We start from the raw sequence: 253,138 nt of genomic DNA, 5'->3' as shown, positions 1-253,138 counted from the left end.
GCGCTCTCCCTTATTTAAAAAGTTACGGCCCTTCAAAGTTCAGAAAAGGGCAACTTTTCAGCCTTCTTTTTCACTAAATAAACCATTTAAAAACACAAGCATTTATCCACTAGGTCACCTTTACACCTTATTCCTCCTTCTTTAACACTTTTCACTTCAATAATCAACATTTTTCTTATAAAAATGTTAAAAAATGTACGGAGCTGCTTTTTGATTACATATCACTGTATTTTACGTTTTTAAGGTTAATGATATGGTTGGTACGACTGATGCAGTCCATATTCCTGAAGTAATTCAAATGTTTTTTACCTTCATTCTTTAGATCGTAAATTGGTGGTGTATTACAAATTTGAAATAGTAGGCGACGGCAAATACCAACCGCTTTTTTCTGAAATGTCACTAGTAACTAACCTAAAAATAAAATAATGTCACCAGGAGAAACATTCGTTTTTAAATTAAGTTTTTTATAAGAAAAATGTTGATTATTGAAGTTAAAAGTGTTAAAGAAGGAGGAATGAGGTGTAAAGGTGACCTAGTGAATAAATGCTTGTGTTTTTAAATAGTTTATTTGGTGAAAAAGAAGGCTGAAAAGTTGCCCTTTTCTGAACTTTGAAGGGCCGTAACTTCTTAAATAAGGAAGAGCGCCGCTTTTTTCTTTCGGATTCGTAATCTACGCATCAAAATACGTAAGTACAGTCAAAAATTTTTTCAAAATCGCCGGTGTCCACATAACGAAAATTTACCATTTCCTAGCTGCATTACAAAAATATTATTAGACATTTTTTTTGTACATTTTTTAGGTCCTTGATGAAGTAATGTGAGAAGATTATTCGAGAAAAGAATTTCACTTGCAAACTTCAGCGAATTATTCAATATTTGAATTGATCTATCCTGAAATGATTCACCTTCCACAATTTGGAAAAATAGGTGAGTAGTCCTGAAAAAGGTCAATGAAACGTACTTTCTCCACAGTGCTTGGATTTCTTCACAAGAGAGAAAACGTTGGATGGACATGAAAAACCGACGTGTTCAAGTTGCAAGGAAAGAAGAATATGTACAAAGTCTCTATCGATCCATAAGTTTCCCCGTATTTCAGTCATTCATTTTAAAACATTTTCTCTAACAGAAAGATTTAGAGGCAAGTTAAATGTTGCCATCGAATTTCCTCTAGATGGATTATATATGAACAATTATGCAGCAGAAAATGTGACTCCTTGTCGTTATAATCTATATGCACTTTCGAATCACAGTGGGTCTACCTACAGCGGATATTGTACAACATTCTGCAGTTATCCTCATACTGGCACGTGGCACGAATACAATATTTCACACGTGTCACCAATTTCACCAAAATCGCTTGTGAGTGGAGATGCATACATCCTCTTTTATGAAAAGGAGGAAACAAGTTCGCACCTTTGAGCGTTTTGAAATGTTATTTTTGTACCTACTGTTGTTTTTAATGTTATAATGAATTAGATGTTACTTATTCAATCCAAGTTACAATTGTTACAACGAATGTTATATATTTTTCTCCACATAAAGTGACTTTCGTTCAACATTCATTATCATTCAATAACAAATAAATGAGAAGCGTCATATTTTACCGCTTGGAAGTTGAAATTATTTTCTTTCTATTCTTTTCGCGAGGAAAGGATAATTTGCTGCATTTGCAACATAATCTGGTAATCTTTCAACTGCCCATGAAATGGCGTCGTAAATGTATGTCAATATGATTTCATGCTTTTCCTTGTTTGTTATCCGACTTATAGAACCTATAACGTCAATAGGCCTTTTCATCACAATATTTTTTGTGCGCATGCGTCAGTATCAGCCATCTTTTTGGTACTGTTTTTTGTAAACAACCATGTTAAAGAGCCCAAAACTCATGTTTTAAAAATTATAATATAAATTGAAGTTTATTAATTGTAAAAAAAGTGAAAAAAAAGTAGTAAGTCAAAATAATCAGAAAAAGATTTTTATACTCCATTATAATTATGTTGTCTGTACGAAAAGGAACAACAAAACGGTGTTGTTATCGAGTATGAAAAAGTGATACACGATACAAATCATTCAAAACCAACACATACTATTTTATGAATTTTCCAAAGCAAATTACGTATGAAAGCATGTGCAAAATGTGAATTATGGGTGAAAAAATGTGGCAGGAGTGACCGAGGCTTTGAATCTATTGATGATGTTACCAAGGATACTTATATTTGCTCACTACATTTCTTTGGAGAAAGTAGTACAACTGAACAAAACCTGATCCTTCAAGCTATTAGGAATTTCAACATACATACATTATTCCTTATTGTATTTTGACTGTAAATTTCATATATATATTTATATATATATATATATATATATATATATATATATATATATATATATACAGTAAAGTCCGGATATAACAAACCCTTTTAAAGTGAACACTCGTTTATAGTAAACTCAAATTTAAATACCTAAAAGAAATTCCATAAGAACAATGAATTTTTTTATTGCTTATAGTAAACCCGGTTATAAGGAATTTCCGGATAAAGTGAACCAAATTACCCGTTTATAATGAACTTTTCGGGGAATTCTTGTGGGATTCCCCGGATATTAGATTTAACAAAGACGTAGTTGTTGCTCTTCTTTCAGTTGCCGTTCTAATTTACTGTGAACTGTTGTATAATTTGTACGTTTGTATTGTGTTGTGCGTTCAAAATGGACAATCAAAAAAAGCGTAAGGCTATAACGCTTAAAGAAAAGTATGATATTATTCAGAAATTGGAAAATGGCTGTAAACAGAGTGATATTTGTCGTGAAATGAGTTTGCCGAAATCAACAGTTTGCATAATTTGGAAAAATAAAGATAATATTTTATCTTCATATGGCAAGGTTAATAGTAAGTGTAAAAGGCTACGAAAATCGGATCATGTAGATGTTGATAAGGGCCTTTTACAATGGTTTACCCAAAAAAGACAAGAAAATGTACCAATAAGTGGTCCGATTCTTCAGGAGAAGGCAAGTGAAATGGGAAGTAAAATCGAGGGAAAAAACTTCACATGTTCCAGAAGTTGGATTGAGCGCTTCAAGAAAAGAAATTGTATAACTGGGGGCAAAATTGTTGGTGAGTCTGGATCAGTTGATATGAATGTAGTCAGTAACTGGTTCACGACCATATGGCCCGATCTTCGTAAAAAATATGACAGTAATGACATTTTCAATGCCGACGAGACTGGACTTTTTTATAGACTGACCCCTGACAAAACATTAAAATTTATTGGTGAAAGCTGTGTTGGCGGAAAAATGTCCAAGGTTAGAATTACAGTTTTGGTTGCTGCAAACATGTCAGGGACAGAAAAAAGAAAACTGTTTATTATTGGCAAATCTGCCAATCCTAGATGTTTTAAAAACAGAACATTACCAGTTAAATACAGATCAAACAGTAAAGCCTGGATGACGTCTGAATTGTTTACTGAAGAGCTGCTACAATGGGATACAGAACTACAGAGAAAAAACAGGAAAATTTTGCTTTTAGTAGATAATTGTCCAGCACATCCTGAAGTCCCACTTAAGAAAATAAAATTGGTTTTTATGCCTCCTAATACCAGCTCAAAGCTGCAGCCCATGGATCAAGGAGTAATACATTCTCTCAAGAGTCGATATAGAAAAATAATGCTACTAAAGATGTTAGAAGCAACTGATAGTAAACAGGAGTTTTCAGTGAGCCTTTTAGATGATATAAACTTTATTCATCGTGCTTGGCAGCAGGTTACTAAAGAAACAATTGCGAATTGCTTTAAGCATGCGGGATTCTTTGAAGCAGAGGATGAATTCGATTCAGATGATGAGATGCCTTTAAATGAGTGGTTGAAGAAGCATACAAAGACTCAAGAAACTACTGATATTCAAAAATCAGTTGAAACAGAAATTAAAAAAAGGTTGGAAAATTTTGATTTTGAAGAATATGTATCAATAGATGATCATGTTGTGTCAACCGAATGCCTAACAGAAGAGCAAATTATTCAGTCACTTTCAAAAGGTAACATACAACAAGTGCAGTCTAAGATTAGATTTAAACTTTCAAACTCTTTTTCAGAAGCAGCTGTGGGAGTCATAAGTGATGATGAGGAAAATGAGGAGAAGCAACCTGAGGCAGATGTTATTATGAATGTTCCATCAGTAAAGGACATGACACAAAAAATAACGGAGATTCGCAATTTTTTGCAATCACGTGAAGTTCCAGAAAACGTTTGGAATGGTTTTTGTACCCTTGAAGAATATATAAGCAACATTAGTTTTAGTAACAGACTTGTGCAAAGTAAAATATCTGATTATACTAACTAGTTGACAAATTATGAAAAACGCTTGTTTGTCCATATACTTTAAAATAAAAAAAACATCTGAAGAGTATCAATAAAAAAAGGTGTAATCAATATGACTAAATTTTTCTTTTATAATGAACTTCGGATATAGTGAACCCTTTTTGATGCATTTATCAAGTTCACTATATCCGGACTTTACTGTATATATATATATATATATATATATATATATATATTATGTTGTATTAAATATTTCCCTCTAATAAAAATACTAAACATATTCAATTCAGTATTTATATATTTGTCTGATTAATAATGTCATATGTACAGCCTCAAAATATTAATGGCTTGATTTCAGTTCCATAAGTAATACTCTTGTCAACTGAAATGTATTTTCAATTACATCAAATAAATTGTCATTATTAATAAGAATAAAACTGTAAATACTATTTTTTATGTGTTTTTGGATAGTAAACAAATGCTGATACCTAACCTCTCAATCAGCTAACTTTTTTCCTTTTTGCGGACGCTTATGACGTTTTAACCACCTTCTTAATTGTTCACAATCATGAGCATATTATGAACATATGAAGCAACATCAATGGTTTTTTCCAATAATTTATTTGTTTGTAGAGATAATATTCCTTGCCCAGCCATTGTTGATTGAAACAGTACGAATTACGAATGTTTTGAATTACCGCCATTTCAATATGACAGCAACGCTTGCGCTCGTCTTATGATGAAAAGGTATTTTTGACAATTCCCTGAAGTTGCGTCCATCAGCCATCAACTACAACCAGTCATATTCGCTGATATCAATAAATACTGTCTATTACAAAGAAGGAATGACACAGCTCCAAAGTTAGTTATCACAGATTGATCCAACCTATTTGACCAAAAGCGTGTATATAAGAATCTACCCGTGTAATGTGTACGTTTGACAGCTGTCACTATCATCAGACTTATAAAGCCTATATGTCTATCATTCCGTGGCGTTTCTGACTATTCTCTGAAGCTGCGTCCATCAGCCAATCAGCTGCAACCAGTCACACCGCCGAAATTTACAAATGCTGCTTATTACAAAGAAGGTTTATAAACTCCGAGTGTGATAGACAGCATTCGATAATTTCAGTAGATTCAATTACTTAATGCCATCTTTCGGGTAATGAACGTTGTCAATGAATATTTGTGTAGATAGGGTACTTGTTTCTCACCATTGTTTAAATATTAGATATTTAGACAATGCTTTATTTATAGATTGCATTGTCTAAATGCCATCTATAAAGATATAGACTATCTATACCTTTGTATATAGACTAACCTATCCCTATATCCTTAGCAAAGATGCTATGGATATTGTCTAAAGATAAAGACAATGCTATGGACTAACAATGGAGGTAGTGCGAATTTGTTATTGGATGAAAGATGTCGCAGGTAAACTTTTCCAGAAGCATTATTCACAGAAGAATTTTAGGGATCAATTTCCAAACAATGAATTGATGAATGTAGTCGTTACTACGTGGTAGATCATCATGAAAAATGAGAAATAAAACGTTCTATGTTTTTATATTTCTTATATTGTACGTTAGGCAATGCAGTTTCGTCCTATAAGAACATTCTCAAAGTAAAAAATGAAGATGACGTTTACAACTAGAATAAAAACATAGGAAGTTTCATTTCTCATGTTTCACAATTTCCAAAGATTTATTGGAGTCTAAAGAAAGGTTATCAATACAGCTTCAATCCTCCTCTACTAGATGACGCCTCTATATTGAAATTATTTTATTCTATTGTTCCAGAAATTCAATTTAGTTTGAAAAAACTGGTAGAGATGATAAGTAATATTTATAGAGTTGAAATTTATTTGATTGAATGTGTTTGACAATATTTCAAGGCGAATGAAATAGGCTTTTCACTCTCTTAAATGGCAATAGGACCGATTAGAAGTTTGAGACAAAGGAGTGAATCAATTTTTCTACGGATTTTTTTTTAATGGGGAATGTTTCTCCTGACGAAAATCAAGTAGTTTTCATAAAAGAGCTCTAAAACAACGCATTTTAAACTTATCATTTCAACCTATTTCTTTAAAAAAATATTTAAATACTTAAAAAAGAGGAATGAAATAATGCATTCAATATTTAAAGGGATACGTTTCTATTTCACCATTTGACAACATCGGTTATAACTAATAAAGGACAATGAATCTGTTACCTGTATGAGACAAACAAAGATGACATATTTCAGAGGCGTGCTGTTCACTTATGTTCCGAGACATTCTGTGACATATGCCATTTTGTGCACCTAACCTATCTTCCTCTTTATAAATAAATAACAAAACAACTGTTGTTTATGTGGCTTGTGGAGGTGATATTGAAGTATAATTTATATTTTGCCTTAATTGTTGATTAATAAAGATAATTTTCCTTTTTTAAAGTAGAATATCTAGTTACGTATAAATTATTTCAACTGATATAGGCACTGTTGCCAATATGTGAATTAGAAACAAATCCTTTTAAAAATTAAAACCCAACATTTGAAACATCAATTTGAATACTTTTTGAAGTGAATTTGAAACACTCATGAATTAAACTCAACTTTATTTTGTCCATTCTAAATCCTTGAAGTAATGAAATTGTAATTTTTTCGGCCACTATCCGGAAGGTACCCTCTTCCTGGACGCGTTATCTGAAAATCTTGTTTTGATAAATGTAGTTGATCATTACTATGGCAGCAAAATAACGACTGACAGTTATTTGACAAGACAAGAAATTAGTTGAAATTTTGATTTTCGAAAGTTTGCATGTTTGCAATAAAATATATATGACGATGCCCAATAGGCTGAAACAGCTGTATACCGGTGGCTCTTAAATTGAAATGAAAAAAGTCTGGTACGAAAACATTTATGATTTGATCTCTAAATGGATGGATATGGAGAAATGCAAAACTATCAAAGAAGATGTATTTTGGGTTATTTGGCGCAAAAATCTGAAACTGTCAAATCCTCTACTTAAAAGAACCTGTACTCTATCTTGAAAAGTACCATTTCAGTAAAGAAAAATGTAAACATAACCATTTTCTCAAAGGTTATGGGATTTCTCAAAAGGAAAAATATTGGTTATGTAGTAAAGAAATCGGAAGTCTTCAATAGCGAACAGATCAACATATTCATTAGGGAAGGAAATGATGAAACATTTAATTCTGAAGGTGATTTTGAGAAAATATCACGATTGTAGGATATAAAAGTATCAACTTAATTTGCTTTATTTTCAGTTAGCAAAATAATTACTAGGTTAGCTGGTGCGTATAGACGGGAAGAACTAACAAAAATGTCAATTAATATAATGAATGTTGAGTAAGAGATGTTGCTTGTGAAAATAACAGATTTTAAAACACATATTGAGAAAAATTTTGTTGTTGTGATTAGTCAAGAAAGCCTGCTGTTGTACAGAAAATATTTATCTTTACGTCCATCCTATACTTCATATAAATCATTCGTGACTTACGGCGACGTTATTTGCTTATAATGGTTTTGTTATCCCCAAAAATTCATTATGGAATAGATTGTTTTCTGGTTTGATTGTTGTCACTGATGATGCTAGTTCATTTAAATGAAACACTATTAACATATCAAGTGTGATATACTACTGATTTGTGATTTTATTATGAATTTCACTAGTTCGGACTTCCATTGTCTAATATATAAAATGATTTGAAATTCCTGAAACAACTAAAAAAGAATCACCCGAAGACGATTGTGGATACTAACAATCGAAACGTCGTGAACTAACTTGGCTTGAAATCTCTTAACTTTTTTATTTTTATTTTTATCTTTATTTTCATTTTGTATTTCTTTATTTTGATTTTTTGCTCAATTTTTTTTATTTTTACTTGTATTTTATTTTATTTCACTAGTATTTCATTTCAGGTTTTTTTGCTTAATATAATTGTTATTTACAGCTATTTACTTTCAATTCTTCTTTTTTAGTTGTTTCAGGGATTTCAAATCATTTTATATATTATTATGGAAGTCCTTATGGAAGTCCGAACTAGTGAAATTCATCATGAAACATTGTCAATCACCTTCAAACGAATGTGATTTTATTGCTTTATCAATATATGTAATTGAAGAGACAGGTCCGTATTTGAAAAAAAGTCGATGATGGCCGTATTGACAAAGGGTAACAGGATCAATTGAAAAAATGTTTTTTGCCAACGTTTTGAATTTAATTAAATTCTACTTCAGGGCTTGGAAAGTAGTTTCTTCGTATTGATAATATTACTATTTTAAAAAACATCATGTATCTAATATGTCTGGTCCTGTTAGGTACCCAACCAACTTTTTTTCACAAAGATTTATTGCTTGACCTATTTACTCATTCATTTTTTTTTCACAAATGAGCGTTCTTCAAATTTTGAATTTTATGGTCAATGTTTGTTAATATTTTCTCCAAATTTTCATCATTTTTGATAATACGTATTTTCTGGATTATTTCAAATTCGATCCTAATATTTTAAGTACCTACTCTCAATATTTTTATTAATACTCAATTTCATATAATTTCATTATTTCAGTTTTTTCATTTCCTTTAAATTTTAATTAAATTAATTTCAATCCAATTCATTTTGATTTAACCTAATTTAATTTGATTCAGCTGAATTCAAATCAACTAAATTTAGTTTAATTTGATTTAATTTAATTTTATTCAATTGAATTCAATTTGACTTATTTATTTCAATTTGAATTACATCAAGTGTCAAACGTGATGGCGAGCCCGCTCCCATACTAATAAACTCATTTTCAATATAACCCCCACTACACCTCATGTAAGACATACAAATGCTCTGTACAGAGGCGTATCATTACTTGTCCTCCAATGCTATTGGCGTTTGGCAGTGTCTGAATGATTTGTGTTGCTTCTGAAAAAATGTCATCGCCTAATAAAAAACCAGTAATCAAGAGTGTATCATTATATAACTTTTTAATGAACTGTACTACCTCTAATTCTGAATAAAATATGAAAAAAAAATACAAAGAAGTCATGTTCCATTTGCTCCCCTATTTAAAACTAATTATAGTACGACACTGCCCGGAAAGGGGCTTATCGTAATCCAATAGGAATTTAGTTGGCGCTTACTATAAATCATTTCAATTTAATTTGATTCATTTTCATTTCATTCAAATGAAATATATTTTTAAATGAACAAACAGAACTTCTTATAAACAAAAAGAAAACCGAAATGAAATAGATTCACTCAATTTTAGGTTTGTTCGATTACTCCGACTGAAGAAATGGTAACCTAGCAACCTCCACTATACAACTGTTGGCAGGAACATTCAATTGATATATGTACCAGAAATAAAATGATTTCGAATGGAACAAGTCAGAATACGAGTATTTTAGACAAAAAGTCGAGTAAGTTTCTTGAGAATATGGCGGCGAGGTATCTGTTATTTATAAAATAACATATTTCAGGCGAGAAAGTGAAAGTTTCCGAGAAGTTTCCACCCCTGGAAAAATTCAACTGGTTGATCCATTTACAACACGTAAGGGGTGAACTAGAGGGGTGCAAAAGTCTGATAAAGCGGGAACTCGAGAGAAGCAATGGCAGAAATGAATTTGCTCTCCATAAACAAGTGAGAATATTTATAGTCGTTATCAGTTATTTAGCAACTCACGATTAATGTCAGAGGCACGTTTAATTTTGGATGTTATAAAAAAGTGGAGTGACTAATTTTTTGTACAACTATCATTTAGAATAACATTTTTATTGGTTGTCAAGAGTATTGACAACCAATGATGTTCACAAAGTAGTGTGTTAGCTACTTTATAGCAATTTTTTTCGACTAAATAGCAATAAACAAAACATAATTATGGATTGAAGAAATTATGACCAACAATCAAGATGAATACAAAAATTCAGTTGTTTTTCAACAGAGTACTGCACAGGTCTGTACCAGATTGATTCGATCAGAGATACTCAGGCATGTGGATTAGAAGGCTCGGTCCACTGAAATATCCTGCTCGTTCTCCAGATTTTACTTCTTTCGATTTTTCTCTTTGGGGCTGGATCGAATCGTTTATGTTATGTAACCGGGGACAATGCGGAAACTTAGAGACGGAATGACCGAAACTTGGTACCAACAAGTTCGAAACAGTTTTATCGTCAGGGCGTTCGAAGAGAACATTTCGAACATTTGATAAATTGGTTAAGGCTTTCGCGGCCAAGATTTCCAGTGTTACTATCTTCATTCGGGTGTTTCGCCAGCACGAGTGGTTGGCTTCTTCAGAAGTTCATTCATCTTGATGATTCGCCGATGACTGGTGATTTCTAGTCCGTAGGTTGTATTTATGTTGATTCAGGTAGGCCGCCTTTCTTGTTTCATTGTTGCTATAGGCCCAAGTGTTACCTGAGTCAACATAAATACAACCTTCGGAATAGAAATCACCAGTCATCGGCGAATCATCAAGATGAATGAACCTCTGAAGAAGCCAGCCACTCGTGCTGACGAAACATTAGTTTCAAACGTTAGTTCCAAAGTACGACGACCTACAAACCCAAATGAAAATAGTAATACTGAAGATTTCCAACATTGCTCAAATGATTTCATTATAGTAGGGGAGCCCACGATGCAAAATGGGGATTTACTCGAGCGTCATAGAGACATATTAGGTTGCAAAGCTTAGATGATAAGAAGAAAAAAATGTTATATAATATATACCTTTTCATCGGTGGGAAAAGCGGCTATAGATTTTTAAATATGTAAAAAATACTGTTGCATGGACATTATCGAGCGCGTCAGATATTGATAGCATCAATGTCCTACGTATTTTTAATAATCTTCGTATATTAATCTGATCTTTTGCATGATGCGGGTAGTTGTACGTAAGGGTTAAAAGTGAAAAGAAAAAAAAATTAATCGAGCGCGTCAGATTTTCTAAGGAGGTGTTAAGTGCAACAATATTCAATAATCTGACGATTTCGATTTGACGCCAACTCGCGGCCATTATTATAATGTGCAAAAGAAATTAGTCATTTTGAAATACTCAAGCGCGTCAGATTGAGATATATATGGTTCATCTTCAGGGTCTAGACGTGCTGTCTAATAATCTGACGATTATCTAGAGGGATTCGCCTAATCTGATAAAAAAATATTTTTTGAAGATTTTTTTTTTCAAATAATTGAAATTAATTGATTGAAAAGCTCAGGAAATATCATGCAAATAAATAACTGTATGTTTTTTTAAGTAGAATACTTGTATTTATAAGAAAATAAATGAAAAAAATGCTCAGAAAATTTAATTGATTAATTAATCATCATCTTTATCTTCATCACGAACGAGTCTGTGATCAGCTGTGATGGCGTCATGGCAACAGGGGGGGGGGGGACGAAGTGAGAGGAGATTAATAGAGAAAAAGTGAAAGAGAAATAGAAACTCGGAGAGGGAAATTAGGTACCTATCACACAGCTGCACGCATTAAAATTTATTGACAAATTTTTGTTATTTCGGCTTGCGGAATTATATATTTTTTCGTTATCCTTGAATTATTTCCTTCAAAATAAAAAAAAATTAGCTCGAGAATGCCGAAATGACGTTATTTTTTCACAATTTTGTTGCCCTCCCCTTTCTTTACGTCACTCTCAAATTGTCAGATTACTGGAATATACACTTTTTGGCATGTAATTAACTCACCCTACCTTAATCTGACGCGCTCGAGAATTTCTGATGATCAATTTTTTTTTACTAATCTGATCCTTTATCCTTCACAGGCGGCCTTATATATGGGGTTCATATTTGGTGGAGGTACTTAACCGGGTACAAGGTATCCCCCTGTATATTAATCTGCCGCGCTTTAGTAAATCCCGAAATCCTCGCTTGGGCTCCCCTATTATTATGTATGAGATGAATAATAACGAGGTTGAAATAAAACACTATTATTTTATACCCTTGAAATTAACACTCATCTATTGCAGATGATGTTATTGATTTATTTTTCTCCCCAATGAACATTCATTTAGAAAAATCCGACATTAGTTGATGAAGATTATATAGATGATTGAAATAAACATATTTTCAGCTTTTTATCAAAAAGTACTAAAAATCATTCACGTATTCGCCATACAATGGCTTCTTCGGGCCTGTCTTTACTCAATCATTCCTCTCCACCAAAATTTTGTCTGGCTCTGATATATTGGGCCGTTCGAAAGTTAAGAGGGGGAAAATGTTTACATCTGCACTGTGAAGGAAAGCTAATCAAATTCAAAAACACAGAAAGAGTGGAAGAGGGAATGAACATTAATGAAGCGTGGCATTCTCCACTTGACAATAAACGAACCCAAGCAATAAGAAAGAAGCCCACCATCAATGCAATGATACCGGATATCCGAACCTCGATCAATTCGAGGCCTGTTGAAAAAATAAGGTGAATGTTCAAATTTCGTGGGCAACGTACATTCAATAAGCGATTTTTTTATGTTGCTACACTTGTCTCGAACAAGTGTTCATAAATGAAGCTGTTTAGCATGTTTAGTTTGTTGGTAAGAGGCATGAAACTTCGAAGTGTTTTGCGTGTTCGGCGATATTTTGCTATCGAAAATGATAGATCAAACAATTTACATCAAAATTTGTGTGAAAAATGGAACTGAGTAGTCAAAAACACTTGAAAATTTGTCAGTGGCATACGGTGATTGTACTCTGTCAGAATTTTTTTACCCAAGTGTACAAGCTCTTCGCAGAAGGTCGGGAAGATGTGAATGACGACGCTTGCCCTGGACGCCCCAGCACATGAACAACCAATGAAAATGTTGAGCGAGTGAAGAAAATTATTATGAAGAATTGTCGAATCACTACTAGGGAACTTGATGAGGATGTCGGCATATCGGTTGGCTCATGCCATTTGATTTTTTCGTAAATTTAAGGCATGAAGTGTGTGGCAGCGAAGTTTGTTCAAATTTCAGAATTTTGACCAAAAAAACTTCGCATGAGCATCCCTCAATAATGTTGAATGATGTCAACATCAATGCCCAGATTTGCCTGAGAGGGTCATAGCTGGTAATGAATCATGGGTATATGGTTATGACATCGAAACCAAAATCAAATCGTCTCAATGGAAGAGCCTAGGAGAGCCAATACCAATCAAATGTCAAGGTTTTGCTCACTGTTTTCTTCGATTAACGTGGTGTAGTGCATCAGGAGTTTTTGCCACATGGTCGTACGGTCAATAGGGAGTATTATCTTGGAGTTATGCGCCGCTTGTGAGAAGCAATACAAAGAAAACGTCTGGCATTGTGGAAAAACCATTTATGGCTTTTGCATCACGATACTGTACCTGCTCACTCTTCATTGCTTGTTCGTATATTTTGGATAAAAACAACATCGTGATCCTCAGCCACATTATTCACCAGATTTGGCCCACTGCAACTTTTTTTGTTCCCAAAATTGAAGATACCTATGAGAGGATGGCGTTTTGCGACGATTGAGAAGATATAAACCGAATCGCTGAGAGAGTTCAAGTAGGTATCTGTCTATATCTGTAGAGTAGGGAGGGTGAGTGTAGGCCCACAGCACATAGACCGAATGTGACCCATTGTACATCCTCCCAAGGAGTTGTCCTCCTAAGTCATCGTCCACCCTGTCCTTTCCAGGAAGGTGAACAGGTCACTGGGAGACATCTCCTTTATATCGGCAGGTGTAGGCCAAGATTCGTCGAACACACACCCTCTTATTGACGATAACTCCGGGCACTCGCATAGGACATGCCTGACAGTCTCATCTTCCTGATCACTCATCCTGCATAGCTGGGGCTATAATGGGGCTATAATGGGCCTACTAGCTGGGGCTATAATGGAGGTGTTTCCTTAGTTGTCAGTGGCCAGTCAAAAATCCTACTGCGGCCATTAACGCAACCTCCTCAACGTATAGGCCCAGGGGGGATAGACCAGTAATTAATTCCATTACCGCGGTTGGTGTTGTTCTCTTGGCTCCTGTGATGTTTAAACAAGCCAGTCGCTGTATTTGATACAAGCGGTTGCTTGTAGAACTTTCGGTCCCCATGCAATGGCTCCGTACGTTAACATAAATCTCATTATTGCAATGTAGATCTAGGTGACCACACGAGGTGAAAGACCCGACCCGACATTGCTCATAAGCCACATATGCTCTTTTTGCTCTACTCTGTATGTGAGAGTTTCATGTTAGCTTCCTTTCGAGGATAGTACCGAGGTATTTCACCGCTTCAGAGAAGTTCAGTTTGTTTTTGAAGATTTCGGGAGGTTTTAAGTCAGATAAACCTTTTTCCAGTGAAAAGGACTATCTCAGTCTTCTTGTGATTGATCGACAGTGAGTGTTCCTTACACCATGTTTCTATTAATTTGAGCCCATCCTGCGCTCTATCGCACAGTGTGTTCATAAATTTGACTGTCTGCAAAATAACTATGTCATCTGCATATACAATTGTGTAGAATCCATTATTGTTGAGATGATTAAACAGGGTATCCAGAACTATGTTCCAGAAAAGGGTGATAAGGATTGGAAAAACGCTGACAGAAGTGTATCATATCTGAGGGGGACTACTTTGAAGGGGCAAAATAGAAATTGATGAATTAATCAATACTTTTCGAGAAAAATGAAAATTCACCTCATTTTTGAACAGACCCCATATATCAGTTATTCATTGAAGAGAGGTTGGAGATTTATCTCTCTTCTACAGATAATTTCATGGGAAGTGTTCAAGTGACTTGGCACATTTGATTCCACCAAGAGCGGTACATATATGAAATACGCGATGGAATGTGGCTGCTCATCGTTCTGAGGTTCAACACAGTACACCTCGAACTTCACTGTTTAGGAACTCTTTCATCCGGAGAACAACGTTTATATGGAATAAATTTGCTGAGAAATTTTTTCCAAACGAATTTACCCTCCAGCGATTGAAATCCAATGTGAATCGCACATGTGAATGGCACAGGTTCCGCTCTGAGAGAGCCTCAAGATTTTTTCTGTAGTGCTTGTGTTTTGTCCTTGAAAAAATTCAATCAGTCTGAATTGCGCTGTGAGGATAACTTGAGAACTGTGTCTATTGTCTCATCGCCTTTGACAATATTTACGTCAATTATAAAAACCTACAGACTTATGTCAACAAACCCCAAAAATAATTTCGACACAGTTAACTTCTTCATTCTTTTGAACTCTTTTTATTGAATTTGCTTCTCAAATTATTGATATGATATCCTTGTATACAGTGCTATTATTCCTTCATCTCTCTGTTACGTTACGCCAATGGCTTGATTGCACCCAACATTATTTGATTGAAAAGTTCCTGTTGATGTACACTATAATGAAATTCCTGCAAAGGAATAACAAAATAGGTCGTTCCGAAGCTTATTTTACTCCGGGGACATTCATTGTGGAATTTTTGGATAACAAAATATCAATCTCAGCTGATATTGAACGAAACTTCTCATGATTGAGACAGGGAAATTTTGAAAGGGTAATTTCAACGCATAGTTTGGTCGCGATTTTCCCATGGCAATGTCACCGCGGAAACTCATGAATGTTTTTGTGGAATTTATCACTTGCAATATTGGAATTTTCTTTTTATAGGGTAAAATATTTCGGGAGGAAGGAAAACTACAGGAGGCACTGAATTCTTTTCAGGCGTGTCTGAGATTGAATCCAGAGAACATCGAAAATTTGAAAGAAGCTGGAAAATGCTTGTAAGTAGTGAACCAACGAAACAATTAATGATTTTGTAAAACCTAGTAGACAGTTTGTCTACTAGGTTTTACCGCAATCCGCAATCCTCAGACAGAACGATTCTTATATTTGAAAATTTTTTCAATAACATTTTTCAACCTTGTCTCAACTTCCTGCCCTACAGATCAACCCCTCCATAAGTGTATAATGAAAAGGAGAATTGAGTTTTTGAACAATCAATACAACTATCTATTAATTTTTTATTTATCTTATGCCAATTCGAAGTAAAAACATTTTGAATAGCGAATATTTCATTTTCATTTTTTTTTCACAAAAATGTTTACCTTGTTAGTACCCCTAAACATTGGCTTCGTGTAAAATTGTAATCAGCTGTGAAGTTAGGGCGCAGAAATATTTTTGGTTTAGCTGAAAATGCCGAGTTAGAAATGAGTTTATTTTGACGCACTATTATTGACATCACCCCAGCTAGCCAAGGCATTGTTGAAAATCAAGCCCTGAAGAAAATAACGCCGGCCGCCACTGGTAGCCATAAACCAATTGTGACGTGGCTAAGAGCGCGCCCAGTCCTACCGAAGTTTCGCGAAAGTTCGATGTTTGCTGCATTTCTAGACGTGGCGAGAATAATGCCCTCGGCTTCAATGGAATTCCAAAGAATTTTCCAGCGCTTTCGATTGCCAAATATAAACGCGATCCACTCGCCTATCAGGCCAGTCAAGTGGAAGTGACAATGCAATACGCGGAGCGATCTAGTAAGGCCATATACATTTGAGTAATAATTGGAGTTTCAATTGAAGTATTTTGTTGTATTGATTGTAAGCTCAACCCCTTCTATAAGCAAAGTGGCAGAACGAGTAAACTTGAAAAGACTAGAAGACCAAACCAACGAACTAGGAATCTTGCCAGATGAAGAGTTTGTTTTGAGATCCGAACAATCGACAGAGTTGCAAGTCCTGGGGGTAGTTGACTATGCGACAGACTGTTTCAACCTGGACAAAGGATACCACACCGGACCGATATTCCTAGACGTCTCCAAGGCGTTCGACAGAGTTTCACCTTCAACGGATAAGACATTTCAACGAAACGAAATACCAGGGTGTTCGGAAAACCGGCAACATTTCAATTTTCAGTTCGATATCTGTATCGCGAGACCGAGCATTCAAAGTTTTTTGTTTATGGTTTTTTATGACTTACCAGAAAGAAGATTTAGTGTTGTTAATGATTTTGAAGTTGAATCGCAACCGTTTTGAAAACGATATAATCAGTTCGTTCGCTATCTCCTAGATATACTTCTATTTATCCCTTTTGTGAATGTTGTGTCAACGAGTATATGCATCAACAGTTAAGTTAGCTGGAAAACATCCCAAGGAGCTCCTGAGAAAACCCAGAACAGCTTATCCAAGAGGAAAACTCCAACTATCAGGTAACTTTGATGCTCTCGTATCGAAATTAATTACAATTATAATTACAGTCCACTGATAACGCCACTTATGTACTTTCGCTATATCATTTGTATTTTTTAACGTACATTTTTTATGGTCCTTCGAGCCGGATTACTTTGTTTTCTGTTGAAAAAAGTTGCCAGTTTTCAATAAATTCTGCATTCTCGTCATCTGAATTGTATTATTGCATCGCATTTGAAACTCTCATTTTGAATAGTTCGCATCGCTTTCGCATTTTTGTGTTTTAGAATTACCATACGCCATAAATTGCCGGTAAACATAGTTGCCAAGTGTTCCTAGAAATATCATTGCTGCTTAAGATTATTAAAACATCAAATATATATCGGCTGGAGTTCAACATCACTGTGTTTTGAATTTTAGTCTATCTACCTTGAATGAATATTAAATATTTCGCTATTATTACTAGGTGTTAACAATTCAAAATGGCAGTTAAGTTGAAGTAAGCACGTTTATACAGAAATACTCATTTGAATGAAGTTCATATTGTAAGTGATATTGCTAATTGACCTCGTACAGATATATCTCTCCATAGCATTTTTCGGGTTCGCTATGCTGAGTTGGATGAATTGAGGCAAGAGTTTAATAAGCATCATCAAACCATACTATCTTTATTGCTCGCTGATCCCGAAGCTAATATGTCGGTCGAAGAAACAATATATGAAGTCAAGTACAGTTGATCACGGAGGACCATCGCAAGTACGTCTTCCAACTATTGATCTTCCAAAATTCGATGGAGATTACACAACTTTCACTTCATATTTAGATTCATTCAACGTTTTAGTTCATGAAAATACGTTCTTAAGTGATGTTGAAAAGTTTAATTACCTCGTTTTGAGTTTACAAGGAGCGCCATTGTCACTTGTACGCAAATTACCTATAACCTCAAAAAATTACCCAACTGCTTATAAAACTTTGGTGGATCGCTATACTAATAAACGCTTACATGCTCAAGCTCATTGGGGTCAAATTGAAAATTTTCCCAAGGTTAATTCAGCAAATCCTGGATCGATCAGGAAACTTTCAGATACGTTTTCAGAAAACTGCTGCTTTACAGACTTTGGGATTTCCAGTCGATAATTGGGATTTTATCATTGTTATGCTTATATTGCAACGATTGGATACTAATCTTGAAAAAACATTTGAATTAGAGCATGGTTCCACCGAAGTTCCTACATATAAGTTGTTTGAGGATTTTCTGAGTAAAGTATGTATCGCCCATGATACGTGTTCATTTGCCACCGCACCACCAAAACGGAATACTTCTATTAGTAAACCAGTGTCTAATTCTGCACGCACCAAATCTTTTCTTGTCAAACCTTCCGCTACTCAATGCTTATTATGTCGAGGTAATCACGCTCTTTATCACTGCAAGTTATTCTTGGAGAAAACTCCCACAGACCGCTTCAATTTCAGCAATTTCAGCAAAAATTCTCACTTGTGTTTCAATTGTTTGAGTAACTTGCATATGGTGAATAATTGTAAATTATCAAATACTTGTTCCAAATGTAGGAGACGACATCATAGTGTCTTGCATTTTGAAAATACACCGCAAAGTACTACCATTTCGCCTTCAGTAGAGCGCTCTACCCCTACGTCGTCGTCAAATCAAGAATCTTCGAAAAAAATTAATAATTCTAAGTCCATATCGATGCTTGGTTCCGGAGTATTTCAAAATAGTACTGTTTTATTGTCCACAGCCATTATAGAGGTACGTGATTGTTGGGGATTGTTTTAGCGAATGAGATGTCTTCTTGACCCAGGAAGTATGAGTTCTTTCGTAACTCAACGGTCAGTGGAGCACCTGGGATTAAGGACTTCTAAGTCTACGATCGAAGTGAGGGGTCTCGGATCTATGCACACCTCATCAAATCTTGGAGTAGTTACTATAACTATTTGTCCAAAAGAATCTTATAATTCTCTGTTTGCAAAGACATTTTAGAAAAAATCTGCGATCCAATGCCTTTAATAAAAATTTGTATTGAAAAATGCCCACTTATTGTGAATATGAATTTAGCTGATGGGACTTTTGGTATTCCTGGAGAGATAGATATTTTGCTTGGAGCTGATATTTTCTCAGAAATATTGTTGGTTGGTCACATCTCAGGTATCGCTGGGTCGCTACATGCCCTTAGTACTGTTTTTGGATATATACTGATGGGAAAAGTTAATGTCACTCCTCATTCAACAATCAGGTCATTTTTGTGTACCCCTAATAATTCTTTGGATAACACTTTGAGACAATTTTGGGAAATGGAGAATATTTCGCACAAGCCATGTCTTTTGCGTGATGAGATTTTGTGTGATCAAATATTTTCGCGTACATGCACTAGAACTGAAACAGAAAGCTTTTGTGTACGCTTGCCTTTTCGCGATTCTCCTTCTGTTTTTCGTGTATCACGATCGCTAGCCTTGAATCGATTTCATTCCTTAGAACGCAACCTTTTAAGAGATAATGAATTGTATGCAGAATATTCGGATTTCATGAAAGAATACTTAACATTGGAACATATGTAACCAGTTCCAAGGAATGAAAGATTCACTGTTGCCTCATATTATATTCCGCATCATTGTGTACTGAAACCTGATAGTTTGAGCACTCGCTTGCGAGTTGTTTTCAACGCATCCTCTAAACTACCAGGACAAACTTCTTCAAATGATCATATTCTTACTGGTAAGAAGTTACAAAAGGATATTTGTTCAATATTGTTGAAATTTCATCTTCATAAATTTGTAATATGCGCAGATATCTGTATCTGTATCTGTAGAGTAGGGAGGGTGAGTGTAAGCCCACGCACTTAGGCCACATGTGACCCATTGTACATCCTCCCAAGGAGTTGTCCTCCTAGGTCGTCGTCCATCCTGTCCTTTCCAGGAAGGTGGACAGGTCGCTGGGAGACATCTCCTTTATATCGGCAGGTGTAGGCCAAGACTCGCCGAACACACACTCTCTTATTGACGATAACTCCGGGCACTCACACAGGACATGCCTGACAGTCTCATCTTCCTGTTCACACATCCTGCATAGAGGTGTGTCCACTAGCCCCATATTATGTAGGTGTTTCCTTAGCTGACAGTGGCCAGTCAGAAATCCTACTGTAAGGCGTAGATTTTTCCTGGTCATCGCCAGATATTTCTTCGGCGCCAGCTTCCCAGGGTCGCCCAAGGTGATCCTGGCAAGATTACATCCTTTAATTTCATCCCATCTCTTTAAAGATTGAGCATGGGTGTAACATTTGACTAGTTCCGCAATTGTCGAAGTCATCAGGCCGTGGGTGCCACTTGGTCCTAAAATTCTTAGTCCAGCCGCTTCCTTGGCTAAAGAGTCGGCAATGCGATTACCTTTACTCCTTTCGTGCCCTTTAATCCACCTCAGGATAATGTTATTATCTACCGAGGCTTTGGCTAAATCTTGGTGGCACTCTAGTGCTAGCCCTGAAGTAACACGGTGTCTGTTCAAGGCTAATAGTGCTTGTCTGCTATCAGTGCAGATTGTTATGTTTTTGCCCGAAATTCTTTTCTTGGTTATTTCTTTTGTGGCGATTGAGATACCAGCCAGTTCTGTTTGTACCACGCTGGTATTTCTTCCCATTCCCCATTTGATCCTTAGGCTTAGTGATCTGGAGTACACTCCACATCCTGAACCTTCTTTGGTTTTTGAGCCATCTGTATAAATCCGTATTGCATTTGTAGCATCTGACTCTGTGTTCTGCTTAATTTGTATTTTGTAGGGTTTATTAAACACAAACCTGGGTCAATTGCATCACTTGTTGCCTGCAGCAGAGGTTGCGCAGTAAGCGCTTCCCGCCACAGGCCCAGCCTCAATTGACCCATTCCTACTTCTAGTTCACACCAGCCGTGTGCAATCGTAACATGGCCATTAACGCAACCTCCTTAACGAACAGATCCAGAGGGGTCAGACCCGTGATTACTTCCATTGCCGCGGTTGGTGTTGTTCTCATGGCTCCTGTGATGTTTAAACAAGCCAGTCGCTGTATTTGATATAATTTTTGGATGGCCGTTGCTTGTAGAACTTTCGGTCCCCATGCAATGGCTCCATACGTTAACATAGTTCTTATTATTGCAGTGTAGATCCAGGCGACTACACGGGGTGAAAGACCCCATGCGCGTCCCACTGTCCTCCGACATTGCTCATAAGCCACGTATGCTCTTTTTGCTCTACTCTGTAGATGAGAGTTCCATGTTAGCTTCTTGTCGAGGATAATACCAAGGTATTTCACCTCTTCAGAGAAGTTTAGTTGGCTTTTGAAGATTTCGGGAGTTTTAAGCCCGTTAAACTTCTTTTCCTGGTGAAAAGGACCATCTCAGTCTTCTTGGGATTGATCGACAGTGAGTGTTCCTTACACCATGTTTCTATCAATTTGAGCCCATCCTGCGCTCTATCGCACAGTGTGTTTACAAATTTGCCAGTCTGCAAGATAACTATGTCATCTGCGTATGCAATTGTGTAGAATCCATTTTTGTTAAGGTGATTAATTAGGGTATCCAGAACTATGTTCCAGAGAAGGGGTGATAAGACCCCTCCCTGTGGACATCCCCTCATGACCAGTCCTTTAACTGTGATGTCTTCTACATTAATACTTATTGCTCTGCTAGAGAGCATCTGGAGTATCCATTCTCCTACTACCAGGGGTACATTCCTGGAGTGTAGTTGCTGGGTAATTGTTGGAAAGGTTGTTTTATCAAACGCTCCCTCAATATCTATGAATATACCTAGGGTGGATTCTTTGTTGTCCAATGATCTCTCGATTCTGCCAACCACATGGTGAAGGGCCGAATCAGTAGACCTTCCCGGGTATATGCATGCTGATTCGGATGAAGTGGGTTGTTAACAAGTACTTCATCTCTTATGTACCGCTCACATAGCCTCTCCATGGTTTTTAAGAAAAACGATGTGAGACTAATTGGTCGGAATGCTTTTGGTAGGGTGTAGTCCATCCTACCTGGTTTGGGTATAAATACTACTCTTACTTCTCTCCACTTACTGGGAATATACCTCAGAGCTAGAGAGGCTCTGAATATTCCAACCAGGTGTGGCATAAGAGTGTCCAGTCCCCACTGAAGTAGGGCTGGTCTTATACCGTCAGGCCCTGGTGACTTGAAGGGGGAAAAGCTCGATATAGCCCATCTTATTTTGTCCTCATCAATTACTGTACTAGCATATTGCCAGTCATATTGTGAGGGTGTTATTGATACATCCGTCCAGTTCGCCGTTCCAGGAAAGACAGAACCTGGGAAGTGAGTTTCCATAAGAATCTCAGCACTCTCCTGGAGGTTGGCGGCTTTGTCGCCATTTTCCCTCGTCAGGATGCCAATAGTCTTATGGTGGTCATTTGAGAGTGCCTTCTGTAGCCTAGAAGCTAGTGGAAAATCTTCGACTGCCTCACAATAGGCTCTCCAGGCTTCTCTTTGTTTTCGCCTACAGACTTTTTTAAACTCTCTGAGGTTGGCTTGATATAAACCCAGTCCTCTTCGAGTCTTGTACGTTTTGCCTTGTTAAAGGTCGTTCTCGATGTCCTCCTGAGGTGTTCCAATTCAGGGCACCACCATGTGTTGGTTGTGCCATGCGTTTGAACCATCCTCATTGGACAGGATTCCTTATAGGCAGTGTCTATTTTGTTGTGGATAGATACTGTGTACCTTTCCAGTTCTTCATTGTTGCCAGGAGTCAGGACCTCTGTTTCCCGCAGAGCTCCTCTTAAGAGTCGATTGTAGAGAGCTACATCCGTCCTCTTCGGGTCACGGGATTTTACAGTAGTCCTGAGATCCTGGCTTATCGTATAGGTCAGCCAGCGGTGGTCTGACATAGAGATATGGTCCGAGACTTGCCAGTCTTGGATTTTGTTTGATATTTCGGCTGTCGTGAGCGTGATATCTATTAACGTTTGGCTACGGGCATTAATAAATGTTGGCTCCGTGCCTCTGTTCAAGATTGTTAGATCTTTCTGTATTATATATTCGTATAGTGACTTACCTCGGGCGTTGATATCCTTGCTGCCCCAGCTCACGTGGTGAGAGTTTGAGTCGCAACCCAATATGAGCTCCACTCTCTGGTTGAGGCAGTGGTCCACTAGTACTTCCATTTCTCTGGTCGGTGGTAGGGTGGCTGCATCTGAAGGGAGGTACACCGATGCGATTATCAACGCCATATATTTGCCTTTCCCAACTGGACATTCAACTTTGACCGCAGTGAGATCTGAGGTGCTGAATTGTGCCATCGGAAACGCTCTGTATTTCCTAGGAACGTAGACAGCCGTCCTAGGTTGCTGGTTGCTTGGTAAGCTGAAAATTTGACCAGTTAAACTACTGAAACCAGTAATTTTGGTCTTTATTATCCAGGGCTCCTGGATCAAAGCTATTGCCTCCTCCAATACATCAAGGTGGCGACATAGTGTTGCCGTTGCCGCCTTTTTGTGTTGGAGGTTGCATTGTATTATTTTTACTTTTTTTCCAACGTCCTTGCCCATGAGACAGTTGTTGGATACAAAGTTACCTTTAGAGGTCCATCTGCTCCCCTGCTAAGGGGGAGGTGGCCTCGCTGTTTTTGGGTGCCTCCTCCGTCAGGTCATCGAATGTCATCTGTTCAGATGCTTCGATTTCCTTTTCGGGACCCATGGTGGCCTTGGGGTCAATATCCACTTTAGGTGGTTCAACTCCCAAGGACCTAGGGTCTTCCGAGGTACCCTCTGTTTCTTTTACTGTTGCCCTAATAGTCAGTGAGGTAAACGCGTAGCTTAACCTCATCGACTTCTTCTTCAGGACAGCCATATCATCTTCTCCGATCCCGAAGACGAAGAGGTGTCCTTGTGGGTTCATCTTAACCTCATGATGGAAGGTGCACCATCTTGCTACCTTCAGGTCAGGATTCTGCGCCTTTAGCCGACCCAGCACCCTCTCCTTTTCACCGGATGTCGTCTTGTGGACGTCCTCCGGGATCCAGAGTGAGGCTTTGGTAAGCTTCGGGAGCTTATCCACACTGACGACCGCAAGTGATGCCTCCTCCCATGGCTTGATATTCATTGTGGCTTTCTTCAGCCACTCTAACGTCACGTCGTCATCGCAGACCACTCTGATGATTTCACCGGAGTATGTCCACGACTTGAACGTGGGCGGTTTTCTGTTGTTGCTGGAGGCGGAGAAGATGATCTTGTCCAGCTCCTCCAACAGTTGTTTTTTGATGAGACTCTCTCGTTCTGCGGTAACCTTACCGTACGGGTTAGTCTCATCTATGATGGCTACCTTGAGGTGTCTCAAGGCGGCCTCCACGAAGGTTTTGGAAGGTGCAGCGACATTTCTGTCGCTGCGCAGCTTCTTCAACCTTCTTGGGGTTCCCTCCGTGGAGGTACTCGCGTGAGGGCGCTTTCCTGCGGTGGCAGCCGGTTCCTTGCCTTTTTTCAAGGCGGAGCTCTTGGCGCCCTCCGCAAGAGGTGCCCTTGTTGTTGAGGATGGAGTGGAGGAGGTGGAGGGTGCACTCATAGTTGCTGCCACTTCTGCCTCTTTCGCTCTCTTCCTCCTCTTGGCCTCGGCGCCGCTGATTCGCTTACGCCTTGGCCTTTGCATTGCATCGCGAGGTGGTCTGCTATGTCCAGCCTCTTTCTGAACGGTAGCTTGGGGTGAGCATTTCTGTTCATCCCCAGCCCCCGTCCTAAATTGAGGTGAGCATTGCTGTCCAGCCTCGGGATTGGTTGGTTTTTTGTTTTTTTCTTTTGTGTCCATGTATGTTCCCACGAGTAGCAAGGGAAGGGTTGGTCACCTCTAGCAGAGCCCCGCATTACCAGAGGAAGGCTAGTTACAATGAGGTTTCGCCCGCCCGTTCCTCAAGGGGATCGTTCGTAACCGCATATAACCCTGCGGCCATTCAGCTGTCGACACGATTCCTTACATCTTAGCTTGGGTAGGCTGGTCCGCGGTGGCATGTTTTGCAGGGCTTTTGGGGGTTTCAGTTCCCCTCACCCTACTTATTTCTGCCACTGACCAGGAGTCCGTCAACCCCGTCCGTTAGGCCACATTGGCTTCCCGGATAGGGCCTCCAGTCCCCTGGCCGTTCCCCTATCCGCCACCTGGGGACGCGCCCGATAGGTAGCCCAACCCACGGGAATATGCGCAGATAAAAATGATGTACCGTATGATATTTTTGAACCCCGCCCAGAGAGACTTTCAAATAATTTTCTGGGGATTCTCTCCACAAAATTGCAAGATTTACCCCCTCGCACTTATCTCATGATCTGATTTCCTTCACAGACAAATCGGAGGATACCCAGTTGAAACTGGGATTGCAATGGTATCCTGTTATTGATTCTTTCTCTTTTTCTATAAAGATACTTGACAAGCCTCATACAAAACGCACAATGTTATCCGATATCTAACGTATTTATGATCCTATAGGTTGTTACGATATTTTTCTGTTTAATTAATTCCATGCATCGATTCAACTTCAATTGAATATATTTCCTGTATCACGAACACCATATAAAAGTAGTCAGTTCTTAATAATTTTTTTTATATGCGACAAAAACTCTTGGGCTCGGTACTGATTGGAAACGACGTAAATGAGATAGCGATTTCCTGAGAAAATCGTAAAGATATCTGCCTAGTAAATGTGTTTTTAACTATCATTGATTGATTTTCGCAAAAGTGCGGATTTACATTTCAAAGGCTGTTAAGGGTTGAATGTTTGGTGCATTTTTGGATTATTTGAAAGTGAATTCAACCCTTGTTTCAAACGAGTTTGGATTAAGATAATACATTGATTTCGAAACGTCTCCTGTTGTGCTAGGGATCTCGACACAAGGAGGTAAGCGTTCGAAATTTTTTTAGAAACATAAACTTTGAAAATACCTTGAACTGTTCATAATTTCAGACGTTTTATTTCTCACGGACCACGTTCCATATTTATGAGTTTCCTACACTCGTTGTGTATCCAGAAGAAAGTTTTAGCCTGTTTTACTTCCCGAAGTATTGCGACTACTTAAAGTTTGGTATTGCTACACCTTTTTACCTGGTGATTATATGCAACGGACTTGGATAATAGAATCGACGAGGATAAGTACCTAGTAGAGGATTTTCTTTTTCTTTAAAAAAATCGTTACGGAAGCAATAAAGATAAGAATTAAAAGATCATATTTTTGTGAAGTGAATTAATTAAGGACAAACCGATGCCTATATTTTATGTTATACTAGGAACCGTATTCATAGTTAAGAAGAATTGAATGATTGATGTGTTGCCTGTTCACATTCAATTCTTCCCACCGAAGTTTTTGCAAGAATCGGCTCATTATATCGTTGAGTAGAACATTAAGACTCAGTGATCTTGAAGTTTTTCTTTATCGTGATTTATCATATCCATATATTAGGTCACACCCTCGGTATTAGTTTAGGATTGAATCTTGTAGTTATCTCTTGTATAGTTTAGTGATTTTTGTAATAAAAGCCGGCCAAATCACTTGGCGCCCATTTTGATTAGAAATCTTTTATTTTATTGGTAATAACATCTTTGATCCACGGCCCTGTTGAATGTTTCGAGTTGGTAACTAAACCGACCGTACTTAAACCAAAACAAAAGTAACTACGTTATATCTGAAAATTAATAAACCTACGGGTAAACGTAATAAGGTTTTTTGGTTCCAGTAACTTTTTTCACGAAGCATCTCATGCAACGCCTATGGATATTAGGAGTGGATTGATATCAAGCCTCTGATGAAATCACTTCTAATATATGGGCTCAATACCGGTCTGAATTGAATCTATTGTCGTCGATACAAATACCACGCCTCATATTAACACCAGTTTATTTTTCATATGAACTGCATGGTTTTGGAGATGCAAGTCGGAAGGGGTACGCTTCTTTTCTATATATTAGAGCTTTACGTGGAACTGACGTTTCAACCTGCTTCATTTGTGCCAAAAGTAAGGTTGCGCCCATTAAACGTATCAGTATCCCAAAATTAGAGCTTTGTGCAGGTGTTCTTCTATCCAAACTAATGTCCTATGTTTTGAAAATTTACAAAAAGAATTTGGTTTTCTCTCGAATATGCGCTTGATCAGATTCGCAAGTTGCTTTAGCTTGGATGTCCTCGTCTCCTCACAGGTGGAAAACTTTTGTAGCAAATCGCGTCACGTTTATTCAAGAAATACTTCCCACAGCACGTTGGTTATTTGTTGATTCTGAGAATAATACCGCTGATTGCGCCTCTCGGGGTATGTTACCTTCGAAAATGTTCTCGAATTCTTTGTGGTTTGACGGTCCGTGAAACTACTGAATCGTGGTTGAATAGTCCCTACCAATAATTTTATGCCTGATGAAACAAGAGAGGAAGAAGTCAAAACGGTTTTGTTGTCTGAATGTGTGTACCTTACATAACACACATAATAAATTTCTGCATTCGAACAGGTGATCATCCAAATTCTTGGAAGGAAGCCTTGGTAATGCCTCTTCCAAAAAAAAGTAACCCAGAAAGCTTCAAAGATTTGCGTCCAATTAGCATTCTGCCAGCTGTTTATAAGTTATTTGAAAGAGTGATTTACAACCAACTTTCTGAATTTTTTTCAACTAAAAACCTTCTACCAGAAACACAATCGGGCTTCCGCCCATCTCATAGCTATGAAACGACAATTTTGAACATTACAGATGATGTTTTCAGCGCACTTGACCATAAAAAAGCTACAGCACTTGTTATGCTTGATTTTTCGAAAGCTTTCGATACGATAAATCACGTTATTCTCCTCACTATCCTCGAAGCCATTGGTTTGTCAAATATCGCGGTTCAATTTTTTGAAAACTATTTGAGCGAGCGAGTGCAAAGAATTAAACTAGATAATATAGTATCCAGTCCATTGAAGATAAATCGCGGTGTTCCACAAGGCTTGATTTTAGGTCCTCTTCTATTTATATCATATACCTCAAACTTTGTGAACGTAATCAAATACTCCAAAATAAACCTATACGCTGATGATACACAATTACACACCACGTTCCATATTTATGAGTTTCCTACACTCGTTGTGTATCCAGAAGAAAGTTTTAGCCTGTTTTACTTCCCGAAGTATTGCGACTACTTAAAGTTTGGTATTGCTACACCTTTTTACCTGGTGATTATATGCAACGGACTTGGATAATAGAATCGACGAGGATAAGTACCTAGTAGAGGATTTTCTTTTTCTTTAAAAAAAATCGTTACGGAAGCAATAAAGATAAGAATTGAAAGATCATATTTTTGTGAAGTGAATTAATTAAGGACAAACCGATGCCTATATTTTATGTTATACTAGGAACCGTATTCATAGTTAAGAAGAATTGAATGATTGATGTGTTGCCTGTTCACATTCAATTCTTCCCACCGAAGTTTTTGCAAGAATCGGCTCATTACATCGTTGAGTAGAACATTAAGACTCAGTGATCTTGAAGTTTTTCTTTATCGTGATTTATCATATCCATATATTAGGTCACACCCTCGGTATTAGTTTAGGATTGAATCTTGTAGTTATCTCTTGTATAGTTTAGTGATTTTTGTAATAAAAGCCGCCAAATCACTTGGCGCCCATTTTGATTAGAAATCTTTTATTTTATTGGTAATAACATCTTTGATCCACGGCCCTGTTGAATGTTTCGAGTTGGTAACTAAACCGACCGTACTTAAACCAAAACAAAAGTAACTACGTTATATCTGAAAAGTAATAAACCTACGGGTAAACGTAATAAGGTTTTTTGGTTCCAGTAACTTTTTTCACGAAGCATCTCATGCAACGCCTATGGATATTAGGAGTGGATTGATATCAAGCCTCTGATGAAATCACTTCTAATATATGGGCTCAATACCGGTCTGAATTGAATCTATTGTCGTCGATACAAATACCACGCCTCATATTAACACCAGTTTATTTTTCATATGAACTGCATGGTTTTGGAGATGCAAGTCGGAAGGGGTACGCTTCTTTTCTATATATTAGAGCTTTACGTGGAACTGACGTTTCAACCTGCTTCATTTGTGCCAAAAGTAAGGTTGCGCCCATTAAACGTATCAGTATCCCAAAATTAGAGCTTTGTGCAGGTGTTCTTCTATCCAAACTAATGTCCTATGTTTTGAAAATTTACAAAAAGAATTTGGTTTTCTCTCGAATATGCGCTTGATCAGATTCGCAAGTTGCTTTAGCTTGGATGTCCTCGTCTCCTTACAGGTGGAAAACTTTTGTAGCAAATCGCGTCACGTTTATTCAAGAAATACTTCCCACAGCACGTTGGTTATTTGTTGATTCTGAGAATAATACCGCTGATTGCGCCTCTCGGGGTATGTTACCTTCGAAAATGTTCTCGAATTCTTTGTGGTTTGACGGTCCGTGAAACTACTGAATCGTGGTTGAATAGTCCTACCAATAATTTTGTGTCTGATGAAACAAGAGAGGAAGAAGTCAAAACGGTTTTGTTTGCTGAATGCGATGACAGCAATTTTATCGGAAATTACTCGAGTATCATTCCTCATTTTTCAAATTACAAACCATCACTGCATATGTTTTACGATTTTTGCATAATGTAAGAAATCTTCGAATAAAATAATTGGTAATCTTCGTTCAAAGGAATTATATAAATCATTGTTAATTTTAGTCAAGTATACGCAATCTATTTCTTTCGCTCATGAATTGAAAAGTAAAGTTTTCTCCAAACCAATTCGAAAACTGAATGCCTTTATAGAAGAACAAGGTATTCTTCATGTAGGGGGCCGCCTCAAATATTCTAACTTATCCTACGACGAGAAGAATCCCATTTTATTACCCAGAGATTCAAGATTGACTTACTTATTGATTGAATACTCTCATCTCAAATATTTACATGCTGTACTGCAAACAGTTAGTTTCCTTTTGTCACGCCAGTTTTGGATTCTCTCGTCCAAACGCCCCATCCGTGCTGTGATTTCTAAATGTTTGAAATGACGGAAAACGCAACTCCGCAATTTTCCACCCCCTATGGGCAATTTACCGTTGTCTCGTATTTCTCAAGTTAAAGATTTCACTCATACTGGAGTAGATTTCGCTGGTCCATTTCTCGTTACCATGGGTCGTTTTAGGAGAACCAGATCTACAAAAGCGTACGTATGTATTTTTATTTGTTTTTCTACGAAAGCCATCCACATCGAATTATGTAGTGATCTATCGTCTAATATATTTTTATCTGCCCTTCAATGATTTGTCGCGCGACGTGGCCAATGTGTTCATTTGTATTCTGACTGTGGAACAAATTTTGTCGGTGCGAATCGACAATTGAAAATGCTCATGGAGCAAGCTTCAAAGAAGGAAAAAATCGATTGGCATTTCAATGCTCCTAGTTCCCCACATTTCGGAGGATTTTGGGAGGCAGGTGTAAAATCTATAAAAACCCATTTGGTACGAGTAATAGGACAAAAAATACTAACTTTTGAAGGATTGTTTACAGTGCTGGTTTTGATTGAAGCTGTTTCAAACTCTCGCCCACTGATACCTCTCAGTTCAGATCCCAATGATCTGTCTGTACTTACGCCAGGATATTTTCTCACTCTTGAACCGCTAACCGCTATTTCAACACCAGACTTTATTTCTACACCCCTCAATCGCTTATCTCGTTGGCAGATGCTTCAACGGATGCACTTTGATTTTTGGAAAAGATATCATAGGGAATATCTACATACATTGCAACAGCGAAGTAAATGGCTCGATCCGATGACTTCAGTTCAAGTAGATCTCTCCCTGTTTTAAAATCTGTTTTTCCGTTAATCAGCTGTCGCCCCCATACGAACGACAACTCTCAGAAGTTGAGAAACTTGTGCGAACTAAGGACTAACGAGGTCTTTCCTTTTAACGTGTGATTCCTAACACGGTTGCAGAATCATCCCCGCTTCAACCAGATAAATTCTATCGAGAAAAATATCTGGTCGAGGCGGGAATCGAACCACCGATCTACCGATCGTGAGTCGGGCGCACTACCACCGCGGCCAATTCCACAACCTTGGTACTTAATGAGCAGATTTATTCATTGAAATGGCCATTGGGACGTATTGTATCGGTAAGTCATGGTGCTGATGGAGTAACTCGGGTTGCCGTTGTGAAAACTGCCCGCGGCACTTTTGTTCGCCCTCTTGTGAAATTGTGCCCTTTGCCAATTTCCTAAAATGAATTTTCTACAAACACTTAGGCATATATATTTGTCATGTCCGCTACTATTTTGAATTAGATATATACTTTGTTTTTGATTTTTTTTGTTTATATCATTAAAATGCATATATGCATTTTAGGTGGGGAGAATGTTCGGAAAACCGGCAACATTTTAATTTTCAGTTCGATGTCTTTATCGCGAGACCGAGCATTCAAAGTTTTTTGTTTATGGGTTTTTTTATGACTTACCAGAAAGAAGATTTAGTGTTGTTAGTGATTTTTGAAGTTGAATCGCAACCGTTTTGAAAACGGTATAACCAGTTCGTTCGCTATTTCCTCGATATACCGCTATTTATCCCTTTTGTGAATGTTGTGTCAACGAGTATATGCAACAGTTAAGTTAGCTGGAAAACATTCCAAGGAGCTTCTGAGAAAACCCAGAGCAGCTTATCCAAGAGGAAAACTCCACCTATCAGGTAACTTTGATGCTCTCGTATCGAAATTAATTACAATTAATATTACAGTCCACTGATAACGCCATTTATGTACTTTCGCTATATCATTTGTATTTTTTAACGTACACTGGGAGTCACCCTCAAAAGAACGTTCAGAACATACGTACGGCAGGGAATAGGGCTGGCGAGAGCCGCCAGACAAAGTCTATATCCAATTATAGGTCGCAAAAGCAACATGAGACTTCAAGCTGATAATAAAGACCGTATTATTACCAATAATCCTGTATGCCTTCACTGCATGGGGCCAGTGCGCAGTGACAGACGAAATATCCAGACGTTTATGAACGCGTGCTTGCGAGCTCCAAGATACATACCGAACAGATATATATTCCGGGACCTGGACCTGAACATACAAAACGTAGACGCGTATATGAGAGAACACGCAGAAAACGTGTTCGACAGAATCTGATCGCACGCCAATCCATCGCTACGCGATCTACACGAAGCATTAAATAGGGATGACCGCAGATTCTGAGATAGAGATAAACACAAGAGGCCAACCAAGCAGAATAAGAGAATATCCTCGAGAATCGCTATCAGGCGGCTCCGATACTTGTGTAAAACTGTATGTTAAACAGCAACAATAAACTATTCTATTCTATGAAAACTTTTTAATCAGATTTCAAACTCAATTCTTTTGCAGATTCACTGAGAAATACATGTTCGCGATTTGAAGACACTCCGGTTCGTTTTTGGGGGCCCCATGCAATAATTACATTCAAGTTAAGTCACGATTCAATAACATATTAGTTGAGAAAGTAAAAGCACCTAAAGGCTGGCTTTCGACCGCAGTAGGTTAGATGTCAATCTTGCTGAAGTGCCCATCAGTAAGTTGAGGACCGCTCCGGAGGGGCGGGGGTGGATGGAAGAGATGGGAAGTTCTGCACATAGTAATAGTGCCGAGAAGATTTCATCTCAGGGTACTCAATCCGGCAGGGAGCATGTGGGGGGAATAAGTCCAGTTATCACCCGAAGACGATTACGGATACTAACAATCGAAATGTCATGAAGTAACTTGGCTTGGAATCTTTTAATTTTCAATTTTCATTTCTTGTTAATAATTTTCAATTTTCATCTCGTGTTAATAGTTCAACTTTTTGATTGATGCGTGTATTTCATTTAATTGAAATTTCAGTTTTTTGCTCAATATAATTGTTATTTTTCAGCTAATCTTTTTAATTTGTTATAGATTCTTTCAGGGATTTCAGATCAATTAAGATCATATTAGGCCAGGGTCTCCAAACTTTGAAGCCTTCGGGCCATAATGATTTTTTCAGTTTGTTCCAAGGGCCAATTTCTGCCCTTAACTATATTTCTAGACTAGGATAGTCGCAAAGTGCGTGACCTAAGCAAACTTACGCTTTTTTTGCATTTCAATTATTATTGTGTATTGTGACACTTAACGACATCTAGTGGCGAGTAGTGGTACTATGTACTATCTTTTTCAGCTACTCGCTAGGTGGCATTAGGCGTAATTGAATATTTGGAATTACCGCGTTGGTTCGTGAAAGTTCTGGTTCTAGCTAGTGTATTCTGATCACCTCGAGATGGCAATAATAATTGCATATAAAAAGGCTAGCGGCGCAACTGCGAGTTGGTCTGCGTAGGAAGCGAAACTGTCTATTGTGAAATAAAGTAACACCCGTCAATAAAAATATTGTGATTTGACTTATTGTTTTTATGTGTGATTTGTTAGTATGGAAAAGAAGCGAAAAATCGACAGTGAATGTAGAACGTTCCAAGAAAAATGAAACTTTCAGTCTTTTGTGATTGAGTCCAGTAACAAGGCGCTATGTTTAATTTGTAATGAAACCATAGCTGTTCTCAGAGACTATAACATTAAACGACACTATGAATCAAAACATCTTCAAAGTTACTCCAAGTGTACAGGAAGTTTGCGGAAGGAAACATTTGAAGCTTTGAAACGCGGACTCAATTCGCAGCAATCTTTGTTTACCAAAGCGAATACTGAACAAGAGTCTGCAACTCGCGCCAGCTTTCGTGAGGCTCTTGAAATCGGAAAACGTGGCAAACCATTCACCGATAGAGAAATTATAAAAGAATGCTTGATTGCAGTAGCCGAAGAAATATGCCCTGAAAAGGTAAATTTGTTTAAAAGTGTCAGTTTGTCAGCAAACACCGTGGCTCGGAGGGTGCAAGACATCGCAGAAAATATATCATCTCAACCGTCTGATAAAAATGGACATCATGAGTGGTTTTCTCTAGCATTGGATGAGTCAACGGATGTGTCAGATACTGCTCAGGTGTTGATTTTCATTCGCGGAGTAGATAAATGCTATGAAGTGTATGAAGAACTTCTTGATATTGATAGTATTCACGGCACGACAACTGGGGCAGATATTTTTAAGGGAGTTGAAAATGCCATTAATGAAAAGAACCTTCGATGGAGAAATTTGAAATCTATAATAACTGATGGAGGCAAAAATATGTATGGTAAAAATAAAGGAGTGGTTGCACTTGTGTCAAAGGCTGTAGAAAATGATGGTGGTTCAAAACCATTAGTCTTACATTGTATCATTTATCAAAAGTCATTGTGCGGAAAATGTTTGGATATGTCTGAAGTTCTAGAACCAGTCATATCAGTTGTTAACTTCATCAGATCCACTGGGCTGAATCACCGACAATTTCGCGAGTTTATTCAACAGATTGGAGAAAATGATTTACCATATCATACTGCCGTACGCTGGCGGAAAAGTCCTTAAGCGCTTTTTTGAATTCCGAACAGAGATCGAAACTTTTTTAAATGATAAGCAGCGCTCTTTTGCCGATTCAGAAAATAGTGAATGGATGTGGAAGTTAGCCTTCTATGTCGATTTGACAAATCATATGAACGAACTGAATTTGAGATTGCAAGGAGAAAATCAGCTTCTCCCTGATTCATACACCAATGTCAAATCCTTCAGGCAGAAAATAATACTATTTCAATCGCAATTACGTAAAAAATATTTCACACATTTCGAAACATGTGAAATATTCAGCCTCACTACAGAGACTGAATTTCCCGTCAATTTTGCAATCGAGACTTTGAGTGCTTTGAAGATAAATTTTGATACTCGTTTTTCAGATTTTGATGTCATTGCGAATGAAATTAAGCTTTTTCAAAATCCTTTTGATTCTGACATTGAAATCCTGGCTCCGGAAGTCCAAATGGAAATCATTGATTTACGGTGCAGTGATATGCTTAAGAACAAAGATCAAAATTCATCTTTGTTGGAATTTTATAAAAGTCTTCCACTGGAACAATTTGATAATTTGCATTAATTTGCTCGTGGGTTGTTTTCCATTTTTGGTACTACTTACTTGTGTGAGAAAACGTTTTCCAAGATGAAGTACACAAAACATGTTTACAGATCTCAATTAACCGATGAGCATCTCAAACCTCTTTTGATAATTGGTACAAGTAAAATTGATCCACAACTACAAAGTATTGTCGGTGGAAAATCACAATTACATAAATCTCATTAGTGTTTTTGTTTTACTGTGATTCATTTCAATTATTTGTTAGTTATTAATATGCTTAATCTCAGATACTTGAGTTAAGTTTTCTTTGTCATCATTTCTGTCGTTACCTTGCAAGTAAATAAAACCGAGTAATTATCATTCTGTGTTTTCTTCAACTTATCACAGCAATAGTAACAACAATTAGGTAATCATTCGCTGTCGCGGGCCAGATTGATGACAGTAAATCATTGGCTGTCGCGGGCCGGATTGATGACACTGGTGGGCCGGATTTGGCCCGCAGGCCGAAGTTTGGCAATGGAAGTCCGAACTAATGAAATGCTTCGCCATTCATGTTTTCATTGTCATAGGTAGAATGCCTAAACTAAAACATCAATAAACCGCCCTCAACAAAACCATAAACCCTTCCAATAGGTTACTCCTCCTATTATACAACTATAAAAAGTCCTCTGAGATTTTTTAAATCGAATCACACAACTTTCAATGTTCAAAATAAATACTACATTTTTCCACTTTCAAACTGACTCAATGAATATGAGCGGTGTGCTGGTAAACCTCATACTATTTCCTAAGTATGACCTAGACATCATTGAAATTGGTGATATTAAGGAACAAGAGGTTGAAAATTCCATCAAGACAGTGAAACGAAGCTTACTGTGTTTTGTTAAAGCAACTACTGACAGTGATGTTCAATCTTTCTCTGAAAAAAAATCGTTTTCCAAACTTTCTCAAAATTGGAGAGTTACTCCCGTACGCAAAAGCGGCAGTAAGAACAACATAAGAAACTACAGCTTACCAGCTTTGCCGAAGATATTTGAACGGGTAATATATAATCGAGTATACAATCACGTGGACTCAGTAATAATCGACCAACAGCATGGCTTTATTCGTAATAAATTTACCATTACCAATTTATGCGCATTTAATAACTGTGTTACGGATAGAATAAAAAATTTCTATCAAATAGACGATATATACAGTTAACCACGAGGTTTTTATCCTGATATTGAAAGCATTCGGTTTCACAAACAACACACTTAATTTCTTTCACTGCTATCTATCCAACAGAATAAAGTTTGTACAGTTCAACAACGTATCATCCTTCAAATTCACCGCTACTTCGGGAGTTCCACAGGGCTCGATTTTGGGACCTCGTGTTATTTGTTAATGACGTTTCTCGGCATATCGGGCATTCTCAATTTCTCCTATATGCCGATGATCTCAAGCTGTTTAGAAGAATCGAAAGCGAATAAGATTCTGATATGCTTCAAGATGATCTGAATACTTGTTCGTTACTCCATTGTTTGTTCTAAGCTGGAATATGGTTGTGTCATTTGGAATCCAAAGACTTTTTATATTCTGAAACTATAGAAAAAGTCCGGAAACGATTATTAAGAACACCCTTTTTCAGAAAACACAATGTTTGGCCTTTATTTATATCGTATTCTAGCCAATTACAAGAATTTAACATGCAACCATTGAAAGACCGCCGTGAGTTCTCCGAAGTGATTTTTGGAAAACTGAAAGTACCTGAAATTCTCTATATTATTGATTTTATTGTACATGACGTAAGACTGAGAAGAAAAGACAATCTATTTCGTATCTCAAACAGTTTGTCTCCTCTTCAACAATGTCTCGAAACAGTTAACAAAATGGTGAGGAACTGTGAACTGGATATATTCAGTATTACAGATGGTCAACTCCTTCGAATGCTCAAATGTGTCTCAATCTTATTACGGTCATTTTATTATTTATTGTTTTATATTGTTATATTTTATATCGATTTCAACTGTATCAATGGTACTCAATGAATACTATATGTAAGGAACTTTAAAAAAAAACTGTACTTTATGTAAGTGGAAACCATTCTGTTTGTTGTTCAGTATAAAAAAATTTCTATTCTATTCTAATTACTACGCTATTTAAAGGAATAGCCTATAAAGAATATTACTGGTGTTTTTTCACAACATCAAATCGTTATTTTTACACCTCGACACGTGTTTCGATCACCAAGTGATCATCTTCAAGAGGAAGATAAAACTGTTTTATCTTCCTCTTGAAGATAATCACTTGGTGATCGAAACACGTGTCAAGGTGTTAAAAATAACGATTTGGTGTTGGGAAAAAACTTCAGTAATATTCATTACTACACCAAAGGTTCCAAACAGTACATCATGAATAGCCTAAGAACTTTTATCATATCATTTTATATTTCAATTTTTAGATAGTATTTTCCTTTAAACCAACTTACTACATAGGCACCTCATATAAAACACGTACCTACATTTCGAAAAGAAAATAAAGTAAAATGAATTAATTGGGGTTAAAAATGTTCAAATTGATTAAGACAATTTCACACTGTTTAGCCGGACACAGCCTTTGCAAATAAAAACTGAAAACTATTTGTTTCAGACTTTATTTCTGATAACTTTAATGAAAGTTCAAAACTTTTTTCTGCAGGTTTGAACTGCGCAGGTTCAAACTATCAAAGGACGCTTTCTTGGGAGCGGAAGCGAAATCGAAGAACCCCGACTGGGAGATCTACTATTATTTAGGTAGCTATTATTCTTATATTCACATTCTCCTCAATTTTTTTTCCATTTCACTCTCAAATAACGGTTGTTTGAATGGTTATGTGACTCATTTCTGTTCGTTTCGTAGATATCCTTCTGGACAATAATTTTGTGCACAGCATCTTGAGATTCCTTTTACGACCAATATAAATCACAGCCCGTTTTTATTACAGGACAGTGTCTAATGAAGCTTGGCGACATAGACGGGGCCAAAGAATATGCCCATAAAGCGGTGCAACTGGGAAAACATGAATTTTGCTACGCTCTATTCATTAAAATACTCATATCCCAAGAAGATTTTAAATCTGCTGTGGCTGTGTCAAATGCAGCGGTAGAGTAAGTATGAAGAATCTGGAATTTATTCGATTGAAAGAAGTATATTTCGTTAGTCGGTAAGATTCCACTCTTGGACCGATATAATCAATAATGGACTTGTATATTATCTATAGTAAAACCAATAATGATTGAGAGTGAAGCGCGTTGTCATATCTAAATTTTACGTTACCAGTTTATAGCAGAATCAAAATATAGCAAGAAGTAGAGTTGTAGGTTGTGGCAAATTATAGATAATACACAATACTAGTACGATTAAAAGGTATTATTCATGACAAAAATCAGTAATGAGCTTGTAATGAGTAATAATTATACATTTCCTGATTACTGATCGGTTAAAATTCATTATTTTCTGTATAGTGTTAGATATTTATTACAACTAGTGGCAACGCTGTACGCAACGATATTTCTGTCTTTGTCACTTTACCGTAACTTCCATCTCATCGTTGCAGTCCTCACTAATGTACTTGCAGCCATGAGCGTATCATTGGTTTGTGAATTATACAGCGTGAATTGTACGTTTTACAGTTAAGTTAGTCAGCAATCGACGTGTTGTGATAACAATTGGTGAAAATAATAGTGCTAATGAGTGTTTAAGCGTTACATAATTATATTTCTACACCGTTCTCAAACTACTCAAAAAATGGGAGACATGGTCGGGCCTTCCACGTCGAAAAAGGTAAAACGGTCGGAGTCTCGGTCAGTAAGAGAAAAACAAATTGTACTGCGAGTATTCCACTGTCTTGAAAGAGATCATCAGCCACCAAAAGATGACTTTGTGCATATGTGCGGTAATTCTATGTGTGTACCTCCGAATAACCAACCGGGCATTTCTACATCATTAAGTTCCACAATTACAAAAGATAAATTAGTTGATATGTGCTCTGATTATACCGGTGTACCAAAATCATCGATTTACAAAATACTAAGAGAAGCAGAAATTCATGGGGACGTACAAACGCCAAAAACTAGTAGCGGACGAAAAAAAATCACAGTTGATGAAGAAGCCAAAACCAGTATATGCAGAACTATTCACAGTTTTTTTTTTAAATGAGCTGCCCACACTACAAACAGTTCTGGAGGCACTTAGCGATCATGAATTGGTCCCATAAATGGGTAAAGAAACTTTTAGGAAACTCGTACACGAAATGAAATTTACGTACGGAAAAGTTGACAGGAAAAGCATTCTCATTGAACGTCAAGAAATAATAGCATGGAGAAGAAACTTTCTAAGAAAAATTGACGAATTTCGGAAGCTCAAAAAAAATTGTACTTCATGGACGAGACATGGGTTAACCAAGGACATACGGTCAAAAAAGTATGGCAGGATGGTAATATAACAAGTGCACGACAAGCCTTTATTGAAGGTTTGTCAGTTGGGTTAAAACAGCCATCTGGAAGAGATAGTCGTCTGATAGTTACGCATATAGGAAGCGACAGTGGATTTTTACCAAATGGTGAATTAATATTTAAATCTAAGAAAACAGGCGACTATCATGAAGAGATGAATGCGGAGGTGTTTGAAAAATGGTTTGAAGGCATCATTCAACTTGTGGAACCTGGGTCTGTCATCGTCATGGACAATGCCCCATACCATAGTCGACATTTAGAACCATTACCGAAACAATCATGGAAAAAAGCAGCAATTCAAGAATGGTTAATTAATAAGAACATCCAATATAACAAAGATAGTTTAAAGGCAGAACTACTTCAGCTAACAAAATTACACACAGACAAATATAAAAAATTCGCAGTGGATGAAATGGCGTTAAGTCGTGGAATTACAGTTTTAAGGTTACCACCATACCACTGCGAATTAAACCCAATAGAATTAATCTGAGCGCAAGTAAAAGGATATGTGGCATGAGAAAACAGAACATTTAAATTAGTGGACGTTCAACATCACCTACAAGAAGCTATTCGAACTGTTTCTGCAGAAGACTGGAAGAAATGCATGCAGCATGTTTTAAAAGAGGAGCAAAAAATGTAGGACGTAGACAACCGTATTGAACACAATATTGAACCAATCATAATTCACTTTGATGATAGCGGTAGCAACAGTGACGAATCTGAGGTTGAAGATTAGACGAGAATTTGTACATTTACATTTATATTATATTCTATCATCAAAAATTTGTAATTTGTATTTTCTAGTACCCCTGACTTATCAATTGATGCAACCCAATAGTGAAAAAAGTTATATATATATATATATATATATATATATATATATATATATTTGTTTTTTATTAATATTGTTAATTTATTTGGTACCTAGTATAATTACCACGATTATTACTCCGTTTTCATAAGGCCCACCTAATGACTACAACGATTAGGTAAATTACGATAATGCAAAGTTTTAATGAAATAAATAAAAAATATATATGAATATTTTAACTGATTGTACTAAGAATTTTTCTTTCATTCTCAACCCACTCAAAAATTAATAAGCACGCCCCCGATTTGCTGTCAACTGGGCTTGCTTCTACTCTCAATCATTATTGGTTTTAGTATAATGGATTTTTTTTCCAACTTTTCTTTCAGATCTTGTCCTGACAATGTACATATGCTCACCGAATCTGGGTTGCTTTATATGAAGGTTGGCCAGAATCAGCACGCCTTTGAAAGACTGAGTTCAGCTTTGGCTTTGGAACCTACTTACCCCAAAGCTTTGCTTGGCATCGGGTGCATAACACAGGTGAGCCATCAGACAAAATATATTAATTCAATATTTGAAATTGGTCGTCAAAAATTACTGATTTGTGACGCACCGTTTGGAACCTTTGCTGTAGTAATGAATATTATTGGAGTTTTATCCCAACACCAAACCATTATTATCAATACCTCGACACGTGTTTCGATCACCAAGTGATCATCTTCGAAAGGGTCGTTTATACCATAGATACTTCTGCTAAATAAAATATACTAAACTATTAGGTATTGATCCACCATCGTTATTCATAATATTATTATGTTTTTCTACACTCTCATAGGCATCTAGATGCCTATTGTTGAATAACTTATTTCGAGATCAATTGCCCTAACACCAAACTGATATTTTTGCACTCGACGCGCGTTTCGCCAACAAAGTTAGCATCCTCAGGAGAAGAAAATTGATATCTAGTCTAGTCTGGTTAATCCTTATATACCCAGATTTGTTACCTGTGGTTGTATACCTGAAGTCCAATATGGAATTTCTCGGTAATTAACTACCTGCAAGTTCTTAGTAATTATTCTCTTCCTGACAGAAGATTAAAAAGCAGGCTAAACGGGATGGGTCCCTTTTCGCTATTCATGCTGTTCTTACATTTTGCTATTTCTAGACTCTCACATGCATCAAGTAGCCTGGTGTCATGTAAATGCTTAATCAGTTTCAGATTGTTTTTACCAATTATGTGGTCCTTGTCTAGAGCATGTTGGGCGACACTGCTTTCGATTTAATCTTCTGTTTGGAAGAGAATAATTACTAAGAACTTGCAGATAGTTAATTACCGAGAAATTCCATATTGGCCTTCAGGTATACAACCTCAGGTAACAAATTTTAGTATATAAGGATTAACCAGACTGGACTAGGTATCAATTTTCTTCTCCTGAGGATGCTAACTTTGTTGGCGAAACGCGCGTCGAGTGCAAAAATATCAGTTTGGTGTTAGGGCAATTGATCTCGAAAAAAGTTATTCAACTTTCACACCAAAGGTTCCATTCTCACCGTTATGCCTATTGTTGTTAACTTGTCTAAGTGTTCTTGATGAACTGAAGTCTATGGACTTTAATAATTGCCTCCCGAAAATCCACAAACCGGGAAAATCAATGCGCCCATCGTGTCAGCTATTGGATCTTCTACCTACCAAATAGGAAAATGGCTCACTAAGAAATTTGAAAGTTTGCCTATTGCAAAACTAGGTTTTGGTATCAAAAACTCCTTAGAGTTCATACAACATTCGAAATTGTAGATGATATTATAAGAAAGAAAAAGTTTAGGCTAAGAATGAACGAAGTCTCGACTTTTAGAAATGACGAAAACCAAGATAAATATATCTCAGTCCATACCACTAATACACGAAGAACTTTGGAAAAATTGCCAAGGAACTAGTTATGAAGGTGTTATTTAAAACAAGTCATACACTACAGAGCCTTTTGGGAAGTCCAAAAGACAAAGTCGAGAATTCGTGAAAGTATGGAATTTACGAAATTAAATGTAAGGACTGCGATGCAAAATATTATGGACAGACTAAAAGATCTACTGAAATAAAATATAAGGAACACTTAGTACACTTAAAATATTGAAGACCGGAAAAATCAGCAGTCGCCCATCATTTGCAACAAAACCATTCTAAAGAATTTAGTTCATTAAGAACACTTAGCAAGTTATCTAAAGAAATGAACTTTAAACGCTCAAGCCAGTCTCGAAAATACCTACACAGTAGGTTGAATGGACTGACGCCTATCCGAAAACAACTACTCCCCTGGCTAATACCACGAATGGCTTTGGATTATTTCAGACAGGCGTCAGTGCAGGAATCTTCACAGAAAACTTCCTGTATATGCAATTGGCAACACAACCGAAAGAGTTGACCTTCAATTTTGGAACGGGCACAGTTGCAGACCGGTTTAGGGCTCATTAGCCACTCGTCCACTAGTACCTCGTCCACTAGATGGAGTGACATTTTGTTGTTCGCTCCAACTTAGGAGGAGGAATGAAATACTCTGAAAGAATTCCGATTTTCAATTATGGAATATCTCCTCATTATGAGGAATCGGGCACATTACGGATATGCAATTGGTTAGTACCTCGTCCACTAGATGGAGTGACATTTTGTTGTTCGCTCCAACTTAGGAAGAGCAATGAAATACTCTGAAAGAATTCCGATTTTCAATTATGGAATATCATTGACTTTAGGTCGATGATGGCCACTATCTTGCACTGATGAGTGGCTAATGAGCCCGAAACCGGTCTGCAAGTGTGCCCTTTCCAAAATTGAAAGTCGACTCTTTCAGTTGTATTGCCAATTGCATAAGCAGGAAATTTTCTGTGAAGATTCCTAGACTGACGCCTGTTGGATATAATCCAACGCCCTTCATGGTATTAACCAGGGGAGTAGGCGTCAGTCCATCCAACCTACTGTGTAGGTATATTCGAGACTGGCGTGAACGTTTAAAGTTCATTTCTTTAGATTTGTTTACTGCAAGTCTTCAAGCATAGCCCACTGACTAATAAAAAACTTAGCAAGTTAACAACAACAGGCATCTAGATGCCTATGAGAGTGTAAAAATGAGTAAACATATTGATATTATGAATAACGATGGTGGATCAATACCTAATAGTATTTTATATAGCCTGTGGAAATAATATTTTATATATCAGATTTACTTGACTATTAGGTAAGTAGGTGAGGCAACATTGTGAAATTGATATAAGACAATTGAGACGCAGGTACCTAGTAGAGGTATACATAAGGACGACATTGTTTGTATATTTAGTTCAGTCTTCCTCTTGAAGATGATCACTTGTTGATCGAAACACGTGTCGAGGTGTTGAAAATAACGGTTTGGTGATGGTACAAAACTCCAGTGATATATTAAAAATTACTGAAAAAAATTAAAAATATATCTTACTAGCTCCTACCCATGATTTCGTCTACCTGTAGTTCATAACCTTGAAAACAATTGAACCCGACATGGGGTATCGTCTATAATAACTCAAAATATGTGTCTGCATATAAATAATATTGATTCAGTAATTCTGCTACATGCATCACCTAATTACTTGAACGAAAAGCTGCATCTATTTTTTTCTAGCAAAGCGCAAGCAATAGGGGAGAGTGTGTATGAAAGAGCCAGGCTTTGAAAGAGCCGATGTGATTATCTACCACTTACCAAATTCTTACCATAATTTGATTTCAATTTTTGTATGGCAACACTGAATAGCTGTCATCCACAAACATTTAACAATTCTGCGAAAACGAATGGCGTCGGTAGACCACATCAAAAATAGTTGATATGTTGTATTGTTAGGCATATATTTAGCATTATTTTACGATAATATTGATGTCATAATGTTTACGCGAAATAGCTGTATTTTGAGGTTACACCTTAAGTGACACAATGTTTTGAAAGAGCCACTTGTGGAGGCTTTGAAAGAGCCGCCTCCAGGATGCAGCACTGTTTCAGCTTCTCCTGAAACCATCGCTGAAAAAGGGTCAAAACAAATTGGACAAGTTACTTCTGCTGATATTTCCACCTCATTGTAGCCATAGATAACAACCTCTGGATGTTGCGGTTCACGGGCCTTTCAAAACAACATTGAATACTTATGAACGAGTGGATTGTGACTTGACTGATAAACAACTGATTTTCACAGAAATGAGCAATTTTACAGTTTGATAAGATTTATATAATAGATAAATAGTTTATTAAGTGATTTTTATTTGCTGAAAGACTGTTTGTTTTGTTGAGAGGAACCCGGCTCTTTCATAGCACATGCCCAGCCCTTTCATACACATGCTGCTTTGAAAGATCCGATTTCCCTTTTTTCTTCAAGTTGCCATATTACTAATTTCTGTCATAATATCTCATTTTATTTTGATTTGATAACCATGACTATTGAACTAATTATTTACAAAAAGCAATTTTATTCAATAACCATCACCTGACGTTTTGATGTTTTTCAAAACTGGCTCTTTCAAACACACTCTCCCATATGACTTGATATTTTTCATCCCCATTATTTTTTTCATTGCTTAAGGGTTGAATTCCGTGTATACCGAATTTATTTGGTTGAAATGTGTGCAAGTTCATCATTTCGAAAAGCAAATGACTTGGTTCGGGACTTATCAAAATAAGTTTGAGAGATATATACCAGGAAATAAATAATAAATATTCCGAAATGGAATTTCGAAACATTCGGGACTCGTAACGCACTTATACACTAGGTTCTGGTGAGTGCCTGCCGAAAGAGACAACTACTTCCCTGACTAATACCACGATGTTTCTCTCCCCAATAGAGTCTTCAGACTCATTTCGTTTTCTGTTAGAGTATTGGTAACTGGCATGTTTCTTCCCTACTTGGTAGTTTGTTCACGAGATGAATCTGCTACCAGTCAGCAATCTTTCTCTACTGCATATATGCAGTAGATCCGCGTTGAAGTTATTCGAGTCCTAGACACACTACTGTAAGGTTCGGATCTTTCGTGCACTAATGAGAGGTAACTGGTCCATATAGGTGATCTACTTGATTGATTTCAGCATGGTCCTGCTGCTGGATTAATCTGCAGGACTAACCGCTGTGAGTTATCTTGCACGAATATCTGTTAGATACAATTCAACGACCAACAACTGTGTACGTACATTGGGAGAGCTGATGTTTTGAGATTCCATTTCTAAATATGCATTTTCTTGAATAATTATATAATTTGATAAAATCTCGAGACCGTTGGCTAGGGAGTATTTATTAGAATTATTATACACAGAAGTTTGCCTGTAGGTAAAACTTTTAAAACGCATTTTGATCGACTGCCTTTGTTGAACGAGGGTTACATATTAGGATAATTTCCGGAAAGAGGATATTAAATTTGAGCACCAGTGCAGGATTATTTGTGTCAGTCCCATACCATATACAGCAGGATCGTCACACATTTTGATCGGTCAAACAGATCTAGCGAGTTTTATTGTTGTGAAACACTTTTCTAATATTGCGTGAAAATATTTTTCTGTCCAATGAATCACGAAAAAAATCAATGCAGATAAGAATCTACTTTATAAAAACCAATTTTTATCGTGAAAGAATATTCAAAAAATGCATTTCACTCAATCGATTTGATAACTCTATTTCAAACAAACAGTGCATTTCTTTAATATCCCCTCCCCTTTTATTTTTTGAACGGTTCAACTCAAAAAATTGAGATTTGGGATAATGAAATTAACGCATGAATACTTCATTTCGAAGTGAAATTGACAGATGAAACTTCCAAGATGGCGAATGGGCTCCATCTTGGAAAAAAATTCACTGGAAAGGGGGGTCTTGTGATACATCTTTTTGAAGCTCCTGATAAATGATTCACAACCCTAGAATATAAGAATATAATGTCAATATTATCAACTACTACAAAATGGCGGAACTTTTAATAATTGCCCGAATACATTGACATTTAACATTTAACTATATAATGAGGTGATAAGCTTAAGGTCAGTTCAGAAGATGCTCGGAATGGTTGCTTTGAACTTCTTGATATATGAACAGCCTATCCGATATTTCACGCTGAATATTTTCGAACACAGTAACGTCAATATCTCTACTAATATTTATTATTCTCTGCCATAAATCCAATATTTAGGCAGGTTCAGTTTCGTACACTTTTGCTTCAAGTAACCCCATGAAAAAATTCAAAGGTGTCAAATCTGGCGAGCAGGCTGGCGATTCTGTAGGACCTCGACGGCCAATTCATCGACCGGGAAAAGTAGTATCCAATTAGTTCATTACTTGTCTGGAGTAATGTGGTGGTACTAATCAATAAATAGAGGTCCTATAATATGGTTTCCCAATAATGGCAATTTTGTCTGTGAACGTTGCCGTTTAAAATTATGTTCCTCGATCGATGTCATCTTCAGTTAATTGGTGTACTATATTGATTTTCTATGGATGATACCTATTCCTCTTCAAAAGTTCCCACACAGTAGAAGGAGACACCTCACAAACATTCATCTCACCAATTATTTGTACTTGCTGTTCTTCAAATATTTTTTACAGATAGGACGATCCGGAAAACGTTCATTGAAAATCCTTTCGGTCTCGTGAAAGTTACGCGTCACACTGTAAATAAAAATCGCTTCAATTTTTTTTCTAATGGACGAGAAATGACCATTTTAGAGATTGTTGACGTGGTACCTTTCTACTAGTAAAATCGAAAACAAAATGGGAATATTCTAACTAAACAATGATGTTCATTGTTGTACTGAGATTTTTTGTCGTTTTTATAAACAAACAATAACTTAACAAACCTTATCGGGTTGTTGGAATTGTCATAGGGCAGATAAAAAGGGATATTTCTAGAAATATCGATATTAATGTATTTGTCTTCAGAAAATTATTAAATGTTACGCCATTTTGTAGTAGATTGTAGGTTGTGAAGTATTCGTTATGAGATTGAAAATGATGTGTTACAAGACCCCTCTTTCCATTTAATTTTTTTCCCAAATGGCGCCCAGTCGCCATCTTGAAAGTTTCATCTGTCAACTTCACTTCAAAATAAAGTATTCATGCATTAGTTCCATTATCTCAAATCTCACTCTTTCAAAAAATAAAAGGGGTGGGACATTAAAGAAATCCACTGTATAATACCGCACACATTTTTATTGTACTCAGTTTTGCACCATTTGTTCTCAATACAAAATTTCTCTCTGAATTCGTGATGAACCTTTCTTGTTTTTTGAAAATTTATCATTTTCAGATCATGGGGCTAGGGAATTATGCCTAATCTTCCAATTCAACCATTGACATTTGGTGTGATATATTGAATAATAAAGTGATAAGTCCAATGACAATGCCTTTTTTAAAAATCCAGAACTTTTAGCAATTCAATTTCGCTGGGATAAACAAAATCCTTCGTATTATTCAAGGTTATGGGCTATCTCTGAGCTGAATTTTCTTCAAATCCATTGAGTATTATTTGCGTTATTGAGTAAATATCCGAACAACTTTTGGATAGGTTCTCTTCCAGTTTCATTTGGATCAAATATAATTGACCTCTGGTAATAGTCCATTATATCTCGTCTTCGCAATTCATAATTGTGGAGACGACTTTGAGTTTTTATTCTTCGCAAAAATTTAATTGAAATTTCTTTCGTACGTGGGTGATGGAACATACCTGAAAAGTGTAGGGATAAAAAACAAATTTTTCCAAAAGCATTCACTTCTTACACTGGATTCTCACATCTCCGTTATCCGATGCCCAAATCGTAATTGTATTATCGGTTATAAATCAATGACTTGTATAAGCACGAACGATTTTCGGACATAAACAAAATTTCAGTTACTATAATGTATCATAAATGACATCATTGTTGTGTTTTCCTCCCATTTAACTTACTTTCACTTTCTCTTGGTCTCTAATAACGCGTCCCATTACGTCGGCCTCCTTTCATCCCAGACCTGCGTCCTAGGATTTTAGGACCCAGTATCTTCCTAGGTGCAGCAGTCACTACCTACTGGTCTGTTTGCTGATTAGTATTCCGTCAACTGCCTAGCTTTGCTCCTCTACAAGATCACTAGTTCAATCTCCGTAGGCCTGAGCCACTTCTTGATGAGGCAGGCTTACCTCTTGAAGACTTCTGAAAATGTCTCCCTAAGTGGATGTGAGGCTAGATTCCCTCTTCCTCTTCGCACTGCTGCAGGGTTGATAACGAATGTGCGAATAATCGGGGTAAACTTCTCAGATATACGCTTTTAGCTGTATAAAAGCACAACTTTGGAGTTCCTGCTATTGATTTTGCAGTTACTGGCTGCATTTGTCTTATCAGTTGATAAAAATCTCGGCTTTAAGGCACAGCCGGCCTCTGCCATGTATTTTGTTTTAAAAGTCTATTTCATATCCTGAAGATACCAATTTGGTTGTTGAAACGCGTGCCGATAAGAGTGTTGCAGTTTTGTTGTTTTGAAATGTGTTTGCTACATCGATTCATGACTCTTCGCATCGATTTTGATAGACACTTCGATCAATGGGATGTCTGTTCATGCCTCTGATGACTTCATACTCCTCTGAGAGCTTTGTCATAGAATTCCTCTGTACACTTTTGCCGTTGTAAACGTTGTATTTTGATAATTATCTGAGTATGTTTGTTACTTATTGCTATTGTTACTGGTGTTAGTGATTTGCCAATGACAAATTCTTGAGTAACTTCAGTTACTTTAGATGCACTGTTGACTATGGAACGCCGTTTTACTTTTTATTGTCACAGATATTCATTCCTCAATTTATTCAACTAACAATTTATTTGTTTGAATTTAATTGATGCATGCATTTGTTCGACACATTAAAAACGATTGTTCACAAAATTTGTTCTATTTTAAATGACACTTGATTTAAAATGTTACATGAATTAATTTGTTTGATGAAAAGTTGCGAACAGTTATAATATAGATTCATTGTTTGAAAGTTTTGGAAGTAAATGTTTGTCATATATACTTTTTTGTAACTATCGAATGATTTACTACAATTTCTGTGAAACATGAATAAAATTGTTTGTTGATAATTATATTAGCATATATTGAAACGATTGTTGATAATTTTAATTCGGCGCAAGCGTCGAGCGGATTCTTGCAGAAGCTGAATTTTTAAACCTGGCAACATGATAGTCTAGTGATAGTAACACAATATTCCGTCCGACCGCAGCGCCGAATAAAAATTATCAACAATCAATTTGATTTATGTATCACCTAAATACAACAATCAAAACAATTCATTTTAACAAAATACTAATATAAAGTAAAACGGCGTGCCACGCCGTTTTACTTTTTATTGATATTCCTTTGAAAAGAATTGAATTATTTCGTTTGTTGAATTTCAGTGATACATGAATTAAATTATTTGTTGATAATTTTTATTCGGCGCTGCGGTCGAACGGATTATTACCATACTATGACCAATGACATACCAACATATTATATGCAGTTATGTAGTTTCGCAAAAATACGCCCAACGTCAGCGCCGAATAAAAATTATCAACAAACAATTCAATTCATGTATCACTGAAATGCAACAAACAAATCAGTTCAATTCTTTCTAAAGGAATTTGCGTGAAGTTATCCACAGATTTCTGGCCACACATGCTGACGTAGAGGAAAATAAAAATCTGTGGTTGGGATACGAAATTATTAGCACCCGCACTGATATCTGTGGCTGGAAATACCTATCAATATAGGTTGAACGAGGAATTATTGACACTATTTGGTGTATAACTTTTTTATAGAATCTTTTATAGATTGACGCTTTGATAACCGTTTTTTCATTAACAATACAGATTTAGGAAAGAATAATATTGGAAATATCAGAATTACTTTCCAATACCCCATGTAGAAATGATACCCGATGATGTGCGTTCATCAAAATCATACAACTTCCATAGTTTCTTGGGTAGATCAACATAATGAAAACCGTTTTCTCGTCACCCATACAGATTTCGAGAATAAAATTGTTGGAATGATCAACTAACTTTTTAAACCCATTGTAGAAATGGAACCAGATGACGTGCGTGCATAAAAATCGAACAAGTCTTATGGAATTTCGGGTAGATTAATGTAATGATAATAATATCTTGTCACTCTTACAGATTTCCAGGAAAAAATATTGAAACAATCGGACTCATTTTTTGAGATTCCTTGTAGAATTGGAACCAGATTATGTGCGTTCATGAAAATCACACAACTCTTATTGAATTTCGGGTAGACTAACATAGTGAAAACCGTTTTCTTGCCACCCATACAGATTTCCAAAAAAAAAAATATTTCAACAATCAGCTTTTTAAAACCCCTTGTAGAATTGAAACAGACTCATTTTTTGAGATTCCTTGTAGAATTGAAACCAGGAGATGTGCGTTCATGAAAATCACACAGCTCTTATAGAATCTTGGGTAGATCAACATAGTGAAAACCGTTTTATTGTCACTCATACAGATTTCGAAAAAAAAAATTGTTGCAACAATAAGACTAACTTTTTAAAACCCCCTGTAGAATTGGAACCAGATGATGTGCGTGCATAAAAATCGAAAAATTCTTATTGAATCTCGGGTAGATCAACACAGTAATATTAATTTTCTTATCACCCAAACGGATTTCGAAAAAAAAATTGTTGAAACAATCAGACTCATTTTTTGAGATTCCTTGTAGAATTGGAACCAGGAGATGTGCGTTCATGAAAATCACACAACTCTTATAGAATCTTGAGTAGATCAACATGGTGAGAACCGTTTTCTTGTCACCCATAGGTACAGATTTCTATAAAAAATTGTTGAAACAATCAGACTAACTTTTTAAAACCCCTTGTATAATTGGAAACAGATGATGTGCGTGCATGAAGTTCGAACAAGTCTTATGGAATCTCCAGTAGATTTAGGTAGTGATAACAGTTTTCTTGTCACCCAAACAGATTTCGAAAAAAAAATTGTTGAAACAATCAGACTCATTTTTTGAGATTCCTTGTAGAATTGGAACCAGGAGATGTGCGTTCATGAAAATCACACAACTCTTATTGAATCTTGGGTAGATCAACGTAATGCGAACTGTTATGTTGTCACCGATACAGATTCCTGGAAAAAATTATTGAAAATGTCAGATTTATACTTTCCAATAGAAAGTATAAATTCAAACCCGATGATTTGCGTTAATCAGAATCTCACAAATTCTCAAGTAAATCAATGTTGTTAAATTCGTTTTCTTTCTTTCATCCATACAGATTTCGAAAAAATGATTTTTTAAAATGTAATACGAATGATTAAGAATATTGCTTCGCTTCCAGTTTGAAGATATTGTGGCAAATTGAAGAATTAACTGTCTTAAACAAATTCATTTCCAACAATATTTCACTGATGACAAACTAATTTATTTACAACACGAATTATCTCACCACCTAGGACAATCCCGCTGATCTAGCAGTACCACCACCCTGTTCCAGATGCTGACAAGACAGTTCTCACAGGAGCGCACATCTTCGAAGCTTCGCATCCAGAGTCAGTCAGATTTTATTCATCAAACCAACAACACGTATAATTTCATATATTTTGTATTTCTGTAATTTTTCATTTTCAAGTTTGTAACAATAAAAGTATTTTTTAAAAAGCAAGTTTAGTGCCGTCGATAGTTAATTGGCGCAGTCGACAGTAGGATTGTCAAAATTACGCGTATCGTACGAGTGATTTTCGTTTCAACGATTAATTGGCAATCGAACCTTTGTGAACAGAACAAGTTGGTGTTGAAAGCAGAGCGGCTCCTAGAACTTCAGGAAACCCAGTCAATCAAAGACCTGCAGAAAACTCCGTACCGAAGCTGTTTTCGAGAAGAGGAACTTCATCGTCCCCTTCTGCAAGGAAGAAACACTTGGTGAAGACAAAATCGCTGAACCAGGGCAGACTCCTTATAGTGGTTAAGAAAGAGATGGCCAAAATCTTGCTTTTATTGTGAGTACTCTGATTTTATGTCGCTTGAAAATATTTTTCAATCATTGTCTTTAGCTGACTCAGACAATTCTATTTCCAACCCAAATCCAAGAACCAATCGAGTTTTTGTAAACCCCTTTTCAAATCGAACTAATTTAATTTCTCAATCAATTCCAATCAATAGTAATAATACATCTTATAACCAAAACCCAGAATTGAATATTTCAAACTCTTCAGAAATGGCAAATGTTTTCAAACCCGAATATTTAAATTGTGTTCCACAATTCGATGGGAACCCAAATGAACTTAATAGATATTTGAGTACTTGTGATAGCTTAATTACTCATTTTTATGATGCCGAAAATCCAAACTCTTTCCAAAATATATATCTATTGAATAGTTTGATTAGTAAACTAACAGGAAATGCTAAATTAGTAGTTAATATTCAAAATGTCACAACTTGGAATATTTTAAAAGACACACTGTATAGGAATTTTGCAGATCAACGCGATGAAGCCTGTTTGAATAGAGACATGGTTATGATGAAACAATACCCGGCTGAAAAACCTCAACAATTTTTTGATCGAATTTTGCAAATTCTCAATCTGATTTGTTGCTATATTGATTCTCATGAAGCAGACGAAAATTCGAAAGTTTTAAAACGCAAATTATATAATTCATTAGCTTTAAAAACGTTTTTATCTGGATTAAAAGAACCTTTAGGAACTACAATTCGTTGTATGAGACCAATTGATTTGAATGAAGCTTTGCAATTCATCATTCAAGAAGAAAATATCAATTATTATCAAAACCAATCAAACAGAGTTTCTGTGAGACAAAATAGTAGCCAAATAAGATCAAATTCTAATCAAAATTCAAATCAGTCCCATTTTCCAAGAACTTCTTTTAATGCCAATACAAGAAACGATCAATTCCAAAATCGTCAATCGTTTAATCAAAATAGATATTCAAATAATCAATTCCATCCACAAAACAATTTCCCTTCACAGCCTATAAATATTCAACCAAGAACTAATGTTCCACAACAAAAATTTTTCCGAAATTCCCAAGTTTTCAAACAACCTACTAATAACCAGAACGTTTTCAAGCCCAATCCTAATCGGAATCTTCCCAGTCAAACTCCTATGAGTGTTTCAACAAGGCAAACGTTCAACAGAAATCAACCAGGTCCCTCATTTCCTAGTAGACCTCAACAAAGAAACTTTATCTCAGAAGAACTTTTCAATACAGAAACGAATGATGTCGAATATTATTCACAAGATTCTGAAGTTGAAAATCAGAGCCAGTATGAAAATTTCGAAAATACTGAATGTAATCCTGATGAAAATTTTCAATTGATAAACCAAGACATCAATCAAACGTAGAACCAGTGATAATATCTTTAAATTCAAGTAATTCTAGTGAATTACCCTATATAATTCTACCTGAATATAATTTGAAATTTTTGGTCGATACAGGTTCGACTAAATCTTTTATTGATCCAAATCTAGCTTATAATCTATACCCCGATAGAATCCAAAATGATCCTTTCATAGTGTCAACCGTATTTCAAAAATCTTGTCACAAACATAGTGCTTTCATTCCAATTTCAAGAGTATTTAATGTTTCTGGAAATCTGAAATTTTATTTATTCAAATTTCACAATACATTTCATGGATTGATAGGTATTGATAACTTGAAACTACTTCAAGCAAATGTTAACTTGAGCAAAGGATTTTTGACAACACCTCATTCACAAATCAAATTGCATTATCATAAAATAAAAAATGATTTGAATCTCATTACCATTCTTCCCCGAAACGAACAAGTAATTAAGATAAAAACATCTGTACGCGACGGTGAAATTATAATTCCTTATCAAAAGATACACAACTGCGAAATTCCAGAGAGTTTGTCGATCGCGAGAAACGGAGAAGCGCTAACAACTATATTAAATAACAGTACGGATCAGATTACACTAGATTTCTCTGAACCTATTGTCGTTGAAAAATTTAATAGAACATGCATACAAGAATTTAACTTCAACAATTTTGATGAGACGTACAAACGTAAACTGGACTTATCTAACATTAGAACTGACCATTTGAATGTCGAAGAAAAATCAATGATAGAAAAATTATGTTTAGAATTTTCTGATATTTTTTACAATGAGGATGAACCGCTCACTTTTACAAATAAAACTAAACATCGTATAAAGACAACGGACGAAATACCCGTTTATACAAAGACATACAGATATCCATTCATTCACAAAAAAGAAGTCCAAACACAAATTCAAAAAATGTTAGATCAAAAAATTATAAGGCCTAGTAGTTCACCTTGGTCGTCCCCAATTTGGGTCGTCCCTAAGAAAATGGATGCCTCCGGTAAACAAAAATGGCGAGTTGTTGTAGATTACCGGAAGCTTAATGAGAAAACAATTGATGATAAGTATCCCTTGCCAAATATAACCGATTTACTAGATAAACTAGGTAGATGCCAATATTTTTCGACTTTAGATCTTGCCAGCGGTTTCCACCAAATTGAAATGTGTGAGGAAGACATCGAAAAAACAGCATTCAATACCGAAAATGGGCATTACGAGTTCCTCAGGATGCCATTTGGTCTCAAGAATGCTCCCGCGACCTTTGAACGAGTGATAGAGAATATCCTTAGAGGTATTCAAAACGAAAAATGCTTAGTTTATTTAGATGACATAATCATCTTTTCCACATCTCTCCAAGAGCATATTGAAAGGCTAAGAGCAGTTTTTCAAAGACTCAGAGAGTCAAACTTCAAAATTCAACTCGATAAGTCAGAATTTTTACGAAAAGAAGTGGCTTATCTTGGACATATTGTTACTCCGAACGGTGTCAAACCAAATCCGGATAAAATTAAATCAATAAAGAACTTTCCTATTCCAAAAACAACTAAACAAATTAAAGGATTTTTAGGACTGTTAGGATATTATAGACGATTCATTAATAACTTCGCAAAATTAACGAAACCACTTACCAAATGCTTGAAGAAGGGTGCACAGATCATCCACGACGAAGAATTTCTATCGTGTTTCGAAACTTGTAAAAATTTACTAATTAACGAACCAATCCTTCAGTATCCAGATTTTACTAAACCGTTCAATTTAACAACGGACGCCTCAAACGTAGCTTTGGGTGCGGTCTTGAGCCAAGGACCTATTGGAAAAGACCTTCCAGTAGCGTATGCTTCAAGGACTCTAAACGACTCCGAATCAACTTACAGCACAATAGAAAAAGAACTATTGGCTATTGTCTGGGCAACCAAATATTTTCGTCCCTACCTTTTTGGCAGGAAATTCAATATAGTCACGGATCATAAACCACTCCAATGGCTATTTTCAACGAAAGACCAGAGTTCTAAATTGCTAAGATGGCGAATTAAACTTGAAGAATATCAATATAATATAATTTACAAAAAAGGGTCATCCAATACGAATGCTGATGCACTTTCACGCATTGAACTACACACAAAAGAGTCAAAGACTTTTTGGGAAGAACTAGACGAGATAATCGAAGAGTCCGAACGTCTAGCCGGCCCCTCTATTACTTTTGATAACCAAAATAGCGTTAACCCCAACTTAAATACCCCGGATTACCAACCATCTTCGGATATATTAGAAATTGGTAAACCTCTTCAAGATAATATTTCCATGATAGTTAATGCCGATACAGAATCTACTCAAACTCCTGAGAAACATGAACTAAACCCAATTGAAGAAATTGATGATATTACCGTACACACTAATACCGAGGAAAATCCAATTGTTGAAATACCCATTTCAGAATCCCCGGTAAATTTTGGTCAAAACCAAATTATTTTTCAATCTGTTCTTCATTCACCATCTAAACCAAAAATAACGATCTTATTTGAGAAGAAACAGAGAATGACTGTTCAGCTTTCTTTAAATAACTTTGAAAGAGACGTAATCGATTTTGTAAAAGAATATATCGCACCTAACATACCTTATTATCTTTACTTTGAAAATTCAGATAATTATGAACGATTTTGTGAAGTAATTAGACAAAATTTCAAATGGCCTTCATTAAAATTTAAAAGATGTAAATTCAAACTAATCGATGTCACAGATAAAAAAGAAGCTTTAGAACTGATACAAGCATATCACGAAGGAAAAAGTAATCATAGAGGCATTGACGAGACCGAACAAAAACTCAAAACCCTTTATTATTGGCCCAATATGAAAGATTCTATCCAAACCTTCATTAACGAGTGTGAAATCTGTCAAAGAAGTAAATACGAAAGACATCCTATCAAAACAAAAATGAATATAACCCCGACAGCCACCAAACCATTCGAAATTATCCACATTGACGTTTATACTTTAGAAAAAAATAAATTTCTTACTATTATAGACAGTTTTTCGAAATACGCGCAAGCATATCATTTGCCCTTTTTATCGGCAACCGATATAGCTGACAAACTTTTGATATTTTTTTCACATCATGGCGTACCTATCCAAATTATAGTTGACAACGGATCTGAATTTAAAAATACAGTTATTGAAGAACTTCTCAAACTGCACAAAGTAAATGTACATTTCTGCTCACCCAATCATCCCCAATCAAACGGACAAATTGAAAGACTTCACTCTACTCTCATTGAACACATTAGACTTCTTAATACTAGAGGATTTCTTAAAACACCGCCTCAAACGAAAATGGTTTATGCTATACTTGCATACAATCACTCAATACATTCCGCAACAAAATTAAAACCCATCGATATAGTTAATGGACATATAACCAATGAAAATCCATTCGATATCGACATAGACAATATTCTTCTCAATGACTATACAAATGACCACCGAGAAAAAACTAAATTACTTTACGCGGAAATAAACAGAAAACTAATGAATCGAAAAGAAAAGGTTATTTCAAAATCTAATGAAACGCGCGATAATCCAGAAATGTTCAAACCCAATTCTAAAACGTACGTGAAAAAACACTTGAGACAAAAACACGCTAACAAATTTGAAAAACCGACCACTATCACAAAAGTAGACGAATCTATGAAGACAGTTTCCACAGAAAATCATGAAAAAGTACACATAGACAATTTAAAAAGACCAAGAAAGAAGTGCTATGATTTTAATAAATAGTTCATTTCATTTCTTTTCAGAATACCTTTTGTATTCGGACTTCAGGACAGAATAACATTGAAAAACCTGGAAAACAATCCTGGTATGATACCTTTAAAATTGGGCACTGCCAAAATTCAACAATACTCACACACACTGATACACTACTATGACCTGAATCCATTCATAACTGAAATCCAAAAACTGAACGACCAATACGGACAAACTTTAGAAGCACTCAGTATAAACAAAAATAATATTTCCTCAGCTGAAACAGAAAATTATATCAAAATTTTGACTTTGACAAAAAACAAGACTGAATCCAAATTGCAAGAAATAATCACAAATCCCAAACGAATCAAAAGAGGATTGATTAATGGTATTGGTTCGATATTTAAATCAATTACAGGAAACCTCGATGCAGAAGACGGGGAGCGATACGAAAAACTTATTAGGGAACTTCAAAACAACCAAAAAGTATTGGCTTCTAGCGTTGTGAAACAAAATTCAGTTTCAATCAATTTGATCAATAAATTCAATCAAACTGTTCAACAAATAATTCACAATGAAAAATTTCTTCAAGAAAAAATAGTTCATATTGCTGCCATATTCCAAACAAAAAGTTATGAAGAAAATAGAGCATATGTTCACGATATACTCAACCAAATGATTGATATGTTTGAAATAGTCAACTCTGCCTTACAGGACATTGAAAATTCTATAGCATTCGCGAAACTCAACATTATGCATCCAAGCATAGTGAAACCCACCGACTTATACGCCGAACTTCTTAAATTACACGGAATTATTGCAAATAATCAATTTCCTATTGATACTACTTTAGAAAACATCTTGAAATTAGAGAAAATCATAAACATCGAATGTTTTATTCTGAATAATAGAATAACCTTTCTTCTTCATGTTCCAATCACATATCCATACATTTTCGATTACTATCACTTATATTCAATCCCTACATATAGTCAAAGTCAGTTCAAGGCACTTATACTCAAAAATTCATTTTTACTGAAGAACTCAGAATATTTCACATTTAAAAGCGACGATTGTGTCAAAGTAGAACCACAATTCTATGTCTGCAAGAAAATGCCGATTAGAGAAATTTCTGGAAATCTCTGTGAGCTGCAACTCCTGAAGATGGAAGACACTTCCACATGTAGACAAATCGATGTTAGGATTACTAAGCCAATAGCTAACCAACTGGAGGACTCTACCCAATGGATAGTGATATTTCCAAATAAAACGACAATCCACCTACAATGTAATGAACAAGAGGAAGTTCAAAGAATAATTGGATCCTATTTAATTGAAATCCCAGTAGGCTGCAAAATCAAGGCGAATCAAATCGAAATAATCAATGAAGAAAATGTAATCAATAGCAATCAAATAATATTGATTCCTGAATTGAACCAAGATCGCAACCCTCCAAGAAGTGTAAATATGAGCTTTCAATTGGACGATGTTGACCTAAAAGAACTCCAAAACCTGAAAAATCAGCTAATTGATAACAATCCTGAAATAACATTCAACCAAGGCGGACTTTACCAATCACCGAGTATATGGACTTTAGTGGTTTACTTAGCGATCATATCAATGATAGTTTACTTCTTGTACAGGAAAAATGTACTTCGATGTTGCACCAATAAGAAGCCAAGTCAAGAAGAGAACCAATTACAAGTAGTAAATGAAGTAGCCGATCTATCCACTGTTCAACTACCCCGCTGTGCATGATAGTTGAATCTTCGGGGGGAGGAATTATCTCACCACCTAGGACAATCCCGCTGATCTAGCAGTACCACCACCCTGTTCCAGATGCTGACAAGACAGTTCTCACAGGAGCGCACATCTTCGAAGCTTCGCATCCAGAGTCAGTCAGATTTTATTCATCAAACCAACAACACGTATAATTTCATATATTTTGTATTTCTGTAATTTTTCATTTTCAAGTTTGTAACAATAAAAGTATTTTTTAAAAAGCAAGTTTAGTGCCGTCGATAGTTAATTCACGATTCACTTTCTGAACTGCCCTCTTGGGTCGGGAAATCGGGCTTATATAATGTAACGGTTTGATGTCATGTGTTTGTTACATGATTCAGCCGGCATACTGGTCAGGTCTGATTTTTACAACATTTTTTTCTGGAAATCTGTATTGGTGACAAGATAACTGTTATCACTACGTTAATCTACATTAGATTCCATAAGACTTCTTCGATTTTTATGCACACACATCATTTGGTTCCAATTCTACAAGGTGTTTCAAAAAGTTAGTGTGATTGTTGCAACAATTTTTTTATGGAAATCTGTATGGGTGACAAGAAAACAATTTTCACTATGTTGATCTACCCAATATTCTATAAGAGTTTTGTGATTTTCATGAACGCACATAATCTGGTTCCAATACTACAAGGTGTTTGAAAAAGTGAGTCTGATTTTTACAACATTTTTTCCTGGAAATCTGTATAGGTGACAAGATAACTGTTATCACTATGTTAATCTACCCGAGATTCCATAAGACTTGTTCGAATTTTATGCACGCACATCATCTGTTTTCAATTCTACAAGGGGTTTTAAAAAGTTAGTCTGATTGTTTCAACAATTTTTTATGTAAATCTGTACCTATGGGTGACAAGGAAACGGTTTTCACCATGTTGATCTACCCAAGATTCTATAAGAGTTGTGTGATTTTCATGAACGCACATCTCCTGGTTCCAATTCTACAAGGAATCTCAAAAAATGAGTCTGATTGTTTCAACAATTTTTTTTTCGAAATCCGTTTGGGTGATAAGAAAATTAATATTACTATGTTGATTTACCCGAGATTCAATAAGAATTTTTCGATTTTTATGTACGCACATCATCTGGTTCTAATTCCACAAGGGGTTTCAAAAAGTTAGTCTGATTGTTGCAACAATTTTATTCTCGAAATCTGTATGGGTGACAAGAAAACAGTTTCCACTATGTTGATCTACCCAAGATTCTATAAGAGTTGTGTGATTTCCATGAACGCACATCATCTGGTTCCAGTTCTACAAGGAATCTCAATAGATGAATCTGATTGTTTCAATAATATTCTTTTTTGAAATCTGTTTGGATGACAAGAAAACTGTTATCGCTAAGTTAATTTACTCAAGAAACTATGGAAGTTGTGTGATTTTCATGAACGCACATAATCGGGTGTCATTTCTACATTGAGTATTGGAAAGGAAGTCTGATATTTCCAATATTATTCTTTCCTAAATCTGTATTGTTGATGAGAAAACGGTTATCAACGCGTCAATCTACTCAAGATTCTATTAAAAGTTATACACCAAACGTTCAACCTATAATGAATAGGTATTTCCAGCCACAGATATAAATACGGGTGCTTATAATTTCATATCCCAACCACAGATTTTTATTTTCCTCTACGTCAGCATGTGTGGCCAGAAATCTGTGGATGACTTCACGCCAATTCCAAAGGAATAATAATAAAAAGTAAAACGGCGTGCCACGCCGTTTTACTTTTTATTAATACTCCTTTGAAAGGAGCTGAATTATTTTGTTTGTTGAATTTCAGTGATACGTGAATCAAATTGATTGTTGATAATTTTTATTCGGCGTCACGGTTGTACGGCGTTTTGTCGTACTATAAATGAACTAGCATGTTGCCATATGTAACACTTGAAATTCTTGATAAATCCGCTCAATACCAGCGCCGAAGTAAAATTATCAACAATCATTTTAAATGTATCTTTCTAATGTAACAAACTTTTTAAATCATCAAAAAATTTAATTCTTTGTCAGAAATTAGATTTTTAAAAAGATTGATGAAATAAAATGATACTTGCTTGAGAATGTTTTTTACAAAAGTTGTGACCAAATTTTAAATTGAATGCATTAAAGTGAATGTTGGAAATATTCAACACTTTCAATAAAATTGAAATACAACAATCTTTATTATTCGTAGAAAAATATTCAGTATGGAAAGTTAATTTGCTATATTTTCAGACAAACGAAAGTTCATTATTATTACCAACAATGTTTCATGGAAAACTTTGACAGTCATTCAAATATATTCATTGAAAAAGATGAATATATTTTAAGAGAAATAAGTTTTTGTAAAAATTTGTTTAGCTTTCTACTTAGGCATCTTTTTACAAAAAATGTGGGATTTCCGAAAAAAAAATCAAGTAGTTGTTTCGGGAGAGCTTTTTATTCAAGTTTGTATCTACGCATGTTCTACATATCTTTGTTGAGACTTAATTTTGAACTGAATGACTTCTTTCTTTCAGAAGTTTTTTTATGAAGCGAAAACTTTTTTCCAGAAACTGATCTCTCCTGAAAATGTATCCTTTTCATTTCAATTTGAACAGATTCCTATATCTGAGATTTAATCAAATAGCCTAACCGTCATCGTGACATAATTAAATTAATTTCTTCCGGTGACAAAAGTCGTAATGTTACGAAAAAAAGAGCATTCCGTCTTGTAATGTCAATTAAAAGGTGCTGATGAGGTAATAAGACAGATTACTTATTCTGAAGGTTCCAAGAACGCCACTGGGGATGATAGAGTTCATGTAAGTGATATTTCTTATCGCAACTCTTTCATATATTATATTGTGTAGCGTTCCTATGAATTAAATCGGCTTCAATTCCATGACGAATGTTTGGAATACAAAATGAATTGGAAAAACTGAATTTTCGTTCAATTCAATGTTCATATGGAAGTAATTGTTTCGGGAGAGCTTCTGAAGGTAACTTCTGTGGATGATCTATATGGTCTCCAACCCACTTTTTATTGTATATCAACGACTTATTGAAAAAAAACGAAGAATCCAATATATTGCTTTGCTGACGACAGCACGCTTGTCTCGTCATTTCATTTGGATTATAGGACTTCTTATATAGCACATCTTAATGAGGATCTAGAAGTAATTTCGAATTCGGTTGGAACTAACTAGGTTCAATTTGATGTCGCGGAAAACCAGGCATTGGTTTTCTCCAAAAAGATAAATGTCTCCGAGCAGGATGTAATAATGTCAGGATAAACACACCTCAGCAACTTTTGATGCTTTATGAAGCTCAGATCAGACCTTCATCCAGAAAAGAGCCATCCACCTGACTGGAGACGCGACCATCACTTGCATCTTTGAAAGTCTGGAACATCGAAGAAATATTGGGGATTTGTCTCTCTCTCTCCCACGGTGAGTGTTCAAGTGACTTGGCATTTTTGATACCGCCAAGAGCGATACATATCAGAAATACGCGATGGACTGTGGCTACTCATCGTATTGAGGTTCACTCAGTACACCTCGAACTTTACTGATCAAGATCTCTTTTATTTGGAGAACTGCGTTTATGTGAAATAAACTTCCTGCGAACGTTTTTGCAAATGAATTTGATCTCCAGCAGTTCAAATCCAATGTGAATCGCTACTTTCGCACAGGCACCGCTGTTAGAGAGCTTCAAGGATTTTCCTGTAGTGCTTGTGTTTTATCCTTGAAAGAAGAGTATATTTGAACCTTTTCATGAAAATTTCGTATTTAGCAAATATTTTGCACGAGCGATAATCAATTGAAGTGTTAATTTTGCCGAATAACAAACATCTGTATGTAGCCTATAGGTATATTTCATCTTCAGTTCAACGTAGACTTCGCAGCGAAAACGAAATAACTTGATTTACCAGCCAGTGATTTCTCTTATTCCAACGACCTGTAACTCTTTTTATACTTTCAGACGCAAATAATAAATCAGTTTTTTGTTTTCAGAGACATGATGAACACGATGTGGCTTTGACGAAGTACAAAATGGCGATCCATTACCAACCGGATTCAGTGGCATTATGGAATAATATTGGACTGTGTTTTTACTCGAAACAAAAATATGTCGCGGTAAGTTATTGAACAAGCAGCATTAGTTAACGTCCACATAGGGTGTGTTAAAAATACAACAGATGTGTTTGATGATGTGGATGATATCTTGACGTGTTTTATATTCGACCTTTTCTGTCACTAGCACATAGACAACAAGTGTTGCATTAAAAAGGGAGGGAAAAGCGAGAATGAAGCGTAGGTATTCGAATAAAAAATTTGAGAGGCCGTTCTATCTTGCGTCAAAACAATACAACGCGCGAATAGAAAATAAAATAATGATAAAAAACTTAAAAAAAAGCTTTTATTCAAGTGCCCTAAAATATCAAAATGAAATTTTAAATCACATTAACCACATTCATTTATGACTTTACAGAATTGAAATTATAATAAAAGCTTGTCGCGATAATTTCAATTTGTAATTGAAATTTTGTAATTAGGTAGGCACCTACTAAACTTGTAAGCAATTAATAATAATAATAATAATAATAACTTTTTTGCACACATAGGATTTATCGGGTTTGAAATTTAAAATTTTATTTGAATTTCATCTGACTGAATATGTAGAGATTTCTTCTAGGCATCGCGACAATCTTTTATTATAATTTCAATTCTGTTAAGTCCTAAATGAATGTGGTTAATGTGATTTGAAATTTTATTTCGATATTTTTAGGGCACTTAAATAAAAGCTTGTTTTAAAAGTTTTTTATCATTATTTTATTTTATATTTTTTAGTTTCAATCGATAGTTATCGATCAATACAAAAGTCCATCTATAAAAAGGAGAGTCTTTCAACAGAAAAACTTAAGGACGGGGAAAACTATTATTAGGATAAACTATATTATATAGAAGTAGGTAGGTACCTACTCCTCCAGCATTCCTTATAGAAGAATTACCTTATTATATTTCTTAGTCTAATCATTTCATTGATGGCATCATTATTACATGGCCGAGTCCCAGTTAATTTTGAACAGTCTAATTCTTCTATAAAGAGGCCTTCTATTGATGTGACCCTAATACTTAAAGCCACGTACGCTTGGCCGGCAGCGAACAACTTTGAACCCAAGTATACAACAACGTGGTCAACCGTACTACCCTGCATTTTGTGAACTGTATAAGCGCAGCATAAAACAATTAGCAACATTCTACGTTCAGCTGTACCATGGCTAAATTTAATTGGAAATTGCACAGATTCCGGTTGAATAACGTGGATCCCATCTTTGCCGAAGTCGATACGGACTGATGGAATGTCCGTGTCATACATTTGGGCTCTCCGGAAACAGATCCATATTATATGACCGATGACACCATTCACTAGACCCTTAGACACATCAACATTGTATCGCAACATCACCTTGGCACCCACAAATATTTCCAACTCTTTAGGCAACCCCCTAGTCTTGTTTATATCAGATTTAATTTTTTTTTCTAGAAATATATTTTTTATTGAAGCCAACCCTGGATGTGGCATCTATTTCATGGTGGGTCTACCAACTGCCTATCATAAACGAATGCGTATACAAAATTTCATGTCCCTGCTATTTACCGCTGAGGAGATCTCTCGAACGGAGCCGATCCTGGCAGCAGCATCAGGTCACGTTTATGATTTACATACATTGTCATCGGTTCTGGACCAGCATGCAAAATTTCAGGTCGATCGGATACCGGGAAGTGGGTTAAATTAAACTTGCAAGATTTGTTAACATACATACAAGTCAAGTTAAATAAAAGCTTTTAATTTAATAATCAATATTCGATTGATTTCGAGTTGCCACCATAATTGAAAAAATATATTGTAGGGTACAACCTTGATTGGATTTTATATGTCCCTTTCACCCTGTTACAAATTATTTTACGATTTTTCGTGAAAGAATCCACCCAATTCATTTAGTATTCAAACTATATTTCCAATCCAACAAAAATAGAAAATTTGTCGTCATGCGAAACAAATGAATATTTTTGTGTACATTTTGATAGTTTCTTTTTTTTACAGACAAAACATAAGCACTACAGGAAAATCCTTAAGGCGCTCTCAGAGCGGTGCCTTTGCGAAAAGAACGATTCATATCAGATTTAAATCGCTGGAGATTATATCCATTTGTGAAAACGTTCTCAGGAAGTTTATTCCACATGAACACAGTTCTTCACATGAAAGAGTTCTCAAATAGTTAAGAACTCCGCATATTTCTGATATGTACCGCTCTTGGTGGAATCAAATGTGCCAAGTCACTTGAACATTTCCCGTGAAAGTGTCTATAGAAGAGAGACAAATCCCCAACCTTTCTTGTATGTTCCAGGCAGAGCCGTCGCCATGGGGGGTATGGGGGGAGCCTCCCCCCTGCTTTTTTGGCTTGGGAAGAAGTTGGGAAAAGTTGGGAAATGTTGGGTCATGGAGATAGAAAAAAATAATAATAAAAAAATCTTGGATAGCTAAGTAAGAAAATCAATATATTATAGTAGTAACTAATTCCTCGGCTTTCATTTCTTCGAAAGTTGGGAAATTTTGCTGGTGGAGTTGGGAAAATTTGGATTCCCTCCCTTCCCTGTTTTTTCTTTTCGCTACGGCCCTAGTTCCAGGCTATCAATGTTGCACGTGATGTTCACGTCTCCAATCAGGCGGATGGCTCTTTTTTGGAGGAAATCCAGCAACTTCAGGGTATGTTTGGGGACAGAGCTCCATACATGAGACCAATACTCCAAAGAAGGTCTGATCTGAGTTGCTGAGGTGTGTGCAGTTTTCTGGTTCGGAACATTGTTCCAAGTTTTTGAGAAGCAGTCTTGCAATTTCAGCGACATGATTGTGCCAAAATATATTGATGTCCATTTTAACTCCCAATAAACTTATCGAAACAGAAAGTGCAATTGTCTGACCTGTCATTATTATATCCAGTTCGGAGACATTTATTTTCTTGAAGAAAACCGATGCATGGGATTTTGTGTCATTGAATTGAACTTGGTTACTTTCACCCCAATTCGAAATCACTTCTGGATCGTCATTAAGATATGCAACCTCCTGCCGCCGGTGAAGATGTGCCTCCGTAGCCGATGTCTGAGATCAATAAAATTGACATAATATCGAATCAATGTATGGAAGGCATTTCAGAAAGAAAATAATTTGCTGAATAGAAAAGTACTCCCAAATAGAACGTTCTAATCCAAATAACACGCTTATATTGGATAACTCACATCGATTCCACTTGATATTGGTGCCACCATATATACATATTTTTCTAAATATTTTGCTGACCAGAGTCTTCCCATCGGAATATTTCAATCTGAATTCATAATTTTTATCATTCAATCCCTTACTCTTGCCACCAATGGGTGAAGTTGAATCAACCCCTGTCGACGGGTATATCTTTCAATATATTCTACCGACCATCGAAATATTTCGAACATATTGTATAAGTTTATATATCTTTATGAGTTTTTATTGCCACCAACGAGAAAAGTGAATCAACCCCTTTCGAAGGGTAGTTTACTCCTGTGATTTTTCATGATATTTTGCCGACCAAATCTTTCCTATTGGCATGTTTTAACTAATTTCTTTAAGTCAATATCTCTTGATGAGTTTTTATTTACACAAGCTTGAGACATGGTTCTGTGGAATATGTTCTTCCTTACGATTCAGTAGACGGTTGTCCTGATAATCTAACAAAAAAATTGAATTAGATAATTTAGGAAATACTTGATGCATGAAGAGTATTTTACAAGTGTTGCTCTTGACGAAGAATTTCAAGAACGAGGTTTTAACGATGAACGAGAACGAGAATATTTCCTACTTATTCACCAAACTCAAACACCTGTTCGTGCAGTTGCAGTTTCGTAAGAATGTATCATCTTTCACACCAACCGATTTCCTGGTGTCTTCGAAGTCCACTAGATATTCGTGTTAGGACAACAAGAGGATTGTTCCGAATTCTTCGGGTTCTTGTTGAATACTCTTCTTGGGCAGGAATATAGCAGAATCAATACCCCTGCCGCTCTGGATTGAATGATTCCGTACAGTCTATCTCGTCTTGTGTTTGTAGCTCTTTTGCTAGAAACATCCTCACTTGTTTTCTTTGTAGTACATTTTCAAGAGGTAACAAAAACCTGTGTGACTTTCTGGAACTTCAAATAGGGTTTCCTAATATGATTGATAACCAGTCCATGCAAAGCTTATTATTAAATCATCTGAAAATTGAACTGTCAACAGGTGTAAATAACTGTACTGCCAAATATGCGCCAAACTAACTGACTATTATAAGTCAAGGAGTATAGTTGAAACACCAGTCAATCTTATGATAACACTGATGATCTTCAAACATGACTCAACCTCTGACGGAAGCACAAAACTCTTACGAAGGTTTGAAATAGATGAACATTTCAACCTAGCGGACCACTATTATAATATTCATGCAGTCATTGTTCACTGTTGTTCTGGCGTTGAATCTGGTCAGTATTATGAATTGGTCGAAGACGAAATCGACTGTTTAAGTTTGACGATAGTCGTTTCACTGAATATTCGAGCAATATCTTCAAATTTATTGGAGCCTCTGAAGACATCCTACATTTTATTCTACGAAAAAGAGGACATTGGCAGATCAAGATCTTCAGATAATGTGGTGCTGCAGGTTTATCCGGGTTTTCCTGCAGCTGAAAAAGCAAATACGCCACTGGAATTAATCAAGTCGCCATGGAGCACCAATTAATTTTTGTTGTTGTTTCATAACTTCATAATTTGTATTACTTCCTTTTTTATTTTAATATAAAAGTTACTCTTTTTTTCAACCAATGGAAACAGTTGGATTCACCTTTTTCGAAGGGTAATTTACTCTTGAGATTTTTCATGATATTCTGCCGACCAAGACTTTCCTATCGAAATGTTTCAAACAAACTACATAATTCTATCTTTATTTATGAGTTATTATTGCCACCAATGGGAAAAGCTGGAACAACTCCTTACGAAGGGTAGTTCACTTGTGTGATTTTTCATCATATTCTGTCGATTAACCATAACTGTTTATCTCTTTTTAAGTTATTATTACCACCAATGAAAAATGTAAATGAAAGTAAAAGCTGGTTTTTGAAAATGCTTTCTACCATAATTAATGTTTTCATTTGTCAGTTGGATATGTTCCATAACCTGTTTATTTCATTTAATGCATTACTATGAATGCAATGACCCGTTATTTGATGAAAATCGATTAACACCCTATCAGTGATAATAATTAACCCTTTCGAGCCTGTCGGTACACATGAGTACCGGCATGAATCATGCAAAGCCTACAGGCAAATATTCATATTTCATATGGTTTCTATACGTACCGGTGCGTCTCCTACCGTCCTATGTAACTGTGATGCGCGGAATTTTATTCCAGGTTATGTAGTAGTCGTTTATTTGAGCAGGGTCACGTTTTGCCCTCCGTTTTCAGTTAACTTTTACGGAAAAGAGTGACATAAATTGCGCGAATTGTGTGTATGGATTTAGTTAAGGGTAAGTTTCAAAATATTACTACAAAATATGATGCGAAATACTGCTGGAAATAAAAAAAAACACCTGTTTTCTACACTGGTACACATATGTACCAGTAGTCAGTAAGTGCACTAGATGTTGGTACATGTATGTACCGATAGTCTTCTGTATTGACTGTTTCCCTTTTTGTTTCAGACAATGTCCAGAAAAAAAAATATGTGTGGATGAGTTGGACCACATCGCTGAACATTTGTTAGAAGTTTCGAGTTTATCCGACTTTTCGTCGGGCAGTAGCGATTTATGGGAGCCATCATCTGCAGAAAATTCGGGCCAAGATAATGAGTCATTGTGCAGCAATGATGATATGGATTCTCAGCAAGTCGAAAGCTTGGAAGGAATAATTGAAAGTGAATCACTGGATGGAGAAACTGCTCATGGAGAAGAGTCTGGCGATTCAAAAAATCGTAGAATTATATGGTCTGATGTGACACCAGACTTTGTTCCAAGAAAAAGTGTTCCACTTTCACGAGAGTGTTCTTTATCTTCGGAATTTCACAAAGACATGAGCCCTATTGATGTATTTCATAAAATTTTTCCTCGCTCGCTTTATATGTATATTGCACAGTGCACCAATGCCCGACTGAATATCCTGCGAAATGCTAAGGGAAATAAGAAAAAACGGATTTTAGATACTGATGTAGGTGAAATACAGATTGTGATTGGCTCAGTTCTCATTATGTCGTATAATCGATTACCATCAATTGCACATTATTGGTCAAAACATCCATCAATGGGAAATATAACTATAAAAACGCTATTTCGAGGGATAAATTCAAACTAATTTCGTCAAAATTATATTTTACTCCTCCAGAAAAGCCGACCGATTGCTCTAAAACTTATTATATTGGTGACATCGTTCAATGCTTGAAAAACACGTTTCAAAAATTACGACAGGACAGCAATTTCCAAAGCATTGATGAATCGATGACTGAATTCAAGGGGCGGTCATCCCTCAAACCAACAAAGCGAGGAATAAAAATGTGGCTCCGTTGTGACTCAGAAACAGGCTATACGTACGATTTCAACATTTATGCGGGTAAAGAAGAGGGCAACCAAGTTGGTACTTTAGGAGAAAGAGTAGTCAATACGCTTGCAAATACCATACAAGAGGTCGATGTTACACTTTGCTTTGATCGTTTCTTCACCTCTGTTGATACTCCATTCAACAAACTATGCAGCAGTTGGTACCTGTATTGCTACTAGAAAAAATATTCCGAAACTACCCGAAAAACTGAAAAAGGGTCAATCAGTTTTCAAATGCACTGAGGAGGGTGTAATTTTTGCAAAATGGCAGGATACTAAAGATGTTCTGGTTCTTAGCAATTGCCAAACGAATAAAATTGTATCGCTAAATAAGAAAAACAAAGATGGTACAAGATCTCCTATAGAATGTCCAGATATGATTGCCTTCTATCGGGATCACATGGGAGGAGTCGACCGGGCAGACCAAATGGCGGGATTGTATGAATTTGACAGAAAATCAAAAAAATGGTGGATCAAAGTTTTTTTCAGGCTTTTGATGATGTCAGCTGTAAATACCTGGATAATTTACAAAGAATTATCAGAAAAAAAAAACCATTTCTAGACTTTCTCGTACCATTAGCCGAAGCAATTCTCAGCGAAGGCCAGAAAAAAACAACTTTAGTAAAAGGTCCATCAACAAGTGGTCGTCCTTCCAAAAAAAGACTGAGTCAAAAAAACGTTCCGATGCATCTGCCTACTGAAGGTAAAACTCGAAGGAGATGTGCTCGCTGTGCCGAAACTAAGATTCAGAAGATGACCAAGACAGTGTGCAGTCAATGCAGGTTACCATTATGCAAGAATTGTTTTGCTGCATACCATACTTAACAATTTTTAAAATTTATAAAAATGATTTCTGTAAGACGCTTGGTACATATATGTACCACCATCAAAGACCCTAAAGGACTGGTGGTACATATATGTACCTTCCTCCCACCACTTCCTATAAATAAAAATTCATATGAATTTCGATGCAGATGTTTTATTTGATCGCCACTGACATTGAACCACTGAAAATCTAACCCATAACCCTTGAAACAAAAACTCGTCTCGAAAGGGTTAAACAAATTTCACAAATTTTTTATTTTTAGATGCGTTTTGCTAACAACGTAGAATTGAATATTAAACACTGGGCAACAATTCTTATGTACAACAGTAGTGGACTCTCAACTTGATTGGCTAATTGGGTTGAAGTTGTTATTCCCTGCAATTTGTTTTATCAGATTTCTGTGAACATTAGTATGTTAATGAGTCTGTGGATTTATGTTGCTGTGGGTGATTAGAATAATTGTTTATAGTTCTGTCCAATCCAAAAACTCCCCAACTATATTCATTCACTAAACTTCCTAAACAACATAATCCTATCAGACACGTTATGTCGTTTCTGACAGTACTCCTCATCTTCATTCAGTATCAAAAATTCCAATGGTCTGAAAAACATTTCTAACATTCATCTGCCAACAAATTCATTCCCAAGCATTCCTCCAGAAAATTCTTAGAAAGTCATAGATGAAATGCTTCTCAAAAATCTTACGAATCCAATAATTCATTCGTATATCCTCTCACTATCGTCAGTATGTCTTAGCCAGAATCATTTCAAATTCAATGACATCACATATAACAACAAAGAAGGCCTCATAGTGGGTAATTCCTAGTGGATAATTCGAAGAAACTATAGGTGTGGGTATGGTGACGATATGATAGCTTGTTCCACAGGAACATATAAACAACTACAGTCGTTTTTGCAATAAATCAACTTTATTTGATTATTTATTTTTATTAATTTTTTTATTTGCCATGAAAGATATATAAAATTAAAATAACAATTATTTATAGTCTATTTCAAAAGAGTGTAGAGTAATAAAATCTCATTAAGTATTCAAAAGCGCTACAGGGTGATCCGTCAATAAATTCTGTCACTTCCCTAGTCCGCATTGCAAAATTATGTCGTTTCATAAAGAGCAGGTAGGTATCACCCTGTTTTAAGGGATTTGTCCATTGTTATCGACGGATAAATACTGAGCCAGAGGCGCGCTAGTGGGATAATTGCCAAAAGAATATGCATTCATAAAAATTATATTAAAGGAAATAAAAATTTAATACAGCAGAACAGTGTTATTAAAAAAATATAAAATGTAACAATAAAATATATACGAACCGAAATCGGGAAATACTCACAAACACACACGAACGAACTTTACGTATTGAAACACTTGTGGGGACTTTAAATCAATTTATTCACAAAAACGACAAGAACTTTACTGGATACGTTATTACAATTTGACACTTGAACAATACTAAAACTGTGAACTTCCCTTAACGTTTAACCACACTCTATTTATACCCTAATTGAATGTTCTAGAGATTACTAGGTACAATTTTCGAGAACCTTCCGAGAAAATAATTATTCAGACTACCCTTAATTCTAAACCCTAACCTAAGCAAAAGTGTCACTGTCACTGATACACTGGTCTCTGTCCAGATTGCTTATCCCGCTACAGTATATTTACAATTCAATTAAATTATTCTACATCAGTATAGTCTTCATCCGAAGAACTGTCATCATCCCCTGGTGTTATAATTATAGGGTCAACCACCTGATCGACCAAGTTGTCCAGTTCCCACATTTTATCTTCCTCTTTTAAAACATGCTGGATTGCTTTTTGCCAGTTTTCTGATGTGATTTCCATAATGGCTTGATCAAACAATACCTTGACATCTTTCATTTTAAATGTGGTATTGTGCCTTGCAACATATCCTTTAACTTGTGCCCATATAAGTTCTATAGGATTTAATTCGCAATGATATGGCGGTAGGCGCAGCACAGTTACTTTATACTTTTCTGCTACATCTTCTACGGCATATTTCATGAAGCGAGATTTATGTTGTTTTACTATGGCTAGTAGTTCCTTCTTTACTGAATTCGTCTCAAACTGAATACCTTTTTTTGACAGCCAGTTAATAATTTCTTGCTTTCTCCAAGCTGAAGTTGGTACCTTCTCTAAGCGCCTTGAATGGTAGCTTGCATTATCCATAACCACGACCGAATCAGCTGAAAGAAATTTTAACATTTCCCCGAAGTAGTCTTCGAAGACATCCGAATTCATGTCCTCATGATAATCTCCCGTCCGGCACGACTCAAAGCTTAACAAACCTTCTTTTAAAAATCCGTCTTAAAGTGCCCGAAGGCACTTTAATACCCGTCGAAAGGCCTTCTATGAAAGCTTGGCGAGAACTTGTTATATTTTTATCTTGCCACATTTTTTTGACTATATAACCTTCGTTTATCCACGTCTCATCAAGATAAAAAATTTTCTTTTGCTCTCTGCGGTACTGCTTTATAGTTGTCAAATATTTTCGTCTCCAGCAAACAATTTCATCACTTTCCAGTAATAGTGCCTTTCGATTGTGCTTTTCCCAGGCAAAATTCATACTTTTTAAAGTTTTCCATAAAAGTTTTCTGGATATCAAAGGAATATCGTTATCTTGGCTTATCTCGATAAATATTTTTTCAAGAGTGGGTATTTCCTTTTTAAAATAAAACGAATGAACTTTTCTTCGAATGTCACATTTGGTGTCTTCATCTAAGATTTTTATTGGTCTTCCTGATTTTCTCTTGCATGGACTTACCTGGCCTGATATCTTTCTTTCTCGCAATAATTTAAAAATCGTGGACTGTCCAATTCCAGTCATTCGGGCACATCGCTCAACACTTTCTTGCACAGACAAACTAGGGTGATCGTGTTTTATGCAATCATATACATTTAAAATTATAACTTTTCCGCAAACAGATAGCGGAGAATTTTTTACACTTCTTTCCTTTGGAGTAAATGTCCCCATTTTATAACTTTTTCACTATTTCTATATCACAATATCACTGTACGTTTAATTGGTGTAGTAACAATTACTATTATAACTCGAATGTTTAAGACACCATTACAATATATTTAAACCCTTTTTCTTAATTACCTGGGTTTAATAGGTATTGCATGATTGGTGGGCAGGGTCAAAAAGGGATTATTATAATGACATGGCACCTCGGAACTAAGTGTTAACCCTTTTTTGAGAAATCATGCTCAAGTATATGAACCCAAATTGCATATTAAATAAGTTTACAAGAACCACTAAAATTAATCTTAATCTTTTTTTAAGAAATTTTACTTACCTAAATACATGTAGGTACTTAGTTTTAGACCAAATTACTTCCCAAAAATGGCCTTTTATTATTATCTATGTCTGTAATTTTTAATTTACTTTAATTATTAAGTTTAATAATCCTAAGATTTGCCTACGCCCATGGACGACAACGAAATTCAGGCAAATTTTATGACACTTCATGATTTATTACTCTACACTCCTTTGAAATAGACTATAATCTAATTCAGCAAATAGATCGGTTTGTTGCTCATAAACGGTATAAACTTGTTCATCAGCAAGTTAACTGATCAATCAATGAACGTTGTGAAGTTGAAGATATAAAATGTGAATTGTAAACATCAAAAATTGTGAAGATATAAAATTTAAAATGTATAAATGTAAAATTGTATAATCAAGAGACGCATAAATATAAATTTTAAAATATTTCAATATTAATATAAGTTACAAAAAGGATTTGAAGCCTTATAACTCCTATTTAATTATATGCGAGCGCTTTCGACAGCTGGTCGTGCTATCAACATCAAGGCTCTACTCAAAGTAGTATATATATATATATATATGATGTGTTGTTTTTCCGGGTGTTCATCCGTTGTGTACTATTCGATAGTCGACGTTTCGCCATCATCTCAGATGGCATTATCAGTTACGAGTTATATATATATATATATATATATATATATATATATATATATATATATATATATTGGTGTGACACCCAAGTCAACTTGCCAAGTTTTGTGTGTCACACCAATAGGTGTGACTGCATTAACCTTTCTAGATTTTCTATATATAAACTAAAATACCAGAACATAGACAGAACCTACATTTACCAGATGAAACACAGCTTAAATACAATACTCAACCAAAACTATTTCGAACTGAAGGAAAAATGTATAAACAAACAGATGGACTAGCGTGGGATCCCCACTATCTAGCATTATATCCGAAATATACCTGCAAACCATAGATGAGAAAATCTTATCAATAATAAAAACACATGATGAAAAAGGAGAATGGTTCGGATACGTTGACGATGAACTATACATCTGTTTGAAAAATGTGTTTAAAAGCTCTTTTTTCGTTAATCAGCTGTCGCCCCCATACGAACAAGCTCCACCATACCCGCAAGTTCAAACCATCCACCATCACACAAAATGGCGGCCTAAAACGCATTGATATACAGAATGTTAAGGATACCACTTAGCAATGAAGCCCGGAACGAGGAACGGAAAATCATAAACCAAATAGCAAACGAGAACGGATACACCCAAAAGACAATAGATGAATTAGAAAACAGAATCAAACAAAAAATACAGAACAAGGATCAAACCAGTCCAACAGATAAAACAACAAAACGTGGACAGAATTTACGTACGTAGGTCACCAAACCAAAAACTAACAAACATCTTCAAACCACTGAACATCAACATCACATACAAGCCAAACACGAAAATAACACAAAAAATAAACAACTATGAAAAAGAAGAAGATAAAAACCTAAACGGGGTGTACAGCATACAATGCTCGGACTGCAACAAATTCTATATCGGCCAAACCAAGAAAAAACTGATTCAAAGGTATATACGACGAGCACAAAAAGGCATACATAAACCCAATAGTATATAAATCAAACCTCGCAACACATGCCATACAAAACAAACATAATTTTCCCCAACCAGAGAACATAAGACTCATCTGGGAAAACTTAAATATATATATATATATATATATATATATATATATATATATATATATATATATATATATATATATATATATATATATCTATATATATATATATATATAAAATCTAGAAAGGTTAATGCAGTCAAGCTGCTGGAAAATAATTCCATGAAAATCAAAAAATAAATAGATAAGTACTCTTTGATCATTCCCATATTGATTTCAATTTAAGAGCCAACTTGGCAAGTTGACTTGGGTGTCACACCAATAGGTGGTTCCACTTATGTTTCGCTTGCGTTTACGCAGCTATTTTTATCAAGTACTTTCTTGGTTTTTTCTCATTTTGTCTTCAATCGAGGACCGCCTGCCCGGTACTGACGATGCCCAATAGGCTGAAACAGCTGTATACCGGTGGCTCTTAAATTGAAATCAATATGGGAATGATCAAAGAGTACTTATCTATTTATATATAGATATATATTTATATATATATATATATATATATATATATATATATATATATATATATTAACTGGTCATAACAGGTGACGCAATAGTCATAAATGACGTCACAAGGCCACTGTGACCAAAAATTTTAAATGGGACCCTATGGCAAGTGACAGCTCGTTTGAAAGGTATTGAAAATACCTATTCAGTCATACCAATTTTGTTTGGGTTTCGGCTGATTTTGATTGATAAATTGAAGAAATACGAAAATTATAGTTTCGCATTCAATTAATAAAGATTTAAGAACCAGTTCTTATAATAAGTGTTCAAAATGTGCTCCATCTACTTCCTGGCAGTAATGCATCCTATTGCTAAACTCTTGTCGTACTCGTCCCAGTGTGTCAGCGGAAATTGCCCTACATTCTTCAACAATTCGTTGTTTCAGAATGGCAATACTGTCAGGTGCTGTAGCGTAAACCTTAGATTTCAAGTACCCCATAGAAAAAAATCTAATGGTGTAAGGTCCGGTGACCGAGCTGGCTATTCGATCGAACCTCGTCGTCCAATTCATCTACCACGATATTCTTCATCTAGGTAACGTCTTACTGCACCGTAATAGTGTGCAGGAGCACCATCTTGTTGAAACGTTATTTCCAAGTTGTCGAATTCATCTGGATTATCTTCTAGAATTTCAAGAATTAACGCCTCAATATCAGTTTGTAACATCTCCAGATACAATTCACCGGTTAAGTTAGCATTGAGAAAAAGAGGCCCAACTATGTGGTTTCCCAAAATACCTGCCCAAACATTTACTTTTTCTGGAAATTGAGTATGTTTTTCACGAGAGATGTGAGGATTTGTGTCACTCCAATACCTCACATTTTGAGTGTTAACATTTCCATTGAGAAAGAAAGTACTTTCGTCACTAAAACAAATTGTCTGTATGTAGCCTGGTTGTTGGTTCATTTTATCGAACATAGTTTCACAGAATTCTAGTCTTCGGTCGGGGTCATCATCTGAAAGTTGATGCACCATTTTTAATTTGTATGGATGAAATTTGTTTTTAGCCAACACCCTATGTACTGTCCTTTGACTGACTTCACAGATAGACGTAACTTGGGCTGTGGAAGAAGTAGGGTTCACTACCATTTCTCCAAGTATGTCAATTTTTTTGTCATCACTAATTGTTGGTCGACCAGATCGTTTGGCATCTTGAACACTACCTGATGCTTCAAACTTCCGAAGAAGCTCCCTCAAATAAACCGTCGATATAGGGCGATCGGGGTACCTCTCATTGAACAGTCGTTCCGCTGCATGGAAATTGTTTCTACATTCACCAATTATTAAGATAGCTGCTACTTTGTCGGCTACAGTACGTACCATTTTGCCTATGTAAACACTTAAACGTCTCGTTAAACAATAGCTTAGGTAAATTTTCAAGGTATAAACACTTTTGACAAGTAGATAATTCAAACACGTCAACCTTTTTGACAATGAACCAGAGGCGTACTTTAAAATCTTTATTAATTAAATGCGAAACAATAATTTTCGTATTTCTTCAATTTATCAATCAAAATCAGCCGAAACCCAAACAAAATTGGTATGACTGAATAGGTATTTTCAATACCTTTCAAACGAGCTGTCACTTGCCATAGGGTCCCATTTAAAATTTTTGGTCACAGTGGCCTTGTGACGTCATTTATGACTATTGCGTCACCTGTTATGACCAGTTAAGAAGCCTACATCCGTTTATTTCCACCCTCCAAATTTCATTATTATAAGTATACCCGTTCCTAAGATACGATATATATATATATATATATATATATATATTTATATATATATATATATATATATATATATATATATATATATATACATATATATATATATATATGTATATATATATATATATATATATATATATATATATATATATATATATATATATATATATATATACATATATATATATATATGTATATATATATATATATATATATATGTATATATATATATATATATATATATATTTGTATATATATATATATATATTAAACATGTATGAATTTTTTTGAAGAAATATTTCCTAAAATCGGATATATCTTGCCAGGGGTGTATTTTAGTTATAGGACATTCTTCATAAATTTGACATCTTTTATTTTATAGTATCCAAAAATAATAGAATAGTGCATGGTTTGCATCTGAAAAAATCGTGTTTCGTCAGTTTTCTCGATTTTATGTCTTAGATGGAAATTTTGACCACTCTGTAAATTATTTTCGAAAATTCGATGGACCTATTGATGACTTGATGCTTAAGGGGTGATTTTGTGGAATTTCACATTTTCAACTGTTACTGTCTGTGAGTTATGATTTTTTCGGAGTGGTGCTGTAACTGTCAAATTTTTCAGAAAAAAATTAATATCTCGAAAACTAACAAATTTGGGTATAGGCATTTTTATACAAAGTGGGCCTAAAATGTGCTGAAAAATTCAAAAATGTAATAAAATATAGGATGTTCCATTTGAAATAAGGAAGTTGCCCTCAACTTCCGGTATAACGGAAAGAAACCGGAAGTTGAAAAAATTTCAGTTGAGTAGGCTATTTTATAGAACTCACTACCATAAAATTTCAAGTTTTTATTTGGAATTGTCCTCCATATATTCCTAACGAACGCTCGTCGTGAAAGACCCTGTATAAGACTGGTAACTCCATAGGTAGACATATAAAAAACAACAAGTCACACATTCTCCTGAATGATGAAAATAACCCTTCGTTGTGAGATTTTCATCAAACAAGTCTGAAGATTGTCTCGAGGAGTGATACATACATATGAGACAGTAAATATTTCGAAATGGAATCTCGAAATCAATGTCTGTCGGATATAATTTATTATCCAGCGTGGTATTAGCCGGGAAAGTAGTTATTTTTCGGCAGGCATTCACCACAACCTATTACGAATTCGCGTTTTCATATTGTATGAAAACATTTGAGATAACCATTGTTTAGTGATATACGTGTTTCGATTGTTTGCGGTTTTGTGAACTGTCTAGTGAAAATCTCACGATAAAATGTTATTTGAATATGATGAAATTCAATAAAAATGTCCATCTGTGAGAACTGAAAACTTTCAATCATAAATTGTATGAAGATATTCGGAAAATTGTTACCTCTGATATACATGTACCCACATTCACAAGACAGTTCAAGAGTTTTCAATTGAATAGATGTTGTGGACACTACTATGAGTTGATAAGATGCGTTTTCGCTTTGCCAATATGAATCATACAAAAGGAATTTTCACAGCGAATGGAAAAGAACTTCGTAGTATTTCAATCAAAGTAAATACAAATATGACAACAGGAAAATTCACCTCGAGAAATAATTTCTGCCAGGTCATACAATAGAATGTAATGACGAAAGAAAATATTTTTCCTGTATTCATAATGCTTCTTAGGTAAACATTTTTTGTCAACAACGAAATCATCGGAAAATGATTGCAAAATAATTCCCATATCAGAATCGTGGAAAGAAAGTTATCTACAAAAAAACGCTCATTATTCTATCTTCGAGTTAGAAGTTCGCAATCAAAAAGTGCATTAGTTTCCATCCATCTTCAGAGGAAATATATGATACCAAGTTGAAATTTATTTGTTGTTTTTAGTGGAAATACTTCTTATGAATCATTTTGAAAGTTTTATGCCAGACAAATGCAGTTTTTTAAATTTTGGCGAAGTCGCTGATGTAGATATCGAATTGACTAGAATCTGGAATTAACAAAGTGTTATTATTTGTGAGGTATGTCGAGAATTTGATTAAGGTCTGGTTGTTTCCCCCATCGTTGTTCACGCGATAGTTTTAACCTTACTGTTTTCTCCTACCAGTTGAAGGAGTTGCAACCACCTTTCAGTGGACTGTATCAAGAATGATAAATGATTGATTGTTATAGATATATTGAGAGAGAATGATGTGCAATAGTTTAACATGAACTCGAACAGTCTTTTTTCTCCATTTTTTTCACGTTTTACGGTAGCTACGGACCTCGAGCGGTAAATTTCAAATTGTATGTGTAGGATGACACAAACTATGTGATAGGAGATGAAAGAGAAATAAATTCGGAATGGTTCTGATATCAGGTACAGGTTATAGTATCATGTACAAGATCAATATATGCTGTCCGACATCTAGTTCCCTTATAAATATGAACGCATCAGTACCATTTTCAGTAGCAGACGAAACGTAATGTATAAAAACCTGCAGCCACGACTAATATACCTGAAAACAACCGACAATTTAAATGCACAAAACTTTTCCCATATCGACTTCATTTTAAATTCAAATTAATGAATTGTCCACCACCATCTTTGGGAACAAATTTTTGGGGTACCAGGAACCCAAAACCAGGGACACTTGAGTATGATTTGAAGATTCTCCATTCACCTTTCAGGTTAAAAAAATTATTATATTTCCGAATGAAAATATGTTAAAATGTATTTTTCAGTTATTCAGTTATTTAGCTGTTGCTTTTTAAGAACGGCTAATCTCAGGAGTCTATAGTCTATTTCAAAAGAGTGTAGAGTAATAAATCATGAAGTGTCTTTTCACAAACTACACTTAAACGATTTGATCTCCACTAACTTTATTGAAAATAATCATAACATGTTTCGCTAAAACATTAGCTTTTTCAAATGATTAATACATCCAAGCATCCTTACATTCATATTTATATACTACAGGTAACCACAATCGAGACTACCTGTAAGAAATTACCTGAATCTCTACATCACATACCTGCTCGATTATGCTTACCTAAAGCAAATTGCCTACCATCTACATCAATAATAATTCTTTATGGGTTTTTAAGAAAACAAGTTCAATAATGGTGATCTATTCAAATCTAATTGGTCATTCATTAGAATATTTGAATTTTTAAGTTTATTAATTTCCATTGCTTCTAAATGATTCAGTTTGAAACCTTTATTTTCAATGTGCAAAATTTCGAATTCTTCATTAAAGATGTGATTTTCTTCTAGAAGATGATTTGAATACGTTGAATTTGTTTTCTTGTTTACATAGCTCTTATGATGTTCCTGGATTCGATTCCTAAATGTCCTGCCAGTTTGACCAATATATACCTTAGGGCACGTTCCACACTTTAATTTATATACCCCTGATTTCTCGAATTTAGATGTCTTATCTTTATTATTTTTAACTAGCTTTCCCAACGTATTACTTGTTCTATATGCAATTTTAATATCTCTATTTCTCAAAAATGAAGCCACTTTTTCCGTTGGTTGTCCAAAATAGGTTAAAGCTCTATAATTTTGATTATCTACCTTATCAATGGGACAACCAACGGAAAAAGTGGCTTCATTTTTGAGAAATAGAGATATTAAAATTGCATATAGAACAAGTAATACGTTGGGAAAGCTAGTTAAAAATAATAAAGATAAGACATCTAAATTCGAGAAATCAGGGGTATATAAATTAAAGTGTGGAACGTGCCCTAAGGTATATATTGGTCAAACTGGCAGGACATTTAGGAATCGAATCCAGGAACATCATAAGAGCTATGTAAACAAGAAAACAAATTCAACGTATTCAAATCATCTTCTAGAAGAAAATCACATCTTTAATGAAGAATTCGAAATTTTGCACATTGAAAATAAAGGTTTCAAACTGAATCATTTAGAAGCAATGGAAATTAATAAACTTAAAAATTCAAATATTCTAATGAATGACCAATTAGATTTGAATAGATCACCATTATTGAACTTGTTTTCTTAAAAACCCATAAAGAATTATTATTGATGTAGATGGTAGGCAATTTGCTTTAGGTAAGCATAATCGAGCAGGTATGTGATGTAGAGATTCAGGTAATTTCTTACAGGTAGTCTCGATTGTGGTTACCTGTAGTATATAAATATGAATGTAAGGATGCTTGGATGTATTAATCATTTGAAAAAGCTAATGTTTTAGCGAAACATGTTATGATTATTTTCAATAAAGTTAGTGGAGATCAAATCGTTTAAGTGTAGTTTGTGAAATTACTATGGATCTTCATCAAGTAACGGCCGAATCAATCAGAAAATCATGAAGTGTCATAAAATTTGCCTGAATTTCGTTGTCGTCCATGGGCGTAGGCAAATCTTAGGATTATTAAACTTAATAATTAAAGTAAATTAAAAATTACAGACATAGATAATAATAAAAGGCCATTTTTGGGAAGTAATTTGGTCTAAAACTAAGTACCTACATGTATTTAGGTAAGTAAAATTTCTTAAAAAAAGATTAAGATTAATTTTAGTGGTTCTTGTAAACTTATTTAATATGCAATTTGGGTTCATATACTTGAGCATGATTTCTCAAAAAAAGGGTTAACACTTAGTTCCGAGGTGCCATGTCATTATAATAATCCCTTTTTGACCCTGCCCACCAATCATGCAATACCTATTAAACCCAGGTAATTAAGAAAAAGGGTTTAAATATATTGTAATGGTGTCTTAAACATTCGAGTTATAATAGTAATTGTTACTACACCAATTAAACGTACAGTGATATTGTGATATAGAAATAGTGAAAAAGTTATAAAATGGGGACATTTACTCCAAAGAAAAGAAGTGTAAAAAATTCTCCGCTATCTGTTTGCGAAAAAGTTATAATTTTAAATGTATATGATTGCATAAAACACGATCACCCTAGTTTGTCTGTGCAATAAAGTGTTGAGCGATGTACCCGAATGACTGGAATTGGACAGTCCACGATTTTTAAATTATTGCGAGAAAGAAAGATATCAGGCCAGGTAAGTCCATGCAAGAGAAAATCAGGAAGACCAATAAAAATCTTAGATGAAGACACCAAATGTGACATTCGAAGAAAAGTTCATTCGTTTTATTTTAAAAAGGAAATACCCACTCTTGAAAAAATATTTATCGAGATAAGCCAAGATAACGATATTCCTTTGATATCCAGAAAACTTTTATGGAAAACTTTAAAAAGTATGAATTTTGCCTGGGAAAAGCACAATCGAAAGGCACTATTACTGGAAAGTGATGAAATTGTTTGCTGGAGACGAAAATATTTGACAACTATAAAGCAGTACCGCAGAGAGCAAAAGAAAATTTTTTATCTTGATGAGACGTGGATAAACGAAGGTTATATAGTCAAAAAAATGTGGCAAGATAAAAATATAACAAGTTCTCGCCAAGCTTTCATAGAAGGCCTTTCGACGGGTATTAAAGTGCCTTCGGGAAAAGGGAAGAGGCTTATAATTGCTCACATTGGAAGCGAAGACGGATTTTTAAAAGAAGGTTTGTTAAGCTTTGAGTCGTGCCGGACGGGAGATTATCATGAGGACATGAATTCGGATGTCTTCGAAGACTACTTCGGGGAAATGTTAAAATTTCTTTCAGCTGATTCGGTCGTGGTTATGGATAATGCAAGCTACCATTCAAGGCGCTTAGAGAAGGTACCAACTTCAGCTTGGAGAAAGCAAGAAATTATTAACTGGCTGTCAAAAAAAGGTATTCAGTTTGAGACGAATTCAGTAAAGAAGGAACTACTAGCCATAGTAAAACAACATAAATCTCGCTTCATGAAATATGCCGTAGAAGATGTAGCAGTATAAAGTATAAAGTAACTGTGCTGCGCCTACCGCCATATCATTGCGAATTAAATCCTATAGAACTTATATGGGCACAAGTTAAAGGATATGTTGCAAGGCACAATACCACATTTAAAATGAAAGATGTCAAGGTATTGTTTGATCAAGCCATTATGGAAATTACATCAGAAGACTGGCAAAAAGCAATCCAGCATGTTTTAAAAGAGGAAGATAAAATGTGGGAACTGGACAACTTGGTCGATCAGGTGGTTGACCCTATAATTATAACACCAGGGGATGATGACAGTTCTTCGGATGAAGACTATACTGATGTAGAATAATTTAATTGAATTGTAAATATACTGTAGCGGGATAAGCAATCTGGACAGAGACCAGTGTATCAGTGACAGTGACACTTTTGCTTAGGTTAGGGTTAAAAATTAAGGGTAGTCTGAATAATTATTTTCTCGGAAGGTTCTCGAAAATTGTACCTAGTAATCTCTAGAACATTCAATTAGGGTATAAATAGAGTGTTGTTAAACGGTAAGGGAAGTTCACAGTTTTAGTATTGTTCAAGTGTCAAATTGTAATAACGTATCCAGTAAAGTTCTTGTCGTTTTTGTGAATAAATTGATTTAAAGTCCCCACAAGTGTTTCAATACGTAAAGTTCGTTCGTGTGTGTTTGTGAGTATTTCCCGATTTCGGTTCGTATATATTTTATTGTTACATTTTATATTTTTTTAATAACACTGTTCTGCTGTATTAAATTTTTATTTCCTTTAATATAATTTTTATGAATGCATATTCTTTTGGCAATTATCCCACTAGCGCGCCTCTGGCTCAGTATTTATCCGTCGATAACAATGGACAAATCCCTTAAAACAGGGTGATACCTACCTGCTCTTTATGAAACGACATAATTTTGCAATGCGGACTAGGGAAGTGACAGAATTTATTGACGGATCACCCTGTAGCGCTTTTGAATACTTAATGAGATTTTATTACTCTACACTCTTTTGAAATAGACTATAGTGTGAGCTAAGGATTAACGAGGTCATACCTTTTTACGTGCGAATTATAGCACGAAATTTCAAAAACTTGTTTTTGCTACAAATATTTTCTGTTAACAATCACGCCTATGAAAAGACATTGAAACTGATTACCATAAGTTTTATTGTTCGAAGTCTTCAAAAAAAAATGTGTGCCTGGCACATGCACAAAATATTTAACCTGACAAATTTAATTTCATGACTTCCAGTTTTTGTCCTCTCGACGAAACCTTTCAAATGGCCTGTCACATATTATATTGTTACACTTTCCCCGTGGGTTCACCAATAATTGAGTACTCGGTACAATAATCAAAACTAACTTCATTTCACTGTCAATACAACACTTCAATTGAAACTTCAACTATTATTCAAATGTCTATCGCCTTGTTAGATCGCTCTGTACTGCTTTGTCCGCGAAAATTCACTTTATCGATATGTTCTTAGGTAGCGTTTATATATGACAATCGAAGGCGGTAGAAAATTCGCCGGAATTCCATCGAAGCCGGTAGCATTATTCTCGAAGCAACGCCACATCTACAACGGCTACAAGCGCAGGTCGAGTTGAGCACGTCACAATTGATTTATGATGACCAGCGGCGGCCACTGTTATTCTTTTTAGGGGATTATTCACAACAACATGTTATCATTAGTAACCCACCAAAATTCTCTTCTTGATTTCTACACTCATACAAAACTACAGACTTCATCTCCTGAAGACTCCAACTGAATTATTGAAACGTACATCGCGAACAATTATGCAGCTCTGGTGTTTGGGAAAAGTGCTTGCTTTGGACTTATTCTACGCTACATATTTTAGTTATAACTCTCATCAAGAGTATTACAGTTTACATTGCCGAACCTTCGCCATTTTCTTGTGAATCAATCTATTCACAGGGAACATTTTTCATTCAGTCTTATTTTAGAAAAAAAAAAGAGTTATCGAAAACTCAATCTCAAGTAACGGTCTTACTCAATTCCACCACTCCAAAGGAGTGGTGGAATTGAGTAAGACCACCACTCCAAAGGAGTGGTGGAATTGATTAAGACCGTTACTGCAAGCATATTTGTAGCAAAAACTTTATTCTTTCCCGACAGTTCTTATGACCAGATCTGTTGGAGTTTGCTTATACTTGCCACGGAAAGAGTTTTTCAGTAAGGTTACCTCTTTGAGTGGCGTTGTTTCTTCTTCTAGTAAGTTTACCTCTTCATGATATCCAAATGGTGCAGGACGGTTCCCTCTAGGATCTGTACATCCTCCCCGTAATCTCCGCATACTTTTATTTTGATATGGACCATTGCACATTTGTCTATCCCGAATTCTATACCGATAGCATGCGTGTATTCCTCCACCTCCCTTGAGGCCTGATGCAGATTCTTTTTTTCATAGTCATAAAATTTAAGTTCATCCATATGAAATAATTTTTGAGGTGTCACATTTGTATTGTCGAAAATTTGTGAGCGCAGCGGATAATCGCAAAAGAGGAGAAGAATGAGGGAATCTCCCTGAACTACAACCCTTCTGAAAGTGACTTGCTTTAGTTTGACTCTAGATTGACCAGATGCTATTATGAAGCGAGTCTACCAGAATGGTATCAGTTGTTCAAAGCATCTCACTATTTTGTCAGATACCACAAGGCATATGCGCAAATGCAAAATGCGATCTTGCGAAGTTAAAAATTTGTTGGCGGTAATCGACACAGTCTATAGAGAGGTTATGCTTATACTATACTATTATCATTATCAGCATCAAACCAGTCATGGTATTAGTCAAAAAAGATTTCGATACTCTGCAGGCATTTGCCAGAGGTAAATGTTTCAAATTTGTTTTTGGAATATTCAGTTTCTTTGTATAAATGTATTTCTCCGTGACAGAGTCATGAGATCAGTGCTTCTAGATAAATGAAAGGTAACCCCCGAACTATCAAAATGTGACAATATTGTTTTGTAACACCTTTTATCAATAGTGACTGTTAGTAGCATGAAATGATGATATTAATATATATGTAAATATTTCAATTCTAGATTGTAATTTATGACTGAATATTCTTCTATATATACAGTGTTTTTCTTTAATGTCTCCCCCCTTTTAGTTTTTGAACGGGTCAACTCAAAAAATTTAAATTTGGGATTATGCATGAATACTTTATTTTGAAGTGAAAATGACTGATGGCGACTGGACGCCATCTGGTGAAAAAAATTAAATGGAAAGGAAGGTCTTGTGACACATTTTTTGAAGCTCCTGACAAATGCTTCACGACTCAAGATTATAATGTCAATATCTTCAACTACTACAAAATGGCGGAACTTTAAATAATTACCTGATTACATTGACATTTACCTACATAATATGAGTTAATAAGCTTGAGGTCAGTTCATGGAATTATTAAATGTTCCGCCATTTTGTAGTAGGTGAAGATATATATATATATATATATATATATATATATATATATATACCGGGTGTCCCACATTTTATGTGACAGGCAATATCTGGTTTGTTGAAGGAGATACACAAAAATGTTTCATACAAAAGTTTCAGGAGTTCATGAGAGCTATATTTTGTATATTTTGATATAATTTTTAAATATACAGGGTGTTTGGTGTAGGTGCTACAGACCAAAATTCCATTTTTAAAAATAGAACGCCCTGTATATCATTACATATTCAGATGATACGTTAAATTCTGATATCATTTCATGTTTGATTTTTGAAATTCGGTTACGGCGTTGTTGAGTTATTGCTTAAAATGTAAAGTCTTGAGAACGACTTTTATTTTTAAAAATATCTCATACAATTATTCTCTCTGCATCAGATCACATGAAAATTAGTCAAAATTTTGGGTGTTCGAAGTAATGGTTTCAACTTTGAGTTGTGGAATTCAGTCAGAAATCATTTTGAATATGAAACAATTGCGAAATTGAAAGAGGTGTATTCGAAAACAAATCTTTAATTAATAACAATGTAAATAATATAACTTGATAAATCATTTCATAAGAATGGTAGGTACCTAGAAATAAGTCCTAAAAATTGTTCGAAGTGATGCCCATTAGATATTATACAGGCTTCGAAACGTCGAATCACTTCTCTCGTACAAGTCGCTCTTATAATATCAGGCGTAATATCACTGCACGCTAGTCGAATTTTCATTTTCAGATCATCCACATTCAAAGGGGGAGTAGTGAAAACAATATCTTTCAAATAACCCCATAGGAAAAAATCAAGCGGTGATAAATCTGGGGAACGAGCCGGCCACCGAATTGGACCCTTATTACCAATCCATCTATTTGGGTACGTTCTATCCAGATATTCAGTAACAACCTGTGAATTGTGAGGAGGAGCACCATCTTGTTGCCACCAAATTCCTTGTCGTTCAGCTATGGGAATATCTTCCATCAACTGGATCAAATCATTTTCTAGAAAATGTAAATATCGCAATCCATTGAGATTTTCATTGAAAAAGTAAGGTCCTATGATGCGGCCATTGAACAATCCACACCATACATTAATACCCCAAGTAGTTTGAAAATTACTTTCGCGGACCCAGTGGGGATTTTCTTGAGACCAATAGTGACTGTTATGTCGATTCACAACTCCATTATTGTGGAATCGCGATTCATCGCTCCACAAAATTTGACTGAATATGTTAGGACTTTCATGTAATATTACCTGAATACAAGCAATGAATTCAAGTCGTCGTTCAAAGTCCGTGGTTTCAAACCTTGTACCAACTGAATTTTGAATGGGTGGTATTTATTTTCTTTCAGAATTCTCTGTACATTAGATTTACTCACACCGACTTCTTCTGCAAGAGTACGGATAGAAACATGTGGATGAATAATAATATAAGCCAACACATTGATCTCTAAATCTTCAGTTCTAACAGATCTCGTATGATGACGATGCTTTATAGTAGAAGGAAATGACCCAGTTCGCAATTTTTCTACAACTCTCGAAAAAGTCATTTGTGACGGAATGGGTCTGTCTGGAAAACGTTCTTGGTATAGACGTTGTGCTTGACGGCAGTTTTTCTGACATTCCCCAAAAATTAATAACATATCAATGCAATCACTTGGACTAAACGCGAAAGGCATACTGGAGTTTTCGCACAAAGAACACAGTTACTGTTTTGCAAAGAATCACTGAATCAAACTGACAAGTAGATACAATTCAACAACATTTGTTACTATGGCATCAACAAGCATAAGCTACTTGATGAAATTGTGCAATATAAAGCAATTCACCCTTAAGTTTGTCACATTCTCAAGAATTTCAATATTATATTCAACTGATATCGATATCGTATCGTAGAGGTGAGAATAATGGTTTGTATTTAGTAGTAGTCTAGTTCAATTTAATAAAAGATATAGACTGGATTCGTGTACGAGTAAATAAGTTTTTTTGAAACTTTATATTTAAGGAAAAGTGCAATAACTCAACAACGCCGTAACCGAATTTCAAAAACCAAACATGAAATGATATCAGAATTTAACGTAGCATCTGAATATGTAATGATATACAGGGCGTTCTATTTTAAAAAATGGAATTTTATCAAAATATAGCTCTCATGAACTCCTAAAACTTTTGTATGAAACATTTTTGTGTATCTCCTTCAACAAACCAGATATTGCCTGTCACATAAAATGTGGGACACCCGGTATATATATATATATATATATATATATATATATATATATATATATATATATATATATATATATGTTTTTGGAATTGTTGATTGTAATTCGATTTGAATGATCATTCATGATGGTCATTATGATCATTCATGATGGTCATTAACAATCGTAAATGAACGACAAATCCAATTAAATCTGACCACGAAATCCCCACTTGATTGAAAAAGTCTCTTTCACGCCACTGGAAAATTTGAATTCCGAAGAACTGAATCGACAATTTGTCTTGATGTATCCAAACTAGATCCATCAAAGTCTTCCCTGTGAATGATCACCATCAACTCTTTTACTTTATATCAGATTCAACGTAGGAACTTCAGTCATCAGTTCATAAATGGATTCTCATAATGAACTACACATCCCCCAGAGACCACCCGTTTTTGCCAAACTCTGCGAAAATACGTCCCGAATTAGCATAGTTATATACAATTCAATATTTATGTCTCATCTTTCAGGCCATAAGCTGTTTGAAGAGGGCTTTGTGGGCGCAGCCCTTGAACTGGAAAATACTCTTTAATTTGGGATTAGCGCATCTCTCCACCCTGCAACCAGCTTCAGCGTTCAATTTTGCTTGCGCTGCCGTCAATTTGAGGCCAGATGTCGCTGATTGTTTCGCAGTATTGGGAGGTGAGATTACCGAGGATTGCTGATAAAGTTTGGGAAATACTTGATTGCTTAGAGATGAGTTAATGAATCTGAAAGTGTTACCATAATAAATGATCTTTACACATTTTATTTCTTATGGTCCTAGACGAATACCATAAATGGTATATAGTTTGCTGAAATGCCCCGTTTGAGTAGGGGAGACCGGGGTTGGTAGTCACAAATTTTTTTCTTTGGCATTTTTAGTGTCTTTAATAAATTATTAATGATATTTTTTTTAATAGATAGTATTTTTATACTCATTTGAAAAAAATATTTCAACATCATCCATAGAGGGAGTATAACAATTCTTATGGAAAAGAAAAAGTGTGACTTTTAACCCCTGGCCGGGGATGGTTGTCACAGTATCTGGAGCAGGTAGTCACATAGGTATAGTCGAAGTAACCGGTATTGTACATAGTTGAAGCTGTCGGCGATCACAAAGGCCAAAAAAACAATATAGAGAAATAAAACCGCTGCCAACTAGTCCACGTGGACAGTAGACTTGGCGGTTTGTATTGGATGATTTTTACTAACCGAGTTTTATGATTGGCGGAAGAGTCATAAAATTGAATTTGAAGTCATGTTACGGTGACGAATAGAATGCGAGGATGGTTATACGAGTCGTGTTGTCAATGTTCAGTTCAGGAACTAATCGCGATTTGAGTGTTTCAATGTATATAAGAATCTACATCTCAAATTTGGTTTCGAGGGAAACAAACTATTACAAGCAACATCAGATTTGACCGAAATCCCTTCCTCAACTGTACGTGAAATAGTCAAAAGCAAATCTCATGAACGCAAGATGCGATGTGATACGGGATTACCGAAACTTTTAGATGTTCATCTGATGAAGTCAATGAAAAAAATCAATATACAACTGTTATAAAAGCAATGAGATACCTACAATTGAAATCATAAGGAAGAAATTGAATACGTGAATAACGTGATCTGATGTCACAAAACTCTTCAGAATTGGATAAAGAAACGAGGATTTAGATTTGGAATAATAAACAAACGTCAAGCACTTGTGATGCACTGTTTGGAAGCTTTGGTGTAGTAATGAATATTACTGGAGTTTTTCCCAACACCAAATCGTTATTTTCAAGATCAAATTGGTTTAATCTTCCTCTTGAAGATGATCACTTCGTGATCGAAACACGTGTCGAGGTGTTAAAAATAACGATTTAGTGTTGGGAAGAACTCCAGTAATATTCAAACATCAAGAAGTTATGGAAAGCAAAAGAATAGTGGAATTGCGTAACAAATATTTATAGAACAAATTACTAAATATAGACAAGAACAACGACAAATTTTCTATTTGGACGAAACTTGGTATGACACTCACGACACAGTTTCGAAAGGGTGGACTGATGATTCGAGATTGTGTACGCCTAACATGCCTGCAAACAAAGGATCGCGACTAATCATTATGCATTGCGGAGGAAGTGAAGGATAGGTTCCGAAGTCTTTGAAATTATGTGGAAAAAACTTGAGGACCGCAATGTTGACTATCATTAGAAAATGAAAGCTAATATTTTTAATTAATGGTTTGAAAACACATTGACCTCAAATTTGGATGCGAATAGTGTAATAGTTCTTGACAACGCTCCGTATCATTCGCGATAGCTTATCAAAGTACCAGATAAAAATTCGAGGAAAGATGAAATGAAAAGTTTTTTAATGGGTAACAAGTTGTATTTTGAAAATAACTATACCATAAACCAACTATTTGAAGTTTTTTAGACAAAAACATTTGAAAATGTGTATGCCCTTGAGAGTATTACTGAAATGTATGTACACACCATACTGAGACTTCCCCCCTATTTTTGTGTTTTCAATCTCATCGAGTTGATTTGGGAAAAATTGAAACAAAGCATCAGGCATAAAAATAATTTTCCAAAATTTTATAAGAAGGTAATAGAGCTAGTTGAAGAAGAAGTATTTAATATTAACGAAGAAGACTGGCAGAAAAGGATTAAAAAAGTAATTTTAGTTGAAAAAGACTATATTCCATTTCTGAAGAATACTTATTTGAAACATCTGAGTGTAACCCATATATGAAGTCACAGTAGTTGAAGTGGCTCAGCACCAAACTATGACAGAGCATTTTTTTCAGAGATTGGCCTAAAATAAATCGATTGCAGTGTAGCAGTTTCAACAACATATAGGCTTTTCTTATTAAATTTTCAACATGCCCGGTAAATCTAAGGTCAGTGTCCAGCATCATCCCCAAGTTTTTAGCTGTATTGACAAGAGTCAAGATAGTATAACCTAGTTCTAAGTGGAAATTATTTTCGGCCAATTCACGATTCTTCTGCGATCCAAAATGCATCATCATTGTTTCATTAGGATACACTTCCAAATTATGTTCATCGATTTTAAAGTGCATATATGATTGTACGTCATCAACATGAGTCTGTATTTTTCAATTCTTGATTGACGAGATGATATCGGTAGTATAAATAAAGGTCCTGAAATAGAGCCCTGTGGTACTAGAATATCGAGAGATAAGGAGTAATGACCATCAACAACAACTTCCTGAGATCTACCCAGTAAATAAGATCAGTTGGGAATTGAGTAAAAAAAGTATTTTTATTGTTTTTATAATTTAGTATCTAATATAGAAGAATTTTAATGATTATGTGAAGTTTCATCTGACAAAAGGAGAAAGGATTGAATTTCACTTACCTGATTTAGATCAGTTCTTTAGTGGATGCACTGATTTGATTGTGAAATCTCAAAAATAGCCTCTTTTCAGTACATATTGCTTTTGGAATCCATGACATGTTCACTTAGGGTGCATCTTTGGGGAACTAATCTATAGGGTCTTTCATTAAGCGCTTCTTATCTTCAGATTTGAATTAAACAAAGAGTGTGTGTGAGGCATAAATGAAATTTTTCATTCGTTTGAAAGACCTATTGATGCCATTATGTCTGGAATATAATATTGTTCAATTGTTCGCACATCCGAAACGTTCAATTTTCCATGACTCTGGCGCATAAAACGGGCTGAATTTGATTGATGGCACGGGTTATGTTGGTTTTGAGGACCGCTGTGGTATGGCAACTTGAAAAATCCCCACAAGAAAAAGTCTAACGGAGTCAAATCGCACGATCTCGGTGGCCAGTTCACATCACCTCCACGTGAGATGACCATGCCCTCAAATCCCTCGTGCAGAATATCTAATGTGACATATGAATTAACTTTGATTTTTTTCACCAAACATGTATTTTAATGAACGCTGATAATCTTGATCACTCTGAGACTGAGACGAATATTATTTTGTATCTTCTAAACCAGAGGTCGGCAAGTAGTTTTAGGTGGGATCCGAATACTGTGGGAAAATTTTGACGAGGTCCAGAATAAACAACTGATGAAAATTGAGTGCTACCTATGTATTATTTTGGTTTCAAATTGAATTCTGTGTTATTAAACATAAGACCTGAAATTAATGAGAGAAATTATACCGACGGCCTTGAGTCAGTTTTTCATAGTTTTTTTCTCAAGGGGAACAGCAAATTAGAAGTATGTCTTCTAGGTGGGCGTTCGTTAATCTCGAACGATATTTATTTTTCAAAAATTCATCTATGCGAAATGTTTCGCATACGTTCGTCGAGCCAAACATAGTGGCCAAATTTACAGCTAGTTTCTTGCAATTTTCATATTTTTCTGGGACATGTTTGGCACAAAATTCTTCAGTGGAGACCGTTTTATACATTTGCTAAGACACATCTTCTTGCAAAACTATTATCTGTATTTGAAGTGATGCCTTTGACAGATTGAATAACTTGGCAGCCATATCTGTCCATTTTGCTGCTACATTCACCTCAGATGGCGATTTGAGAAATGGATAGCTTGTCCATCTCTGCAAAGTTTTGGAATCTTGTAGCAAATTCATTTCTAAGATCGGCCAGATATTTTATAAACACTGCAATGTCTTCTTCAGAGTTCTTTTTATATTCAAGAATTGTCGGTAAATGAATAAATTTTTGTCCTTGTAATTTTGTGTTGAGCGCATTTAAATATTTCAAATTATTTTATTAGAAAAGCCACGCTTGTTTGTTATGAACTCCAAAGTGTTTTCTGGCTCCCTCTGTATCTAAGTTCTGCAAGAAGGAAGTTACTTATTCTTTTATCAGCCAGAAACGTTCAATAACCTGAACTTTGCTTAGCCAACGAACATTGTTGTGTTTCAGTAAGTCAGAATACGCTGAATCACATTCAGAAAGAAACTCCTTGAAATGTCGGTGCTGAAGAGCAGAATGAGACCTTATAAATTCAATCAACTTGACCAAGCTGTCCATTACTTCTTTCAGTGTGGCACTAATCTTTCCACAAAGGACTGCCTGGTAAAATGTGCACTAATGCGGTATTATACCCGAGTTTGTGTCCCTGATTCTCTTTACTATACCTCTTTCTTTGCCAATCATTGCTGGAACACCGACAGTTGAAAGCGACACCATTTTATCATAACTAATGTTAGATTTAGTAATAAATTCATCAATGATCTTGAATAAATCTTCTTCTCGAGTGTTACCTTTCAACAGCAATATTACTAGCAATATTGTCCTTAGCTCGCACAAGTTTCTTAACTTCTGAGAGTTGTCGTTCGTATGGGGGCGGCAGCTGATTAACGAAAAAACAGATTTCAAACAGATTTTTCAAAACTCTTGTTGCTAGCAATATTGCTAGCAACTCTTCTCTAAATCTGACACTGAATATTAAGAAATCTTACGAAAATAGACATTTGTTCATCATCAACAATGTCACATGACTCGTCCAGTGCTATGGCGTAGCAAGGTGCCTTTTGCAAGAGTTCAAGAAGAGTGTTTTCAATATCAGCAGCTGAAATTTTCGATTTTCGTGTATTACTTCTCGCTGATAATGGAATACTCTGAAATGCAGTGACATCTTTTTTTCCTCCACAAAGTACCGTGACTACTTCCAACATACATTTCTTCACCATCTCAGAATCTGAAAATGGTTTTTGGTGTTTATTAAGCGTCCAGTACACACGTAACGCTACTTCTATGAATTTTTCTGGCTCGCTCATGCAACGAACTAGTAATTTCGTACTTTTGTTGTGAGCTCTTAACAATAGCGAAAGTTTTATTGCATATAAGGCACACTGGAACCTATCAGGCAGCGTAAAACAATATTGTTCATTCCATTCTACCAGAAACCTCCTATTTTCACTGTCTGTCCACTTTATGCTTTTTAGGATCCATATTAGCATAGGTACGAAAATATTATGAAAACGCGAATAATCACAAAACAAATGAATGAGTCTGCTTTCTCCCGCTCACATGCCGACACCCCCGATTTCGAAACTCGCTCGCGCTTGTTTCAATAAAACAATCGCAAGCGCGCACAAACACACACACACACACATACACACACACACACACATACCTGTCGCGCAATAGTAGTGTGGACACCACGCCCTGGTGTGAATTGTGGGGTCATCGAAGTTATTATAACCAGGCGGTAGAGGCTCATTAGGTGAATACCCAGCTATTTCCAGTTCTTCTTTACACACCGAAGCCAGTGACTTTTCATCAAAACAGACATCTGTGGCCATGACCACACCTCAACAGTAACTGCAGGTCAACCCACTGATGTCATTTTGTGGCCACATACACAATTCACACACCTCAAAATTTCAAGGTCATTATCTCCAAGGACATTATTTCCGGTATCATTATGTGGCCATATACACTTGTTTTATATTGTGTTTATATAAAATTATAGAAAATTTCCTGAAAGCTGGCAATATAGATTTTTTCATTTCGATTATTTTCAAAACAACTGAAAGTATTGAAAACTCTAACGGGAATGATTTTATTTGTCGGTGGATCATTTCTACAAATGATAATCGAGCATTTCAAATTTAAAAAAAACGTTTTTGATATACACACTTCTATAAACGATGCTTGTTTTATTTGATGAACGTTTCGTCGATCTACCAACATCCCAAGAATGCGTTTTGGACTCTTCGAACTCTTTAATTTTCACCTATCTCTTGTTTATACTACAAAAAATTTTTCATGAATCTTTGCTGAATCTTTAATGAAATTTGCTCTCGATAATGCAGTAGTCGCCATTAATTTCATGCAGTATATTTCAATGTACTAAATTTCGATATATGATTCACTGAAAAATCTTAGTAGAGTGAAAAGATACTGGAAATGAATAAAGAAATAATAATAATAACGTCTTTATTATTCTTGGATATATTTCTTCTCACAATTCTTTAGTCAATGTTGAATAAATTGAAAATTAAATCCGAAGTTCAACTCGGTGGCAAAAAAAGCCAGTTCATTGTTCTTTTATGAAAGTTATTATTGTTTTTTATTTTGATTATTTTCGAAACAACTGGTACTTTTGGTTTCTCTACAAACACCGAAGTCGGAAACTGCACCGTTCGCTCCATGTCAATCTACTGATGCCACTTAGTGGCCACATACACACTTCATATACCTCAAAATTCCAAGTTAATTATCTCCAAGGTATCAGGTATCATTATGTGGCCATACACCGTCATATCCAACTGCGTTAATAAAACAATAATCAACGAATCTTCATTAGTTTCATTTGTACTACAATTCCCAAAGTAAATTTCATAATTCATTTCGAAATCTATCGAAACAAAATCTATAATAAATTAAAATATTGAAAATCCCAATATGTAATATGGAGTCAGGTGCTAAAAGTCTCTTCACATGAGTTAGAAAACGGATTGTACAAATCAGATCTCACTATTTTGAACATATTTTCTATCATGCTCTATCTTTGAAAATACAAGAAGTTGGATATGTTCTTTGAAAAGTAATCGATCGTATATTGTTGCCGATTTATCAACCTTATTCTGACGATTAAACACGTCTTCTTCCACACTGGTTTAATTTACTTTGAGTTTTTTCGTACACACCAAAGCTTTCGACTCATCATCGGAAATAACTTCAATGCATATCAACCTACTGATATCATTTTGTGGCCAAAATAATTATGTGGCCATTCATACACAGTCGTGCCCGAATGCCTTAATGAAAATAATGAACTACTGGCCACTGAAAGTGGATTGAAATTCCATGAATTGAAATCAGAATTGAGCATGCACACAAAATGAAGTCATCACAATTAATCTTATTGATATATTCCAATGTATGGAATTCCCAACTTTGATTTCATTAAATAGTTGAAAAACGTAATTCAAAATGTGAAATGTAATGGAAAAATCTTTCAAATTTTGAAATTTGATTCATTACAATTAGTTAGGAACCAGACTGATGAATGTGCTACCGTCCGCCCAAGATGTGTAGAAACCCTGGTGACATTACAGATTTGTTTGGCGTTAAATCAAACAATTGAGTAAAACCATTATAGAAATTTTCATCATATTTCACTGCCGAAATAATTCACAATTCATAACAAAAAGAGAGACCCACAAAATTTGCAGTTCGGCCAGTTCTCATCGAAATGAGGAAAATATTAGCATTTGAAGAAATTTTCTGACAACTGTCATATTTTAAAATAAGTTCGTCTACAAATAATCAGAGTGTACCAAATTGTCACGTAGTGTCCTCAAACTGTCAAGCAGCTCGCCAGCTAATCAGTGCGCACACTTTTGCATCTCAGAACATCGTGGCGGGAAATTTAAATTTTCTGTGGACATAAATAGTTCAGGCAGACAGACGACCAGACGTAACCTTCAACGAGACAGACCGCCCTGTCACGTGGCGCGCTTACGTTTGCCCATCTTTTTGCTCAACACATTTTTGTTTCACGACGTCTTAAAAAAAGTTTTCGTTGGAGAATTGAACGCAGGTCTTTGGTGCGATAGACTCGATCGTAAGCATCAACACCACCGTTATATATTGAAAGTAATTTCGAACTATTGGTAGTGATGGCCTCGGTTATTGCTTTTCGAATTGTTTTTACATTTGAATTATGATCACTGTTCAGTAAAACATATTTAGTTTCCTTGTGAGTATGAGTTAGTGGAGCGGAATGGTTCAGGTATTTTCAGTCGTAGAACCAGTACAGAAATATCAACCTGCCTAGGAACCTATGCAAACTGTGCTGAGCAAGATGAGCTGACGTAAGTGCGCCCCGTGACTGGGCGGTCTGTCTTGTTGAGGGATACGTCTGGTCGTCTGCCTGCCTGTCATGTCCACAGAAAATTTAAATCTTCCGCCACGATGTTCTGAGATGTAGAAGTGCGCGCTCTGATTAGCTGGCGAGCAACGTAACAGTTTGGTATTCTCTGATTGGTTCACGGATGGGTGACAGAACACCACGTGACAATTTGGTATACTCTAGTTAACTGGGTGGTCTGTCTGCCTTGACTGGCGAGCTGAAAGGCAACCTGGCTACTGTGATGACGTCACAGTGTGCCTGAAATGAGGTAACTCCTACTTGGTACACTCTGATTGGTTCACCGCTGGGTGACAGGACACCACGTAACAATTTGGTGTACTCTGGTTGACTGGGATGTCTGTCGCCTTAAATGGCGAGCTGAGAGGCAACCTGGCTGCTGTGATGACTTCACAGTCTGCCTGAAATGAGGTAACTTTTACTGTTAAGGTCCCAATAATCCCTTATTTTTCACTTTAGGAAAAACATTTTTCAATATTTCCAATTATTGAAATTTCATTTTCTACCAGAAAAAAATACATGCAGGGCCTTCCATTAGAACAAGAAATGTTACCTAAAAATTAAAAAGGCAAAGCTCAACTAGTTTTTGTTATTCCTTGCATGTTGATGGGTGTAAACAACACTCATTTGCTAATGTCATTTCTTCATTAACAAAGTCAATAATGGTGCTTACTCAATTTAATTCAACTTGTATATCCATTAATGTAACTAATAAACCACCTTGTAACAAAGTAAAGCGTAACTTTTGGCATAAATTTAAAAAAATTTAGAGTTCTCATAGTACCGTTTGAGAATTAGAAAGTACTTATAAGGCATTTTTATAATATTGTTTCCTGGCTCAAGGGCGTGCACAGATTTTTTTTTATTTTTTATTTTTTATTTTTTTTTCGAAAAGTGAGCACGACACGACAAAAATACATGAGAGCATGACATTGTATTTTCAATTCTTCATTTTGATATTGATAACCGAGTTGTATAAAACTGGTGATGAATATTGATTTTCACCACGTATATCAATCAGACAACTTTACCAAGTTTTATCACAATTGCCAAAACTCCTTTTGCAAGTAATACAAAACCTATTACAACTTCAGCATCCCTACTATTCGGGAAAAGTGATAAAGCACTATGTTTATTCAAAGTTTTTTATAAGATACAATGAAATGAGAAACTGACGAGTTTAAGGAGTCTTTTAGTCGCAAATTATTCAAACGCGGTTTTGTACAATCGATTCCTAATGATTCATATATTTTAAAAACCTTTATTGACAAAACTTCGTGAGATTTTCACAACCAGTTCAATAAACCCGTAATATTTGTTCTCTTACACAATAGCGTCAACAGGCTTCGTTATTGGTTTTTGGAGTAGTTCATTTTTGAAAGATATATAGTCAATATTGTGAAGATCACCAATTACCATATTACCAGTAATACTCTTCAACGATTGTCTTACGTGGAAAGGACAATCTTTTATTTTTATTCTGATTATGAAGATCTGTACATATTTCTGTACAGTTTTGCATTATCCTGGAATGATACAATTAGATATACTGCCTATGTTCTATCAATTGAATCATGTCTCAAAAGGCTAATGAATAATAATTTCTACGATCTGTATGATTTTTTGTTGAAAGCCATCCCAATATTTGGGATGTGGGTATACCTATTATGGACGGACGTTGGGATTTATTTAACCCCCAGCTTTTTAGCGGCAAGAATTGATTGTAGGTAGTTAGTCTTCTTTGGAGAATTTGTTTGACAAATTTTGAAAAAACTAGTTCAGTAGCTCACTAGTTGAAATTTGTAAATTGTGTCACATATCATATCATATTTGAATATCTTTTATTTGCATTAGGTGAACAAGAAAGTTTCATTCCTGAAGAAAAACCTCTTGGCCTTACTAAATAACGAACACCTGATTGTCCACACAAGGCACTTTTAAACACAAGTTGCGAGAATTCAATTTTGCTTCAGTCCGCTCGATAAATAAATCGAGAGTCCTTGAAAGTAGTTTCCAAGATGCATGTTATTGTAGAGGCAGCACTGGGCAGACGAAAGTGATGGCCACATGAGGTAGAGAAAATTCTGATGAGTTAACACAACTTTTGACACATCCCTGAACCATCACTCTGGGGTCAAACAGAGAAGTAGGTACCATTGTGATCAGCAGACCGCGTAGATTCGTTTAAAATAGGTCCGCATTTAGTGGCCTCAAAAAATGGCCGCTCAAAGTAGGTAGGCCACACCATGCGTGTTGCTAGACGGCATGTGGCCACACAACTATTGCGCGACAGGTACACAGGGTATATGAGAAGCTAATGAAACCATATCAGTTGTAGGTACTTGTAAAACAGCTTGACTAGGCAACTTGAAATAAAATAAGTACAAACGAAGTTGAATTCTATGTGGCTGAAAATATTACTGTAATTGATAAAGGTATAGCATTCCTTATCTACGTAATAATTCATACTTGGTATTTAACACATTACAATATTTGGCGGTCCGAGGTTCGACCTTTTGCGGTCCTCAAATGGACCGCGGTCCGCCTGTTGCGGACCGCGTGAAAAGCTCTTTATTAGCAATAATTGGATCGCTTAATTTTAATTCCAAAAGTCTCTGGTTCGATAAACCAAGCCTGCCAGAGCACTAGATCTAACATCGTCCAATTTCATCTCGCGAGGCTCTCTCAAAGGCAGAGGTTATAAAGTTCAATGGGACATACTCACGAAGTGTATGTACAGTTGATACTCAAATACCGATTGAAAAATAAATCGCAGAAGATGGCTCATTTTGAACACATACTTTATATTCTTAAAAATTTTCATTTCTCAAGACCCACTAGTGAAATTATTAACGAATCTATTTTTAAGCTTCCTTGATGGAACTGAAGGATCCCGAAAACGCGACTAGGGCTTTACGACAAGCTCTTCTTCTGATGCCAGAAGATCCCTACGTCATAATCAATACGGCTATGTGCTGCCTTCATGCTGGCTTGATAGAAGAGGCCTTTTATTTGGTTGGTCAGTTCCAAACGTTGGCAGAGGAAGGGATGACTTGCAGCGAAGAGGTATTTATTGATTTTGTTTTCACAGCTATTTCATGAAGAGGCTCAACTTGCGTTTCGTTGTTGATGTAACATTGACATCTTCAACACAGCAGAATATGACAAATGCCAAGTGAAAAATAAGTACTTTCTTGAATTCTACGACGGATATTGGGTTATATCGTGACATATATTTGTGAGATATCCTCAGAGGGGAAATTCTTGCAGATTCATCTCGTTCGTCTTGCAGCACGAAGGATAATCGGGTCAGGGTGATCCCTGATGATAGATCTAACAAAGAACGCAGTGTGGTCTGATCGATTTTATAGACGCCTTACCGCATTAAGAAAATCTTCGTTTGAAACATAATCTATCACCCCAGGATAGTATTGCAGGTAGTATTGCGGGTAGTATTTCAGAACCTATTTCAACACTCTGCAATCTATGTTTCATTAACGGAATTTTTCCTGACATCTTTAAAAAATCCAAAACTATCCCAATTCACAAGAACGGGAATGTAAACTCACCTGAAAACTATCGTCCTATATCAATTTTTCCTATAATTGGAAAAATTATAGAGATTATCGTCAAGAAGAGACTGGCGAAATATTTTGAGGAAAATGAATTTCTGAATGAAAATCGGTATGATTTTAGGCAGAACCGATCTACCACCCACGCCGTAACGAAACTGGTGAGCGAAGTGATCGATGCTTTTGAGAGAGGTGAACACACTATATGCACTCTATGTGACCTAAGTAAAGCTTTTGACTGCATCTCGCATCAGGTATTATTACAGAAATTGGAATATCATGGTGCCAGAGGAATTGCTTACAAATTTTTCGAATCATATTTAACTCAACGAGTTCACGCGGTTATTCATTGTTCAACATTATCCTCTAGCCAGGAAATTACTTGTGGTGTACCTCAAGGTTCAGTTCTGGGGCCACTTCTTTTCATTATTTACATTAATGATATATTTGAACATCTTCATTACATTAATGGTATTTTATTCGCAGACGATGCTACATTTATCATTCCGATTCAAATTCAATAAATTTGAAAGAAAAAAACTTGTCAATTTCGCCAAATATAAATAAGTGGCTGATACCAAATAAACTAACACAAAATGAGACAAAAACTCAGGAAATTACCTTCACTATGAGCAGTAAATTGAATCAGCATGACTCCGTAAAACTTTTAGGTATAACCTTAGACCAGTCCTTCAAGTGGACAGAACATATTGACTGCCTAGCAAAAAAACTATCTAGTCAACTATTTTTGTTAAGGAGTCTCAAAAAATCAGTTAGTCCGGATGTGCTTCTGATCTCATATTTCTCACTATTCCATTCTCATGTATCTTATGGAACTGTGTTATGGGGCAACTCTACACATGCTCATCGAATCATATCATTACAGAAACGTGCTGTAAGAATAGTCGCCGGTTTAGGTCTTCGAGATTCTTGCCGAAATCACTTTCAAAAACTCAACATATTAACAGTTCCTTCTATTTATATTTATTTGAGTTTACTGGAGATTCACAAAAATTGCCATACATATCCCAGAAGTGACACAAACCATATATATATATATATAATACTAGGCATGGTTCTTTTCTTCTAAATAAAAGATTTAGATTAGAGACTTCATCTTGAAACAGTTTAAATTTGAACCTTTATAATTTTTTGCCAGAGTACTATAAAAATTTGAGTTATACCGAATTCAAATTCAAGATAAAAAAAAACTTTTAATAGCTCACAGTCTCTACACAGTGAACGAATATTTTCAGATACCGACTATATGTTGACATAATAATTCTTCATTATACTTTTTTATTTTTATCTTATTTGTGTAATATCCGGTCTGTATATTTTTTTACATGTGTTTGTATATGTGCATGTATAAATGTATGTATGTATATATTCATCTCATATTTTTATTTATTTTGATGAGGTGCTTTGATTGTCACATATATCTTGTAATTGACCTGCTACAAATAATTTTTCTTATAACGTAGTCAATAAATGAATTATTATTATTATTATCATTATTATCTCAACCACGAAAGTTCCCACATGTTCATTTCATAACCTTTTCATTTTATAGAAATTTATATTTATTATAGGATAGAGAAAATAACTTTTTTCTAATTTTTACTGCGAATTTTATTTATTACGACCGGTTTCGGCTTATTTAACCATTTTCATGTAGACTGACCCAATCCTGACCCTGACCCAAACAAATCCTTGAATATTCAATGCCCTTTAGGTATATTTCATTAGTTTGCATTTCCATTGTCTGATATTATTAAAAATGATTTGAAATCCCTGAAAAAACTAAGAAAGAAGAATTAAAAATTGAAGAAGAAGAATAAAAATGAATGGCTGAAAAAACAATTATATTAAGCAAAAAACTTGAAATGAAATAATGGTGAAATGAAATACAAGTTAAGATGGAAAAAATTGGACAAAAAATAAAATAAAATTAAAAACTCAAGAAATTCCAAGTCAAGTTACTTTACAACGTTTCGATTGTTGGTATCTACAATCGTCTTCGGGTGAAGAAATTCATCATGAAACATTGTCAATCACCTTCAAACAAAAGTCCTTTAGGTACCTGTAATAAGTACCTGAAATAACAAAAATGTTGCCTGGATTATCAATACCCCTTCTGAGATACCAAAATAATAATTAAGGAAAGAAAATTGAAACTTTCTATGTTTTTTACCACTTATTTGTAACTAACGTTACTGCAGTTTCATCCTATAAGGACATTTTCAAACTTATAAATTAAACTGTTTCAAACTTATACATTATACCGTTTAATGTATAAGTTTGAAAATGTCTTTATAGGACGAAACTGTAGTAACTTTAGTTACAAATAAAAGTGGTGAAAATATAGAAAGTTTCAATTATCTTTTTTCATTATGATTTCCTACCACGTAGTAACGGCTACATCTATCAATTTATTGAAACAATGATTGTTTAACTTCCATAATTTATTAACATTACTGAATATTGATCCAAAAACACTACTTGCTACTTGTGAATTGCTCCAAATACCAATGGATCCTAAACTAGTTGTCAAAATTGATAAATTCAAAAGGAGGAACTACATAGTTCTAGTTGATCATTGAGTGCTTTGGAATTGGGGCGTTAATATACAATTTACACATTTCTAATGATTCCAATGAATGTATATTCTTTCCTTTACCGCACTTATAGAAACTTTTTATTTTTTCCTTATTGAACAACATAATATTATTTAATCACATAATAATTGGCGCAGTGTTAATGCGCCCGACTAACAACCGGAAGGTGGTGAGTTCGATCCCAACCTCGACCAAATATTTTTCTCAAGAGAATTTATCTAGTTGAGAATTTCATTAGTTCGAACTTCCATTGGCTGATATTATATAAAATGATTTTAAATCCCTTAAAAAACTAATAAAAAGTAAGAATTAAAAAAGGAATAGCTGAAAATTACAATTATATTAGGCAAAAAATCCCTGAAATGAAATTACAGTGAAATGAAATACAAGTAAAAATAGAACAATTGAAGAAATATGAAAAAAATTACAATAAAAAATTGAGAGATTCCAAGCCAAGTTACTTCAGGACGTTTCGATTGTTAGTATCCACAATCATCTTCGGGTGATGACTGGGACTAATTCCTCCGAGAGATGACTATTTATGGGTCATTCGAGTACTTCCACTTATCTCTGCTTTACTTTTTCCGCTTCACTGGTTTAGCGGGAGATGACCGTATGGCCATTTTTCGCTAGATTATGGGTTTCCATATGTTGCGAATCTCTACGCTAGCTTGGCTGAATATATTGTTGGACAATATGTATGCGGTTTCTTTGAATTTTCTCCTATACCAATGTTCTTCCCTGTGTATGATCTCAGCTTGGGACCACTCGATGTTATGTTGATGGGTCCAAACATGATCCGCTATTCTTGATTTGCTGGGTTCCCCTCGCTGTATGTGTTTCTTGTGCTCGGCAATGCGAACATTCAATGGCCTCTTAGTTTCACCGATGTAGGATTTTCCGTACTCGCAGGGTATCCGGTAAATGCAATTCTTGGAATCGCAGTCCGCGTTTGGTGGCCTGGTTTTTGTGAGGCTACTGCGGATAGTGTTTCCGGATCTGAAGCAGGTTCTGATGTTGTACTTGGGCCCAATTCTTCTTATCCTTTCGATCCAATGATGTGGGGAATTTTTTATTTTCGTTTTTTTAAATTTTTGTTAAAAAAAGCAATGAGCGCTCGATATACAAAAAATATGGCAAAAAAAAGAGTGTTTTTTAGTCTTTTGAAACTATATTTATTTTATCTTAACTTTGAGATCAATCAGCCGTATATTGTTTAGAAAAATGACCATTGATATTTTTCGACTCCGGAGAGGGAACCTGAAAATCAGCTACCAAGCTCAAGGCAGCAGGCGCGCAAAAGACGGTCACAAATAAGGCAGCAGGCGCGCGTGTTAATAAAAAAAATGCTTTGTTCAAATGAAGGAATACATCTAAAGTGAGTTTGAATTATATCAAGGATGTTACGTACAGCGCCATCTACCCGCGAATAGACCAAGCAATAATGTCGATATATCAAGGAGGTTACGTACAGCGCCATCTACCCGCGAATAGATCAAGCAATAATGTCGATATATCATGGAGGTTACGTAGGTACATCGCCATCTGCCCGCGAATAGATCAAGCAATAATGTCGATAATTATGTCAATACAGAACCCGAGCTTGATAATTGGAAGCAAACAAACAAACATATAAAAAATGAATAGCTGAAAAAACAATTATATTAAGCAAAAAATTTGAAATGAAATAATGGTGAAATGAAATACAAGTTGAGATGGAAAAAATTGAACAAAAAATAAAATAAAATTAAAAAGTTAAGAAATTCCAAGTCAAGTTACTTCACAACGTTTCGATAAAATGAAAATGGAATTGAATACTCAAAAAAACTTCAAATGTTGACAGTGGCATACGGTGTATGTATTTAGAGTCATTAAAATGTTTACGAGTGGTACAAGCTTTTTTCAGAACGTCGAGAAGATGTGAATGAGGAAGCGTGCCGTTGACAAATTGAGAGATAAATTCACATATATGATCAAATTAAGAAAAAAAGATGACATATTAATTAAGACAGTAAGCTAGATAATGGTTAGTTCAATTTTGGATAATAAGGTCTTCAGTGGATCGAAATTAATATCGCATTGACTGCAGTGGGTATTAAAATTTCTCACATCTAAATTATAGGAGATACTTTTCCAAGGTTGGATCTAGTAAAAGGGGGATAGAAAGTGATCTGTCTACGTGTAGTAGTAGCTTGAGGTACGTTGAAGTTAATTTTTTCCAGTGACGAGGGTGTATCAATAGAACAATCCAAAATTTTGTACAGCATAATAATACTTGATGAAATTCCACGTTGCTCCAAGGAAGGCATATCGAGTCTTTGAAGTAGTGTTAAGTATACGCCATCAGTTCTTCAGAAAACACCTTTGCACATTTTCCAAGGTTTCCCAATGTACGTTATAGAGAGGATACCAAATCAAAGTAGCATACTCTAACTTGGAGCGAAAAAGAGATGTATAAAGTATGGTTACGGTGGTAATATTGGTGAGTGATTTAGAGTTGCGCAGAACAGAGCCAAGCATTTTTTTAGCCGATGCCCCGACAGGATTGGTGTGGCCAACAAATGTCTACCTGCTGTCGATCGTCACCCCAAGATCTTTGACAGCTAGCTTCTTTACGAAGGAGTATCTCATCCTCGAAAGTATAAAAATACTCAATAATATTGATCAAAATAGGAGCCTAGAATTTGAGTTAGTGGAAGATTTGAACCCATTTGAGCTATTTTCTGTAGTAGGTAAGGTGCAGTGAATAATTCTGTCGAAGGCCTTTGCGAAATCTGTGTATACACTGTGTCCGTAAAGTATGGAACAAATTCATTTTTAGCTAAACAGGTCATTTCAAGAAATAATCCTGATGTTAATTTACAGTATTTTAAAATAATAATCTGATATACAGGGTGAATTACGTTCGAGTAATGACGTCACCGTCATTTTTTTTTAAATGGAACACCCCCATTTTGTCTCAATTTTCGGATTACTCTAGCTCAGCTGATTCCAAAAATGTATCACGTGTTGATTCCAATTGGTACAGGGTGGACAAAAATACATTAGTTGTGTGTGTGCTAATAAAGTAACGCGTAACATTCTTTATCAGGTAAATTAATAATATTATCAATAATACTTATTGTCTAGCGGCAATTGGTTTAAATGTAACACCCCGCAGTTTGCTACATGTTTAGAGTAATAAAAATGAGCTGTTTCCAAACATGTTTGGTACTTGTGGTCTAACAGACAGAATATGAAAGAAATTCTCTAAAACTTGATAAGAAGGTAATAGAGCCAATTAGATTGAAATGAAGTATCTAATATTACCGAAGAAGACTGGCAGATTGGACACTTTTATATTAATGGTGGAAATAAATTCATTATTGATTTAAATGACGACAGTGATAGTGAAACAGGGAATATGAATGAGAAATTATATCAGAAGCTTTCCAAGAAAGTTAGTGAAATGTTTTAGAAGTGATATATATATATATATATATATATATATATATATATATATATATATATATATATATATATACAATAACTATATTATATACATATATATATATATATATATATATATATATATATATATAATATAGTTATTGTGATTCTCATATAATTAGAAATGATTACTGAATAACGAAATTAGTTAGCTCCCTAACTATATCAATGAAGGGGAGCCGTTGGAAGGTAGGTTGCACTATATCGTTTACTTGAAGTATAACTGATGAAAATTTAAGCATTGCATTCCAACAGTGAAATTGGAATTTATTTTGCCGTATTCTGGCGAATGCATCCATAATTTCTCAATCCTCTCCCATTCTTCTCCAATGGCAATGAACTTCGCAGGAGAGTTTAATTATTGATTGGGTGAACAAGAGTAATTCACCTTTTGAATTGAATGAGACGCGACTGAAAACAAATATTGACGGATGTTGTTCGAAATCTGTTAGATTGATATATATATATATATATATATATATATATATATATATATATATATATATATATATATATATATATATATATATATATAAAATCTAGAAAGGTTAATGCAGTCAAGCTGCTGGAAAATAATTCCATGAAAATCAAAAAAATAAATAGATAAGTACTCCTTGATCATTCCCATATTGATTTCAATTTAAGAGGCCACCGGTATACAGCTGTTTCAGCCTATTGGGCATCGTCAGTACCGGGCAGGCGGTCCTCGATTGAAGACAAAATGAGAAAAAACCAAGAAAGTACTTGATAAAAATAGCTGCGTAAACGCAAGCGAAACATAAGTGGAACCACCTATTGGTGTGACACCCAAGTCAACTTGCCAAGTGACTTGGGTGTCACACCAATAGGTGGTTCCACTTATGTTTCGCTTGCGTTTACGCAGCTATTTTTATCAAGTACTTTCTTGGTTTTTTCTCATTTTGTCGTCAATCGAGGACCGCCTGCCCGGTACTGACGATGCCCAATAGGCTGAAACAGCTGTATATCGGTGGCTCTTAAATTGAAATCAATATGGGAATGATCAAGGAGTACTTATCTATTTATTTATATATATATATATATATATATATATATATATATATATATATATATATATATATATATATATAATATATATATATATATATATATATATATATATATATATATATATATAAAATATATATGATGAGCTGTTTTCTCGGGTTTCGCTCCGTGTTCTGTGTATTTCATCCCCATAAGGATTCTTTTCACAACGTTTCGGCAAAATCTCATTTGCCATCTCCATGACATATTTTCTACTACCCTAAGCACTTAGTACAATGGAATTATTAATTATTAACGAAGACGGAAACGTTAAAGCTGGTATAAAAATCTACTGGATTGGGATTTGAAGGGGAAGGACTTTGAACACTTTGATTGACTTTGATTAAAATTTTTGTACAGTTGATATGAAGCAAAAATCAATACAAAAGAATTAATTTTGAAATTTATTATTATTTTCATTCAGTTTTGTAACAAACGAATATATTGAAAAGTTGTTAGTAAACTTATGAATGAGTTAGGTAGGGCAGATAGTCTTAAATCTTCAACAATAATATTTATTATTTCGAATTATAAATAAGCACTTTCAATTTCAATTTAATTTAGCGCTAATTGGTGGACAATATTTATGGTTAACTTGTCTTTAATTAACACAAATAGATTCGACGGTTTCCCTACACTTGAACATGCAACATATAGTTGCCCATGTGAAAAACACAGATTTTCCAAATCTGAACCACAATTGGACATTGTTTGGGCTTGAGACTTATTTATAGACATGGTAAAAGCTTAACGAATTGGAAAATATTGTCTTCTGAAGGGTATGATAGAATCTAACGGTATCATTGGAATACGTGGCAACATGACCACTTTTCCTTTAAAGTTCCCAGTTAAAATGGTTGCTTCAAGAATATTTTCGGTGATCTTTTTGATGACCAAACGCGTACCGTTGCATAATTGAGAAAAACATGTGCAAAATAATTTTCAATAGAGGTTAAATAAAAATAATGAAAAAAAAATTGTACAATTATTGAAAAAGTGTGGGGAGCTTTGTACCATTTTCTCATAGAAATATTAATTAACTTCTATAACTATGTGATAATACTTACATGTATATATTTTCATTGAAGAGTTTTGAACAATGAAGCACAAATAATTAAAAAGCAGGAATGATTTCACTGTATTATCTTTACTATAATATGAATTTAATTTACATTTCAGTCTAAGTAACACGTTGCTGGCTATGCTAATACCAAAAATTTGAAAAGTAAAAATAATTTAAGTTCACGGTGTTTCGTTTACTACAAAACAAATTTAACTTACACTTTAGCCTCAACAATACGTGGTGGTTATGCTATTGAATTGTAGCTTATATGACACGTTTGTCAGTTTAACATAGCAGCGACATCTATTGATTACTTACTCAATCCAGTAAACAGATATCGCCATCTGTTAAAATCGTTTGGAGTTAACAGAGTGAATGTCAAATGATAGACAAATAATTTGCAATAAAATAATATCGCGACTATAAATAGAAATGTAAGCTATCCTATCCTATTAACTATGTGTTACAATAATAGTTTGATATTTAATATCTCATTGAATAAAAAAAGTTAAATGATAGAATATTGATGATGTGGTTTCGGGAAGAAACGTCGAGAAATACATAAGTTGTTATATGTCAACGAATTTGTAACTATAATGACTACGAAAATGTCTAAAAAATATACAGGTCCGTATTTAAAAAACATATATTGATGATGGAATTCAATGAACGAAACGTTGCATTGAAAAATTAGTTCACCCAGATCATGAAGCACATGTATTTGTTCTGCATCAGGTACTCTTCTTTCTGTTAGATCTTCTCTAGAATGTGTATGGTTTTGTTTAATATATTGAATGTGAGGTCTTGTTGTCTTTTGATTTGTACTTGTTCCTTGATAAGTGATTTATGACTGTTGAATTTATGGATGTTCAAGTTTTCCCAAATGTCCATGCGGCTTCCCTTGTTGACTTGTTTTATGAGTTTTATGTTCTCTGGTGGGGGGAAATTATGTTTGTTTTTTATGGCGTGTGTTGCAAGGTTCGATTTATATACTGTTGGATTTATGTATGCCTTTTTGTGCTCATTGTACCTTTGGAACAGTTTTTTCTTGGTTTGCCGATATAGAATTTGTTGCAGTCCGAGCATTGTATACTGTTTATCCCGTTTTGGTCTTTGTCTTCTTCTTTTTCAAAGTTGTTTATTTTTTGTGTTATCTTCGGGTTCGGCTTGTATGTGATGTTGATGTTCAGTAGTTTGAAGATGTTTGTTAGTTTTTTGGTTTGAAATTAACGCAATAAATCAAAAACTATGTTTCAGCATTGAGGAAGAACACAACTCAAAACTTAACTACCTGGACATAACCATAGGATATAACCACAACAAAACACAATTTCAAATGGCATTATACAGGAAACCTACACAAACAAGCTCCACCATACCCGCAAGTTTAAACCATCTACCATCACACAAAATGGCTGCCTATAACGCATTCATATATAGAATGTTAAGGATACCACTCAGCAATGAACGGAAAATCATATACCAAATAGCGAACGAAAACGGATACACCCAAAAGACAATAGATAAACTAGAAAACAGAATGAAACAAAAAATACAGAACAAGGATCAAGCCACCCCAACAGACAAAACAACACAACGATGGACAGCATTTACGTACGTAGGACACCAAACCAAAAAACTAACAAACATCTTCAAACCACTGAACATCAACATCACATACAAGCCAAACCCGAAGATAACACAAAAAATAAACAACTATAAAAAAGAAGAAGACAAAGACCAAAACGGGATATACAGTATACAATGCTCGGACTGCAACAAATTCTATATCGGCCAAACCAAGAAAAAACTGATCCAAAGGTAAAATGAGCACAAAAAGGCATATATAAATTCAACAGTATATAAATCAAACCTTGCAACACACGTCATACAGAACAAAGATAATTTCCCCTCACCAGAGAACATAAAACTCATAAAACATGTCAACAAGGGAAACCGCATGGACATTTGGGAAAACTTGAACATCCATAAATTCAACAGTCATAAATCACTTATCGAGGAACAAGTACAAATCAAAACACATCAAGACCTCACATTCAATATATTAAACAACCATACACATTCCTAGAGAAGATCTAACACAAAGAAGAGTACCTGATGCAGAACAAATACAGGCAAATTTACCTAAAGTACCTGAAATACCTGAGTTGAAATGCTCTGACCGTATAAAGAGGCAGACAACAGGATGACCAGTTCAGTTTGAGGAGTGCCTAGAAGATGACAGTACTACCAACTGTCGAAAGCGCTCGCAGATAATTAATAGAAGATATAAAGCTTCAAATCCTTTTTGTAGAAATTAATATTGGAATACTCAAAATAAAGGAAAATTAGTTGCATCAATAAAAAAAACATATATATATATATATATATATATATATATATATATATATTATATTATATATATATATATATATATATTATATATATATATTATATATATATATATATATATATATATATATATATATATATATATATATAATATAGTTATTGTGATTCTTATATAATTGGAAATGATCATTGAATAACAAAATTAGTTAGCTCCCTAACTATATCAATAAAGGGGAGCCGTTGGAGTATAACTGATGAAAATTTAAGCATTGCATTCCAACAGTGAAATTGGAATTTATTTTCCCGTATTCTGGCGAATGCATCCATAATTCCTCAATCCTTTCCCATTTCTCCCCAATGGCAATGAACTTCGCAGGAGAGTTTAATTATTGATTGGGTGAACAAGAGTAATTCACCTTTTGAATTGAATGAGACGCGACTGAAAACAAATATTGACGGATGTTGTTCGAAATCTGTTAGATTGAAATTCGCACAAATGGTAATTGAAATGAGATACCAAAAGTTTTTGTCTATAGGGTTAGTCTACTGGATAAACAGTATAATGAAGGACTTTTAGAGGTCACTGATGTTGTGTCCAATGAATTTAATTGAATAGCATTGTGTGGTTGATTTCTGGGAAAATAAATTTCAGCAACAATTCTGTACGAGGACCGAACACGTTACCATGGCAATCCAGGTAGGTAGGGAATAATAATGGAATGTTTATTGAAAGCAGAGAATAATATTTCGATTTCAAACATCACATATAGTCTATCCATTCCCAATTGGAACGGCAATAAAAATAAGAGTACAGTCATAAACATTTCTTGCCTGTGCCCCCTAGTCGCCCAGATAGTTAGTAAACGTGCTATCAAATGTAGTTGAGGAATAAAGGCTCGGCTAGCTGGACTGGTTGAATACTAATTTTTTGTCCGTTTCACAATATTTCTTTATCAGTGCCGTGTGTTCGTGGGGTTAGGTTAGGTAGTGAGTGGTTTTGCAAACCGATTTTCGAAAACTTTTTCTAGAGATCAATAACCCTAACACCAAACTGATATTTTTGCACTTGACGCGCGTTTCGCTAACAAGGTTAGCATCTTCAGGAGAAGCAAATTGATACTGAATCTAAAGACAAGGGTTAGCTGTTTATATACCTGAAGTTTTTTGGTCCGATGTGGACTTTGTTTGTTAAATGATGATTATCCTAATTGATTTTTCGGTAATTAACTAGTGGAACCACTACCTGCAAATTAATTTGTCAACAATAGATTGAAAAGACATTTTGGTAAAGGTTTTGTCATTATATTGGCTACCTGAGCTGCGCTTGGGATATTTTCAATTTGAATTACGCCTTCGGCATACTTTTCTCTAACCAAATGATATCGCACGTCTGTGTCTTCAGTGCGCTTGTGGAATTCAGAGTTCTTTATCAATTCAACTGCACTTGCGTTGTCTATGTACAATGTAGGTGTAGACAACTTATCAGTTAATACTTCTTCAAAGAGCCTCATCAACCACACCAACTCTTTTGCTGCCTCACTGCTAGCTATAAACTCCGACTCAGTAGTTGACAGTGAAACGGATCGTTGCTTTTGACTTAACCATCATATTGATCCATTTCCAAATTTGCAAACGACACCAGATGTAGATTTACGGGCTTTTCCAAACCTGGCCTAGTCTGAATCACTATAAACTTCCAACTTAGCATTTGAAATTTGAAAGTGAAGTCCTTAATTTGAAGTGCCACGTAAATACCTGAATATTCTCTTTACATTTTGCCAGTAACATTTCTCAGGTTTTGAAAGAGCTTGTGAAACGGAGTTGATAGCAAATGTAATATCCGGCCTTGAATCTACAGACAGATACATTAAACGTCCAATAGCAGATCGAAAAGAAATATTTTCGTGCAGCTCCTCAGAATCTTCCCCTGAAAACTGATATCTGTCAGCTGTAGTGGCTACTTAATACGCTTCCATCATTTTGAATATTCGTAAAATTCTCTCAGTGTGAGGCTGCAGGTGAATGGGAATACCTTTCATTTGACGAATAATATGTCACATGGTTCAATCGTAATTTGAAATTCCATTTTTTAAAAATTAGGCAAGTCTTCAATTGAGTTTTCATATTTTCGTGCTATCAGTCCATCGTCAACGTATAGGACAATCAATAACTCATTTTCTCCTTCCCTTATGAATAAAGAAGGATCCGCAGTACTTTACTTTAGACCAAAACGAAGAAAAAAGTTACATATTCGCATATTCCAACATCGTGAGGCTTGTTTGAGTCCATACAAACTTTTTAGCAATTTACAAACTCGAGCAGTTCCATCATGTAGATTTCTTCGTTAAGCAAACCATTGAGAAATACCGTTTTAACATCAAACTGGGATAAATGCATATTTTCTCTAGCTGCCACTGCAAGAACTGATCTAATGGTGTCGAATCTGGCTACAGGAGCGAAAGTTTCATCATCATCTTGCCCAGCCTTTCGAGAATATCCCTTCGCAACTAATCTTGCTTTGAACTTAGTTGATGTAACTTGAGAAGATTATTCTATTCGGAAAATCCATCGGTTTGAGATTGCTTTCCTTGATGAAGGAAGATCAACTCTTTCCCAGGTTTGATTTTCTTCCAAAGATTTCATTTCTTCATCAATGGCAATTTTCTATAATGATGCAAAATCTGATTTCAATGCTTGATCATAGTTTTCTGGAACATCGTAAGCCTCTAAAATCATAGCGTAAGCATCAAAATAAATTGGTTTTGATAGTTTTGTTATGTCTCTCAATCCTTCTCGTTTCTGTTCGTCACCTACAGGAGATATATCACTTGACTCTCTTAGCTCTTCCGAACTACTGTGTGCTTCAGTATCAGTGATATCTTGAATTTATTGAATTTAAATTGAATTTATGTTTGCTGATCGACAACTTCATAATCTGATTGATTTTTTAGATGACAGATTTCAATTTTCTCATTTTTGAAAATGACATCTCTACTCAAGATAACGTCATTCTTTTCTGGGGCCCAGATTCGATAACCATCCTTATTACCGATATATCCCACTGAAGATCCCTTCATGCTTTTCTTAGCAAATTGTCTTCTCTTTTCCTTGAGTATGTGGAGAAAACAATCAGTCCCAAAGACCTTGAGATGTTCTACATAACTGTCTTTTCCTGTCCACAACTCAATCAGGAATTTTCCATCAATGGAGGTAGGTTCACTTCTGTTCAATATATACACAGCCCTATTGACTAATTCTGCCCACAGCTCCTCTGGAAGATACCCAGCATGTAGCATGGTTCTGGCAGATACCACTATTGTGCGCATCCATTCTGCTCTGGTGTATATGGCATAGCAATCCTATGATAAATACCAGCTTTGCTCAACAATTTTTTCACGTCATGGTTATTAATTCCTAGTCCACCATCAGTTCTTGTACAGTGTGACCCATAGTTTTGGCTTCTGCTAGAAAAATTTCTATCTTGAACTTCACTTCGAATTTTTCCTTAAAAAAATAGACTGCTCTGTATTTGGAGAAATCATCCTTGAATAACACATAATAACGGGCACCTCCAATAGACGTTACGGGCATTGGACCACATACATCAGCATGTATCACTTGATCTATTTTCTGGGATCTTTCATTGAGTTTTTCGAAGCTCAGTCTATGTTGTTTACCAAACATACAAGCTTCCCAGAATTCACTGTCGACTTCTACATGAATTTCACGTTTTTTCAAAAACTTCTCAGACCCAGACGTTCATGCCACAATTGGAGTTGATCATTCACAGATATGTTAGCTTGTTCCTCAACTTCAGGTAAAACAACACGCATATTCATATAGTAAAGACCATTTTGTCTTTCGGCAAATGCCACTTTGGTATTATTTTTAAATATGCTACAACCATATTTGTTGAAAGATGAAGCCATCCACTTATCGAACGCAGAAGAAAAAGAAAACAAATTTCTTCCCACCTCTGGTGAAAAACCAGAAGTCTTTTAAGTAATTTTGAGACAACTCTCCATTAACACACATTTCAACATCGATATCCCCTTTCCTATAGCCTTCATGTGGTTACCGTTACCAACTAACACAGATTGAGGGACTGAAAAGTTTTCAAACGAAGAAAACCATTCCTTATGCATTCCTTGAGCTGAGTTGCTCCCGAATCGGCAACCCATACTTCACGCTGGTCAATTTTGTCATACTGTTTGTTATATTGATCCTATGAAAGCGCTGCCTTTCTTAATATTTGTTTTTCCTAAATCCACAACCAAAACAAATCCATGATTTCCTATTTTTTGAGGTGTAGGATTTCTGAGCATTTGTGTTGACCTTTGTTTGCTGACTGGTCTTTGAGACGAGAAAAGCTGATTTTTCAGAAGTATTGTCACTACTTGTGTCCTGCAAGCGGAGTTCAACAGTACAAAGTCCTTCTCGGAGAAGAGTGGTGTTTCTTTGGGATTTAGGAACAGATTCCCAGGCATTCATGAATTCGAAGTAAGCAGGAGGCATGGTATTTAAAACTCTATTTATGGAAAGTGATTCAGTTAATTTTACTGTCTTCCTTCCAAGTTTCATCTTGTAATTCTGCCCATAGGGTTTCTAATTTTGCCATATGCTTTGCTACACTATCTGAAAGATCCCTCACTTCCACGCCAAAAAATTCATTAAACAGTCGATCCTGTCTCTGCTCTGTTCGTTGTTCGGAAAAAACTATGTAACTTATTCCACATATCTTGAGCGGAATTACACATATTAACCAACTGTCTTGTTTGAGAGCTCAAACTAGAGACTATTATATTTTGGGCAGTATACTCTAGCTTATTATAAATTGCTAACTGTTTACTATAAGCAGCTTCCTGGTCCTCCAATGCCCCTGGAGCCAATTCTTCAGGTTTCAGAAGCGTACCTTCCACAGCTTGTATTGCTTCACACGCATGTAGTTGAATCTTCAACTGGAACTTCCAGTCGACCCAATTTTATTGACCTTCTAACTTATCAATCACAACTTTTGAGATTTCCATTTTCATTAAAAACTTTCAAGTTTACTTTTCCAACTCAATCCTTTACTAATGCGCACCTGGGCCCATAACCTGTTGAATTTTAGGTCGAACACAGGATTATTCAACCGTAAACAATTTTAATAAAAATAAATATACAAATCTCAGAAAAAATTAATTCAAGCAACTTGACAGTGACAACTCTATCAACAACTTTTTTTATCAATAACACAAAACCTAATTCATGGTGATGTAGATTAAATTCTTGTTCAATTCTCAACAATAACAATGTTCTGCTACTTTATTTCTTCTTACTACCGAATAGGTTAGAAGACTATGATATATTGAATTTTTCATTGAATATATTATGTGTCTAATAAAATTAATAGGCTTATCAGTTCAGTATAGAGGTCGTTTAGTTGAAGTTGTTTTGACGTGGGCGACTAGGTCTAGTAATACGAACGTCACGCATAAAAACATTGATTATTTCCATAAGCAACCGTAATCACAAACATTCAAATATTCGTTTCAGAATCTACCTATTGTTGGAAGATCTAACGCCACTTTCCCTCAATGGTGAGGTCATTCCATTTGGAACGGAGGTGAAATATCTTGGCATTGTCCTTGATAACAGACTTACCTGGAACGCTCACTTGGAAAAAGTTTTACACAAAGCCAGACTGTCTCTATGGACATGTCGAAGAATTTGCGGTAAAACTTGAGGTTTAGGTCCTAAACAAATCCATTGGATTTATGTGATGATTGTCAGACCAATGATCACTTATGGTGCAATTGCTTGGTGGTCGAAGGCTCTACAGAAAACGGCCCAAGCGAAGCTCTCTGGCTTACAGAAAAGCTCAGGCTTTTCTGGCTACGAGTGGTGCCATCAGTACCACACTGTCAGCGGCCATGGATATTCTTCTAGATCTACCTCCTCTCCACATTTTTATGAAGGGAGAGGCTAGATGGACTGCATACAGACTTGTGCACATTGATTGCCAATTGTACAAATCAATTCAATGCAGAGTGCAACAGACTGTTGGTTGACATTGGAAGTTACAGCATTCTGGTTCTTACCTCTGACTTGATGCATTCAACTGTCAACTACGAACTGCCTAATAAAGTACTTTTCCCGAATAGATATGACTGGATCCTCCGGGAGAAGGAAATATTAAGAGCAGATAGCTGTTGGTTCACAGATGGATCAAAAACACCTTCCGGTTATGGTGCAGGTATTTTCAGTCGCAGACCCAGGACAGAGATATCTACCTGACTAGGAACTTATGCGACTATATTTCAAGAGGAAATTTACGCTATTGAATTGTGGGCGGAGAGATTGGATAAATCCAACCTCACTCACAAGTCAATAAAACTATTCTCGAACAGTCAAGCGGCGTTGGAAGCACTTGGCTCCTATCAAGCAATGTCTAAATTGGTAGTAAACTGCTAAAAACGAAAACTTTTCTCGATAGGAAGACTTAACAGATTGTCTCTGGCCTGGATTCCTGGCCATACTGGCCTGGAAAGCAATGCAGCTGCTGACTCTCTTGCAAAGGAGGTTGCTTCAAGCGGCTTCATCGGACCAGAACCTGTCATTGGCATCGCTTTGGACTTTGCCAAACAAACACTGAACACCGGGATGGCAAAAAGAGTTATGGTCTTCTAGCAGAATCTTCCACGATTGGCTCACTCCAAGGCGTTTATTCACCCTTCGAAGCATGATACCGAACAGTTGTTGGATGAACTACGATGTCTAACAGGCCTTATTACAGGTCACTGTCATTTGAATCATCATATGCAGAGACGTGGACTGTCGGAAGACGGTGTGTGTCGCCTCTGTCTGGAAAATGATGGAACAGCAGAGCATATACTTTGTGCCTGTCCCGCTGGCGACCGAATTAGGTTCTTAGAGTTTGCCAGATCCTTACTCTCACCATCTGACTTGAAAGACCACTCACCATACAAACTAATCGGCTTCGTTAAGGAGCTGGGTTTATTTGGCCGAGTGTGAATCTGTGTGAGCCACAATAAACCCTTGTGGGTTGCGGTGGAAGGTCGAATAGACCCACTGAGTTTCGACCTGAGTGGGTGAAAGATAGGAGAAAGATAATTCAAAAGTATATAATATTTTGTGTATTCTACAGTCTATTTCAGATTGTTCCCTACTGATTTCTCAGCAAATTCCACACCTTATGAAAAGTCTTGGTTCGAGAGTGAAATTCCCTAATTTTTTGAGAAATACAAAAATGTTATTTCCATAAGGATTGGAAAACCTTATCTCTATAGTGAAATCATGACCTTCCAGCTTCTGAATTACTTTCATTGACTTCAGTTATTTAACTTCAGATTGATCAATAATTCTGGATTTCTATCCGTTATGTAAATAGTTTAGTATATAGCTTGTGGAAAAAATATTTTCACTCATGTTTTACCTGACTAGTAGATAAGGCACCATCCTGAAATTAGTTTTAAGACAATTAAGACGCAGTTATCTGTGGTATAGATAAAAACAACATTGTATGTAGATTTTGTTCAATCTTCCTCTTGAAGATGACCACTTAGTGATCGAAACACGTGTCGAGGTGTTGAAATAACGGTTTGCTCTTGGGATAAAACTCCAGTAATATTCATTACTACACCAAAGGTTCCAAACAGTGCATCACAAGTTCATTTAGATTGATCGAAAGCACCATCTGAATTGAATTTTTCGAGTCGATCCAGAGAGAAGCAAGCTTTCTATGTATTGAAAATAATTTTCGATATTGTGATAATTCAAAGTATAGAAAGTATGCGTTTTGTGAAAACCCATCAACAAAGTACCGAAAATTCATTATTATTTGCATATTGTGAAATTGGCCGCGGTGGTAGTGCGTCCGACTCACGATCGGAAGGTCGTGTGTTCGATTCCCGCTTCGACCAGATATTTTTCTCGAGAGAATTTATCTGGTTGAAGCTGGAATGATTCTGCAACCGTGTTAGGAATCACACGTTAAAAGGTAAGACCTTGTTAGTCCTTAGCTCGCACAAGTTTCTCAACTTCTGAGAGTTGTCGTTCGTATGGGGGCGGCAGCTGATTAACGGAAAAACAGATTTTAAACAGACAGATATGCCTTCGTTAAAAAGGATTCTGATATTTATAAGTTCACTTTGATTCTTTCTACTAGAAATTTTTGTGGCAGAATCGAATATCGATGAGGATGAAGTCGTTCATTTTTTTTTCAAATACAACACTCACTAAGTCGATTAAAACAAAACTGAATAGATATCACTGTTAGTATGCCTCAACATAAGTATCCTCCTTTTTCAAACAGGTAGTCGTTCTCTTAGCGAATTTTTTTACTACGTCCTGTATTACCTTGCGGCTTATATCACGACCGTTTCCCTGAGTACTCTGCCTGAATGACCAACGTTCTGAAAAGTTACTGATTGTATACTCTTTCTTTCGAGTGTTTCCATAAAAATAATTCATTGAAGTGAGATCAGGATACCTAGCAGGTCACGGGAATTCCGAATATCAATCCATAAGTCTTCTACTCAAAAGTCTAACATATGTGTTACTGTGGCTTGTTTTTCCATCTCGTCCACATCTGTAGTCTATCACATATTGGTAGATTGTCAAGAAAATCAAAAGAATGATTATTTAAAAATTATATATCGTTGGGTATTCATAGTTTTCTGATTGACTCGGCCGTTACTACACCTAACGATTTGTTGATCTTCACCAACTTCATTTTCAAAAATATCCCATGTTTCGCTAACATACCTTTGGACAAGTTCCACGATTTGATTTATATACTCCTGATTTTTCGAATTTGGATGTTTTGTCTTTATTATTTTCAATTAGCTTTCCCAACCTATCACCTGTTCTTTATGCAATTTTATTATCTTGTTCATTCAAGAATAGAGCCACTTTTTCTGTCGTTTGTCCAAAACATATTGAAGCTTAATAATTTTGGTTTTGATTATCTAACGTCTCGAATTGCTTTTGCGTAGCCAATGGATACTTTTAATAAAGAACACAATATCATTGAGCAAAGTGCAGTAAACAACGGATTTAAAGCTGAATTAATAGACAAAATACTATTCAGAAAAATTCTTCGCAATGAGGATCTAGAAGTGATTTGGAATTGGGGTGAAAATTACCAGGTTCAATTCAACGCCACAAAACCCAGGCATCGATTTTCTCCAAGAAGATAAATGTCTCCGAATCGGATATAATAATGTCAGGTCAGACAACTCTGCTTCGATAAGTTTGTTGGAGGTTGAAATGGACACCAATATGTCTTGGCACAATCATGTCGCTGGAATTGCAAATGCTATTTCTCAAAGGTTTGGAACACTATTCCGAACCAGAAAACTGTACACACCTCAGCAACTTTTGATGCTTTTTAAAGCTCAGATCAGACCTTCTTTGGAGTATTGTTCTCATGTATGGAGCTCTGCCCCCAAACATACCCTGAAGTTGGTGGATTCCATCCAGAAAAGAGCTATCTACCTGATTGGAGACGCGAGAATCACGTGCAACCTTGATAGCCTGGAACATCGAAGGAAGATTGGAGATTTGTCTCTATTGAGGTTCAACTCAGTACACCTCGAATGTCACTGTTAAAAAACTCTTTCATCTGGAGAACTGCGTTTATGTGGAATAAACTTCCTAAGAACGTTTTGCAACTGGATTCAACGATTCAGCGATTCAAATCCGATGTGAATCGCTACTTTCGCACAGGCACCACTCTGAGATTCTCATAAAAATATATAGAAAAATCTGTCTCTTTCAATTCAAATAAGACTCCTACGGCTGAGATTATTGAATCAAATAAGCGAATGAATATCATTACATATTGTCATTGTGACATGAGTTGATTTTACTGTGATACGAAGTCGTAACGTTACGAATGATTTAAGTGCTTTGTCTTGTAATGTTATCCAGATTGGTGATGAAGAAACAAGAAAATAAGAGTTTCATTTCGAAACATCGAAGTACGCCATTGAAGATGGCAGTATTCTATGTAAGTGAAGATGTATCTATATACTATATAATATACTAGTACTATGTTGCTGTATCGCTGCTGTTCCAATGTCCAATCAGAATCAACGAACTTAGGCGTGCGCAGCGTTATAAAACAGTGCTTTCAAAAAATTGTTTTACTGCGCCATCTAGTGGCGAGTTACAGAAAAATTGATAGCCTAAAAACCTTCTCTATGAAAAATTGCTTATACATGTCAAGTTTCATCACGATCGGTTGATCGATGTAGAAATTTATCACTTACCAACCAACCAACCAACCTACCAACAAACATCCATTTTCATATATCAGATTGTGTAGCAATTCCATGATTTATGATTCAATTTCATAACAAATGAACAAACTGACAAGGAAAAAGTGATGTTTTCTATAAGATTTTTTATTAAGCGCTTCATATCTTTAAATTCAAATGAAACAAAGTGTGTGTGAGATATAATTGAAATTTTTTATTCGTTTGAAAAACCTATTGATGCCATTATGTATGGAATTTGACCGATGGCGTCGATTATGTTTGCTTTGGGGACCACTGTGGTTTATGGCTTATTCGTATACACCTGCGATTAAAAAAAAAGTCCAACGGGGTCAAATCACATGATCTCGTGGCCACTTCACATCATCCCCACATGAGATGACGATGCCTTCAAATCGCTCGTGCAGAATATCCAATGTGGTATAAGCTGTGTGGTACGTAGCGCTGTCTTTTTGAAACCACCTGTCGTTGGTGTCCAGATCATCCAATTCAGTCCAAAAGAAGTTGGTAGTCATCGAGCTAAAGTGCTCGCCGTTGACAGTGATGGCCTGGCCAGCTTCGTTCTCAAAGAAATATGAATCAATGATGCAGCCAGCCCAAAATCCACACCTAAAAGAAGAAAAATGAAAATAAAAAAAAATTAATATAGATTCATAAAACATTTTTTAGTCATATGTAATAAATGTAAAGAGAAATATTCAGAAACTAGTTCCATCGATCATAAACGTCTGTTTGAACAAACTATAAATGAACTGACGGAGTGAAAAGAGAAATGAAAATTTCTATGTATTTTACCACTTTTATTTGTTTATTATACAATAAGTTTGAGAATGTCCGTATAGGACGAAACTGCAGTAACGTTAGTTACAAATAAAAGTGGTAAAAAACATAGAAATTTTCATTTCTCTTTCCACTATGATCTCCTACCACATAGTAACGGCTACATCCATCAATTTATTGAACTGACCGAGAATACTGAAATGCTCAACACTCACATTGAGAAATTGACTCTTAAAAATGAAGTATTTGTTGATGAAGCTGTACGGAGAGAAGACGAATTGAAGGACCTCATCAAGTTACAAAAGGAAATCATTACAGGACACGAAATGAGAATTGATGAACTCCGGAATATTGTATATAAGTTAAAAAATCAACCTAAAGAAACGGCGTCAAAAAAACAGTAACTGACACGTCATCAAAACCAACCCAAACAACAGATGAAAATAAAAATTCCACGTTAAGTACCGCAGTGCAGTTAGTGGACGAATCGCACATTTTCTTTGAAGATGTAACGCATTTTGATGGAAGTAATGAAAGTGTGTTAAATAGTGTGTCAGACAAATCTGAAGGAGAACTGTACGGAGATAAACTCAACGAAGGACATTCCTGATCTTATCAATACATCGATTGAAGATGGGTTTAGTGAACGAGAAATTGGAAATGAAGAAATAAAAAGTAACAAATCAATAGATGAAATGAAAAAATCGGAAAACTTTGACAGTGTTAGTAATGAAATTACTTGTGTACATATCAAAAAGAAAATTCTATTATTGGGTGATGAATATATGATGAACTTTCCGAAAATATTAAAATCCATTTTAAACGAATGTTTAAAATGGATTAACGTAATAGAAAACATAAAACATATTGCAGATGAATTCAACCAACAAACACTACATACACTACACTGGGCAAAACATACGCAAAAAGAATAACCATACCACATAATTTCAATGAATCAGGAGAAAGATTGCGAAACACCATGTATCTCTATGACACAGACGAAGATGAAGTCCTTAAAATGATCATGGAACTAAAACCTAAGATATCACCGGGTCCTGACGACATACGCTCTGAGACACTGGAAGAGATATCCATTGAAATAAAAAAACCACTCACATATCTTATAAATAGATGTTTTCATACGGGATGTTTTCCAAAACTGCTGAAGATTGGAACTATAAAACCATTATTCAAGAGTGGAGATAAGCTAAAAATAGTCAATTATAGACCTGTCTCTTTAATTTCTAACTTGGCTAAAATAATGGAGAAAATAATTGAAGTGAGAATAGTGAATTTTTTGAGTAATCACAAGCTCCTTTCATGCTCACAGTATGGTTTCAGAAAAGGTAAATCGACGGAAGATGCAATTCACAATTCAACATCAAGAATATATGAGGCATTTTTGTTGATTTATTGAAAGCATTCGATACTGTCTGTCATAAAAAGCTGCTAGAAAATTGGAAAATTACGGGATGAGAGAAAATATATACAAATTACTGGAAGACTATTTATCAAACCGAGAGCAGAGTGTCAGCATGAGTGGTATTATGAGTAGTTCGACGACTGTTACATACGGTGTACCCCAAGGAACGGTACTAGGTCCTATCATATTCATTATATACATGAACAGTATTTTTAGTGTGAATACAGAGAGTATTTTCGCTGATGATACCGCCATCTTCTACCAGTTGGACTCGTGGACTAATTTGAAAATGATGGTCGAAACCGATTTTGCCAAATATGATGAGTGGTTTAGATATAACAAACTCACTCTCAACTTAGAAAAAACCAAATACCTATCATTCACTTCTCAATCATCATACTTACCTAATATGGGGCCATTAAAATTCGGAAAAAATTGCAAAATTCCAGAATACATCTCGATAAAATACCTGGGCGTTATTATTGACAGGTATATGAGATGGCATCAACAAATTCAAAACTTAGTAAGAAAACTAAGAGGGTTTTTGTATAGATTCAAGTATTTGAAAGATTTTTTAGACATAAAACACCTCAAAATAGTATATTACGCTCTGGTTTTTTCAATATTGTCTTATGGAATCATAGGATGGGGAGGTTAGGTTAGGTTAGGTTAGGTTAGGTTTAAATGTTATCCAAAAGTGGATACTGAAAATAATTTATGGGAAAAAAGCCACATACTGGAGTGACAAGATATTCAAAGAGTCTCAATTATTGGATGTTAGGCAAATTTTCTGTTTCAATGTACGAAAACAAAAAATTTTACCTGAATGATATGAGGAGGAGACAAAATAAACTACCCAGATTAAAAAAAAACAATAGGCCAACGATGTGCAAACTATCTTGGACCCCGACTTCACAACATGGTACCTGAAACAATTGAAAAATGTATATTCTCCTACTTCATATAAAAATAAAATAAAATTCTGGATTATGCTCAGTGAAAGGAAACTCTTCCATGATGCGGTGAATCAAAACTTACAAAAATCTTTAACTTGAAAAACAAAAAACTAAAAGGCACTTTCCCTAGTGTGAATATGAAAATACACCCAACTATGACAACATAGCCAACTATGACAACACCCCCAACTATAAGAACATTCCCAACTATGATAATACACCCTACTATGTCAACACCAAATATGGCTCATATCTGAATAATATATACAAGTAACGTGACGTAACACATCAATAAAATTATAGGATCTGTACTATTGAATTAAATTTTTGTCTTGAAACTACAATAATATTATATTTAGGTAAATCAATCACTTTTAGTCTTAAAACTACAATAATATTGTATTTAGGCTAATCTATCACAAAGAAGCAACGGACTCACCACTGACGCTTCGTGATTTTGTATTCTTGTTTATTAGTTTTATTTGATGATTTTCATATTTGTATTGGATATCTGAATAAACTTATATTATTATTATTATTAGACAATGGAAGTCCGAACTGATGAAATACACCCCGAAACATTGTCAACCGCCTTCAAACAAACATTATTTCTGTAATATAATTCTCCATCAAATCCAGAAGTCGTTTTTTGGTGACGTATACATTATATTTTTTGCTCGAACATTTCTGCATCAAAATTCAAGAATCACATATTCAAAAATCGTAACTGCTCTTCTTCATTCTGAAAAGTAACTTCTCCCATGTAATCACGTGATATGAAGTTGCAAAGGTCTCTCAACAACATTTTCGGGAAGATTTATCACCGGCGTACCGCTCTATAAGTCAAACGTTCCCGGAGAAGATGTGAGAAACCGGAGACAAATTACTTCGCGAATTGAATTTTCGCCTGGATATTATGCACCGCTGCATCTCATGCTTGCCTCTTCGCCACAGACAGGGTCCGTTAATCTTTGTGACTTGTTTGAAATATTTATCATACTTTTGCTTTTTTTTTTAAGAGATTCTCGTAAACAACTGAGATATAATAATATGCAGTGCGCAATGCGGCCCGAAGGATCGGAAAGTTCTTGTCCTGGATGATACATTTGTTACATGTTATTTGGTTTCACCAGGATTGTCTGATCACGGAGCTGTCCATTTTACTGCTTATACTGAGCTAATTGAAAAAATCCAGAATTCAGATATGTACAGTTCTTTTTTTTTTGTAAGCACACAAAACACAAGCACTACAGAAAAATCCTTAAAGCACTCTAAAAGCGGCGCCTGTGCGAAAGTAGAGATTCACGTTGGATTTGAACCGCTAGAGATTGAATTCATTTGGAAAACCGTTCTCAGGAAGCTTATTCCACATAAACGCATTTCTTCAAATGAAACAGTTCGTTAAAAGTGAAGTTCGAGGTGTAATGAGTTGAACCTCAAAGCGATGAGCTGTCCCAGTTCGGCGCGTATTTCTTACATGTACCGCTCTTGGTGGAATCATTGTGTCAAGTCACTTGAACACCTATGAAAGAGTGACAAATCTCCAGTCTTTCTTCGATGTTCCGGACTCTCAAGGTTGCAAGTGATGTTTGTGTCTTCAGGCAGGAGAATGGTTCTTTTCTGGATGAAATCCGACAGCTTCAGGGTATGCTGATTAGGGACAGAGTTCCATACTTGTAAACAATACTCCAAGGAAGGTGTGATCTGAGCTTTATGAAGCATCAAAAGTTGCTGAGGTGTGTATAGTTTTCTGGTTTGGAACTGTGTTTCGAACTTTTGAGAAGCATCCTTTGCAATTCCAGCGACATGATTGTGCCAAAACATTTTGGTACCCATTTCAACCTTCAACAAATTTATCGAAGCAAAAATCAGAATTGTCTGTCATATCATTATTATATCCGGTTCGGAAACATTTACTTTTTTGGAGAAAACCGATGTATGGGTTTGTGTGACATTGAATTGAACCTGGTTACTTTCACACCAACTCAAAATAATCTCTAGATCCTCATTAAGATACGCAACCTCCTGCTGCCGGTAAAGATGTGCATCTGCAGTCGATGTCCTGGAATCCAAATGGAATGACGAGACAAGGGTTCTGTCGTAGTTTTTTTCCAATAAGTTGTTGATATATAATTAAAAAAAAGGTTGGAGACAATATGAATCCCTGGGGAACACTAGTGTTGATGGTAAAAGTATTGGAGAGATATCCATCGACGGCCACTTGCAGGAAATATTCTTTCAGAAAGCAGGAGAGCCACACACAAAAATGATCTGATAAGCCATAGCATCGAAGTTTGGCCTGCAAACTCTCATGCCACATACTGTCAAAGGCCTTGGAAATATCAAGCGTAATAGCTCTTGACTCTCCATGTTTCTCGATTGTGCTGGAAATTATATCTGCAGGGTTGTTTGCTGAATATACATGTCTCTATTTGTTAAGAGAGAGAGATGAAGGTTTTTCAATTATTGGCTCAAGCAGCGATCCATGCAAGAACGATAGTGAAATCGCACCAGTTATGTATGTCGTTCAATTCTATAAATGTATTGCTGATGACTTCACTAGTCACTTACGCCAAAATTAATGTTCAAAATAACTCGCTTTGGCGTTTATTGGAATGACAACCATAACTACAGATTCAGTATTATTTGATCCGCGAAAGACTAATTGACTTGAATACAAATTATTTCTTGACTCTAAACAATATAATAACCTATTATTCACAACCTCCCAATAACTTTTGAAAATATAGGAAGGACAAAAATGAGCCTATAATTATGCATATCCGTTTTGCTACTGGATTTATACAGAAGAAATCTATAGGCTCCATTTACAAGTTTGGAATGATCTCTTCAATATTTTTTTTCACTTGTAGGTTTCAGGAACATTGCCGAGGAAAAATTAAATTTGGGTAATTCCGCCTTAGACTGGAGGGATACTAGCAGACAACTATTTTGCAATGCAAGTCAAATGATCACAAAAGCATTCGGATATTTGGTCAAACATTTCTGTCTTTTTACCATCTTCAGTGATGTTTACTTCTTGATAGTGGACCCATTATTTTTATTGTGCCAAAGTTTGTCAATAGATTTCTACACTGATTTGGGAGTTGCATTCTGAAACATATTTCTTTGCATTCTAATAAATATTTTTTTGAGTTTCTGCGAATCAAATCTATGTAAGATTTAATTAAGTTTATCAATATTGAAATCTTTGGATACATGAACATTGTTTTTGGGAAAGAAAGTTTTAGGCTTTCCACTACTCCATCTTGATACAAACAATGTGGGAAACTTTCAAAGAAAGGAAGGAAGTAATCAATTTCATTAAAAGAAGTAATTCTATACATAGATGTGTGAAACTAATTTTCAGAAAAAAACTGGAAGAAAAAGCCCTTCTGAAACAGCTACTTTCATATAAACATTAAATTACACGAAAGAAACATTCTTTCGATGGAAATACTTTTATATAAACACTAAATTACACAAAAAACACCAAAAAACACTTTTCTCAACTCAGTTTGTATTCCAAACGTTCGTCGTGAAATTAATTCAGATATCATTCACAGGAGTCCTACTCAATGAAGGGTAAAACTTTCACTTACATTGAACACTGTCATCCTCACTGGTAGACATCGATGTTTTGCCGTAAGACACTTGCCTTAGGGCTCTCTTCAGTACCATTTCTTCTTCTGCTTAATTTTGGTCCCAGCTTCCAGATGGTGCTATTATGACCAGTACTCTTTTTATTATAGTAAAAACGATAATGAAAACTTCGTCCGGGAAGTGCAAAAGTCTTGCTTTGCGCAATTCTGCACCCCATTTTTATTCTGCTCTTCAGTATCAAGATGGATAACATATCAATAAGGAAATACAATTCATTCAAAAATTATAATTTTCATCTCACGGAATAAGTTTAATCTACTTATGTCATCGATGATACTTATTTGATTAAATCCCAGCCAAAAATATTTTGTTTGGATTGAAGGGGTTATATTTTTAGGAGTGACTAATTTTTGGGAAAGGAAGTTTTTGGCTTTCTTTCACTCCATCTTCATACAAAAAATGTGGAAAACTGCCAAAGAAAGGATGGAAGCAATCAATTTTAAAAGCAGTAACTCTATACAAAGATGTGTAGATCATGCAAAGAAGTAACTTTCAGACAAAAACTGGAAGGAACAGCTCTCTACTTTCATATAAACATTGGATTATACGAAAAAAAAAGGAAAATTATTTCGAAACAAATACTTTCATATGAACACTGAATTATGCAAAAACACTTTTCTCTACTCTGTTTGTATTCTAAACATTCGTTGTGGAATTAAATCAGATATCATTCATAGGATTTCTACACAATATATTGAATGAATGGTAAAACTTTCACTTACACTCAACACTGTCATCCTCACTGGTAGACAACGATGTTTCGCCGTGAGATACTTGACTTAGGGTCTTCAGTACCACTCTGGATAACATTGTATAATTCAGTGTTCATATAAAAGTATTTGTTAAGAAAGGTGCAAACTACAAAACTTACAATAAGTTAATTGTTTATTGTATAAGTTTGAAAATGTCCTTATAGGACGAAACTGCAGTAACGTTAGTTACAAATAAAATTGGTACAAAACATAGAAAGTTTCATTTCTGAAGTATACTCAGGACGTCACAGAGAAACCTCAGAAGTTGTAGTGCTTCTTTTCTTTTTTCTTTGATACAAGTTTCAGTTATGATAACACGGTCTATCTTCAAATCAGGTATGACTATTCCTAACTACTGTATTGTGTTTTTCATGGATCGAACATTGAGGAATAATATCGTTAATTATTCAACGAAAGTCATTTTTTGTGGGAAAATTCAGTTTTTTATCGACCTTTTTTGTGTATTTGTTACCTTCCACAATCGAGCTATAGAGTCAGGTAACTGCGACAGATTTCAAAGGAGTTTTGTCGAAGAAGTAAAGAAATGAATAATCAAAAAGGAATAACTGCCAATATCTTAGAATTTCTTTGTCCATTTCTGAAGACGGAGGTAGATTTTGGCCTCCGAAACGTTAAGATAAGTATTGTATTATTTCTTTGCGATTTTTTTCATGGGCAAAATTGTTAAATACGACAAGTTACTGATGAATAAAAGATTTTTCTTTGTGAAAAATACTTTGATTTTACGCAGTAACTTATCGGGGTAAACTAAAACGTTTGCACTTCTACAGTTGTGTAAAGGTCTCTATTATAATTTTTATATTTTTCAGATTGTGAAAGGTAACAGATACACAAAAAAAAACGATAAAAAATATCGTTAAGTTATATGAATCACAAATGTTATCAGGATTCGAATCCAATAATACGAATTTCTTACATAGTTCTCACAATCAAAATATCCAAGAAATAGTAACTACTTGAGAATAAGGTTTCTTATCATAATAATTTATTCAACAAAATCCATTCTGAGTAATGCCTGTTGGACATATTCATAAACTAATGCCTAGACCCCAGACAATCACTACGACTTCTGAAAATCCTGGCGAAGCGGAAAGAAAATGTATACAATCCCGAGTAATTGCGGGCTCATCTGGCGATTGCCACTGCCAGTTTAAATTTGGCAATCTGGTGGAAATTCCACATCATCATTAGGTAGTATTATCTAATCTTCCTTGATTCAGACACGGACGAAGTTCGCATATTCCACACGCAATGCTAGGTTGATGGAAGATTTTCACCGTCTAGTTTGCTAAGAGCCATACTATTTCAGGATTAGTAAGGCTAGTAGAGGAATTTGAATTGCGACTGTTCCCAATTCAAATTCCTCTACTTCTGTATCGTTCGATTCGAGTAGTTATTTTGTTATGCATTTTTCATGGAATTATTGATATTCCAATGTTAAGTATTTCTTGAAAATCCCTATATTTATTTATTGATCATTTTCATTCACCCGAAAAAAATACTATTTCTTAACGTGCTTTCCGCTAATCAAGTTAGCATTATCATCTTCTTATTACTTTCAGCTTTATTGAAATCATATTCCAGAGAACGTGCATTTAGAATTTTCACTTGGAAATATATTCCAATTGTTTTAATAATGGCTCCATTCATTATTCAACTCTGATAATTTCTGCTTAGAGATGAAGAATGATAAAAAAATATCAGTCACGTTATTTGCATTTCTCAAATTTTATTAAGTTCAGTAAAAATTTGAGAGTGGTATCATTAAACGTCGACGGCCATTGACTTTCTGCAAATCAATAATCCCATTGCCGAAATTTCCATATTCGGTGACTTCAATATCCACAATATCGAATGGCTCAAAATATCACCGACGCTGAGGCTTTTGCAATAAGCAGCGGACTTACTCAGATTATAAATGAGCCAACCAGGATTCCTGACCGTGGTGGAGAATTTGCTAGTCGTCTGGATCTACATCTGACAACCAATTCAGAAATTTACACAGTCACTGGCTAGGAATCACACGTTATAATAATAACAAAAATGAATATGCTTTACTGTCCAAAGAGAAACTCTTATTGACAAAGCTTTGGTGAACATTGCTTTCTTGAGAAAGAAAAAATATAGTCAAGTCCATGAAATCAGAGTATAAGCTAGTCGATTGAAAAAAATTTTTATAAATTTTTAATGGCACATTTTCTGTAAAATATTGGTTATATACAATTTAAATGCAATATCAATAAAATGACATACCTACACGAATATATATATATATATATATATATATATATATATATATATATATATATATATATATATATATATATATATATATATATATATATATATATATGTTAACTCGAAGTTTCTCACGGATAAAGTATGATGAGCTCTTTTCTCGGGTTTAGCTCCGTGTTCTGTGTATTTTCTCCCCATAAGGATTATTTTCACAACGTTTCGGCAAAGTCTCATTTGCCATCTTCTGGTGATGTCTGGTTTTTTCAACTAGACTGATTAGTTCGAACTTTGTGTCTCAATTTATAGTTTGCTCGACTACCTGTTTTGGTCTTATTACCTGAGCTGCCTCTCCTGTCTCTGTTATTGTACCTGTATTGTCATGTACCGAGTTTTGCTTCTGGGGTTGAGCGGTCTGATTGCTTGTGCGAAGCGATAAAACGGATCTCCATGTTGATGGTAATCTTTGCGCATTATCCCTCTTGTTCATATTATTAGGTCGTTTTTCAATTTCGATAGCCTCTCTGATTGTTCGCGAGTAAAAGTTTTCGTTGCTTGCTAGCATTTTTGTGTTATCGAAATTGATATTATGTCCTGTTTGAAGTACGTGTTGGAAGAGAGACGACGTGGTGACTTTTCCCTTCACTGCTAGTTTGTGTTCATCTTTGCGAATGTTGATTCGTCTGTTGGTCTGGCCAATGTAAGTCCTATCACAATCATGGCATGGTACTTCATACACTCCTTGTGACTCCAGTGGTATCTGATCCTTGGGATTACGAAGTATGGACCTTATTGTCCGTTCTGGTATGAACGAAGTTGATAAGTTATGTCGGTGAATAATTCTGCTGATTTTATCTGTTGTTCCTGCAATATATGGTAGTGTGGTTGTTATGACTGGTGTATCTCGAGTTTTTTGTTGTTTCCGTGTGGTCTTGGCAGCCGCTTTTATACTTCTTTCTGAGTAGTTATTCATTAGTAGAGTTGTTTCGATGGTGTTCAACTCTTGTTGTCTGTGATCGATGTCTGCCAGCCTCCTCGAACGTGTAATGAGTGTTTTTGCCACCGCGTGAATTTGTTTTGGGTGGTGGTGTGAATTTGCGTTTAGGTACCTATTCGTGTGTGTTGGCTTTCGATATACCGTGTGACCTAATGTTCCGTCCGGCTTTTTCATAATCAGTACATCGAGAAATGCGAGCTGGTTGCCTTCTTCAACTTCTTTCGTAAATTTAATGCGTGGATGGATTTCATTCAAGTGATTAAAAAACCTAGAAATTTCCTGATGTCCATGAGACCAAATCACGAAGATGTCATCGACATACCTCAGCCAGAGTTTAGGTTTCAAGTGTGCTATTGCTTCGGTTTCGATTTCTTCCATAAAGAGATTGGAAACAATGGGTGATAGTGGCGAGCCCATTGGTGCCCCTTCAATTTGTCTGTATCGTTGGTATATATATATATATATATATATATATATATATATATATATATATATATATATATATGATATATATATATATATATATATATATATATATATATATATATATATATATATATCATAGATGTATAAAAACACAAATATGTGTATAAAATATGATTAGAAAGTATCGTCATAAAATTCTTGCAAACTATAATCTCGATGAGAAAATCCTTTATTGATTTTCGAAATCCAGTACAGTTTACTACGCATTCCCGGTAGTTATGAAGATGATTATACATCTCGACACCATTATACAATATAGAATTTCCAATTAAAGTAGAGTTAGGAATGGGAAGACTTGAAGACTTAAATTTAGGGTCTGGCGTGTGGTGTAATGAGAGACAATTGAGGGAAGTTCTGTTCTATGTTTATGTACAAAACAAACTGTCTCTAAAATGAATAGAGCATACAGTGATAATATTTTGTTTGCTATGAACAAAGGCCTATAAGAATCTCGCCGCCTGGTACTACAGAGAAATCTTAATGACCTCTTCTGCAGAATAAAAATCGACTCGAGTCGAGTTTGATTACTTACCCCCCAGAAAGGGATCTCATATCTTAGATGTGATTCTACTAATGCATAATAGACGGTTTTAGCTGCAGTTAGTCTTAATACGTTAGAAGTTATTTTCACAGCATAACATCCAGATGAAGGTTTTTTGTTAAGTGATAATATGCGGTCCTCAAACTTCAACTTATTATCAAATAATAACCCAAGAAATTTGTTAAATGACGTGTTTTCAATCACATTCGAATTCGAAGCTAGAGGAATATTTTTAAGAATGCATATAAAAATGAAATTATGGCATCATGAGTGCTTTTGTTTGACTGAAATCCAAATTGTTTGGAGCTTATTATATTACCGAAGTTCAAATGTTCTGTTAAACGTATTTTTACCAGATTTTCAATGATTTTTGCTAACGACGGAATAAGAGAAATTGGGCGATAGTTCGAATGATCCTCTTGATCATCACCTTCGTAAAGAGGGATTACATTCGAAGTTTTTAAGAACGAGGGAAATGAACCCGTTAGAAATGAATGATTGATTGCCTTCGCCAATGCATTTAGAGCAGTAACAGGAAGATTTCCAAAGACTTTCATCGATAATTCGTCGTTTCCAAATGCCGTTTTATTTTTGAATGAAACGATTATTGCCTGTAATTCGCAAACATCATTAGGGTATAAAATTAGTTTCTCGTAAGAAATTACATTGCGTAATTTCTCAAGGGGATCATACGGTGAGTCAGATTTATTAGTCAAAGTAGCGACTATTGAACAATAATATTTATTTAGTTCATCTATTGATATTGGTATATCTACTTGTTTATTTTCACACTTTCCTCGAAAATTATTTATAATAGACCAAGTCTCTTTAGCTCTATTACTTGCTTGGGTACCTAATTCTTTTTTGATAAAAATTACATTTTGCATGCTTAATCAGTTTTTTATTAATGTTTTTGTATTTTTTGACATGAAATGCTGTGTTATTTGTGAATTTTTAAATGTACTTAAGCAATCGTAGATTAAAAGATTTTTATGCCTTTGCCAAGCCAATGCTTTTTCAATTTCAAATTCAACATTTGATGGGAAAAGGATTTATTAAGAATGGACCAGAGCTGATTATAAAATGTTTGAAGAGGATCAATAACATCCTGAGTATTTTTCCAATTAATTTGGCAACATTTTAGGTAGAACCTATAATAGTTTGCTGTACTTCAGAGTCTACCATACATGAACTTCTTACCTTGTTTTGTAGAATCGATATTAACACTGAAGTGAATAGCTTCATGATCAGATATTCCAGAAGAAATAACAGTGTATGACCGGAAATTATCGTCAAAGTTACTACCTCGTTAATTCCTAGCTCGGAAAAGTTTCGACTTCTGAGGGTTGATATTCGTAGGAGTGCGACAGCTGGTTAACGGAAAAACAGATTTTAAACAGATTTTCAACAATATGTTTGTTTCAGCTCTAAAGATCCTTCAGCTTGAGGTCACGGAAGTTATTTTATCATCCATGGATGCATATATTCCTTTTTCAATGAAACGACTTTCTAACGGCAAACTTTGGTTTAACAAAAATTGCGAACAAGCTGTCACCTCCAAAAATCTCGCCTACCGGCAGTGGCACAAAAATCCCAGTGCCGAAAACCAAACTAGGTTTGTTAATGCTCGCAACAGCTGCAAACTAAGGATAAATGAAAGGTAGAAAAATACATTTCTAATGTGTCCTTCTCACAAGCAAAATTGACCTGTCCGAGCATTTTTGCGTTAAGTTACAAAAAAAGGAGAAAAGCAAGGTGTATACTTTTCGTTGGACCACTCGAATGATATTGTATGGAAATTTTCGATCAAAAACTGATAAAAGAAGTACAGGCCAGTATTCAAAAAGGTAAGGTCGACTTTTCGATGCTATTCAAATACCCAACTCTGCCACAATTCAACCAACTCTTCATCTCTAACCGTTTACAAGATCCCTATGCATATACTCGATATATATAAATGTTCCGTGGTAGAGAGTAGACGTGTTTCAGGTTACTCCCCAATATTCGTTGTTAGTTTCAAACTTCTGTGTTGAACCAAAATGTCTAGGCCAAGAAGAAAAAACCAACTCGATATCGAAACACATGTGCAGCAAATCTGTGAAGAAATTATATCATCTGAGTTGTTCTCGCAAAAATTAGTTGAAGTGATTACCCCGCAAATTCCCGCCATGATCAAGGCACACATCAAGGGCTATATAGTAAAGGTTAGCTCATTAGAAGATAGAGTGGATCAGTTGGTACAAACAAAATAACCTGCGTATATATGGTATACAGGAAGACAGAAGTCAGGATGGAAGCCATGTCAAACAAGTAGTTGCCATATTTAAAAACAAAATGAAAGTCAATGTCAATGAGGAAGATATAGAATACAGTTATCGATTGCCTGTCAGCAAGAAAGGTTGGCCACAACCTTTATTGGTTAAATTTCGTTCAAAGGAAAAAAGAATTTCTGTATTCTACAATAAATCCAAGCTGAAAGGAACGAATGTCGTCATCAAAGAAGATCTTACGCCCACTCGTTATGGACTTTTAACTAAGGCAGCTGTTGTATTTGGTAATAAGAACACTTGGAGTATGGGCGGGCAAGTTCGAGCAAAATTAATGGCAAGGTAAATAAAATTGTTTCCCATGATGACATCGAAAAATTCACCCAAACCCTAACACAGAAATAATCTTATCTGGAATGAGCAGACGTGTATTTGCACAGTACCCTTGGATGAAGAAGAGAGTAGCGACTGCAAATCAGAAAAAGTTATTTTTTCTTTTCTCTTTTTTTATATCTATTTCTTTTATTTCTTAGCCATTCAGAAATAGTACCTGATATTTAAATTGTTTCTTTAGTTATTATTGAAATATGATACAGAATGATCTAAGAATAATGCAATTAAATGTTCGTTCTATTCTGGGTAAATTCACTGATTTCAAGAATTTTGTCCTAGGAAATGAATGTGATATTATTGCTATTAGCGAGACATGGTTGTATGAGAAAGTAAAAACGTCGGCAGTTACGATTAGCGGGTATAAATTCTTGAGAAAAGATAGGTGTTCGCGTGGTGGCAGGGTAGGCATCTATATTTCCAATAAACATAAATTCCAACTCATTGAAACAACTTCATCTGTGGTGTAACCTATCGCCCACCTAGCTCAGATATCGCTTCCTTCTTCGATGAATTGGGCAATACATTTTCCCATTCCTTAAATACGTCTAATAATATTTTTTGCATGGGCGATCCTAATGTGGATGTTTACAATCCTAATAATTATTCAAGCAAGTATTTACAGAATTTTATGAGCGATCACGAGCTATCGCAAATCATAAGCTCACCAACAAAAGTGTGCGAGAAAAGTTCGACACTGATAGATTTAATAATGATTAAACAAACAGAACTTATTTCCAATTCTGGAGTCATAGTTTGTGATATATCGGACCACGATGCGGTTTTTGCAGATCTTGGTATTTCAAAGTCGGAACATGTCATGAAATACTGTAGAATCTTTAAAAATGTTGATATGAATAAGGTTTGCTCCGAACTAGAGAAAATGAATTCACATAGAATATGCTACACTAAAAATATAGATGAAAAATTGAAAATACTCAATGAATCTACCCTAACACTAATTGATCGTCATGCCCCAATGCGGTTAGTAAAATTAACAAAAGCACCTTCTCCATGGTTGAACGATAATCTCAGAAAATTGATGAACCTCAGAGACAAAGCTTTTTGTCATTATAAAAATCTCCGAAACATTACCAACACTTCCATAAATCATGAAAAAAAAGTTTATTTCAACCATGTTTGTGCCAATAAAGACCAGAAGCAACTATGGAAAGAACTGAGAAACCTGAATGTTACAAACAGAAAACCTTACGTTGCAATCCCAGAAAATTTGAATGACGCCAATCAGATCAATTTCCATTTTGTAAACAGTGTCCCAAATTTCAATAATGATAACGAAGAACTTATTGAATTTTATAATAATAACTTATCCCCGAATCCGGACGGAAATAATTTCGAATTTCACCTTGTATCTGAAGAAGACGTTGTAGATGCAGTAAATTGCTTGAAAACCAATGCAACTGGAGTAGATGGTATTAATATGACAATGATAAATATATGCTCTCCGATAATAAAAAAATGCTTCGTTACATATAGTCAATAGCTGTATTCTTGAAATTTTTTTCCCAACTCAATGGAAAATTGCGTGTGTTATACCTGTCCCCAAAACAGCTGATAATTTAGACTACAAAGACCTTCGACCCATAAGTATTCTACCCACCATGTCTAAGTTATTGGAACGCATTTTGAACAAACAAATCAGGGAATATATGAGTAACTTTAATCTAATGCCTCTTTTTCAGTCGGGTTTTAGGCCTCTACATAGCTGTACAACAGCTTTGCTTAAAATAACGGATGACATATTGGCAGCAACAGATACAGGAGACATCTCATTATTGATCTTACTGGACTCCAGTAAAGCATTCGACTCATTGGATCCAAAAATACTTATATCTCTGCTCAATTACATTGGCTTCTCTAAAACAGCCGTTAAGATGATGCAAGAAGCAAGTTTCATTATATATCCAGAGAGCTTACGCGAACTTAAGATTAATTTATTCTCATCGAGCATACCTAAATACTCAGACAAAAATCAATTTATGCCAGGCTCTCATCCTTTCACAGTTCACCTACTGTTCACCTGTATATTGTCCCTGTTTGGGTAGTCTGTTTACGCTACATCTATTAATCCAGTCATTTAAGCTTAAGTTAGGTAAGAATCTCGGAATTCGAAATACCCAGCTGTAAGTCTGTAAATACTTGTATATTGACACCCTAAAAGTTGTTTCAAAACCTACATATGGTAGGGTGTAAGCAACTATTAAATTTCAAGGTCAAAGGTCACAAAAATAGGTTTTTTGCGCTTTTTTTGGAAATATCTCATTTCCTATGGGTTTTTTGCTATTTGTATTCATTATCAATATTATATAATACAAAATTCTCTACAAATTTTGTTTAAAAAAATTTTTTATACGGTGAACTGTTTTCGAAATAGAGGGTGGAGAGCGCGCGGTCACAGCATCACTTCAGGTCAACCGGTGCCTCCGGTCGAAAACGTGCCATATATAGCTGATGAACTATCGATAAATCAGTGATTATACATATTTGTCAATTTTTATTAACTATTATATTATATTTTATCATTTTCTCCATGCATTAAATCTATATCTATTCAATAATACTGATAACCGTTTACTAAAATTAAAAAATAATTAAGAGAAAAACTTAAATCATAATATAATGTTAATTGAAAAATTACAAGCTGCAAATATTACTACTAAACAAGCCAGAGATGATGCGGATGTTCTTATTGTTGAAACTGCAATTGAAGAATCAAAGTCTAAAAAAACTGCAGTTATAATAGGACAAGATATTGATTTACTCGTCATTTTAATTGGGCGTACACTGTCTTACGAACAAGAAATTTTCTTTAAAAAAGTTGGGAAAGGTAATGTAAAAACGGAGATATACTCGACTAAAAGTTTTGATAATTATCCTCATTCTAAAAAACATATTTTATTTCTGCACGCATTAAGTGGCTGTGACACAACTTCTGCGCTTTTTGAAAAGGGAAAAAAATCATTTTTAAAAGTTTTTGAGAAACTGACAAATTTGAATGAACTAGCTGCAGCATTTGAGGAAGAAAATTGTTCGGCCCAGAGATTATTAGAGAGTGGAACTCAAACCTTATTGGCAGTCTATAATGCTCCGAAATCTGTGAAAAGTCTCGATCATCTTCGTTATATGCATTACGTCAAGTCTACAAAACTTAATAAACCTGTGCAGTTTTCAAATATTCCACCAACAAGTGCAGCTGCTCATCAACATTTCAACCGTGTATATTATCAAGGTCAAACTTGGTTAGGACATGATTTGGAACCCCAGGTATGGGGTTGGGCAATGTGAAACGATTGTCTGGAGCCTATCATGACAATTTTACCACCTGCTCCAGAAGATTTGCTAAATACAATTTTCTGCAACTGCAAGAGTGGTTGTGGTTCGCGATGCGGATGCAGGAAAGCGGGCTTGCAATGCTCTTTATGTTGTGGCCAATGTAATGGGCAAGCTTGTCTCAATGCTCTACCATATCAGAGCGACATTAACGAAGATGGAACCTTTGACCCCGAAATCATGGAAGAACTTGAGACAAATGTCGTTGAAGACGATAATGAAGACCAGTTTAAAATTTACCAGCAGCCAGAAGACGACGATGAAGAGGAAGAAGATGATTAAAATTATAAATTGTAGTTTTTGTACCCTTTATTCCATTTCTTTACTTTCAATAAAAATAAATGTATTCAATGATATTTTTTATTAAAAAGATTAATTCATAATTTATTTGTTTTTTTTTCATCATGTAAGAAGTTATAAATATTAATTAGGTTGAAATTCAAATATAATTCCTATATTTTCATTAACAATTCTGCAATTTTACTTCTTCGATTGACGACTTGTTTATTTTGTGGAAATTCATGTTCACTGGGGATACACTACAAAAACACACTTTTGTCTATTTTCCACTATATTTCTTTATTGTTGACCGGTTTCGGCTATTATACCATTTTCAAAGCTATACCAGAATAGAATGTGGTGAATGCCCTGCCATATATACAGGCCAAACTGGGAGAAATTTTAATACAAGGTACCACGAACATGTCATTTCGGATAAAAAATCATTAATGTACGAACATCTTCAAAATTCGAAACATAAAATAGATAAAGATAATTTAAAGATCCTACATACATGCGAAAAAGGGAAAATGATGAATCTGTTGGAATCTATGGAAATAAACAGGTCAAAGAAAGATCCCAATTCTATTGTCCTCAACGAACAACTTGAATTAAACAATAGTCCTCTCCTGAACCTATAGTCCAGATCCCAAAACCTACATTATATTGAAAGCTTTTGTTATGTTCATGGATTTTACAGGTATATGAAACGCAGGTACCGGATATCAGGTATATCAGATATATCAGGTATATCAAATCATTTATGCTAGAATAATATAGGTATAAAATACTCGGATTTAAATGTAATCAGTTAGTTTTGAAAATGGTATAATAGCCGAAACCGGTCAACAATAAAGAAATATAGTGGAAAATAGACAAAAGTGTGTTTTTGTAGTGTATCCCCAGTAATTCTGCAATTACATGGGCAGGTAAGTGTTGTTAAATAAATTAATACTGAATAAAAAGTGGATAAGTTAGGAAAAAAATTATAAAATATAATATAATAGTAAATAAAAACGACCAATATTTATAATCATTGATTTATCGATAGTTCACCAACTATATATGGCGCGTTTTCGACCGGAGGCACCGGTTGACCTGAAGTGATGCTGTGACCGCGTGCTCTCCGTCCTCTATCTCGAAAACGGTTCACCGTATAAAAAAAGTTTTCAAACAAAATTTGTAGAGAATTTTGTATTCTACAATATTGATAATGAATACAAATAGCAAAAAACCCATAGGAAATGAGATATTTCCAAAAAAATCGCAAAAAACTGATTTTTGTGACCTTTGACCTTGAAATTCAATAGAAGCTTACACCCTACCATATGTAGGTTTTGAGACAACTTTTAGGGTGTCAATATACAAGTATTTACAGACTTACAGCTGGGTATCTCGAATTCCGAGGTGAACTTACTATAATGACTGGACTATATGGCATCCGTAAGTTCCAGCTTATCTCTCATAAGCTTTCTCAGTCGCAATGGCTGTCAATGAAGAATCGTTTCTTATTGCAATCTCTAACCTTGTTTCATAATATAATCATCAATAAATCACCGCAGTATCTTTATGATAAAGTTCGATTTCGTGAAAATGAATGTAAAGTGAATATCCGATACAAAAATGCAATAACTGCCCCCCACTACAGCACAGCACTGTTCGCGAGATCGTTCAGTTTTTCTATCTACACTCATCACAATAGTCTTCCCACACATCTAAAAAAAATAAAATTACCACTTTTCAAGGTTCAGGCTCGTAACTGGCTATATGAAAAATAGCTATCGTGCAACTAAAGTCTCGCATAAAATGCAAAATTCAAGTCATTCTGTAAGCATTATTAATTATCCTTATTTTATTCCTTTAATTTTTTTCTCTCTCTCTTACTACATAGGTACTATAATTTTTTGTACATCATATGTTCGATGAATTCTTTTAAGTTTTGTATATTGCAAAGGAGTTGAATGGAAGAGCAGGATTCGGCGTGTTGCACACGCTTGTCTCCTGAATTCCGTTTCAGGATTTTACCAAATTCATTGAATTTTCCTGTATGTACTTTCTTTTTTACCTTGGTAAATAAAATACATTATTATTATTATTATTATTATTAAATTGGAGAGACCAACATTCTTGTTGGTCTCTCCACAATTCATTCATCAATCTGAAAAAAAAGATTTTCCCTTTTTTGTCATCGCATATCACCATCAATAAAGATACACAATTCCAACCCACATCGCAGCACGATTTCTTTGCCACATGTTGCTTCTTGAATTATGTTATTTGTCTCTCAGTCGGTGATACCATCTGGGCCTATAAGGCAGTAAATATGAGAGAAACGCGTGAAGCCAATGTATATTAGAATGGATGAAAACTGAGCCACTAAAGAGATTTTTTCATGTTGGCTTGTTTGGAAAGAAGAGAGTTAGGTATACAGATATACAAATCATGTGATAATAATATTGGAAAATTTGGACGGGCTTCGAGTGTAAATGAACTTTTGATTAATGAACATGAAGGATTGTTTTGCTTTGTCAGTTTTGAATGTGTTTTGATCAAGTTTGAATCGAAAACTTTATAATATTTTTACGGGCTGGATCCGGAAGAACATTCAAAGATTTGGGAACAGTTGAAAAAAATGTCAGCTGTTTCTGTTGTGATTGGTTTTAGAAATGCAAACCTTCTAAACTCTACTTGAATGTTCGAAAATGTCAGACATGAAAAAAAATGGAACACAGAAAATAAAAAATTGGGTAACATTGAAATTGATTAAATAGGTAGGAATTTGTGATGAACTGAAGAATCAAAAATAAGTTACTTACATCATAGGAACGAAGTAGAAAACAAAATGTTTTCACTGGAAAACACAATTTGAAAGAAATCACTTGTAGACTGAAACTGTACAAGGTCTTTTGAAAAAAATGAGGTGAATATTCAAATTTTGCAGGCTAGTGTACATTCGATTAGCGTTTTCTTATTTGGTAATGTTAATACACTTGCCTCAACATATTTCTACAGTTTCAGCTGTTAAGCGTTTTCAATTCAAAGTTTGAAGTGATATGAGTGTTGAGAGCTGGTTTTCTGCTATCAAAAAAGTGAATCAAAGATTTTGCATCGAACTCAATGTGAAAAATTGAAATGAGTGCTCAAAAACCACTTGAAATGTTGACAGTGGCATACGGTGATTCAGCTCTGAGTCAGAAAAATGTTTACAAGTGGTACAAGCTGTTCACAGAAGATCGAGAAGATGTGAATGATGACGCTCGAAAAATGTTGCGGAAGTGACGAATCACTATGAGAAAACTTGCTGAAGATGTCAGCATATCGTGTGGCAGCGAAGTTCATTCCCAAATTGCTGAATTTAGACCAAAAAACCGTCGCATAAGCATCGCTCAGGAATTGTTTAATGACGACAACGACGACTCAGATTTGTCTAAAAGGGTCATAACTGGTGACGAATCATGGGTATATAGGGTGTAACGAAAGTACGTTGAAATATCCAAGTGACGTATTCCTGAGACAATGTTAAGAAAAAAAATCTATATGATCTTGTGTCCAAAAATGCTTCGTTTCGGAGATACGGGGTGTTGAAATTGAATTTTTTTGTTGGCTTTTTAAAAATAACTCTTGCAAAAATGACATATTTGCATGAAATTCGGTACCCGGGGTTTTTTTGACATGGAGCGCTGCGTACGCTGTCATTATTTATTTCAAATTGCCCTAACTTTTTTGACAGGAAACTTTTGGTACTTTTCGCTGCAGGTGATACTTTTCGAGATATTTACAATTTTCTATATCGATGCATATTACTTAATCACGTCAAAATAAACAACTTTTTCTCATGAAATGTTTAACGAAGAAATTTGTTTTCGAAATACAGATTGTTGAAATTTTTCAAAACATGGTGGGTTTTTGTCATAATTTTTTTGCAATTTTAGTTATTTTCATCAAACTTCATACGCAGTATACCCGTACAGACTTCTTCTAAACCGAGCATTATCGAACTGATTATTTAATCCAAATAAAAAATAATTGTCAGGTTTAATTATTCAATTAGAAAGTGCTACATTTTGGAGTTTGTAAAAAAACAATTCGGAGAAGTACACATAAAAATTGAACGGAACAACTATTACAACAACTGTTCAAAATAACGACCCTCAACAGTAATACAAGCTTCTGCTCTCCTCATCAAAGAATTCCGCACCCGTTGAAAAATACCCGGAGTGTTTCTTATCGTTTCGCAGCAAGCTATGATGCGATCCCTCAACATTTCCTCGTTTTCAATTGGGCTAGCATAAACTAATGATTTTAGTTGTCCCCAAAAGAAAAAATCGACGGGATTGAGGTCCGGTGACCTTGGAGGCCAATGCTCAGTGCCTCCTCTTCCTATCCATCATTGGGGATATGCTACGTCTGAAAAATTTCTTGCTGTCACACTAAAATGAGCAGGAACTCTATCGTGCATAAACCAAGAGTGATTTCGGAGACCAATGGGAACATCTTTCATAAGTTGGGGAAGCTTGTGTTTTAAAAAATGTAGGTGAGCATCTTCATTCAAACGTAAGGGGAAAAATAGGGCCTAATTAAATAATCCCCAATTATGCCTACCCATACATTAAAAGAGAATCTGTCTTGGAAATGAGATTGCGTTATCGCATGTAAGCTATCTTCCGCCCAGATGTGGTTGTTATGGAAGTTCATGATACCATTTCTTGAAAAATTAGCCTCATCTGTGAAGAGGATTTTCGATAAAATTTGCGGATGTTGTTCGACTCTTCTTTGAAGCCATTGAGCAAATTCGATACGTAACTGGAAATCACGTAGCGTAAGTGCCTGGATACGCTCAATGTGATAAGGATATAATTGCTGTTCCTTCGAAATTCTGTAAACTGTCATGTGACTCACATTTGTTCGCTAATTTCTTCGAGAACTGCCTCCTCCAATTCTACAGTTCTTGTAGTCCGTGGCCGTCCTACTGCAGAATTTGTTTCAAAGCTTCCAGATTCGGAAAGTCGCCGGAAAGAATCGCAAATGTCGCTGCACAAGGAGTCACGGGTTGGGGATACCTTTCCTAATAGATGCGTCTGGCCTCGCTTGAATTTCCGTCAGCCAAGCCGTATGCAAAAACCCATATCAGCCATTTCAGCATTCGTAAAGTCGGACATGGTACCACAAAATCACTTTATAAACTCCGAACTGTGCATTTGTCAATCAATAGTTAAAAATGCGACAGCGAACTTCTATTTTGATGAACAAACTTTCATAGCCTACTCGAATCAATTACCTCAATTTGCAAGCGGAGAGTGACAAAAATTATTGAAATCAAATTTGGCTATAAAGTAATATGCATCGGTATAGAATATTGTAAATATCTCGAAAACGATCACCTCCAGCGTTGTTGAAGAAGTGTACCTTTTTTACTTGGAAAAGGTGTGGGAAATAGGTTTTTCCATGAAAAGTACCAAAAGTTCAGTGTCAAAAAAGATAGGGCAATTTGAAATAAATAATGACAGCGTACGTAGCGCCCTCCAGATGTTGCAGATGCTACAGAGATTCCAATTTTTTATTATTGATTGACTTCCGCATGAGGGCACATCCCTGAAATATTCTTTGAAATTTCAATAAAAACACAAGAAGAGCCGGATATGGAAGCAGGATACGAAAGTTTAAATTTTACTTGAACTTCTATAGGTTGCAGGATGTGGAAAAACCTCACGTAAACAAATTGCAAATAGTTGATTATTTATCTATTCAAACGAAAGTGAGCTGTTGAAGTTTTCGAGAAGAATCAGCTGTGATACATAAAGCAAGTACATTTTTGAATTTCAGTTCAAAATATTTATTTTCTTGTCGTCAGACTATTTTCATTTTTGTTAGAATATTATGACATGGGGTGCTCTTTTCACGTTTGGGGCTTTGACTACGAGGCGAAGATGTCAACAAATCTTCTTCTGAGACGAAACTATCACATATGTAATAAACGACGATGAAATTATTCGAGTATGGCATACTACTGTCTGATTTGAATTCACACTGATGAATGGTAATACATCGAAGCTACTGATTAATTTCATCGTGATCCTGCTGTCGGCTGAACAAGAAGCATCTGAAAGACTGTTTTCTGTGAAGTGATTTGTGAAAATTAAATTTCTGTTGATTCAATATCCATCGTGATATAAGCCGAAGAAGAGATTTTTTTCGGTAGGCTCCTTGCTTGTAACTCCCAAGCTCGGGATCTGCATTGACAGAATTATCGACATTATTTTTGCTTGATCTATTCGCGGGCAGATGGCGCTGTACGTAACCTCCTTGATATTTCTTGATCTATTCGCGGGCAGATGGCGCTGTACGTAATCTCCTTGTTAGGTTGTTCAAAAAAAATCAAAATGAAAAATTGATTTTAAGAATTATAAGTGTTAGCGAAATTTTGTACTACGGATGAAATATTCAGATATTTAAATATGCTCAATTACCCGTGATTTAGCACAGAGAAAAGTTTTGCACGAAACGGAAGATACATTTTGAAATCTAATTCGATTATTTGTAAGCAAACCAGAATATGGATTTCAACAATGAAAACTGTATCGTAAATGGTACACCTAAAAAATTCAGTTACTTAAATATGTTGAAAAATCAAAAAATTTGAATTAAGGTGCTTGACATAAATATCAAATCAAAAGATTAATTTGAAAAATATAATTATACACTGAAGAAATATTCTAACTCCATTAATATTTTGAAAGGAACTTCAAATCAAAACATCAAGACTGAATTGTTTTTTGAAATTATTACTGCAAATTTTATCTTTACCTCGAAACAAATTTTACAACTGTCCGCCCTCTGTTGGAGACTTACTATACTACCTGCATCTCAGTATTACTATAGAATTTGAGACCTCAAACTTTATTATATTGTTTGAGAGGAATTTTACATTCGTGCGCCGTCTGTTGAAGATTTATAATATCATTGACTAGAACTTAAAAAAAAAATATATTTTTGACAATCAATCGGACTAGAAAGTGAAAAATAAATATAGTTAAAAAAAACTGAAAAACGTGCTTTTGTAGCATATGAAACTGAAAAGTAAAAAAAATAGTTTTAAAAAACTACAAAACACACTTTTAAAGAACACCGAAGTGAAAAATTGAAAATATTTTTTTTCAAATAAGCTTAAAACAATAACTAACGAAAAATATTACTATTATTATGGTGCCATGTGCCATATTTTTTGCATATCAAGCGCCCGTCGCTTTTTTACACGCTTTATATTAGCTTCACCTGTATGCATGTATGTATTTTTGTTTGTAACTCTCAAGCTCGGGATCTGTATTGACAAAATTATCGACATTATTGCTAGATCTATTCACCGGCAGATGGCGCTGTATGTAACCTTTTTGATATTTCTTGATCTATTCGCGGGCAGATGACGCTGTACGTAACTTCCTTGATAGGTTGTTCAAAAGAAAATCAAAATAAAAAATTGATTTTAGGAATTATAAGTGCTGGCGAATTTTTTACTACAGATGAAATATTTAGATATTCAAATATTTTCAATTACCCGTGATTTAGTACAGAAAAAAGATTTGAATCAAACGAAAGAAACATTTTAAAATGGATTTCAACAATGAAAACGTAATCGTAAAATGTACACCTGAATAAATATTGTTTGAAAGAACTAAAGAACGCGCTTTTGAAGAATATCGAACTAAAAAGTAAAAAATAAATATAGTTTGAAAAAACTAAAAAACTCGCTTTTACAGAACATCGAACTGGAAAGTTGAAAATATTTTTTTTAAAATAAGCTCAAAAAAATAACAATCGAAAACCACTAGTGTTATTTGAAAGAGAAGCGTGGAAGGTTTGTGACATTTTTTTGTATATCTGGCGTTTTTTTCACAATAATACTAGTATTTATCGATCGTTACTGTTTCAAGCTTATTTAAAAAAAATAATTATTGACTTTTTAGTTCGATGTTCTTTAAAAAGAGTGTTTTTTAGTTTTTTGAAGTATATTCATTTGATATGAGAATGAGTCATAAAGTATATGTATTTCATATGTATGAAGATATGAGAACTAAAATAATTTCATATATGAATATGTACAATATTCTCATAATTCTCAAAAGAATCATTCTTTGTGGAGGAAAGCGGGTAATTTCATCAATCTTTCTGAGTATTTTCACAATTTCCATTTCTTAAAATAATAACATGAACAAAATACAGGTTTTCAATTTATGTGGAGGGCTGCAATGTAGAGGCATCCCTTTGATGCCCCATTTCATGTATTAGTAACCCTGTATATTCAAAATGGAACACTTCAGTACATTTTTTCCTACTTATCGTTCATTGAATTTAAATTATTTCTAGTTCAAACAGTATGCTTGCTTGGGGGCAAGTTTTCTGGAAAAAAGCACTCATTATTGAACGCTTCTTTAAACAGTGTGTCTTTTTCAACTTCCTTTTGGAACTTTCCGACGTTGATTGCGAATCATAAATTGCATTGGAGATAATTTGAGTGAAGGAAGGTTCCCTGCGGGTTTGTAACTTTGACATAATCAAATCCTTTACTGCCGGCCGACATTTTAATTAACGAATCACTTCGTTGCGACTTTTGTTTGGTTTTATCATCAGGATTTCCTTAGTTTGTTGGTTCTCACTAGTGTATGGGAGATGGTTGAAGAAGATGAGCGGGTTGATAATTAACAGTTTGATTGCCACGCATTTATTTAGGGTTAGAAATTTCATCCTGTTAAGATATCTTGAATGTATATATTTCTGTTTGGTATATTCGAATCTACAATATTAAATTTCAATTTGAGGAACAGCTAATTTATAAATAAAATCCCCTCAAAATAATGAAATGTTTCATTCATTCTGTTAGAAAAAATTACAAACATTCGAATTTGGATTTCAATTAAATAAATACCGTCCATGATTATAATACAAGACAAGCAAAAAACTATCAGTAGAATCATATCGCTCAAATTTTATAGAGAAATCAATATTCAATTTAGGAGTTGAAATATATAATAATCTTCTAGAGAAACTGAAAACGGAATTGAAAAAGCTTTTGTCTGCTTTTTTCTCTAATTGAAATTCTCCATCATTTCTCTCGTTTTCAATTACTATTATGATTATGTATAAAAAATGAATAAAAATGAAATATATATATATATATATATATATATATATATATATATATATATATATATATATATATATATATATATATATATATATATATATATATACGTTCATAAAATCGAGAAAGGTTAATGCAGTCAAGCTGATGGAAAATAATTCCATAAAAATCAAAATATGAATAGATAAGTACTTTCTGATCATTCCCATATTGATTTCAATTAAAGAGCCACCGGGAATGATCAGGAAGTACTTATATATTCATATTTTGATTTTTATAGAATTATTTTCTAGCAGCTTGACTGCATCAACCTTTCTCGATTTAATATCATTTCTATAAACATGTGGATTCGTTTTCCGATGGCATTTCAGGTTAGCTTCCCAATTTTCTGCTACCGCAGTTGTCGGTTGATTGGTCAAACCACCAACACTGACATAAAAAACTTGTTGATTTGGGTGCCACACCAATAGGTGGTTTCACTTATGTTTCGCTTGCGTTTACGCAGCTATTTTCATCAAGTATTTTTCTGGTTTTTCACATTTTGTCTTCAATGGAGGACCGCCTGCCCGGTACTGACGATGCTCAATAGGCTGATACAGCTGTCTACCGGTGCATCTTAAATTGAAATCAATATGGGAATGATTAGAAAGTACTTATATATTCATATATATATATATATATATATATATATATATATATATATATATATATATGTTGAAATTATTCTTCGGGTTTATTCCGTGTGGTGTATTGTCATCCCCGATGGGAATGAATTTCGCAACGTTTTGACAAAATCACATTTGTCACCATCTGGCGATTATTGTTAAGTGTTCGGAAGTCATCTGACCCTACTCGGATGACTTCTTACTGTGCAGGTACAATGTTGTCGTTCCATAAATACCGTTCTTGATTACCTAAATTTGGTACCCGTATGTTTTGGTACCTCAGTTCTTCTTCTTCTCGATATGACCTCATCTCCCCGTAAAGGTTTTGAAATGTTAATCAAAGGTTTTCACGGACAGGAATATGTTGAAATTATTCTTCGGGTTTATTCCGTGTGGTGTATTGTCATCCTCGATGGGAATGAATTTCACAACGTTCCGACAAAATCACATTTGTCATCATCTGGCGATTATTGTTAAGTGTTCGAAAGTCATCTGACCCTACTCGGATGAGTTCTTACTGTGCAGGTACAATGTTGTCGTTCCATAAATACCTTCGATTAACATTTCAAAACCTTTACGGGGAGATGAGGTCATATCGAGAAGAAGAAGAACTGAGGTATCAAAACATACGGGTACCAAATTCAGGTAATCAAGAACGGTTTTTTGCATATTGGGTGATTCAGCCGAGCGTGGTCAACCAAAATTATATTTTGTTGAATATCATTTTTAAACAGACATAATTCAACTTTTTCAATTGGAACACTCTGTATTTTTTCATTTATAGAAAATGTTTCAACATTTCACTACATTTTTTATCGAAGGTATAGTATACGAAAAAATGATATTTTACAAATTATTTAAGTTTTAGTAATTGTTGTAACTGCAAAAAATTCATTTTCCTACTTTCACTTAATCAAATTTGTTTTCCGAATATTCAACCTAATCGATAGTAAATTAGCATTTTTCATACCATCTAGTGATAGTTATCAGCGGTTTCAACGGTAAGAAATGCGTAAAAAACCTAAAGAATATTTATTCTGCTTTTTTCTTCAATAACCCAGTTTTCCATGTCTGACATCAACAAAATGAATCTCGGAATTTGTCAGTAACGCCACGCGTTGAAGTTTTTTTCGCGTGTAAATTGAATAATTTTCATTATGACTTGGAAGATATGGTGCAAATGGTCATGCTTTAGGGGAGTGTGACGGAAATTGCCTCCTTGCATCGAGGATTTACAAAGAGAAGTTCCTCGAAAGAAAACAACCAAATGGCTCTAAAAACAAGATTTGAAAGAACTGTTAATGTCAATCACGAGAATTTCGAACGTGTCTGCCCTGTAACAAATGAAGAGAATACATTTCAAATTGCTCTTCACCTTATTGAAAATCCTCATTTTAAAACTGAGGTACGGGAATACCTCAAAGATCATTTTAATCAAAAATGGATAGGTAGGGGTGGGCCTGTGGCGTGGCCACCCAGATCACCTCATCTGACTAAAATGGATTTTTTTATGGAGGTATATCAAATGGATGGTCTACTAAACTCCTCCAATATCTATAGAAGACATGAAACGAAGAATCACTAGATTTCTAATCCGAAATACAACAATTGGCAACGAAGCTTTAAGAAACTGAAGTGAAAAAAGAGAATGTCTGACCAAAATTTGTCATCGCTACACAACATTGATAAATTTTGGTGTTGTGAAAGTGTTTTTAATAGATTCATTTCACGACAGAGGTTTCAGTACGAACTATCTGAATACGAAGTATCCAATTTTACATCGAAAAGAAAATACTCTACCTTTCGCACAATTTGATGCCTCTTCCAATCCTGCATCCATCAATCCATGCCAAATTACTCCATATCTCTTTCAAATCGAATGACATATGAATTATTTTTTCATGTTTTTCTCCATTGAAAAAAGTCATATCACGATATTATGACATTAGTATTCATATTTTGTGTAATGAAGACAACAGAGCAGAAACATCGAAATCAACGGTTTCTTTTTTTGCCGATCATTCAGAGAACGTCTCACAATAATCAAGAATTCTCAACATAATTCCATATAAAAACACACTTTTGTCTATTTTCCGCGATAGTTTTAGATTTGTTGACTAGTTTCGGTCATTACACCATTTTCAAAACTAACTAGATTACATTCAAATCTGAGTATTTATAGCTATATTGCCTATATCTACCATAGATAATTTGATACCTATATTGTCTATACCTGGGATAACCTCAATTAATAGCAGTAATATCGATGAACATAACAATACATTTTGATGAAATGTAGGTTTTGGGAACTGGTTTATAGGTTTAGGAGAGGACTTTTCTTTGATATGTTAATTTCCATAGATTCCAACAAATTCATTATTTTTCCTTTTTCGTATGTGTGGAGGATTTTTAAGTTATCTTTATCTATTTTATTTTTCGAATTTTGAAGATGTTCATACATTAATGATTTTTTATCCGAAATGACATGTTCATGGTACCTAATATCAAAATTTTTACCAGTTTGGTCTGTATACAGGGTGTCCCTGGACTTCCTCTTTTCCTCTCGGGAATGTATAGATGGGGTCAAAATATCACCAGTACTTCATATAACTTTTTTTCCTAAAAGTCTTCGTAATCAAGTTACGGGCCCTCGAAGTTACAAAATGAAAAATGTTTTTCTTTGATAACTTTTCAAGTGAATATTCAAAATCATCCAAATTTTGGTAATTGACTAAACAAATGAATTCCGTCGATGAGCTTTCATGCAGGAGTCAGTTGTTTTGCTACAAAGTCAGGAACGGACTACCCCCGATGGTCCACACCCCAAAACTTTGAAATGACAGATATTTTTCAATATTTTTCAACAAAATAAGGTTACTTGGACAATTTTATGAATAAAAGTACTCGTGTGGAAAGTCGATCGGAGCAACGAGTCTTGATAAAAATGTAGTTCTACTCGACGACATCAAACCCGCTCGTCCACCATTATTTGAAATGAATAATTATCAAAGCAGAAATAATAATGATAACGTTAATTCAACAACATTTATAACAGGAATAATACAAAGTATGCTAAAATGAAGTCGTAAACAAAAAGTACAGTACCTATATGGAAGTTTAAGTCACAATTGTGATAGCAGATATTTTTTCAAAAGAAATATCAAGTTCTGTAGATTCGTGGTGTTTTTAAACTAACAAGCTACTCTACTATGAAATATCGAATTCATTCCATATTTTGTATGTACATAATACGTGTGGAATAATCACGTTTCGTGTTGATCAGTTATCTGAATCTCATGAAACTCAACATTCGAATGTTTCAAATTCTTCTTCACAGCTAAACTGTTGAGGAGTTTCACTGATAATTATAATTTTATGGGAGAAATTCTTTAACACGAATCTAAATTTAGCTGAAAAAACGCACATCGTAAAAAATATTTACTATACTAATAAAAAGCAAACGAATGAACTACAAAAACGGCTGCACATGATCAGGTGAAAAATATCCAGGGAATAATTATGTTCCATTTCTTTCACAGATGTTGACAAAAAAACCTTTTAGAAAGTTTTGATAAAAAATGAGAAACTGGAATGCGATTTTGTTCTGTTGAGTGGTGCGTTGTCATATGACTATCATTGTATTGTCAATATTCTATAGGATATTTTGAATTTTTTTGATATGGCCGAACAGTTTACATTCAATGAATATGCAGATATGCATGTATTTTATGGACGAGCATTTTGTAATGCTGCAGAAGCTCGTCGTCTGTATTCCGAGCATTTTCCCAATCGAACGGTACCGTCAAGAGAAACATTCGAGCGTGTCGATCGCAGCTTGAGGGAGACAGGTATGTAATAATTGATAATTAATTTGAGCACGTTGTTTTATTTCGATATTATTGTAGGTACAGTTTTGCCAAAACGAGGTGGTGAGGGCGCTCCTAGGACTGTACATACCATTGTATTGGAGGAAAATATTTTGGAAGCCGTCACTGATGATCCTTCAATGAGCATCAGAAATCTATCAGAACAGTTCCATACATCCAAGTCCACTATTCATAGAATAATTAGAGAACAACTGATCCACCCATTTCACATCCAGAAGGTACATGCCATGACACCTCAAGATTTTCCAGCACGACTGGAATATGCCAATTCGTTCATGGATAGGCAAAGAGAGGATATGACTTTTATTAATCGAGTTTTATTCACTGATGAAGCAGGTTTCAGTAGAGATGGAGTTATCAACTCTCATAATCTCCATATATGGGCCGAAGAAAATCCCCATGGGATATTGCAAACCAAACACCAACGGAAATTCAACGTGAATGTTTGGGCTGGTATCATAGGAAACCATCTTATAGGACCATTCGTTCTACAGGACCGATTGAATGGAGAACGTTATTTGGAGTTCATTCAGAATGATTTGAATGGACTTTTGGAACATGTTCCATTGCAAACCCGAAGAGATATGTGGTTTATGCATAATGGCGCTCCTCCTCATTTTAGTTTGATTGTGCGTGACCATCTGAACCATATTTTCCACAATAGATGGATTGGTAGAGGTGGGCCATATTCATGGCCATCGCGGTCTCCGGATTTAAATCCATTGGATTTCTTTCTGTGGGGGCATCTAAAAAGCCTTGTTTACGCTACACCTATTCACACAAGAGATGCATTGTTGAATAGAATAACATTACATTGTGAAGCCATACGAAACGACCCTGGAATGCAATTTCAAGTACAGAGAGGGTGTCTTCGCAGACTAAGAAAATGTATAGAGAGAGAAGGTGGTCATATCGAGCAGTTTCTGTAGCGGATTTTTCATTTCTGTTTGCTCTTGAGGCTCTTGAGTTTCGTTAGTTAAACGTGTTTGCATTATAAAAATTCGTTATGAACATTTTACCTATCATTTCCATTTTCCTTAAAAACTAATATTTTCGAATAATGGTAGACATCTCAGGATAAATGTTGTTGAATTAACGTTATCATTATTATTTCTGCTTTGATAATTATTCATTTCAAATAATGGTGGACGAGCGGGTTTGATGCCGTCGAGTGAAACTACATTTTTATCAAGACTCGTTGCTCCAATCGACTTTCCACACGAGTACTTTTATTCATAAAATTGTCCAAGTAACCTTAATTTGTTGAAAAATATTGAAAAATATCTGTCATTTCAAAGTTTTGGGGTGTGGACCAACGGGGGTAGTCCGTTCCTGACTTTGTAGCAAAACAACTGACTCCTGCATGAAAGCTCATCGAAGGAATTCATTTGTTTAGTCAATTACCAAAATTTGAATGATTTTGAATATTCACTTGAAAAGTTATCAAAGAAAAACATTTTTCATTTTGTAACTTCGAGGGCCCGTTACTTGGTAACGAAGGATTTTAGGAAAAAAAGTTATATGAAGTACTGGTGATATTTTGACCCTATCTATACATTCCCGAGAGGAAAAGAGGAAGTCCAGGGACACCCTGTATATGGCGGGGCATTCACCAAATTCTAATCGATATACGAGTATACCAGATCTCTTCCCTTTGTTTGGCATTGAATAATCTGTTTCCTAAATTTCCATTGGATGTGTAGGATATTTGTAAATTGAATTTTGAAAAATAATTTCCAATATTCTTGGAGATTCTACCTTCATAATTGATACTGACATATTTGCGTTCCGTTCTTGTGGAAATTGAATATAGTTCTTGCATTACTGATTTTTGTTGATATTTCATTATAATGTTGTTAACTAGAGTAATAGGTATTTTGTTATCAACTGCTACTTGTTGTGATTTCACTTCGGAGGTTTTGATTAGAAAGGGGTATTGTGATAGCACTATGAATCTCTGAGAATATTAAAAATTATTATTTTACAAAATTCAGTCTACAAACATCCTACACATTCAACGGAAATTTAGGAAACAGAGTATTCAATGCCTAACCTAAATTAGATAAAGGGAAGTCGTATATAGACTAGAATTTGGTGAATGCCCCGTTATATATACAGGCCAAACTGGTAGAAATTTTGATATAAGGTACCATGAACATATCATTTTCGATAAAAACTATTAATGTATAACATAAAATATATAACGATAATTTAAAAATTCTCCACACATGCGAAAAAGGGAAAATGATGAATATGTAAAAGAACAAGTAAAAGTAAAATCGCAATTCTATTATCCTCAACGAACAACTTGATCTAAACAATAGTCCTCTCCTGAACCTATAACCTTGTTCCCAGAACCTACATTTTATCAAAATTTTTTGTCATCGTTATACTGCTATCAATTGAAGTTATCCCAGGTGAAGAAAATATAGTTATTGAATTATTTAAGATAGGTATAGGCAATTTAGTTAAAAATAATCAGATTTGAATGTAATCTAGTTAGTTTTGAAACTGGTGTAATTACCGAAACTAATCGATAAATATAAAACTATCGTGGGCAATAAACAAAAGTATGTTTTTATAGTGTAGCCCCAGTGAACATGAATTTCCACAAAATGAACAGATCGTCAATCAAAGAAGTTTCTGAAAAATACATTTTTCGACCAATTAAAACACATTGCATCTTCTATCGTTACCAAGATAGCAATAGTGTACAATTGAATGTTTGCCAGCCGGTTTACTCCGATTGGAAATAGCTGAAATCAAATTCCTCTAAATTAAGACATATGTAATGTTTTTTAGGGCATATAAAGTACCGTTTCGCAGCAAAAATATTTTTTCCAAAAAATACAGTCCTCATCCCTATTGTTTGATTGTCAGTCTCGTGTTCTGCATTAATAACTTTCTGAAACACCTCTGGTTGAAGATAGATTTGAACTCAATATTAGGATCATCAGTCGCGCGTACTAGCAGTCAGTTACTACTAACATCTCAACTATTTCATTTATATGTAAGATATATAATTATCTTGAACTTTGTTCATTCAATGGATCACCATGAAATATAATTATGAAACCTGATTTTTACGCCTACTTTTTACTCTTCTCAGTCATCGAATAAGAGAACTAAGGTCGCGTTATCAATAACGTAGCTCGCAAAACTGTGATAATCCCTTTCATCGGGAGGAGAAAATTGGACGATCTAACGCCACCTTCCCTCAATGGTGAGGTCATTCCATTCGGAGCGGAGGTGAAATATCTTGGCATTGTCCTTGATGAAAATCTCACGTGAAACGCTAACTTGGAAAAAGTTCTACACAAAGCCAGACTGTCTCTATGGATATGTCGAAGAATTTGTGGTAAAACGAGGTTTAGGTCCCAAACAAATCCATTGGATTTAGGTGATGATTGTCAGAACAATGATCACTTATGGTTCAATTGCCTGTTGGTCGAACGCTTTACAGAAAACGGCCCAGGCGAAGCTCTCTGGCTTACAGAGACATGCTTGTCTGGCCATCAGTGGTGTCATCAGTACCACATCATCAGCGGCCATGGGAATCCTTCTAGATCTACCTCCTCTCCATATTTTCCTAGAGAGAGAGGCAAGATGGATTGCATATAGACTTGTGCACTTTTCCAATTGCACAAATCAATTTAATGTAGAGTGCAACAGACTGCTGGTTGACACTGGAAGTTACAGCATTCTGGAAATGATGTTTGGCTTTATGCCTTATAAACTGTCTTATAAGTACTGTTACCGGGTAGAGAGGACTGGATCCTCCGGAAGAAGAAAATATCGAAAGCAGATAGTTGTTGGTTCACAGATGAATCAAAATTACCTTCCGGTTCTGGTGCAGGTGTTTTCAGTTGCAGATCCAGGACAGATATATCAACTTGCCTAGGAACCTATGCGACTGTATTTCAAGCGGCAGTTAAGGCTTTTGATTTGTGTGTAGAGAGATTGAAAGAATCTAACCTCATACACAAGTCAATGAAAATATTCTCGGACAGTCAAGCGGCGTTGGAAGTTGTTAGCTCCTAACGAGCAACGTCTAAATTGGTAGCAAATTGTCCTCGATAGAAAGACTCAACAAATTGTCTTCAGTCTGGATTCCTGGCAATGAGGCTACTGACTCCCTTGCAAAGAAGGGCCGTACCAAACAAGGATTGAACACTTAGATGGCAAGAAGATTTATGGGCTTCTGGAAGAATCTTCAGGATTAGCTCACTCCAAGGCGTTTATTCATCCTTCGAAGCTTGATACCAAACAGTTGTTGGACTACAGTAGGGATGAACTACGATGTCTAACATGCCTTCTTACAGATCACTGTCATTTGAATCATCACATGCAGAGACTCGGATTGTCGGAAGACAGTGTGTGTCGCCTCTGTTTGGAAAATGATGAAACAGCAGAGCACATATTTTGTGCCTGCCCCGCTGGGAACCGTATTAGACCATACAAACTAATCGGCTTCGTTAAAAAGCTGGGTTTATTTGGTAGAGTGTGAATAGGTGTGAGCCACAATAAACCCTTGCGGGTTGCGGTGGAGGGTCGAAAAAACCCACTCACTTTGGACCTAACCTAACGTAGCTCGCATGATATATATCTTCGAACATTGATATTATACCAACATTTCCATACATCACAATGTCAAAAGTTGATGAATTTTTCATTGTCAAAGCTTCTTATTTTACTCAAATTTTGACGTCTGACGAAAAATTTCAGAATCGTAATCAGCAAAACATGTACTTGAGTAGAAACATTTTTCTGATTTAGTAGACTCCATGAAGAAAAATTAAGATTTTATTCGAAAACCCAATGTATACAATTTCAAATGCCATACATTTGCATTGAAGCAAATGAACTTGTCTCCGAAATATTTTCACCCAAAGTTTACAGTGAGTCGCAGAGTAATCAAATTTCGAATAATCGTGTTATTGTCTCACATTTTCTGAGTATTTCTTCTAAATGTCTTTTGGCCCACTCTAAATTGCCACTTAGCAAGTTGAAATTCTCGTAACATTGTTTCAGCTGACGGATTTCGCTGAAAAGTTGACAATCGAATTACGGAAAAGAAAGCAGCCGATCGATGAACCTGCGGTAACCCCAAAAGACCCCGGGAGCGAAGTCACTGCTGGAAGTAACCCCCCTGAATTGGAAGAACCCAAAGGCGAGACAAATGGACTTCAGCCACAATTTGGATCAGACAGAGAAGCCGCGACCCAACTTGATCCGGATGAAGTGTAGGCAGCGATCATATTTTATCTGAATTTGATTAGCATGGATTTGTGTTTTGTAATTTGAGAAATGTATTAAATTGGCAGGCTGGCTAGTACTTGGAGAAATGTTTTTCTAAACGACCATTAGGTTGCGCTTTAGAAATGTGAGATCACGATATTCGTGTAAGTGTTTGAGAAAGCAAGTGTCTGAGAAGATGAAAATCACTCTTGAAGGTTTTCGTTGAATAATATTTTGAATTTTAAGAAAGCTTCAACTCGACAATGTTGCCTCGGTATATTGGTATTTGGATATAAGAATGAAGTTTCATAATAAAAATGTATTGATTGGATGTTATTATCGTTCTCCTAGTTCTAAGTTTGATGAGTTTTTGATCACTTCGAAAATTGGGTTGAAATTATTTTCTCTCAACAAAATGAGTGCATATTGATTGGTGATTTCAATTTGAACTTCCTTAACGAGAATGATTCTTTGGTGAAAAATATAACGAAGGAGAAACTAGACAAGAAATTCGGTCAAAGTAAATCAACACAATGTACACTGCCTATAAAAATGATCAGCTAAAGTTTCTATTTCTACTATGTTAGTGGTCAAGAAGTGCTCTCAACTATTTCCAAGCTGAAAAACAAAAAAGAGCGTAGGTAATGACAAAATAAGTGTGAAAATACTAAAAACTCTAAAAGAAACTATTGCTGAACCCCTGGCATATCTGATCAACTTGAAATTCGACACAGGCGTATTCTCGTCCCACTTAACAATGGCTAAAGTGATACCTTTTCATAAAAAAAACGAACGTACTTCACCGGACAACTATAGACAGGTGACAATATTAAACATTATTTCTGAAATTTTCGAATGTACCTGTTATGGAAGAATTGTCGACTTTCTGAAGAGGAAAAAGATTCTCTCATCTCGACAACATGGATTCTGCGCAGGGAGATCAACGGAAAGTGCAGCAATTGAATTCATGGAATGTGTCTATTATAATGTTGATGCATGCAAATTTGTTGCTGGCATTTTCTTTGATCTCTCGTGTGCATTTGACAGCCTTCAAATAAATTTTATTCTAAATAAACTAGAAAGAAATGGAATAAGAGAAAAAATTCTTGCACTAATGAAGTCATACCTTAATGAAAAAAAGGCATATGTACAAATGAGAAATGAATGTTCTGAAATCGACTTGGTTGATATCGGGGTTCCGCAGGGGTCAGTGTTGGAACCACTACTCTTCTTAATATTCGTCAATGATATGCCCGACCATATCTCGAATGGACAAGTCACAATGTTTGCAGACGATTCTTTGGTGGTTGTCTCTGCTCAGACCCTGAAGGAACTGGAAAATACTGTAAATGAAGTCATAAACTCTTTCAGAAATTGGTGTAATGCTAATAATTTGATAGTGAACATTGAAAAAACTGTATACATTCAGTTTAAGTGCAGAAGAAACAGTCCCAGTTCTTCTCTTGCCGTAATTCAGAACTCAGAATCGACCAAATTCTTAGGAGTCCACCTAGATCAATATATATCATGGGACAACCATCTTCAACACATACAAAAAAAATTTCTGGATTCTTCGCTATACTGAAACTAAAAAAACAATGGACAAAACCGTTCTATTGGACATGTACTATTCACTAGTATACTGCCACCTCACATACAACGTCATTCTATGGAGAAATTGCACTAATGCTGAAAGAATTTTTGTCTGCCAAAAACGCATCCTGAGGTTTATGTTCAGTATGAAATCCGAAGATAGCTGCAAGACTATATTTATTGACAACAAAATATTGACTTTTCCATGCATATATATCTATAAAACATTAAGTTATGTGAAAGAAAACATACATTAATTCAAAAGAAACTCATCCTTTCATAATTATCCAACAAGAACTGCAAAGGAATTGAGCGTAACTCAACATAAATTAACAAAATTTGAAAAAAGTCCAGGATTTGTCGGAGCTAAGTTTTTCAACGAACTACCGAGCAGCATACAGAACATGAGTTTCAGAAAGTACAAACAAACAATTGAAAACATTATGTTGGCAAAACTATATTATTCGGTTAGAGAATTCCTCAATGACTCGTTAGAATGAATCAGTCAACGACCATTTACATGTACCATTATATATTATATTTTTTATTTTTAACTACCTGTTTCTAAGTGTATTACCAATTTGTGTGTGAGTGTGAAACATGACGTGTATATCCATCTTATAGATGGCTGCTGTTGCAATTACGAATAAATGAATTTGAATTTTAATATAAAAGCCAACTGCCTTCGTATGATCAAGAAGTTTTTGTTGCCGCAAGGTATAGGTATGAAGCTTACAAAAAATTAAAAAATTGTAGAACTATGAATGACAAACAGCTATATTGGCCTATTTATGAAAGTTATAGAAACGAAGTTGTTAATTTGTTGGAAAAGAAAAACGCTGACTACTACAAACGGAAGATTGATGATTATTCGCATGATCCAAAGAAAATGTGGAAATCTTTGAAAACACTTATCAAACTCAATAAAAGTCCCCTTCCTGATGTAATTGTATTTGACACACAGCGAGTGATGTTAGACCGAGATAAAGCAAAAAGCTTCAATAATTTTTTATTGATATTGAAAAAACAATTCCGGCTTCTGTACAAGGTCATGTGATAATCTTGAAGTGATTGGATGCAATTTGTCCGATTTCAAACGTTTGTCACTGAAGAAATTGAAGCCAATTATTTCCTGTTTGAATAACAAGTGTAACACTAATATAATGAATAACAAGGTTCCCAAGAGTATATTCTCGGTAGGTACTAGGTCACGTACTTCTTGATTTTGTCAATACTTCTTTGATGAATGGGCACTTTCCAGATCAAATCAAAATTAGTACAGTTGTCCCTGCGCTTAAAGTTAAAAACGCAAATGAAGCCTTCAACTTTCGTCCCATAAACACTCTGCCACCTTTAGAAAAAAGTGTTAGAGTTGGCTGCTTATAACCAAATATATACATATATTGAAGACAACAACATTTTGATGGAGTATCATACAGTTTTTAGATCTCAACACTCATGTGAAACTGCTCTTCAACTCACCTTGTCTAAATGGAAACTGTCAATTGATGACAATCAATTAGTAGCAGAATTTTTAGATTTCAAAAGAGCGTTCGAAACTATAGATATATCTATTTTGCTATCAAAATTAGAGTATTATGGAATAACTGGTAGGGTGTTTCTATAGTTCAGAAGTTATTTACTCAACAGATCTCAATGTACTAAAATAAACAACGTCCTATCAAACCGAAAAGCAATTGATAACGGGGACCCCAAGGGAGTCTACTTGGCCCTGTTTTATTCATACTTTATTTGAATGACATACATTTTATAAGTGACTGTGAATTCATCAACCTCTTTGCAGATGATACTTTTATTGCTGCAAGCGACTCTGTTATTCATAATGCTGTACGCAAAATTAATTAGACTCTTGAAAACGTGGCGAAGTTTTTAAACATAAACAAACTCAAACTGAATACCACTATGGCGAAACTATTGAAATTGTGAAAGAATTCAAATACCTGGGCTTCATCCTTGATAACACTTTGAACTTGAAAAACCACTTTCAGTATACGTGGATTAAAATTTCTGAAAAAATGTTTTTCTTTACTAGAATTAGTAGATAACTAACACTACAATCTAATTTGACTGTTTATGAAACAATAATCCTACCAGTGTGCTACTCTGATGTCATTACTATACGGAAATTCTACCTCTACTCTACAAAAATTACAAAACAGAGGAATGCGCTTGTTATTAAAATGTCATAAATATACTCCTATATTATCAATGAATAATATTCTGAATTGGATGACAGTAAAAGATTACAATATTTTTCTATGATATTCATATTTAAAATACTCCCTGGAAAAGTACCACAGTATTTCAATAAATTCATTACTTATAAACATCAGATACACAAATAAGATACAAGGGGAAGAGATGACTTGGTTGCCCCACGAACTAACCTGGCAAGAATAATGAATTCTATATTTCACAGAGGATATAACAAGCTTCCTAATGAAATTAAACAAAGTAATAGCCTCCAACTCTTCAAACGCTCCTTATCTCAATATCTACGGGCACAATATTATTCCAATTGAGTTGTTCACCATTCTTCTCTCTATTAATCTCTTCTTCATTTACTACTGCTATGTTTTACACACTATATTCTACTATATAGGTCTTATATATTTTAGTTTTTTTCTATTGTGTTTAATAACTGATATATCTGTATAATATTTATGTATATTAGAACATCTATTTTCAATAAATCTATTTCTACGTTTGTTTGGAGGTGATTGACAATGTTTCATGATGAATTTCACTAGTTCGGACTTCCATTGTCTACTATATAAAATGATTTGAAATCCCTGAAACAACTAAAAAAGAAGAATTAAAAATGAGTATCTAAAAATAATAATTATATTAACCAAAATGAACCTGAAATGAAATAATAGTGAGATAGAATACAAGTAAAAATAGAACAATTGAATAAATAAAAATAAAGAAATGAAAAAAATAAAAAAAAGAAAGAAAATAAAAATAAAAAAGTGAAGAGATTCCAAGTCACGTCAGTTCACGACGTTTCGATTGTTAGTATCTACAATCGTCTTCGGGTGATGACTGGACTGATTCCTCCGAGAGATGCCTATTTATAGGTCGTTCGAGTACTTTCACTTATCCCCGCTTTCCATTTTCCGCTTCACTGGTTCCGTGGGAGATGACCGTTTTGGCGGGAGTTGGCCATTTTTCGCTTGATGATGGGTTTCCATATGTTGCGTATTTCTACGCTGGCTTGGCTGAATACGTTGTTGGACAACATGTATGCGGCTTCCTTGAATTTTCTCCTGAACCAATGTTCCTCTCTGTGCAAGATCTCAGCTTGGGACCACTCGATGTTGTGTTGATGGGTCCAAACATGGTCTGCTATTCCTGATTTGCTGCTTTCCCCTCGCTGTGTGTGTTTCTTGTGCTCGGCAATGCGTACATTCAATGGCCTCTTAGTTTCACCAATATAGGATTTTCCGCACTCACAGGGTATCCGGAAGATCCGTTCCGTTGAACATCATCAAAAATGATCTTCAACGGAATGGCTAATCCAAAGCGATGGTAGAAAAGACTTTGGCTATAAGACAGCAGGAGCCTCGCAAGGAAGAGAAGTCGTCACAACCAGTGCTTGCACTGGTTGTGACTACATCAGAGATTTATCGAAGAGGATAAGAAGAATTGGTTCCAAGTACAACATCAGAACCTGCTTCAGATCCGGTAACAGTATCTGTAGCAGCCTCAGGAAAATCAGGCCACCAAACGCGGACTGCGATTCCAAGAATTGCATTTACCGGATACCCTGTGAGTGTGAGTATTTTATTTCACTATTATTTCATTTCAGGTTTATTTTGGTTAATATAATTATTATTTTCAGCTAGTCATTTTTAATTCTTCTTTTTTAGTTGTTTTAGGGATTTCAAATCATATTATATAGTAGACAATGGAAGTCCGAACTAGTGAAAATCTATTTCTACTTCTATAATTCCGGTATCATCAACTACAGGAGACCTTGGAGAGATATGGGGCAGATATCAGAAAAAGTATTGATTTAGCTCGTTCTCAAGCCTAAAAAATGTGTAGAGAAGATTAAAGTGCAGACTTAGCATTTGAGTCTGCAAAAATCGCTTCTGGACAAATGAAAATTAGAGCAAGTTCTGCGTGAAAACATGATTATTAAGAATTATGCGTTGCCACTACTGCGGAAAGCTAGGACATTGTTGGAAACGATCAAACCTCACATTGCATGGATAAGGGATCAATAAAAAAAAAAAAGAAAACCAGAATGCACCTGAAAAATACATAATCTTTTTTTGTTTTTTCATTTCGCAACCGAAAACAAATAAAATATATTCAAACCTTCTCAAGAAGCTGAATGATACGAACTACACTGTTGAATATTGATTAGCGAATCATCCAGTACATATACTGTGAGGAAGACCGAAGTTGGGAGTCTGGAGGTCCTGGGGCAACGAAAGAGTGGGGGCACCAAACCAAGAATTATTTTCCAAATGAAAGAATTCATTGTCAGCAAATGATATAGCCTGCAGGGTCAACCGTTTTCCGAATTATTTTATTTCTTTTCATAATCTACACCCTACGATCTGATCTTCACAAAAATATATCAAATGTTCCGTAGCTTTTTTGCAGTGATTGACAATGCTACCAGTTAATTCCATTATATACTCTGATATTTATATCCTCCACGTAATTATAAGTCAGAGATACCTTGTTGGGTACTTCTTCGATCATAATTACCTGAATCATTTACCTAACTTCATTATACCTAAGTCATATCTTCAAATTATAATTACCTGTAGCATATTATATCAAGAACTTTTTTCCTGAATTACGAAAAATCACTCACTAGCAGCGCTAGTAGTTCGGTAGGGACAAACACTGCATTACATATGGTAAAGTACAATTAAAAAAAAATGTTTTCAACAGAAGAAAATGTTCCTGGAGCAAAACTAAAATTTGCAACTGTGAAGGATAACAATGTTGTAACATTAAAACGTTGGCTTGCATACCGTAATTTAAAAGTAACTGGAAAAAAAGTTAATTAATAAACGGGTTAGTATACAGACTCTAGTAAACGAGTAGCGGTAGATTCAAACTGTAATAAAATAAATTTAAAATAATTATGAATTTCAGACTTATTTCCGAGTGAAATATGAATCAAATATAGATGGTAATGAAATAAATTTAATAACATGTAATGAATATAATTTAATAAACGATTGAGGTTATATCTTATACGATCGATGGTAATTAACTATGAAAAATTTTCTATTCATTTCATGTTTAGAGCATACATATAAATATTTATTTATTTTTTTGCACTGTTAAATCCACTCTCCTCAAGGCATGTATCCATTTTTTACATATAACCTCATTTTTATGAGGTTTTATAAATGGTATAAAAACACGTTTTCTTCCGGATATCGATTATCCGACGTACAATTCGCAAAACAGCAATGCTTGGTTGGCATCATACTAGCACAAAATAATTTTTTATATCAGATTTATTTTTTTAAATAATAAATTAATATTACATAAATAACACTGTTTCACATGTGAATAGTTTATTGTTTGTCCCTACTACTAGTGCTGCCTCTCGTGACACGTTTGCTGTACTATTCTCAGGAAAAAGGCTCATTCTACATCAACAACACAATTTTAGTTTCAAAAATCTACTCAAATCCAATTGGTCACTTAGTAAAATGTTTGAATTTTCAAGTTCATTAATTTCCATTGCTTCCAAATATTTGAGCTTTAAACTTTCATTTTCAATGTGTGAAATTTCAAAATCTCCGTTGAAGATTTGATTTTCTTCTAAAAGATGATTTGGATATGTTGAAATTGTTTTCTCATTTGCATAGCTCATATGATGTTCTTGGATGCGATTCTTAAATGTTCTGCCAGTTTGACCAATATACAGCGTGACTCACGGTCGAGGGTTGGTTAGACGTTTCTGGAAAACGCAAAGCATGATTTTTCTGAAAACTTCACCTCTCACATTTCCTTACCTGTTCTATCGATCTAAAATATTTTCAGCATTGCGGCGTTGCCACTTCCATCAAAAAGTCCTAGCAACTTTATTTTTTTAAATGGAACACCCCGTATATTAATACATTTTTGGAATCGCTCTATATACTTTTTTGTTGATAATGTCCTATACCTATTTCTATCTGTTTTCGACATAAAAAATAAATTGTGCTAAATATGGTCCAAAACATAGCCTCAATTGAAATTAAGTACACCAGTACTCTCAATTCATGAAAAATTGATATTTTGAAGATGGTTTGGACAAACTCGTAATATTCAAATAACACCAAGAAATCGACTGCATATCATACAGGGCGTGCTAAAATTACTATTATTTCCATTGTGCATAAAAGTAGTCAAAAGTTCATTTTTTCAAATAAAACCTCATGTATATTACTCGGTAAATTGAAAGATGGTGAAAAATGCTTCAAGATGATATATCATGATCCTATACCTAAATCGTCAAGATTTCTCTAGAAACATTAGTTTTTTTTTTGATTTGGATTTAGGTAGCAATGGAATTATCAAGCTTATAGCAGTTCGGTTACTTTTATAAGTAATTTACAAAGAGTTATCGGCGGTGTTTCCAATCATCTTCCAAAATGAATGCAAATATCGATTATTCAAACGAAGTTCTTATGAAATTATTTATTATACACATGAACAAAGTGATCAAATCATTGTCAGAACGTGTAAAAAATTCAACCAAATGTATCCTGAATTAAAACCAATGAACGAGAGGAAGTTTGTAAGGTTACAAAATAATTTCCTTTACAATGGCTCAAACTTTCCAGGGAACAACTGTACCAAAAATCAGTCATTTCTAGGTAAAAAGTAAAATTTTGTGGGCTGAAACATGAGAAAATACAGACAATAACAGAATAGGATGATTCAAATTGTAAACAAAATATCACATTTTCACAATAAATGCTGAAAATGTTGTCCATTACATTCTAAACACTTCAAAATGTTTTTTTGTAAGCGACTTGTGGTTGCTTTTTCAATTTCCTGGGGATCCAGATCTTCAATAGTCCGCACTATTCGCCGTCGCAATTCTTCTTTGGTAGGCACTGGAGTACTGTATACCTTTTCTTTCAAAACACCCCATAAAAAAGTCAAGTGGCGTGAGATCGGGTGATCTCGGTGGCCATTCGGCCCTAAACGCCTAAACCAACGATCGTCGAAGAATTCGTCAAGTTTCCTGGAAACTTCCTGGGTGGAATGAGCTGGCGCTCCGTCCAGTTGAAACCACGATTCCTCTAAAGGCAAATTTTCAAGAAAATCGGTTACAGTCGTCCTTAATATTTGGATATATCTCTCTGCATTCAGTGTGTCTTCATAAATAAAAAAGCTAATTTTATTGTTCTTCAGAATACAGAAAACATTCAGGTCAAATTTTTCTTGACAACCCATTTCTTTTGTAACATGAGGATTATGATCAGCCCGAAAATGTTTATTTCTTCTATTGAAAATACCATCCCTCGTAAATTTTGATTCGTCGCTCCAAATTATTTTTACAAAAATTTCCGATATTCCTGTGTATGAATCAAAATGGATTTACAAAAATGCATTCTACGTTCGAAGTCTTCTGCTTTTAGAGCTTGAACGTTGGTAAATTTATAAGGATGCATTCCGTGATTTTTCAAAATTCGTTGTACTGAAGCATGTGATACACCTAAATCTTTTTCTGCACTGCGAATGGAGGCTTCTGGATATGCATAAAAATATGCCAAAACGTTAACAGTATTGTCCTCAATTGAAGTAACAGGTTTTGGTAATGTTGAAGGCGCTTTTAACATGAAGCCATAGTTGAGGAAATTATTTTGTAATCTTACAAACTTCCTCTCGTTCATTGGTGTTAATTCAGGATACATTTGGTTGAATTTTTTACACGTTCTGACAATGATTTGATTACTTTGTTCATGTGTATAATAAATAATTTCATAAGAACTTCGTCTGAATAATCGATATTTGCATTCATTTTGGAAGATGATTCGAAACACCGTCGATAACTCTTTGTAAATTACTTATAAAAGTAACCGAACTGCTATAAGCTTGATAATTCCACTGCTACCTAAATCCAAATGTTTCTAGAAGAAGCGACTTTATAGAGAAAACTTGACGATTTAGGTATAGGGACATGATATATCATCTTGAAGCATTTTTCACCATCTTCCAATTTTCCGAGTGATATACAGGGGGTTTCATTTGAAAAAATGAACTTTTGACTACTTTTATGCACAATGGAAATAATAGTAATTTTAGCACGCCCTGTATGATATGGAGACGATTTCTTGATGTTATTTGAATATTTCGAGTTTGTCCAAACTATCTTCAAAATATCAACTTTTCATGAATTGAGAGTACTGATATACTTAATTTCAATTAAGGCTATGTTTTGGACCATATTTAACACAATTTATTTTTTATCTCTAAAATAGATAGAGATAGGTATAGGACATAATCAACAAAAAAGTATTGAAATACCAGAGCAATTTCAAAAATGTATTAATATACGGGGTGTTCCATTGAAAAAAATAAAGTTGCTAGGACTTTTTGACTGAAGTGGCAACGCCGCAATGCTGAAAATATTTTAGATCGATAGAACAGGTAAGGAAATATGAGAAGTGAAATTTTCAGAAAAATCATGTTTTGCGTTTTCCAGAAACGTCTAACTTACCATCGGGCGTGAGTCACGCTGTATACCTTAAGACAAGTTCCACAACTCAATTTATATATTCCTAATTCCTCGAATTTAGATGTTTTGTCTTCATCGTTTTTAACTAACTTTCCCAACGTATTACCTGTTCTATACGCAATTTTAATATCTTGTTTATACAGAAATGAAGGCACTTTTTCTGTTGTTTGACCAAAATATGTTAAAGTTTTATGATTTTGATCATCTGATTTATCAGTAGGAAAAACCTCCCAATTCATGAGTACAAATTACACATTGAAAATGAGTATTGCCACTGAAATGCTCGATCAAATCAAAAATTGATAGCAAATGGAAACTTGCAATCAGACCTCATCTGATCGATAAGAATGTTATTGCTTGCGCAAGTATTCTTCCCAAGAATGCAAAAAAATGTTTGAAAGAAAAAACGTGAAAGTTGAATATTTTTTTATCTTTACTGTGGGAGCCCCTTCTCTCGTATGTAGACCCCGGGGAAGTAGATCCACCTATCCTCCCCTAAATCCGGCCCTGACTGTGAGTACATCCCGACCTCTACCTTTGAATAGTAATGTTTTGGAGCATTCTCAGCATGCATGTGTGTTTTTATGTTATATTGTAGCAATTTGCCAATTTATACCTATGAAATATTTTTTGAAAGTGAGCACCTTTCACTATCGATTTTTGACAAGTGACAACGATTTTATGCTCCGTACATTGTAAACAACTGTGAACACAAGAGAAAAATACTGAAATCCATCGTGAGGCTATTGGAGCTCGAACAAAAATCGGAATGAAAAATAATCATGAACAGCTTCATGAGGAAATTGTAAATACCTTAAGATTCAAACTTTCTGCTGAACATCCGTCGAAATTGACTGAGCTGACAGGAGACTAATACTGAATTGGGAAGTGAATTGAATCAGTCTACTGAAATCCTTTTTTATGCCGATTTCAAAGCCTCTTTTTGGTATTCATGACTTTCATAGTCCATGAAAATAAGGTAACTAGGGTTTTCGAAGTTGAGATGATTTCCATGATGCATTACATAAAATTTTTTCACCGTTATGAAAGAAAAACCTTTGGAAACATTTGAAGATTGTTAGAATAAAATAGAAATTTGTGATGCACTGTTTGGAACCTTTGGTGTAGTAATTATTATTACTGGAGTTTTTTCCAACACCAAACCGTTATATTAACACCTCGACACGTGTTTCCATCCCCAAGGGGTCATCTTCAAGAGGACGGTTAAAACAGTTTTGATCTTCCTCTTGAAGATGATCATTTGGTGATCGAAACACGTGTCGGTGTGTTGAAATAACGGTTTGGTGTTGGGAAAAATCCAGTAATATTCATAACATAGAAAATTCAAAAAAATTAATAATTGATTGGTTTAAAATATTGAACCTCTTCAAAGATCTAGACGTAATATGGAGTTGATTTCACACAACATCTGCATTTTGCTGCAACTATCTCGAAACAATAAGTTCTCAAAAATATTTTCAAAATACATTGCTGAAAATTACCTTCCTGTTATTCAATTCAAAGGAAAACTGGGACGTAATTTCGTGACACCGAAAAAAAAAATTACATTATCAAATCCTAGAATTCAACGATGAAGATATGTCCATTCTGTTAGCATGGCGATCTCTCACTGTTTACAGATTTGACAGCAGCCTTCAATTCTGTATTGTTGGATAAACGTCATTTCTATTGAATACGTGGCTTTGCACTCGACCTACTGAAATCATATTTACATAACAGACAGTAAATACTGGTAACAGGGAAACATCAAAGTGGTGCAACGTTAGTTAAGAGAAGGTTACCACAAGGGTGAATTCTAGGCCCTCTCTTCTTCCCGATACACATGAATGATGCAATATGCAATGGATCCACATGTGAAAAGAATTATGTACGCAGATGATACAACTTCGCGAATACATATTAAACGGAAAGGGAATACTGAGTTGATAATATCTTCAAACATGACTCAACCTCTGACGGAAGCAACAAACTTTTACGAAGGTTCGAAAAAGATGAACACTTCAATCTAGCAGACTACTATTATGATCTTCATGCAGTCATTGTTCACTGTGGTTCTGGCGTTGAATCTGGTCATTATTACGCCTTGGTCAAAGACAAAACGAACTGGTTTAAGTTTGGCGATAGTCGTGTCACTAAGTGTTCTGACGATGTATTGAATTTATTGGAGAGAGAGGACATTGGCAGATCAAGATCTTCAGATAATGTGGTGCTGCAGGTTTTTCCGGGTTTTCCTGCAGCCAAAAAAGCAAACTCGCCACGGGAATTAATGAAGTCGCCTCGGAGTGCCAATTAATTCTTGTTGTTGTTTTATAATTTCATGATTTGTAATTTGGAAGTATTGTCAAATTTAAAATGTTTCATTATTATCTACATTATAAGTATATCAATAATTCTGGACAAGGTTGATGATTGAGGCAAATGAGCTATTATGGAATGGAAGTAAGACCATCAACGTGGTTTCTAATAAATCATCATCAGCGAACTCTGAAAATCATTTGAAATTTTTTGGCATAAATATGAATGATAAAATGTTGTGGACGGATCGCATAACGACAATTTGCAATTAACTTTCGAGAACAGAAGAAGTCAGCTGCATAAACAACTCATTATGCACAAGGCTATTCAGAGAAAAGTCTAGTACCACGGAAAACTGTTCTACAAGGTATCCAAAACGTAAATTGGGACGTTAGTTGTAAACCCATTTTTATCGAACTCAATGCAATTTGTTTATGAAAACTTCCTACATATAAGGAAAATATATTAGGGGCTATTTAATGCATTCAAATATTCATGGATATGATAGTTAGGAAATAAAATGAAAACTGAATTAGAGCATGTCACATTTCATTCTCATCTGATAACGTCAAAAACATGATTCGCAAGAGCCTACAACTTATTAGCTCGTCTTTTCCAGTGAAAGTTGTGAAAACGAGGAAAACGATATTTAATTGAAATTCACCTGAAGTTGGCTCACAAGCATAGAACATCAAAGGGAAGGTGTATGCTTTCTCGTTGTTGGGAATTCTTGAATCAGGTCAAGAAATGAAATATTCAATATCCATAAATTGATATAATTCAAAAATAAATATGGGTATGTATTGAATTAATTGATTGAAAAAATTGAACATTGAGTTCTGGATACCCCTATTCATACGTATGATAAGGAGTATTCCTTTACAGTAACTTGAATTAATTTCAAAATTCATTTATGTAGCAAGGAAATTGAATCATTCTCGAAGTTTAAGCCTGAGATAATGAAATAAATGAAATATAAGCAATTTGCTATGATTTGTAATCTTTCTGATTGAGAGCTGAAAGTGAGTAAATGTAGATAACTTCCATATTGAATAAAATTGTTTTCACTCTCATCTGTTGAATTTCGATGCAGCGTCAGGATTCGGTTTTTAGTTGACTACGACTCTTTAAGGAGAGACAATTATGTTCAGGGTCGCCAGAGGCTGCCCTCAAGGTGGTGTACTATATTCCCTTCTGTAGTCGTTCCTGAGGGATAGTCTGCCTGATGCCCTCGACAGAAGAAAAGTAGATCTGCAGGCTTATGCAGATGACCTTGTCATCTTGGCAATGTCCAAGTTGGGAAGGATAGCTAATATCCTCCAAAGCACGATGGACGGTGTTCCCAGGTGGTGTCTGAGCGAGCAGATTTCTGTCAACACTAGCAAAACTGTGATAATTCCAACGCCATTTTCCCTCAATGGTGAGGTCTTGATAAAAAACTCACCTGGAACGCTCACTTGGAAAACGTTTTTCACAAAGCCAGACTTTTCCTATCGACATGTCGAAGGATTTATGGTAAAACTTGGAATTTAGATCCCATTAGATTTATGTGATGATTGTTAGACCAATGATCACTTATGGTGCAATTGCCTGGTGGCCGAAGGCTCTACAGAAAACGACTCAGGCGAAGCTCTTCGGCTTATAGAGACAGGCTTGTCTAGCCATCAGTGGTGCCATCAGTACAACACCGACAGCGGCCATGGAGATTCTTCTACATTTACCTCCTTTCCACGTCTTTCTGGAGAGAGAGGCTAGATGGACTGCATACAGACTTGTGCATATAGACTGTCTGTCGCAGAGTGCGACAGACTGTTGGTTGACACTAAAAGTCACAACATTATGAAAATGACCTCTGACTTCATGACTCCAACTTTCAACTTCGATCTGCCTTTTAAAGTACTGTTCCCGAGTAGAAAAGACTGAATCCTCCAGGAGACAGAAATATTTAGAGCAGATAGTGGTTGGTTCACAGATGTATCAAAAACACCTTCTGATTCTGGCGCAGGTGTTTTCAGTCGCAGACTCAGGACAGAGATATCAACCTGCCTAGTAACCTATGCGACTGTATTTCAAGCGGAATTTTACGCTATTGAATTGTGTGTGGAGAGATTGGAAGAATCTAATCTCACACACAATTTAATAGGAATATTTTCGGACAGTCAAGCGGCGTTGGAAGCTCTTGGCTCCTATCGAGCAACGTCTAAATTGGTAGCAAACGACTCTCCTCGATAGGAAGACTTAACAGATTGTCCATGGTCCGGATTCCTGGCCATACTGGCCAGAAATGAGGTTGCTGATTCCTTTGCAAAGGAGGGTGCTGAAAGCAACTTCATCGGACGAGAACCTGTCATTGGCATCACTGCAGGCTTCGTCAAACAAAGATTGACTACCTGGATGGTAAGAAGATTTATGGACTTCTGGCAGCATCTTCCAGGATTGGCTCACTCCAAGGCGTTTATTCATCCTTCGAAGCTTTATACCAAACAATCATTGGACTATCCCACACAGCACCAGATATTCATGGAATATTCCCTGTATATCATAAAACGAACGTATATATTCCAAATATTCATAGAATATTCTTGGAATATATACATACCTTTAGAATATTCATTGAATATGCTTGAATGAATATGGCAGGATCATTCCCGAAAGAATGTGCATAGAATGTCTATAAATGGATTATTCTCCCTTGAATATTCTAAGAATATTGTCGATCGAATATACCATATGGTATATTCTTAGAATATATTCACACGGTATATTTTGGAATATTCTATACAATGGAATTTTGAATTATCTTATAATAACGTATTCAAATAATTCAATATTATTATAAACAAAAATATTTAAAGATCTTAATCAAATGCATAACCTAATGTATATAACCCTGATAGTGTTAACCAGTTTTTGAACTCGACGTGAAGATTCTGGATGAATTGCTCCAACAGCAACTGTTGGAAACGACAAAAAAATTTGAATGGGCCAATAAATGAACCAATTGCATCAATAAATTTGTTAATTCTCATCCTATTTGTCTTTTTGTATTTGAAATTATTTAATTACAAAGCGAAAAATCCTGGAAACAGAGAAATGGGGAAGTGAAGAATTAGAGTAAACGTTTCTCATTGGTCAATTGAAGTGTAGCGCGCGACAGTCGAATAAGCTCTGTGAAAGCGGCTGTCCCTTAATGTACCTTTGCGTTAAATTCGACATTTGATTCAACATGGCGGTTGACGTGGCAGGTTCGCGTGTGTAATGCATGGTGTGTTGGTGTTATTATCAAAGTATAATTCTGTCACGTTCAGTGTACCATTTATAATTTGGGGTTGTCCAATTTGCAGTACAGCGAATAGTTTGATTTTGGATCTTCAAACAGGAGAGTTGCATATATTCAGTTTTCAAGAAAAGTAAGTAAAATGCAATAGTATCGATAGTAAAGTCATGGTGATCAACCTATTATACCTCATTTTAGGTTCAAAGAGAGTTGGTGTGTGGAATTTGTTGGTTTGACTAAGTACATATTCGAACTAGAGTGATTTCAGTTGTGTATCTTCAATAGAGAAAAGTAAGTGAATGACACATTCTTTTGTATCATTTGTTTTCATAATTTTTATCACTCGTTTTCAAGATAGTATCAATTTGCCCAAAAGGAAACAGAGTGGTACCTGGTACAGGCAGGTGCGCCAAGGAACTGAAAACGTAATGAGTACTTTTCAACAAGACAATACAAGTTGCTCTCCAAGTCATAGAATGTTGTAAATGTTCATGAGTAACCTATGCGAAAAATATCTATTTGATTTTTATTCCAGTTTTATTGTGCCACTTTCAAATAGTGATAATGAACGTTAATGTATATTTTGTTCCAGGTATTACTATTGAAACACTGGCTGATGCATTGTTGGACAAATATAAGGAAAACTATTCTGGTGAGCAAAGTTTGGATAACTTTAAGTAAGTGAAATTCATTGAAGAACCTATCATACCACTCATTTTGAATACTTCATTTGTGGGTTTATTTTTTTAAGTGAGAAACTTAACCTAACCTATTTCTTGATGTAATTCATTTTTTCTCTTTCAATGAAAATATATATTTATTATTTTTCAATTAGTGCTGATGAATTCACAGAGTTGTTATTTTAGTATATTTTTTAGTATACATTTGTTTGAGAGTAGGAACATCCTAATTTGAATACATTTCTAATATTTGTAATATGACAGTATTCAGGAATATTTTATTCAGTGAATAAATATTTTGAATTAGATTTTTTATTTTCAATATTGGTTGAAACGTCAAATATTCCAGTGTATATTGTTTTTAAAATATATTTGTTTATGAATATTATGTGTTTTATTACTTGTGTGAATCTTGCATCAAAATGCAATATATACATGCCTAATAGCGTTTACTCGTCACATTCTTGGAATATTCCAAATATTCCTAGAATATTCATAAAATGTATTTAAAGAATATTCTATGGTGTTTACCTATTGTATATTCCTACAATAAACTAAGAATATCCTGAATATTTTATGAATATTCCTCGGGTTCTATTCCTGGAATCTTCTTAATAGAATATACCTTACATATTCTAAGAATATTATAAGATATTCCAAGAATATTCCCATGGAATATTCTTAAAATATATCAAAGGTTCGCCAGGAGCACTTCCAGGGAATATTCTTCAGAAGATATATATATATCCATGGCATATTCATAGCATAATACAATATCCTTAAATATATATTCATGAAATATACCTGGAATATCTATTGCTATGTGGGATAGGGAAGAACTATGATGTCTGAGAGGCCTACTTACAGGTCACTGTCATTTGAACTATCATATGCAGAGACTCGCCTCTATTTGGAAAATGATGAAACAGTAGGGCACATATTTTGTGCCTGCCCTGTTTGCGATCGAATCAGGTTATTACAGTTCAGCAGAACTCTACTTTTACCATCTGACCTGAAAAACCACTCACCCTACAAGCTAATCGGCTTCGGCAAGAAGTTGGGTTTATTTGGTGGAGTGGAAATATGTTTGAGCCACAATAAAACCTTTCGGTTTGCGGTGGACCTGCCATTGACTTTGGACCCAACCTAACAAGTATATCATTGAATTCCAAAATATAGTCAAGGCACTAGGAAAACCACACGAAGGACTTTATTGAGTAATGATGGCCAATTAGGATCCAAACATCTTAAACAAATTGAGACAGAGACGAATCAAAAAATGTTCTCAACATTATATTTTATATCATAAAAAATATCCATAGGCGTGTAACCAATAATGGTTTACGATTTTTACACAGTATCATTACTCTAACATGTTCAAATTCGATTACAAAATAATAAAGAAAAGATCAGAAATAGTTTTCAATAGTACACCTTGCACCTATTGACAGGAAATGCAAGACATCTAAGGTTTTTATATGCTTTCACATTGAAGAGCTGCCATCCATGCCGATGTCGCTTTTCACAGATTTATCAGTGCAACGAAGTTAAAGATTTTATTGTTCTGCAGCTAACCTTACTTTACGACAAATTATATATACCGAGTGTTATTTTCAGGCTGTAACATGAGTAAGCGATGAATGATGATGATGACTGAATTTTAATATTGCAGTAGTTTGTTACGGCTCGGCTATGGAAGAACTTCTAGGAAATAATTTAAACGTTGACCGTGATGAATTTCGGGTATTAGTTCCGCACGAAAAAAAATAGATTCAGAACGTTTTGATTTGTGTGTGGCTAGCCTTACGTAACAATGTATGAAAAGTATTGATATAAAATCACTTGTCTAATTACTACCCAAAGAAAACGACAAATCAAGACTTTCATTTTATGTACCCATAAGAACCTTGAGAATAACATGGACAAGCCCGAAGAAAATGTAATGAAGTAACTCATATGCACATTTTAAATTCTGATGTCTGATTTCGTGGTCATGAAAATGAATCAGAAAAGGAAAACTACCCTTTCATTCGTTATCTGTTGAATTGACATTTTTTGGCAATTGAAATTTGCCATTTTTAGCTTGAGTTCGAAAGGTAATTTGAAAAGGTTGTTGGTTCTGCAAATGTATGGTCACATATGAAATTTGATCAAGTTTTCTACCACAACTGAACACACATCAATCATAAGATCTGAATCATTTTGCGAAATCACTATCAATGAAGGTGTAAATCGTGAAGAGTGTTAAAACAAAGAACAACAATAAAAATTACAATTCGAAAGCCACGAGTACATGAAGTTTGAATGATATCTTCTAGATCTGAAGAAGAAATGATAGAACGTAGATTTTATGAAGAATTTTCCTATGTTCTCTCAGGATACTACGCTTTGATGATTTTTTAGTACTTTGGAGTGCTTGAGGAAAGTGGAAGTTAAAACAAGTCTAGAAAAGTTTCAGGTTTCACTAAGTTGCCTAATTCATGTGGAGTATATTTAGAACGGGACATAATAGTTACGAAATCGTTTAAATAACAATTTCCGGAACGAGTTGAATTTAATTACTGGTAATAAAATGTAATCAAGGAAATAGAAGATAATTATTGCCTTGGAATGGATTACCCTTAAGAGTTATTTCGTTTGGATGATATTAATTATATTATATAGTGTTTCGTGTCTGGTTTCGTAGTTGTTTCCCCCTCTTCATGTGTTAACAGAAAACCGCCAGGAAGTGTATATCCAAACAACATTGAATTTAGGTTATGAATTTGACTGTGATAAATCGAAGAAGAATTTGTTCCTATTTGGTCAGTTGATTCATGAAGGAGACAAAAAAAGTCTAAAAACTTCATTTTTAATATATGGATGACTGGTTGTTGCCGGCGGCTTCGCTCGCGTAGAATTTGGTTTGTCACATTAGGTTTCGTGACAGACCATTTATAGTCACAACATTTTTTTATTAACCCAAAACTTCAGGTTTTCAACTTCAAAACCGACGAAATTCAAAAGAATCGTAAACTCCTATTTTTCCTCCATGGGGGTAGACATTCCTGATTCCCCTCCTTAATGCTTATTTACGCTTTACAAAGAACCTACCTGCATATTTCAAGATTCTAGCTTCAGTAGCTTTCGCTGTACGTTAATATAAGAGCGGGCAACAGCTAATAATTTATATTGTCACTTTGAAAATACAGTTACTGAAAGAATATGCCAACTGCACTAAATGAAGGATAGCTTCGAGAATCGAATTATGTTACCTATAAAACATTCGCAAAAATAACAAAACCGTCAACGACGTCTGCCCTCACGAGTCTGCCCGCATTTGGGTCGCGTTCTCGGCGATGGCCGAGAATTGTTTAATGGTGGACCAAACTCATTATAATACCGTTTCAATATATTAGTAAATGAGGTTGTAATGAGTGTATTCAATAACTAAGGACAAACAATAATTTTTATGTTCTCAATTCTACATTCGTTCACGTTACTGTTTAAAAAAATCTGCTTTTTCCTTAACCAGCTGTCGCACCCCTACGAACGACAACCCTCAGAAGTCTAAACTTGTGCGAGCTAGGGATTAACGAGGTCTTACCTTTTAACGTGTGATTCCTAATACGAGTTGGACGATGGCAAGTGAAAATCGATCGAGTTGGCTGTCCTTGTTCATCTTCCACTGCCTGAACCACTGTGCAAGCTGTTTTCGGCGAGTGCATTGGCCTGGTGCGTGCTGCCACGTAGCCCCGCCGGATACGGGAATGACAGAATCACTTGGGGTTCTGTTATTCCCTAACTGAATGGCATCCCAACGATGACTTGAGTGAACTTAAAAATTCTTTCTGACGCTGAGTCTATAGAGGAGATAGATGTCGAGCTCACAACTCCATCTGACCTCCCTATAAACTGAGATCAGAAGCGAGTCTACAGAGGAGATGGATGTCGAGTTTACGACTCCAACTGATCTTCCTGTAAAATTAAATCCAGGAGCGAGTCTACAGAGAAGATGGATGTCGAGTTAACGACTCTAACTGACCTCCCTGTAAATTTAGTTCAGGAGCGAGTCCACAGAGGAGATGGATGTCGAGTTAACGACTCCAACTAATCTTCATGTGAAATTTAAAATTTAATCCAGGACCGAGTCTACGGAGGAGATGGATGTCGAGTTAACGACTCTAACTGACCTCCCTGTGAATTTAGTTCAGGAGCGAGTCTACAGAGAAGATGGATGTCGAGTTTACTCCAACTGACCTCTCTGTAAATTTAATTCAGGAGCGAGTCTCCAGAGGAGATGGATGTCGGGTTTACGACTCCAACGGACCTCCCTGTAAATTTAATTCGGGAGCGAGTCCACAGAGGAGATGGATGTCGAGTTCACGACTCCAACTGACCTCCCTGTAAATTTAATTCAAGAGCGAGTCTATGGAGGAGATGGAGTTCGAGTTTACGACTCCAATAGACCTTTCTGTTAATCTAGTTCAGGAGCGAGTCTACAGAGGAGATGGATGTCGAGTTTACGACTCCAACTGACCTCCCTGTAAATTTAATCCAGGAGCGGGTCTACAGAGGAGTTGGATGTCGAGTTGACGACTCCAAATGACCTTCCTGTATGTATGGTGGCCTTCAATTAATGAGAATATCGAGAAGTTAGGACTGCAACATTTGTAAAAAATTCAGTAGAAATCCAGAAAAAAGTACAGTAAAACCATGGAAATATACTAAAGAATGTTGGTCTAGGTAACATATCGACTTTTTGGTCCATTATATAATAACTATTTTGTTGGTACTGACAGATTCAACATCGAAATGGACTGAATGTTTAAAATGAAAAACATTACTTCTTCAACCACAATTGATAGATTAAGATATATTTTCTTCAAATTCGGATTGGTTAAAGTTATCGTGAGCGACAATGGTCCACAATTGACTTTAGAAGGGTTTTCTCATTATTTGAAATTGAAAGGAATAAAACACAACACAACTGCTGCTTAACATCCTCAGAGCAATGGGATTGCTGAGAATTCAGTTGAATTAATGAAAAATGCCATCATTAGCATGAAATACGAAAATCCAGAAGCGGACCTGAATTTCATTATCAATCGTTTTTTATTCACATATGGAAATACCGAACATACAACCACTGGAAAATGTTCAGGCAAAAATGTTGTTAGGGAAAAAATTAAAATCACGATTAGATTAATTGTTTTCAGTGAGTCATGAAATAGTCAAAGAAAAACAGCAGAATCAAGGAGATGATATACTAATGAAAGAATATGGTAGAGGTAGGAATTCTATTTTGGTATCCGGTATAGTGTGTAGTATTTTGGGAGATATATATAGTGAAAAATAAGAACACGTACTTGAAGTACAAGAAACATACAGGGTGTAACTGAATAAGTGTAAAACATTTAAGAAGGTGATTTCTCATCGAAAAAAAGATAGGATCTTCCATATAAAGGAACTTCATTGGAGCATCCCTTGTTAAGATACAGCTCCTTATAGGGGGTACATGAAATTTGTATAACAATTTTTCTCACAAGCACTGAAAAAGTTACAATATTGAAATTAACCTGACGTTTTGTACTATCAAAAAGACATTTAGCCAGTAATTTATTTGGTTTACCCCATGGTTGTAAGGGGTGGAAAACGCAACTCCTAAAATTTATTTCCAATGTAACTTTTTGTCTTATTTTTTGTTTATCATTTAAGAATTTATTTCCGATAGCCTTTTCATTCTAAACAAAAAATGTCTCTTGGGTTTTTTGCCCAAAATAAACCAGTTCGCAGCAAAACATTATTTTACGAACAACTACAGAGATACATCGTCATAAATGCGAAATAGATTTATTATTATTGTAGTTGGCACCTGCATTGAACGATTAAAGGGTAATAAACAAAACTAATTTATCAATAACAAAACACACAACATGTAGAAATCATAGTAAATGTCTACCTTCAAACATCACGCATGCGACTACACGTCGGTGCATTGAGCCACTTATTTGCTCAAATATTCCTGGAGTCTCTCTGATTACCCTGCATGCATCGATGGTGCGGTTTCTTAAGTCCTCTACATCGCGAATAGGAGTACGATAAACCAAATGCTGTAAATTGCCTCAAATAGAGAAATCGAGAGGATTGAGGTCCGGGGATCGAGCCGGACAGTTCTGTGGTCCTCTTCGACCTATCCACTGATTTGCATATGTTTCAGTTGAATGCTGACGTGCTACTTGACCAAAATGGGCAGGATCCCCATCATGCATGAAAAACATATCCCTTTTGATGCCCAAAGGAACTTCCACCAGCAGTACTGGATGCATTTCTCTTGAAAATTGAACGTATACCTCACCATTTAATCGAGTAGGTAGAAAATGACGCCCAATTGAATCATCCCCAATAACTCCAAGCCACACGTTGAGACGAAACTGTTCTTGATGGTTAGTTTCGACAATAGCGTGAGGGGTTTCATCAGCCCGAATGTGGTAATTATGAAAATTAATAATCTTGTCCCGAGAAAAACTATATTCATCTGTGAATTCTATCATCTTCAGTAAGTCACAATTTCTTCTAATCATTTTCAGCATCCAATTGCAAAATTCAAGACGGTTCGGAAAGTCTCGCGGTAACAGTGCCTGTACTCGTTGCAGATGGTAAGGGTATGAGAGTTGTTCCTTTAAAATTCGAAATACCGTCATATGATCAACATTCAGCTAGAAAGCAATCTTTCTAGTACTGGTAGTAGGTTGTTCTTCAATCAAATTAAGTACTGCTTTCTCAAGCTGTGGTGTTAGTACTTCTCGATGGCGACCACAATCCTGCTTTCTTTTGTCGAATGAACCATATTCTCGTAATCGTTGATGAAGTCTAGCAAATATTCTATGTGGAGGATGCTGCCGTTGAGGATACATTTCAGCATATCTTCTCAGAAGCTTCTAACATATTCCCCTGCGACAGACCGTAAACGTGATGCATATCAGCTATGTCCTCATTTGTGTATGCCATTTTAATAACAAGTGAATTATCAAAGTAACAAATTAAGAACAGAACAACAACACACAATTAGTATTAATTCAATTTCGAAAATTCACAAACTGACAGCATCACACCGATTCAATTGTCACTATCGGTAATAGCGACCTACTAGATAGATTATTTTCGTATTTTTGCATTTATGACGATGTATCTCTGTAGTTGTTCCTAAAATAATTTTTTGCTGCGAACTGGTTTAATTTGGGCAAAAAACCCAGAAGACATTTTTTGTTTAGAATGAAACAAGCTAGCGGAAAAATATTTCTAAATGGTAAACAAATAATGAGACAAAAAGTTACATTGGAAATAAATTTTAGGGGTTGCGTTTTCCACCCCTTACAACCATGGGGTAAAGTAAATAAATTTCTGGCTAAGTGTCTTTTTGGTAGTACAAAACGTCAGATTAATTTCAATATTGTACCTTTTTTAGTGCTCGTGAAAAAAATTGTTATACAAATTTTATGTACCTATTACGCCGACTAAGATGGCAAATCAAATTATTGGGGCGTAATAGAGATAACTCGAAAACAAAACTCTAAAATCAAAATTAGTCAGCCGGTAGAGGGTTGGTGGGTAAAATAAATTATCTGACACTAAAGATAACAAAAAAAAAACAATATTTATTAATTTCCCTCTTTGGGTAAATACCCTTTTTCTGTAACAATGTAACCCTGGATAGAATTTCCGAAAGTTAGGGCCGTCGGTATATCGGAACGTATTCTTCTACTCTATAAATCCACGGTCGATCAGCTGATCGATTTGTATATTCTCATATTGAAACTGTCAAATGTCTGAATAATTGCAATATGGTGCATGTACAATTGCAATTATAAATGCAATTGTACATGCAAATTATAAATGCAAATAGATGTTTCAAATAATACAAGAATGATATTATTTACGAATGTTTTCCCCGTTAGTATATATACTATTGGTTCACAGACGTCTTGGGGTAAATATTCGTTATGTGGACACCCGGCGATTTTGAAAAAATTTTTGACTGTACTTACGTATTTTGATGCGTAGATTACGAATCCGAAAGAAAAAAGCGGCGCTCTCTCTTATTTAAAAAGTTACGGCCTTTCAAAGTTCAGAAAAGGGCAACTTTTCAGCCTTTTTTTTCACTAAATAAACTATTTAAAAATACAAGCATTTATTCACTAGGTCACCTACACACCTTATTCCTCCTTCTTTAACACTTTTCACTTCAATAATCAACATTTTTCTTATAAAAATGTTAAAAAATGTACGAAGCTGCTTTTTGGTTACATATCACTGTATTTTACGTTTTTAAGGTTGATGATATGGTTGGTACGACTGATGCAGTCCATATTCCTGAAGTAATTCAAATGTTTTTTACCTTCATTCTTTAGATCGTAAATTGGTTTTTGGTGATGTATTACGAATTTGAAATAGTAGGCGACTGCAAATACCAACCGCTTTTTTCTTTCTGACATGTCACTAGTAACTAACCTAAAAATAGAATAAAGTCACCAGGAGAAGCATTCGTTTTTAAATTAAGTTTTTTATAAGAAAAATGTTGATTATTGAAGTGAAAAGTGTTAAAGAAGAAGGAATAAGGTGTAAAGGTGACCTAGTGAATAAATGCTTGTGTTTTTAAATAGTTTATTTAGTGAAAAAGAAGGCTGAAAAGTTGCCCTTTTCTGAACTTTGAAGGGCCGTAACTTTTTAAATAAGGGAGAGCACCGCTTTTTTCTTTCGGATTCGTAATCTACGCATCAAAATACGTAAGTACAGTCAAAAATTTTTTCAAAATCGCCGGGTGTCCACATAACGAAAATTTACCATTGGTGTATAGCTATAGGACATAATGATGTGGGAGCTGGTAATATCCTTCGTACAGAGAAAACGTAAAACTAGGTACTAAACAAAAAGAGACCTGAAAAGACAGAAAAGTTAGTAACCTGTGGATTCATTAATACATTTGAAATGCACTCATTAGAGGATAATCCCCAGAATGTGTCCCAGCAGAATACCTACCTTCGATGGAGGGTGGTCTCGGAGAGAGTTTCGTCAGGAAACGTTTAAGGTTAGTTGAAAACCAAAATCCACATTGGATGGTTGAAATATCAATCCTATGACAACTTTCTTGATGGTTTTACAACTACTTCTTATTTTTCAGACTCAGAAAATCCTCTATAACTTGAGAAAATCAGAACCGCATGTTCCACTTTGATAAGCCCACAATAAAAAAAAAGAAAAAGGAAACAGATAGATTCTGGAGGTCAAACTAGGAATATTAGTGACATTTCATGAAAGTTGAGAATACTGAAGATGAATGACATCCTTTCTGTCAAATTTTGAATATTAAGCAGGGTTGGATCTTTTAGATAACCTCTATCCAAACAATAACAAACTAACCTATATGAAAATGGAAAGTTAAGGAATGGTGATAAAACAGATAATGTTCTTATTCTTTTCGGAAATTCACAATGAACTGAACTGGTATCTTTAATGAGAAATGAATTAAAGTAGATAAAGTACTTCTTGTGCTGATTGAACATTTTTAAAAATATGACTTCATTTCAGATATTTTTGTGCTGTGCAAGATCACCGAGTGACTTCAAGTTATTCATCCTGGATGATTTAATACATTTTATAATGTTTTGGCTTACGAGAGCGCTATTAAAGTTATGAGTCAACTAGGAGGTATCAGTATAATTGAACCCGTAACATACCCCCTTTGAGGGGCTGTATCTTAACAAGGGATGCTCCAATGAAATTTCTTTTTATGAAAGATCCTATCTTTTTTTTTATGAGAAATCACCTCCTTGAATGTTTCACACGTATTTAGTTATACCCTGTATAGATCAATTAATAGCTGACAATAATAACAAATGTCATAACACAAGAAAAAACTTCTTACAGTAATTCATCTCTTTCATTATTTTCGAATGCTGCATATGATATTCAACATAATAATGGGAAATATATTCGAACGCCCAATATTCTCAGTTCAAATGATGTAACAATCAGTTCAGAATTAAATCTAGTTCAAGATGAACTATCTTTTATCTCTGCGGATAGATCTTCACGAAACTTGAGACCTCGAGATCAAATCAAACAACCAGAGAGATTTTCTCCTTCGTGAAAATCTGTTTATACGGAAGGATGATGTAATGTATTATTGAATAGGATACGCCACTGTTTTTGTTTGATATATTTTATATTTCTTTTTATGCATTTGCAAAAAGATCGAGTAGGTTTTCTTGGGAAACTGGTATGAAGGGTCATCATAATATATCATTCCCAGTGTGTATGTAGATCAGTAATTTTTATTGATGAATAAACATTATTCGGGAAATGAATAGTTTCCTTTTTCCTCGAACGTACATATCAAACAGTTCATTTATTTACAAAAATCAGACAAACGTTTTGTCTGATTTTTGTATAATCTTTATATAAAAAAATATTTGGAAATTTTTCAAGAAATCAATTTCGAAAAAAATTACACACAATAAGTAACGATAAAATGTCTCTGGAATTGCAGCAGCCTTTGGAATTCCAGCGACATGATTGTGCCAAGACATATTGGTGTCTATTTTAACCCCCCAACAATTTCTTTTGGAAAAAATCACTTCAAATCCTCATCAAGACATGCGACCTCCCGCTGCCGGTGAAGATGAGTCAGTCAAAAGTACCCAAACTTCAGCATTTTCGATCCTTCAAGAAATCATAGAATTGAAATAAGTATAATGTACAATAATATAATTCCTTGCAATTGTTGAAATAATTTCTGTTTCAATATGATTCACGGTTGCTCCATGGCAACATTCATTTATATCATCAGTAGGGTACCTTCAAGAGGATCGCATAAAAAATTCGAGGTGGAATAGTTTTCAGTAAACATGGACTATTTATATTTTCGTTAAATATGTACATACCTGAGATATAGGCAACAAGGTTTCATACCAAATCAATTAGTTTAATAATAATAATAATATACTTTATTGTTATTAAGAATAAATCTTGTGGACAAAGCTTGTGAAACGTACATACAAATGTAAGTATAGAAATATAAAATGTGAATATGAAAACACTTACAAAAAAGTAAAGTTAGAACATACACTATAGTTCAATATCGAAATTTTGTCTCAGCATGGTTGTGTACAGACTTGTTTAAAAATATTATCAACACTTATATAATAGACTTATAAACATATATACAGGGTCCTGCAACAGTGGCGCGGTGTTCCATATCTCTATATAGGAAGCAGATAGGAATCTAATTTTCTATAATATTACCTTACTGCTCGAGCTCGACAAAATAAAAATATTGGCGGTCACACAGGGTGTTCGATTTTTTCTGGGCGGATCCCAACTGTGTCTTTTTAAATGGCAACCTATATTTTTTATCGCTTTTTCGGTTTCTTCATAGAAAATAAAATAAACTTTATGTATATCTGCACTTCGAAAATATTGACGGTTTTCGAGATATCTAGCATGACAAGTTTTTTTTTCCAATATTCGTCACTCAGAATATTTGAAATTATAAAGTGGTGCCAAGTCCAGTTGAATTTTTTTTTTGGTCGAATATTCTACATTGGTAACTCTCTCAAACGATATATCTGAAATCGACCTGTGATATACAGAGTATGAAAAACCGCTTGCCAAATATTGTAAATGAAAATTTGCAAAATCTTCCTTAGATTAAATGGAACACCCTGTATATTATTGATCCATAAGAAGCGCCAACGAAACCTCTACAAATTTCATTAAGTATTCCCTATGGCTAAGTTCAATAGTTTTTCTTAAATGAGCATTTTTTCGAAAAATGGTCATTTTTTCAAAGCGAAATCCATTTGACGACTGATAAGAATATACAAAAAATACCCTTTCCTTAAAATATCGCCCATTCCTAAAATTACCTGTTGCTAGATAAACAAGTTGCGAATTACACCACAAAATGGACGTTCTTGAATAGTTACAATAATTTAAAAAATCTCGGAATTTGTGCCATATTCTTTCGGTCTAAAACAACCTTTCAGCGAATGAAATATTTATTGGAAATCAAGTAGTCTGGCAAATGACAGAACAAAATATTTGGCTGCAAATGAATATTGAAATTTTTAGTCAATCGTGAAGTTGAACTGTCGGTATAATTTCATCAGAATGTTGTTATCAAAAAGTGATTTGATTGATATGATTTTCATATTAGGTGAATCAGACAGGAATTGTTTATTGGCAAGTAGAATTTATTCTCAACGGTATCCAGATAGAAGGCATCCAGATGAAAGATCTTTCCGAAAGGTCTTGGGACGATTCGTTGAAACTGGATCTATTAATTATTCCAAACATGAGCGCATCAAGCCAGCTACTAATGAAGATAATGAATTGCAAGTTCTTCTTGCTGTTGAAGAAGATCCTAGTAGGAGTCAACGACAAATTGGGGAAATAGTGGATATAAGTGAGAGATCAGTGCAACGAGTATTGAAGAAACATCGCTTGCATCCATACCACGTTCAGTTACATCAAGAACTACTGTATGCTGATTTCGAGAAAAGAGTGAGATTTTGCAATTGGGTCATGAACAAAATTCGTGGAAACGAATATTTTTTCAATAATATTTTATGGTCGGATGAATCGACATTCCATAAAAATGGATTTGTAAATCGACATAATTACCATTATTATGCGACAGAAAATCCTCACTTATTGAGACAGGTGGATTATCAACATAGGTGGTCGATAAATGTCTGGGGAGGCATCATTGGAGAATATGTAATTGGTCCATACTTTTTTGAGGGACATATGAATGGTGCAATGTATCTCAATTTCTTACGAAATGATTTACCAGGTTTGTTAGATGATATTCCTCTTGACCTCCGCAATAGAATGTGGTTACAACATGATGGTGCACCTGCTCACTATTCGGCAGAAGTGAGAGATCATCTAAATGAAGTATTTCCCAATAAATGGATAGGACGGAATGGGCCTGTACGGTGGCCCGCTAGATCACCAGATTTGACGAAACTAGATTTTTTCTTATGGGGATACATAAAAAATATGGTTTACGTTGAGCCACCAACTTCTCCCGAAAATATGCGACTTAGAATAACGAATGCTTTTCGCAGCATTACACCAGCTGTCTTGCGCAGGGTAGAACAGTCTTTCAAACATAGACTTCAGCTCTGCATTCAAGAAAATGGAAGACATGTTGAACATTTTATAAAAGTTTCATTATCAACCTTAATTAAACTCTCCCTTTTGTAGTTTTGTAATTTGCCAGTTGACAAATTTGAATATCTAGAACTCAAGCTCTGAATGAATATAATAACATGGAAAAAATAGTTATTTATAATGTTTCTTTCTTTTAACTTGTTTGGTTTGATATTGCACGATTTATGAGTGAAATTTTGCATCCAATGAAAAAATAATTTTCCATTTAGCAAAAAGTGATAGGTACATACATTTGTTTCGTTAAAAAATATTTGTTTGGACACCTTCTAATGTACAAAATTGAAACAAGATATCTTTCGTATATTTTTATCAGTCGTCAAATGGATTTCGCTTTGAAAAAATGACCATTTTTCGAAAGAAATGCTCATTTAAGAAAAACTATTGAACTTAGCCATAGGGAATACTTAATGAAATTTGTAGAGGTTTCGTTGGCGCTTCTTATGGATCAATAATATACAGGGTGTTCCATTCAATCTAAGGAAGATTTTGCAAATTTTCATTTACAATATTTGGCAAGCGGTTTTTCATACCCTGTATATCACAAGTCGATTTCAGATATATCGTTTGAGAGAGTTACCAATGTAGAATATTCGACCAAAAAAAAATTTCAAGTGGACTTGGCACCACTTTATAATTTCAAATATTCTGACTGACGAATATTGGAAAAAAAAACCTGTCATGCTAGATATCTCGAAAACCGTCAATATTTTCGAAGTGCAGATATACATAAAGTTTATTTTATTTTCTATGAAGAAACCGAAAAAGCGTTAAAAAATATAGGTTGCCATTTAAAAAGACACAGTTGGGATCCGCCCAGAAAAAATCGAACACCCTGTGTGACCGCCAATATTTTTATTTTGTCGAGCTCGAGCAATAAGGTAATATTATAGAAAATTAGATTCCTATCTGCTTCCTATATAGAGATATGGAACACCGCGCCACTGTTGCAGGACCCTGTATATATACAGGGTGTCCCTGGACTTTCTCTTTTCCTCTCGGGAATATATAGATGGGGTCAAAATATCACCAGTACTTCATATAACTTTTTTTCCTAAAAGTCTTCGTAACCAAGTTACGGACCCTCGAAGTTACAAAATGAAAAATGTTTTTCTTTGATAACTTTTCAAGTGAATATTCAAAATCATCCAAATTTTGGTAATTGACTAAACAAATGAATTCCGTCGATGAGCTTTCATGCAGGAGTCAGTTGTTTTGCTACAAAGTCAGGAACGGACTACCCCCGATGGTCCACACCCCAAAACTTTGAAATGACAGATATTTTTCAATATTTTTCTATAAAATAAGGTTACTTGGACAATTTTATGAATAAAAGTACTCGTGTGGAAAGTCGATCGGAGCAACGAGTCTTGATAAAAATGTAGTTCTACTCGACGACATCAAACCCGCTCGTCCACCATTATTTGAAATGAATAATTATCAAAGCAGAAATAATAATGATAACGTTAAGTCAACAATATTTATAACAGGAATAATACAAAGTATGCTAAAATGAAGTCGTAAACAAAAAGTACAGTACCTATATCGAAGTTTAAGTCACAATTGTGATAGCAGATATTTTTTCAAAAGAAATATCAAGTTCTGTAGATTCGTGGTGTTTTTAAACTAACAAGCTACTCTACTATGAAATATCGAATTCATTCCATATTTTGTATGTACATAATACGTGTGGAATAATCACGTTTCGTGTTGATCAGTTATCTGAATCTCATGAAACTCAACATTCGAATGTTTCAAATTCTTCTTCACAGCTAAACTGTTGAGGAGTTTCACTGATAATTATAATTTTATGGGAGAAATTCTTTAACACGAATCTTAATTTAGCTGAAAAAACGCACATCGGAAAAAATATTTACTATACTAATAAAAAGCAAACGAATGAACTACAAAAACGGCTGCACATGATCAGGTGAAAAATATCCAGAAAATAATTATGTTCCATTTCTTTCACAGATGTGAAACCTTTTAGAAAGTTTTCATAAAAAATGAGAAACTGGAATGCGATTTTGTTTTGTTGAGTGGTGCGTTGTCATATGACTATCATTGTATTGTCAATATTCTATAGAATATTTTGAATTTTTTTGATATGGCCGAACAGTTTACATTCAATGAATATGCAGATATGCATGTATTTTATGGACGAGCATTTTGTAATGCTGCAGAAGCTCGTTGTCTGTATTCCGAGCATTTTCCCAATCGAACGGTACCGTCAAGAGAAACATTCGAGCGTGTCGATCGCAGCTTGAGGGAGACAGGTATGTAATAATTGATAATTAATTTGAGCACGTTGTTTTATTTCGATATTATTGTAGGTACAGTTTTGCCAAAACGAGGTGGTGAGGGCGCTCCTAGGACTGTGCGTACCGTTGTATTGGAGGAAAATATTTTGGAAGCCGTCGCTGATGATCCTTCAATGAGCATCAGAAATCTATCAGAACAGTTCCATACATCCAAGTCCACTATTCATAGAATAATTAGGGAACAACTGCTCCACCCATTTCACATCCAGAAGTTACATGCCATGACATCTCAAGATTTTCCAGCACGACTGGAATATGCCAATTGGTTCATGGATAGAAAAAGAGAGGATATGACTTTTATTAATCGAGTTTTATTCACTGATGAAGCAGGTTTCAGTAGAGATGGAGTTATCAACTCTCATAATCTTCATATATGGGCCGAAGAAAATCCCCATGGGATATTGCAAACCAAACACCAACGGAAATTCAACGTGAATGTTTGGGCTGGTATCAAAGGAAACCATCTTATAGGACCATTCGTTCTACAGGACCGATTGAATGGAGAACGTTATTTGGAGTTCATTCAGAACGATTTGAATGGACTTTTGGAACATGTTCCATTGCAAACCCGAAGAGATATGTGGTTTATGCATGATGGCGCTTCTCCTCATTTTAGTTTGATTGTGCGTGACCATCTGAACCATATTTTCCACAATAGATGGATTGGTAGAGGTGGGCCATATTCATGGCCATCGCGGTCTCCGGATCCATTCCGGATCCATTGGATTTCTTTCTGTGGGGGCATCTAAAAAGCCTTGTTTACGCTACACCTATTCACACAAGAGATGCATTGTTGAATAGAATAACATTACATTGTGAAGCCATACGAAACGACCCTGGAATGCTATTTCAAGTATAGAGAGGGTGTCTTCGCAGACTAAGAAAATGTATAGAGAGAGAAGGTGGTCATATCGAGCAGTTTCTGTAGCGGATTTTTCATTTCTGTTTGCTCTTGAGGCTCTTGAGTTTCGTTAGTTAAACGTGTTTGCATTATAAAAATCCGTTATGAACATTTTACCTATCATTTCCATTTTCCTCAAAAACTAATATTTTCGAATAATGGTAGACATCTCAGGATAAATGTTGTTATCATTATTATTTCTGCTTTGATAATTATTCATTTCAAATAATGGTGGACGAGCGGGTTTGATGTCGTCGAGTGAAACTACATTTTTATAAAGACTCGTTGCTCCGATCGACTTTCCACACGAGTACTTTTATTCATAAAATTGTCCAAGTAACCTTAATTTGTTGAAAAATATTGAAAAATATCTGTCATTTCAAAGTTTTGGGGTGTGGACCATCGGGGGTAGTCCGTTCCTGACTTTGTAGCAAAACAACTGACTCCTGCATGAAAGCTCATCGAAGGAATTCATTTGTTTAGTCAATTACCAAAATTTGGATGATTTTGAATATTCACTTGAAAAGTTATCAAAGAAAAACATTTTTCATTTTGTAACTTCGAGGGCCCGTAACTTGGTTACGAAGACTTTCAGGAAAAAAAGTTATATGAAGTACTGGTGATATTTTGACCCCATCTATACATTCCCGAGAGGAAAAGAGGAAGTCCAGGGACACCCTGTATATATATATATATATATACTTATATATATATATATATATATATATATATATATATATATATATATATATATATATATATATATATATATATATATATATATATATATATAATATAACATAAATGAACACACCCATTGAACCAGACAAACAAACATTTATATCAAAACAAAAATATAAACAAAAATGTTATATAACCTGAATTCAAATATGCACATTTTGTCACGTAAATTTATCATTATAGAACTCTTGCAGATTATAAAAGGGTCTATCAGCCAGAAATGTTTTTACTTTTATTGTAAACATTTTGTTGGTTAAATTTGCCTGTCTTAGATCTGAGGGCAAGTGATTGAAAATCTTGACCCTATTGCAGTGGTCGCCAACCTCTTCAATGTGTTGAGCTACTTTGTTAATTTTGGAATAAACAGCGAGCTAACCCACACGGAAGCCACGTAACGCAACGTAAATGAAATAATCCACAGTTAATTTATCATTATATGTATTTATTTTACTATTTAACCGGTAATACATAATACATAGGTACTAATAATAAACTAATAACAAAATAACTAATATTACTAGTACGTACTTGTTCATAGCTACATTCCTACCTATCAAACGAAGGTGTTTGAAAAATAAACACAAACTTTTATCCAGCCACAACGGCATGTCACGTATGATTTAAAAATAGTTAATAATAACAACAAAAAAGTAACGCACTATCATGAACATAAACATTGAAAAATAATAAAGCACGTTCAATGAGAAGGCTGACACTCAGACTCATCGATATTTTTTTTAATGTTTATAGTATAATTTGATGCAGCCATTTGAATACAATTATCCAAATTTTCATTTGCAAGTCGATTGCGATATTTGTTCTTAATAAACTTCATATTGGAAAAAAAAGATTTACACAAATAGGTTGAACAGAATAATGCTTTCACTTTCAAGGCAACTAGGCATAGAACTGAATATTTGTCTTTACTTACAATAGGCCAGATACATTCAGTACTTGAGACTAACGATTTTAAGGCTGAATCATTTTGAAACTCAATGACTTCCATTTCTGTTGCAGCGATGTCTTCGCCAAAGTTCTGCATAACACAAGTTGCAAACTGTTGGATTTCAATTTCCATAAAGGGTGAAACAACAAACTGCGCTACTAAAGCCATTTCATTGAAATCCTTAAAACGATTTTTGAAGTTATTCTTCAGGGTAGAAATTATTTCTACATGATATTTGTTGTCATAGGGTTCTAATGGATTTTGAGATATTTTTTCTGAAAGAATAGGAAAATGCTTGGCAACGCTGTTAATTAGGTTTTGTTCCCAAAACTCCAGCTTTTTGATAAATGCTTTTATATCAGAAATCATTTCCGCTAGCTCTTTGTCTCTCCCCTGAAGCTGCAAATTAAGTTCGTTTAATTTCTCTGTAATGTCCACGAGAAAACCAAAATCTCTAAGCCAGATTGAATTTTCTAGTTCCGGAGTCGGTTCATCGCGTTGTTTGAAAAATTGAACTATGCCAGATAGGACATCATTAAAACGTTTCAGCACCTGTCCTCTACTTAACCATCGGACTTCAGAGTGAAGGAGTAGGTCCCCGTATTGACAGTCAACTTCATCGGCCAAGGTTTTGAATAATCTTCTTTGAAACGCTTGAGCTCTAATCTTGTTCACAATTTTTACCACCAGTTTCATAACGTTGTCAAGCATAAGGTTGTCAAGCCTACCATTTTTGATATTGGAATTTTCTCGGAAGAAATAATATTTTTCAAATGAGAAAACAACTCATGTCCAGTAGTGTATCCTTTCAGTGGAATGAACTTCAAAAGATCTTCCTTAATCGTAAAATCACTAAAAACCATCCTAACGTACACGGCCATCTGGACAGTGTCAACGACATCTGTTGATTCATCCAGTTGAAGTGAAAAATAAACACAGTTATCCAAGTCAGTTCTTAACTTTAAAAAAATATCATTGCTCATTACTTCTACACGTCTCATCACTGTATTAGCAGAAAATTGCATATATTTTATAGCTGAAACTATCTCGTCTTTATTTCTGAAGTTGGCAAATAACGAATCAGCAGCTTCTAAAAACGCCTGTTTTATCATTTCCCCGTCTTCATAAGTTTTCTTTTTTTGTGCAATTATCTGGGACACACGGTACGATACTTCAGTTGCAGCCTTATTTTTGTCGACTGTTCTTGAAAATATTGATTGTTGTCCAATTACCTGCTTTTTTAACTGTTTCAGTTTCTCCTTTCTGGCGGCAGAATGTAAAGAGAATGATTTTTCAAAATTACAATGTACAGTTTTATGATGTCTCTCAATATTTCCTTTTTTAGCAACGGAGACCGAAATATTACATAACAAACACACATTTTTATCTTTAACTTCTGTAAAAAAGTATTGTTCTTTCCATTCCGAATGAAAGTGGTATGTCTTTACCTTCTTTCAACTGCTTGCCATAATATTATTTTTGTTGTTCTCTACTAACCCAACTAAGCTAAGCGCAATGTGGCCGCGCCGTGCGTATTTATCCAGTTCAAAGCAATCCAGATCGTTCTCGAACACTAACGCGCTGGTCCGGCTGGTCGGTTCTAGCCGATTCTAGCTTAATGACGTCAGCGGCAGATCGCTCACCGCAACGTTGCCGCTTTTTATGTTTGATATTATGACAATTAGATTTTTTTGTGGAATTTTCGGAAGCTTCTCTGATTTTTGCAGTTTGTATTTTTTAAATTGAAATCGTTGTGAGAGCTACCAGAATTGCCTCCCCGAGCTACCGGTAGCTCGCGATCGACAGGTTGGCGACCACTGCCCTATTGCAATAAATAGAATTCCTGACCAAATTTGTTAAAGGAATTGGCAATTTCAACGCGATAGATTGGGTGCTATAAGAATGGCATGAAGCCTCAAATAGGGACATATTTTTTGTAAATGAGGCAAACCGTTTCCAAAATGAACAAAGCAATCACTGTTGAAATCTTTTGTTCAGCGAATTTGTGTCTGCATGAATCACGAGGTTTAATTTTACACATATACCTGACAGCCCGTTTCTGCAGTACTAATACAGACAGAAGTGCTGATGAATTGCATACTCCCCAAAATGGTATTCCACAACGTAGGTGGGATTCAACGAGGGCGTAATACACCTTTCTGGCAGTTTTGACTCCCAAATTTATTGAAGTTACTCTCACTGCATAACTTCCAGAACAAATTTTACTTTTAAGTTGTTTAATATGCTCAATAAATTCGAGCTTGTTGTCAATGTGAATACCTAGAAATTCAGATGGAGTCTCGTTCCTGATCACTAAGTTATTACCGAATGACAGGTCATCAAGAGCACATCTAAATGATAAAATGTTTATTTTAGTGATATTGAAGAATAGCAAATTAGCATCACACCACTACTCGATTGTTTTCATATCAGTAGATATTGCATTGGGTAAATCATTTCAGTTTTTGTTGTTCCACAATATCGTCGTGTCATCAGCGAAAAGAGGGAAATTTCCTGAAATGCTCAAATTTGCAATGTCATTGACATGTAATTAGACTAAGATGGGTCCCAAAACTGATCCTTGTGGAACACCACACAATTTTTTTTTTCTTCTGAAAGTCCTGTTGTTCTTACCATTTGACTCATTCCTTAAAGTTAGATTCCAACCATTTGAGCGTCATTTCTCTGCAGCCGTATTGGATCTTAGCAAGATCTTATGATCAACGCAATCAAACGCCTTAGAAAGATCACAAAAGACCGCAACTGCTACACTACCAGAATTAAACTTGAGATAAAGGAACGAAAAGATGGCATCGTGCGTGTTCTTATTGCTTTGAAACCCAAACTATATTTCACTTAAAATATTGTGGTGTTTTAGGAAAATTGTCAGACGTATTTTTACAAGTTTTTCGATAACTTTGGCTATATTTGGAATGAGAGAGATCGGGCGAAGATTCGCGGGATCATCTGAATCTCCACCTTTATTTAATGGTTATAGGTTATGATACCAACTTTATCAGTGAAACCGGTGTCGAAAAATAAGTTCTGGCTTGTGGGAGAAGTTTACGTTTGGAGATCATTGTGTTATTCTAGTTCTGATTGAAACACACTTCGAATATTTGATATATGAGAATTATTTGGATACTCTAATGTAAATCCCTTTTATGTGAACTCATCAGATCAGTTTGCTTCAACATAACTTTCCGTTTGCTTCCATTAAATTCATGAACAGATCTTTCAAACGAGACGTTAATATGTAATATCGAATTCCAAACTACTCATCTGATATACATTATTGTTTCGCCTCGACCTTTTCTTCAGAAATACGTTTGCATAGAATACGAAAATTAAACAAGTTTCTCAGTCTACTGGATCGCCGAAATGAAAAATTCTTTACGTCGCACAGAACGTCTTCGAACTGATTGAACTGAAATGAGAAATTGTCTAGTAATTCAGTATGTCTGGAATATATGAGAATCGAGAGGAACTTCATAAAAATTTATTTCTAACTTTTGCCTTGAATATGAACGTCGATTCAGATACTCGTGTTTTCCAATTCTCTAGCTCTTGTATTGACTATTTTTGTAGCAATTTCGATGTACAGAACGTATCATGCTCAGTGATACTATCAGGTTTATCAGATCACGAAGCTATAACTTGTTCTGTACGTCTTGACTCATTAAGTACACAACGCAAACTTAAGTTTGGGAGACTTTACAGTAGAACAAATTACAATAGGTTTTATCAGAATTGTCTAAAGATTAACTGGGAAGGTATGCTGTCCTAAAGTGAGCCTTTCCTCGCATTTCACAACGCGCTATTCAATAAATCATTCCCCATGCAAAAATTCAAAGTCAAAAAAAGAAAACCATAGATTACAACAGGACTTCGAAAAATTTACGTACACTGTATAGCATACGAAAATTCACTGACAATTTTTACTTCCACGACTTCTACAATAACTACCGCAGAATATATAGATCCACTATTAGGAGAGCGAAGGAAATCCATTATGATAACCAAATCGGTAAATCGACTAATAAAATGAAAGAAGCATGGTCTGCTATCAGTGGGAAAATAAAAAAACATTTGTAGGAATATCACTTAGTCCTGATAAAATCAATGATTATGATTGTTAGATCGCAAAAAATCTTAGTGAGAATATAGTGGTACCTCACATCCCTTAAAAAATCTTGAAGATGTCAGAATTAAGGATAACCTTACATTGTACGATATAAGTATTAGTGAATTACTAGAAATTTTGAGCAATATAAAGAATAAAAATGCAACTGGATATGATAGAATCTCCATAAAAATTATTCAAAATCTCCAATTGAGGCACTGCAAACATTGGTATCTCTAATAAACACCTCTTTCCACAATGGAATTTTTCCTGATTTTCTGAAAATATCCGTTGTCCTTTCATTATATAAAGGTGGAGACTCAGATGATCCCGCGAATCTTCGCCCGATCTCTCTCATTCCAACTATAGCCAAAGTTATCAAAAAACTTGTGAAAATACGTCTGACAATTTTCCTAAAACATCACAATATTTTAAGTTAAAGCTAGTTTGGTTTTCAAAACAATAAAAACACGCACAATGCCATTTTTTCGTTTTTTTATGATATTTACTCCAAGTTTGATTCTGGTAGTGTAGCAGCTGCGGTTTTTTGTGATCTTTCTAAGGTGTTTGATTGCGTTGATCATAAGATCTTGCTAAGAAAAATCCACCAATAAGGCTGCAGAGAAATAATGCTCAAATGGTTTGAATCTAACTTTCAGGAAGGAGTGAAATGGTAAGAACAACAGGATTTTCAGAAGAGAAGGAAATTTCATGTGGTGTTCCACAAGGATCAGTTTTGGGACCCATCTTATTCTTATTATATGTCAATGACATTGCAAATTCGGGCATTTCAGGAAATTTCACTCTTTTTGCTGATGACACGACGATATTGTGGAACAACAAAAACTCAAATGATTTACACAATGCAATGAAAACAATCAAGAAGTGGTGTGATGCTGATTTGCTATCCTTCAATATCACTAAAACAAACATTTTATCATTTAGATATGCTCTTGATGACCTGTCATTCGGTAATAACTTAGTGATCAGGAACGAGACTCAATCTAAATTGCTAGGTATTCACATTGACAACAAGCTCAAATTTATTGAGCATATTAAACAACTCAAAAATGAAATTTGTTCTGGATGTTATGCAGTGAGAGTAACTTCAATAAATTTGGGAATCAAATCTGCCAGAACGGTGTATTACGCCCTCGATGAATCCCTACTACGTTATATAGTAGGGGCACGTGTTTCGATCACCAAGTGATCATCTTCAAAGAGGAAGATTAAACTAGAAACTATCGGGAAGCTAACGCTATTTTATGCTATATAGATATCCCATACAGATAAACCATCCAGGTGTACCACCCATACAGGTATACCAACCTCTAAATTAATTTTACAATTTTGCCTTATCTATCATTTTACAATATAGTAATGAGGCAAAATTGTGAAATTAATTTAGGATGGTATACCTGTATGGGTGGTACACCTGTATGGGATATTTATATAGCATAAATAGTGTTAGCTTCGCGTTAGTTTCTAGTTCAATCTTCCTTTTTGAAGATGATCACTAGGTGATCGAAACACGTGTCGAGGTGTTGAAAATAACGATTTGGTGTTGGGAAAAAACTCCAGTAATATTCATTACTACACCAAAGGTTCCAAACAGTGCATCATAAGCCATTAATAATAATTAAAAACTCAATTAATTAATTTAACTCAATTAACTCAATTAATTACTGAAAATGAAAAAAAAATGACGTATATGATCGCTACTTGTGCAAAACCAGCCAGATTCATCAGTTTAATACTAAATGAAAAAAAATGTGGTGATTAATGAGAGTTATTGAACCAAAAATTATTAATTAAAAAAAATGTTAATTCCATGAGTTCGAGAATGTATCTACAATGCTATGAAAATATAAAATGGAGAATTTTGAAAAGAATGCTGAAGTTGGCAAATTTTAAATATATTAGTATGATATGTAGCTGCCCGAGCCTTCAGTTCTAGCTCAGTCATAGAATTTCTAAATTGAGTATCTTCAGTCAGTTGCCTGATTTGCGAGCCATCAAAAATACCAGCTTTGATTTTATCCTCAGTGAGCTGTGGGAATATTTAGCAAATGTGAGAGAAGCAGTCCCCATCTTTATCTAATGTTAACGTTAACTGTCCACGTTCACGAACCTTCTCCATTCGCTACTCTTTCCGTTCTCGCCTGTCAGGTGTATCTCTCCATTTTCTCGTTCCTTATGTTCCTTGCATTCACGCCAACCAGTCCTATCTTCACCTATATATCTCTCAGCTATTTCAGGCTCACCATAACTGAAGAAACATGGCAACTGCGGGCCCAAGTTGAACTTGGCGAGGTATCCTAGAAAGCAGCCATATCCCGTAAGCAGCTGGGTGGCCCTACGCGACAGATTTAGTGATTCATACCCGACTCTTCTACAGAATCTGCAGAACAGCTGCTCAGTTGCCCCTGTATACAATTCTCTCTGCCATTATTTCCTGATGCGTTTTTCAACTCTTTTTCTCTCCTTGTTTTTGATATCTATTCTCACTCTGCCCCAAGTAATATCGAGCTCTCCCATGGCTTCAGCAGCCCCCTCATGAGCTTTCCTATTGCCAAGATTGCTATTCTCATGGCCCCCTTTCCAAATCAGACAAGTCCGTGTTTCCTTCGCATTCCTCTCTCCAATCATTCTTTGTATTCTAGCTACTCTCCGTTCTTCCTGCTTTCATACAATCCATAGCCTTGGCAGAATCCCTTTCCCATATTCCGATCACTTTCTCAATCGCTTTAAATTCTGCCTCGTTCACACTGCTCTGCCTGGCGATTCTTTCGTTTCCCTGTACTCATTCATCGTACGCCCAACCTATGCCCATTCTTTCGTCTGCCAGTTTTATTCCAGCATTCACGTATACTTTAGTCATTTTTTCGTCCTCCTTCTCCTCCAGCAGCATTTCTTGCAGAAGTAGGCAGCAAGAGGCTGCTGAGGACAGACTGAATATTCTCCTTTCACTCTGTCCTCAATCTTTCACCTCCCATTCATCCTTCATTTTTGATGTCTGGCACTCGCTTCAAGATGAAGCGGTGCCACACCTTATATCACACAGAGCGCAGCCGACGGCGCCGTCCGATAAGCCCCACATGAGGCAAGTAGGAAGGGCCTCTGTGCAACGCTCAGTTGTCTCCTGATTCTACTGTCATGCACTCTACCCACCACACTTGTACTTCTTCATAATCGCAGGATTGGCTACCCTCTCGTAGATTATTCTCACAAATTTACTCCTCAGTCCAACATCCCGCCGGGTCTATCTCAACTTGCCAGCTAGCTCATTCAGTTTTTCCTTGTTTCCTTGTGGGGAACCACAATTTCCAAGTACTTCACATTCATCCTCAGCTCGATCACACTCCCATTCATATATACTCCAGCCACATCCCGTCTTCATATGCGTTGCAGTCATCCCAGCTTTCACTTCCGTTCTATGTCGCTGACGGAGTTCCCCTCGATGATAACTAGTTGGTAATTTGCGTAGACCTGAGTATATACGCCATATGCTCCAATACCTTCTCTCGCTTTCATATCCTTGATTCGTTCGAACCATGCTTTTACTATCAGTCATAGTGTAGGTCCCAAGCTAGATCCCTGTGGACAGCCTCTGTTCACCGTTTCAGAGACCGTCCACCAGGTAGCTAATATAATAATAATAATAATAATAAATCGGCTTTATTGATAATACAAAAAAAAACAATACAAAGATATATTTGAAAATGAAAATATTTTACGGGAGATTCTGGTACTCCTTGGCGAAGTCTAGCTCAAAGCTATTGTAACTCAACCAACAAGCACCACGAAATGAGAACCGTAAATAAAATAATAATTTGTGATTACCTTCTAAAGATAGTTGATAAATAATTTAATTGAATTGATCTGTTATCTAAAAAGTAAAAGTTGACATTACTGACTATCATAGATATAATTTTTATATTTGAATTTGAATTTCTTAATATTGAATCTCTTCAATTGCTCAGGCAATGAATTATAGAGTTTTACAGCACCAAAAAGAAATGATCTCTGAAACTGTGCAGTGCGATGTTGTGGCATAGTTAATTTGTTTTTATGTCTAATGTTTCTTGAGTGAATATTTTCACGCAGAATTAGTTTTTGTATTAAAAGAGGAAAATGGGGAAGGGTGATCAATTTATGGACAAAACAACCCAAATGATGAATCATACGGTTTTTTATATTGAGACAGCGGGAGTTTTTAAAGGCTTCAGAAATTGAATCATACTTACGAAGTCCATAAATTAGGCGGCAACAAGAATTTTGCACTTTTTGTATTCTTTTTTTATCTGAATCATATAAGTATGGCCCATATATGAAGTCACAGTAGTTGAAATGGCTTAGCACCAAACTATCACAGAGCATTCTTTTTAGAGGTTGGCTCAAAATAAAACGATTACAGTATAACAGTTTCAATGACATATAAGCTTTTTTCATTAAATTTTCAACATGACAAGTAAATCTAAGATCAGTGTCAAGCATGACCCCTAAGTTTTTAGCTGTATTGACAGGAGTCAACATAGTATAACCTAGTTCTAAACGGAAATTGTTTTCTGCAAATTTACGATTCTTCTGCGATCCAAAGTGCATCATCATTGTTTTATTAGGATTAATTTTCAAATCATGTTCACTTGATAGCCCATTGATCAAATCAAGATCAGTGTTGAAGAGATTTTGTGCCTCAGCACACTCATCTATTTTAAAGTGCATGTATAATTGTATGTCATCAGCATACGCCTGTATTTTACATTTCTTGATGGACGAGATAATGTCAGTAGTATAAATGATGAACAATAAAGGTCCCAAAATGGAACCCTGTGGTACTCCTGATAGAATATCAAGAGGTAAGGAGTGATGACCATCAACAACAACTTTTTGAGATCGACCAAGTAAATAAGACCAGATGAGAAATAAGGCAGCACTATCAAAACCATAATATTTGAGTTTCATGCAAATCAGCTCATGATTGATGGTATCGAATGCTTTCGAAAAATCTAGTAGTACCAGAGTGCTAATCATTCCCTTATCAAATCCCTCAACAATGTCTTGTGTAACAGTAGCAAGAGCTGTAGCCGTGCTAAAACCCTGCCTAAAACCACATTGCGATGGTGATAATAGATTATTGTTATTGAAATATTCATTAATTTGTAAATAAATAACTCTTTCAAAAATTTTACTCATGGTTGGAAGTATACTGATAATTCTGAGATCAGAATAACTAGCTGGATCATTATTCTTGGGAATGGGTTTCCCAATGGCCATTTTCCACAAGTCTGGAAAATATGAACGTTCAAAACAACAATTGATGATATGCGTAATATATTTATCTATAAACGGGCTACAAAGTTTCAACATTCTGATTGAAATATTATCAACCCCTGAAGCTTGACTTTTAATATCATTCAGGATTTTATGAATAGCTTCTTCAGTAGCGAATCGAAATGAGAAGTTATCTTGCCTGATTAAATAATTATTGCTATAAAATTCAATATTTTCATCACAATTATTAGAAACGTTTTGTACGAATTGGGCAAAATAGTTGTTTATTTCATCGGGATTCGAGAGGTGATTGGGTAATGAATATTGTTTTTTTGAACGAACATTGAGGTTAGAAAGAGCATTCCAGGTTTTGCGTGGTATTTTTTCAGAACAGACAGACTTCAGATATGTCCTTTTTTCAGTTCTAACTATTGACAAGGTATAATTTCTCAATTCTTTATACCTCATACGATCATTAACAGATTTAGTTTTTTTGAATTTTTGAAAGGCTTTATCACGTTCTTTCATAAGAAGTCTGAGATTTTGAGTGAGCCAAGGAGCGGGTGGTTTGGTAATTCTAACTTTTTTAAGAGGGGCATGTCTGTCAAAAGTAGATATTAAAAATGAATTGAAATTGTACAATTTATTATCAATATCATTTTCACTTATAATTTCGAACCACGGCAACTGGTATAAATCTGATAAAAAAGTATGCAAAGTGAAATTGTCGAAACAGCGGTATGTTACAAGTTTGGGTTCTATTTTGAATTTCTTTGTTGAATATTCAACGTAAACTAGCCTGTGATCTGAAATGCCTTGGGATGATAAAGTACCAGATCTTACAACATGATTATTATTACTAACGAAAATCGGGTCAATGAGCGTGCTAGAAACGTTGGTGATTCTAGTAGGCTCATTAAGAATTTGTTCCAAATTATAACATTCAAAGCAGTTGAGTAGGGGATTGGGTAGTTTGAAAAGGTCAACGTTGAAGTCTCCCATGCATATCACATCATCAGAAACAGGACAAACAGCGGATAAAATATTATCAAGGTCACCAATCATTCTCAAAAAATTAGTATTTGGAGGCCTATAAAATACGCCTAAGGCCAGACTCCTACATCCAAGTTTCACTTCAATAAAGATGAATTCAAGAGATTCTTCAACCACAAAATCAAAAGTTATTTTCTTGTACTTCAAATCATTTCTAAGATAAATTCCGACACCCCCACCTCTCCCTTTTCTATCCTCATGTATGAACTTGTAACCATAAATTTGAATCATGTTAGAATCAAACTGATCGGACAGCCACGTTTCAGAGACCATTACAATGTCAAATTTGTTCTCATGTATAAGTACAACGAGGTCATTAAAGCCTGTAAAAATTGACCTGAGATTCAGATGAGCAATTTTCATAACGGAAATGTTAAATTTCAAATACAGGAAAAGCAGATTGTTTACTCATTAATTATATCCATGATATAAGTATTGAAAATATAGAAATACGGCAAATATTTTTTTAATATAACTGTTTGAGAGGAAAAACGGATGAAATAGATCGGTAATGTACAAAGATTCTTGAAATGTAAGCGATATTATAATTTATTATTAGTAACAGATCAAACAAAGAATCAATTATCTATCAAAAGTAAATAACAGAAAGAGGAAGAATACCGAAAACACTTTTCAGTTATTTTTCCTTAACCTACAAAAAAACCAATGCGCTCCGAAAAATAAAGTAGATAAGTATAAATCAATGCCATAGAATGTCAGCAGACATTCTATGGCCGTTCTCAACGGTAAGCAGCTCTACAATCATAATAGATGTTCCTTTAAGATTCTTCTTGTTGTTAAATATTAAATTCCTCGTCCAACGGCGGCAAAACTGAATTACTAGTGGCCTTGGTTTTTTGGCTTGAGCAGTTTTTTTCCCTAGTCTATATATCTGACTGATATCGTGTTTAGTGATATCGGTTCCCATTTTAGCTGACAAAAAATTCGAGATAATATCAAATTGATTTGAATCTCCCTCATCAAGGCCATGAAAGACAAGATAATTGAAGTTTCTTTGGATTTCAAATCTATTTATTTTTGAAGTCACTTCTAATACGTCTTTACGTAAAGACTCCAGGTCATTTTTTAAATCCATGAGGGAACTATTCATATTTTTTTCAAAGGAATTTAGCCTTTCAAGAAAAACTTCGATATCAGGATTAGTTGTACTTGCTGTTTGTTTTGTTGGAATATTATTCCTGATCTCTTGAAGTCCTTTCTGGAATTGTTCACTAAGCTTATCAACACGGCAGTTAAGTTCTTTTACAGTAATGGAACCTCCAGGCATTTCGAGAAGTTATAACACAGTTACTAAACGGTTATAAATGACAGTTCTGTATATATGGATGAGGAACAATTCAACCTAGCACTGACAAACAAATTTGTTAAATGTATCGGAGCGAACACAAAACGTCTACTCAGTACGGCGGACCATCAATTTTTACTTACCAATAAAACTCATGCATACCCACATTTATCGGAATCCCGATCCCGATACGCTTCATACACCTCAATTGCTGGTGCCTGGTAATGAAGGCATTTGACAGGTCCAACGTCATAACCAGACTATGTCTGCTTCCTTTCCTGATATCTTTCTCTCTGTTGACAATTTTTCCTACGGCCATACTAGTGTCCACTCCAGCCTAAAATCCATAACGATTCGAGTAAAATTTCAACTCTCTTCAGCACTAGATTTGCACTTTATCATTTGGAAGCCTGTCCAACATCCGTCCTATACCCTCCCATCAACAAGCTGATGGGCCTGGGATTTCCGTCCTTTTTAGGCATCCATAAAACCTTATCTCTCTTCCATACTTCAGGGAGGTACCTTCTATCCATACAAGCGTTGAATATGTTTAGCAAGCAATCTCCCTTAAAATCAGTCACCTCACGAATTACTTCGTTAGGGACCCCATCTATACCCGTCGATTTCCCATCAGACAGCTGCTTCACGACTGTGCGATGCTCTCCAATCGAGAAAGCCGGCTGATCCTCTTCCCATTTGCCTATTTCTTTCTTTCTAATCCAACGCCTGACCGTTTGAGGGGTCGTCCTTAGGGAAGTACTTATTCAGCAGGAATCTGCTGGTTTCTTCGTTCCTTTCGGTGTAGACTCTGTTCCCTTTCGCGACGTTGGAAGGCACTTCTCCAGCTCTATCATCGTCGATAGACGCGGTCCCATGGATTTACATCCAAGATCAGCTCTACCCTCTCCCTTAGCCAGATGATTCTAGAATCCCCTATTATTCTTTCACCCTATTGCTCACTATTCTGTATTCATTCTTTCTTCTCATTCTTACGTCTTCTTCTCTTGTACCTTGAGCTTCTTATCTTTTCCTTCTTACATATCTTCTCATGTTCTCGAGTTCTCTGTTCCACCATTCTCTATCTACGTCAATCATCTTTTCACACATGAAAATTTGAAAATGAAAAATCTGAATGTTGGGTAAATGCACGAATATTATTTTCATAAAAACTGTTGATGAATTCAAGACCTGACTTGGAGAACAATCAACATTGTTTTTCATATTTAATCATTATAGATCTACTGAACATTATAATACATTATTAGGCGATATACAGGCTAGTGAGTTTTTCCAAACCATTAATATTATGGTACTGTTACTTCCTATAACTATGTAAAATGATCTACCAGTTCAAGTTCATCTCGGGAAATTCGAAAAACTTTTTTTTGGTATTTACCTTCCAAACAATACAGATCAAATATTTGTCAAGACTAGAATTATACTTTTATGAAAATAAAACTCCATAAGTCAAAAACGACACATTTCATCTCATGCAGGCTTCCTTCATGTTTCCTTGAAGCAGAGTTACTTACCTTTCATCCGAATCTGAACTTCCTGGGCAGTAAAAAAAACATCATACTTCCGATCCCTGGCCAGTTAGTTCCTCTTATATTCATCACCTTAGCTATCCTCATCTTCGGAAACTCCATCAAGTAGAACTCAATCATTCTGTGGCCTCTCAAGGTTTCCTCCATGCATACCTTCCAGTCATCCACCTGCGGGTCCCCACTTATGGTCAGGTCGACCCAACTTTCACTCCTGTTGCTGAAGAAAAAACGGAACTTTTGCTATCATTCTCAATCATATATCCTTTCTCCGTCACTCACTCTTCTATATCCTCTCCCCTTTCATCCGTGCTGTTTTCACTCCACGCTACATTATTAGTATTCTCATCTCCCACCAGAATCTTTTTTCCCTCCCATGCATTCTCACATTTCTTCTTCCTCCAGGCTCATTATACACAGTCATGATTCGTATACTCTTTCTTTCATGTTCTACAATTATGCAGACAAAGGTGCGAACCTTTGATAAAGGACCATCTTTCCCACGGCATCGTTTGCTCGTGGTTCCTATATACACACTACTGCGGCTCTTTGCTCTTCACCGGTTTTTCGCAGCAGGGTGGTGGTTGAAATTGTTACTAATTCGCCCACCACATACAGTGCAATGTGTTGGAATGAACGAACTAAGTAATATGGGAAAGCAAATTACTTAATTTTTGAAGTTGCTAGATAGTAGAAAATACACAAGTCATTATTTTCGATGATTATTCGCCAGGATAATGGCAGACTGATGCAAACATATTAACCTATAAGCGAGAAAGTGGGTAGAAATCGACCACAACGGCAGAGAAATATTTCGATGAAAATCTGTCAAGCAAATATAATCTTGTAATCTTTCGAAAACAATACAGCATCTTCTAGTAGCATATCTTTATCTAAAAAAAAACAGTGACAGTACAAGTCAACACTCGAGGTGTTTCCAGTGGCATATGGTGATTATACTCTGAGTCAGAAAAACGTTTACCAGTGATACAAACTTATTGAAGAAGGACGATAAGATGTGAATGACGACGCTCGCGCTGAACATCCCAGCACATCAACGACCGATGAAAATGTTGAGAAAGTGAAGAAAATTGTTATAGAGAATCATCGAATCACTATTAGAGAAGTTGGTTAGGATGTCGGCATATCCGATTAGCTCTTGCCATGCAATGTTTTTGAAAATATTTGACATGAAACGAGCGTGTGGTGGCAGAGTTCCTTACGAAATTGCTAAATTTTTGCGATCCAGATTTGCTCAAAAGGGACCATACTGGTAACGAATCATGGTTGACATCGAAATTCGATCAAATGTCAAGGTTTTGTTTTTGTTCACTGTTTTCTTCAATTACCGTAGCTTAATGCATCAGTAGTTCTTACAGGGTCTTTCACAATGAGCGTTCTTTAGGAATATATGGAGAACGATTCAAAATAGAAACTTACGAAATAGCCTTCTCAACTAAAATATTTTCAACTTTCGGTCTCTTTCCGTTATACCGGAAGTTGAGGGCAACTTCCTTATTTCAAATAGAACCCCTTGTATAACGCCCACCTTGTATAACAATGCCTATACTCAAATGTGTTAGTTGTCGAGATATTAATTTTTTTCCGAAAAATTTGACAGTTACAGCACCACTACCAAAAAATCATAACTCATAGACAGTAACAATTGAAAATGTGAAATTTCACAAAATCACACCTTAAGCATCAAGTCGTGAACAGGTGTATCAAATTTTCGAAAATAATTTACAGGGTGGTCGAAATTTCCACCTAAAACATAACATCGAGAAAACTGATGGAATACGATGTTTTCAAATGAAACCTGAACTATTCTATTATTTTTGGATACTACGAAATAAGATATCAAATTCATGAAGAATGTCTTATACCTAAAAATACACCCCTGGCAAGATATATCCGATTTTGGGAAATATTTGAAATGTAAATCATTTGAAGCAATATCAAACCAAAAAAGCTTTGAAGACAAATTAATTCACAACAAATATGTCAAAATTTGATGCGATATAATTGACGTGTATTTCGTAGTTTTGTATTTGTGTGCAAAATGTCTCGTTTGGGGTATTCTGATGAAGATTTCCTGAATTTAATAATCATTTATGGTGAATTCAATAAGATAATGAACATAACTTGTCGTGTTTTCGCAGACAGATTTCCAAATCTACACAGACCCAATAAAAATATTCTGAAAAGACTTTTAAAAAACTCCCGTGATTTCGGGTCAATTTTCGTCTGTCATCAACAAAAAAAAACCACTCGTGAACAATGAGGACATCGAAATTGTAGTTTTAGCCTACGTCACAGTCTATCCAGAAAATTCGTTGAAAGACGCAGAACGTCACTTAGAATTTCATGTTCGTCAATAAACCGGATTTTAATCAAACATAAGTGGCGTCCCTTTAAATATCACCAGGTTCAAAATCTGAAACCTCACGACTTACCTGCACGAGTGGAATTCTGCGAATGGTTTTTTATCAAGATACAGGAGGACCCTGAGTTCATGAAGAACATGATATAGACAGATGAAGCCAAATTTGCCAAGAATGGTATGTACAACCGCCATAATAGCCAGTTTTGAGCAGCAGAAAATCCAAAGCCCGTTCGCCAGAGCAACTTCCAGGAATCATGGAGTTTTAATGTTTTTTGCGCTATAAAGGTAGACCGAATTTTATGTTTATATCTTTATGAAGAGAATTTGAATAGCGATAGATATTCGCATATAATTAGGAATGTGGTTGGTGAATCCATAAGACATGTTTCTGAACAATACCATTTCAAGTTATGGTATCAGATGGTTGGATCCCCTGCACATAGTACTGATACCGTTGCTGTGTTGTTGATTGGTATGTTTGAAGATCAGTGGCTTTGCTATAATGGACTATTCAAATTTCCTCCTCGCTGTCCAGACCTGACGCCACTAGACTTCTTCATCTGGGGATATATCAAAAAAAATGTTTATACGAATCCCATGAGTGATGAAGAAAACATGAAACGAAGGGTTCTGAGAGCTTTCAATAATTTGATTCCTGACTCCATACAGAAAGCTACAAATAGTGGTATGTAAAAAAGAATAAATTCTTATTTAGAACAAAACGACATCTGTTGAAATGAACTATAATGAACCATAATATTATTTGAATTTAAATAAATTAAGTTGAATACTAAAATTAAAAAAAAATCTAACCTTAAAAAATATAAACACAATATAACTACTGTATTCGATATCAATAAACAAATATATAATTCATCTCTCTGATTTTATTTCAATCCATCCATTTTCATGTTGAGTTACCTTTTACCAACGACAGAGTTAATATTAGTTCATTTGTTTTCAAAGCTTTCTTGGTTTGGTATTGCTTCAAATGATTTACATTTCAAATATTTCCCAAAATCGGATATATCTTGCCAGGGGTGTATTTTCGGTATGAGACATTCTTCATGAATTTGATATCTTTTTTTTTGTAATATTAAAAAATAATAGAATAGTGTATGGTTTCCATTTGAAAAAATCGTGTTTCATCAGTTTTCTCGATGTTATGTTTTAGGTGGAAATTTCGACCACCCTGTAAATTATTTTCAAAAATTTGATGGACCTTTTCATGACTTGATGCTTAAGGTATGATTTTGTGAAATTTCACATTTTCAATTGTTACTGTCTATGAGTTATGATTTTTTCGGAGTGGTGCTGTAACTGTCAAATTTTTCAGGAAAAAATAATATCTCGAAAACTATCAAATTTGGGTATAGGTATTGTTATACAAAGTGGGCCTAAAATTTGCTGAGAAATACAAAAATGTAATGAAATAAGGAAGTTTCCCTCATCTTCCGGTATAACGGAAAGAGACGGAAAGTAGAAAATATTTTAGTTGAGATGGCCATTTTGTAAAACCCACTACCACCAAAATTCAAGTTTTTATTTTGAATCTTTCTCCATATATTCCTAACGAACGCTCGTCGTGAAAAGACATACCAAAAAGTTCATAATTGAACTGCTTCGAGGATTGGTTAAACTCTGGCACAGGTCTATTATATCTGAGGGGGACTACTTTGAAAGGAACAAGAAAGAAATGGATGAACAAATAAAAAAAATTTGAGAAAAATTTAAATTTTTTGAACAGACAACAAATTATTTCCTGTAATTTCGCTTTGTGGTACGTTTCTGATTACCCACTCTGTATATCCTGCAGAATTTTTTAATAATATCGAGAATAAAAAACACGGTACTTTGTTCTATCCTACGTAAACATTATGGAATTGAACGCTAACACGCAAACGAGGAAATGATAAAGCTCAAACTAATCGAGCACATCATTTTTGACGGGTGATTTGTTTACTTTACGGCTTTAAATGTTGATGTTATAGCTATATTGAATATTATTCTGGCAGAGTTGAGTTACAGTCATGTATAAATATGAAAACATCATAACATTTACAATTTATCCCCCGGTTTGATAAGGGTATGCGATGACGGATATCTAATAAATATGGTAGAGACATGAGCAATAAGGATTGGAATATACTATGTAGATGCGTTGTTTCAATGAATAAATAATTTTATTTAAGTCATGATGAAGGAAATATACTGTTCTGGATACATTCATTATCAACAAAGAAGCAAGAACTCTATATGAAAGATGACCATTAGTTACCCGTGTATTGGGAAATAACACGAATGAGGTTCTAAAAATAAGATTTATTGAGTTTATTGGTAGGCTTCATCGAAATTACAAACAACATAAATATATCAAAGCTATTTTCTGGATTTATTGGCTGTGGTCTGTAGGTTTTATATCTAACATTTCGTCTTCAATTGCAGTAGACATTATTGAAGTTGACACTCTGATTGTTCTCATAGCATGTATTAGTGGGCCGTGAAATTATAAATGGAACTCTAATCGAGTAGGTCCACAGGTGGATGAGAGTTCGAGTTTGACCCTCCAATGCACACCTGATCGAGTATGTGGTGATTAAGGTACAGAAAATGCACTTGTGGAGAATAACCCACTACTAGGTTGACAGACCATGATATATTTTCCTCAATTTAGTGAAGACCTAATGGGCACTTAGTTTGAACTACGTTGGGTTAGGTTAGGTTTTAGAAGTAAGTCTTCAGTGAATCATTTCAGGAAGTACTAGTAAAGGGGAAATCCGAAGAGATGGAGGAAACGGAATATTGAATAAAGAAGGAATCTGAAAAAATCTATATTAGCAGTATAGATACTTCTACAGATGAGGAGGGAGTATTAGAAGTCTTTGAGAATGAGATAGCGACCTCCACGCTGGTCTCAATGAGCAACTTAATATCGGAACTAAATAGCGTATGAGCGGTCTCTAATTCCCCAGACGAAAAAAAATCAGAAGCTCTGCTAGAAGAAACCCTGCGAATGGGTATTATCGATACCGAAGTGTTCAAAAAAGTGGAACTGTGGAACTATTAGATAGCGGTGAGTGCTAGCCTTTTGGACACTAAGCAATTACCCATACGAATGCAAAGTCTGTTTCAAATGTGCAAAAACAAGCACACCGGCAGGAAAAAGCAGATGCAACGGGTTCCAAAAGTTCTGAGCACTGCAAGAATGTTTGAGAGTTTCATTTATACTCCAAGTATTCATAACAAAACACAAAATAACTCCAAAGATGAAGGTAACAGGCAATCAATAATCCAGAATAATTGAAATTCTACGATCTAACCTAAAAATTTGGGGAATAGCCCACAATTTGTCCTACATAAGGTATAGGCAGATGGAAAGTATGTCTTCATTTTGAGCGACCCAAATAACGATGAGATGACAGAATGGCTGAAGGGCACCAAAGTCAAGTTGAGCTCCACTGAAATTCTACTAACGGTTATCAAACATAACACGCTATAACAAAAAGGTTCAGGAATCAGCAATTATTGTGTCAAGTGGATGAAAACTGGAAGGCAGGTGTGTCGGGAGTTCTGCACGCCAAATTTCCATAATAAGGTTCGCCAACACAAGACATTTGCTGCGAAATAAAGGCCGAACAGACATCAACAAAAAACATATCATTTATTGATATGATAACGGCTGCGTGAAAAATGAGCAAGAAAATTGGAAGGCGCTGAACATGGGAAATAAATCATTGAATTTGGGAAGAAAATGCCAGGCTACTATTAAGGTGTTGTGGAGCGCATTTCTGAAGTTATATCATTCAATAAAACATATTCATTCAATTCATTCTATAGGCCTTTCATGCGTCAGTATCAGCCATCTTTTTCCTACTGTTTTTTGTAAACAACCATGATAGAGATCCCACAACTCATGTTTTAAAAATTTAAATGTAAATTGAAGTTTATTAATTGTAAAAAAATAGAAAAAAATAAAGTAGTACCTGAGTCAAAATAATCGGCAAAAAATTTTTAAACTCCATTTCAATTATGTAATCTGTACGAAAAGGAACAACAAAACGGTGTTGTTATGAAGTATATAAAAGTGATACACGATACAGATCATTCCAAAGGCTTGTCTTGAATATCGCAAAAAAAATAATCAAATCATCAAGCAAATTACATATTAAAGCATGTGCAAGATGTGCGAAATGTGAATTATAGGTGAAAAAATGTGGCAGGAGTGACCAATGCTTTAAATCTATTGATGATGTTAGCAAGGATACTTATATTTGCTCACTACATTTCATTCTAGAAAGTGGCCCAACTGAACAAAACCCTGATCCTTTGAGCTATTAGGAATTTCAACATACGTACATTATTCCTTATTGCATTTTTGACTGTAGAATTCATATATATTGAATATGTTGTATTGAATATTTCCCTCTAATAAAAATTACTAAACATATTTAATTCAGTATTTACATATTTGTCTAATCAATAATGTCATATGTACAGCCACAAAATATTAATGGTTTGATTTATTTATTAGTTCCATAAGTATAACTCTTGTCAACTGAAAAATATTTTCAATTACATCAAATGAATTGACATTATTGATGAGAATAAAACTGTAAATACTATTTTTTCATATGTTTTTAGATAGTTAACAAATGCTGATGCCTAACCTCTCAATCAGCTCAATTTATTTTTACTTTTTGCGGACGCCTATGACGTTTTAACCACCTTTTTAATTGTTCACAATTATGAGCCTCAACTGAATTATAAACATGTAAAGCAGCATCAATGGTTTTTTCCAATAATTCATTTGTTTGTAGAGATAATATTCCTTGCCCAGCCATTGTTGATTAAAACAATACGAATGTTTTGAATTTCAATATGACGGCTACGCTTGCGCTCGTCTTATGATGAAAAGGCCTATTCCATGAACATAAGGCATGTTGAATAAAACCTCATAATCAATTATTGAATTATTGATTCGTTTTGTCTGTATTGCATTTTCAAATTAATCAGAACAATAAGTATGAACTATGCACCGTTTTGCACCTCTCTTCAGTGGCGTAGCGTGGGTGTCGGCTGCCCGAAGCAAAAGACAATTTTGCCGCCCTCTGAATTAGGTATTTCAATTTAATGTATACTATACAATATACAGGGTCCTGCAACAGTGGCGCGGTGTTCCATATCTCTATATAGGAAGCAGATAGGAATCTAATTTTCTATAATATTACCTTATTGCTCGAGCTCGACAAAATAAAAATATTGGCGGTCACACAGGGTGTTCGATTTTTTCTGGGCGGATCCCAACTGTGTCTTTTTAAATGGCAACCTATATTTTTTATCGCTTTTTCGGTTTCTTCATAGAAAATAAAATAAACTTTATGTATATCTGCACTTCGAAAATATTGACGGTTTTCGAGATATCTAGCATGACAGGTTTTTTTTTCCAATATTCGTCACTCAGAATATTTGAAATTATAAAGTGGTGCCAAGTCCAGTTGAAATTTTTTTTTGGTCGAATATTCTACATTGGTAACTCTCTCAAACGATATATCTGAAATCGACCTGTGATATACAGGGTATGAAAAACCGCTTGCCAAATATTGTAAATGAAAATTTGCAAAATCTTCCTTATATTAAATGGAACACCCTGTATATTATTGATCCATAAGAAGCGCCAACGAAACCTCTACAAATTTCATTAAGTATTCCCTATGGCTAAGTTCAATAGTTTTTCTTAAATGAGCATTTCTTTCGAAAAATGGTCATTTTTTCAAAGCGAAATCCATTTGACGACTGATAAAAATATACGAAAGATATCTTGTTTCAATTTTGTACATTAGAAGGTGTCCAAACAAATATTTTTTAACGAAATAAATGTATGTACCTATCACTTTTTGCTAAATGGAAAATTTATTCATTATTTTTTCATTGGATGCAGAATTTCACTCATAAATCGTGCAATATCAAACCAAACAAGTTAAAAGAAAGAAACATTATAAATAACTATTTTTTTCATGTTATTATATTCATTCAGAGCTTGAGTTCTAGATATTCAAATTTGTCAACTGGCAAATAACAAAACTACAAAAGGGAGAGTTTAATTAAGGTTGATAATGAAACTTTTATAAAATATGTTCAACATGTCTTCCATTTTCTTGAATGCAGAGCTGAAGTCTATGTTTGAAAGACTGTTCTACCCTGCGCAAGACAGCTGGTGTAATGCTGCGAAAAGCATTCGTTATTCTAAGTCGCATATTTTCGGGAGAAGTTGGTGGCTCAACGTAAACCATATTTTTTATGTATCCCCATAAGAAAAAATCTAGTTTCGTCAAATCTGGTGATCTAGCGGGCCACCGTACAGGCCCATTCCGTCCTATCCATTTATTGGGAAATACTTCATTTAGATGATCTCTCACTTCTGCCGAATAGTGAGCAGGTGCACCATCATGTTGTAACCACATTTTATTGCGGAGGTCAAGAGGAATATCATCTAACAAACCTGGTAAATCAATTCGTAAGAAATTGAGATACATTGCACCATTCATATGTCCCTCAAAAAAGTATGGACCAATTACATATTCTCCAATGATGCCTCCCCAGAAATTTATCGACCACCTATGTTGATAATCCACCTGTCTCAATAAGTGAGGATTTTCTGTCGCATAATAATGGTAATTATGTCGATTTACAAATCCATTTTTATGGAATGTCGATTCATCCGACCATAAAATATTATTGAAAAAATGTTCGTTTCGACGAATTTTGTTCATGGCCCAATTGCAAAATCTCACTCTTTTCTCGAAATCAGCATACAGTAGTTCTTGATGTAACTGAACGTGGTATGGATGCAAGCGATGTTTCTTCAATACTCGTTGCACTGATCTCTCACTTATATCCACTATTTCCCCAATTTGTCGTTGACTCCTACTAGGATCTTCTTCAACAGCAAGAAGAACTTGCAATTCATTATCTTCATTAGTAGCTGGCTTGATGCGCTCATGTTTGGAATAATTAATAGATCCAGTTTCAACGAATCGTCCCAAGACCTTTCGGAAAGATCTTTCATCTGGATGCCTTCTATCTGGATACCGTTGAGAATAAATTCTACTTGCCAATAAACAATTCCTGTCTGATTCACCTAATATGAAAATCATATCAATCAAATCACTTTTTGATAACAACATTCTGATGAAATTATACCGACAGTTCAACTTCACGATTGACTAAAAATTTCAATATTCATTTGCAGCCAAATATTTTGTTCTGTCATTTGCCAGACTACTTGATTTCCAATAAATATTTCATTCGCTGAAAGGTTGTTTAGACCGAAAGAATATGGCACAAATTCCGAGATTTTTGAAATTATTGTAACTATTCAAGAACGTCCATTTTGTGGTGTAATTCGCAACTTGTTTATCTAGCAACAGGTAATTTTAGGAATGGGCGATATTTTAAGGAAAGGGTATTTTTTGTATATTCTTATCAGTCGTCAAATGGATTTCGCTTTGAAAAAATGACCATTTTTCGAAAGAAATGCTCATTTAAGAAAAACTATTGAACTTAGCCATAGGGAATACTTAATGAAATTTGTAGAGGTTTCGTTGGCGCTTCTTATGGATCAATAATATACAGGGTGTTCCATTTAATATAAGGAAGATTTTGCAAATTTTCATTTACAATATTTGGCAAGCGGTTTTTCATACCCTGTATATCACAGGTCGATTTCAGATATATCGTTTGAGAGAGTTACCAATGTAGAATATTCGACCAAAAAAAAATTTCAACTGGACTTGGCACCACTTTATAATTTCAAATATTCTGAGTGACGAATATTGGAAAAAAAAACCTGTCATGCTAGATATCTCGAAAACCGTCAATATTTTCGAAGTGCAGATATACATAAAGTTTATTTTATTTTCTATGAAGAAACCGAAAAAGCGATAAAAAATATAGGTTGCCATTTAAAAAGACACAGTTGGGATCCGCCCAGAAAAAATCGAACACCCTGTGTGACCGCCAATATTTTTATTTTGTCGAGCTCGAGCAATAAGGTAATATTATAGAAAATTAGATTCCTATCTGCTTCCTATATAGAGATATGGAACACCGCGCCACTGTTGCAGGACCCTGTATATATATATATATATATATATATATATATATATATATATATAGAGAGAGAGAGAGAGAGATATATTAATTCTATATTAATTCTAATATATATATATATATATATATATATATATATATATATATATATATATATATATATATATATATATATATAGAGAGAGAGAGAGAGAGAGAGAGAGAGAGAGATATATTAATTCTAGAGAACTTTTCGGCAATAAAAGTTATCATTATTTTGCATTATACGGTCTAGATTTTGAATAAAAAGTTTATTTGTTTCACAATCACGTTTATTAATACAAACATTCTTACTTCAACTATTGATGTAACAGGTACATAGGTATTATTCAATCAACATGATTGAATGATAAGCGAATTGAATATAAAAACGAAAATCAATTTTTGATTTGAACTTGGATGATACTATTAAGTAATATTTATATCTATTTGAAAAATAATATAAGTAGGTACTTGTTAGAGTTAAAAACAAAACCTCCAGCTTTAATTGAAAATGTATACGTCTGCTTTGTTTAGGAGTCTTTTATTGTAGCATCAATGTCTATAGCATCACACACCTCTTGTTCAATAGACAAGATAGCCAAATTTGTTAGTCTTAGAGTACTCATTGTCGCCCTTAAATGGTTTTTGAATAACCTAAATTTTGAAAAACCTTTCTCACAGCTGGCATTGCTTATGGCAACTGTAAAAAATATTCGCAGCATGATTGAAATATTGGGCAAAGTGTATTTCAGCTTATATTTTACAATAAACTTCAATAATTCAAGTGAGTCTGCATTATTTAATTTATTTTCGTTGCCTGTAGTAATAACGAAAGGCCGCAGTCGAAGTTGTTCCAGCTTGAAATTCTGCTCGTCAATTTCAACAGATGCGTCGTCTAGATTACATTTAGTGTTGTCTGAATTGTCAAAGCATCACGTACTTTCTTAAAGGGTCGTAATAAACAATACTGAACTTGATATACATGTAATAGAAGTCATTCTCGCTGATTATAAGTCATAAATAGTCCAAGCACAAAATAAAATACGGGAAATCCCCGCAAGTCATATAGACGGTGTTACCATTCGCTACAAAATATTATTCAAAGAAAGGGGATTCTCCAAGGGAATGCCCCAATCAGGGATTGCCCAAACCAAATCATCGGAGTTTTATGAGTGAACCTTCGTGCCCGACATGATCAAAGATCTCGGAAATATCAAGCAAGTGCAAGAGCTCGAGATTGCTTATGTTTCTCAATTATACAGTGTGACACATTTAAGATGAAGATACCCCTGTATTCAAGTCATCTTTGAAAGCAGATATTTGATTTCATAAACTACACCTTACGATTTGATCTCTACAAACTTCATTTGAGAAATATATCACGACATATTTCGCTAGCACATTAGCTTTTTCAACAGTGATTTCAATTCTACAAGTTGTTTCTTATGCTAATATTTTTATATTTAAGGTAACTACAATTGAGTCTACCTCCATCAAATTACCTAAAGAAGAAAAAGTGAGGTGATATGCTTCAGGTAATAATAATTGAAAAGTTACCTTAGGTATATAACAGTTGTAGAGGTTTAGGTAATTTGATGGAGGTAGTCTCAATTGTAGTTACTTGTGGTATATAAATATTAGCTTAAGAAGCAACTTGTAGTATTCAAATCACTGTTGAAGACGCTACTTTGTTAGCGAAACATGTGATATATTTTTCAAATAAAGTTTGTGGGGATCAAATCATGAGTTGTACTTTATGAAATTAGTATGGATCTTCATCAAGTAACGGCCGAATCAATCAGAAAACAAAAGAAATTTGGTTTTTGGCACAAGCATAGAACTTCATGAGCCGCACTTTCCGCGATACATAGCCCGAATGACAGCCTTAAACTCAGCCTATACTGTTCCTGCGAATATGGCAAATTCTTGATATTTTGCTTCGCGTTGATGATACCAAAATGAGATTTGAAAAAATTGGCTAGAAATCAATTTCGACCCTACTTACCGAATTTCAATGCAAAATTCAAATTTAGTTTTTTATGTAATTTTCATATTCAAGTATTTTCAATTGATGGTTCTGAATAAGAATCTACGAGAATGATGAATTCGTTGTAATTAAGAAATAAGAATGAAAAACCTAATACTTATTGTGAAAAAATTGAAATTCTGATTATTAGTTAATAAAAAGCCACAGAGAGGTCGAAATTGAGTGACAAATAATGAAGCTAATTCAACAGGAAATGAAATAAACACTTTTATTTGAAAGTCAGTTCCAAATATTGTCTTTCTCAACTGCCATGCCCCCAATTTTTGAACAATCCTAGCTGAAAGTGCATTTCTTGTCGCGCATTGAAGGGTAGATTTTTAATAATTTCCCATAATTCGAAATTCCATAGTCGTTCAACGTTAATGCTATCACTGAATAAAAACGGTCCAATTATTCTGTCGCCTGAAATACCAGTTCATACATTAACTTTTTAAGAATATTGGTCCTCACAGTTTATAACCTAGTAGGTTTTTTTAGTAAACCAGTATCTGCAATTTTGAGCAGACACTATTCCAGTAGTAGTGAACGTAGCCTCATCAGTGAACATTAATTTTCTTAGTAAATGTCTATCATTGAAAAAAAATTCCTTGGGTCCATAGCAGTAATCTAGTTGTTTATATTCGTCACCTCTCTACTCAAATTCAATTGCTCACACCTTTTACGTAAGTTGAGACATAATCATCATCATGGTTCTTTCGATTTCAATGTGTATTGTCAATAGCTGGACGATTCTCTACTACAATTCCGGTTTCTTGCGGATATCTTCTGTTGAGTTGTTGGGCAAGAATCCAATATATTGCTTTGCTTACCACAGAACAATGGTCTCGTCATTCCATTTGGATTCCAGGACATCGGCTACGGAGGCACATCTTCACCGGCATCAGGATGTTGTAAATCTTGATGAGGATCTAGAAGTGATTGGATATAATAATGTCAGGTCGAACAATTCCGATTTCTGCTTCGATAAGTTTGTTGGGGGTTCAAATGGACACCAATATGTCTTGGCACAATCATATAGCTGGAATTGCAAAGGCTGCTTCAGAAAAGTTTGGACACTGTTCCGAACCAGAAAATTGTACATACCTATGCTTTATAAAGGTCAAATCTGAACTTCTTTGAAGTATTGTTCTCATGTATGGAGCTCTGCCCCCAAACATACCCTGAAGGTGCTGGAGTCCATTCAGAAAAGAGCCATCCGCCTGATCGGAGACTCGAACATCATGTGCAACCTTGATGATAACGTTTTTCCAAATGGATTCAATCTCCAGTGTAAATCGATACTTTCGCACAGACACCGCGCCTTGAGGATTTTCCTGTAGTGCTTGTGTTTTGTCCTTGAAAAATATAACCTTATCATTTCAATTTTTTCTCTTAAATCAAGACGTTCACTGGGCATTTTGTTATTGTTTTTGACGCATTTATATTCGAACTGACATTTGGGGTATAAATAGTCCATTTGTTTTCATGACACTTTAGCCCAAATTGAAACTGTTGAAACAAAATATGATACTGCTTTGAAACATTGAGAATAACGATTTTCCATTCAAAATTAGGCAAATTTGCAACTAATCATCTTCAACAGGAAATTTAAAAATTCTTCAAAATTAGAGACAGACTAGGAGATTCAATTCGAATAACTTATATTTGATAAAATTATAATTTTCAATTTTAGTTATTTCAATGATTTTATTTCATTGATTTTGACTATTTCATTATTTCTGTAGCTTCTTATTCGAAACAATTAATTAAATATTGTACTTGAATATGAAAATTACACAAAAGTTCAAAATTTGGTATGTAAACTTCAGTATTTGTTTGGAACCTTTGGGGCAGTAATGAATATTACTGGAGTTTAATACCACACCGTCATCTTCAACACCTGTGATAAAAATAACGATTTGGTGTTGGTATAAAACTCCAGTTATTTTCATTTTCTTCAGTATCTACAACTTGGAGTAAAATATCGAGAATTGACCCTTTTCGTGGGATCGCAGTAGATTGGGCCTAGGAAGGTCTAAGCCTGTACCAAAAATCAAATCTCTGCTTTCAAACATGACTAAAACACAGGGGTGTTTCCATTTTAAGTGTGTCATACTGTATAATTTCAAAAGTAGGTGACAGATGAAAAAAGGTCGTTTCCGAATATTATATAAATTATCACTCAGAATGTTGAGGCATTTGAACTATTCGAGAATATGTTGATCTGTATCAGCTAATGAATCATCAACTTGTGAGAGTGGCGAAATTATGGATTTGGTGAAATGCATTGCCGAGCATAAAATTGGGGTTACCCCATGAGTTGAAGTTAATTTCGAAATTTATGTTTTCATTTTAAAAATTTTGAATGTACCAATACTGTACTTATGCATTTCTTCAAAAGCATAGTTGTTGTTATTTCTGCGATAAGCGTTTGACAAAAATCGAGCCCCCTCCTGAATTCGTAAAAACCACTATTAGTATACTTTTTTCTATAATTTTAACGGTCAATTACCTTTGGTTTGTGTACAGTTGTCAAAGTTAGTGTATCTTGCTTGTCTCAGCCTTGCAATCGCTTGGCATTCACAGAGCACATGCAGTGTGGTTTCTTCCTCTTCATGACAAAACCTGCATTGGGTTTCTTCTATTAGACCCATGTTGCTCATATGTTTCATGAGTTGGCTATGCCCGGTAGTAGACCCATCGCTACCTTTACAACCTTACGGTTGTGGTTTATGGCGAAATTATGGATTTGGTGAAATGCATTGCCGGGCATAAAATTGGGGTTACCCCATGAGTTGAAGTTAATTTCGAAATTTATGTTTTCATTTTAAAAATTTTGAATGTACCAATACTGTACTTATACATTTCTTCAAAAGCATAGTTGTTGTTATTTCTGCGATAAGTGTTTGACAAAAAACGAGCCCCCTCCTGAATTCGTAAAAACCACTATTGGTATACTTTTTTCTATAATTTTAACGGTCAATTACCTTAGGTTCGTGTACAGTTGTCAAAGTTAGTGTATCGTTGTGGCAAGAAAGGTGGCGGCTTTGGAAAATGACTGCGGTCAGCGCCAAACTGCAAGAAATGTTAGTGTAAGTATCTCGAACGTGCAGCGAATATGGCGGCGGTACCACGAAACTGATCTGCTATCTCGAAGACCAGGCTATAACAGCTATGAATGACTGATTTCTTGTATCTGAAGTCTGACCATGAAAAAAAACAAAGTAACCCAAAAAATTATAGATGCGTAATCACCACGTGATCACCACGCATATTTGATTCTATTGGGTAAATTATACAAGCCTCCTAGTGCGACTCTGTACAAGCAGCCTTGCTTGATATATCACATGCATTATGCATGATAATGTTTTGAAACATTCTGTTGCTTGTATGGAAAGAGTATAGTGCTCTGAGAAAGCGAACAGTTACGGCAGTTTCTCTCCGAAGTCATCAATGTATACATAACTGAGTGGATAGTCAGGAGGCGACTCTGGATTATCTTCCTGCCCTAGAGGTGCTGGACCGCCGCTTTTCCGTGAATAAGATTGGATTTTCCATGAGAACACTTGGTTTGAACAGTAGCGGATTGAAGGCGTCTATTGGTTTTGGATGAATCGCGATCCTGCCTTACATAGGCTCAGATAGACGTATACGAGTATGGAGACGACCAGGCGAAAGATATGCTCAAAAGTGTATTACAGAGCGACTTTCATTTGGTGGCGAATCAATTATGACATTGGCAGACATATCGTTTGACGCTCCCACGGAGTTAGTCTCCATCGAGAATGGAACACAAATACGCGTAGGTATCTGATGGAGGTTGTACAAGACCATGTTTTAGCATAAATGTCTTTTCTTGGAGACGACGCAACATTCATGCATTATAAGGTCTTGACGAAGTTCAACTAACGTCATAGTGCATAGTCTGTGCATAGTCCGGATTTGAATCCCCTTGAACATTTTCAAGATGAGCTTAAGAAACGTTCACACAGACATATGCTGGCTTCTGGAGAGCTTCGCGGCATACTGGGACATAATGGGAAAATCTTCCGCAGAATGTAATCCAAAATCTGATCCAAAGCATGCCTCGTCGTTTGCAAGTTGTTATCACTGCAAGAGGAGAAAACCCTCGTTACTGAAGCCCTTACATTTTTTTCCAATGCATAACAGAGTGAAATTGTTCATTTTATTTCCCAGCATACTGAAGTGAAATTGTACATTTTTAGTATTAACAAATGAATTTGGGCAACCAAAAATTTTTTTAGGACGCGGTGAAATGAGTGAATCAGAAAGAGTTTTGAAATAATTAGCAAAATTCAAAAAACGGAATGACCCTAATTTTATGCCCAGCAGTGTATTAACCAAAAGACTCAAGTACTCACTAGAACGATCTAGGAATGTTGCAAATTGGCGAGTTGATTGTTTTCAACTATCTGGTTGTGTATTTTCTTACTTTCACTCATTTTGCATTCATTGCGAGCATTAACAAACCCCATACCCAATTTGTCGGTGAGTGGGATTTTATATGCGACATCTTGCTCCCAACTATTGTTGAACCATGAATACAAACAACTAAGTCTGTGATTTTAGAGGTATATATGTCTAATAGAATAAGCTAGTGTATTCAGAGTTGAAACAAACGACGCGTCTGGGAAATGTTCGAAAAGGGCCTTGAGATTCAGTAGGTCTGTTGTGCTAAACTATATGGAGTTTGGGTTGTTTTTCGACACCCATTGGTAATTTCATAAACTACACCTCTCGTTAAAATTGCTTTTGTGTTTGTGAATATCAATCATAGAATAGTATATGAACAAATACGGCAATGGCATTATTCCATATTTAACAAACAAGGGTTTACAGTGATCATTAAAATTTGCTCAAGATATTATTCTGACACTTCTTTTGCAGTGTAAAAATTTGGTTGGCGGTGGATGCGTTCCCCCAGTGGATCACACCATATGTTAGGTGGGAGTGCACCAGTGAATAGTAACTAGAGAGCAGTGTGTCAATGTTCAACACCTTTTTAAGTTGTCGTAACAGGAAAATATAACTGGATATTTTTGAGCTTAACTGGTGTACGTGTTCCGACCAGTTGAGTTTATCATCTATAATTATACCCAGTAATTCTCTTCAATTATGATAACCTGAAGCATATTATCCCACTTCTACATCAATAATAATACTTCCTCGATTTTTTAGGAAAACAAGTTCAATAATGGAGATCTATTCAAATTCAGTTGGTCTTTCATTAGAATGTTTGAATATTTAAGTTCATTAATTTCCATTGCGTTCAAATGATTCAGTTTCAAACCTTCACTTTCTATTTCACTAGTTCGGACTTCCATTGTCTACTATATAAAATGATTTGAAATCCCTGAAACAAGTAAAAAAGAATAATTAAAAAAGAATAGTTGAAAATTACAATTATATTAAGCAACAATAAACCTGAAATGAAATGATAGTGAAATAACCTACAAGTAAAAATATAATAATTGAATAAATGAATATTAAAGGAATGAAAAAAGAAAATAATAAAAAAATAAAAAAGTGTAGAGATTCCAAGTCACGTTAGTTCACGAAGTTTCGATTGTTGGTATCTACAATCGTCTTCGGGTGATGACTGGACTGATTCCTCCGAGAGATGACTATTTTATAGGTCGTTGAAATACTTTCACTTTCTCTACTTTCCATTTTCCGCTTCACTGATTCCGTGAGAGATGACCGTTTTGGCGGGAGTTGGTCATTTTTCGTTTGATGATGGGTTTCCATACGTTTCGTATATCTACGCTGGCCTGGCTGAATACGTTGTTGGACAACATGTATGCGGCTTCCTTAAATTTTCTCCTATACAGATGTTTCCCATTTAGTGTCGGTCCTCTTCACCAAAACGTCTAAGAGTGGCAATTCATTGAAAACCCACTCATACGGGACAGTATCTGAACCACGAATCCAACCACCATCAATCGACAAAAAGAGGAATCATCAAGACTCTATTAGACCGTGCTTTTGGGCTCTGTAATACAAAGGAAGGTCTCGAGAAGGAACTAGACATCATCAAAAATGATCTTCAGCGGAATGGATACTCCAAAGCGATGGTAGAAAAGACTTTGGCTAAAAGACAGCAGGAGCCCCGCAAGGAAGAGAAGCCGTCACAACCAGTGCTTGCACTTCCCTACATCAGAGGATTATCGGAGAGGATAAGAAGAATTGGTTCCAAGTACAACATTAGAACCTGTTTCAGATCCGGTAACACTATCCGTAGCAGCCTCACGAAAACCAGGCCCCCAAACGCGGACTGCGATTCCAAGAATTGCATTTACCAGATACCCTGTGAGTGCGGAAAATCCTATATTGGTGAAACTAAGAGGCCATTGAATGTTCGCATTGCCGAGCACAAGAAGCACACACAGCGAGGAGAAACCAGCAAATCAGGAATAGCAGACCATGTTTGGACCCATCAACACAACATCGAATGGTCCCAAGCTGAGATCTTGCACAGAGAGGAACATTGGTTCAGGAGAAAATTTAAGGAAGCCGCATACATGTTGTCCAACAACGTATTCAGCCAGGCCAGCGTAGATATACGAAACATATGGAAACCCATCATCAAACGAAAAATGACCAACTCCCGCCAAAACGGTCATCTCTCACGGAATCAGTGAAGCGGAAAATGGAAAGTAGAGAAAGTGAAAGTATTTCAACGACCTATAAAATAGTCATCTCTCGGAGGAATCAGTCCAGTCATCACCCGAAGACGATTGTAGATACCAACAATCGAAACGTCGTGAACTAAAGTGACTTGGAATCTCTACACTTTTTTATTTTTTTATTATTTTCTTTTTTCATTCATTTAATATTTATTTATTCAATTATTATATTTTTACTTGTAGGTTATTTCACTATCATTTCATTTCAGGTTTATTGTTGCTTAATATAATTGTTATTTTCAACTATTCTTTTTTAATTATTCTTTTTTACTTGTTTCAGGGATTTCAAATCATTTCATATAGTAGACAATGGAAGTCCGAACTAGTGAAATTCATCACGAAACATTGTCAATCACCTTCAAACAAACCTTCACTTTCTAGCTGTGAAATTTCGAAATCTTGGTAAAAGATATGATTTTTTTCTAAAAAATCATTTCAATATGTTGAACTTATTTTCTTATTTACTCATTTGCTCGTATGATGTTCATGGATTCGATTCCTCAGGAGCTCCTCAGGAGCTCATGGAATTGATTACCTGTTGTATGCATTTTGGATTGCGAAAGCCTCACTGATAACGAAAGATGCGACAGTAATATAGTAGTAATATACAATAATGATTCAATCACTTGAACATATAATTAGATTAGATTAGATTGTTGGGGAACTAGCCCATGGCCTGATTTACTGCGACCTTTTCAGATACATTGTTATGCTCCTTGGTTGTTAGAGCTCATTGTCTAGCTTGATCTCTTTGATGAGACTCTGTAGCCTCGACACTGATCCCTTCATATGGCTGGCAGCTTCTGGTTTCTCTTTCCAGCATCTTGCTTGTTTCAGCCTTGCAATCGCTTGGCATTCACAGAGCACATGCAGTGTGGTTTCTTCCTCTTCATGACAAAACCTGCATTGGGCTTCTTCTATTAGACCCATGTTGCTCATATGTTTCCTGAGTCGGCTATGCCCGGTAGTAGACCCATCGCTACCTTTACAACCTTACGGTTGTGGTTTAGCAGGTCTTTCGTGAATTTGGACGATAATTTCTTCATGATTTCTTTTGCCTGCCTCATATGATATCCGCATTTGCAATATTGGAACTATGGAACTATTGGAACTATTTTAAGATGGATACATTGTAGTTCACACTTGGGGAAAACAATAAATGAACAAATAGATAGTCGGTATATAATTTGATTGATATTTACCAGTGGATTTATTAGTAACTGCAATTTTCCTTGTGGAATATTAGTATTTTCAAATAATCTTTTAACAATTTTTTTTTCGGATTTGCCCCTACCTGGAGATCCAACTGAAGGACCATTTGACCTCCAGAATAGTTTGACCTTAGTAACGTTATCATGTAATTTTTTTCTGTTTCCACCCTTGAAACGGACCACGAAATATTAGTTTGGAAACAGCTTCATGCTGCCTAAGTTGATACAATGATATCTCGCTTGGCGAAAAATGAGAACAAACACACTTGAGTTGGAAACCTATAGAAATAAATGTGCAAACAGTCTAAATAAAGGGAATTCCAAACAAAATGAGTGTTCATCCTGATGAGGTTTGCTCATGCGCATAATGAAACACTTTTATGATTTATTTTTCGTAACGGTACCGCCAGAAAAATAGACTATCAGATTATTTGAATTCAAAGGTCAGTAAAGGTTATCGCACAGCACGTTGTGGTTATTTTCAATACTAGACGTGCTTTAAACAAACATTCACCAAATATTGTGTTAGAATAGAAATAGTATAAATAGCGCTCGAAAATGGAAGCCGTTTGGAAAATATTTATTCATTTATATCATTGAAAATACATCATAACAAATTGGAAATGGTCTCATTGGGAGTAAACAATTTTCATTTACTTTTAGGGGGAGTTTTGGATGACCAAGAATTTGGGGTCATTCCAGTGCGATAACTCAAAACATCAATCAGTTTTGAGCCAACTGCTAGTTTTGTTGTTGTAATCGATAACCTAACCTAACACCGATGATAAATCATCGGCGTTGCTGTTACTGCTTCTACTTTTTCGAATGATACCAATTATTAAGATCGCAACTTAACCTTCAAATGTATATTGTTGCTTTTCAGCAATACACTTTCTATTATACCATTCAAACTCACCCTAGCGCAAATATAAATTTGTTGCATGATGTTTCCGTTCGAAAACGTATTACTTCATAATAGGCTACAAGCTTTTGTGGATAGATGGCGGTCATGTCAGAGAATTATTGACATTTCACAATCTGCAGACAACTTTCAAGCAACGTGCTTATATCGACTTTTCTATTGACTATAGTTTGGTTCAGAGAAGTGTTTCATTACGTCATACGTATACGAATTTTAAAAAACTCGAATTTTTGTTTTGTTGCCGATTGGCAACACCCTGCATTCGAGGTATCGAGTGTTGTCTTTTGATCGGTAACGATATGCAGTTTGGTAACTTGTTTTCACTTATTATTTCAGTATGAAAGGAAACAAGATTCTAACAGAAAAAGATTCGAAAACAGTATTGGTAAAATTTTACCGGTCTAAGTGACGACATTGATTTTAGCAATACAGATAGCGATTAAGACGGTTTTTTGACTGAAAGTGAACATGAAGTAGAAGTGGAAGACCCTGGAAAAAGTGCTCGTGGAATTGATATTCTAGAAGATTCAGAGGACGAAGAAGATAACTTGCCTCTCTCTACTTTCTGTTCGTTGAAACGAAGTGAGGCCCCCCGTAAAAAAAGTATAGCTGATGATCAGCTGAGGTTCCATGGGGACATAGAAGTTTCAGAAGAAATTCCAACTTTGAAACGGCCGTTACAGTTCTTCAATTACTTCCCATTGAGTGAGTTGGTAACAAAATTTGTTGAAGAATCCAATTTGTATGCTGTTCAGACCAAAACTGAGAGACCATTCTCCTTTACCGAAAATGAGATAAAGCAGTTGTTTGGTATAATTATATATACTTCATTAGTAAACATGCCTGATACGAGGTCATTTTGGAGTGATGAACTAAGATTTGCACCAGTAGCTGATGTAATGTCAATCAACAAATTCGAGACGATGAGAAGGTTTCTACACTTCAACAATAACTATTCTTTCATACCCCGTGATCAGCCAGGACATGACAGGTTTTATCAAACTAGACCAATTGTTGATTTTCTGAACAACAAATTTTCTGCTGTTGCCTTGGAGCAAAATCTCAGTATCGACGAGCAAATGTGATCCACTGAAGTAAGGCATTATATACGTTCAAAATCTGTTTTTCAGTTAACCAGCTGTCGCACCCCTACGAACGACAACCCTCAGAAGTCAAAACTTGTGTGAGCTAAGGATTAACGAAGACTTACTTTTCAACATGTGATTCCTCACACCACAGATGAAACAATATATGCCAATGAAGTCCCACAAATGGGGATTCAAATTGTTTGTTATGTCAGGCATTCCAGGATTAGCTCATTAATTAGAAATATATGCTGGTCAAGAACAAAAAGAGGTGCCAGTTGATAGCTAGAATTATTCCACGACAGCAAAATCACAGAACCTATCATGACAACAACTATTACACATCATTGCCTATAATGGTATATTTGGCAGTTGCTAGTTGTGGTATAGGTTATGAATTTGTTGCAATAATTGATAGTGTGGATATTTCATCTGTTATTTGGAAGGACAATAAATATGTGACATAAGTATCCTCATTTGCTGGAAAACATCCAGTTTCGAAAGTGAGAAGATATGATCGAAAGGAAATAAAATTACTGAAGTTGATTGTCCATATATTATCACTGACTACAACAAACATAAGGGAGGCGTGGATCTGTTGGATAGCTTCATGGAAAGATATAAAATATGTATGAAGAGCCATGAATGGTACATCAGGATATTCTACCACCTTTTAGACTTGACCTTAGTAAATTCTTGGTTATTTTACAAGCAAGTTCACTTTAAGAAGCAACCAGGGTGGAAATTAATAAATCAAGCCAAATTTCGTGCAGAGGTAAGTTATAATTTGTGCAATTTAAGATCAGCTACGCGGTGCTAAACGCGGTGCAAGCAAGCAAGAGAGCAAGAAATTGAAAGTGAGAGAAAGAGAGGACCAATGCGAAAGTTTGCAATGACCAATCTGGGCATTGACCAATAATTAAAGATGAGAAAATGAGATGCAAGTCACCCAACTGCTCAGGATTTACCCATACTAAGTGTGAAAAGTGCGGTGTGAAACTGTGTCTCAATAAAGATAATAATTTCACATTTCACATTTAATTTTTTATCATAATATGCACGCAATGCATGATGTTGCCATTTGGATACACACTCTTTTTCAAATAAAGAAATTGTTCAAAATGAAATATATTTTTTTCTATTTTTCCCTCTATCTGTACTAGCAAATCTTCGAGATTTATATTTTTTTATAAAAAAAAATCATGCATTTAAGGGTTAAGACGCTAGAGAAATTTCACTCCTCTTTCGAGTTCTATCACCAAAAAACACAAACTACAGAAAAAAATTACAATCCACGAGATTTGAAAAAATCCTATCTTTCTTTTTTTTCGTGAAGTAACATTCAAGTACGAGTACGAACGATCCATGTTATTCAAAATAAGGTACAATCATTCTACCTTGTGACTCCGATAAGGCACAAGATAACTCGAAGTAAATCAGATTTCGGATGTTTTCATGAGTATTTGTTATAAGTGTATAACGAATATGTGTATTACTCAGAATAATCCAAATTAAAGATACCATTGTGGTGGGATTCGTTGTGAAAATATGATTTATTTTCATTCGTGAAGATTTTCTTTCCCATAGCATGTATAACATGCAGTAAACTGTATAGAACGTACCGTGAAAAATGAAACAATGGAGTGGGGTTACGACATCAACAATTTTTTCAGTCTGCATTACCCGCCGAATTTCATGGATCGGTGTTCTCCATTTTAATATTATGCAATTTATCATTACCACGCTGGCACCGCAGGGACTGAACTCCTCATATCAACTGTGAAAATATCGATTAACTTTTTCATTCGATTCCGATTGGCATCGGAACTATTTTTATTTCGGGATCAATTCCCAGTTTCATTCCTGGAATAAATCTACTCGAACTAACTGTAGGCGGGTGTGGATTGACGATTATACAAATACAATAAATGCCAGAGATTTCATTAGAACAAAAAAAAGAAATCTCATATTCGAAGATATCATCAACGAAAGGAAATGTAATGGTCAACGAATTAGGATATTTCGCCTTCGTGATTGTTGTTCAACGATCCTGATCATTCCTAATCCTTTTGTCTGTTTCGTCCATCCGGCCTGTAATCTGGATCTTCTGCCACTTATACAGGGCTATTCATGTAAGTCGCATAGAGGAGTGTGAGTGTTTCATATGTGTTCAATTTCTCTAATGACTTCTATCATTAATCCACGTAATTTAGTTTCACTCATAATGCGTCACGCTTATTCGTATAAGTCAAATGGAATGAATCATATACAAGGTCGGACTTGGACTTTATTAGGCCCTGAGCTATTTGAGATAGGGGGCCCAAATAATAGTGTGTCTTCTGCCAGCTCTCTCGAACTTGAGTTATGTGATCCTGTATTATAGTTGGAATGTTAGTTGATCATTTTAATAATAGATAGATAGATAGTTCATTTAACCACGTTATGTAAAAAAACCTTTTGTAGCATATCAAAGCCATAATGTTCGAGCTATACAAACATATGAACAACCAACAAACATTTCAAATAGATTACAAGTAAAATAAAAAAAAAACAGTGGTGACGCAAATGTATATGAGAGATACAAACATGATGTAGAGAATAAAGTTATGAAATTTTAAAAATAATATGGTAATTAAAGGAACAATTAAAGGGATTCAGATTCAAACATGTGAGTTGGTGTGGCCAGGTACTTGTTGACACTATAAAAACAATGTGTTGTTAAGGTCTTGGCCTAATGGTGAATGTTGAAGCGTTGGAAATGAAAATATCTGTCTACAGTTAACAAATGAAGTGGTCAAAACAAATCACAGGAAGTTACGAAGGAGCAAAAATATTAATAATGAAAAACATCCAATCTGTGGAGACTCCCGCATTACCTTATGAAGACTGATAGCGTAAACGGTTATATTCAGCTTGCCCTGTTTGATTATTTATTTGTTTGTTCAATTTAGTTATTGAAGTTTGACCCCCTTCCTGTCGATAGGTTGATCTGAAATTTGGTATATATTTAATTTTGATGACAATACAATTCAATATATTTCGTATCATTGTAAATTCAATATGACCGCAGCTACAAAATGTCGGATTATATATTTTTTCACAACTACCTCAATATAGGTATCAAATGAAAGTGCTCGACTTGTAGAATAGATGTACACTTCGTTAAAGATGGAAATTCGAGATGACCATAGATAGATAGATAGATAGACTTTATTGACTATTTCACACAGTGGTTTACAGCACGTCACATAGTACAAAAAATATTGAGAGACAATATGTGAAAATGTAAAAACAATCAGGTCATTCACTAAAACATTTTTTTTCAATTAAATTGAAAAGAATAATTCGAAAATTCCTCTACACTATAAATACAATTTTTTAGGAGTAGACATTTCACATTAGCCTTGAAATGTCTATCATTCAGGGAACGCACTTCTGAGCTCAACTTGTTATGAAGTTTCAAATTGAGGGAATTTGACTTCGACTTATTTAGCCTGAAACGTTTTAGTGCTATTTGGTTTGCTAATTTCGTGTCGTATTTGGTGAAGATCTGACGAAACAGTATAGTTTCTTTTGTTTGAGTGTATTTCAAAAAGGGTTTGATATATGTAAATGCATAGTAGTGTCATTATTTTCTTGTCAGTAAAGAGGGGACGACAGTGTTTTCTCAGTCCGACTCCAGCCAGAAGACGAATAGCTTTATTCTGTGATCTGAAGATGTTTAGCGCATTTCTGGAATTTCCTCATATAATAATGGTTCAATAGCTAATACGCGAGTGAAACAAAGCGAAATATATTTGCCTGAGTGATTCGGGACTTACAACATGGCGGATTACATATTACCTTGTAATACTGAGGCACTAAATGAACTGAACAGAATAAGAAGAATCGAGTAACAAAACAAGAAACTGAAAATCGAAAAAAAATGAGTTACAAAATGTTTATGTAAACGGTTTCATTGAAAATTAAAAGATAATGTACTTAAAAAAAATAATTCAGAAGGTCCTAGGTAACAGTAATCTCACCACTATTCTCAGGAATCTACGGTATTGATCAGATAAAATAATAATAAGATCCGTGGGCATAACGTAAATTTGTGAATACTACGCCTCACAACAACAAAAAAGGCAAAACAAACTAAGCTAAAGCGCCGCAGTGACATCACGTTGTCGCTTAAACGTTACCGTAGGAACAAAACACATAATACATTTTATAAAGAATAATCCTATTGAAATTCCCTTCAAAATCTCTATTGCTCTTCATTTAAGTGTAATCTCATATGTTTATTTTCATTCTATTTTATTTGTAATGTCTTTGCTTGAATTAACGAACCAGAGGGCATAAATAAAATGATATTTACTAATGATTCTATAGACCTGGAAGGCCATTTTGAAACTTGCAATTTCAATAAATCAGCATTTCTAACAACTACAAGTTCTACGGTTTCCTCCGGAGAATTCAGACGGGAAATTGAGTTGAGAGCCACCAATTTCACTTGCCCAAGACAGCAAATGGTTACTTCATTAACTTCCACATCTAGTTCAATCGGAATTAGTGGCCCCCTCACTGGAACCCTATATATTGCACAAAAAAAATAAAGTCACTCACCAGTTGCTCTTGAATAAGTGTTGAGTTACTTTTTGAGGGTCCTTAAGCCCACAAAACCTCTCGTATCCAAAATAAGTAACAAAGGAAAAAGCACAATTGCGTACACAGGATTTTATCCACCCTGTAGTAAATATTATAAAATAGCTCTTCCTAATATCGCTTTGAAATGCCTATCCACACAGATATTAGACTCTTCCACCAATTCCTTCTCAACATTGAAGAACTCAACTAACTATAATGATAGCATGGGAGCCCACGATTCAAAATGGGGATTTACTCGAGCGTCATTGAGACATATTAGGTTGCAAAGCTTAGATGATAAGAAGAAAAATATGTTATATAATATAACCTTTTCATCGGTGGGGAAAGCGGCTATAGATTTTTGAATATGTAAAGAAATACTATTGCATGGACATACTCGAGCGTGTCAGATATTGATATTGATGTCCTACGTATTTTTAATAATGTTGGTATGTTAATCTGATCGTTTGCATGATGTGGGTGGTTGTACGTAAGGGTAAAAAGTGAAAATAAAAAAAAATGTAATCGAGCGCATCAAATTTTCTAAGGGGGTGTTGAGTGCAACAAAAAAAAGGTCTCATTCAATGTTCTGATGATTTCAATCTGCCGCAAACTTGTGGCCATTATTATAATGTGCAAAAAAAATCGTCATTTTGAAATACTCAAGCGCGTCAGGTTAAGATATATATGGTTCATCTTTATGTTTTAGACGTGATGTCTCATAATCTGACGATTATCTAGAGGGATTCGCTTAATCTGACAAAAAAATATTTTTTTAATTTTTTTTTGCTTCATTGAACTCAATTGATTGAAAAGCTCAAGAAATAGCATGATGAGTGTAAGTGAGTGTAAGTGTTTCAAGCAGAATATTTATAAAAAAATAATTTTAAAAAATGCTCGAAAAAATTTAGATTTTTATAATCAATTTATTAATTGATTAATTGATGGAACTTTCTGTTTTTAACCACTTTTACTTGTAACTAACGTTACTGCAGTTTCGTCCTATAAGGACATTTTCGAACTTATATATTATATAAGTTTGAAAATGTCCTTATATATTGTATTAGTTTGAAAATGTTGTTATAGGACGAAACTGCAGTAACGTTAGTTACAAATAAAAGTGGTAGAAAACATAGAAAGTTTAATTTCTCTTTTCTTCATTATGATTTCCTACCACATACTAACGGCTACATCCATCAATTAATTGATTAATCAATCATCATCTTCATCACGAATGAGTCTCTGTGATCAGCTGTGATGGCGTCATGGCAACAGAATTCAGAGTGGGGACAGAGTGAGAGAGTAATAGATAGAGAAAAAGTGAATAGAGAATAGATGAATGGAAACTCAGAGAGGGAAATATAGGTATCACACAGCTGCACGTATTAAACTTCATCGAAGAATTTTTGTTCACTTCACTTCACTCACTTCACTCAAAGTTCTTGGCCTTTGCTTCCAGATAGGCGCATTCAGCCAGCTTGATTCAGGGGGGCGCAGCTGTCTTGCACGTAGCAATGCTGCCACCCCTTTTTTGTCTAAATTTTTTATTATATAAAAAACACACTCAATATTTTTTGGAGACTTCAAGACTTTTTACACATAAATAACACATTTATTTGGTAAAATCCTGTCTCCACGTGGACATCCGGTCCACCCCGACCTCCAACCGGCGTGAATGGGGACAGGAGTTATGTACATCCACTATAACACTCCCACGTGGACATCCGGTTCCAGATTACTGAAATGTACACTTTTTAGCAGGTAATTAACTCATCCTACCTTAATCAGACGCGCTCAAGAATTTCTGATGATGAATTTTTTTTTTACTAATCTGATCCTTTATCCCACACAGGCGGCTTTATACAGGTTGATTCACGGTGGATGGCACATTAGACGTTTCTGGTGAACCAGACAACGGATCACTTTGAAAATTTAATGGAGGGCATATTCGGACATTTTCTAGCCAACTAAAATATTTTCGACAATGCGGTGTTGCCGCTTCTATTAGAAAGCAGTAGCAACTTTGATTTTTCAAATGGAACACTCTGTATATAATATTATTTTTGGAATCTCCAACAATTGCCCGACAACTTTTCTTGATATTTTCCTATACCTATCTGTTACCGTTTTCGAAATAAAAATTAATTTCAATTTTTTTCTTCGAAAATCATGACTTTTAAAAATGCCGATATCTTTTAGTTAAGAAGTACTATTATATCGAAATTTGGTTTGGAGTTAGGTGATACTTGGACACTTCCCACACGTCAGCCTAATCTCCGTTACTTCAATACAGGGTGGTAAAAAAATACAGTTTTTTCGTTTGCTTGAAAAAGTTGCTGAAATTTGATTATTTTGAATGGAACACCCTGTATATTATTGAAAATTCGGAAAGCTGCTGAAGTTTGCTTTCTTTCTATGTATATGTATATCATACCTATACCTAACTAGTCAAGTTTCGGACTTATGAACATTTATTTGTGAAAATGTCCCTTCAGAATGGTATTTCCATTCGGTATTTGGTAATCAGGCCATGATTACTATTTGACAGTAGCGTTCTGACATTCTCCTAATAATATCGACATTTTCGTCACTTCAGAAGTTGCAAATACCTTCAAAACGATGGAACAAAACTATTCAAACGAAATTCTTATGAATTTGTTTATTATTTTTGGACAGTGTGACAAAATTATCAGCAGAACATGTAGAAAGTTCAATGAAATGTATCCGAATCTACCGCCAATGAACCTCAAGAAATTTATACGAATTCAGAACAATTTCAATGCATTTGGATCAACTTTAAAAGCACCAAGAAACTTGCCTCGACCCATAACTTTCGAAGACAACCAGATTAATGTCTTAGCATATTTTCACGCATTTCCCGAGTCATCGATAAGAAGTGCTGAAGAAGATTTGGGTATAAAATATTCATCGGTTCAAAGAATCTTGCGAAGACATAAAATGCATGATTATAAATTCACCAAAATTCAGGCAATGAAGCCTCAAGATCCTCAACAGAGAGTAGAATTTTGTGAAATGTTGTTGACATGCATTCAAGAAGATCCACTTTTTTAAAATAAAATTATTTGGACTGATGAATCGAAATTTTCGAGAGAAGGGATTTTCAATAGAAAAAATCGTCATTATTGGTCCAGTGAAAATCCTCACGTCACAAAAGAAGCCGGATTTCAAGAAAAATTTAGTTTTAATGTCTTTTGCATGTTGATGGACAACAAATTGAGGTACGTGATATACGAGGAGTCATTAACATCCAGAAGCTACCTGAATATTTTGGAGAATACTGTAGACAGTTTCGTGGATAATCTGCCACTCGAAGATTATCGAAACTGTTGGAACCAACTAGACGGAGCTCCTGCACATTGCACAAGAGAAGTGAGCGCAGAACTGGATAGGCTATTTGACGATCGGTGGATGAGGCGCTTGGGACCATGGAGTTGGCCAGCGAGATCACCCGATCTTAATCCATTAGATTTTTATTTGTGGGGAATGTTTAAAAAAAAATTTACAAAATACCCGTGAGTTCGAGAGATGAATTGTTAGAAAGGATTGCCCAAACATTTGAAGATTTGGATCCCAATGAAATCAGATCTGCCACCACGAAAGCAGTCAACACCCGCATTTTAAAGTGTTTGGAAGTGAACGGCCAGCGATTCGAAAATATTTTGAAATATTCCACATGATTGTTTTACTTTTTTATAATTATTCATATCAATATTTCCAATTTCAAGTTTCTTGGTGCTTTTTTAAAGTTTATACAAACATATTGAAATTGTTCTGAATTCGTATAAATTTCTTGAGGTTCATTGGCGGTAGATTCGGATACATTTCATTGAACTTTCTACATGTTCTGCTGATAATTTTGTCACACTGTCCAAAAATAATAAACAAATTCATAAGAACTTCGTTTGAATAGTTTTGTTCCATCGTTTTGAAGGTATTTGCAACTTCTGAAGTGACGAAAATGTCGATATTATTAGGAGAATGTCACAACGCTACTGTCAAATAGTAATCATGGCCTGCTTACCAAATACCGAATGGAAATACCATTCTGAAGGGACATTTTCACAAATAAATGTTCATAAGTCCGAAACTTGACTAATTAGGTATAGGTGTGATATACATAGAAAGAAAGCAAATTTCAGCAGCTCTCCGAATTTTCAATAATATACAGGGTGTTCCATTGAAAATAATCAAATTTCAGCAACTTTTTCAAGCAAACGAAAAAACTGTATTTTTTTTACCACCCTGTATTGAAGTAACGGAGATTAGGCTGACGTGTGGGAAGTGTCCAAGTATCACCTAACTCCAAACCAAATTTCGATATAATAGTACTCCTTAACTAAAAGATATCGGCATTTTTAGAAGTCATGATTTTCGAAGAAAAAAATTGAAATTAATTTTTATTTCGAAAACGGTAACAGATAGATATAGGGAAATATCAAGAAAAGTTGTCGAGCAATTGTTGGAGATTCCAAAAATGATATTATATACAGAGTGTTCCATTTGAAAAATCAAAGTTGCTACTGCTTTCTAATAGAAGCGGCAACACCGCATTGTCGAAAATATTTTAGTTGGCTAGAGAATGTCCGAATATGCCCTCCATTAAATTTTCAAAGTGATCCGTCGTCTGGTTCACCAGAAACGTCTAATGTGCCATCCACCGTGAATCAGACTGTATATGGGGCTCATATTTGGTGGAGGTGCTTAACCGGGTACAAGGTATCCCCTGTATATTAATCTGCCACGCTTTAGTAAATTTCGAAGTCCCTGCTTGGGCTCCCCTATTATAAGCCATATTCTACTCCTACATAACGTTCCTACTCGAGTTCTCACTTCAGTGCCATTCTATATTCTTGTAAGTTAGGTAAACGAATTATATTACTTCAAATATTACAACACAATAGAGAAAAAGGTACAATTTCGAATAAATATACATACGCCCGACCTGAGAACTTGTCTATCAAAACCCAGATCAGCTGTTCGCTTTTTTTCCTTTTATTTTTAAAGAACGAATTTTTCACTTGGACGAGATGGACGGCAATCGTCTTATTTATCGGACCAATGTAGTTTGGTGGTGAACCATCCAAACCGTAACAGTACCAGTTAATGAATAATATTAGAAACATTACTCTTCCTAACAAACGCAGAATTATTATTTTTTGATGTTCAGAAGTTATTTCCTAGTATTCCGCTAATAGAAATAATTCTGATACATGTTCTTATAAGTTATGAAATAGTTATTTCACGGCAGTCTTGTCGTATTTTCTAAAGAAGTTATTGTCGATTTCGTGGCCTATACTTGTAAATCCTAATCTTGACAGTTCCCCAGAAATTGAAAATCGGACTTGGAAAAAATTTCGATTTCTAATTTTTGGTTGAAATTTGATATGCTACGTTGAAGTCGTTTTGTGAGCAACTTTTTCAAATAACTTCTTTCGGTATCTCTAACGTGAAGCAAAACGTCGTGAATTTGCCCTTTTCGCGAGATCGCAGTAGGCTGGCCCATGATGGTCTACGCCTGTACCGTGAATCAAATCTTTGCTCTGACTAAAATACAGGGGTGCCTTCATCTTGAGTGTGGATCAAGTTGATAATGATTTTTTGAAACGAAACGTTGCACCGAGATCCTCTGCATTGTAGAGTGAAATGATTTGATTGTGTGATTCATTATTTCATATTTTGTCAAATAGAGTAAGAAAAATTGATGATGATATTGGTAAATCCCAATTCATTTGCATATTTCTGGAAGTGAACGGAATTTTCTGATTTCGTTTCTGAAATAACCATCTCCGAATCATTTAGAATTTATGAGATCCACATAACAAAAATTTTTTCTTGACTATACTGTTTATATAATTAAGATTAGGAACAATCATGAAATTCAAATCAATTCAGAGAAGTAAGTTTATAAAAAAAAAGAAAAAAGAAAAAAAATCACCTCAAAAGTTCTGCTTCGTCCCCTCCTGTTTATAAAAGAGGACTTATGCCTCATCACTTACAAGCGATTTCGGTGAAATTGGGGACACGTGTGAATCGTTGTATTCATGCCACGTGCCACTATATGGGTGTCTGCAATATGCTGCGTAATGCCCGTTGTAAGTAGTCCCACTGTGATTTGAAAGTGCATATAAATTATAACGACAAGGAGCCACATTGTCTGGTGGTCGTTTCCCATCATCGCTGCAAGTGCCTGGGGGTTCTAAGATGAAAGGTATATTTGCCAAATCTAAGACACGTTTGATAACATCATTTACAGCTTGATGACGGGAAAAGCACCCGGCGCTACATTTACAACTCATTCCATGGTATCCTCGGGTGTCTACACTTCCAATCCACATTTGCATTTGTGTTGAACAGAAATATTCCCAACTAGCAATTTCGTATTTCATAATAGTTGCGGAAAAGTTTCGGAAAAACAAATTATAAAACTGCATTTCTCCTAGAAATGTTTTCAATATGTTTATAAAACTGCTATAAATAGGAAATTGGCACCGTTTTATAAAACATAGTTATTATCAATATTTTGTAAGGCCTTTTACAAACACTACAAAACAGTTTTATAAACATTTTGGCAGTTACTATAAAATTTGTCTAACGCTCTTGAAAAGTAGTTTTGTAAAGACTTCCCTTACTGCACTTTTGCAACATATTTGAGCGATACTTATAAAATAATCAGAAGACAATTTTATAAGAGTTTTTTAGTAGTTCCGAGTATGCGTTATAAAATATAATACAGCCGAAAATGATAACAATAAAATAAAAAAGTGTTAAAAATGTTTTTTTGACGACGCAAGAAGTAATTTTGTATTGGACACTAGAAAAATATATAATAGATATGTCACCAACTGAAAACTAACAAATAGAAAGGTTGAAGCCATTTTAAAATTTCACTTCTGCACTCATGAAACTGTTAAAGACATTGTTTATGTTTCGAAGATTGATATTTTTACTGCAAATGAAATTTTATTGACAAATATATAGCCTATTATTAGCAAAATTTAAGCGCGCCACTCAATTATAAATGTTTTCGGTAAAATTATTAATTATACAAAAATTCACTCTGTTGACGTATTAATTTTCTAGTCGCAAACTTAACTCACTTTATTCTAAATAACATAATGTTATAATATTTATGTACTTTTCAGCTGTTAATATCATTATATGTGAGGTATTTCATATTTTCAACTGGCTAAAAAGTGTCTTTCATCGATTATAAAGCTTCCAGAAAGTTTTTTTATGGAACACCAAGTCATCTGAATCTAAAACTATGGCCGCCATTGAGTTATTATTTATTTTTATTTATATATTCGGGATACAAACTGAAAAATCCACTACAGTATCAACACAATGGAATTATTATCAAATTGAAAGTATAAATTAATACACTAATACACTAAATAATTTCAGGCACTATAATATGCATTATCATAATGTCTGAAATTGAGGATGAATTAGAATTGAATACAGTAACAATGAAAACTGATTATTAGTTATTGACAGAATGTATCAATGAATTATAATTTATAAAAATGAGTTTTCAATATTTTTTCGACCGAAAGTTACAATGTATTAAAAATATGGAGGTATTTTGCAAGAGTGTTACCTCATATTACTGGAGTTTTCTCCCAACACCAAACCGGTCTAGACCCAATATTAAGATTTCCGACCGTATATTTTTTAATAGATGGATTTTCTTAAATAACTGAAATAAAACCAAACTAACCCAAACCAACCATTATCCCTTCTTTCACTAAACAAAAAATTAAAAAAAATATTAGTTACAAATAGAGTATTCGAACCCACCACAAAAATTAATCATACGTCAATTAGTCAACATCCCAACATCAAAGCCATTTACACTAACGAATACCTATGGATACGAACACTGTCACGAATTAATTATAGAAAGCGGGTAGCGAACCTATACAATTGAATTTGAACGCAAACGCATACGCTCAAATCACAAAATTATCGGAAACCTAGATACTCCGAAATGAATTAAATTCCGTGAATCACCTTGTATTGTTTAGCTGCTAAAACTGAACTCCCATCCAACCCTAACAACTCATTTCTATATGAAATATTTTTCGAAACACAACTAAGCATCCCGTTATTTTGATGTTTTTTTTACACAGAATACTAAGAATACGGCCCTATTAATATTTGTTTGCCTTTCTGCTCCGCTGTGGCTTTGATGTCAGTACACAACTATTGTGATTGTTTATAAGTTAGTTGGCAACCTTTTTGCTAATAAATGACACTTTGGTGACTCTTATAATATAAAATACTTATATTCATCACATATTACCTTTTTTATGATAAATATTCGTTGTCTAATGCTAAATAAGTGTTATATTAGACATAACCTCTATGAACGCGGATTAAATATTGTTGATACTTAATTTGTCGGGCGTTTAGTGGAAATGACGGGTAAGTTTTTGATGTCAGAATATATCTTTTAATCAGCTTCAATAATTGACCAGATATTTGATAATTCAGGCCTATATTTTCAGTTGATAGTTTTGTCTTTTTGAAGCTGGATGTGACTCATTTTATCTAAGTTTATCTATGTTCACCATAGTTCCGCCGTCATGGGTAAATAATAACCAATCCTCGTGGCCAAAAATTGATGCTGATAAGCTAATACGAAACCACAATTCTATGCCCGAAGCTAGTTGGTTTACAATGATGTATAAACTAAAACAAAGTCATTTGATGACCTACCAATTTGCTGAAGAAGAACTATTAGAACGAATGCTGCAGAATGACGATACAGAACAAGAAAAAATTATCAATTCTATGCAACCCAAAAAGCAAGCAGGGTTATTTTCATCCAAACAAGTTGTCACAAAAAGTGAAAAAGTCAGAGTTATGTATCTTTTATGAAATATTTAGAAGTTGCTGAAGAACTAATTTCCACCACGACATCGATGGTGCCCCACTTGAATAACTTAACAAAAATATTCTTACTAAATACATCTAAAATTTTGAAGAATTTTCCAAAGCTGGGATTAGGAATCGATGTCAGCTGGTTGTTCTTAAATGCTGCATTTTATTCTTGGTGGCAGCAAATATATATTAGCAAAAGCAATTTGATTTTATAACAGTTATATTAGTGTTTTTGAATTGCAGTAAATATACCATGCTATAAAATAGTTGGGAAATTATCATTGAAGTGACAATATGGTAATGAAAATAAAATTGTGTCTGAAAGCATATTAATAAAATAATTTCATTAAAGCTACAGGAAACAGTTATAAAATAAGCTTGAAATAGTTTTATAACTATCATAAAAATCTCGCAGAAATTTGTTATAAAACTGCTATATAACAATTCACTTTTATAGTGAATTGTTATATAGTTTTAAGTTTCATAAGTTAGTTGTAAAAACGTTTCTGTGATAATTTCCTGACTATTTTATAATGGTTTTTTAATTTAATTCCATAAACGTTTCTATAACAAATTTATAAAACACTTTTATTGCCTACAACTGTATTGTGTTCACCGATCATCTAATACAATCAATTAGCATTTTGGAAGTAATTATAAATTACTAATAAAATAAAACTGTTGCAACACCATGGAATTATAAAACAACTTTGCTGGTTGGGTTGGAACCTAGTCGAAGGCCTACAGCAACTCTAAAAGATTCATTGTCCAAAAATGTACCAATGGATGAACCTGGTAAGGCATCCAACCAAGTGCCTGCATGTTTTGACGCTTTTATACGTGCCTTATCTATAGGAGATTTAGCCAAGAATAACAAATTGTTCATCGCATTTTTCACCAGAGGAATATCCCAGGTTTCTTGAACATTTTTTCTGGTACTTGGTACTTCTAGATCAGTTCGTGAGATCCATAGTTGTTCGGCCTCACTCAAATTGTCATCCAGTGAAAAGGAGGGTGGTAGAATTGGATCTATCATATTGATCACAGTATAACTTGAAGAAAGGAAGGCAGGTAGTGGAAGATCAGTGATTGTACGAATGCCTAAACCTCCATAAGATACAGGAAGAGTAGCCTGATGCCTTGCATTGCTCTTCAATTGATCATTCAATAAAAGTCGAAGAGTGTTACGAATTTCTTCATCAAACTAGAACAGATAAGTTTGGTGATGCCAGGTTGGAAAACATCTCATGAGAGAGGAGCTATGGAATAGTCAAACAGTTCCTGAGAAGAGCATGAACATGAGAAGACATAATTCTGAAATTATGCAATTTTTCCTTGAAAAAAGTAATGAATGATTTTTTTGTGAGAGGGGAACCAACAAGAATTAAATTATTTCTGTCAATTATTTTGATTCCAGGAGCAATGTCATTGAAATTTCTCGAAATATTCAAATCAGATTAACTTAGAAAATGAAGTTACATTCATGAAAGTTTAGTTCAATCCCAATTTCCTTTGATTCTTTAATAACAGACAAAAGGGCATTGAGAACTTACTCATAGTTTCCTCCGAAAGAACCGTCATCTAAATACCAAGCATTGGACTTTGAACATTGGACATATCAAGTTCCCGAAAGGTTTCCGTGTTGAAATTTGCCAGTTTGTCATCAGAACATGAAATGCTCACAGTTCCTGAAAGATCTCCATCTGATACTTCATTGATCACCATCTTGATTAGGATAGACTCCGGATTTTTAGATTTCTTGATACATTTAGTTTCAGTATGTTCAAATGTTGTTTGATTAAATTTTTTTAGAGATATTTCGCGTTTTCCATCATCATATGGAATTTTGAAGTTTTGTAACCAAATGAAAGAAGTTTCTCCCAGGGATCGGTGAAGTTGTATTTGATACGTTCATCGATGGTATTTGAGAGGACGGAAGCAAAAAGAAATCTGGCAGCTTTCGGTATCTTCTTAGAAATGATAGAATTACGATTCAAAGCAGTCAGACTCTTGTGGAAGGTTATGCGAGCATTTTCGTTCTTTGAGAAATAGATGGTTTCGGTAACAGAGATATTGGTATTATTTCTTGAATGTTGATGAATATTTCCATCACTTATCCTCGAACCAAAAGAATTCTTAAAAGATTTGAAACAGGAATCATAAAAAGATGTTGACAGTGACATAGTTTTCAATTCTTCAATAATAATAATAATAACGGAAGCGCACGTTATAGAGTTCGAACATTTGAGCTTCATAGAATAAGTTTTCTGACCAGTGACGTAGCAAATTTTTGCACCTCCCTACCCCGCAGACAATCTCTGTTGGGAAATTCCTAATAACTTCAGAAACGGAAAGTCTGGAGCAACAATCATAAAATGATCGCCGTTTCTCTATAACCATGAAGGACCACATAAAATTCCTGGAACTTCAGTGCTCGAATGTAACAAAATGAATCATTTGAGAATCTGGCATACTCCAATAAAAAACTTGCGACAAGTTAATAAAAGCTCTCCCGCAAATAAAAATTTCCATCTTTCATCGCATGCGCAACTCTCTGAATACGGCGCGTTTCAGTTTGAAAATCAGATTCCTGAAATAGTCTTTCACGGTCGCTGAAAGTACTTGAAGCTACGCAATCTGGAAAACTACGCGTTTCTCACGTGTCGCGTCGGCATCTGTGTGATTTTTATGCAAGCAAACAGATAGATAGGTGAGTGTAATGGGTTTTGTATCTGGGCGATAATGGTATTTGGATTGTTTGTTGAATAGACCAGGCAAAGAAGGAAAGTTTTTCTGGATTTCTAGTCGCAACGGTTTGGAAAATATTTGAATTTTCGTGTCACAAATACATCATATTTTTCAAATATGTCAAAGAGAAACAGACACACATGGTGTACCCACATTTTCTTTTTCAAAACGTCGAATACGGCGATAAAAATATCTTTCAAATGAAACAATCTTCACGTTATCATATTTTTCAAATTCTCTTTTTTTCCATACAAAGTTATATTATAAACTCTCTCGAAGTAGCATGTCAGTGAAAAAACATTCAAAATTATCTCCGTATCATACAAAAATATTCGTGATGTGGAGGTAACTGTGAATGAAGAAATTATCGATCTAAATAACTTCATCGGGAACTTTAGAGCCTTTGGGAATAGGTATTTGGAAAATACTTGTATTTTCGTTTTACAAATACTTCGTTTTTTATAAACCAAATGTCAAAAACGCGTGGTGTACCCCTGTTTTATGTTATTTTCTTTATATGATGATAAAACATTATTATTCCTAAATGGAGATTCTATCCAATAAGGACGTACATATTTTCGTTTCTCGAATTCGTCGATTTTTTCAACATACTAAATGTCAAACAAACATGGTGAACCTCTATTTCCCCCTTTTTTGTAATTTTCTTCGTAACATCATCAATGATGATTACTTTTGAATGAAACAACACGGACATTATGATATTTTTGAAATATTCATGATTTTATTTGTATAAAGATTTATCACGAACTCTCTAGGTAGTTTGTTTTCAATAAACAAGCTGTATCGAAATAAGTTGACAACAGTTTTTTCAATTTTATCGACAGACCTATTTGTGGTGTGAAGGTAACTATAAATGAAGAAATCATGGATCGTAATAACTTCATAGCCATTGGAAATATTTGGAAAATGTTTGAATATCCGTATGATAGAAGGTCGCCTGTTGATCTTTGTTCCCGAAAGTCATATTCATATATTATCGATAACTAGATAAGAATTGATTATGAACAGGTTTTGCTATGAGTCTGGATGAAATGTGCCACTAATGCAAGGAGTAAATCCACTGGCGATGATAAAATAATATTTACCTCGTTTATCTTCTTATATTTACATCATATCAGTTCTCTAATCATATATAATCTTCTTCCGAATAATATAGTTTGTATTTTTGCATTTCGAAAAGATATGTTCGTCATAAATCGGGAATTGTTTTTGATAACTCAATATTTTTCCAAGCTCGATTTTGGGCAAGAACCATAATTCAGTCAGTTTTTTACGCAATTCATTGATGGTTGAACGCAGTCCCCATTGCGTTATCACTGTAGTGGATTACTAAATATGTAGAAGAGTGGAACTATGATATAGAGATCTAGAAAGTTCTGATATAGGTAGTAAACTATTGTAGTGATACTATACTATATTTTTTTGTTGAATAAACTAAGGCTAAAATTAACCGAGTTCTTACCTTTTAACATGCGATTTCTAATTACTTCGTTGTTCTCTTTGATAATGGAAATATTTATTTGCTGAATAAAATAAGAAAAAAAAGATTTATAACAGTAATGTCAGGAAAATGTCCCAGATAGCAATATGACAGTTTTAGAGATTTGACATGTAATGATGGAGATATCATGAAATTATCACTTCTGTGATCAGTCATGAAGAGTGCTCTCTATTGATGACGGAAAAATAAAAAGCATATTTTAAAAGTGATAACATATTTTGTTATTGTCACTCACCTATATTCATTGAAGTCAGTTATTAATGAATTGCCATAGGTGTAATCAGGACCATAGCGCAAAGAAAAACCAGGGGGGGAGGGAATCCAAATTTTTCCAACCCCACCAGCAAAATTTACCCACTCTCGAAAAAATGAAAGCAGAGGGATTAGTAACTAGTATAATAAATTAATTTTCTTACTTAGCTATCCAAAGATTGGCTGAATGCTTATGCCCGTAAGGTATGCACAAACAAAAATAAATTTTGGTAGGTAATTATAAAAATAATAATGGGAATTATTCTACTTTGGACCAAGATCCTTGGTCTTCCACCATATCCACCATGTATAGAAATATTCAATCCAAATGAAAGGAAACAACACTTAATAATATTGTGCTCATTGTTTTCTACTATTTTTTTTTCTATCTTCACGGCCCGAAATTTCCCAACTTTTCCAAGTCGAAAAAACAACGGAAAGTTGTGAATTTCGTAAAATTGTCACTCAAAAATTTGTGGACTGTTCTCTTACTTGGGAGAAACTGAATTTTTTTGAAGTTTTCAAACAACTCAGAATTTCAAACTATGGGATCTCCAAATTATGCATGTTGGGAAATAAAGATCTTCTCCTGGTTCTTTCCCTTTTCTCATTACCCCTTCCTTTTTTTTCTATTATTTTAATTTTGTTGATTTTTATTAATTTTTTTACTATTATTTTTTTCTATCTTCACGGCCCAAAATTTCCCAACTTTTTCCCAGCTTTTCTGTTTCTTTGTACCGCTGTATTTTTGGAGGCTGTTGTGGATGTGCAATCGCAAAGGATTTTTGAATATTACGAGTAAAATGCCAGCCGCAGGGGAAAATGGCGCATTTATGAAATTATCTTTAATATATCCCTTATCTTATCTTTCCATAATATTTTCAATATCTGTCTGTTTAAAATCTGTTTAAAATCTGTTTTTCCGTTAATCAGCTGTCGCACCCCTACGAACGACAACCCTCAGAAGTCGAAACTTGTGCGAGCTAAGGATTAACGAGGTCTTACCTTTTAACGTGTGATTCCTAACACGGGTTGGACGGTAGCAAGTGAAGATCGATCATTCAGACTAGGGCTTGAACCACCGACCAACACGGCAGTCAATGCGAGTCAGTGAACAAAGCACCCACGCCGAACCGCTTGGCTACCGACTGACCAAATATGGCCCCCTACAGTATGTAATTTGAATAAATATTTTCGAAGATATCACAGATTTAAACTACAGGGACACAGCGGTTGCGGCGGTACCAGGCCAGTTATACAGGCCGTTTCGTTTATCATGTGGTAACAATCCTATATTCTAAACCGTTAGGCTAATTGCACACACACCGATTGTGGACGGCCGATTTTATACCGGTCGTTCAAATTCCAATAGTCAACCACATGTGGGAACGGGACGTACTCTGGATTCGAACAGGTAGCAGAAAATATACAGGGCGTTTCAAGTTCGATCCTCACCATTGGGAAACTATGAGAGATACGAAGATGGTTCAATCGGGGCAAAGTTGCGCATTTACCAGACTAACAATCTACCGTTGAGAAAGTTCTGAAATTCCGAGTATATCCGGAGGTATCCGGAAAAAACCGAAATTTCGGAAAATGGTTTTTAGTTTTTCTGGCTTTGTTTTTCGAAGGATCCGAGAATAAATTGCACTACCATATTGCCACTTCTTCCCTGCTACATAATGGTGTTTTCAGATTTGGAATCCGATGTTCCGTCTTCCGGCCACCATCGTCAACTTCATTTTTTCATATGGGTGCCACATTGGATTCTTTCTGTTTTTAAATAGAACCAGATTTTATCTTTTTCAATATCACAAATTTTTTGAAAAAGCATGATAACTCATGATACATCATTGAAAAGGTAAGATCTGGTTCTATTCTATTCTGATGATAGTGGCCGGAAGACGAAACGTCGGATACTAAATCTGAAAACACCATTATGTAGCAGGAAAAAAGTGGTACTCTGGAAGTACAATTTATTTTCGAATCCTTCGAAAAATGAAGCCAGAAAAAAATTAAAACCATTTTCCGAAAACTCTGTTTTTCCGGATATCTCGGGATACACTTTGCCCCAATTCAACCATCTCCGTATCTCTCATAGTTTCCGAGATCCCAATGGTGAGGATCGAATTTGGAACACCCTGTATGTTATGAAGTTATATCAGTTCGTAACTGATGACGACCTTTCATAAATTTCACTCAAACCAAATAGTTAGCATCTACCTACATCATGACAACAACAAAACGAAAATGAAACCCCATTACGTGAAACAGAATCACCGCAATTGCAACCTGTCTTCAGCACGCGTGTCACATAGGTGCGCGCGCGCGTGCGTGTGTGTGTGTGTGTGAGTTTGTCGTGCGACAGTTTCAATTTTGGCATGACTCCGTGTATTGATTTAAATTGAAGGTAGCTAACGCTGGTTGCATACACACCGATTTTGGACGGCCAGTATGAAATCGGCCGATATTTTATTGGTAGCGGGTGCTTGCACACTCACCGGATTTTTATCGGTCAAACAATCAGTTGCTTTGTTGTCGTAATTAGCACGCACTACCAAAACTAAGTTAATGCGTAGTAACTACAATTTCACCGAGCATTCGAGACTGGAATGGTCGTAAAAAACCTGTGAGTATGCAAGAGTCTATTTTGTCATGTACGCCACTATTTCCCGGTACTGCCGGCTATACAGTGGCAGTGAACGGCTGCTCACCGATATTTTACCGGCGGTTCACTATTGGAATTTGGATGACCGGTACAAAGTCGGCCGTCCAAAATCGGTGTGTGTGCAACTAGCGTATTGAATTTGAACAAAACCATATCCTCCTGAAGAACTTCTCAGTATGTGACCATCTTTAAAAATAAAAGTGGGTGTAAAAGGCTAATCTTACAAGATGAACGTATTCAAGCGCGGAGTTTATATCGACCTATAAACAAAGCACTATGTAACGCCGTTTTACTTTTTATTGTCACAAATATTCATTCCTCAATTTATTCAACTAACAATTTATTTGTTTGAATTTAATTTATTCATGCATTTGTTCGACAAATTGAAAACGATTGTTCGCAAAATTTGTTCTATTTTAAATGACACTTGATTCAAAATGTTACATGAATTAATTTTTTGATGAAAAGTTGCGAACAGTTATAATATAGATTCATTGTTTGAAATTTTTGGAAGTAAATATTTGTCATATATACTTTTTTGTAACTATCGAATAATTTACTACAATTTCTGTGAAACATGAATAAAATTGTTTGTTGATAATTATAGTTAAGTACATGAATTATAACGATTGTTGATAATTTTAATTCGGCGCTAGCGTCGAACGGATTCTTGCAGAAGGTGAATTTCTAAATCTGGCTACATGATAGTCTAGTGATAGTAACACAATATTCCGTCCGACCGCAGCGCCGACCAAAAATTATAAACAATCAATTCAATTCATGTATCACCTTGAAGCAACTATCAAAACCATTCATTCTTACAAAATATCAATAGAAAGTAAAACGCCGTGCCACGCCTTTTTATTAATATTCCTTTGAAATGAGCTGGATAATTTTGTTTGTTGAATTTCAGTGATACATGAATTAAATTGATTGTTGATAATTTTTATTCGGCGCTGACGTCGGGCGTATTTTTGTGGAGCTATATATGTACGGCGTTGGTCATAGTACGGTAATAATCCGTTCGACCGCAGCGACGAATAAAAATTATCAACAATCAATTCAATTCGTGTATCACCTAAATGCAACAGTCAAAACAATTCATTTTTACAAAATACCAGTTATTAATATTCCTTTGAAATGAGCTGAATTATTTTGTTTGTTGAATTTCAGTGATACATGAATTGAATTGATTGTTGATAATTTTTATTCGGCGCCACAGTTGAACGGCGTTTTGTCGTACTATAAATGAACTGGCATGTTGCCATATGTAATACTTGAAGTTCTTGATAAATCCGCTCGATACCAGCGCCGAATTGAAATTATCAACAATCGTTTTAAATGTATCTTTCAAATACAACAAACTCTTCAAATCATCAAAGATTTAAAAAGATTGATGAAATAAAATGATACTTGCTTGATAATGTTTTGCATAAAAGTTGTAAGCAAATTTTAGATTGAATGAATCACAGTGAATGTTGGAAATATTCAACACTTTCAATAAAATTGAAATATAACCATCTTTATTATTCATAGAAAAATATTTAGTATGGAAAGTTAATTTGCCATATAATCAGACAAACGAAAGTCTATTTTTATTACCAACAATGTTTCATGGAAAAACTTTGACAGTCATTCAAATATATTCATTGAAATTTTATTTCCAAACTTACTTTCAGAAAGTGAATTTGAAGTTTCATTATAATTCAACAGTCATATAGATAACTAACATTTTATTCAAAGGTCAAAATTATATGCGGAAT

At 35.0% G+C, this 253,138-nt stretch overlaps 1 protein-coding gene across 1 annotated transcript; it reads left to right on the top strand.

Moving 5' to 3' along the window:
* Positions 1-9,574: 9,574 nt before the first annotated feature.
* Positions 9,575-160,255, top strand: BBS4 (Bardet-Biedl syndrome 4). Its single transcript, XM_074186423.1, has 10 exons — positions 9,575-9,724; positions 9,785-9,945; positions 15,914-16,026; positions 38,079-38,173; positions 38,365-38,527; positions 41,072-41,225; positions 63,575-63,697; positions 90,302-90,473; positions 101,519-101,715; positions 159,952-160,255. The coding sequence occupies exons 1-10, from the start codon at positions 9,673-9,675 to the stop codon at positions 160,165-160,167; spliced, it is 1,446 nt and encodes a 481-aa protein (XP_074042524.1). The 5' UTR covers positions 9,575-9,672; the 3' UTR covers positions 160,168-160,255.
* The last annotated feature ends 92,883 nt before the right edge of the window (positions 160,256-253,138 follow it).

Source organism: Leptinotarsa decemlineata, unplaced genomic scaffold, assembly GCF_025532065.1.
Source record: "Leptinotarsa decemlineata unplaced genomic scaffold, Ldec_3_MD MMD2_tig00078422_RagTag_RagTag, whole genome shotgun sequence".
Classification (NCBI taxonomy): Eukaryota; Metazoa; Arthropoda; class Insecta; order Coleoptera; family Chrysomelidae; genus Leptinotarsa; species Leptinotarsa decemlineata.
Note: the sequence above shows the minus strand (reverse complement) of the source record. Positions and strands in the feature narration are given on the sequence as shown.

What these genes read in the sequence shown, in the direction of transcription:
- BBS4 (XM_074186423.1), top strand. Translation starts at nt 9,673, where the DNA reads ATGATTTCGAATGGAACAAGTCAGAATACGAGTATTTTAGACAAAAAG. An exon ending in AAAGAAGCTGGAAAATGCTT is followed by an intron (nt 16,027 to 38,078) that starts GTAAGTAGTGAA and finishes TTTTTTCTGCAG; the next exon opens with GTTTGAACTGCGCAGGTTCA. An exon ending in GCATCGGGTGCATAACACAG is followed by an intron (nt 41,226 to 63,574) that starts GTGAGCCATCAG and finishes TTTTGTTTTCAG; the next exon opens with AGACATGATGAACACGATGT.